This window comes from Triturus cristatus, chromosome 5_2 (assembly GCF_964204655.1).
Source record: "Triturus cristatus chromosome 5_2, aTriCri1.1, whole genome shotgun sequence".
Classification (NCBI taxonomy): domain Eukaryota; kingdom Metazoa; phylum Chordata; class Amphibia; order Caudata; family Salamandridae; genus Triturus; species Triturus cristatus.
In genome coordinates, this window is record NC_140588.1 from 501643469 (window position 1) to 501915387 (window position 271919).

The 271919-nt window shown below is 46.2% G+C and overlaps 1 protein-coding gene and 1 long non-coding RNA gene across 4 annotated transcripts; one reads left to right on the forward strand and one right to left on the reverse strand.

The window, feature by feature from the left end:
• Positions 1 to 27776: 27776 nt before the first annotated feature.
• On the forward strand, positions 27777 to 242694 carry KBTBD2 (kelch repeat and BTB domain containing 2). 3 transcript variants are annotated; one of them, XM_085607505.1, is made up of 6 exons: positions 27982 to 28114; positions 78487 to 78652; positions 79379 to 79472; positions 119515 to 120062; positions 205335 to 205500; positions 239962 to 242694. In XM_085607505.1, the coding sequence occupies exons 4-6, from the start codon at positions 119893 to 119895 to the stop codon at positions 241495 to 241497; spliced, it is 1872 nt and encodes a 623-aa protein (XP_085463631.1). In that variant the 5' UTR covers positions 27982 to 28114; positions 78487 to 78652; positions 79379 to 79472; positions 119515 to 119892; the 3' UTR covers positions 241498 to 242694. The 3 variants fall into 3 exon arrangements, with proteins under 3 accessions (XP_085463630.1, XP_085463632.1, XP_085463631.1); XM_085607506.1 differs by lacking the exon at positions 79379 to 79472 and having other exon boundaries at positions 27981 to 28114; XM_085607504.1 differs by lacking the exons at positions 78487 to 78652; positions 79379 to 79472 and having other exon boundaries at positions 27777 to 28114.
• On the reverse strand, positions 121931 to 123530 carry LOC146823214 (uncharacterized). The gene is made up of 4 exons (XR_014961891.1): positions 123481 to 123530; positions 123286 to 123387; positions 122412 to 122495; positions 121931 to 122097 (listed from the first exon to the last, which is right to left on the reverse strand). It is a non-coding gene; the product is annotated as an uncharacterized LOC146823214 (long non-coding RNA).
• Positions 242695 to 271919: the final 29225 nt, after the last annotated feature.

Genomic DNA, 271919 nt, shown 5'->3' on the forward strand with positions numbered 1-271919 from the left:
AAACGCACCTCTATATTAGTGAAAGTCTGAGGCAGTTACATGTTCAGTCCGTAGGCGGCATCTAGCCGTTAGCAGTAAAGCTACTACTTATTCCAGGGAAGACAGACGCCATCTTGGAGGCGGAGAAAAACCGAGAGACAGATACTCTCCTAGCAGAATAGCCAGAGAGGAGAGAGTAGCCGATAAGGAAGAGGTCCCAGTGACTCGGTGAAGGGAACAGCGCATAGTGGTGCAGACGTGTATCTGTGACTGCGGAGGTGTGACTTCCAGGCGAGCCGAGGCACAGACGAGAAGGGAACCTAGATGACCACTGAGTGCAGGCTACACACTACTAAGGTGATGTCGACCCTTTCTTATTAGAGTGCACAACTTAATCTTTCACTTTTCTTTGCAGGTTATGTGTTATATTGTAATGTTATGTGATTGCGTATGTAATGAGTAATAAAGTACCCAGTTTGTAGTGAACCAACATGTGCTGCGTGTTCTTGTATGAGAGGGTAGCCTATTCTTCTAGTCAGCTGTGGCTACATGAACAGATGTTAACCCTGATCAGGTAAGTGGTAACTGAATAAGGGAAAGAGGAGCCCCTCGAACCGGAGAACAGGCTATGCTCGAACTGGCAGTCCTTGTGTGATCTGATGAATAGTGAGACTGATTCCCTTTTTGTATGTTATGGTGATCATAGGATGAACTGTCGTATGAGACTGCCGTCTGGGTAGAGAGGTCTGGATTCGTATGGGATCGCGAGGCCGCCACTTGTGCTGAGACTGCCGTCTGGGTAGAGAGGTCTGGATTCGTATGGGATCGCGAGGCCGCCACTTGTGATACTGTCGTATGGGCAGAGAGGTCTGGATTCGTATGGGATCGCGAGGCCGCCACTTGTGCTGAGACTGCCGTCTGGGTAGAGAGGTCTGGATTCGTATGGGATCGCGAGGCCGCCACTTGTGCTGAGACTGCCGTCTGGGTAGAGAGGTCTGGATTCGTATGGGATCGCGAGGCCGCCACTTGTGATACTGTCGTATGGGCAGAGAGGTCTGGATTCGTATGGGATCGCGAGGCCGCCACTTGTGATACTGTCGTATGGGCAGAGAGGTCTGGATCCGTATGGGATCGCGAGGCCGCCGATTATAAGAGGTCTTGGTATGTATAGTAGGAATTCCCTGTCCTTAGGTGGTAGATATATGTGCTTACCTATTGTAAATAGGCCCTAAGGAGGGGGAGGGGGTAACGTTCTGGCTGGGTTAGTGAGGCTCTGATGAGCGGGTTCTATCTGATCCGAAAACCCAAGCAGAACATTTGGCGTCACGAACCGTTTACGAAACCTGTGTGCGTTGTGGTTGTATCGTGTTTGCTTTCGGCGCGTGCGTGGTTTCGTTTGTATATTATTTGTATATATTGTGTGTGTAGTTTTTTTTTTCTTCTCTTTTTCTCTTTTTCTTTCTTTTCCGAGATGTTTTCTAGAAAGTCGAAATCTACTTTTAAGTTGCCCGTTGATATTCCCGGCTGGGATTCAACGCCTTATGAAGCCTTAGCCCGTGAGTGGGCTGATTCTACTGGTTTGAGTGAGAATTGGAATTCTTTTTTGGAGCTGGCGGAGCCGGCTAATGTGATTACTTGTTTACAGAAGGCGCCGGTATCTAAGGGTGATGAGCTTCCCGTTTTGGGGCGCAGAGGTTGGATTGTTCTGTCTGCGTACAGGATTCTGCATGAGAGGTTGTTGAAGTTACAGAAATTGCATAAGGATGTGGAAGCGAACTTTGTTGAGATTCAGAATGCTCATACTTTGTTGCGGTGTCAAAATAAGTTGCTTGCTGACAAACTTGAGACGTACCAAACTATTGCCGAGAGGGCGGCTGTGCGAATTGCTCGTTATAAATACAAGAATCGGCGTGGTCGGGTTTCGACGCGAAAGGTGCGTCTGGTCGTGGCGAAAGCCGGACTGGATTGGAATCCTGATGAATGGGATGGTAATATCTGGAACTCGAGTGATTCTCCTTCCTCGGGTGAGGAGTCTGCCAAGCGCGAGTCCTCTCGCTCCGGCCGTGATTGTAAGTCTGCTTCTTGCGCCTCTGATGGTGCACCCCGTGATTGCGCTCGTCCTTCGAGTGGGGTCGATGCTTCTTACACTGATTGTTCCTCTACGTGTACTAATCGAGCTCCTTGTGATGCTCGTCCCGCGGTCTCGGTGCATCCAGTTTTTCGGCGGAAGTTGCAGCAGGCTCCCGGTGCTCCGAATGGTATTGCTTTAGACTCTTTGGAGGATTTTACTCAACAAGAAATTAGTGATATTTTGCAGCGATTTCGGCAGCGAGCTGGTGAGACCTTACTCACATGGATGGTGCGCCTTTATGAACTGGGCGCTGCTGGCATTATGTTGGATGCTGGCGATTGTTTGAAGTTTTGTTCCTTGAGTTCGGATTCTACTGTACAGGATCATTTTCGTAACTTTAATGGTGGTGGTCAAATTACTTTGCTTCAATTGGCGACTGAGGGTTGTAATCAAAAATATCCTACTGAGTCTGACTGGCCTGTGAATGACAAACCGTGGTATACTTTGCGCGATGCTGTACAACGTCTCAAAGAGGAGGTGATGAAAACGGCAATTTTTCTGAATACTGCTGATAGGTTGCTTGATGGTTTGTTGACATCTTCTGTGCGGAATTGTATTATTCGTTCTTCCCCTGTTGCTTATAAGCAGGTCATGATGACTTTATTGATTAATCAGACTGGTAACATATTATCTATGGTGCTGGAATCGGTACGCCAACTCGGTGAGTTGGGTGACTGGTTTAAACCTGAATGGCAGTCCCGGCCTGACACTCGTACTCCTGGTGACAATAAACTTACTAGACGTGATATGTTTTTTGGTCTTATGGCCGATGGTGTGCGGAAGGAGGACATTGACGGTGAGACTACTTCTCGTTTGTGGGAAATGTTTCGCAAACGTGGCTTGGATCGAAAGGAGGGTGCCCGGCGTGTTCGGACGACTGAGTGTGATCGTGGTTTTTCTGACGGTAGCGGTGATGACGACCGCCGTGGGCGCTCTGATCGTCGTGATGATCGACGTTATGTACGTGATTTGTCCCCCCGTCGTGAGAGAGACAGAGAGAGAGAGGGGGAAAGAGAAAGGGGGAGAGATGATTATGTTAACAGCAGACGTAGAGATGATAGGGATCAATCCCCTGAGTTGAGAAGGAGAGAGGATCGACACAGATTGGCCGATCGAAACCCGCAGTACAATGCAGAGGACAGGAATCCATTTCGTAATAGAGATGGATATGAACAGGAGGTATCGATACCTGAGAAACGCGAGAGTCTTTATCCTGATTTATCCTGGTACACAGAACGCAGTAAAAATGACTAGGAAATAGGTCAAGCTCCAGTACACAGATGGGCTCACAGAGATAATAGACCCTATGTAGATATTGATGTTTATTGGAGACATCGTAATGTCCAAAGGGCCCGAGCATTGGTAGATACAGGAGCGGAGGCCACTCTTATTCATGGAAAATCAAAGAAGTTTAAAGGTCAGCCTTTTACAATTACCGGATTAGGTGGAAAGGAAACTCCGGCAGTTCAAACTTTACTTGAAATGAGAATAGGTAGAATTCCTAGAAAAGAATACTCTGTATTAGTGGTGCCACTCTTAGAATTCATAATTGGAATTGATATTTTGAAAGGAATGACTTTGCACTTAGATGATGGATGTTACCAATTTGGAACTAAACATTATATATCGTCCAGGCCTGTACGGGTTGGTCGTTTAAGAATGCCCCCCATAAAAGTTCCCCAGGCGACAAAAGTGGTTTGTCAGAAGCAGTATCGTATTCCAGGTGGTCATGAAGAGATTAGTACCACTATTCAGGAGTTGGTGGATGCAGGAGTTATAACCCCAGTTACTTCTGCTTGGAATAATCCTGTTTGGCCTGTACGTAAGAGTGATAATTCTTGGCGCATGACTGTTGATTATCGAGAATTGAATAGACACACACCCTCTTTGACTGTTGCAGTACCGGATGTTATTACCGTAATTGAAAGAATCCAAAAACATCCAGGTACATGGTATGCGTCCATTGATATTGCTAATGCTTTCTTTTCGATTCCGATTGCCCCTGAGTGTCAGGAACAATTCAGTTTTACGTGGAACGGGCGTCAGATGACGTTTAGAAGTCTTCCCCAGGGCTATGTGCATAGTCCTACGATATGTCACCGGCTGGTGGCAGAGCATTTGGCTGAGGTACCGGTTCATCCGCAAATTCAGATATGTCACTATATTGATGATATTTTGATCCAAGGCGAAACACAAGAGGAAGTTCAGACCCAATTGGACAGAGTCATTGAGTGCCTGCGTGAGAAAGGTTGGGAAATCAACCCGGATAAATTACAAGGTCCGTCCCAGGCTGTGAAATTTTTGGGTATTAATTGGCATGAGGGGCACCGAGAAGTGATCCCTCAGGTTAAACAGAAAATTCTTGATTTTGCAGTTCCGAGGAATAGGAAAGAAGCCCAAAGCTTCATTGGTTTGTTTGGTTTTTGGCGCCAGCATATTCCTCATTTGAGTCAAATATTGGCCCCTTTGTACCATGTCACTCGTAAAAAGAATGCATTTGAATGGGATAAACCACAGCAAGATGCGTTCAGTCTGGCAAAAGAAGCAATTCAGCATGCTCTGGATTTATGGCCTGTATGTGATGGTGATGTGGATTTGAATGTGTCTGTACAAGGCCTTTATGCGAATTGGAGTTTGTGGCAGAAACAAGGCAAGAGTAGAGTACCGTTAGGTTTCTGGACCAAAAAGTTACCTGATGCTGGTGAGCGTTATACACCTTTTGAGAAACAGTTACTTGCATGTTATTGGGCTCTGGTGGATACCGAGCAATTGACTTTGGGACATGATATAGTTTTGCGACCTGAAATTCCTATCATGCAGTGGGTTATGAGTTCGCCGAAAACTCACCGAATTGGACACGCTCAAGAGGCGAGTGTGATTAAATGGAAATGGTATATACAAGACAGGGCACGTGTGGGACAAAAAGGAGTTGCATCTTTGCATGAGCAGGTGGCGCGGGCGCCATCGACTGAGAGTGAATGTTCCGTACCTTTAGTACAGGAGTCTCCTGTTAAGTGGGGTAGACCTTTTGATGATTTGTCCGCAGAGGACAGAAACCATGTCTGGTTTACGGATGGTTCAGCAAGGTTCATAGGGACGAAACGGCATTGGAAGGCGGTGTCTTATAATCCGATCACACAAACATTGCTGAGTACAACTGGTGAGGGTAAGAGCAGTCAATTTGCTGAACTCTATGCTGTTTATCAAGTTCTGAAACAAGAGTTACCTGGCACATGTCATATTTTCACCGATTCTTGGTCTACTGCCAATGGACTGGCAGTTTGGTTACCGACTTGGCATTCCCATAGTTGGAAAATCCATTCAAAAGAACTGTGGGGAAAAGAATTATGGCAGGAGATTTGGGAAATGCTCCCACAGAGTACTGTTACAATCTTCCATGTGGATGCTCATACCCCGATAGACTCTCTTGACAAATTCTTTCATAACATTGCAGATGAGAAATCTAAAATTGCTGAGGCAGTGGTGGACAGGCAAGATTCTGATATTGCGGGATTGGCGAAATGGGCCCACCAGAAAGCAGGACACTTTGGAGAGAAAGCCACTAGCAGGTGGGCTGCTGATCGAGGAATTTATATTCCCCTAGATTTAATCAAAAATGTTATTCTACATTGTCCCATTTGTCAGCATATCAGGCAGCGCAAGGTGCCCCAAATTGTTAAAGGTCATTTACATCGCGGTAAATTGCCCGCTCAAATTTGGCAGATTGATTACATCGGTCCACTTCCTATGAGTAGGAATTGTCAATATGTTTGCACTATTGTTGATACATACAGTGGCCTGTTGGTGGCCCTTCCCTGTAAGCAAGCTACCCAATTGAATACTATTAAAACATTGGAATTGATTATGATATATTATGGTGTGCCATTCCAAATTCAATCTGATAATGCATCCCATTTTCGTGGAAGATTGGTACAGGAATTCTGTGTGGAAAACAATATTGAATGGGTGTTTCATATACCATATTATCCACAGGCCTCGGGTCTTGTGGAGAGGTTGAATGGCCTGCTGAAAGATCAGTTACGTAAATTAACAGATGACAAGTATAAGAATTGGCGAGACTTTTTGCCTCAAGCGCTATTGATTTTGAATAACCGTCCTTTTCTAAATGCTGAATCCCCACTTATGCGTTTGTTTCCTCCGAATGTTGATGCTAAGCCCAATGAAATCAGAGAGACTGTGATGTACTGGGAAATTACTCCCGGAGCTTTGGCTCCATGTAGAGCGACCCCAGGGTCGGCAGGTTTAGACTTGCATGCCATGGATGACACCGTTATAAAAAGTAAGAATCAAGTCATCATTGAAACTGGTGTTGGTGTTCATATACCAACTGGGAATTTCGGATTAATCGCCCCTAGATCGGGGCTGGCTGTAAAAGGCGTTCAGGTGCTTGGAGGAATCATTGACAGTGATTATCAGGGAGAGATTAAGGTGCTCCTGCTGAATAGCAGTGAGGTTGACTTACTGATACATCAAACTGACCGAGTGGCTCAATTGCTAATAATGCCTGTTTTCAGTGGTGAGATCACAAAAGGCACTGCCCCAACGTTGCTAACTGTACGAGGCCAGAAAGGTTTTGGCTCCACAGATAATCCTGGGGCCAGAGTTTGGGTGCAGTCGCCTAAGAATCCCCCTGAACAAGCAGAAGTCATTGCAACTGGTCAAGACAACACCATTTTAGTTATGAGACCAGGGAAAGATAGCTGGGAAGCAGTCCCGGCTGACAAATGTTACTTACGAGAATGAATAATGCCTGTATTTGATTCTCTTTCAGATCATTCTTTGGACTGTTGCTGCAGGATGTGTCGGCGTTGGACTCCTTTTGGGCTGGTACGACGAGAGAAGAGGGATCCCATCAACCCGGGCTGAGTTGAGAACCCGAGTGTCGCGTTCCTTCGCTGCGTGGGATTCGTCGTCGAACTTTTGGACTACGTTAGCCAAACGAGTGACTAAAGCCCCTCATTTCTGCTTGACACCGATGAGATCGGTGACTGACATTCTAGCGACTTGTTTAGTTGCTGTCCCTGCTTCATTGGATACTTTGACTCATATTTTCAATATATCGAATGCTCGCCCCAATGTTCTTCTGGGCGATTTTGCTACCCATGAGTATTGCCCCTTGTGTACTGTACTGTCAGACCCGATACCCCCCATCCAGTCCCAAATAGTTACCTATAATATCACACAGGGTGATTTGTGTTTTTTCCTTATTTGTGATCCTAGTGCGATTTCTGAATGTATGCGTTTAAGATTGAAAGGTGCCACTTCATTCACCGCTCATGAACGAACTTTGTGCCTTCAAAGGACACCGAAAACATGTACTTCTATTCAGAATAACATGACTTGCAAGAGTTTGGTAGTTACCCCCAGTCATTATCGCACGATGTTACTACCTGCCGGATGGCTTTTCTCATGTGGTAATACTTCCTGGCCATATATCCCCGCAAATATTTCTGGAGGCCCTTGTGCCATTACTAGACTGAGCTTGTTAATGTTTTCATCACATCCGAATGCCAACTCTCGTGTGATTCGAGATACAGTGAGGTTACAGGAGGATTGTGACTCATCTTTGCATTTATATTCCAAGTCTGAATACCTTAGCCTGGCTATTTCAATTGTTGGTGTTCCTGCTTTGGCAGTTTATAATGCCAAATCTATTGGGAAAATGGCCTGCTGGATGGTAAAATCCATTAATCATACTTCTACAGTCCTGTCTGACATGCTATTAGACGCCCAGGGTGAACGTAGAGCTATCTTGCAAAATCGAGCGGCCATTGATTATCTTTTGCTTAAACATGGACACGATTGTTCTGATTTTGAGGGTCTTTGTTGTTTTAACTTGTCTGATCATACAAAATCCATTCAAGCTCACATTGATAAACTACATGACTTGACAGAAGAAGTTAGAAAACACATTGACCAGGGCTGGTTTGACTGGCTCTTTAATTGGTTACCTGATTTGCATATGTTACGTCAGATATTAGGAGGTATTCTGGTTACTATCGGCATTTTGATTTCTATCTGTTGCTTTATTCAGTGTATTCCTTCACTACTTCAATTCTGCACACTTGGTACTAGACATAGATCAGTTAGTTTTGTTTCATATTATTCTTCCACAGATATTAGTTCTGTTTAATGGATGTATAATAGACTGAAGTCAAGGGTGAAATGTTCTGCTCGATTTTCCCGGCCTTCTTGTGAGGAAAGGTGATTGAATGTGACTTCAGTCTCTTACCATCCAAGTCTAAGGGTTAGAGTAGTGAATGGAGCCTATTTACTAGGCACTTCGACATGATCCTGTGCTCTTCCCCATAGATCAGGGCTTGCACACATAGCCTAGGGGATAGATTTGTTAGTATTAGGGATAACCTGTCCTGTAGTGAGGGTATTTCATGGAGCTGTGCTGAATTCAGGCCTGGTAGGCCTCAAACGGGAGAGACTCCATCTTTCTTTCTGCTCCGGCAGCTTGGGATGCTTCTAGGTCAAATGTAATGTTTTAGTTATGAGGTGTTATTCGCTTGGAGAGAACCGGTTCAGGCCGGCCCTTATCGAAGGATTGTATTTTTCTTCATGCCGAAGACACTACATCAGGCCGGCCGGCTGGGAACGTGGCCTTGGTACGGGGAGGTACAAGAATTTGGTGGGCGGCAGGTTACGGGCCGGAATTTTCCATGAGGAAACGCACCTCTATATTAGTGAAAGTCTGAGGCAGTTACATGTTCAGTCCGTAGGCGGCATCTAGCCGTTAGCAGTAAAGCTACTACTTATTCCAGGGAAGACAGATGCCATCTTGGAGGCGGAGAAAAACCGAGAGACAGATACTCTCCTAGCAGAATAGCCAGAGAGGAGAGAGTAGCCGATAAGGAAGAGGTCCCAGTGACTCGGAGAAGGGTGAAGGGAACAGCGCATAGTGGTGCAGACGTGTATCTGTGACTGCGGAGGTGTGACTTCCAGGCGAGCCGAGGCACAGACGAGAAGGGAACCTAGATGACCACTGAGTGCAGGCTACACACTACTAAGGTGATGTCGACCCTTTCTTATTAGAGTGCACAACTTAATCTTTCACTTTTCTTTGCAGGTTATGTGTTATATTGTAATGTTATGTGATTGCGTATGTAATGAGTAATAAAGTACCCAGTTTGTAGTGAACCAACATGTGCTGCGTGTTCTTGTATGAGAGGGTAGCCTATTCTTCTAGTCAGCTGCGGCTACATGAACAGATGTTAACCCTGATCAGGTAAGTGGTAACTGAATAAGGGAAAGAGGAGCCCCTCGAACCGGAGAACAGGCTATGCTCGAACTGGCAGTCCTTGTGTGATCTGATGAATAGTGAGACTGATTCCCTTTTTGTATGTTATGGTGATCATAGGATGAACTGTCGTATGAGACTGCCGTCTGGGTAGAGAGGTCTGGATTCGTATGGGATCGCGAGGCCGCCACTTGTGCTGAGACTGCCGTCTGGGTAGAGAGGTCTGGATTCGTATGGGATCGCGAGGCCGCCACTTGTGATACTGTCGTATGGGCAGAGAGGTCTGGATTCGTATGGGATCGCGAGGCCGCCACTTGTGCTGAGACTGCCGTCTGGGTAGAGAGGTCTGGATTCGTATGGGATCGCGAGGCCGCCACTTGTGCTGAGACTGCCGTCTGGGTAGAGAGGTCTGGATTCGTATGGGATCGCGAGGCCGCCACTTGTGATACTGTCGTATGGGCAGAGAGGTCTGGATTCGTATGGGATCGCGAGGCCGCCACTTGTGATACTGTCGTATGGGCAGAGAGGTCTGGATCCGTATGGGATCGCGAGGCCGCCGATTATAAGAGGTCTTGGTATGTATAGTAGGAATTCCCTGTCCTTAGGTGGTAGATATATGTGGTTACCTATTGTATATAGGCCCTAAGGAGGGGGAGGGGGTAACGTTCTGGCTGGGTTAGTGAGGCTCTGATGAGCGGGTTCTATCTGATCCGAAAACCCAAGCAGAACAGTGCCTGTGTTCTCCTGTGCATGCTTATGAGTCCGTATACGTGCTTGTGTGTGTTCTTGTACGTTCTGTGTTTGCACAACTGTGTTTATTGTATATATAAATATATTGTGAATAATCGTTCCCAAATGCACGACAAACAAGTGGCCAGAGCAGCGGCTGCTAGAAATGATGTTGGCGTTAACTGAAGCACACTGCACACATTTGTGTGTTTGCAGACCCAACACCTACAAATGTGTGGGATAGAGTTAATGCCTAATCTAGATTTATCTCTGAAGAGCGAGTCTGTCTCCAGGCCTACTAGTCTTTAACAAGCATTGGCATAGCCAATAGGTTTCGCCTTTGGGACCTTATAAGTGTTTAGTTATCCAGCACAAAATCCTTGGTGCAGCAACATTAACCGTTGCATGGCTAAACACTTATAAGGTCCCAAAGGCGAGACCTATTGGCTATGCCAATGCTTGTTTGATTTTGGAATCACAGTGGCCTTGATATCCCCTTGATAAACTCAGTAACCTCTCCTGGTGTGGATTTTATTTCTGTGGATCCTGCGGAATCATAAGCCACATTGCAGAGCTTAGTTTGAACACATTTTAATGCAATTCTAATTGAGGGTATTATAGCGGAGAAAATGACTACTTTTGTTTCATTTTGTATTCAGTTTGTGTTATTTCTTTCTTTTGCAAACATATGCAGTAGGCATTGAAAGCAATAAAAAGTAAAACTGCAGCTGTCGAAACATACTGTGCAAATGTTTGTAAAAAACATAAATTACCCATCACAAAAAATACATTTAAATAACATGAAATGAAAGCAGAGAATTAGCCCACCAACTCTGCCACTACAGTTTTAGGCAGAAGTGCTAAAAAACAATACTGTCACTCGCATTGAAGAGAGCCAGCGACTGAAGTAGGCTGACCCACTGTGCAATGGTGTATGCTCTCTGATGGGTGGAAACAAAATGTGAATAGCACTTGAACAGACCCATGAATGAAGTAGGCTGACCGAGGATGCTGTCTCCCTCACACTCTCACTGTCTCTCACACACACGTTCTCTCACATTTTTTGGAATACACGAGGCTGGTGAGCCACCTAATGGAAACTCTAGGCCAGACCTAAAAAAAACAGTCCTAATTTAGATCTCTCACTTTGCAGGCTGATGCTGCTGATCACTCTGAGTGTATTGATCTGACAGGGATCGGGATATGTCGATGGAGAAAACCTGTGACAGTCCTTAACAAATGTGGAGTTTCCACATTGGCACAAAAGATCTGCCCACGTTCAATTCTCTGCAAAAATGTCAAACAAAGTGTAAGACCGAATTACAGTCCAAAAAAGGGTGAGACAGTGCTGTAAATGAACACCTATTGTTTTGAATAACCCTGATTAAACACCACAAGCGCCGATATTATTTCCCATATCCTTGGTGCTCACTGACTCCTGTGTTATTGTACTCCAAAATGTACCTATTCCTAGCTGTACAGAGAATGCAGTCCATTTCTTTTCAAGAGTTCTCAAACTGCAGGTCATCTGTTAAAAAAAATTGAAAACCCTGGTATGAGTTTTTACCATCGCAAGCCTGTGGTGTTTAAATGCATTTGCCTTTTTCAGTTGCTCTACCCTGCTTATCCCTTTGTTAGATGTACTATTTTTCTTCTTGTTTTCGTAGATTTGGAACAAGGTGGTTAGTTATGAAAACATAATATCACTTGAAGAGTTCATTGTTTAATACGATTCCTAGAAAAAGCAAACAATGAGAAACAGATTTGCACATCTTCTGGAGAGGAATGATATTTGCGAGTCTTAATGGTTTTTTTTTAAGACAAGTGACATTAAAGGGTTCAATTGCAGAAGTCTTTTTTTAATTTAATGTCACTTGATGTGTAGGCTTTTCATCTTGGATTATTTATTGCAAACTAACAGTAATGCCTCATTTAGAGTTTGTTCCTGGTGTAAATCGATCTCTTGCCCTTTGCTCTTAGGGGTTAAGGTTTGTTCTGAGATTAAAGGCCACAATCCAACAAGCGTAAGTGATCACAATCGCGGTCAAAACATTAAAGCGGCCGCGAAAGTGAATGTACTCTCGTCAAGCGCGGCGCGCGTGGCCGCGCACATGCACTGTAGGTCTAGGCTGGCCTGGTAGCACTTTTTGGAGCCCTCTCAAAAAGTCTTGCCAGACCAGCGCATGCGCTGGGTCAGGCGAGACCTAAAAAACACTACCACAAAGCCAATGGACATAAACAAAAAAATACCTATGAGCACCAGCCAAATGTAAGTCCAAGGGGGAATTAAAAAATATCTTTTGAACCAGGCCACAAAAATCGAAACTTTGGACGGGGCAATGGAAGTCATTGAATTAGAGTCAAAAGAGTACCGTGACCGGGTAACTGTGGTGGATTGTAAAACAGGCAATGTAACATCCGCAGGATAAGCATACTCAACATCTTCAGGCAGACCACCAGGTGTTGGTGGCAATAAAGGACCAGTAACTGTATGCATCTCGACGGCAACATCAGGCACGGTGTTGGAAGCTTGGGCCACAACAGAATTTCTCAGCATCGAAGGGCAAGAAACTGCCGGTGTCATACTAAGAAGAATCGGCCACTCGCTGTAGCTTGACATTGTCAATAGAGATGTACCTGTTATCCTTTCGACCAGGAAGTGGAGGTAAAATGACTGTACGTGTACCCTGTACTCCAAGCACCGGAACTTGTGCACGATAAGAGGGGCCGAACTCCTTCTTGTTCTCCACCTTCTCACGGACCAGATCACCAACTCGAGGTAGCCAGCCGACTACCAGAACCTGAAGCGCAGCATCAGATGAGGAGGGTACGTGTTCCTTCGCTAGACTGTCTCTGGCTTCTTGAAGATTCTGCAATACAGCACAGTGATCATCTCTGGCAAAGGGTACGGCCGACGCCGCCATGTCTAGACCATCAAGGTCCGGGACAAACATTCGTATGCCAAAGAGCATCATGTCTCGGGTCCGCCCACCCAGAGACCTTCTAGGGAGATTATTAAGTGCACGTTGCACGTCATATAAGTGGGCTTGCCAGTTCCGGCCAGTACCTAAAACCCTGGCTGTCAAAGATTGCTTTAAGTCATGGTTCATTCGCTCCACTACACTATTACCCTCAGGTCGGTATGACAGATAAAAATTTGACTTGGACCCCCAAATTTCTCATGGCATCTTTGTACGCCTTAGAGGCGAACGCAGGGCCCTGATCAGAAGGAAAAGTACCACATGCAAAACTTCCAACAAAGACACGCAAATCCTTTATGACAGTACGGGCATCAGCACTCCTTTGTGGCCACACCCACAGAAAACGTGTGCATGAATCCACTGCAACCAAGATGTATTTGTACGCAGTATCAGAGGTAAATTGACCGCAATGATCTAAATAAACACAACCTAGTGGTTTATTAGATATGTACAACTGAGTTTGTGATGGGCGCGCCGCAGTTGAAGGTTTTATCTGCTGGCAAATGTCACAATTAAGAACATAAGCTCGGGCTTGTTTATATAAACCGCACCACCAGTAACGTTGTTGCAACAGAGATACAGTAGCTGCAACGCCGGCATGCGCGGACGCCATGCCCTCATGAGCTGCTAATATCAAAGATGGTCTGCAGTCCGCATTGGGAATCAATCTGTCACCAACGTCATTAATCCTCACTAATGGGACGTTATCAGGACTTAAGCGATAATGGTAACGAGAAGGGAAACCTCTTGGAAATTTCGTTCCCTTCTCTGTAGCAGCAATAGCTGCCAAGATGTCATCATCGATCTTACTTTTTGATCTTGTAACTGCTGCTACTAAGTATGTTGCCACTGCTGTTTTTGCTGCCTCGTCAGCCAGGCTGTTGCCGACAGCATGGACACCAACTCGTTGGTGACCAAGAGTGTGAATAACATTCACGAGAGGCAGATGTTCTTTAAGTTCTGCCACTCGAACCCAAAGCGTTTTATGCTTAATCGTGCTACCTTTGGAATCATGGTAATCATTCTGAGACCAAAAATGTAGATTGTCGTTGTATGATTGGACACAATAAAATGAGTCACTCACTATAAGGGTAGTGACTCAGGGATCAGCAAACTCCAGCGCTAGCACCAGAGCACGAAGCTCCGCCAACTGTGCGGTACAATCACCCAATGACTGCGTATGCACGACATCGGATTGGAAATCACCATTTACGAAAGTACCGACCACAATTGCGCTGGCCGCTGAATAGGCATGCTTTGATCCAGTTGCCGGTTGCACAGAACCGTCAGTGTAAATGACACAATGGTAATCCTCGAGCGGGCGCAAAGGCAGAGGAGCTGGATGAATGAATTCATACTGCAAAAACTCCTGAGTCTGAAGTGCCGCGTCAAAGATATATGTGACATCAGGCGATGTCAAGGAAGTGGCCCATTGTATCCACCTTGGATGCAAAGCCTTAGAATTTGGTACACTTGCTTTTGTCACCGCCTCAAGGGCAGGATATGGTGTTACCACCAGCATGCGTTTTCCTTGCGATAGCGCTCGCTCTTTCAGAATCGCCATCTGTACTGCCGTCAGAACTTTCTCGACAGCGGAAAATCGCAGTTCAGCCGATGTGTACAAGTGAGATTTGTAGGCAATGGGGACGGTGTCGCCCTCATTGAACGTCAAGTATGTGAAACCCACTGCGCCTGGCACAATTCTTATGACCAGGTTAGTGTGGTTATCACGCGTCAGTAAGTATTTTGAAGCAAGAAGATCAGCTTGCAATGATTGCAATATAGCTGAATGCTCTGGCAGCCAACATGATTTGGAAAAAGTAGGTTGTATCAAGGCATAAAGCGGCTTGATATGCTGGGCATAATCTGGAATGTAAGTTCGACCGAAATTCAGAAAACCCAGCAGAGATTTTAATTTCTTGAGTGTCGTGGGAGCACGTAGGCATGCGCATTTCTCCAGGAAGTGCGGAGCCAATCCTCGACCTTCATTGTGGAGTTCGTACCCCAAGAACAACACTGTATATTCCGCAATGTGAGACTTCGCAAAGTTGAATTTGTAACCGAAGTCTGCAAACAAAACAATAATGCGATCAACGCGACTGAGATGCGGTCCCAACTCGTCATCTGTGAGATAAATATCATCCACATACGAGTACGCATCAGGGTCTATGCTCTCTAACAGAGAGACCACGCGAGCGGCGAAGACACCAGGGCTGTTTTTATAGCCCATCGGTAATCTTTTGAAATGTTTTTGTTTGCCACCCGAGGTAAATGCCGTCCACTCACTACTAAGAGAGGACAGATTATGGCTGTAAAAGCCATTGGAGATGTCAAGTGTGGTTTTAAACCGTTTTCTCACGAGACTATCGACGAGAGCCGAACTGTGGGTATTTTGTACTGCGCATGTCCGGCAATGAGAGTTTAAATGCCAGTAATCCAAAACTATGCGGTACGACCCGTCAGGTTTCGTCACAGTGAATAAAGGATTATTCATTGGTGACACACAAGTTTCAAATACCCCTTGATATTCCAATTGTATAAGGATAGCCGCGACGTGAGGTCTTGCTTCGCGACGCATGGGATATTAAGGTTGTGGCTGGGGCGTGGACCGCAACGGAATTTCATGGCTGGGGAACAATTTATCCCAGCCTACCTGATTACGATACAGAGCAGGTGCAAGCACCAGAGCCCACTCCTCGGCGAACTTTTTAGCTTGGTCCCTTGGCACCGTGTGCGCAAAGGACGGGAGGATTACCTCCTCCCCTCTAGGAGCATCTAAAACGAAAGCCGGGGGCCAATCTGCCTCTGCTAATAGAATATCATATGAAGTGGTCAGATGATCCCAAAAAATCCCTTTAATCGTACGTTGTATGTCACCCGCAATTAAAAGGACTATGTTATATAGTCTGTCAGGGGGAGCCACTCTAGTGTCAGCAGTTTCTACAGTTATGAACGTATCAGTTGCTGTCGCCACCAGATATGGACGCAGTGCTTGTCGCACTACTGTAACTTCCGCCGCGCTGTCGAGCAGCGTTAGTGCCCATGTCAGGTTCTGAAGCTGCGTCCGCACCATCTGTGGCATACCTCGCTGTTAGCGCAGCAACTTTCTTCTTCTGAAACGGGGGTTGACGCGCAGACTGGTCCTGCTTGCCTTTGCCGTCAGTCTGGCGGGGTTGCTCACGACCTTGGGCACCCCTTCCTTTCCCACGATCTCCGCCACCGGATTGTGAAGCCGATGTTTCCTGTGAAGAACGAGGAGAGCGTTGTTCAGAAACCTGAAATCTATCAGGTGACTTAATACGAGTTCGATCGCGCAGATCATATGTGCGTTCACTGGACGACTGCACGGGCGAGGCAGGACGAGACCCCTGTTTCTGTTGCTGCTTCCCCTGTTTCTTTGCTCGCCAACTTTGTTTAGGAAAAATTGGGCGGTCGTCTTTAGTCGACGAGCTCACCTTAGCTTGCTGTACTATATCAGGAATAACGGGTGGTTTAATACCCAACGCACTACGGCCCACTTGCCTGTAGGCTTGCGCAATTATTTTTGCGAACTCCTTGGGCTTGTCGAGTTCATCCACGCTGTCCAACTTATTTAGTACTTGGAATTGCATGGCATCGCCTTTGAGGTTGCCCATTACCATGGAAGCCACCACATCGAACACTCCGACAAGCCTCATTCCCAATTCAACAGCAGCCTCCGCACCGTGATTCTCTTGAACACGTTTGATGACGGAGGGTAGTTCAGACATAGACGGAGTGCCGAAGCACTTTGAGTAGGTCGCGGCAAAGACCTTGCCCCAGTTTGTGCAATCAGCCATATCTGGGACTAAGTCTTTCGGCAAACTAATGGTGAGTATCCTGTGTTTCTCCACAGGAGTGGTATGCGGAAAAACCGCCTCCAGTTGGTCAAATTTCTCAGCAAGCCAATAAGGAAAATCATCCCTATTCTGTGGGCGCTTGCCCATAACCGAATTAACCATAACAGGACTAATAACTACCGCGTGGTGGTCCGTTGGTTGTCCCGCAACAGCAGGTGTTCCCACCTGCATGTTGCGCGACACGTACTGCACTAAAGCCCTATGGACTGTAATCAGGGCTGTGTGTAGTACTCGCAACTCAGCCACCGCCACCGTGAGATAGCGGGGATGAGGCGTAAAGCCGGCCAGCACCGGCCATGTGGCCCCTGCAATGGACAACGGGCCCATTCTTGCCGGTGCAACCGCATGGGGAAGAGGGCCATTAAACCAAATGGTATGCTGCCAGGCAGAGATTGGAATTCCTTGTGTCCTATACGGGGTATAGACCACAGTCAGCTGTGTGGGAGTAAAGGTATGAAACATATCATCGTCATCCACTGCCGGAAAAGTCACCCATGAGTAAAACAACTCATACGGGTATGACGCATCAGCGCTCACCACAAAAATAACAGCCATCCCATCATCTGGCACCCCATATGTCGTCAAATGACGGCGTAGAGGTGCACGACAATGTGCGGGTATGTCTACCGCCATTAGGACACACTAAAGAGTATCAACGATATCAACAGTAGCACTGGGGTTCAGTAAAAATAACCTTTTTAATGATCAAGCTTGAAGGAACCTATTAGTCGAAACACAGGTAGGTTAAACCGTCACTCCCGTCATCCTGAAACCAGAGTGAGGGAGTTGTGGACTAATATAAGCACTACTAAAGCGTTTCAAATCAATAGACCAAACGTAAGGTGCGCCATGTTGCAGGGATTCTGCTTATGCACAGAACTATGCACAGCAAACCAGGACCTCAGTGAATTGCGGTGTACCAAAAACTCACCTCAGAACCCAGAACCCCTTATCCGACCAGCATCAGTGTCCCATTTGTTATCCGAGGTTTATCTCGGCAGTCCCAATGTTTAGACAACCCAGAACAAGCGACTTAGGGTATTCTCAGGAATGGTGGGAATCAGAAATACCTGTTCGTAATTATTCTCATATCAGTCCACAACAGAATAAACAGAGACACGGTAAAGTTTAAAGAGTTTATTTTATAAACCTCGTGTCCTAAGATGCAGCACTTTGGCTAACATAAGCAGACAAATGATTAAAATCAAAACCATCAGCATAGTTACAATACCATAGAAAATGAATGGAGTAATCATACTAAACGGTCTCTAGGCTTGAATGGGGAACCCCATACCGTAAAGATCAGCTCAGTGAGAAAACATCACAGGATCAGCTAGGTAGGCTCTGCTCCTGGGAAAGCTCTTCTTCCGAATATAATGAAAAACATGTAACACTGGAATATTAAAAGCACCCGACTTTCAGGTATTTGCAGCTGTGTGCGTGTTATGGCTAAATAGTGGGCCGATCAACCTGAACCGAACAACATGCACCGTCTAGCGACCCAGACTGTTTCTTTACACGATGTGCAGACCAAGGTCGCTGCTCACTGTTTGGGATGTGAACAACAGACAGTTCTCATGTGAAGCAAAGTCGAGCAAGCATTTCTCAATTAATAACATGTGACTACAGTGTCATGTGCAAAAGCAGCAAAAGCGGCAAGATGGCTTTCTAACATCTAACGCGGTTGTGCTAACTTAGCATTGTACGTATATAGATAACGATCTTCACTACAATACAGCAGTGAAGGAAGCTAGTTTATATGCAATGAAAACATGCAGTATGCACACTTTAGATGCAGGTGATGAAGTTGAGATAAAACACTATGAGAATATTTCTACAGGGGCATTATTAGACATTCAAAATGCAGCACCACAACATGATAAAGATCTCTGGAAATCAAGGGGGGGGGGAGGGTGACTGGATTTCCAGATCTCCTTTATAGATCAGCAACTTCAGGTTAAGTTATATTTCCCCAGTCACTACTTATAACAGCCCTTCGAGAACTTTATTTACCAACACACAATTCTAAAAGAGTAATGATGGATAAATTAAATAAAAGCTGGTTTATCTCTAATCTAGGACCATTAATTGATGTATTCCTAGCTTCATGTCACATGTGTTATCAGTACTCTAATACGAGGTCACCAAATGCCTTCACCCTTCATTCCAAGACCAATAGGTCCTTTCATAGAGTTACACATAGACTTTGTAGATATGATACAAAAATGTAACGGATATAGGTACTTGTTAGTAGTGGTGTGTCCATTTTCATGATGGATTGAAGCGGGACCCTGCTCCAGGTGTGATGCTGACCAGGCAGCTAAATTCCTGGTGAAAGAGGTCATACCTAGGTGGGGGGTTCCAGCGGCAATACGTAGCATTAATGGCAAACACTTTGCTAACACAGTATTTCAGCCAATTACTAAACTATTATGAGTGGAACACCAGTTTACCACAGTTTACCACCCAGAGACTAATGGAATTGTTGAGAGGATGACAGACTTATTGAAAAGCAAAGTGTCAAAAAAGTGTGAGACACTGAAAAAGAATTGGCTTTACTGCCATCCTCTTGCTCTGTATGCATTGAGAAATGCCCCTTCAAAGGATCATCATTTGACCCCTCACCAAGTTGTAACAGGTAGGCATTCTAATTTTTCCTTTAAACAAAATCAAATGATTTTTTCTGATACTAAGTCTGCATCAGAAAGTGTTTGGCAAGCAATGAATACATACATGTCTGATTTAACAAAAGCTGTACAGGTTAATTCTAAACAGGTTCAGCTGCAACAGGCCGACAGTACTGCAACACCCCTGCCTTTGTCTACAGCCATAGCATCGGTTCCTGGGGCTGCGTGCGCAACTTCGTGAGAACATGGAAAGACCCCAAGTTTCTAGGCCCCTACCAAGTAACACAGAGCATGCCAACAGCAGCAAACGTGGAGGGGTTGCGGAACTGGGTGCACGTAACAGACCTTATTCCATTTTTGGCCTCACTCCCACAGAGAGGCAATGGTCCAAGAATAAATGATACAATGAAGAGACAGTTAAATAATATTTTTCATAGTATAATAATGAGTTCAGTGGTTATGATTATTACTCTGATAATTTGCTATTGTGTTATGTAGATGCAAAACACCCCACCCATAGGGAAGAAATATTAAGTTTTCATAGAGCTATTTTCAATGAAACAGACATACCTCCTTTGCATGATTCTTTACTTGATAATTTGTGGTACAAAAGCATGCATGATATAGGTACCAATATACAAAATGATAGTTGTTATGTATGTTCTCTTATTCCCCATGCCATAGAAACACCACCTTTATTGTATCCTAAAGAAGTGCCTGTTAATATAACAAAGTGTTTATTGCACCTTTTCTTGTGTAGGATAAAAGCACAGTTACAGCCAACTTATGTTAGTCATATGACTGCCCGAGTTAATACAACTAGATTTGATACAACCTGTTGGACTTGGCCCTTGTTCCTTTAATTTTTTTGCTTTTCCCCCTAGCCTTTCTACTGACAGGGGGTGGCTGAATGGAAAATGTTAAATACTGCGCAATGGTGTGCAGAGGGTTAGTTGCGCTGTTTAAAAATGTCACGTTTAAAATGTCACCCTGTTTGGGGTGCTTTCTGCCTTACATAGGCTTATATTAGGACCCCCCCCTTTAGATCACATCTCCCCCATGGTAGAAAATATATATGCCATGTGTGGTGTGAGAGGAAAATAATAAATGCTGTGCAATGGCGTTCGCACCTTTATTTTCACCATTTCAGAGATGTCACTTTTAAATGGACGCCATTGCTGTGTGCTTTGTGCCGCCTTTCCTCAATACCCCCTGACTGGAACGGAATCTGCTTTCTGGTGACTTTGCATACCCCATCTATGGTAATACCAGCAAAAGAAATAAAAGATTTACATTTGTATTTCATGAGTGAAGCATCAACTTTGCTGCACCATCACAGACGAAAAAGGATGGCAGAGTACTTTGGAACTTCAGTGTGGCAGGATGTGCTCAAAGAGTATAGGTTGTTCAATGACGCCCATACATTTTTGGCGTCTGTCACCAGAGCTCTCCCGGTCCTGAAGTTTGTGGGTGCCATTCCTAAACGGCAGGCACAGAAATCTAAATGGAAGGTTAAGAGAGGGAAGTGTCCCTCAGTGGAAAAACCCAAGGGACTGTGTACAACCAGTGGGGTTGGGTCCCACAGGAGTGACCAGGGTACACCCACATATAACCTGGAGGACAGGATAACTGGGAACAGTGTCCTGACTGATGGGTCTTCAAGGGATACCGCTCTAGATGGGGGTTGGCAGGGAGCCAGCACCCCTAGAGAGGTCCCAACTGTCTGGAAGTACCCATGGAGTGGCATAGTTGGCCCAGAGAGTAGTGACCAAGAGGATCCCCTGGGGTCAGAAAGGCATAGAACCGTAGACTGTCCCTGTGGTAGTGGGCCTGCGTCTGTGTTCTATCGCCCGAAGCAGGGAAGTCCATCAAGGTAATTGATTGGTCTATCCTGGCTTTTGGCAGGGAGGGGGTTGTGTAGGACTTGGCCCTTTTTGGCTAAAGTCCCTAAACTTTGACTTCCCCCCTAGACCTTTTTCTGACATAGTGTTGCCAACTTAGATGCTTTGGATACTTTGCCACAGCTAACCAGTGTCAAAGTGTAAGTGTTCCCTGTATAAAGTAATGGTAATTGGTTGTCCATGATTGGTATGTTAGCCTTGCTAGTAAGGTGCCTAGTAAAGTGCACTATGTGTGCCAGGGCTGGTAATGCAAATGCTCCTAGTGGGACTGCAACACTATTTGTGCCACCCACACAAGTAGCCTTAAAAAGGGAACTCAGGCCTGCCATTGTAGGACCTGCACGCAGTTTGTGAAACTGCCATGTTGTTCTGTCAAGGGCACTCACTTGCCAGACTTTACCCTTCCCTTTCTGTGCACCTAAGACACCCTTATGGTAGGTCTAGGTTCCCCTGGACAGGGTGTAGTGCATGTGAAAGGTAAGACATGTACTAAGGTGTGTGTCATGTCCTGACAGTGAAATAATCACCATTTCATTTTTCACTGTTGAAAGGCCATCTTGCCCATAGGACAGAATGGGAGGGCTGTGTAATATGTTTTCCAGCCTGTCCTCCCAAAGGCTTAAGATGGAAAGGTGAAGTTAATTATGCCTGAACTCACAATGTAATAACACATCTTTTTATGTAGGTGGTTTTTGCATTGTGTGTTCAGAAGCCACTCTTTTGAAAGTGGCTGTGTTTTTGTGCTCTGACATTTCTGTGTGTCTCTGCCTGGCTGTGGATTGACTGTCTGGATTTGAAAGTGATAGGATCTGGGGAATGTCTTGACCCAGGGGAGGAGGTGAGACAGCAACAGGCTGACCTGCATCTGGAGTGTAGTGGGGAGGAGAAGCCCCTAGAGGTGAAGAGGCCTGGGCTGCTCCTATAAATCAATTGTCCCATCTCCTGCTGAGTGAATGAGAATCTATACCCCCACTAATCAAAAGAAGAAGGTGTCACTGGCAGGGAGGCACCCAGAACTGGTTTGAACTGGGGTCAGTGCATCCTGAAGCACAAAGACTTTGAAGCCTTTGAGGGGTATAACTAAGAGAACTGAAGCCCCTGAACTTTGGAGAATGGCTCGATCAAGTGTGAACAACACTGGAGCTACTTCGTGGTCAAGAGGACCTTTGCCAAGAAAGAAACAACTGAAGAGACTGATAGATAAGACGGCTCTTGCTGTGTGATCTGCGGCTGGCCTGCAGTTTGCTGTTTCAACCAAGGAAAGGCTAAAGGGATTTTGCTGTGTGCTGTGTGACCCTGCTTGAAGGACTTTGCGGTGTGCTGTGTCCTGAAGTAACTATCCCCAAGGGCCTGAGATGAGCTGGCTCCCTGTTCGGAAACAGAGGAACACAAACGTTTCCAAAAAAGACACTCAGAGACACTGTGTGGGTGTGCTGTCTAGCCTGAGATATTCGTAAGGCGTGACCTGTGATCGTGGCATCTGGAGTCCTAGTGTGTCTCAGAGACGCTGTGTGCCTGTGCTCTGTCTAGCCTGAGATCCTCGGAGTCACCTTGTTATCGTGTGCACCGGAATCCAAGTGAGTCTCAACGCCATTGTGTGCAAGTGCGTTGTGCACTGTGAGACTGTTGTGTGGATTTGCCGTGTTATCGTGTGCACCGGATTAAAATGAGTCTCAGCTACGCTGTGCGTGTGATCTTCGTGCAGCCGGAGACTAGTGTGTGGAGTGCCCAGTGAGCGTGCACTCGGAGTGAAGGAAGATTCAGCGACGCTGTGTGTGTGTGCTTTGTGGCAGCCTGAGATTCTTCGTAAGTGAAGCGGCCCAGACCGGCAGTCCCGGAGGAGCTGAGTTGCCTGCCCGAGCCACCATTGACATTCCACAAAGCTGCTTGGAGACCCAGCCGCTGGACGAGAAGAGTGAGTTTGCGCCCCCAGGTAACATGTGTCCACTCCTGAGGCGGGGCGCGGGCTCGGAGGGAGCCGCCCTCGGCCTCTCGCTCATGTTGGCAGCGTGAGCCTCTGCTTCGGCTCGTATTGCGGCCCGTATTGCCAAAGGGAGTGGCGATACTGGGGCCGGAGTGCGAAGCTGCACTTTGGAATTACATTGTACTTTGTTGGGGGCAACTGTGAGAGACTGCCTAATGCCCGGTGATCGAGGCCTGAGTGTACTACGTAGTATTCCATTTCTGTGAGCGGAGTACTCGATTGACGTATTACACTTTGCAACATTTCTGTATAACGAACTACTTGATTGTCGTATGACGCATTGCCTTGTTCCTGCATAAAGAACTACCTGATTAGCGTATTACGCATTGCATTATTCCTGCATAAAGAATTACCTGATTAAGTGTATACGCATTGCCTCATTATTGGAGAACGACATATTTGGTGGTTGGGTTACGCATTGCATTGTTTTACCTTGCAAAGTGCCTGATTGTTGCGTTACGCATTACATTCTTTTCATTGCAGAGTGTCTGATTGCTATGTTACGCATTACAGTATTTTTACATTGCAAAAGTACCTGATTCTAGCATTGCGAACTGTATGACATGTGATTAGGAGTACAGGAGAATGTTTAGAAGTGCTCATTGACATTGCCAGAATTTACAAGGGCTGGCTGGCCTAACAACCGGTCAGGAGAAATATTATACAACCTCATATGTTGGTTTCATATTGTGTGGTCTTATCGTAAATCTTTTTACATAAAGGTTATACTCGTTTTATAAAACTCGTGTGGTCTATTTGTGGTGTCATCATTGGATTATTGTGAGCGTAGTTGCGAATACTTTACACATTTGCCTTGAAGATAAGCCTGGCTGCTCGTGCCAAGCTACCGAGGGGGTGAGCAGGGCTATCAGATAGATAGATAGATAGATAGATACTGAGCTTTATTCGATATGTAAAAACAATATCAAAAAAGTACACATGTATAAAAATCCTTAAAACAGCTAAAATTACATGCAATTAATAACATAATGAAAATCACAGAGATTAAAAAGATAAGTACAGTCAGGCAACAAAGTATAAGACTGGTTAGGGTTGCATTGATGACCTCAGCCTCATCGTCATTTTCAAGTAAGATGACATAGCTGCCAGGGCTAAAGGGGTTTCCAGGGTTATTAATTTGGAGTATGCCAGTTTGCATGTGCGTATTCCCCAGGATTTCAGCAATGGTTTTAAAAAAGTAGTCCTTGGCAGATGATAAAATCTGCAGAAAAGGATGCAATGAATATTGGATTGGGGCGAGAGGCCATCACAGGGGCATTTTTGTAGGTCAGTGTCCCAGCAGTTTGGGTTAGGAAAAGTGAGGAGTCTAAAGAACGTGTTGGTGCGAAGACGGGTCAGGAGCATGCGGGTGAATGGAGATGGTTCTAGTAATAAGTATTGCTGTGTACCAGTCACAGTGATCAAGTTTTGATAATCAACAATGGTGGACTTCTGTGTTTCTAAGAGCCAGCGTTTGCGGTGCAGATGATTTAAAACGAGTCGCTTTAGCTCGGCTTTGGATATGTGAGTTAAGGTTGATGGGACAGCAAAGAATTCCGGGTGCCCGATGTCAGTGGATAACCCTTTTACATAGTTCAACCATTTAATGTTCCTGACCTCTGTCAATTTTAGACAATCTACAATGATTTCCCTATTAAATGGGGTTTCTTCATTAATCCAAATTTTATGCCATAGAATAAGGGGAGAGGAGTTGATTGTGACTGCGATGTATGTAAGGCCCAATTCTGTGTGCACCATATGGGTAGAGGTGCCAGGGGGAACAGCCAGGACATAACGTAAGAAAGCATTCTCAAGGCGCTGGATTTGTTCGGCAGGTTCAATCCCCCAGATCCCTGACCCGTAGGTGCCGGTTGAGGTGCACTTCGCCCGATAGATCTGGAGTAAGGGGCGTATTGGGCGACCCCCTAGTTTTTTTGAAAAGTTTGTCAGTGCACCTATTGCTTTAGACATTGCTGAACCTCTGGCTTGGGCCGCGGCTCTCCAAGTACCCCTCTTATTAAAAGTAATGCCCAGGGCTATCTAAAAAGGTGACCTTCCTTTCCCTGACGTTGGAACGTGGTCCCTACTTGGCCTAAGGTACCTACCTCAGCCAACCAGGGATCCCGGGTCTAACAGTATGTTTGCTGGGAAACTTCCTGACTTGAATATGTAACAGGAAATTCGGAGCAGCAGAGAATGTTCCAATTGTAGTCTGTAGGTGTGACGTGACTTCTAGAAGTTACGAACATAGGAAAAACCTGTGCTTGAAGGAAATGCGTGCAATTTGGGTGGATCCTAACGGAAAAGCAGGAAGCTTTTTATATTGTTAACATTGTATTGAAGTTATGGATGTTTGCCAAAATTATTATTATTAGACTAGACTCGCAGCATGTGTAATTTGAGACTGATTTATGCTTTTCTTATAGCACGGTTGCTCTCCCAGCTGTATTAGTTTGAGCATATGCAATAAACCTGTTTGTGCTCCCTCTGTTGCAGATGTGGTGATTAAATGATTTACACTGCTAAAAGGTTTCCCCCCCCCCCCCCCCCCCCCCCCCCCCCCAAAATTGCTACTCATTACAAATATCCTACGTATGTTACTAGCACAATGTCGATCTCTTGATACGTTCAGGCACTGCTGACTATAAATGTTTTCATCTTTTAAATGCCCTAAAGTTATACCGATGCAAACCACAAAAGTACGTAGATCACACTAGCTATGCCGTGGTACTTATTTTCTCGTCTAACTTCCATTTCCAAACTATGCAAGGTAATATTTTATGACACCTGTTGTAAGACAATATCTGTGGCTCTTCGTAGTCTGGCAGCGCTGAAAACTCTGAAATACAATTTTTAAAAGTGCTAAGTTGAAGCAGGCTAGTTTAAGTTTATCGATTATGGGAACGAAGTCGAACGTTGGGCATCCAATTGACTCTATGTGAGTGATAATCTAGGCACAGGTGTTGGAGTGAGGAGCTCGCCTAGAATGGAAAATAACTGAAAGACTGCCAATCGAATCTAACTTCCGAGGCTCCAAATAAGGAAGTTATAATTTAAGCTATAGAACAATGCAAGCTAAGGACGTGTTCGAATACTTGGCTCACAATTACATTTTTTTCACTTTCTCTAGAATTAAAAATTGCCCGAACTAGGCACAATTTGAGAGCAAGCCGCATCACCCAAGCACGGTCAGTCTCGGTGTGCTCCGGTCACAGTGAGGCAGCGACAACCTGAGCCGATTAATCCTTCGCAACTGACCGTGGTTTCATATATACGTGGTTGACCGACCAACCAACGTGAAAACGGATGAGCGCGGCGTGATTGGCAGATGTGCTCTTACTGGTGATTCCGATGTTCCTAATACCGCTTTAAGACACTCGCCTACGCGCCATTCATAAAAACGTTTACACTTCCTTCACGGAAGATCTTGGAAAGTAGCCAATTTGATGTAAATCGAACTCGAAAGTACACTGGCTATTGAAATAAAAAACGGACCTTGTAACGGAAGTCGCTTTTAAGGCTAGTTTTGGATGCATTTACAATAAAGGTCGCTTTAGGTCAATATGAACATAATCAGAACCAGATATGTGTTTTAAAAGAAATAAAGGTCACACCTCTTCAGATTGTTTTCACGAGCGCTTGTTTGTACAGTAAATGCTAATCTTTGCACACATTGTTTAAACCAGGCTTCGCTGTTACACAAACATGCCAATCGTAGAAATGTATATTCTTCATGCCGGAACTTGCGGGTTACTGTTAGTGGACACACCACAGAACATAACAGTTACAACCACATTTTCAAGATGGTCACTTATTTTTGCCCAGTGCACGGGACTTCCCTGGGTTCCCTTTCGATCACAGGCAGCGTCTTTCATTTTGGCAGCGGTGAGCGGATTTCTTCAAGCAGACCAGATTGATGTCTTCACCAGCTATGGTCACCTTAGGGCCAGTCAGTTTTATGTGACCTGTAAGCAGCGATCAACCGATATGCGCGTCCAGAGACATTTTGCCTGACTTTATGATGGCCACCACCAAACAGAAACCACATAAGCCCAGCAGGCAAGGTTACTACTAAAACACGTATGTATAAGCACATAACGAAGAGTATCCCACCCCTTTCCTCCTATTTACAAACGTCATCCCTGACAAGTATAATTTTTTTGAATAACGAAAATAAACATTACCGTCTAGCCTCTGTGAATAATTTATGGGACGAGAACGCAAGCATATTAAGCGCCGACAAATATGACAACACGTAAAAAGGTACGGGAGGTGGGGCGTGTCTCAGTTGTGTACTACGCCCTTCGCGGAGAGACCAACGCGAGGGGCAGGCACCCGTGACAAAGGTGCTGAGAAAGGTGGCGGGTTTAAGGTTCCCACGCTGCGCTCGTGCGTTTACACACAGTGCGGGGAGGGGCCGGAAGAAGGAGGGAACGCGGCGGCTGTCACAGAAGGGAAGCGAAGGCCTCTGCGCCAGAGGAAGAAGGGGGAACTTGCGCGCGCACAGAGCGTGAGTCACTTCCCTCCGTCGCCTAACCATTGATTCCTCCTCCCCCAGCCCCTTCAACCTCCGGGCTCAGCAACGATACACGGAGTAACGACGCCTCGGACCGGCAGCATCAGCGCCCTAGCGCGCGGTGAGTTGTTTCGCTAAGCGCGTCTTTGCGCCTCTTTAGGGAGACCGACTTCCAGGCACATACTCTCCCATCAGTTCCTTGAGGGGGTTGTGGCGGGGGGATATGTTTGTTGACCACGCTGGAGTGCAGTCTTCTTTATACAGTTAATCTTGTATTATTTATATTTCTGCCCGTTTGAAGGCCCGTATTCCTGGTATATACTGCTTATTCAATGACTCCAGGGGGCTCCACCCGCAACCCCTTTAGGAGGAGCTTAGAGCGTGGGCGTTCAGTGTGACTTCTGTTTGTTTGAAATGCGAGAGAGTGGTCAGTCTTTTGAGGAAAGCAATGGGGTGGAGGGTTGCGTACACGGTACGTAGTCGGGAAGTCAACAGTGTTTTAGTGGAAAACGGAGCCTTTATTTCTTCTCCCTTCAGGGAAGTGGGAGGATGGGCCGTACTGCCCCGGCCTCAGCAGTTTAGTGTGGGCCGTTTTCCACATCCTTAAAGTTGCTCACAGATGTAGCGCCGAAAGGCGGACCAGTTTTCCACATTACTCTACTAGTGAGGAAGCGCCAAACTCGACTCATCAGATTATATAGTCTTTAGGTCTTGTTATTTGGTACACTGTGCCTTCAGATAATATTAATTAGGCACCATTCTCCGTTGTAGTTAATCTGACAACCGATCTGCATAGCTTTATTTTATTTGTATTATCGATAAAACTAGAACAAATATATTGTGTAGATAAGTTAACCATTTTCTGTCTCAGTCTTCTAAAGTGAGATATTTTTGATTACTAGTAGAACATGCGATAGAATGGTGAGACTTCAGTGGCCAATAATCTGGCTCAGAAATAGGCCAATAACTGGAATTCATGCCATGCTTTCTAAATATATGAATCGTGATGGATAGTGGTCTCCTGGCGATCCATAGTCTGATCATCGCTGTTTTTCTGTTGCTCTTTATCCGTTATGATGGCATTCATTTTTACTGCTACCCAGTTAATGTTCTTTAACTGTGGGGTGGTGGCGACAGAGCTGTTTCAGTAATGTACAAATTATGTTGCTGACCTTGGAGCCAGTCTTTAACCGCATCTGTTGCCCCCTAACCTTCATATACGTTGAGTGGTGGCCAACTAACGTTTTTCACTATTTGGTCATTGTACTGCATCATTGACAAATTGAGATTACTGATTAAGTGTGAGGGTAATTTTGCATCAGCTACACGGGGCTATGGCGCAGCACTCAGGCCTTTGTAAATGACTAGCAAGAACATGAGCATCATTTATCAGGATGGGCAGAGCCTCTTCATAATCTGATGATAAACCGTTTAATCTGTCAGTTTGGGTACATCTTTTGAATGATAGTGAATTATTATGTTTAAGTGCTTTGCTGTTGCTAGTTAGATTATGTTTACTTTGTTAATGTAGTTACTATAGATTGTGCCATACTTCCTGAATGCTGGAGCCTGCATCAAAAGTTGGTTCCTGCATTTGTCTGTGTGCCGTTTATGAATTGTTGTGTGTGGCATTTCAGAGACCTGTGCATCAGTTGTTGGGCTGTAAATGTGCTGTTTTTTTTCCAAGGACGACCTCTTGGCATTCGTTTAAGAAAGGCTCTGAATGTGTTTAAATATTTTTTTACATTTAAGTAATTTGCATGGTTACTGAAACTTGTTTGGGCATGAGGTAAGGGAGAGGAATTATGCCCGGGAAAGTTAATAGAGGAGGTTAAAAGGTTGATGTGAGATCCTTTATGGGTCTATCAGAATTTTATTTGAAGTTCATAAACATTTTTGCCAGTAAAGCTCATGGCTGAGACAGTTAAGGAACAGACATACAATTGAGTAGAATTTTAAACTTCAGGAACGTTTTTGTTTGCCATCGTCCACAGGAACACTCTTCAGTCTCGACCAACACCACCCTCCGCACCGCCGAACATCTGCACTTCCAGTTCTACACCGACCCCAACACCGCCCTCAACACCACCCTCAGAGGAACCCTCATCTACAGACCCCCCGGACCCCGACCACAGGTCAGTGACTCCATCGCCGACTTCGTCAGCACACACGCCCTCGCCTCCACGGACTACATCCTCCTCGGGGACCCTAACTTCCACCTCGAACACCACCACCACCAACTCCACCACTCTGATCAACAACCTAGCCAACCTCGGACTCAGACAACTCGTCACAACACCCACCCACTCCGCTGGCCACACGCTTGAACCCATCTTCTCTGCAAACCCCCACGTCTCCTTCAACCACACCACCGAACTCCACTGGACCGACCATCGCTGCATCCACTTCACCTTCCGGAAACCCACTATGCACCACCGCACCCAACAGATGCCTCGCCGCTGCTGGAGAAAAGTCACCGAAGACTAGCTAACCACCATCCTTGCCCAGAGCCCACCCACCGACCCTGACACCGCCGTCCGCAACCTCAGACAGTGGATCGACGACTGCGCCAACACCCTTGCCCCATTCAAGAAACCCTCCAACAGTCACACCAGCAAGAAAGCCAGCTGGTTCACTGAAGGCCTCCAAGCAAACCTGCCGAAACCTGGAGAAGAACTGGCTCTGTGAGCGAACACCGGACAGCTACGCAGCCCACAAGAACGCCACCCGCAGACACCATCACCTCTTCAGATCTCCCAAAAGGGCCTCCTTCAAAGACCGCCTAGACAAAAACGCACACAACAGCAAAGAGCTCTTCAAAATCGTGAAGGAACTCTCCAACACCAACGACATTCCACCCTCGCAAGACCTGTGTGACTCACTGGCCACCTTCTTTTATCGCAAGATCGCAGACATCCACAATAGCTTCAACGGCATGACCTCCCTGACAACCACGGAGACCTCCGCCCCCATGACCGCCATCTGCACCAACCGCCTGCTCTCCTGGACCAACATCAACGACGACACCATCAAGATCATGAACACCATCCACTCCGGATCTCCGTCAGACCCATGCCCACACCACATCTTCAACAAAGCCAGCACCACCATCGCACCCCATCTCCGAAAAACCATCAACATTTCCTTCGAGACAGCAACCTTCCCAGAGAGCTGGAAGCACGCCGAGATCAACGCCTTACTCAAGAAACCCAAGGCGGACCCAAGGACCTCAAGAACCTCCAGCCCATCTCCCTGCTCCCGTTCCCTGTGAAGGTCATCGAGAAGACCGTCAACAAACAACTGACCCGCTACCTCGAGGAGAACAGCATCCTGGACCTGTCTCAGTCCGGGTTCCGCAGCAACCACAGCACCGAAACTACCCTCATCGCCACCACCGATGGCATCCGGACCCTGCTAGACAACGGAGAAACCGCATCCTCCTGGACCTGTCAGCCGCCTTCAACACGGTCTGCCACCACACACTACGAACACGCCTCCACGACGCCGGGATCCAAGAGAAGGCTCTGGACTGGAGCACCTCCTTCCTCTCTGGCAGAACACAGAGCGTCCCCCCCCCCCCCCCCTCCCCTTCCGCTCCGAAGCCACCGAGATCTGCAGCGTACCCCTGGGCTCATCCCAACGCTGTTTATCATCTACATGGCTCCGCTCGCCCACGTTGCCTGACTGCATGACCTCAACATCATCTCCTACGCTGATGACATCCAGCCGATCCTCTCCCTCACCAAGGACCCCCACACTGCCAAAACCAACCTCCACGAAGGAATGAAGGCCGTCACCGAATGGATGAGGAACAGCTGACAGAAGGTGAACTTGGACAAGACGGAGGTCCTCCTCCTCGGATCCACCCCTTTGGCCTGGGATGACTCCTGGTGGCTGACCACACTGGGAACTGCTCCAACACCCACCGACCACGCACGCACCCTAGGGGTCATCCTCGACTCCACCCTCTCCATGACTAAGCAGGTCAACGCCGTCTCTTCCTCCTGCTTCAACACCCTGCGCATGCTCCGGAAGATCTACAAATGGATCCCCACCGAAACGAGAAGAACGGTCACCCAGGCCCTCGTCAGCAGAAGGCTGGACGACGGAAACGCCCTCTACGCAGGAGCCTCAGCCAAACTCCTGAAACCGCTTCAACGCATCCAGAATGCCTCTGCACACCTGATCCTCGACCTCCCTCGCCGCAGCCACATCACACCCCACCTGAGACCTGCACTGGCTCCCCGTCAACAAGTGGATAACCTTCAAGCTCCTCACCCATGCACACAAGGCACTCCACAAAACCGGACCAGCGTACCTCAACTGATGACTCCGCTTCTACACCCCCACCCGCCAGCTCCGCTCTGCCGACCTCACCTCAGTCCCCCGCATCCGAAGAGCGACCTCCGGCGGCAGATCGTTCTCCCACCTCGCCGCCAAGACCTGTAACACCCTCACCATCCACCTACGGCAGACCCAAGACCTGCTGACCTTCAGAAGACTCCTCAAGACCTGGCTTTTCGAGCAGTAGCAGCACTCCGCACCTCCCAGCGCCTTGAGACCCTCACGGGTAAGTAGTGCACTTTACAAATTATATGATTAATTGATTTTGTTGCAGTTGTAGAGGACCTTCACTAAGCCACCCCACTTATGGATGTGGCCTTCATACCATGAGTGTAATAACCACTGAAACCAAGAGGGTGGGTTAGGGTGCTGCGTTGTCACACGTTGAACAAGATGAAAAGAAGCCACAGTTGTCTTTGACTCCGATGCTTTTTCACCCACTGAAGAACGCTACTCTGAAAGTAAAATGTTGGTATGTATATGGGGAATGGAAAATTACAAGCATATGCTTGGGGTTCAGAATCGATCATAAACCACTTACCAAGATCTTAACTACTAGTGGCATGTTGAAGGCTTCCCCTCACATGGCCAGAATGTAGATGATACTGATTTTAACTACACACTGTAATGTATTTCAGTAATTAAGAAGAGGGTCACTGATTTCTTAAGCAGAGCATCTATATCTTTGAGTAAATGTGCCCCAAATGATATGGGGAGGAATGCACCATAGCCAGTGTGGAAATGCACGAGACTGACAGAATTTCAAAAGAAGAGTGTATTGAAATTTACTGTGAGGGTGATACCTGAATGGAAGTAAGGAAGAGTATGGAAATATATTAAGGGTGTGGTAAGTCATCTCAGTGAAGAGGTCATGGGCTATTACGATGTCAGAAGTTAATTAAGTGTTGGGTCTGAATTTTCGTTGAGAGGTGGTAGAGAAGTACCCCTGTCAAGTTTAAGAGATAAGGTTTTACAACATCATGGAGGATAAAGGATTAAAGACGACCAATCTTGGTGGCCTGGTATGAATTATTGCTTTGAAAGGTCAGTTTGTGACCATTTTGAGGGTTGTGATGCTGATAAATCCCAAGTTACTCCAACCTCTATTAAACGTCACAGCATGTTATATTTGCCTTGGCGAGCTTTGGGGGTTGGCGTTTTAGGACCTACTCTTGATATTTGTATGAGTATCCAAGTATGTAATTATGCTATTTGATTTTTGTTTCGAAAGTGGCATTTGCATTGTGGCTGATTTGGTGTAAAAGTACCTCAAACAGTACAACCAACAGGCGCTGCCCTGTAACATCACGCGAGACAAGGTGCATGTTATGTTTTATGTCTACTTGGTTAGTTTTTTTTTTTTTTTTGTTTTTGTTTTTGTTTTTGGCTTTTGTATATGACAAAAATCTCAATCAAATCTTATTGAAATTTAAAAAAAGTTCCTATGTGAACTTTCCCAAAGTGAAGGGTTACTCAAGACATTCTGGGGATGTAATTGGGTAGCAAGATGCCAATCAAGTTGAAGAGGTGCATCAGAGTTGACTGAAAGATGAAGTGTCTGGTTGGGGTTCCGATATTAGCAAACCTGTCCCAAATTATGGGTTCTTTGACAGTCGAGGCGCGCATGACTCGTGGGTGGAGGGGTCGTACGGGGGTTCGTGCAGGGAGAAGATTTAAAAAAACAAAAACCAAACTTACCTTACCGGGTTCAGCGTTTTCCCGCTCTCCTGCCTCCAACATGAACAGGAATCAGGCAGCCTCCCTCCCCTAAACCAATCAAAACGCTGCAATGGCAGCATTGTGAATGGTGGAAACAGTGTGGAGCCGGGCGCCTACGGGGAGGCCATTTTCTCTATGTAGGCTGCATGAAGCCTACATAGAGAAAATGCAGAGTGCTCATGACTGGTTTGGTTGGCCCCAGAGGGCCGACCCAACAGTCAGGGCCCACAGCATTGGACAAGCCACTCCTCAACGACCCGCTGGCCCCAGTCAGGCATACCCGTCTGCTTTCTTGCAGCGCTAGAAGCAGAAACATAAAATGGTATTAAAATACCATTTTGTGTTTCTGCTTCACACACTGCGAGAAGGCAGTGGGGCGACACTCCTCTGCCCTAATGGAGGAGCTGCCCCTGTTTTTTGGAAGTTAGGTACTGAGGACAGATGGGATCGAGCAATCACTGACAGCCCAGTCTGAGCACATGGAGGCAAGTATTACTAAGAATGTACTATTAAATACGGATGTGTGAAATTAATTCCTAAAAAATTGGAAGAGTGCATTGTAGGGTAATGCATAATCCTTATGTAGGACTCGTGCTTTTCCCGCCCTTCTCTCACTCACAGCGGTGTTTGCTTTTATTTAATGTTCACCACGGTTCATGTATCTCCCCTTAGTTCTTTATATGTAGTATTTAAGTTTGTATGTTTTTTTCCTTATAGTATTGTGGAATGTGTAGTGTCTGCTGTTGGCTACTTCTGTAGGGTGTTATACTATTGTGTTGAAGTAAGGTTCTGTCTTGGGTAGCAGTTGCTTTCAAGCCCTGGCATACAGCTGCTTCTGGGGATTGATCGAATTAACTATATATTATACTTCTCCATCTAACTCAGTTTGTCAGGTACAGTTATGTGCCAGCGTTTATATACTTTCTATACAGGGTAGTGCCCATAAATGACATGGACTAACAGTTATATTTCTCCTTGTGCCGCCCCACCTCCCCCAAAAAATATTGTGCATTATGATTTGCCAAATTTGCAGCCTCAAAAGGTATATTTGTGGTATAAAAAAGCAGAATTTGCGATATTTTAGCAACACTCTAAATGTGCCTGTCACAGAAATACAATGGCCCTATTTAGAGTCCGCAAATCAGCACTATAGTGCTGAGAAGAGGGGTGTATTATACCAAAGAGTTCAGATTTCATTTTCAAAGCTGCACACTCTCTGGCACTGTCCTGCCATCTTGCTTCCCAGTCTTAAAGAGCTGAAGGCAAATGCTCACAGTAAGGTTAGCCAATGCCTGAAGTGGACTGTCCCATGCTGTATGTAGTGAGTGGAAGAAAATGTGTATGATGCAACAACAGTTCAGTGGATTCAGAGAACTGGTTGGGATCCCCTTTAAATATCTTTTACTTAAATTTTTAGTAATTAAAAAAGGTCTTGGCTATCTTGGGCCTTAAATGATAGTTTTTAGGTCTGATGTTAGTCAAGACCTTTTGATCTTACTAAAAGTATATGCGTGACATATTTATGGAAGTTTTAATGCCCGCGCTCTTCAATTGGTCTGTTGTCATGCACATTCCCACCCCCTCACACATTACAGCTTATTTAATGTGGCAGTGAGTTAGACCATTTCAGCCATTGGCTAAGTTCAGTGTGTGCTTTTTCACAAAGAGCGCATCCGCCCTCAAAGTAGTTCCTTTCAGTGCCAGGGCTATCAGAATGGGTTTTGGTTAATATCTCTGTATCAGGTTAGAGACATCGAGCTGCAGATTCCTTAACTTTTGATTCCTCCCCAGCCTTCAGACTGAATCCGGAAATTTTTCATCAGTCCCTCTGTCCACCGGGAGACGACTCCTTTTGACTCTGTGATGTCGACTCCGGTTGTGACGTCAGTGGAGTCATATAAGTTCTCTCCGGCGCACGGACGTCAGTTTCTTCTTTTCCGCACTGTACTGCACTGCACTGCACTGCAGATCCAGAAAAGCGGTTCCTCGGTATGTATTTTCTGGCCAATTTCGACAGTTTTTTTCAGTGTTAACAGTGTGCCTTTCTGCAATGTCATTGTCATAAAGCCCTGTGGGTCCTGTTCTCGACAAATGTTGGTTACGGATCCACATACCGGTTTGTGGTGTTTGGGAGAACACCACAACTCCAAGGATTTGCCAGAGGCTAAAACCGAAGGCGTTCAAGGAACACCATATGAAGTTGATGGCGGCACGTCTGTTGCGGTCCTCAGAGACTTTGCGGTCTCTGTCGTCTTGTCATGTGCAGGTCAGTTCGCAAGGCCGTTCTAGGAGCTGAAGTCATCCTCCAGGACGTTGTACTTCAGAAACGTTCAAGGGTAAGTGCAGACGTTTGAAGTCGCAGCACCCCCTGACTTCACTGCATGGAAATTCAGTCTCCCACAGCTCCTCCCACTCAGCGGTGAGGAGGCCGTTTGCAACTCCACCTTGCCTCTCCCCGTCTTTCCGGGATCAGAGGCGGAGATGGCCCGGATGAAAGAGTATTATAACTCTCTACGTCTCACCTTTGGGGACCCACCTTCCACTAAGGCATCCATGGGCCTCAAGGAGGTGGGGGGAGCCACGCCAGTGGGTTCGTCCTCAGTGTTGGTTGAGCCATTGAAGCCTTTGGGTCAGCATCGGCCTACTCAGCTGCTGCAATGCCGTATCACAGCCCTTCGGGGGACTTTACCTTCGGCGTCCATGATCGATCAGCTGACATAGACATTGACTTCGGCTGTGCCTGTCAGTCTGTTTTCCACCAGTCGATGTTGAATCGCTACCTCCTCTGTGTTGGGTGCGGAGTTGGTAGAGCAAAGTTTTGGAAATTTGCCATTTTTCCTCAAGGTGAGACTTCTGGGAGTCGCCTTGTGGCAGGTGATGCAAAGGAGTCACTGCTGAGTCAAGCGCCTTGTTCACCGATGTGTTTAGGAGAGTAGCTGCAGTTTTCGACTTGTTGTTGTCTATATTGGAGAATTCCACCTACCCTTTGATTGATGTCCTTTATCAAGGACAGTCTGGGGAAGAGCCTGTTCTTCCATACAGTGAGACCCTGTTTGACATATCGTTGGATACTTGGGCCAAGCCTGACACAGGGTCTCAGTGAACAATGCTATATCTAGCAGGCATCTGCCTGCTCCAGGAGATCCAGTTTGTCTCCTCAGACCACTCGTAGCCTGGTAGTGCAGCCAGCTACAGCCTCTCAAAATATGGATTACTCACCTAAGACTCCATTAAAGAGGGACTCCAGGAGTCAAAATGCATGTGTTAAAAACACCTTTACTTCTGCTAGTTCTGCTTTAAGGTCTACCAACACATCTTGTGTTTTAGGACATTTTCCCCACTCTGTGAGATACTTTGCAGACTATGTTGCCATCACTTCCGGATAACATCCGTCCTGATTTTGAAAACTTGATTAGAGATGGGCAACAGGCAGCTAAGCTAATAATCTGGTGTGGCACGGATACTACTGATTCGGTAGGCCGGGCTATGGTACCTTTTGGCGTTTTGGCCTTGTGCATGGTTAAGAAATTAAGGTTTTTCAGAGGCTGTGCAGGCAACTTTAGTCGCTATGCCCTTTGACTTCGACCATCTTCTTAGAGCTCATGCCGATTCAGCATTGAGACCTTACCATAACAGAAGTTATACAGAGTCTTAGGTACTTTTTCTGTTATGTTCTTTAATTTTGAGTCAGTACTTCAGTGCTCAAAGAGCTTAACTTTTTAGGACATTGACGGGTCCTTCTTTTGATTACACCTGATTCGTGTTTCTGCGTGCAGATGTTATTGTTTCACTGCGGTCTGTAACAGTTTAAGTGGTATAAGGATATATGGGGTATATTCTTCCTCATTTTCCTTTTTTCTCTCATAGTTAGCTTCATGCTCAGTTGGCCATTTCCAGGTGATGAGCCTTCCAGTTAGGAAGTTTACCTTTTCACTTACTTTCAAAGCAGTTTGGTATGCAGGTATGCATTACTGTTGATTTGCAGTATTTCTTATAGAGACACATTTCTTATGCCAAATGTGAGACCTTGTATACAGAGTGTATACTTGTTTTTTTGAGAATACTTCATTTCCTCTTCAGGGCAATTTTGGTCTCTGGTTACTTCAACGCAGTCCTTTTTGCTACTTTAGCGGTGTCGGGAATCAGATTAATATCTCCAGCAAACAGAACCCGTTCCCCAGGAGCGAAGAAAATATCTCTCCCCTCTCAAAAGATACCGTCTCCTCAGAGCCACTTTTAAAAAACACACTAGAGGAAGACGCCGATCTTAAAAAAGTGAAGAGACCCATAAGCATACAGGGCAGCGGATCCAACCCCTCAACCGGGCTGATTCGGGACAGGAAAACAGGAGGGCATCTAGACATAAAAAGAAGAACAAAACAGAAGATTACTCGTGTATATGATGTTTACCACCTCTACATTACTATTCTCCAGATAACCACTAGCAGTAGGTTGTGTACTATCCCACTCCTTACCTTACACGGACAGGAAGGAAGGTTCTTTGTATGCTCTTTGAGGGAGGTCAAATACCTTCCCCATATGGACAAAAGACAACGAGAACTGCTTTCACACAGTATGGACCAACGGGCAAAGTCTTGTAGAGCGCGAAAGCCTGTGTTAGCAGGTAGTGTCCAAGTTTTCAAAATAAGTCTCTTCACAGAATCGGGGAAGGTCAAACTTGCACAGACAACGTCTCTGTACACGATATGGATGGAAGGGAAGGGCGTCCGATTTAACAGGGATATGTAGGATAGTTGCAATGCCAATCATAAACAGCCAGGTGAGTCCAGCAATGTAACAGCACTGCTTGTGTTGTTACCGCGCTTACGCGCTAAGGCAAAAACGTATGAGACTGAATGGGGAATCAACCCTAACCGGAAAATAGGGGTGGTCTTCTCAACGCGTTGTCGCTGTGAGTCTGGCGGGTTGGAGTTGGCCAGGAGCAACTTACCTCGTACTGAATACTTGAAGACGGAAGCGTTGATCGGAGCAGCGTGACCTAGCGCAGGTGCGAGAAGACGGGAACGGAGTTCGTATTCGGCGCGTCCTCGCGCTACCGCTTTTGGCCATGTTCGGAGGAGTGCTCAGGACCGTTCGTTGTCACAGCGGAATCAAGGGGGGAATCCACGTCTTCGAATCCTCGGAAACAAGAATGGAATACAACTCTGGAGTTCAGGGATGTAGTACCTCAACGGCACCGGGCAGGTTCCACAATTTAAGCCAAGCATCGCTCTGGCCGCCCGGAAGGCTTAAGACCCTTCCGATCACTTGACCAGTCCCGAGGCAGGATGGGACAGCACACAACCACCCTGCACTCTAGGCATGCTGGGACACGTAGTTTTGGCCAATATACAGACTGCCTGAGCCCTAACAAGCAGGGTGCACTTTGCATTGTAAGTGGTGCATGGATGGCCTTTGTGTTGGATAATTTTTAGACTATGCTTCCTGGTGAGAGGGTTATGTCCGCACTTACAAATTTGTTCCTTGGAAGTATGCCCCTTTTTGTTGGTCATTACATTTGCAATTCAAGGTGTCTGATTTGTCAGGGGTGTGGAATTTCATAAAATATCTACTTGTCCATGGGGCAGGTTGCTTCATAAATCTACTTGTCCTGTAACAAAATCCACTTGTCCCTTTGGTGCCATGTAGTGCGGCGACAAATTTTGCTAGCAATCTAATTAGATAAGAGCTCTGATATAGCCTCTCTGATTATGCCAGGGCTTATACCATAGTAGAGTTTGAATACTTGCAATCCCCTTATGTTGCTATGTTTCTGCAGATCTACATACTGGTGCTGAAGGTAGTGGTAAGCAATAGTTCCAGGGTTAGAATGCCCTTTTGAGTCCGTGCAAACCCACTAACTTGCATGTTTTAAGACTTTTCAACAACTCTTCTCCAATCTTTTCCCATACTGAGAAATGTTGGTAATTTCCTGCTGACAATGGCCGCCTGTAAACCTTCTTCCAGTGTTGGGGAAAAAAGTGGTTGGAAGGAAAGTGAACTTGCAAACACTCAGATTTTCTCATGAGCAAATCTACACATGCATATTTGCTTGTGCTAAAATGCAGTTCGCAAATATTGTCTAGGAGAATTATTTCTTGTCCTACTTCTGTAAATTCTTGGGAATTTACGAAAGCCGTATAGCTGCACTTAATGCAAGGACATATACCATGGGTGCACTTTTTAAACTTTCTTTAATAATTGGGCCCCTAATTTGGTCTGGCATTGACCTTTTTTGTTTATTAAGATTCTTTCTCTCTATCTGTATCGGCTGGCTTCACTGTGAGTGACAGTATTCTGCTCTTTCACAAGGAGCATATCGGCACACAAAGTAGTTTTGTTCAGTGCCAGTAACTACTGTGGCAGTGCGTGCTTTTTGAGACCAAAAACTATATATTGCTTTTGCTAATGTTTGTTATAATGGGGAGGGCCTGGCAGCTCCCACACCAATAAGGTTCTACAAAAACCATGCCAAAACAAGTCACACATTGACAAAACGAAAAAGCTGGCCTTCAATTTCAGACCTACTGGCATTGCCAATGCTTCTTTATTTTTGTTTCCCATAATGTTATTGAAACTGGTTACTCTGATTTTCCATTATGAATATTTTTAGGAAATACTAGCATGCATCAACACATGTTACTAAAAGATGCTGCAAAGAAGTGGTACCTGAAAGTTTACAGTAGTTTAGCAAAATGTTTTTTTTCCTGCTTTAATTTTTTTATGAACATTTTATTTTGAAAGGTAAGAATCATCAATTTTGCTTTCAAGCTTCTGCAAATATTTGCATTAAATCAGAGAGCATTCTGGGAGCATTATACATAGTCGCATATTGCTAAACTTTGAAATCGTGTATACAAATGTTTATACTGGAACCACTGTCAGTAGTGCAGTCGGAGCTTACAACATTTACTTAGAGCGCTCACCCTAATAATAAAGGCTTTCAATTAATGAAGCATAAATACAAGTTTGAGCAGCATTAACACATGGACACAATTATTACCTTAACTGCAGACAGTGCCCTTCCCTGATCCATAATGTGGTACTGAAAACTGGCAGCCAAAGGGTTTGTGCTGCAGGGGGTTGGGCCTACTTGTCCCAAGGACAATATACACATGAAAACTTGTTGCCCTTGACCCCAAACAATATGTCCTGGGCGTCGGGCTATAGGACTTCCACATCCCTGGATTTGCGATATTCTGGATCTCAAAGTCTTGGTCTCCTCTGTTTTTTGAAGGTGATATTTACTCTTGTGTTCTATTTTGGAACATGGTTGTCCCATGTGCTCTGCTTCGAAGGTTTTCTGTGATGCAGTGTCTGAATATTTACCTTAGCGCTGTTGTGACCACGTCTTCCATGGTTGAAAGATTTATGTTTTTATCAGAAGAGCAGGTTTGCTTCTTGATCTTTATTCACTTTAGGAGCATCCTGGATATTTCCATTCCCCTTTGGCTGTTGATAGTCATACATTTCTTGCCAGGAGGTTCTCTGTCTCCTTGGGGACATTACTCTATTAAGCATTTATTTTCTGTACCTGACAGTCCTTTAAGGGATCATAGTGTGAACATATGATCTGGCGCTTCGTTTTTTTTTTTTTTTTCTTTTCTTATAGAACCAAACATACATATTTTAGCACTTGTCTGCTTTCTTGATATTATATTGTATGGTTCTTTGGGACTGGTTTTTCAGTTCCATTTATCTATGTGTGTATGCATAGTTTACAGGAGTGTGTTGCATGTGTTTACACATGGTAAGATATAGCTCTGCTACATGTAATGAAGTTATAATAATCTTGAAAAGAGAAACATTTATGAGACGCGATTGCCAGTCTCTTCGCTGTACGTTTTTTTTTTTTCTTTTTTTTGTCCGGATCTATATGTATGCGCAGAATGTGGATATATAGATCTGGGTACAGTGGATCAATTTTTATAGCAGATTCATACCTGTTTAATTGCCATCTTTTCGTCTTTACGGGCACTATGCATTGTGTGAACCGTTGTAAAAAGTTTGTGTAACAAAAAAAAAAGAGGCGTTCTTTGTTTTGGAGTTTGACTTGACATTTATCTGTTTTAATGCTTTGGTTGATCTTCCTGACCTTGCAATGAATAGGTTTATTCATCTTGGTTTTATTGGGAATGAGTTTTGGAAGCCCTTCGTTTTTGGAATTATCAGGACAGATTTCCTGCAGGTATTTCTTTACTGATGTTGAGAATGCAGGTTTCATGGCCTTCATTTTGCTTTTAGTCCAAGGACTCAAGTACCCTTTGGGGATTAGGTACGAATGGCTGACTATTGTCAGATGTCTTCTGACAGGGTACTATCCGGTTTCACTTGAGACTTTGATTTACTTGTGCCTGCGGGGGGGGGGGGGCTTATTTGCATTGTCTGTGGTCATTGCCATAGTTTTTATGGAGAGCCATGCTCTTGTTTAATTCCTATGTAAGTCTGGTCTGTCTCAATTTCGACCAGCTGGTTCACTTTGAGAGCTTTCTTAGGATTAGCTTGCCGACCCATCTCAGTGTGGGTGTAGCAATGGGATTTATTTCAACAGTTGGGAGACCTCTAGCCACAGATTCCTTATCAGATGAACAAGTTACTTAACTTCTGTAACATATTATCTGGTAGAGACATAGTCTATCTGCAGATTCCTTAACGCCCTGCCCATCCTTCCCGCTCTGCAAGCGAATATGCACTGTGAGGGTTATACCCCTTTTCAATACTGGTTTTATACACTAGTGATCCCTGTTTCACATACTTGTGTAATTCAACAGACCAATTGGTACTACTTCTTAAATCTTGACTTGGTATTGCCATACCTTTCATTTCAAATTGCTTCGTCACGATATTGGATCTGGGCCTGGTCTGGGTATTATTATACCATTTATTTCCACTTTCTAATTCTGTTTTAAAGATACACTGATCTTTTTGTCACACTGCTTCCACAGCCAGTTTCTATAGTGGTTCTGCATTTTGGGGCGGAAGGTTTAACAGAAGAAACTGACGTAGGCACACAGGAAGGGATTTATATGACTTTACTGACGTCACCACTGGAATCAACGTCCTCACGGAGTCGTAAGGTGCCGTCCTCTGGCACCTGGGGAGAGTTCAGAAGTTAAGTAATCTGCGGCTAGACTGTGTCCCTACCAGATAATAAGTTACCGAAGGCAACTTGTTTTTTTAGTGCATTATTGTATATTTTCGTACAGATGAAATAATTTTGCACCTTGCAGTGAAAAGGCCTATGATAATTGCAGTTATGAACTCTGAGTAGGTAGCATTTTGTAATTTGGCTGGTGGATTAGGACTGATTTATGCACAATAAATGTTGCAGGCATTGGCAACAGCAAATGAGTATGGATATATTGTGCTAACATCTGCAAATAGAATTTTAATGTGCATGTATTTGCATGGGGTATTACTATAGCCACTTGTGTTGGCTTTGCCAGTGTTTGTACAGTGTGTGTATGTACATGTATAGGTGTGTGTGTATTTATGTATGTATGTGTGTGTGTGTGTGTGTGTGTGTATATGTGTGTGTGTATATATATATATATCTCTCTGCTGGCGGTCACCAGTAGATAGTTATAGTTAGGACCGTGTTTCCATAGGAAATCTAAAAATTCTATTTTGAATAACTCTATCACAAGGATGATGTCATCAGTGATGCCACTGACCATGTCATGAGTGATGTAATATGTGACGTCATGAGCAGTGGATTGCGGGTGCGCGAGTTATAGTTATTTAGTTATCTGAACTAACTATAACGGGGGAATTTCATTGGTTTTTTACGAGTGAAATGTCCAGCTAACTATAACATGTGTGAAACCTATGGTTTTTTTAAGTGAATATATATATTATCTGCTGGCGGTCGCCAGTAGATAGTTATAGTTAGGACCTTGTTTCCATAGGAAATCTGAAAATTCTATTTTGAATAACTTTGGCGCCGGTTGACGAATCCTCGCGAAATTTTCAAAACTAATGGGGCGCTCCGCTCAGCTCCTACCCCGAAAGTCTCGGGGTGATTCGTCAAGTGGGTGCTGAGAAAAAAGGGGGGTCCCAAAACGCGTTTTCCCCATGCATTTTCCCATAGGACCTTTAGTCGAAGGTACAGCCCGAACGGCTGAACAGAATTACTTGAAATTTGGCAAAGAGGTAGTCGTCAGGGATGTGCCTTTTGCATATATGGAGTCAATCTGTTCAGTAGTTCCTGAGAAAATTGCAGTTAAAAGTACATAAATATCTATAGGCGCGCACGGTGCGCGCACCGTAACGTGCGCGAGCGTAATTCTGATTGGTGGTTACATGTCAGTCAACGTTCGAATCGGTCGAAATCAGGAAGTGTCGGCCGCCATTTTGTGTGTTTTGTGTGTGACAGTGAAAAAGAAAGGTGGAGAACGTGAAAAGGGGGCAGGGTAGAGAGTTCCTGACCCCCTAGCCTTTGTCAGGGGGTCCCTGAAGGACCCCGAAGGGTGAAAAAAACATTTTATTTTGTTTTCAAAAAATCGCGGGGTGAGCGCACGGTGAAAAACCATAAAAAATAAATATATAAAAAATATAATAAAACATACATAACTTAGCATTTAAAAACCTTACAAATTCACTTAAAAACCATAGGTTTCACACATGTTATAGTTAGCTGGACATCTCACTCGTAAAAAACCATTGAAATTCCCCCGTTATAGTTAGTTCAGATAACTATGACTCACACGACCGCCACTCTATCACAATGATGATGTCATCAGTGATGTCATGAGTGATGTCGCTGACCATGTCATGAGTGATGTAATGTCATGAGCAGTGGATTGCGGGCACGCGAGATATAGTTATCTGAACTAACTATAATGGGGGAATTTCAATGGTTTTTTACGAGTGAAATGTCCACCTAACTATAACGTGTGTGAAACCTATGGTTTTTTAGGGGCGTTATAGTTAGCTGGACATTTCCCTCGTACAAAACCCTAGAAATTCCCCCGTTATAGTTAGTTCAGCTAACTATAACTCGCGCCCCCGCAATGCACTGCTGATGTCACATATTACATCACTCATGACATGGTCCGTGACATCACTGATGACATCACTCATGACATCATCCATGTGATAAATTAGTGCATCTTCTCACACCCTAATATAACCTATGATACACCGACTCAAAATTTCAGACGGCCATTTTGAAAACCATAGATACTCCAATACCAATAACTACATACCCACTCATTAACTCTTAGGTCTACATACACCTCCACTCACTCACCTGTACAGTCACTCATACTTACAGTCACTCCGTACAAGACTATCATATGCATTTATACACCTATATAGACACACACACACACACACCGCCATTCATCCATTGAGGTACTGACACACCTAGTCAGTCGTGCAAGTAATTAAACACAGTCCAATTTGCTCACCTATACAGTTAAACACACTCAAGTTCACTTACTCATAAAAATAGTACCACATTCTTACGCTCTTATACAATCATTGATACAAGCGCACACTCATCCATACATCCACTCTCACAATCACACACTCACATATACCCACTTATATACTCTTACACACATATATACTGCCTTTCACTTATGTAGTTAGTCACACATGTACCACTGAGATATACATTCAATCCCAAACACACCCATACATACTCACCCAACCATACAGTCCATCACAGATGCACTCTTAAAACCACGCACCTATAGAATCACCCACTCACACATCTATGCATAGTCACACACACCCTACCCACACAAACACTCAGGCACCCATACAGATACTCAGACAACCAATCAATAACCCATATAGACACTCATATAGCTATTCACAAAACCATGCAGCCACTTATACGCCTACACACAGACACATACAGACATTCACACAGTACATACATACAGACATTCACACAGTACATACATATATATATATCTCCTCCCCACCCCCCCACCCCCACCCCACCCCCCCACCCCCCCACCCCCGGAGAAGTCGACGGTCCACTGGCTGTTGCTTGACGGCACCAAATCAAAAGGAGGGGAGGGGGGAGATTTTCTTAGTACATTTGATCAATTTTATTTATAATATGCAGTACCAATAAGGATATATGTGTGTGTGTGTGTACATTTTCCTTTTGGTTAGTGGCAATCAGTAAGTTGCTGGAAAAAAGGCCTATGTGTCATTTCATATGAGTTTGATAGGTCATCACGCATCCATGTGCCTTCATAATGACGCAGCTGCATTTGGGGGGGGGGGGAGAGAATCAGTACTGCACCGCATTGGCAAAGCCAATTACGTTAGAGGTTTGGCCTACATACAGCTGTAGCTGTTGTCGAAATACCTCATGTGTATACCAGTGGTCCAGCCCTTTGCTCATCATTAGTTCGCTTTCATGTCCATCTCATTTGCTGGCCTGTTTATTAAATGGATTGCCTTCCACTTTGGTCTTTTCTCGGCCCATAGCTTCTTTATCATCTTTTTAAATAGATGTCTGGTAATCCTCCCTTGCTTGCTTTAAGAGAACTACTTTTTTATCAGTTGCTTTCAAAATTGTATGGGAGTAAATGTGTTAACACAACTTATCTATTCCTGTTGCTTCCTGCCTTCTCAGTGTTGCTTCAAGTTGCTCAGCGGTGTTGCTTCTACACACCGCCCCAGACCAGCCTTTTCCTTTTTTTTAAATGTTTTTAGAGGGCCTGGCTGCTGCAATATGCCTCTCTGCTGCTCCTTTCACTGAAGATGACACCCGCCGTCATGAAACGGTAAAGTAAAAGATAAAACATCGTGCTGCTGCAGCATCATGACACATACCTGTGCATGCATGATGATGCATGCATATAGATCACACTTGGACATACACTTTACAGTACAAAAAAAAGCTGGGATCCTGGGGCCTTTGCTTTCGTTTTAATAATTTTTTCTTTTTTTTAAACTTTGTTTATTGGGTTCAATCACAGCCATACATAACATGATTGGACGACATATTGAAGGTTGTTAACAAAATAAGGAAGCAGACATTACTTTTGGTAACACATTAAGCATTTCCTACAAGACTTGCTGGTCTATGCATCTCTAATTCAACAGTAGGCGACACGCAGGGCTCCCCTCGATGTTTGTTTATTCCAGTGTGACCACTTCCTGTCCCATTTCTTGGGACACCCCGAGCCTTAAAAACCTCAGTCTCCACCAACATACATCTATCCATTTCTTTGGCCCACAAGGTGACGAGTGGTGGGTTCGCTCCCCCCCCCCCCCCCCCAGCCTCTAGCCAGCTCCTGTTTCACCAGCGTGTATCCCAGTGTCGTGAATTGCAGTTCAACCTCCGTGAGATCAGTCGCCTCCCAAACATTCAACAGTCCCAGTTGTGGCGTTAATATTACTTCTTCATAATTTTAATGATGCTGTTGAACAGTGGGAATCTGCACTTGCAAAGCCAAAAGGTTGGCTAATGCCTTTCAAAGACCATCCTGCAGTCTTAATGTTCAAGCTTTTAATGGCTTCTGTGGGACAATAATGGACGACCTGTGCATTCATTGGTGCTATATTAGATTACTGCTGTGTTGATGCCTCGCTGTGTGGCGCCATTTGTTTTTAGGTCTCGCCTTACCCAGCGCATGTGCTGATCTAGCGAGACTTTTAGTAAGGGCTTCAAAAAATGCTACCATGGCCGGCCTACAGTTTGCGTGCATGTGCACGGGTGCGCGCTTACGAGCAGAAGCGCCATATGGCTTTCCTCGGCATGCTCATTAAGCGCATCGCTCGCTGCGCTTGATCGCGATCACTTTTGCGGCCGCCTCTTTGCCTCTTATCCTCCTGTCTTCGCCATTTTCTTTCTTCTTGGCCTCTCTCTTTGACTACTCCTTTTTTTCAATTCCCTTTAATTTGTGTTTTATACATCTTTGTTTCTGTTTCCATCCCTCTTTTCTGCCTTCTGTCGTTTACTCCTGTCACCAGCACTCTTTCTCCAACCTGTTTCTTGTATATTTTTTCTATTATTTTAATTTATTGTTTCCTTTCTCCATATTATATTTCGTCCTCTCCTCTTCCCCTTACAAATATTACCTTTCTCCCCTCACCTTTCATCTTTACTTTCTTCTTCTATCCTCGCTCCAGTTTTCAACACTCTCGCCTGTCTCTTCTACCTCGTCCTTTCTTCTCCCATATCCCCTCTTCGCGTTCTCTCGCCTTGCCGTTTTTCTGTTCTCTCTCCCCACAACCTCTACCTCTCCCTTCACTCGCTCTCCCTCCTCTCATTCCCCACTTCCTCCTCCTCCTCCACGCCCCTTTGGAGTGAGGGAAGCAGACGTTCCTTTGCCTGTATTCTGGCAGAGCTCTTGCCCCCCCTCCCGCATTATATTCCATATTCAGAGATAAGTATCACTCTGACTTGTTTACATTTTGTGTTTTGGGACTGCTTGCACCTGGTTAGTGGGAGACCAGGCAGTACGTCACTACTCCCGGGAGGGGATACCGCCGCCGTCAGTCTTCATTCGCATAAAACTTATGTCCGGGAGGTTTTGCACGTGTTTACCATTGAATCCCAGCACTAAAATAAAAGCAGCCCGGGGTTGTGGTTACTCGCCAGGCACTGTCCTCGTATAATCGCACAACATTTGCACTGATTTCGACATTCAGGAAGTGTATCTATTTTTGTACTATGTTTGAAAAAAAATTCTGGATTACTTTATTTTAAAACGCTGGTCTTCACATCCCCGAAATGTTAAGAAAAAAGTCAATATTTGGTGGTGGCTGTTGGGCGACCTTGCCGTAGTGGCTTTTCAGAGCTTGCAGATCCCTGGCATGGGTGCACCATGCTCCTTTAAACTCCAGTGACTGGGGTGTGTTTACATTCTCATGCTTCAGACATGCGCTCTCAGACGCCAGTGTTGTGGGGCTGGCGCAATGTTGTTGTACAGCATGTGTGGGGATGTCTGACAATCCCACAAGCTGCACCTCTCAAAGGAGCGAGAGAGACCTGAATATTGCCAGGCATTTAAAATAAATTCTTGTCCTTGAATTATTGATGGTGCACAATTTAGAGTGATGAATATATGTTGCAAAGTTTGGAGCCACACGTTGCATATTAACATGTAAAAGGTATTCAAAAGTGGAATGATCTGATTTTATTATGTACTAAAGGAAACTAAATGCAAATAAAAACACCAACATCTTTAGCGTTTCATATTGGCATTACTCAAATCCTGATTTACGCTCTTACTTCTGAGCATTTAAAGCTGTTTTATCATTTTGCAGTTCATTGGTATCTTCAAATCTCTCTTCCCAATGAAGAATTACTCATGGCTCTCAATTTTCCAAGGCCCATGGGTGTGTGGGTCATCCAGGACAGTGCTTTGCGTTCTGTGAATTGTAGTCCTGGTTTTATAATGGTCTAAATAGAACAATAGGCCCCAGAATACAATGCAAAAAACCTTCGCTGGATGAGCTACTTGCGCATGTATGCATTTATGCTTTGAGTATTTCCTGTGCTTTCAAGGCAATTTTTACTTGGCATGACAAGGGACTGAGTAGGAAATGTTTGGGGACATTTGAGGAAAATAAAACACCCAGTCTTCTTAAATTGAAAAAAGTTATTGAATAGCAGTATATGTTGTATTTGACATTGTCCACCCCTCCCAAAACACCAGAGACTAAGTGTAGCTAGTAATCCACTTGTGATTTTTCTGAGACTGGAATCAATCCACTACTCATTTTTTTTGACTATTGGTAATGTGGGAACACAGGGGCACTTTGGAATCCAGACATTGGGCCGGATTCCAGCAAGTGGCGTTTATTGATCCAGGTCTCTGCCTCTTTTGTTGCTGCAAGCGGATGACTGCCTCTGGCATCAAGATAAACTACAGGAAACTCTACCCTGGCTGGTGTGAATAATTTTCTGGCATTTTGTGGCCACCTTTACACATCAAATGGACCAGATCAAGTGTTTCACCACTTTATTGACCTCCGGATGTGGTCCTCTATATCCGTCTCTGATGCACCCCTTGCCAAGCAAATGCTTTCCGACATGAGATTGACTGCTGGCAGCTACTAATAAACTGAACGCTTAAACCCCCACTTCCCATGCCTTTGCTGATACAGGCAGCAAGATCCACATCAAATGCAGTGACAGACCTGACACACAAAGATACAGCGGAGGTGTTTTAACAGTGTGAGCCATACACCACACTGCTGCAGAAACTCCACAGTCTAAGATCTTTTTGTGATTAGGTTAGGTTGGGTATGTGTTTCTCAGTTCTAGATTGAACAGGGAATACTTTCTTCCATTCCAGCATCCATCTTAGAAAAGGAGAAAATACTGATGTGAATAAGAGGAAACGATGCACAGCTTGACTGCTCTGCTAAGTATTTTGTAGTGAGCCAAAGTGTACTCTTTTTGCAAAAACGGCAGGTTGTGTGTTTTTGGAAGGCCGCTGGACAAGAGTTAGAGGCAATACAGTTGCACAGAGAATAAGAGTACCCCGACTACTTGTGACAACAAGCATTGACATAGCCAATAGATCTCGCCGTTGGGACCTTATAAGTATTTAATTCTGCAGCACAATATCCCTGGTGCAACATCAACTGTTGCATGGCTAAACACTTATAATATGCCAAAAGCGAGACCTATTGGCTATGCCAATGCTTGTATCAATATTTAATTAATATCATTCCTAGTTTCCTCTTCAGGGTATTTTTTAAACTCTTTGGTTTCTACCATTTCTGCTTGAAGATTGTCATTCACATATTTTCCCTTGGTACTATTTTTTTTTTCTGTGTTTCTGGATTGCTGCCTTCCTCCAGGTCTTGTAATTTCTTGATCACTTTTGTATGGAGCTGTGGTTTCTGTTGTACACCGATTTAGCATGGGTTTTACTCCTGAACTGTTCCATGTTGGCCTGCTTCATTCTGGAGTTGTAACTCAGAAGTGGACACACATTTATCAGGTAATGCCTTACCTGAGATGTTCACTCCCTAACCGCACCTACGTATTCGGTTCAGTCATACGTTTTCTATACATTGTAATATACATTTTGTTTTTCTGTTGGCCCATTCACATTATTTAGAGCAGCGATCGCTAACATTTTCTACCTTTTTAAAAGCTACTTTAATTCAATACAAATCATCCAGAGCTGCTAACACAAATTACAGTAGTACAATAGTGACCTCTACAAACAAGATCCCATTAGTGGCCTTTGCATGCAGAATTACTGGTTGTGACCACCTCTGGGCATCGGGCAAGGTTGTCCACCGTGTCAAAATAGCTTTCAGTTTCTATTTTGAATTGCTCTACCTGTCATTTTAGTCTTGTATTTAATGCCCCTGGACCTAACAAAGCCCATCAGAAAAAAGACCCCAACCAACATGATTTGTCATTTTAATATTGGCCGTATGTGTGTGTATTATATTTTTTGTCGCAAACATTAGCTTATCAGTTCTGAAAATACTCGCATGTTACTTTTAAATACATATTTGTCAATTTTGGAAACCCCTAATTTAACCTAACAAAAGCTGTTCATTTACTAGGTTTGGATATACATAAGGTGAGCTAACAGTAGCTCCTGAGCTACTAGTTGAAGAACCCTGATTTAAGGACTTCTTAGATATCATAATCCTTTTACCTGCTTAGTTACCATAAAGCCAGAACTGCTATCCTCTTCTCTGTGCCTCTGGATTTATGTGCCATAGATGTCTATAAGCTACGTTAATCCGAAGCAGTTTGACTTTTTGCTACTTACTGTTTTGCTAGGATTGTCATACTGCTTTTGTCCGATTGTGATCTGTAGCGGAGGAGTGCAGTGTTGAATGTGCAGAGTAGTGCGAGACCCATATATCCAGTTCAGGCTTTCAAACTTGCTCTCAAGTAGCACAGCCTACTAAAAGCGAAGCGTCGCTAAAGCAAATCCTGCAGGAATATTGCTGCTTTCTTCTGTCTGTGATTGGGTTGGTAAATCTCTTACAAGCCCTGCAGTGCCTGCTGTGATGCTGGAGAGCACGGCTTTCGGGAGCTGGTGGTGTACTCCTTGAAGGCCATTACTGGACTTAGAAGTTACTCGATGTGTTGAAGCGCGGCATTGTAGTGGTTTGCTTTTGCTGTTCCTCTTTTGTTAATTATTTCTCTGTAAAGCAAACAGATTGAGAATGTGTATTAGAATTAAAAATTTGCGAACATTCGTGACAATTTTCAATTCTATTAAGGACAACGGAGGCGAGGATTATGCTTCTCATTTCTTTACTAGAAGCTCACAACAGCCAATAAAAACACTGATAAACCATGTGACAACCATAGAGTCCCAGGGTATACAAGGTCCCTGTAGGCACATAGTCCTCTTTCTTTGTAACAACAGTTAAGTCCATGCACGACCTGTTCTTGAAGGATCACCGACAGATAAAGACTTCTCTAACCAACGAACTGAAAGCCCAGCGGGGCCGAACGCTCTAACTGGATCCCGGTCCAGACAACTCACTCATGTGCAGATCACAGAACTATAAACCGCCAATCACAGCTGAACCATATTCAGATTTACTTGCTGTCATCTTCTGAAAGAAAGAACACCACCCCGTAAAAGCCATTCCAGACTGTTTGGTAAATGACAACATAACCATTATGAGAAATAAGGGGCGGGAATATTCAGAGCAATGCAAATATATAGCATGATCCAACATATAACATCACATAATACAACACGTATTTCTGGGTGGGATAATCCTCGCCTCCGTTGTCTTTAATAGAATTGAAAATTCTTGTCACGAATGTTCGCAAATTTTTAATTCTATGTCAGGACCGGAGGCTCCGATTATGCTTGTTCAAAGCTGAGCCACCACCACTGAAGCAACATCCACAATAGGTTTATAATAAAACGCTTTAAAAATATGCTCATTAGACCAGTCAGCTGCGCTCATCATGTCTGAAAGGCTGACACATGCCGAATATGCTTTCAAAGCCATGGCTCCGCGGGCTGAGTGAGCCCCAAACTTGGAAATATCAATTCCTGCTTCGCCCATGAGCCAACGCATCCCTCGAGACAAGGTAGCCGGAGTCACTGGGCGAAATGGCTTCTGCAGAGCAATTAGCAATTGACCTTGCATATTACTACAAAACTCCTCAGTACTTACCTCTTAATCCTTAAGACATTGCACGACGCACAGCTTAGGATAATTAGGAAAAGCCGGGTACGTGACAGAAGTAGTGTTACACTTCGTTCTCCTGGACAAGGTGAAGGTCACCCCCTTTGGGGAAAATCTACGCCCCGCTAAATCCAGCGCACGTACGTCAGATACCCGTTTTCAGGAAACTAGACATAAGAGCATAGTTAACTTGGCCGAAAGTTGTTTACGAGACTAAAACCTATTGGACGGCCAGGCCTCCAGAAATTTTAGGACAATAGAGACATCCCACAAGTGAGAATATTTAGGGCAAGGAGGTTTCACCATCCTGACTCCCCTAAGCAATTTACATACCAATGGATGTTCGCCTATGGGTTTACCTTCCAAAGGTAAATGCCCCGCCGATATAGCGGACTGAAAGTTGTTGACCGTCCTGTAGGCTAAACCGGAGGAAGCAATAGAGGCTAGAAAATTAACCACTAAAGACACATGTGCCTTAGAGGGATCCATGTCCTGTTGAGCGCACCAATCACACCATCTCCTCCAAGAGGAGGAATCTTTTGTGGGTGTTGGCCGACCAAGCCTCTTTGATAAAGTTGTTAGCCTCACTTGAAAGGCCCGGGACATCCCATCTGTCCCTGAAACCCGCCAAGCTACGAGCGGAAGATGGCCTGATGTCACCAAAGGATGAGGGTTCTGAAGAGGGTCCAGCAATAGGTTCTGTAACCGGGTAAGAAGGATAGGAATCGCACAACTCATTTCCAGTAGAACTGGGAACCATGCCTGAGCCCTCCACAATGGAGTGATCAAAATGAGTACTGCCTGATAAGCCCTTGCTCGCGCTAGAACCCTGGGGATCATGAGGAACGGGGGAAACGCATAGCATAGAGACATCGGCCATTCTTGCAGGAATGCATCCGTGGCCAGGGCTTCTGGATCCAGCCTCCAACTGAAGAATTGGGGAACTTGTCTGAGTCGGGATGCAAATAAAGTCTATCTGACAAGGACCCAAAAGATGGGTTAGGCTCTGAAACACTGTGGATAACAGTATCCAATCGCTGGAATCCTGCAGATGACGGGAGTTCCAATCTGCTACCTGGTTGCTGGAACCTGGAAGGTATTCCGCAACTACCGAAATTCTGTTTTGAAGACAGTAGTGCCAAAAGTCTTTGGCAATCTCTGCCATCATTCATGATTTGGTACCACCCAACTGGTTGACGCACCGTACCGCTGATATGTTGTCCATCCGGAGGAGGATACAACAATCCGTTTTCTGAGGCGAGAGGCATTTGATAGTGAAGGAACCAGCCAACAGTTCCAGGCAATTGATATGCAAATGTAGTTCTTCCGGCGACCATCGACCACCCGTGGACAATGTGCCGCATCGGGCTCCCCAACCCCACCGGGTGGCATCCAATTCGATTACCACATCCGGTGCTGATCCGAATAGCGCTCGGCCGTTCCAGGCCTCCATGTGGTTTAACCACCAGTCCATCTCCAGCCTCGCCTCCTCTGATAGAGGAATCTGTTCTGAGTAGCTGAGACCTTTCCAGAGATGGCGGATCTTGAGCCTCTGAAGGGCCCGGTAGTGAAGGGGGCCCGGGAAGATCGCCTGGAAGAAAGAAGCCAACAGACCCACTATACGGGCTAACGATCTCTGCTTGTGAAGGGTAGACCTCCATTCCCGTTTGATGGCCCTGATCTTTGGTATTGGCAGCAAGAGTTGACAAGTTAAAGAATTTATCAGAAAACCCAGAAACTCGATGGACTGAGAAGGGGTCAGTACCGACTTCTGCAGGTTGACAATGAACCCCAAACTCTGAAACAGACTTATCGCCCAATTGAGGTGCGTTTGGACTGCCTGAGGGGAGGACGACAAAATTATGATGTCGTCCAGATATATTATGAGGCGGACTCCCCGAGCTCTGAGAGACCCCACTATTGGTCTCAGAAGCTTTGTGAAGCACCACGGTGCCGACGACAGACCGAACGGAAGGACCTTATACTCGTAGCACAACTTGTTCCATACAAACTGAAGGAACCTCTGACGGGGGAGGAAAGATGAGAATGGACAAATACGCATCCTTCAGGTCCAGTCGGACCATCCAGTCCCCTTCCTGGAGGAGATCGCGTAGCAGATGGATACCTTCCATCTTGAAATGCCTGTAAACAATCCATGAGTTGAACTCTTTGAGGTTTAACACTAATCTGTAGCCACCCCCTTTCTTCTCCACTAGGAAGACATTGCTCAGGAAACCATGAGGGTGAATCACGAAGGGCGCAATCGCACCTTTCTGCAACAAGGACTCGATTTCTGTTGTGATAAAGCTCTGATCTTGTTGGGGGAAAAAGACAGAGGGAGTGGGCAAACATCCTGCGAAGGAGGACTGTACATCTCAAGCCTGTACCCCTGTACGGTCTGAAACACCCACGCATCTTGCAAGATTTCGTGCCAGTTGAGAAAATATCCCACTCTGCCCCCCAACATTACTTCGGAAGAAGGAATTCGGCTCACCTGAGCTGCCGGTATCCTGCTGGTTATTGAAGTTGCCACCAAATCTGCCACCTTTGCGGAACCTGTTTCGTGAACGTCGAGAGGGGTAAAAGTTGGAGGTATTGGAAGTGTTCTCTTGATAACCTCCCCTTTGTTGGCCGTGCTGGGCGCCTTGATTGTACCCCTGGCCGAACGAGCGCCCACGAAAGCATCCGGCCCTGCCAAAAACCGCGCTGAAAGCCCTTTTGAGCGAACCTTGGGCTTTATCTAGCCCGCTGAATGTGGCCACAAACTTCGTTAGTTCTTTCAGGAAGGGCTGTCCAAACAGGAGACCCTGGGCTAGAGGACCCGATCCCGATGTGGACAATTCGGCCAGCCTGGGGTCCAGCTTTAAGAGAATGGACCGGCGGTTTTCAGCCGAAAGTGCACAATTGGCGTTGCCAAGTTGGCATAAGGCCCGCTGGGTCCAGCTAATCAGTTCGTCAGGGTCAATTGTAAGGGATGACTCTTTGGCCCTAAAGCCAAGTTTGAGAATCTTCGTCAGTGGACCTGTTACGTCCAGCAGCTTATCTTGGCAGGACCGCCAAGACCTGTCCAGGCCTTTCTTGGGGTCCTCAGAATACTTCTTCAGATAAGTTAGCATTGAAGGATCAACCTCCGGGGTGACCGCCACTTTATCTGCCAGATCAGGTCTAGGGCATTCCGACCGCAGTCGAGCACGCACGTCTGTATCAAACGCTTGGCGCAGATGGGACTGGACATAATCTGCTACTTCTTGGGATGGAAGCCAAGCCGTGGAGTTAGGGTGGATAATGTCAGCAGGCTCGAAACTGAGAACTTTGGGTGACGGAGTCGGAACTGAATGTTTCTCTTTTCTTGCCTTCTTAGAAGGGCGTGGGGCTTCCTCTTCGTCAGTGGTAGGCTCATAGGTGGTGTCTTGGTCATCATCCTCCTGAGGTATTTCAGTAATTGTGGCTTCTCTACTGGGAGTAGAGCGTTCTTGGTCCGCCATTGACTTAGCCAGTTAGCGAAATCCGCAGCATGGGGATTCGCTCTTCCTTTACCTCCAGGTCTAGCTCGGGAACCTGACGAGGGAAGCCAACCTTGCTGTCTGGCATAAGTACAAAGGTGACATTTTAAGGGCGCAATTGCTCTCACCAACGCAGAGTTCACAGACTGTTGGACACCCGCGTCCAATGCCTCAACGAGGTCCTGCTCGATGGACCCAGAGGGTTCCTCCTCCATAATAGTCCTCCTCATAATACTCAAACATCTTTCACACCAGTGTGTAATCACCGACCCAGGAGGACCGCCTGTGACTGTTTCAAGTCAAACCAGGTAGTTAAGATATGCAATGGAGGTCAGGGGGAGTGGTAACCCCAGGCAAGCCCTAGAACAGTCACCACACAGGTGAAGCAAAATTAACAGCTTAGGATGTGGAGGGAGGGCTTGCGAACTCCACTCTATGCAAAGCCTATGCTCTATTATGCAGCCCCACTGCGTGATTATGACAGCAGGGCGTCTGAGGAGCGAAGAACGAGCCTTTTGCTGCCAAAACTGTCAGAAATCAGGGTCGGAAGCACCAAAAACGCTGCTCCGGCGTTCACTCAATGCCCCCAGTGTCGGTATTGGGCAAAAATGGCCGCCGCGCATGCATGCTGGCCGAGACTCTGTGAAACTAAAAGGGGACTGCGCGTCACTCAGACGCGCGTCCCAGCTCCTCAATTCCTCCCGCTCCACCAGTGCCCGAAGCCATCGACGCGAGGGAACCGTTCCGCACGGGAGCGGCAGAACAAAGGCTCTAAAGGAATGCTGAAACCCCCGGTAAGCACACGACCATCAAACCCCCAAATAACACAAGCACAAATAGCACTATACAGATAAGCTTATAGGCTTACAACTTGCCTCGCAGCAATCGCGCACCAGTGATAGCGCGTAAAGTTGGCAATTCTCACCAGAAACAACAACAAAGCGCAAAATAGCAGTTATACTATCCCAGTAGGAGGAAAATAAAGGGCACTTAACTGGCTGCGGAGCAGCAAAGAAAGAGGACTCTTATGTGCCTACAGGGACCTTATATACCCTGGGACTCTATGGTTGTCACATGGTTTTTTATCAGTGTTTTCATTGGCTTCTGTGAGCTTCTAGTAAAGAAATGAGAAGCATAATCGGAGCCTCCGGTCCTGACATAGAATGATTGGGCGTGACAAACTGATGTACTGCTGAAATTATTGCTGGCAATACAAGCTCACCTCCCTTTTGTCATGAAACATATTGGACTAAAAATGAAGCCTTTGATCGCACGATTTCATGCACTCACAAGTTAAACATATTTGATTTTCAGAAAACCTGGTTTACTGGACCAGTTTGTCTTTGCTTTCTTGATTTTAAACATTTTCAGTCGGATATAGAGAGGTCGATAGGAGCTGGATTATTAATTGGCATGTCAACCTCTCTGACCATGTCTAGTTTGCAAGTTATTTTTAACATCTCGGTGCTCCTGGCAGTTCAGATTTCTTTCACAGTTGATTAAGAGTACAGTAACATAATATCTGAACTTGTAGTGAATACTGGTTCTTTCTCTTCAGTTGCGAAAAACAAAACCGTACAGGTCCAGAATGCATAGTATTCATCGGGTAGAATTGACATTAAGACTTTTGCATCTTGAGTTATTTTGAGCAGCAGCTTCAATGCCAATGTGCAGGCTCCATTTATAATTATTCTACTGATTAAGCAGTATAAAGAGGAGTGCATTGCACCCTAGCCATTATTTTGAAATCCATAATTCGATTTTAGTGACCATGTAGCATTTTTTGTAACGTAGTATTCAATTTCTCGAATTGTGGCTAGCTGCACAGTTGGCAATGTGCTGGGGTGAGCGTTCTTTGCCATTAAGGTATATGTTCATTAAGTAAAATTGCCTTGAGTTAGTGTCTGATTTCTGTAAACCTGATTGACCGAAGAGGGACCAGTATGTCCAGTGCTCATTAGTGTTATATAAATTAATAAAAATGCTTGTGGCGGTAAGTAAAATGCTTGTGGCGGTAAGTAATATGTCTCAGAACATTTTGTTATTGCCACGAATAGGTAGGAGCCTGGAAACATCTGATAACATTACCTAGTCATGTGTTCTATTCAGCAAGCCCAAGGAATCTCCTTGGTGTGATATTGCAATATATAGCTAGAATTATATGTCCCCTTTAATGATTAGAACACTGAGAATGGAATGTTTTTCTTATGTGTGCAGGATTCTGAGGTTAGTTAGTGTCAGTTGAAGGGCAGTGATTTGGAAAAATAAAGAACATTCCTACTCAAAATCTGTGGTGTAATATGGTATCGGAATGTTAGTTTGTGGATGAGGGCCAGAGGAACAGAGCAGTTTGCCTGTTGTCCTATAAGTCATGAATCTTGGGCTGACCGAAAAAAACAGTAGATTATCTGCATTGCCACGCATAAAGAAAGGTGAGCGCTGTCAGTGAAGTGGCAGTGGCGCACACTGTTTTTCAAGGAGCGCTCAAAGGAGATAAAGGGTAATTTCTTCTATTTAAAATATATACTCTGCAAACAGGAGATCACGATAACTCTGAGGCAGTGGCCATCTTATGGTCCGGCATTTCTGCAATTCCCCCACACAATTCAATTGGAGTAGCTATTTTAAAACCAGGCAATTGGATATAGCTCATGTAATAAACCATTTTGAAGCCAGACTCTTGGATATTCTTTAACAATTCAAATATATAAAGAAAACATATAATTAAAATAATATACATAAATATATACTTGCACACAAGTTTGTAAGAAAGGAAAATAATTAAACCAAATGTTACAAGGAAGTGAAACTACATCGACAGAAATAACTGACATGGATCAAATACATTTAATGGAAGAGGATGAAAGTATTTGCAGCACAATAATGAGCAGACCAATGCCATTTGACATGACCGAACAACAAACTGTTGCACCAAAGTGGGAAAGATGGAAAAGTTGGTTTGACCATTCTTTAAAAGGTCCCGTGCCCATTACACCACTGGATTCAAGCTAGCCTCGCTGATGAAGGGTGATGCCATGAAACCTGTCCCAGGATGCTTGTTTTCGGTCCAGAGAGGACCTGGCTTGGCAGTTCGGGCTGGACGGTTTCCAGAAGGAACAGAGTCAAGACCGATTTGCATATGTCTGGGTCTAAACTGGGGTGGTGTGTGAGCAAAAGAATGATGGATTTAACCCAGATCCTTGTGACTGGGGTTGAATGCTTACATTGTCCAGCATTCCTTCCATCAATTGTTTCTTTCGTATATTTTGTAGCCAACATGGGAAAATTCAAAGATGGTCTTGCGTACGGAGAAGTTACTTGTGAAGAGGTAATTCATGTTCTATAAAGAGAAGTACCTGGAACCTTGTTTGCTAAGTAACATTGCAGCACAAGTGACGATTCTCTGAGGCGGCTGCTGCCATACCTGTGACACCCAGGAGCAGCGTGGGAAGGAAGCCTCCCTGCCGCAGGCCTGCACCAGTCTGCCCATGAGCGACTCGGGTGCTCTCCTCTTGGTGGGAAAGACTTGTCCTGCGGGGGCAACTTTTTGTGATGACCCACCCGCTTCCCATTTCACCTGTTGGAGTTGCACCCCATTGCTGAGAAGCCCACATCTTCTAAGTGCAGGTGGATGAGAGGCCTTGAACGTGTCCAAAATTCCAGGTGCCGGGACCTGCGAGTGCCGGAAGGCATTGGAGCGGTGATGTTACTGATGGCCGAATAACTGGAAGTGGGTGCGCAGTCAACACCTGGACACCCTTTTTGTCCCTGAAGTAAACCGCGCTGGCTGATGAACCCCTTGAGACTGCTGCAGTCAGATAGTGACGTGGGCGGCGCGAGAGACCTGGAGGCCGTGCTACCACTGGCTCTTTCTGCTGTAGCTCTATGCCAAGTAAGTGTGGAGTCTTCAGCAGACACAGCATACAACTGTAGCAGATTAGCACACAGTGTTCACCACGGCCGCTCCTACAGACAGCCTTCAGGGCTGTGGCAAGTGCCCCAGATATCAGCTAGCAGGGGTTGTGGGTTGCAGTGAGGCCTACCTGGCACCAGCGTTGAGTGAATCTGCTGAACAACTCAAGGCGTAGTGGTGTCTACACTAAACTGGGGGCAAATGTGAAGGGTGCCTTGAGGCAGCCCTGAGACAAATACATCTAACATCTGGGTTGTCCTTGCAGCAGAACTCCCCGCCCCCCACCCACCGCACAACATGAGAATTTTCACCCAGACCTAGGCGCAATCTGTGCCTGTGACTCCGCTTGTCCTCTTCAAAGAACCACCCCCCCCCCCCCCCCCCCCCACCCTCTCTGGAGTACTGACCAGAAGCTGTCATGGTGGTGCACTGGAGCAAAAAGGATCATACTATTAAGGACATGCTTTCTAAATCTGCCTTTAGGAGAGCTGACCAGGCCTGAGACCCCGCATCTCCTCAGAGACCCCCCCTCCACTGTAATCTTAGGAGAGCCACATAAATGACGATGCCCCAGTTACCCCCTGGTTCATGGAATCCATTTTCCTCACGCTGCTAGATGACATAGCGGCACTTAAGCAGTAAGTAGCGAGGGATATCAAAGAAGTCTGATGGGAGACATGGGGCACTGTATCGACGCCTTGGAACAGAGTGGTGATTCAAAAGAGGAAGAGCTCAAGGCTTATCAACGTGAGGTGACAGAGCTCGATGACCCCAATCCGGATCTCCAATTCCACATGGAGGACCTGGTGAACAGGTCACGTGGATCCAACATTCGAATCAAAAGCGTTCCGCTGCATGCAGATTCTGGAAAACTTGAAGAGTATGTCATTTATATCTTTTGCTACATAGTACCAGAACTCACTGACTAGAAAATTGCCCTTGAACACACCCACAGAGCAGGCCGCCCTTCATAAGCCCCTGGTACTGCCCAGGACATATTGACCTATCTACACTACTGTCCCCAGAAAGAAATGATAATGTCCATAATTTTAGAGACCAGGGATTGGTCATCTTTGAAGGGACAAAAGTTTGGATCTACCAAGACTTATCCTACCCTATTGTGCAACGGCGCAGAGCACTGAAGCCAGCCACCTCATTCCTCCGGGAGAAAGGAGTCCAATATAAATGTGGTCCTCCATTCCTCTGTATATTTGTCTAGAATGACGAGACGTGGTGTGCAATCTTGATGAACGCCATCAGATTTTTGGGGTTGGAACGCGTGCAAGAACGTCCTCTAGGCGGTCTGTTAACCGATGCGGAGGAAGAACAGCAAATCTTAAGCTGCTGATAGTCGTAGGGAAAGGGTCTACCTTGTTATAGCAGTTACATAATCGGGAACCCTCGTCAAATCGCACCTCAAACTAATATGGTCAACTAGTATTGCGACCGCACCACCTCCATGTGGGATGAAGACTATCTACTTTGCCTGGCGCAACTACTCCCTTCTCACTTTTTCACCTGCAGCCAATGGAACCCCCTACGCTGCCGCCTACTCACAATAGTATCACACCTTGGCGTGGGTCTCCGTTATCCTATTTCTCCCCTACTTGTGTTCTCACACCAGCGACATGGACCCTGACAACATAACTTGCTGGTCTCAGACAGCTGGAGGAATTGGTTTCCCCAGTTTGGTTGTTATCCCACTTACACTATGCTCGACGCGCATCCCATTCCACTCTCAGCCACAAGTAAATTGCCTTTCTGCCAGGTCAGGTGAGCCTCCCCGTACAGTGCGATCTGTGTCCCACTGACACACCAATCACGGACGCCATGGTCCAGGTTCATTGCTTAAAAGTCCACAGACTCCGCGCTCCTGCAAAATGGCTTGCACTTCTCACTATGTTGAAAGACTCCAATTGTGATGTGACACACCCAGCGCAAGCCATTCACCATACCTGTGGCGTCTCAACCCCAAATTATTGCCCTACGAGCCCAACATTACAGAAATCAGTAACACCATACAGGCTTACCTTACTTCCAATGATACTCCAGATACCTCAGTAGCGCTACTTTGGGAAACTTCAGGCAGTGGAGAGGGGTGCTTTAATAGCTATAGCCGCAAAACACAATAAAGATAGACAAGTAAAGCGTACTGCATTGGTGGAGCAAGTGCGGGCCCTAGAGGATACTCGCAGACAGTCAGGTTCATATAAGATAAGGCACCAACTAACATTAGCCAGGAAGCAATATTAAGCCCTAGCTATAGATAGAGCAGTATATGCCCTCCTCTGCACTAAGCAGAAGTATTTTGCTGAGGGCAATAAGGCTGGGTGGCTACTCGCTCATCGCCTGATGGCCCAAAACGTGCTCCATAGGGTTAGATATTCAGGGTAAGCTTGGCTCTAGTGTACGCTGCGACTTAAAAATGGCAGCAAAATTTGAACGCTTCTATGCTGATTTATACTCGGAACAGCTAAGTCCCACAGAGACTACTGACTACATAGTACATTCTCCCCTAACAAGTTTGCCCGCTAGTTATGCTCTCAGTCTAGAACAGGACATAACGGTAGACAAAGTCCTCAGAGCCATAGAGAAATTCTAGCTAGACAAGGTGCCTGGACAGGACGGCCTCACTTCTGATTTCTATAAAATGTTTACTGTGCAATTAGTGCCCATCTTGACCCGCCTGTAGAACTCATTTAGTGAACAGTGTATCCTAACTGACACAGTGAAAGCAGCCAACATCGCGGTCTTCCTCAAACCTGGGAAAGACTCACTGCTCCACATACGGACCCATCTCACTTCTGAATATAGATGCTAAAATCTTTACCAGCATAGTATGCACTAGCTTGGGCTGATAGAACTGGATCAGGCCATGTTTATTCTTGGGAGAAGCTGCAGTGTTAATACTAAGCAGCTCCCGTGTCCCGTTTGACTCTGAAAAAGCTCTTTGCCGAGTGCACTGGCCTTTTCTCCACTCTTCTGCAAATTGATTTTGTCCAGCTATGTGGGCCCTACTGCCTCAGTGCGGGTTAATGGGCTGCTGTCCAAGCCCTTCCCCATATCAAGGAAGACACCTCCGGGATGCCCCCTGCCCCCACTTTTATTTGTCCTCTACAAGGAGCCCCTCGTGGTGCGGATCAGTGTACTCCCTCAAATTGAGGAAATGATCTTTTTTTTTTTTAAAAAATTTTTATTGAACAGGCTGACAGGAAAAAAAAAACACATATGAATACTTACATCAGTTAACGTCTATAATCGAGAAAATTATAATACAGAAAATTATAATATATTCTCAGCGCTAAATAGCAAAACTAAACTATAAACACGGGAAGGGACAAAAAGAATAAGAGGGAAAGAAGAAAAAAAAAAAAAAAAGGGGGAAAATTAGAAAGATAATAGAGACCATCTCATCCTATAAAGGTTCCCCAGTTTTTTTCGTGTTTGCTTAAGGAACGGCGCCCTCTTAGCCGAGCTAAAGCTGACTCCATGGTGTAGATCTCGGTAACCAACGCCCACCAGTCCCAAACCGTGGGTGGATCGGTGCATATCCAGGCTCTTGCCACAGTTAGTTTAGCACATGACATAAGTATTGAGGTCAACGCGGCTTGTGGAATTGGATTAGTATATATATCAAGCAGAACTGAGGCAGCGGTGAATATGGGTGTTTGGATATGTTTGATTTTTAGAACCTTCTGAATGTCCCCCCAATAATCCTTTAGGGTAGGACACGAAAACAACATGTGTATCAAGTCGGCGGCCTCAGTTGAACATTTTGGGCATTTAGTTCGATCACTGAAAGAATTATTAGAAGACCATTTAGATATTATTTCGGGGGTATAGTATAACATACAGCTCGTTCTAAACTGTTGAAGCCTTAAGCTTGAAGAGCGAACAAGTTTATTAATGTTTGACATGGAGCTCCCTATTTCTCTAGCTGTAATTTTTATACCTAATAACCTGCCCCATTTATCTGCTAACTTAAAACAGTCGTTTGATTTATAACAAGATAGAACGTGATAAGTATCTCTTATAGTTGATTTAGTTTTCCCAGAGTATAGACCGGACCAAATTTCGTTGTCTGTAACCGCTAAGATTTGTTTTTTATTAATCAGATAGTCGTGCAGTTGCAAGTGTTTGTATCTCATAGTTTCAGGGAGATCAAATAATAGTTTAAGAGTATTAAATTCTATAAACCCATGAGTACCATATAGATCCCCTAATGCATTGATACCCTTCCTAGACCAACTATAAGTAGAGTTGTCGTTAAAGATACCCGGTAAACCCGGGTTACCCCATAACGGCATCATTTGATGGAAATAAGTTATTTTACAGTAGTTTGAGATGTTACCCCATATCTTTATTATGTCTTTGGCGGTCTTGAATTTGACTCTTTTGAAATAGTTTGGATCGTTGGCGCGGAGCAGAAACATGTTTGAATCTTGTTTTAGCATAAGAGTATGAAAGGGGAGTGTTCCTTCTTTAATGAGCAGTGATCGAATACGTAAAACAAAAGCAGACCAAAAATACAACTTAAAATCAGGGAAATTCAGCCCTCCCAAATTCGTGTTATTTGTAAGAAATGTTATCGACCTTCTCGCCTTTTTATAGCTCCAAATAAATCTGCTGAATATACCGTCCAGCTCTTTAAAGAATTTATTATTTAAATTAAGTGGTATAGATCGAAAAAGATATAAAAATTTAGGCAATATCGTCATCTTAATAAGATTAATTCTTCCAATTAAATTCAGGGGTAGTCTGTGCCATTTTTTTAAGAGTAAGGTAGTGGATTTGATTAATGCTTTGTAGTTTATATTATTAATTTCCTGGATTTTAGCCGTTAGTTTTACTCCTAAATATGTAGCGCTTTTACAAATTTCAGGAACGGTCGAATTTGGGGTATAATTAGCAATAACCTGAGTCTTTTGTACATTAAGTTTATACCCTGAGATATTCCCAAATTTCCCAGCCTCAGATACAATACTTTGGAGTGCCATCACAATATCTTGTGTATAGATAGCGATATCGTCGGCATATGCTGTTATTTTTAGTGTTTTTGAGCCAGAACTAAAAGGTACAATTTGGGCTTGGGACTGTAAAGCGGATAAAAAAAGGTTCGAGTGAGAGAGCAAACAAAAGGGGTGAGAGAGGGCAGCCCTGACGGGTGCCACGGCGTATTGGGAAGTCAGGGGAAATCAAGCCCGCGTAACAAACATAGGCAGTAGGGTTATCGTAAAGGGCCTGTATACCCCGCAAGAATTGTCCCCCAAACCCCATTTTAGATAAGACGCACCAGAGGTAGTCCCATCCCACTCGGTCAAATGCCTTCTCGGCGTCTAATAGTATCATGCCGAGTGGGGTGGTCTCTATCTCCACTACGTCGAATGCCGTTATAGCAGTGTTTACGTGCATAGTGGTGTCTCTACCGGATATAAACCCATGTTGCTGTGGATTGATAATCTTAAGTAGTATAGGGGATAATCTTATAGCCAATATTTTTGCAAATATTTTTGCGTCAACATTTATAAGAGAGATGGGTCGATATGACCTTCTCTCCTCCTTAGGTTTATCTTTCTTCAAGAAGAAAATTATTTTCGCCCTATTCCATGATTTAGGGGTTTTGCCATTAAGGCCAGCAGATTGCAGTACCTTCAAGAATAGGGGTTCAAGCTCAGCTAAACATACTTTATATAGCTCTAATGGTATTGAGTCTTCCCCTGCCGCTTTCCCAACAGGTAGAAGAGCTATGGCTTGATGTAATTCTGCCAATGTAATATTATTGGACGATAGATCTGTTCCAGATATGGTCTGTGAGTTTGTTATATATTTGTCCACATAGCACCGAATTGCGTCTGGATTAGGAATGCTTTCTGGGGTGTATAAACTCTTGTAGTAATCAGCAAATTGTCCTACTATATCTTGAGACTGGTTATAGCTTTTATTGTCGCTCCCCCGTATACTTGTAATTATAGTACTAGCTCTATCTTCAGCGACTTTATAGGCCAAGATTTTGCCAATTTTATCGCCACCCTCATATTGTGTAATTTTAAATTTATGGATCTTAGTGCTGCACTTCTGTATGAATTTTGTTTTAATTTCATTTTTTAGGAGTCCAAGTTTCAGGCCTATTTCAGTTGTTGTTGATAGTTTTAGTCGGAGTGCAGAGGCTAGTAATTCCTCTTGGTTGGTTATGTTGGTTATAAGCAAAGAGTTAGCCTTTCTACGTTCCATGTTTTGTCTGATCGTGTAGGCTTGGGTGAATCCCCTGATACTTGCTTTGCAAGCATCCCAGACGATGCCACAAGCTGTAGAGTCAATGTTGATATCCATAAAATCTATAAGGTGAGATTTAAGTTGCATCACATACTGTGGGTCTGTGGTCAAGTATCTAGGGAAAGAGAACGGTCTGGGCGGGGTCCTGGTGTGTGTGAAGTAGTTATTGTAAGAATTATTGGATTATGATCCGAAGAGATTCGAGGGCATAAAACCAGGTTAGAGCTCTTTAATAGATTATCCCCTATTAGTACCATGTCTAATCTTGAACATAGTTTGTGGGGTGCTGAATAATAAGTATAGCCCGGTTGATTTGGGTATAAATATCGCCAGGCGTCTTTAATGTTATGGGTGCGGCAAAGATCTAAAATGGATAATCTGGTCTTGCGCATCCGTTGAAAGCTACCGGGTCTCGTTGTGTCAATTTTATAATCCATGATACAATTAAAATCCCCCATAATAATGAGCTCTCCCTCCCAGCCCAAGAGTTTGGTATTCAGCTGGTCGAAAATCTTCGGTTCATCTGTGTTTAAGCCATAGATTACACAAAAGACATATTTATAGCTCTCAAAATTAATCTGAGCAATCGCCCATCTACCCTCTTTATCACATAGGGTCTGTAGTGTTTCAATCTTGAAACGTTTATCCTTAAGAATAGCCACGCCTCTTGTAGGTTGTGTAAAATTCGATCCTATCAAAGTGTCATAGCCCAGTTGATTCAGTAATTTGCTATCTTTGCCCAGTATGTGTGTTTCAGTGAGGAGAGCGATATGAGGGTTATGTAGTTTTAATTCTTCCGTAATCAAAAGTCTTTTATTCTTACTATTCAAACCCGAAACATTCCAGGTTAGACATTTTATATCATACATTATAATAAGTAAAGGGCATAACCCCGGCTCCGACTACCCTGATACAGTTCATGTTATTTGCCCTTAAAATGGTAATAATAAGAAATGTGAAAAATAAAATAAAAGAAAAAGAGAGTTGAGCTGATATGGTCTCTGGTAGCTCGTTAAACTCATCCCTGTCTGCCTGTAAGTTTTTTTTATAATGATTTTACCCCACCCCCAAGCCCCCCCACCCCTCCCCTCCCTGGTTCCAACCCCAGCAGTGGTAGAACCGCCCTTAGAAAACAGCTGCCGTTGGAAGGGCAGCATCTGTAGCATGTCACCCAAGGGCCCCAATCCACCCAACCGTCCCTCCCTCACCCAATAAACATAAAGAGTAAAATAAAATAGAGGATAGAGAATGAGGAGTCCTCTAAATAAGTACAATTTTCGTAAGTTCATAAATTCATAAGTTCATAAGTTCTTAAGTTCAGTTGTGCATGGAGCGCGCTAAATTAACCAGCATTACAATAATTAGCTCAGACCCTGGTGTACAATTATTTTTCTGTCTGATTCCTGCCTTCATTCAGACTAGAAATAAATGCCTCAACTGCTTTGACTTCGTTAAAGAAGTATATGCGTCCATTTTTGATAACTTTAGATGGGCGGGTTCCTGTAAGAAAGCCTGGCCCCCACTAGATTTGATTGGATCGATAAATCTACGGAGCATCCAGCGTCGGTCCATAGATTCTTTGCTTAGGTCGGAGCGGGCAAAGATTGAAAAATCCCCTATGGCTATAGGAGTATTAGGGCGTGCTCTCTGCCATACTGCTTGACGGAGTAGAAAGTTACCAAAGAACAGCAGAAAGGGACGTGGAAATTGACTTGCCCTATTTTTCATAACCAGTGGTAAGCGGTGAGCGCGTTGTACTTGTGAGTCCCAGTCCCAGTCTGCCAAGTCCGGGAAGGCCTTTTGAAGTAACCCCACTACGTAAGCCCTGGGGTCAGAGCCCTCGGAACCTTCTGGAATCCCAAACAGTCTTAAATTGGAGCGTCTCTGTCGGTTTTCCAAATCTTCGATCTTCAGTTGAAGAGTGGATAGCAGATCATCATGTTTTTCTACTTTAGCAGTCGTTTGAGTGTTAGACTCTTCAATCTCAACCACTCGTTGTTGTAGCTCAGTAATATCTTGGCAAATCCCTCCAATTTTAGAAGTGAGTTCTTGTAGTGAGTTTTGTACTTTACTGTTATCTTCCCTCAGTTGAGTGTGATGTTCCTGGGCTACCTTGCGTTGATCGTTCAGAATATGCAATATTAGATCTATTGAAGAGTGATCCATTGTTTCATGCCCTGTTCCCTCTTTAGTGATAAGTAGATGCGGTTGTTGGCTTTGAGGGGGTAGGGGGGGGTGTCGTTTGTAAAGCGGTGCCCTCTTTAGGTTGTGGGGAGATATGGCTTGATGGTACAGGAGCTGTGTTTGCATTAGATAGTAGATTTGCATCTGCTCGGCTTAGAGAATAATCCAAATGGTCCAGGTGGTCTTGAGTCGGAGTCGGAGACGATTCTTGTTCGTTTGCCCCATCTGTTGCCGAGTTGATTTGGGCGGTGATGGCGTTGGTTTCCTGATTGGTGGAGCTGCGCGTCCGAAGTGGGAGAAGGTTCTACTTGTTATGAGGAATCGTTCAGGCTGGCACCTGACAGTCTCAGCGTCATATTTTTGACCAGCCCCCTTGTTTCAATCCATTTTCTTAATGGGCTTTTATCTGCTTGCATTTTCTTTATATTTTTAACCGGCTGAGATAAAGTGGCAGTAGTCTTGCCTCCTCTTCTGGATTTTGACTTGCCTCTAAGTTTGCGACCTCTATTTACTCGCGGCTTAGCCTTGCCATCTGTGCCACCTGTGCCATGATCCTTCCCGTGCGGCTCCCCGAGCTCATCCTCTCCCTCAGTATGTGCAGACAGCTCTTCAGACATTTCTTGCTCACTGACTTCGGCATAGTCGTTATTCTCCGAGATCCCTGTGACTTCAATAGTTTCAGTAACCTCAGTGATTGTCTTAGGGTCCACTAAAGATCCTACACTACCGGGATCCTGTATATCAGCAGCACAGGCCCTGAGGTTCGTCATACCGGTAGAGAGACCGGGTACCGAGTCCTCCCCTGCCCCCAATGTTTCGTCGCTGGAGGGCTCCAATGCCCGTATCTGTTCTGTTGTAGAGGGAGTAGAGACCAGGTTGATAGCAATCCCAGTATCAGTAACAGTATCAGAGTTAGTAGGATGCAAAGATGTAGTCCCCCCTAGAGCTTGAGAGGGTATAGGGCCAGTAACATTATTCGTTTCATCCCCCATTGCCTCGTTCTCTCTAGTCAGAGTCATATCCATCCCTTTACCTGTTTTATTAAGAGGGCTCTTAGGGTGTGAGACTACAATCAAGGTGGGTGGCTTCAGTACCTGTTTGCGGCTCTGACGAGTAATACATTTTATTTAATTGCAGCTCCTTTTCGCATTTCCGTCTGTCCCTGTTATTCTTAACTTAAGCCCGATCACTTTCACGGCACTGCTACAAACATAGTTTCTTGCTTTTAAAACATGGCCCATATGCACAACTGCATTGATGCCACAGTTGCCTCTCTTAACGCTGATACTGTTATTTACAAGGATTAAACCACAAACATTTTGTCACCCATATGATTGCAGTGCCATGACGTGCTCGCTCAGCATAGGCAGCCTAGTCTACAACTTGTACACTTTTTCGTGCTTAAACATTTCCTGATTTTTATTTAGAAGGAAATAGAGTGCGTGCATTTTGGAATCGTGTGCTATTTGCCCAAAGACAGCCTCGTCCACAAGTAATACCATTTTTTTAATTGCAGCTCCTTTTCGCATTTCCCTCTGTCCCTGATATTCTTAAATGAAGCATTTACTTAAGGTCCAGATAACTCTGCTTATGTGTTTTTTTTTTTTTTTTTTTTTTTGTTTTTTTTTTACAAATTACTCTTTTTGACTTTGTTATTGCACAGCTTTATTTCGTTCTTTGCGTTTCACTGCTACAAACATCCTTTGTTGCTTTTAAAACTTCACCCATATGTGCAGCTGCATGGGCGCCACATTTGCCTCTCCGAACGCTGATACTAATCTTTACGAGGCGGAAACCATTGTTTTTATTCAGCTACGGCAGTCTCCCATTTAACCACAGGTAGTTCCGACGTTTCACACCAGTGCAGACTGGATGGCGGCTACACTTGGGGGAGTCTTTTTGAAACAATAGGTGTCAATGCATGTCAAACCATTCCACTTTACAGTTTAAAAAAAATGCTACATTCTCGTTAGCTTCTCTGCTTGCCATTTTTGTAAACATTTTTTACATTAACTTTTAGTTCTGCTTCAAATATACTATAGAGTTAAAGGAAAGCATTATACACGTGTATATAATGTACTTTCGGAGAAGAGTTGTACTTGCACGCGGTGACTTTTTTACCACGCAGTAAAGTTATACACTGTTCGTGCCTCCTGACTTCGTAAACTAACCATTAGTCCAAAAACAGTTAGGACACGGGCCAAATTTATATGGGACACTAACAATGGAATTTGGGAAATGTCACAACATACTCCGAAGGTAAAACACTGACACTGGTTGTTTGATACTGGTGTTTGGTGCGCTTTTAATCAGTCGCTTATGATACACACACCTCTGTTATTTAAAAGCTAGACTGTAGACTGAGTGCAAATTATTATTTGTTCCTCCGGCAGAACATTGCGCTGTAATGCACCTCTAAACTCTCACTCTCCGCATTTATGCCGACACTACAGATACCTTTCACTCTGAACATTACCTCGCTCCGTAAAAATGCATATAGCTCTTCCGATGCACTGCACACATTTTGGTCATATTCCCCCCCCCCCCTGTACCACTGCACCTCTGGTCTGTCCCTTATAATGCACACAGCTTTCCTAATACACTTTTAAGTCTATCCCTCACACTTCTACTGAACTTCAGGTCTATCCACACTGCACATACATCGCACATTAAATCTTCAGTGGGTATGCACTGCACCCACCTCTTACACTGTACCTCATATTACTCAGAAAAAATGATACACATCACCCCTTCCTCAAAACAAAAACAATAAACAAAGTGATTTTGAAATAACTTAATTGACCTTGCATTGATTGACACACTACTCGCAATACATCAAAGACATTTATAGGCACTGCATACACTACATCTGACTTGTGTCTACAGTACACAAACCTCTCCCACTGTATCTTGATTTGGTAATTCATGCTGCACACAGCTCTTAAAATACAATTCACATATGTCCCTTATGCTACACATATATGCCACACTGCACCTCGCCACTATCCCTTACTCGGCACACACCTCTACCACTGCACTTCTGATCTGCACCTTAAATTGCACACAGATGTCCTAATACACTTCAACTGTATCCTTTATGCTTTGTACGGCACTTTTGGTCTGTCCACACTGCACACACCTTTCACACTGGACAAGACCTCACTCCATCAAAATGCACATAGCTCTTTAAATGCACATTACACATTGTACTCATAGTGCACACACCTTTCACAAGGCACCTGTGATCTGTCCATTATAATATACACAGCTTTCATAATACACTTCAAGTGTATCCCTCCCACTTCCCACTGAACTTCAGGTAGGTACACACTGCACATAACTCGCACATTATAACTTAAGTCTGTCTGCTTTGCACACACCTCTCACACTGCACCTCCGAGTCGTCAATCCCGGTGCTTACAGCCCTGAAATACACTTCACATCAGTCTCTGTTACATACAGCTTTCACACTACACCTTACATTTGTCACTCATGCTAAACACTCCTCTCACACTCCACCTCAAGTCTGTTCATCGCAAATCACACACCTCTACCAGTACAATCTACATTTGTCACTCATACTGCACATACCTCTTACAATACACTTCAAATCTGTCCCCAACGCTGCACACACCTCTCCTACTACACCGTATATATGTATCACCCTCCACAAAGCTCGCTAATGCACCTTTAATCTGATCCTCATGGTTGCATTTAGCTATATATACCTAAGTAACTTAAGTCTCGCACACAGGAACAATTATCCAGTGCCTTTGGCACAGTGTACAAACTGTTACAGACTCTCACTAACAGACTCTCTCAAACACTTCAATGACTCACTCTCACACACAGACTCTCACTAACAAACCCTCACTCTCTCACTGACAGACTCTCTCACTGACAGACTCTCTCACTGACAGACTCTCTCACTGACAGACTCTCTCACTGACAGACTCTCTCACTGACAGACTCTCTCACTGACAGACTCTCTCACTGACAGACTCTCTCACTGACAGACTCTCTCACTGACAGACTCTCTCACTGACAGACTCTCTCACTGACAGACTCTCTCACTGACAGACTCTCTCACTGACAGACTCTCTCACTGACAGACTCTCTCACTGACAGACTCTCTCACTGACAGACTCTCTCACTGACAGACTCTCTCACTGACAGACTCTCTCACTGACAGACTCTCTCACTGACAGACTCTCTCACTGACAGACTCTCTCACTGACAGACTCTCTCACTGACAGACTCTCTCACTGACAGACTCTCTCACTGACAGACTCTCTCACTGACAGACTCTCTCTCACTGACAGACTCTCTCTCACTGACAGACTCTCTCTCACTGACAGACTCTCTCTCACTGACAGACTCTCTCTCACTGACAGACTCTCTCTCACTGACAGACTCTCTCTCACTGACAGACTCTCTCTCACTGACAGACTCTCTCTCACTGACAGACTCTCTCTCACTGACAGACTCTCTCTCACTGACAGACTCTCTCTCACTGACAGACTCTCTCTCACTGACAGACTCTCTCTCACTGACAGACTCTCTCTCACTGACAGACTCTCTCTCACTGACAGACTCTCTCTCACTGACAGACTCTCTCTCACTGACAGACTCTCTCTCACTGACAGACTCTCTCTCACTGACAGACTCTCTCTCACTGACAGACTCTCTCTCACTGACAGACTCTCTCTCACTGACAGACTCTCTCTCACTGACAGACTCTCTCTCACTGACAGACTCTCTCTCACTGACAGACTCTCTCTCACTGACAGACTCTCTCTCACTGACAGACTCTCTCTCACTGACAGACTCTCTCTCACTGACAGACTCTCTCTCACTGACAGACTCTCTCTCACTGACAGACTCTCTCTCACTGACAGACTCTCTCTCACTGACAGACTCTCTCTCACTGGCAGACTCTCTCTCACTGGCAGACTCTCTCTCACTGGCAGACTCTCTCTCACTGGCAGACTCTCTCTCACTGGCAGACTCTCTCTCACTGGCAGACTCTCTCTCACTGGCAGACTCTCTCTCACTGGCTGACTCTCTCTCACTGGCTGACTCTCTCTCACTGGCTGACTCTCTCTCACTGGCTGACTCTCTCTCACTGGCTGACTCTCTCTCACTGGCTGACTCTCTCTCACTGGCTGACTCTCTCTCACTGGCTGACTCTCTCTCACTGGCTGACTCTCTCTCACTGGCTGACTCTCTCTCACTGGCTGACTCTCTCTCACTGGCTGACTCTCTCTCACTGGCTGACTCTCTCTCACTGGCTGACTCTCTCTCACTGGCTGACTCTCTCTCACTGGCTGACTCTCTCTCACTGGCTGACTCTCTCTCACTGGCTGACTCTCTCTCACTGGCTGACTCTCTCTCACTGGCTGACTCTCTCTCACTGGCTGACTCTCTCTCACTGGCTGACTCTCTCTCACTGGCTGACTCTCTCTCACTGGCTGACTCTCTCTCACTGGCTGACTCTCTCTCACTGGCTGACTCTCTCTCACTGGCTGACTCTCTCTCACTGGCTGACTCTCTCTCACTGGCTGACTCTCTCTCACTGGCTGACTCTCTCTCGCTGGCTGACTCTCTCTCGCTGGCTGACTCTCTCTCGCTGGCTGACTCTCTCTCGCTGGCTGACTCTCTCTCGCTGGCTGACTCTCTCTCGCTGGCTGACTCTCTCTCGCTGGCTGACTCTCTCTCGCTGGCTGACTCTCTCTCGCTGGCTGACTCTCTCTCGCTGGCTGACTCTCTCTCGCTGGCTGACTCTCTCTCGCTGGCTGACTCTCTCTCGCTGGCTGACTCTCTCTCGCTGGCTGACTCTCTCGCTGGCTGACTCTCTCGCTGGCTGACTCTCTCGCTGGCTGACTCTCTCGCTGGCTGACTCTCTCGCTGGCTGACTCTCTCGCTGGCTGACTCTCTCGCTGGCTGACTCTCTCGCTGGCTGACTCTCTCGCTGACTCTCTCTCTCGCTGGCTGACTCTCTCGCTGACTCTCTCTCTCGCTGGCTGACTCTCTCTCTCGCTGACTCTCTCTCTCGCTGACTCTCTCTCTCGCTGACTCTCTCTCTCGCTGACTCTCTCTCTCGCTGACTCTCTCTCTCGCTGACTCTCTCTCTCGCTGACTCTCTCTCTCGCTGACTCTCTCTCTCGCTGACTCTCTCTCTCGCTGACTCTCTCTCTCGCTGGCTGACTCTCTCTCGCTGGCTGACTCTCTCTCGCTGGCTGACTCTCTCTCGCTGGCTGACTCTCTCGCTGGCTGACTCTCTCGCTGGCTGACTCTCTCGCTGGCTGACTCTCTCGCTGGCTGACTCTCTCGCTGGCTGACTCTCTCGCTGGCTGACTCTCTCGCTGGCTGACTCTCTCGCTGGCTGACTCTCTCGCTGGCTGACTCTCTCGCTGACTCTCTCTCTCGCTGACTCTCTCTCTCGCTGGCTGACTCTCTCGCTGACTCTCTCTCTCGCTGGCTGACTCTCTCTCTCGCTGACTCTCTCTCTCGCTGACTCTCTCTCTCGCTGACTCTCTCTCTCGCTGACTCTCTCTCTCGCTGACTCTCTCTCTCGCTGACTCTCTCTCTCGCTGACTCTCTCTCTCGCTGACTCTCTCTCTCGCTGACTCTCTCTCTCGCTGACTCTCTCTCTCGCTGACTCTCTCTCTCGCTGACTCTCTCTCTCGCTGACTCTCTCTCTCGCTGACTCTCTCTCTCGCTGACTCTCTCTCTCGCTGACTCTCTCTCTCGCTGACTCTCTCTCTCGCTGACTCTCTCTCTCGCTGACTCTCTCTCTCGCTGACTCTCTCTCTCGCTGACTCTCTCTCTCGCTGACTCTCTCTCTCGCTGACTCTCTCTCTCGCTGACTCTCTCTCTCGCTGACTCTCTCTCTCGCTGACTCTCTCTCTCGCTGACTCTCTCTCTCGCTGACTCTCTCTCTCGCTGACTCTCTCTCTCTCGCTGACTCTCTCTCTCTCTCTCGCTGACTCTCTCTCTCTCTCTCTCGCTGACTCTCTCTCTCTCTCTCTCGCTGACTCTCTCTCTCTCTCTCGCTGACTCTCTCTCTCTCTCTCTCGCTGACTCTCTCTCTCTCTCTCTCGCTGACTCTCTCTCTCTCTCTCTCGCTGACTCTCTCTCTCTCTCTCTCGCTGACTCTCTCTCTCTCTCTCTCGCTGACTCTCTCTCTCTCTCTCTCGCTGACTCTCTCTCTCTCTCTCTCGCTGACTCTCTCTCTCTCTCTCTCGCTGACTCTCTCTCTCTCTCTCTCGCTGACTCTCTCTCTCTCTCTCTCTCTCTCGCTGACTCTCTCTCTCTCTCTCGCTGACTCTCTCTCTCTCTCTCGCTGACTCTCTCTCTCTCTCTCGCTGACTCTCTCACTCTCTCTCGCTGACTCTCTCACTCTCTCTCTCTCTGGCTGACTGACTCTCTCACTCTCTCACTCTCTCGCTGACTGACTCTCTCACTCTCTCACTCTCTGGCTGACTGACTCTCTCACTCTCTCACTCTCTGGCTGACTGACTCTCTCACTCTCTCACTCTCTGGCTGACTGACTCTCTCACTCTCTCACTCTCTGGCTGACTGACTCTCTCACTCTCTCACTCTCTGGCTGACTGACTCTCTCACTCTCTCACTCTCTGGCTGACTGACTCTCTCACTCTCTCACTCTCTGGCTGACTGACTCTCTCACTCTCTCACTCTCTGGCTGACTGACTCTCTCACTCTCTCACTCTCTGGCTGACTGACTCTCTCACTCTCTCACTCTCTGGCTGACTGACTCTCTCACTCTCTCACTCTCTGGCTGACTGACTCTCTCACTCTCTCACTCTCTGGCTGACTGACTCTCTCACTCTCTCACTCTCTGGCTGACTGACTCTCTCACTCTCTCACTCTCTGGCTGACTGACTCTCTCACTCTCTCACTCTCTGGCTGACTGACTCTCTCACTCTCTCACTCTCTGGCTGACTGACTCTCTCACTCTCTCACTCTCTGGCTGACTGACTCTCTCACTCTCCCACTCTCTGGCTGACTGACTCTCTCACTCTCCCACTCTCTGGCTGACTGACTCTCTCACTCTCTCACTCTCTGGCTGACTGACTCTCTCACTCTCTGGCTGACTGACTCTCTGGCTGACTGACTCTCTCTCTCACTCTCTGGCTGACTGACTCTCTGGCTGACTGACTCTCTCTCTCACTCTCTCACTCTCTGGCTGACTGACTCTCTGGCTGACTGACTCTCTCTCTCACTCTCTCACTCTCTCACTCTCTGGCTGACTGACTCTCTCACTCTCTCACTCTCTGGCTGACTGACTCTCTCACTCTCTCACTCTCTGGCTGACTGACTCTCTCACTCTCTGGCTGACTGACTCTCTGGCTGACTGACTCTCTCTCTCACTCTCTCACTCTCTCACTCTCTGGCTGACTGACTCTCTGGCTGACTGACTCTCTCACTCTCTCACTCTCTCACTCTCTGGCTGACTGACTCTCTCACTCTCTCACTCTCTGGCTGACTGACTCTCTCACTCTCTGGCTGACTGACTCTCTCACTCTCTCACTCTCTGGCTGACTGACTCTCTGGCTGACTGACTCTCTCTCTCACTCTCTCACTCTCTCACTCTCTGGCTGACTGACTCTCTGGCTGACTGACTCTCTCACTCTCTCACTCTCTGGCTGACTGACTCTCTCACTCTCTCACTCTCTGGCTGACTGACTCTCTGGCTGACTGACTCTCTGGCTGACTGACTCTCTGGCTGACTGACTCGAAAATAACTCTCACTAACTAAATGACTGAATAATCTTCACCCTCCTGTTATTTATGCCACCCCATAACAAAAAAAAGCATTGGCATAGCCAATAGGTCTCGCCTTAGGGAGCTTAAAAATGTTTAGCCATGCAACAGTTGATGCTATTGTACCAATTATATTATGCTGCATAACAAAATACTTATAAGGTCCCAAAAGCGAGACCTATTGGCTATGCCAATGCTTGTTTTTGTTTTATTTCTAATTTGTTTATTGGCATTTTATGAATATAGACAGTAGAAACAATACAGCATTCTTAAATACAACAAAGAATGAAAAGGAAAAAGAAGAAAGGTAAGAAGGGGCGGGGGAATGAGCAGAGTGGTCTAGCACAAATGTAATTGGTCACCATCACGTAGCTATTCAGCCAAAAAAAATAAAATTGTAAAATACATCTAAAACAATACAATTCTGCACATCCCGCATTGCGTTTAGAAGTGTCAATGGTAAAATCATAAGCTGTGATGTGAGACTCTAATAACGGGGCATTTAGGCCGTGCCGGTGGTCAAACTAGTGTATTGTGATCGCAACAGGCAATGAATAGGGGATATCAATTATCACAACTATGATGTTGGCACTAGTGGGGGTGAATCGGGGCCCTGCTGTCGAAGCTAGGTAGTAAATGGTCTTCAAATGTCTTTAGGTCTGGATCTGAGGGGCAAGAGTTCCGAAAAATGTCATCGTTGTTCCTGGCAGAAAGCGAGGTCGCTTAGCCATGCTGAAATTGTGGGGGCAGGACATCGGCCCCACTGCATGGCCACTGTGTTTAGCCAATAGGAGTAACATGGCGATGTGGCGACGATTTGCAGGTAATATGTCCTTGACTTATCTCAGGAGGCCTACTAAGGGAGAGTATGGTTACCCCTGACCCGTGATTGCCTGAATATGATTATACAACTCCCCCCAGAAAAATGCAACTTCTGGGCATTGCCAGGCTAGGTGGAGAAAGGTAGCTTGCTGGGCTATACAGCGTAAGCAGTATGAGTCTGAGAGCAGCCTCGTTTTGAACATTCGCAAAGGGGTGCTATAAGTACGATGTAAATATTTTAAAATGAATTAATCGCATTTGATAGTTTGGGGACAGGCATTCTAGTTGTTTATAACCGAAAAGAAACTGTGCATCTGTGATAGTGGGGTCTGTATCCGTTCCATTGCTCGTGGAGAGGAGTCTGTGAGCATATGTTGCAGTGCCGGGAGGGCTGGGGGTGTGGAGCAGGGAACGTGTTGTGTAGTGTACGACATGTAGATCGCAGCTGATAGCTTAATAAAGTATCAAGAAATGTGATGGGTGGGGCCTCTGTAATAAAAGGAACTGTCCATCTGGATATAAATCTGAAAGTGTGTTAATTCTAAGTTTGCTTGCTAGCATAATGGTACCTCTAACCTCTATCTTAAAATTTGAGGTATTTGGGGGTTGCTGACCAATGGGATAGAAGGGGCATATAAAGTTCGGAGTCTAGCTCTATTTCTCAAGTCTTCCCATGCTTATCTAAAGAGTTTCTACCATGTTAATCTCCCTCCTGGGTTTCTTCTAGATTTGGTCAAGTGCCGTATTCAAAGGGGAAGCCTCAGCAGGGTCTTTCTCAGCAGCCAGGTGTAGCTGATATGGCATTGGGTACAGCCAGAAATGTAAGTATTGGGCTTGGGTGCAGTGAGCGTATAGTGTTTGATCCGGTGCAGCCATTTTGCCTCGAGACAGTGGGAGAGCAGGGAGTTTCCATGATTTTCTTGGTTGCTTACCCACCCAAATTATGTAGACCCATCAGGATTTTGAGCATTACAAAAATTGTGATGTGATCTGTAAGTAATATTGGCTAATAAATAAATAAATTTAGGCAGAACAATCCTTTTCATGGTCGCGATCTGATCAGCTAAGGATTGGGGTAGTCTAGAACAGTAGTTATCCATTCTTCCAGCTAGGTCACTGCACAGCCATATTTTGCATTCCACAGTTCTTGCGTATCACGGCTGAGTCATATACCTAAGTATTTGACCGGGCTATCTGCCCATGTAAATGGATAGTCAGTTGAGGACTGTCGCGTATGCTTAGTGAGTGGGAATAAAATGGATTTAGCCCAGTTGATGTATACGCCTGAGAGGCCACCAAATCGGATCACTTCACACGTCAGTGGAGCAAAGTTCTCAGGCTTGCAGGTGTAACGCGTGATGTCATCTTCATACAAGGAAATTACCAGCTCTCTGGTATTATAGCCAATACCCCATTTACATGGTGCTGTCATAATTGCGCCGCAAGTGGTTCTGTTGCAATAACAAACGGGAGCTGCGACAATGGGCATCTCTGGTGTGTGCCACGGTGGAAGGGTATGGGGGTCAGAAATGAGATTGTTTAGAAACACTCCTGGGATGGGGCATGTATAGAGAAGGCATATCTGGTTAATAAAGGTAGGGCCAAAGACAAGCCGTGCTAGTAGAGAAGAGATACATCCACTCCAGCTCGTCAAATGCCATTGTAAAGTCTAAGCAAGCGGTTATCGCCAAGATTTGGAAGTCGAAATGATGCATTACTGCTAATAAAATGCGTAAATTGTGGGATGTTGACTGCCACGAAATAAATCCAGATTGGTCAGGCCTAAGAATTAAGGGTAGAAGCGGCTGCTATCGGTTAGCAAGGAGTTAATCAGACATTTTATTATCAATGCTGATTAATCTCAGAGGACGATATGAGTCACATAGATTAGCAGGTTTTCCTGGTTTTAATAATGTACTGATTACAGCCTCACATATCGAAGGCTGCAGAATCCCATTTTCCAAAGAGTCTTGAAATCCAGTGAGGAGTTGTTGGGCTAGTAGAGAGGTATATTCTTTATAAAACGTAGTAGTTAGTCCAGCCTAACTGGGTGCTTTACCGCCAGGTAAACTCTGTCTGACCTGCAATGTCTTTTCAGTAGTGTAAGATTCACCAGGGTAGGATCGGTGTGTATGAACAATCTAAAGTGCCCGTAAAGTGTCAAAGTAGTCGGCTGTACGCCGTTATGTTGAGGTGGAAGAGTGTAATTGCCGATTTAAAATTATGACATGATGTCCAGTAGTGCCATCGGGAGTATGGACTGGATTGGAATCTGTGTCGTGCAATTCAATGATATATGTGGAAGTTCTAGGAGTGTACAGAAGACTGGTAAGTGTTTTGCTCATACAGTCACCCTCCCCATATCGTTTGCCTGGACATGGTGGTGTAAAAAGCGAGTCTCCCGAAGGGCTTCGTCCTGAAACTCTGATGCTAGCCAGAAGTATGGGGTCATTAGATTTGAAATATTGTCTCTCCATACTTTGAGTATCCCTCTCCAGTCCAGTCAGGGTTCTCCTGATAGCCTTTAGCCCGCCTGATAAGGGCTATCATACATGCACCTGTAATTCCCACTTTAAAAGCCTTGCACAGCGTAGCTGGCGATTTTACAGTACCGATATTCTGCGCAAAGTACTCAATTTCTTTACAAATTTTCTCTCTAAATATTGCATCTAACAATGCATCAGGTGGTAAACGCAAAGTAAAGGAACGAGGACTGTCTGAGGAATCTATAATGTGATGAAAACTGGGGTGTGATCAGAAAGGGTATGCGGTAGGTGGGAGACCGATATAATCCAGGTCATGCATTTTGGAAAGTTGACACACAAGTGTCCTTTTGAGTATGTGGATGTGACTGTCGCCAGGCTTCCACCAGGTAATTGTCACGTGTGATTGCCCTGAGCACCTTCATGGCACGTAGGTGTAGACTTCTGGAGGAACCGAATTAGTCTAATTGGTTATTCATGATGGCATTAAAGCCACCCCCCATATGATGGTGTTGGTGCCAAGGTTTGCGATTTTCGACCATAGGTAGGTAAAGGAGTCAGGGTCATCGTTGTTTGGCTCATATACCTGCCTTCTGGTCAGTCAGGGAGTGGGACATCCACCACGGAAGTCCCCTACGTATTAACACCGCTACACCCCAAGCATAGTTTGAGTAGGCAGATTAATAAAAGTCCTCCACCATCAAGCATGCAGTAGAGTTGCCAGTGTGTCACTAAGGTGTGTCTCTTGTAGGAGACAGATCTCCACCTTATGTCTAAGAAGTTAAGTGTGTACTAGGCACACCTTTCTCTAATTATGGAACCTGCTAATGTTCCAAGTAATGCATGAAACTGTAGCCATGTTATGTGCTAGATGGGGATTTTTTTGTCAGAATATGTTGGATACTGTATAACCAAGTGCATGTGCATATTTATGGTGGCATGACAATTGCACGTTGTAAGCAAGAAGACCAGGTATGATGTGGATCTACGAGGGGGGAAAAAAGCAATCGAACTTCTCAGTTTGACTCCTCCCGCCCCACCCGTCACAATTCCCAAAATAACTTTTAACTGTCTAAGATACTGAGCAGGATTTATCCTTAGGTGGTTAGGAGTCACCGGGGAACGACCCTGCCAACAACGGCTGGGTGGTTGTGGCATCTAATCAGGGGCAACCCATTGAAACTTAAAACCATTTTGCTAGTCACAGTCTACTATGACACAAGGAGTAATGTTATCAAACAGTAACCAGTAAGAGATACAACAGCGAAGGTTTGGCTTCATGTCAAGGATCGTACTTAGGCCCCCAAGGCAGGGTGTGCTGCTGTGCATCCTCATCACAGAAAACAGTCAGTTATTTTCACTCAGCCGGCCATCCGCAGGCAAACGCGGCAAAATCGCAGAGGATCGCCGCGATCCACCAAAGTGTTAAGCAAATGTAACTGGCATTGGTGGCAAAAAAAGCGTTTTTCCCTCAAAGGAGAGTCGCAACTTAGCTGGCTACATGAGGGCGCAGGACACGGCAGCCTGGTGAAGAATTATTTTTGCAGGCAAAAAGTTTTGATGGGCCGACTGTACTTACAGGGTACAATCAGGATAAAATTAGATGTTATTACCTTGGTATTGTAGCGCCCCACGCTCCCGGGCCGATCTCTGGACCACATCACAATTTCCATAATTCAACAGGCTGGCCACAATAGGGTGGGGTGGTGCTCCCACTGGAGGCTTGGGCCCAAGAGAGCAGTGAGCCGTCTCCACAATGAAGACGGCTGATAAATTAGACCCAACTAAATTGTGCAGTATTGTTTCAACAAAATCCTCCATCTTTAAGATGGCAGTGGTTTCAGAAATGCCCGCTATGTGGAGATTGTTAGTAGGAGGCCTCCAGGTCTTCTTTCTGTGCCTTAATAATGTTCAGTATTTTGTCCATAGGTACTATATGTTCTTTTGATTTTGCTTGTAGGTCATATACATCTGAGATCCTGTTTTCAAGCTGATCCTGCCTTGTTTATCAACGTGTTGTTTAACGTGATTTAGACTAGTTGTGAGGAGATACAATTTTGAATCCATAGATTTCATACTTGACTCTACATCTAGAAGGATCATGCAAAGATCGACCTCGAGCACCGCTGTCTCCTCCCATTGTAATAAGTTAGGCTCAGATTCTGGGCCTTTGTCCAACCAGCATGTGAGGTCTATTTTCAAAGGCAAGCTTAGTTTGTTTGGTATATTTTCCCCATCTTTGGTTAACCAGATCACACTCCATACATAGTCAATATAGTGTAAGATTGACGGGCTCCGGGGACGTGAGAGAGGCTCCCCAATCCAGAGCCCTGCCCCCGTGGGAGCAAAAGAAGGCTTAGGTCGGTAGGCGCTCAGTGGCCACAGTACTTGGTGATCAACGGGCAATGATGTATACATGGGGAATTATAACTAGGGTGCCTTCTGTGGAGGAACCTTTCAGATGCATCGTGATGACATATCTCCAACACAGCAGTTGCATCCGTCGAACCACTGTTCATACGGAGCAGAGCCAGTGTGGGGGCGGGGGAAGCAAGATGACAGCAGGTGTGGGCAGCAAACTGATAGAGCCAGGGGGTATGATGTACAGATGCAATGTGTCCTTCAAGAAGGGCCAGCCATTTATGAGCTTGATACTGAGCACCTGTGGCGTCCCACAGTGCCTGGAATGGGTCTAATCAGTAGGCTACTATTCTACACAATCTTGTTCTTATTGGAAGTATTTATCGAACCGAGCACTCACCCCCGGCAGGCCGTGGCCTCTGCATCCACACTGGAAACCCACACCGACGGTCGAGGCCTACACAGATCTACTAGGGTGTCACTCTGTGGTATTTATGGCCTCTTGATGCTGATCACTCATGCAGCAGGCAGCCATTGCTGACGTGTGGGGGGGGGGCATTTCAGGTCCTGCGGCAGCTGCCGCTAACCAAGCTGCTCATCGTGGTCCAGTGGCTGAAAGTCGCCAGCACACCAGCATGGCCCAGACAGGCCTCGGACTACCTACACTGCTCAGCCATGGAGCTGCAGCAATTGCCATCGCTGCCCGGAGTATGGCCACCGACCCAGCTCGACCGAACCCAGAGCAGCATGGACCACTCTGCCGACCAGCCGCAACAGGCTGCAGGTAGGCCATGATGTCTTTTTCTGCCCTGTAAGACTCCAGGTGGGGCCGCCAGCCACAAAAAGAGTGTCGATGTGTTCCGATGGGTGATATGGGGCCGTTCATAAGTTTGATGCCTTTGGGTGCCCTATATATGAATAGATTTTTCGCTCTGTCTGCAGAGCCCTCTCAGAAGCCGGCCATCTTACTGCTCAACAAATCCATGCCCCCAAGGTTTCCCATAGTTAAACAGGTAATGTCCGCTTCTGCCTCTGCCATACTCCCGATTTTGGATGATGTTTCTTGGGCCTGGTGAAACCCAGACATTTTAAAAACTGATAATGGTACACCATTTATTGGAGAATTTAGGAAATGAATGAGTTACATGGGGATAACTCCTAAGAAGGTAACTCCATATAGGCCTCATGAAAATGGATTGTAGAATGATTTATAAGTACGCTAAAGATAATAGTTCAGAGAGCTAAACTAACACAATCAACATTGAATCAAGCATGGTGTCAAGTGTTGAGAAATGTTTTAAATACTCCTGGTTCAACTGGGAAATGTCAATCAGATAAGTTGGCAAGATGAATTTTTATGCTGACAGGCTAGTTCACATGTGTATGAACTAGATGATTTCGTTTTGGTCAGACAGCAACAAAGTATAAACCTCATTTTGACCAGAACCTTTGGCTATAACCGATATAAACTTTTTATGGTAACAGCACAAAATGAAGAAATGTCTGTGACCAGAAATGTATTACTTTTTAAAGGTTTCAAGCAGTTGAAGTACAACAAAAAAGTAATGTTAATGCTGAAACATCTAAAAGCGACAGAAGGAGCAGGGAGAATGTTGAAGATTGTTCCTCTGAGGTGTTGTATGTTAGTAGAGAGTCTAACCCTAACATGACTGGATATTACCTCTGAAGGACAACACAAGTAATGAAGACCCCTTAAAGGCTGATTAAAAGTTACTAATTGAGAAAATGAATGTTATTAGATGTATTTAGTTTTAAATACATTTTTGGGGTATGTTTTCTTTTTTGTTCCTTTAAAAAGTGGGGTAATGCGGTATTGCATTACATGGGGTTGCTTGGTTGTCTGTTTCTGGCTGCTTCTCTGGAGCCTGTTTTCATCCGGAGACACCTTGCCATCGCATGGCAAAGGAGAACTCTTCTCTAGGGAGTCTGTTACCTGCCAGGGGGTGAGCCGCCGCCTTTGCCTCCGCTGGGGACTCGATGTCCCACAACACTCTGCTTCCTTCAACTGTGGCTCGTTAGCACTACATGAGCACACAGCAGTCCTACTGCGTTGGCAAGGCCCAGGCAAACGGCGAGCCTGTCTTTGCTTCGAGGAGGCTGGGCTGGGCTCCCCCTGTTCATCTTGTAGCCTGTAGGGTCCTCCTTTTTGTGTAAGTCCTCCCTAACCTCTTACCATTAGCCCTTATCCTTGCATCATACTTATCAGATATTTCATGATCGAATAAATCTGACTGTTGACTCACTGAGCTTGTGACGCTGTAACTCTTATAATGGGAAAGTTACTTGAATCTAAAGATGCTGCTATCTGATTTACCAACAGCACTACTTTGGACTCCTTTCTGGCTCGAGCAGTAGAAATCATATCTACTGAGATTGATTTGGCTGAACGTAGACTATCCTTAGACGTAAGTGAGGGCCCCAGTACTCTGCCAGGGCCTTTGCCAGCACAAGGTTCACAGAATGCATCCCAAGTCCAGCCCCGTGTGGAGGATAGTTATAGCTCCCCCAATGTTTCCCTGGTGACCCAGGAATGCCTGCATAAGAGTGTTTTATTGGAAACTCCAAATAGCATTTGTCCACTTTTATCCTAGAGAAAACGGCACCTGAAGCTCACTGGTCCAGCTAAAGGCCCAACTCGCCTACTAATGAACCAAGACAGTTCTGCTAACTCAGAGACTCTGGTTGTTACTAATAACTCAGAGACTCTGGTTGTTACTAATACGGATTGGGTTCATGTTTTCAGCCAATTTAGAGAGACCAGTGCACAATGTATTGCCCCTATGATGGAAAGATTGCTTTCGCTGGATTCTGCTGTGTCAGAACTTTCAAAAGCTGTTGGGAGTGTTAAATTGTCTATTAATTCCCTCTACTTTATAGATCTTGAACCCCTTTGTATGGATGTTTTAACTGGTAGCGAGGCTCCTCCCCAGTGTCCAGCTCCCGAGTGTCCGGTTCCTAGCTCTACCAAGCCTCCTCAGCAGCCTGCCAACCTTTGGTACTTAATGCTCCAAGGAATACACCGGGAGATGGGATGTTTTATAGCAGTCAAGTTTATCCTACAGAGTTGGGATTAGCGGAGGCAGGGGGGCACATCTGAGAGAAGGATTGCCTTGCCTAAATTTACCTCCAGATTGCTGTCCTTATGTAGCAATTCTGACAGGGGTACCGCACATTAGTTTAAACACTATGGCATCTATTATATCCTCCAACTTAAAAACATAGTCTGTCACTGGTTGGGCAAAACCTCAAATGTTTTTATCCCACTGACTACAATGATAGAAGGGTTTGGTGGGTTGGGCGAGTTGGGCGAGTTGGGCGAGTTGGGCTAATGACTGAAATTCTAGAAGGGGACTGTTGTAATCCGTTGTAGGGTTCCTGTCCAGGTGTCTAATTCGGAGCACTGCTTCGCTGCCTATAAAGGATACGGATATTAATATCCTCCTATTTTTTTTTTATTTTAATTTTTTATTTTTATTGATGCTTATAGCTTAAATATCCATCACTGGATAACATGAGATCTTTTCCTTCAAAACAACCTGCGGTTCCTACTTTTATCAGATTCCTACCCTTAGTTGGCCTGGATCAAAATGACTGACTCCGGGTACCCTCCCCTATTTATATAACCCTAAGGCTTTCAGTTTCGCTCTGTGTTCTTTCACTAAATTACCCACTGAGATTATACCTACTTGCGCGATAGGGACCATCCCATAGAGTTCTTAGTTGGAACGTTGCTGGTATAAGGGACAAGTTGTTGGACCCAGAGTGGCTCAATTTGCGATCCAGTTTGACGTACATTTGCTGCTCGAAACCTGGGCCTGAGCGGGTCGTTTGGGGTGGTCATGAAAGCTTTAACATGGCAGCGACATCTTCCCCTGGTCATAGATTACTTGGTGGTTTAACCACCTTGGCTTGTTTTTCCAAACTACTAAAGGGTTCTGCTAGTCCCCCTCAGGCACAATGGGATGCAGATCTTATAGGTGCATCCTCTGAGTTCCTCTTTTTTCTGGTAAATTGCTATAACTCTATTAGCAATTCTGGATTTCATATTGAGGCCCTTTTTGAAGCAATATCCATTCTTGAGGCAAGATCGTATGCATATTTTCCGTTTATTAATATCATAAGAGGCGGGACTTTAACGCCAAGTTGGGAGTAAATCAAACCAATAGCAACCCCTTTTTGGTCGAATATCCTTTGTTCTGTGAATCTACTTCTGACCAAAGGGGACGCAAGGTACTTGATGCATTTGGGTAGGCAGGCGTATGTAATGTCCAGGGTGACGTGGCTTGTTAACCTGCTAAATTTCCAACCTTTGTTGGCTGGGGGAAAAGGACCCCTATTGACATATGGGTCACTTGGTGATTGTTAGCCCAGGGGTGATGCCAGATACCTGCTTTAGTGATCATAACCCTATAGAAATTAGGGTAGCAGTGAAAGCCGGTACAGGCACAAGCCCCGTCCTGGGCCTGACTGGTCTAACTGTGAAAGTTAGGGGATTTAGGATGAAGTGGCATAATCTTCTAATTCCAACCCTGATGAAGACCGTAGTTAGATCCAATATAGAATTTATTACGGAACCTCTATTAGCTTTTGACACCCTGCTTCAATTCTGGAAGCCTTCGCCCAACTGAATAGTCCCATAAACGCTATTATGAGGGATATGTCAGGCTAACGCAAAGCGATGCATGCTGGCTGGTCTGACACAGCCTGGAGGCCAGCCAACCAGCATTTACGAAAGGGTCTTAATTCCACACCTAGCAACCAGCATGCCATCAAGGAAGCAAGAATGGCTTATAAACTAGCTATAGGGAAGCAGAAGCCTGAGCTTTAAAAAGCTTCTTGGGAACGGCTGGTGTCTTCTTGTATTGCCAATGATTCATGGGGCTTTTGGGCAGTGGTTAATGGAAGGCAGCCTAATGTGATTGCTCCTGATGACATAGGCTGACCTAGGCTCCACTATTACTCCGGCACACTGGATCGCTCAATTTAAAAGGGTGTATGCTCTCAATACGAACTTGCCCTCAATTATACAATGGAATTGTTGCTTGAACCCACTAGAGTTTAGGTTTGATCTCGAGGAGATGTGTTGCAATTACCAGTAGTCCATCTAACAAAGCACCTGATTCCCATGTGATACCTGTGGACCTCTATAAGGCTGAAGCTCATCTCTGGGCACCTATCTTAACTAATGATGTTAACACCGCTGTGCAGGTTGGCTTCCCTCAGTCTTTGAAATCAGCCACTATAATCCCGGTCTACAAAAAGGGAATAGGCAGGATCCCACCTGCTACAGACCTATTTATCTCTTAAATTCTGCTGTGAAGGTGGCGGGTCGTATTATCCTGCAATGCGTGGAAATGTAGATCCAAGCTAATAATGCTCTTTGCCCTATCCCGTATGGGTTTAGGGAAGGGAATGGCACGATTGAGCAATGTCTGAACCTAAACCATATGATTGGAAAATATGTAGTGGCTAAACAAGGAACCATCTTTTCTTACATTTATGGACCTCTGCAGTGCTTTCGACCGAATAAATAGATCAATGCTTTGGGATAATTAGGCAGCACTAGGGCTACCTCCTGCATTGGTCAATTTCATTAGAGCCGAACATATGGATGTGAAAGCTTGTCAGATATGGTATGGGTCAGGGAATGCACTTAATCCTCTGGCCTTCCATGTGGAGCGAAGGCAGGGCTCTGTGTTGGTGCCTATCCTATTTTTGCTGCATATGAAGATCCTGAACACATGTTTGGTTGCCAACGGTAAAGACCTCCCCAATGTAAAGTTAGCTTTTGTGCTCCCTGTCTATGCTGATGATGCACCGTTGGTGGCCCGAACGGCTAACAGCCTTACGCTTTTAGTTAGCTTTGTGGATGACCCGGAATTGGATACAAATATCACCAGGACACATGTATGTGAAAGGAAATGTTCCTAAACAAGACCCATAGCGATTAAGGGGCATACTATAATTAGGGTGCCTGTTTCTCCCTATCTGGGAGTCTCATTTGATCAGTAGAATAGCTGGTTTACCTGTATATCCAATCATTGTTCCCAGTTTAGTCAAGCCTGAAGTGCTTTGTTTAGATTTTCATCATTCGTGGGTAGCAAACCTATTTTGTCCTTACAACAAATCTATCAAATGAAATGCCTCCCTGTACTGAGGCATTGTGCTGCAATTTGGGGATACCATAGTTTCAAGTTCATCCAGCGGGAAAATCGATTCTTCAGCAGACCTTTGGGCCTGGGCATAAACAGCCCATCATTTTTCATCCTCAAAGAACTGGCATTGAAATATGTGGAGGATTGTGTCAAACTGGCCCCATTGCTATTCTGTATTTTAACAGGGACGTATGTATGTATGGATGTATGTATTTAATGCTTATTAAGCGCGACTGTCACCCGAAAGGGTATCCTGGCGCAGAGACTGCATCTAACCATCAGGTGAGGTGTATTACATTGCTCTTGGGAACAGGTAGGTCTTAAGATCCCTTTTGAAAGAGGGCAGATCTTGGCTACTCCTCAATGCCAGAGGTAAAGTATTCCATAATGTGGCGGCCGTGAAACTGAAAGCGCGGCCGCCCATCCTCACTCTATTAATCCTGGGAATCCTCACCAGGAACGCCGAGGAGGATCTCAGAGGTCTGGCAGCTTGATACCAAGAAAAAAGATTTTGGAGTGGTATTGGTCCTAGTCCATGCAGAGCTCTGAATACAAGGCATGAAGCCTTGAAGGCAATCCTCTGCTGGACCGGTAGCCAGTGCAGATCGGCTAGTGCTGCAGATGAAGAAGCAGAACGTGGCCGAGATAGAGCCAATTTAGCAGCCATGTTTTGGATCCTCTGCAACTTTAAGATCAGGATCTTAGGAGCTCCCAGGAGTAGTGCGTTGCAGTAGTCTAACCTACTGAGGATAGAACTTCGCACTACCTCTGCTCTGGCTCCCCGGGGGAGTATTGGTAGGATCTTACGTAGGGCACGAAGCAGGCCCATACAGGTCGCTGCAGTCCTATTTACAGAGGCATCCAGCTGTAAATTGGGTTCAAACAAAACTCCTAAATTACGAGCCGATTCTGCGGCTTCCACCGAGCCCGGAATAGAGGTTGGCCAAAAGTCATCCGGTAGCACGCGAGGGAGTCGGTCTAGGGAGCAATGGAGTACTTCCGTTTTCGACCCATTAAATTGGAGTGAGTTAGCTCGCAGCCATTCTGCTGTAGCCGACATACAGCGGTGAAAGGTGTCCCTCGAAACTATCTCAGTGCCCTCAAATGAAAAAATCAATTGAGTGTCATCGGCATAATTGATGACTGATATGCCAAATGACTTGATCAGGTCTACCAGGGGTCGGAGATATAAGTTAAAAAGGATCGGGCTGACCCTTGGGGGACACCATGGTTCACCGGTCGTGTGGCTGAACGAAATGGTGGTAACGCCACAGCTTGCTGTCTGTTGCAGAGATAAGATGTTAGCCAACTTAGAGCCAGACCGTTTACTCCCATGCTTTGAAGACGGCCCAGAAGAACCTCATGGTCCACCGTGTCGAACGCGGCCGACATGTCAAGCAGCACTAAGAATGCTGACTTACCCCTGTCGACACGTGTTCGTAGATCGTCCAACACGGTAACCAGTGCGGTCTCAGTGCCGTGGGCCGGTCTGAAGCCAAATTGGGCTGCATCCAGACAGGAATTTGTTTCCAGGAAGTTTGACAAGGCTCTCGTGACCCACCTCTCGAGAATTTTTATCGCAAATGGTAAAAGCGAGATGGGTCTATAGTTGGCCGAGCATAGAGGGTCTAGAGAAGCCTTTTTTAGCAATGGAGTTACTATTGCCAACTTCCAACTGTCTGGGACTAGCGCTGTAGTCAATGACTGGCAGCAGATGGAATAAAGTGAGGAAACAACTCCTCTTGGAATGCCTTCCAGATCTTATGAGGCATTGGATCAAGTGGTGAACCTGAGGATACGCCATTGGCCAAGACACAGAATTCCTCTAGCGAGGGAATAGGAAAACAAGACATCTGAGAGGAGTCTACCTTGTTGTTATCCCATGCGGGTACCGAATGGCAGGGGGATTCCAAGGGGAGGGATAAAGACGGCACAGACTGTCCGGGTACTGAAAGTCTAATCAGAATGGTCCTAATTTTCTCCTCGAACGCGAGGGCCAAAGAATCACAAAGTTCCTGGGAGGCCGGAATGGCTGGTACTGTACAAGACGGGTTAGATAGGTTAACCAGCTTGAATAGAGTCTGCGATTTATTAGAGGCCTTCGCCAAGGTATCCTCTAAGAACTTTGTTTTAGCGCTTCTTAGCTGGGTCTTGTATACCTGCAGGGCCGCTTTATATGCTGCCCTATCCAGCTCCTTATACCCTCTCCTCCAGGTACGCTCCGCCTGTTTGCAACGGAGCTTGTGCTGTCCAAGATCATCAGTGAACCAAGCATTGGCTCCTCTAGGTCTGTCCCTCACCCTTCGCAAAGGGGCCAACTCGTCCAGAGATGTCAAAATTTGCTGGCAAAGGACAGCATAGCTCTTGTCCACACTATCCTCCACTAGAAAAGTCCTAGGCAATAGAGTGGGTCGAATCGGCTCCCTAAAAAGGCGAGACCATTGTCGATTAAACTTAGTGCCGCCCGGGTTACTTGATTTTAGCGGAGCAGGCAAAACAATAGACATATTAATCAGTGAATGATTGGTCCAACACTGATCCACGACCTCTTTCACTACAACCAATTCCTTCTCGGCAAATACCAGGTCTAAAGTGTGCCCCTTGACATGAGTGGGTGACAAGACCAGCTGTGCAAGTTGAATATTGCTACACGCTTGGCAAAGTTCCCTATGCGCCAGAGGGCCAGAGATTAAAATCACCGAGTACTAAGAATTTAGCATGGGAGTTTAAGAGGTCATAAATCAAATCGACCAATGACTGAAGGGCTGTTGTGGTCGAAGAGGGAGGTCTGTAGCATAAAAGGCCTGCTATCAAGGTACCGCCCTGGGCCGTAATAGAGCAGCCCATGAGCTCGAACCCTAACACCTCTTTTACCACCAGTTCCAAAAGGGAGATTGAGTCTCTGAAAATGTAACCTACTCCACCCCCCCTACCAGAAGCTCGGGGAGTGTGTCTTATGAGGTAGCCCGGTGGGCAAGCCCAACCGAGTTCCATCCCACAGTCTGCCGAAGCCCAAGTTTCGGTCACGAATAATATGTCCAGATGTAAAGATTCTATTAGAAGAGCAATCTCGGCATAATGCTTAACGAGAGAGCGAACATTCAGCAGGCCACAGGAAAGAGTCCTATGAGAAGATGGGATAGACAAACCTTGAATACCAGCCGCAGTAAGGCACGATGAATCGTAAGAATCCTCACGAGTATCTGCAAAAGGAGAGATAGCAAGCACGCCAGGAGCACCCGGGACGCGAACGGGCGCAAACGGGCTTACCTCTGGCGCACCTACGGCGCGTCCGCTGCGCGCCTGCTCGCCCATATCTATTTATAGTATATCGCCGCGCGGGCTTCCGGCTGCTAGAGCCTCTAGACCCGACCAATATGGCGCCTGAGAGTGGCCCAAGCGTCAACACCCACCCAAGATGGCGGACGGAGCACCACGACCCTACTACCTAAGTCCCGCAAAATGCGAGTGAGGACACAATTATTATGCAGGTAAGCCTAACTATGCCCCTAGTTGCTGTACTGACAAGCGCCTGATGATTAGGCAAGGAAAACAACAGCGCGATTACAAGCAGCGCAATTTAAAAGTAATATGCCCAGGAATATACAAATGGGATTAAAATCTGTCCAGCAATGCGCGCGATGAAAGAAAGGGACGTGATTAATGACTGCCTTGGGTGGATGTACGGCCACAAAATATTGTGGTTGAATAATATTAAAACTGTTGCTTGTCCCTAGGCTGCATGGACCATTTAAAAATTATAGGCCGCATCTTCTTACAAAGGGGATCCATTGCTTTTCAGGGAATGATTTTTAAACCAACTAAAGGAGGAAGGTTCTTGAGAAACACACTGCTAGATTATTTTTGCTATTGAAAACTGCTGCAGGTACTGAACCCTATCTTTCAGACGTCAGACATCCTTGGGACAGATCATTGTAAATGAAATTTCACCTGGGCTCCATCCGCCCACTTATTTGCTTTTCTCTGAGCCAGTTTGATCCCCATTCAATCCTGGTGTGCCCCTGCAATGGTTGCTCCCCTCCTGCCTTGGTACACTTGAATTTATTTTGTAGATTTTATGCGCAAAAGGTATCTAACAGCACTTTTAACAAGCATTTACAATGCAATGGTCTCGGCATTGTTAAAGTTAGAGCTATTGGCATTGCTCATGACATTATTTTTGTTTGTAAATAACAATGCTCATTCTTTAAATGTTTTAAAAACAAAGTCAATAGCTTAATCTCCCTCAAATGCGAGACCTATTGCATTTGCACCCACACACAGAGCCACACACAAAGCCACCCACCCACCCAGAGCCACCTACACAGAGCCACCTACACACAGTTACACCCACACACAGACAGAGCCACCCACGCATAGAGCCACCTACAAAAAAGACACACACACACACACACACACACACACACACACACACACACACACACACACACACACACACACACACACACACACACACACACACACACACTCCCCCCCCCCCCCACACCCACCCCACCCACACAGACACACACCCACCCCACCCACACTTACCCACACTTACCCAGAGCCACACACACAAAGCTTGTATATTATTGAAAAAGATTCCACTTGAAGCCCTGGTGAGACTACAACAGTGTTGCTGCTCCTGAGTTTCAAAAAGTGAAGGGAAATCCATCCAGAGTGAAAATTAATCTCACCTGGCATAACGTCATGCCGTAACTTCTCCACCAGTGAGGTGTGAGCACATGCACATCGATGTGCCTGCTGTCATTGCAGTCCGGAAAAAAATGGGCTGTCTGTGCCAGGGCAGAAAACAAAGACCGATAGAGACTTTTTTTAGAGGTCTCCTTTAAAAAACTGCCTGTACTCAGACCCGGTGAGACCCGGCCCACTTAAAGCCCTGACCAGTGGGCACTTTTATTTAAAAAGAAAGACAGAGTTAAAACGAAACATTTACTGGTTGCTGAATTAGCTTGCTATCCAGAAGTGGTGAAAATGTGCCTCATAAAACGTCAATGTTTGAGCAAAAGAAAACGGGGAAGTAACACTTTAATTTTCTTTGAACAAAAGGATTCTGGTAATCTTTCAAGTTCAGTAAGAGTGCGTTTGTGACTTTTATAATTATGTTCGAATAAAGAATCTTAGAGGTCAATACATAGAAGTATGTGTGTCCTTTAAAGATTGGAGCACTGGGAATAGAATGCTTTGCTTGTGTGCACATGAGTCTGAGGTTAGTTTGTTGGTCGTTTGAAGGGCAGTGATATGGATGAATAAAGAACCTACCTGTTCAATATCTGTGGTTTGATGTATTATCAGGCTGCTACACTTCTCCCAGGTAAATTAACGCTTGATCAGATTGAGCAGTGCATTAGAGTGGTAGGGAGGGAAAGGTCAGTGGATTGACTGTGTCATTTGGGGTGAGGGAGGAGTCTGAGGGGGTAGGATGTCTGCTGGGTATAGGGCTCAGATGAGTTATTTCCCATGTGGCACTGAGGCAAGACTTTAGGAGCATTAATGGAGGTGATGGTGTTGAGTCAGATGAGTGAGAATGCATTGCTGATCATGAGTAATCTTGAGTGTTTGGTGTGGTATGAGTGGCAGAGAACGATGGGTGGAGGATGAAGTGTAAATGGTTTTGGAGTAGTGACTGATGGGAACAATTCCTGTCCTTTGTATTCGCCCTGGAAATTCTTTACGTTTTCTCTTCTGCTCAACTCCACCAACATTTTTGAACTGCACCAACATTTTTGGCTTCACTCCCTGTCCCACCAACGTGAGTGACCTGTGCTTTTCTTCCAGCACTTGCCTAATGACCTTACAGACTCCCTTGGTGTCTGTATTCAGCTTGCTGGTGGGTTGTGCTTCCTTTCCTGACTCTAAAGGTTGGTCTCCAGGCAGGTATTTGGAATAAGATTGATCATTAAAGGGCATCCATGCCCCTCACTCTGTTTAGCCTCACAGTCTTGCACTGAAGAGAGAGGGCGAAGGCAGTATTAAGAGTCCCCAAACTTTGTGTAGAGATTAGAGGTGTGAAATGTATATAGCCTAACACCCAGGACATATTGTTTGGGGTGAAGAACAACTAGTTGGTATGTATATTTTGCCCTTGGGATAAGTAGGCCTAACCCCCTGCAGGACAAACCCTTTGGCTGCTACTTTACAGTACCACATTATGGATCATGGAAGGGCATTGTCTGCTAAAGTAATGTTTCAGGCATGTGTGCTGTAGATACACATGCTTTGCATGCTTCTGCCATCTAGTGCTTGGTCCGGATGTTTGCAATTTGTTTTTTTCGAAGAAGTCTTTTCCAGTCATGAGTTAAGATGACTCCTCCTTTCGGTGATAGTGCGTATGGGCATCTACTCCATTGTCAGATTGGTTTTTGTTTTTTTCCGCCATCGGGTTCGGACATGTATTGCGGCGCTACAATTCACAACCGTTAATCTGGATCCCTTCAGTGTGCGGTTCACTCTACCCTAGTCTGTATTTTTTGATCACGTCTCCACCTTTTCGTGTCAAAATATAACAGAACCTATATTGTATATCTATATTATAAAAAAAAACTCTAACTGCGGCCTTCTGGGATACCTCTTACCTGGGCTTCTACTTCAAGAACCAGCGTCCAGCCTTTCACTGATGGAACGGTCGCCATTCCAATTCTCTCTTAGATGCCACTCCAAATTTCTACGTACCGACCAGCATAAGGTCTGTAATCTCTCTCTCTCTCTCTCTCTCCAGAGCATAAAGAGGAAGACTGTGATGACTGTAGGTCATTCCATTCCAAAAAGACACTGCAGGATAGTCTGGCTCGACGGAGAAACATGCAGCGACAAAGTATCCAGGACACCCCTGATAGCTTCGGTGAGGACATCGAGCAGGAAGAAATGGCAGCAGAGGAAGAAGAGGCCTTCTCCCTCCAGGACTCAGATTCTGAATTGGAAACCAAACTCTAGTCTCAAGACGTTCCGGCTGGATAGGGTCCTGTGAGTACCAGAGCCCCAGCCCCTTTGCCCACCAAATCCACTCCCAACAGAACAAAAGGCTATTGGCCACTACCTCCAACAGGCCATGGTCGGCACTGAGACTCTGATTCAAACACCCTGCCTTCCGGCTCTGCACCAAAACAGCAAGTCAAACCTTCTGGCTCTGGGCTGAGATGATACCCCTCCAGTTCCGAAATTTCTTGGATCGAAAGATAAAATGCAAAAATCTAACTGCACCGAAAATGTAGGCGCCAAAACAAAAAGAAGCTCCCTTAGTCACCAGAGCCGATTTTGGAGAAAATAAAGGAAAAGCTTGATCCTAAGCAAAAGATTCACATAAATCCTGATACTGGACACATAACCGCTAAACCAGTAATACCTTTAAAAAGAAAGGCAGACCCTGAATACAGAATTCCTCTAAAAAAGAAAATGGACACAGCTACTAGCCCTATTCTTATTCCCCAGACCCTGCCACCTTCTTCAGCAAGACCCATTATACCAGATACTGATCCTTTACACAATACACGATCCGGTTCTCCTAACACAAATCCCGATAAAGAGGAGGATGATGACAATTATAATCAACGACCATCAGATCCATGGGATGACCATAATATAGATTCACCGCAAGATGCAGGCCCTGATCTATATCCAGCAAAACCTTCCCCTCCTGATGATAATGCTGCATATCATGAATTAATTGCTAGGGCAGCTAATTACCAATGAGTTTCTTTACATAAGGAGGCACTGGAAGATTTCCTATTTGAAACTTTAGGAAGCGCACACAAAACCACACACATGTTGCCTGTACTTAAAGGTATATTAAGGCACACCAATGAGATTGTTAAAGACCCAGTGCTAACACCTAGGGTGGACAAGAAATACCCAGTTTTTATTAGGGGTGAGTTGCATTTGGATTCCTTAATGGTGTCTAATTCCTGTAAAAGGTCAAATTCACAAACATCGGGGGGGGGGGGGGCTCCACTGCTAGGGGAAGAATCCAAACTCATAGATGCATCAGGGAAAAGAGTAGCTGCTCAATCATCCAAGCTTTGGCGTATAGTTATTGCACAAGGTCTCTTTTCCGGATATGATCAAAATCACTGGGATGAAATGGAAGCATTATCAAAATCTCCCAGAAGAACACAAAAAGAGGGGGCATGAAATGGTACAGGAAAGGAAACCTATTTCTTATTCCTCAACCAGCTGCACATAAGACGCTGTATAATACTGCAGCTAGAGGAATCAACACTAGCATTATGTTTAGGAGACCTGCATGGCTCAATTTTTGGTTTCTAGCCTGAGGTGCAACAAACCATTCTTAATGCACCCTTTAATAAGGAACGCCTGTTTGGGCCTAAAATAAATCAGTCCCTAGAAAAAATTAAAAAAAGGATACAGAAGTGGCAAAGTCCATGGGAGCACTTCAATCTCCTTCTAACAGGGGTTCCTTTTGTCGCTCCTTTTACAGAGTAGGCTCCAAAACTAACACCCCAGATGCAGTTGCATCGTCATACAAGACACAAACACTTTCATCCCCCCCCCCCCCCCCTTTGAGGATTCTACAAGGGTGGATATAGAGGAAACTATTTTAAAAGCAGAGGTAGAGGTACACCAACTTGTACCTCCCAGTCCTCTAACTGTGACTTGCTACCACTTCCCTCCCCCCGACCATTTGTCACCTGTCTGGGAAAGATTACAACAGTTTATTCCCATCTGGCAATCAATAACAGACAGATGGGTTTTAGATATTTCCAGCATGGTTATTGTCTGGAGCTCCCTACCAGCAATCCTCCCATAGTCCACCTCGCATTCACAAACTCTTGCTACTACACCAACAGCTGCTCGCACCAGAAGTACATGCTCTTCTAACAACATCAAGGTTCGCGAGTTTACTCACTTTTCTTCCTACTCCCCAAAAAGGACGGGTCTCTACGGCCAATCCTACATCTCAGACCATTGAACCTATAGATACTGTCAGAGCACTTCCATATGGTCACCCTTCAACAAGTCATTCCACTTCTACAACAAGGCGACTTTATGTACACACTCGACTTATTGGACACATACTTACATATTCCTGTCCACCCAGCACATCGCAAATAACTCAGATTTGTGATCGTGGGAAAGCACTATCAATTCAAAGAACTGCCATTTGGAATAACTACTGCACCCTGAGTATTCACATAATGTCTAGCAGTAGTAGCAGCTCATCTCAGAAGACAACAAATTCATGTCTTCCCATATTTGGACGATTGGCTCATCAAATGCCAACACACAGAAAAGGTGTCTACAACACACTCAAGATACCATAAACCTTCTCCGTCAATTGGGATTTACAGTCTATGCACAAAAATCTCATCTTCAACCCTCACAAAAGCAAACATATCTGGGAGCAATGCTGAACACTCGCAAGGCACTAACTAGCCTTGCCCAATCCAGCCAGAATTAACAATTTTCAAACTTTATTACTACAGTTTAAAAACAACCAAGCAGCGCTCACATTTGCGAGTCAGATTCAATAACGATGAGGTACTTTTAGGTACTACCCGCCCTTTCTGGCAATTAGGAAGACAAACTGACACTTGAGCTCTGCCTCTGAAAGCCGAGCAAATGTGACAAGATAGCAAGATTTAAAGGCATCTTTATTGCTCACAAAATTAATGAGCAATACACATGCTTTTAAATCTTGTTAACTTGTCACATTTGCTCAACTTTCAGAGTCAGGTCAGGTGCTTTTTAGTTAGGTCAACTAGATGTTTCATGTTACTAGACCTGCAGGTCTAGAGCAATTTTTATGATTTTTCTAGCCCTGACAATACATAACAGTGAGGACTTTCATGCAACTGTTAGGAATGATGGCATCATGCACTGCAATAGTGCCTCAAGCAAAATTACACATGCGTCCTCTACAGGAATGCTTCACTCGTCTCTGGAATCAATCACAGGGTCAATTAACATGTCTCTGCAGTGGTGGAACACACAACCTATCAAAAGGGCAGCCTTTCATAGACCCATTCCACAAGTCATACTAACCGCAGATGCCGCTCACAGGTTGGGGTGCCCATTTCTATCATCTAACAATCCAAGGTTTATGGGACACAAAACGAAGTCTCCACATAAATTACTTGGAGCTTCTAGCAGTTCAACTTGCTCTAAAATAGTAGGGAAAGTTGTCCTAGTCCAAATGGACAATATGACAGCCAAGTACTATGTACAAAAACTGTGGGGGGGGGGGGATACACACTCTACAGTTGTTACGCTGCTGTCAGAACATTTGCTGTTGGGCAATACATCCCAAAATTAATCTTCTAGCAGAACTTCCAGGCATGAACAACCAATTTGCCAACCTTAGCAGGATGTGTCAATAAGTACATGAATGGGAACTTCATCCCCAAGTTCTCCTGCCACATTTTCAAAAATTGGGATTCCCACAAATAGACCTCTTTGCCACAGCAGATAACTCAAAATGCCCAAACGTCGCCTCCAGATTCCCACACCATCTATCCAGAGGGAATGCCCTATGGATGGACTGGTCAGGGATATTTACTTACTCTTTTCTGCATCTCCCTCTCCATCCCTTTCTAGTTTGGAAACTCGGACAGCCATCACTCACACTAATTCTAGCGGCTTCCACATGGGTTCGTCAACCATGCTTCACCACACTACTAGAACTGTCGGTAGTTCATCACCAACAATTGTACCTTACTTCCAACTTTCTCACACAGAACCATGGAGAAATCGGACATCCAAACCCCAAGGAGCTCAACCTAGTGATCCTACAGTCAGAGAGTTTGGTACCTAAATCTACCATCAGATTGTATGACCATTCTTAAGGAAGTAAGAAAACCTACCACTAGAGCATGCTATGCAGCAAAGTGGAAAAGATTTGTTATATATTGTCATAATACATTGATCCACTAAATGCATCTATACAAAATGTTATTTGTTACCTTTTGCATCTCCAGCGAGTTGGGTTAGCCTACACGTTCATTAGGCAGTAGCTGCATATCTACAAAACAGACAACATTTATCCTTAAAGTTCTAGTCCTAAAGACTTTTACGGAAGGCCTTAAAAGAATAATATCACAGAGTGTACCACCTGCATGTCTGGACCCTGAACATGGTTCTCAGAAGGCTTTTGGGCCTACCTTTTGAGCCATTACACAATTTTACACTACAATTTCTTTCATGAAAGGTTGTATTTCTAATTGCCATCACTTCATTAAAACGTGTTCGTGAGCTACAGGCATTAACCTTAGAAGAACCCTTCTTTCAAATTTGTCAGGTGTGGTACATTCTATGGAAGTATCTGAACCGAATTGGGTGGTGTCGGACAGGGTTGTCCAATTGTCCAGCAGCCATTCTGTTCTCCACCCAATCTTGCTCCTTCAGTTCCCCCAAGTCTGTTCCTATCTTTTCCTTTTTTGTGTACAATGCTTTAGTGATAGTCAACAATGCAATTATTATATCCGGATATGAGAGCTTTTTGTTAATGTATCGTCATCTTTTAACAATATCCCAACTGATATAGTCCTTAGCATGTCACAAAAAGCATCATAGTGAGAACTCTCCCACTCCCCGATCCACTTTCCAGTCCGTGTCGGGGTATATGGTTATATAGAGAGATTGAGCATTGTACAGAGGGCCTAGGGTTACATATTCAGTCTAGGGACTGTTCCAATCTTCTTACCCCCTGGAGGGACCCCGCTCTCCTGGAGCCCCGTGGGTCTCAGGGACCCTTTCATCCCTGAGTTCCTCGAACATAGAAGCCCATGCCATGAGATCATCTTCCACCTTATCCTTTCGCACAAATTTCATTCACACAAATTCCACAGTCGCCCATGCACATACATCTCTGATCCGTTCCTCAGGCCATGGGGGATGGGGATGCATGCATGTAATCAACACCCGCCTCTTGGCCAAGATGAGCCCCAAAAGAGCAAACCTTCTACTCAACTTTCTATGTTTCGGCGCAGGTAACCGTCCCAACAAGACTTGTCTAATCGTCCGAGGGATACTCCATCCCGTAGCTCCTTGTAATCGTGCGAGTATTTCCTCCTAGTTGGAGAGCAGGAGTGGGCAGGACCAGATCATGTGGAGGAAGGCCGCTGTACTTTCTTACATCTTGGACATTTATCTGTGCGGGATGGTTATATTGCGTGCAGCGTTTGTGGAGTGTGGTATACCTGATGTACTACGTTATATTGGAGTAGCTTAAACCGTGTGTTAGCGCTAACTTTCTGCACCCCCTCATGGACCTTCCTCCATTCACCCTCCGTTAGGGGTTCATCTACTAGTGCATCCCATTTTGTTTGGGTCCTAAGCACCTCACTCGGCAGGTTGTTCCTCGGAGCACTATAAAGGTGGGAGACCAACTGTCTACCTTGCACATGCTGGTACCTATAGTTTTTCTTCAAGCAGGATGTATTCCGCCATGGGTTCAGTATACTATGCAATTTACCTTGTCAAACATTGCTGGCCCTAATAGCGGCGCATCAGAGAAGGAAATGAATTAACCGGCAACTCATTCTGGGAGGCACACTGGGGTTGAGATTTAAAAAAAAGTAAATTGCTTTGTACACTGAGTGCACTGCAGAATACATCCTGCTTGAAGAAAAACTACTGGTACCAGCATGCTTTGAATGCGACTCACCTGAACTCACTGGGGAAGTAGTAAATATTCAGCATGCAGTTAATGGTACTAGCGAGTATTCAGTGTCTGCATTGTCTCGCTATGATTAAGGAGCTGTGAGGCCCCGAAACGCGTCGGTACTTGATTTTATTCTGAGTGGAAACGCCCGTTTCCGTTAAAAGATTTTCGAATCTCTCTGTGTTGGCACGTCCTTGCCTCAGGGTGATATTGTTGGATGTGTGTATATGTATGTGTATATATGTGTGTGTGTGTATGTATGTATGTATATATATGAAGTAAAGCCGTCCAGCAGATACAATCTCGCTCTGACCAATAGACGAAGCGAACCCGTTAAATGGTGCAAAGTGATTTATTTTGTGTGTGTGTGTGTGTATATATATATATATATATATATATATATAATTATTGAACTACGTAAAACCAGTACAACGCATGTTTGTACCATGAATACGCCTTTACCACGCATGCAGTTACAACGAAAATTTAAGTTTTTTAGTATTTTGCAAGTAGTACAAGTAGTAAAATATATAATCCACCTACTTGCAAAATACTTATATTTTCGTTGTAAATGCATGTGGTTCAGGCCGCGTTGTAAAGGCTGTTTCCCCGCCTAACTATATGGTGGAGGATGACATAGATCAGTGGTTTGTAGCAGATGAGATGGCTTTACATATGCTTGGAGTTCTAGAGCGGAATTGAGGGCCTAATCAGTGGAAGTACATTTCCACTGCGTGGAAGGTTTTCTTATTGGTTCTAGATGTAGCTGACCAGATGAAATATGCCCTCTTGAGGAAATCTCTTATTTCTAAGATTTTGGTTACCCCAGAAAAGCTTTGCTCCCAGATCTGCAATAACCAGAAGCAGACACACCAGCCACTGGTTGATTTTTGTGGAATCTTCCAGTATGGTGCTGAAGAGCAGCAAAGTAAAATATGATGGGCTTACAATTGTCATGTTGAAAGAGTACATATGGATTCCTTATTTTACAGAGTTATGCCAGCACCTGATATACAGCAAGCTCACTGTGTCCAGAGAGCTTGGGAGAGAATCTGAATTCTAGATACGCACTAGAGTGGCCAGGAAGGTATTTGGGGGTGGCCACAGGAAGGGTGGTTCAGTCTCCTATCTACAGAGGGAGGCCAGGATAATGCACAGAAATTCCCCAAAGGGCCTCAAAAGCTTTTGGAGGGAAAGAAGTCCCATTCTCCTTTAGAGCGTAGGTGGTGGGTAGGTTTTAGTGGGTGGAAGACCAGACTGCCCTTTTACCTGGCCCTTTCTTAGGACACGAGAAGCCACTGGTGGGTACTCCACAGGGGTGGCCAGTGTAATCTTGGGTGAGCTTGTCCCCAGGTGGAGAGGGTAGATAGTATCCCTTAGTTAGAAGGTGGACCCAGAAGGTTAGCTTGTTATCCTGGAGGATTGTAGCCTTCACTTGCAGGAGGTCTGAGTGAATGGGGTCCCTGTCACTGCTCTCCAGGATACCTGCGCCAGCCAGACCATGATGGTAGCGGGCTTCTTTCCCCAAAACATTGTCTGTCAGAATAGCTTTGTAGGGTGGGCCAGGCTCCTAGGCAGGATGTTTTGCACCCTGAGGTCATGTTATTCTTGGCCTGAGGAGGGTCATTGCCAGTCCCCAGATGCACATAGACTGCTTCTTTGGCAATGACCTCCCACTCACATGAAAAAAGCAGGTAGTGGATGTCGCTCAGGTCACCCCAGAAATACAGATTTCTAGGAGTTTTGTCACTAAATGTGGTGTACGGTGACCCAGATGAGAATTGAGGGGGTAAGGGGTGGATTTTTTCCACAGTGGGAGAACTGTTTCTGAGGGGAGAGCACCCCAATACTGACCCAGAGACAGAAGACAGGAGAGTAGTGCCAGGAAAATCATCTGCCACATCACCATCTCTTTCCAGCATCCCAATACCACAATATTGGTTTTGACACATACTGTTCGTTTGTAGAGCAGCTTTATTCTCCCATTGTATTTCGTCCAAAGTTTAGGCACTGCTGTACCCTGAACAAGTGGCCTCAACAGACTGTATTAATGGTCTTCTTTTGTTTAGAGAAATCTACTCTGGATATTTTCCCCTCTGAGTTTCCCCCAATGACCTGTGCCAAGTGCTTCAAATTAAGGGCAGTACTTTGTGGTATAAACCTACAGTGCTTGCTGTGCATGAAGTCCAACACGATGGTCAATAGTCTGTCCACTAGAACGTCCCTTAATAGATTTGTGACAGTGTTTAGTATATTGTGTGTTCACTACCCTGTAATGCTGCATTGAGCATCACATTGAATGAACCCTGCATAGCAAGGTTTCTTCAGGATGCTGGTGTCATGAGGAGCCACCAAAGTAGTCCTTTCAAAGTCTGTCAGCATTTAGAAGAGCTAACACGCACCCGTACAGCAATCACAGTTCATAGAGAGGTAGCAACGCTCCTCTCCCATTTTGAATGTCTCATATAAGCAGTTCACTAAAGTGGAGGTGTCTCATGAGAGACACCAAGACAGTCCTATGCATGTCCTAACTCGTCTGTCTCATCCACCCAAACTGGCAACTCTTGTCTGGTCGTGCTGTCGATTAGCTCCACAGATCACAGGAAATCCATTGATGGTTCCCCCCCAGTGGCTTTCCTACTCCACCACAAGGTAGCCACTTGCATCAAACCACAGTGAAGAGGATTGTCTGTGACTTAACGAAAATAAGGAGGAGGTATATATTGCAGTTCTCCCACCTGCGTTTGCCTGTGACAGGAACGCTTTTCTTCACTGATATAATTTCAGGCTGTTGGGCCATGAGCCTTGCATCATGTACACCATTGCTGTTTAATCATCTATCCAGAGTGCAGTCTGTGACACCCTTGGTCCATCCTGGATGGCCTGAGGTGTTCTCTTATGGAACCCTGCTTTTGTGACCTGTAGCAGTTTTGCATGAGCTGAGCCTCAGGTGAGTGTAAATTCCGCCCCCCCGCCCCCCCTGCTTTTGAGACCTTGGAAGCTTTTAGTTTCTAGGTCGTCAATGCAACTTTTTTTGGGGGGATAAATTGTATTTGTTTTACAGAAATAGTACACCAGCCAATCCGCACCGTATTGCAATGATTGAGAATCATAGTCCGTTTCCCAATGTCCAACGTACAAACATCAATAGGCAAAAGTGGAATGTAATTAGACAAACCCGCGACCCCCCCCCCCCCCCCCCTTTCCCGGTCAGACCCCCTCTCCCTACCATTTTCCCCAAATTCTGCGGTATTTCTTGGGGCATCCCCGTGCTGCATACATAACCTTCTCCTGTGTGGTGCCCCAGTCCACCCCATTCCGCCAACGCCCCACACCCAGGGGTTCAGGGCATTTCAAAGAGGCCGCAGTGTCTCTCTTAGCTACCACCATAGCTGTGTTAAAGAACAGTTTTTCGTTGCGTGACCCATCCAGCCCGTCAGTGATGCCCAGGAGCGTGTGTTTAGGGTCGTGAGGAACCTCCCACTCCAGAACCTCAGAGAGTTAGTCTTCGATGCCCTGCCAAAATCCCGCCAAGAGGGGACAGGTCCAGACCATGTGGAAGAAGTCAGTAGGGTCACATCCACACCTGGTACCGGCTGGGGACGGACTAAGCCCTGCGCGATGAAGGCGTGCAGGAGTGAGATATGCGGCGTGCAAGTAGTACAGCTGCACTAAGCGCAGCCTGGCGGAGGCGGTGACCGTTCTAGGGGCCATTAGGCCGTCCTGCCAGTCCTCTGCCTCCAAGGGGCCTACCTAGTTCACCCATTGCGCCCGCAGTCAGTCCAAGGAAGTTGGGGTATTGTTAATCAGTGTACGTTAAATGCGGGAGATGCCACCTTTCCCCAGGTCCCCAAACATGATCTGGGCTTCAGGCGGGCTGTGAGCTGGCAACCGCGTGCCTGTTGTGAGGTGTGAGCGTAGGGCATGTCGCAGCTGGAGGTAGCGAAAGAATTGTGAGTGGTGCAATGAGTACCTGGTTTGGAGATCCTCGAAGGAGCGTGCATATGACCCCCCCCCCCCCCCCCTTCCCATTCCAAACGTCCCCAAGCTGCGTAATGCCTATAAGGTCCCAAGCTTCGAAGCCCAGTCACCTCCCTAAGCCAGGTCCGGTGCCACAGGGGCATACAGTGGGTCAGTGTGCATGTCCAGTTGGTGTGTCGCAGTGCTGCTCGCCAGGCCAGTAACACCGAGCGTGTCACCTTCGGAAGACTGGAGGGAATCTGGGTCCCATATAGGAAGGATTGGATTCTGGCGAGGCCCGGCTCCCCCAGTTCGAGCCTATAGGCCGGATCGGACCACCCCCCGTTGAACCAGTCATGTATGGTAAGAAGTTGTGTGGCAAGATAGTATAGGTAAAGGTGAGTCATCCCCAAACCCCTGTCGAACGAGGGGATCCTGCAAGTACTGAGCGCTAGCTTGGACCTACCCCTTCCCCATAGGAACTTGGTGACTAAGCCATTAAGTTCACGGAACCAGGCCCTGGGAAAGCACATGGGGGTGTTTTAAAGTATGTAAAGAAAGCGGGGAAGCACCAGCATCTTAAAAAGGGCCACCCTCCCAATGGGGTTGAGGGGCAGCGACTGCCACCGCTGGAGGTCCACCTTGGCCCACTTCACTAGTGGAGTGACGTTGTGGGCCCTGCTGAGCTTGGGTAGCAGGGTCACCCAGATGCCCAGATACTTGAATGATTGATGACGTAAAGTCATTTCAGACTGCCAGTCGAAGCATTCCCGTGAGAGGTGAAGGGGAACCAAGAACGATTTGTTGGGATTCAACCGTAGGCCTGATGACTGTTCGAAGGACTGCAGGATACGTAAACAGTGGGGGCCGGACCGGGCAGAATCCGCCAAATAGATGAGGACGTCCTCCTCGTGGAGGGCGATTTTTATCCGGTTCAGCGCCAGGCCATTCCCATCCCCGCACCCGTTCGCAAGACCGCATCAAGGCCGCCAAGGGCTCCATCACTAAAGCAAAAAGCAGGGGAGGGGGCAACACTGCCTCGTCCCCCTGCAGACCGAGAAGGGTTCCGACAGGACTCCATTTACTAGAACACGAGACCTCGGGAGGGCATTCTGAACTTTGACCATGGTTCGAAAGCGGGGACCAAGTCCCATCATGCCAAGAAAGTCATGAAGGAAGCCCCAGTCTACCGAGTCGAAGGCCTTCTCAAAGTCTTCCAGGAGAAGCGCTAGGTATGGGGTGAGGAGGTGGCGATGTGCCAAGGCAGAGTGCAATCTGCGAAGACCATGTCGGGTGCCGCGCGAGGGCATCAACCCGCACTGGACCAACGTGGGTAGATGGGGTTTGAGGTGCTGGGCAAGGAGGGTGACTAACAGTTTGACCTCAGTGTTGATGAGGGAGATGGGGTGGTAATCGGTGCACTGCGGTGAGGGAGGCTGGGATTTCGGAAGGACTACAATGGTGACTATGTCAGTTTCCTGAGGGAAGGAGCCCTTCTCCACCGCCTCGCGAAATAGCATTCCTGTGGAAGACCATCTGGGCCCGGTGTCTTGCCGGCTGACATGAGCGATTGCGTCACCAATTTCCTCGCGGGAAATGGGGCGGTCCAGATCGACTTGAGCGGCGGCATCCACACATGGAAGGCGCCCACATTCCACGTCTATCAGATCCACAAGGGACCGGATAGGGGCTCGGGTCTCATACAGTTTACGGTAGTACACGGTGAAGGCTTGTGCCATTTCCAATGGGGCACGACACGTTGACCCGTCTGGTGCCGCTATTTCTGGGATTATACGGGTCGCTCTCGGGTATGTGGCCAGGCGGTGAAGGAGCGAGCCGTTCTTGTCACCCCATCCATATACCCTGGCCGCTGAAGAGTGCCAAAGGAGTTTGGCCGCGTCCAGCGACAGTTGCTTGATCTCCGACCGGAGCCGGCTCAAAAGTCTTGTCGGAAGCATCTGGGGATCGGGCCGAGGCATGTTCGAGGCGCAGAGCCTGCGCCTCCCGCGAGGTAATCTATTTCTGTTGGGCTTGTCGCTGGAGCTTGAGTTGACCCTTGGCGACCCCTCCCTAATCGTGGCCTTGCCCGCCTCCCATAGGGTACCTGGGGAGGACACAGAGCCCTCGTTAGTGAGGAAGTACTGTTAGCTCCTGCCTCACCACCTTCCTGAAAACCTTGTCCTGAATAAACCAGGCATTAAACCTCCAAGTTTGCCGGACAGAGGCGGGGGGAGGACCCGCGCAGGTCTTCGCTGGCGAGTGGTCTGAGATATCTCTTGGGCTCGATGTAACTTAACAAGCAAAAACTAACTGATGAAGCGGGATCAAAAAGTGAGTCTTGTCACTGGTGCCAGAAGCGATGCTGAAAATTGAATCAGTTTTACACCAATGTAAGTATAGGAAGATACGAAGCTGATGCGTACATCTCGGAGTATCTCCATGCATTAGAGTAAGTAATGGGAACAAATGGTGGTATACTGCGGGACTTAGAAAATATTTGCCTCAAGCATTTGAGCAGCTGTTGTAGACTGACTCCAGCTCCATTTTTAGACCTAACCTTAGCCAAGACCTCTTGATTTGACTAAACGTTTATGTATAATACACACAAAGGGGCTTCCAGCTACCTCTCTTCATTCATTGGTCTAGTGTGTCAATCACATGCTGCTTTTGCCCACTGTAGTACACAGCATGTAGCAGTGGGTCAGCCTACGTCAGTCACTGGTTAACTTCTCTTTGAGTGACTGCACTCTACTCTCTCACAATGAGCACACAAGGTAGTTCCCTTCAGTACCTGTGTGTTTGTTTTTACTTTATAATTACTTTAGTTTTGCATCTTGCTTGCCCATTCGGCTCTAAACACAAAGTTTTCATACCAGATGTGAGCAGTCCATTTGAAACTGTTCTGTATTAAGTTATCATTTGTTTAGTATGCATGCAGTTCTCAAACCATAAGCTTTAATATCAAACATGTGAATTCATAAGAGGACAGTTCTTCTGAACACTTTTATTCTTTCTAGACTCGATTTCACCAATGGTTCTTTAATAAACAAGCCTTTATCTTAGCACTTTTATCTGATAGACTTCCAGCTGCAGATTCCTTACCTTATAATATTTCCCAGTGGTCAGACTGGTTCTGGAAATTTTTAAGCAGTACCAGTGTACCCCTGTAGGTCTCTTCCTTCAGGTCGACGTTGACTGCACCAAAAGTAATGTGCGTGGTGCCTATATAGGCACCACCCCACCGCACTGATGTCTGTTCTTTTCTTTCCACACCAGGCAGCGCGGATCTAGAGAAAGCTACCTACCCCTAGTCAATTTTTGATTGACACGTCCCTCAAATGTATTTCACAAGGTTTTTTTGAGATTTAGAACTCCTGGTGAACTAGGAATGTCCCCTAAAAACAGGCTTTAAACCATGTGTAACAGATATCTGCCTATGATATGCACCAGACCCTCATTGGTATGTTGCTTGGAATGGGACGACGATCCCAAGACCTGAAAGTACTGCCATGCTATGAAACAAAAGGCGCTGAAGGTGTGATCCATCAAGGTCCTTGCTGCCGGAAGACTGCGTGGTGGTCTTGATCCTGGTCACACAGTAGGTGCCAAGACTGCTCGTGGAGCCACTCCCAGTGATCATAGTCTCAATCAAATTCATCTGGTAGGTCCCACAATAAAAAAAATTAAAAGAAGTGGAAGCATTTATTTGACTTCTCAGCACCAATTCAGCGGTAGAGTCGGCAGTTAAGGCCTCGATCAGCGCTGGAGCCTGTGTAATGGTTGGCTCCATGCCTATCACAGTTTCCCAGAGCCGGATTGGTCCAATCCCAACTCAGTTTTTAAGGTTCTGCCTTTCAGATTTTAGTGGACCGGCCCCTTAGATGCACCTTCGGACCCCATGGGTACGGTAGGGATCCTCACTGGCTCTTCACCAGCGAGTTTGCCCTCTGTCGGCTTGGTGCTAAATCCAGAGCAGCGTGCCATGCAAGATCACAACCTTCCTCTACATCTGTTCTAGTGGCGCTGCTCCTGGCACTGCCATTGCCTGGCCCCATCTTTATACCCGACTTCGACATGGAGCCAGATGGGCGTTGCCTTGCGCCAACTCCGGCACCTACTGATACCCTTCCTTCCTAGTCTGAACCAGTGCCATTTCCTTTTGAAGGGCCTGGAGAGGGTGACAATTGGGAGGAGACTGAAGACCCTTATTGTTACCATCATCCCCTTGATGACATGGAGGGCAACTGAAATGAGGAACTGGCGGATGCCAGTGGTTTGGACACCTCACCAGACACTGGCCTCGTGGTTTTGGAGGAGGGTGCCTCATTTGCAATCGTGGTGCGGAGGGCAGCTGAGGTCTTGGACTTTTCAGTTGTCCCCACCGGCTTTTTTGGTGGTGTCAAAGCTTCACTAATGGACATGCCATGCCCTTTCATGGCTCTCTCCTTTTAGGTGAGAAGGCAGACTCCGTGCTGAAGCGCTTTTAGGGTATATCCATAGCCTCTCGCCAACACCAGTCTGCCTTAAGCCCCTTCTGTGGCTATTGTAGTGGCTACCAACTGCATCCTTTCCCCGTCCAGCCACCAAGGTCAACAGGGTTCCCAGCCCTGTTGTGGCCACAAATCACGTGGGACCACCCCAGCCAGAGGTTGGGTAAGGCCAGCTTCCCCCCCCCCCCCGCTTCCCCCAGCAGTTGCAGCCTCCAAACTCCTTTAGTTTGCTCTCCTACCACAAGGGGCACCTAGTGGGGGGTGGGATCTGCCATTTCCTGCCTCACTAGAAGTCTATAACGTTCGACAAGTGGGTCCAGAAGAGCTACTTAATCATTTTTGTGGAGCCACCTCCTTCAATGCCACCTTCTTACTTCCGGTTCCTTGATCCATCAGAAAGTGTTGGCTCTTTTGCCATTTAGAGGTTGCTGGCATCAAAAGTAGGTTGTGGTTGCTATTCCTGCTACTTTCTGTGGGCCATAAAGGACATAGGCCTTATACCTAACCTTAGCTTGCCCCTTCTCAACTTCTTCCTGCTCGGATCCTTAGTGCTCTGCAGACTGGATGGTGGAGTTGGACTTGCAGGACACATATTTCTACATCTTCGTCCTACTGACCCACACGCGCTTTCTGTGGTTCATAGTGGGCAGAGAGTATTTTCAGTTTGTCATGCTCCCATTTGGCCTCATCAGGGTGATCACGAAAGAGATGGTGGTGTTTGCAGTAGTCTGGGGTTCCAATCTTCCCCTACCTCGATCATTGGCTGTTAAAGGCAGACAAGTTCAAGGCAGTAGTCGTCCACCTCCAGACTAACAGCAGACCTCCTGCATTCGCTGGGTTTACCATCAGCATGCCGAAGGCATACCTGACTGCCTCTCAGACGCTCCCTTTCATCAGGGCTGTTCTGGGCACACTGTAGTTTTGGGCATGTCCTCTCAAAATGGTGAGTCCATGATATTCAGGCTATAATTGAGATGTTTAAACCTCTATTCTGGATTTAAGGCTGTTGGGCCTCAGGCCTCCGGCATCCTTCTTGTGATGCATGCCCTCGGCACATGAGTGCTCTGCAGTAGGACCTGAAGTTCCAGTGGGCACAGCATCAGGGGAATCTTTCCGACCTGGTTCAGTTTCCTGAGGACCTGCAAAAGACCTGCAGTGGTGGTTTAATGAACATTGATTGGGTCAGCCGCATACCCCTCTTTCTTCTTCAACCGGAGTGAACTGTAGCATCGGACGGTCATCTGGTAGAGGTGGAGATCATAGGGCTCTGGTCTCCGGCTCAGTCTGGACTTCACATCAACCTGCTGGAACTCTGGGCTATTCAGTGATCTGATTGACATTGAAAGCCTTTCTTCCTTCTAACAAGGGAAGGCTTGATCAGGTGTTCAAGGACAAAACCACCGCTATGTGGCATTGCAGCAAGCCGGGTGAGGTCGGGTCGTTGACCCTTTGTCAGGAAGCCCTGCCTCTCTGGACCTAGCTGGAACGTGGGGGCATTTCCCTGGTGGTTCGGCACCTGGCGGGCTACATGAATGCCAAGATAGACTAATTCAGCCATTGATGCGCAACAGATCACAAATCGGCTCTCTACCCGGAGGTGGTGCGCAATCTCTACTTTCATGTGTGGAGATTAAGCGGCAACAGTTTACAGCTTTTGACCCGAAACACCCTCCCCTTATTTTTTCTCTAGCCCAGCAGGGCTCAGCTTTGGGCACTGTTAAAGATTATCTGTCTGACAGAGAAGGCAGTGCAGAAACTGACCATCTCACGATTGATAGTGCACTACATAAAGACCTGCTGCACACTGGCCAAAAAGCAACCCCTTGAGGGCTTGCATGCTTATTCTACTGGAGCCAAGGCTGCAACCACTGCGTTAGCGTGCACCATTCTTGTCCTAGACATCTGTCAGGCAGCAGCGTGGGTGTCATTACAGACGTTTACAAAGCATTACTGTCTTGATGGTCTGGTCCGTCGTTTGGTCCTGCAGGTCTTTTGAATTTCATTTGTTTTGCAGATCCGCCTCCGGGAAGGAATTGCTTGGGTATCTATTCTGAGGTAAAGAATCTGTGGCTGTAAATATCTATCTGATGAACAAGTTAATTACCTTCATTAACACCTTACCTGGTAGAGACTAGTTGCAGATTCCTTAACAACCATTCCATCCTCCCGTGCCTTATCAATCCACTCAAGTATGTCCGCATTTCCTGGCGTGGGAAGTGGTGAAAATAAACTGACCTGCGCGCGCATTGTGGTGGCTGATGTGGAGCCAAACAATGTCACATACCGGCGGACAGGGGTACTGCTCGAATATTGTCGGATCCAGTCTGACGCCTGGGGTACTGATGTCAATCATTCTAATCTGTGCAATGTACCAAGGAGGAGTGGACGGAGGTCTATTTTTCCTTCACACTTAAAAGACTTTGCTAGCTAAGTTATTCTGTAACTACTTTGTGTTTAAGATAGTTTTGTATTTTTTTTTAGCATGTATTTAATTTGTCATTTTCTTGATAATAGAAGGGAGATGTGTGATGTCTTCTTCCTTCTCATGACATGATGTACATTCTAAAGAATGTAGAACGCTGTTTGTGGATGGGAGTTCTTGATGGGTCAGTTGGCTTCTTGGACTGATGGCTGAGGTGTTATCAATTAAACCTCTTTACCAAGCTTATCACGTGTGCTTTGTTTATACGAACTTTACAACTATCTAGCCACCGATTCTCTTCCAGTAGAATATGTTACTATCATATAATATTCCTTGAGATGACTTGAGAAGTACAACACGATTTAAATTCCAAATTCTTCCATCTCGTAACTTCACAGCATTTTTGAAACATTTAACAACTTGTAAAGGATTAGTACATTTAGACCAAGACATTGTTCCCACTGGTGCCTTAACTCTAACAACGTCTCCTACCTTAACATGGAACATCTTAACATTCTTCCTTTTCTCCTAATACATTTTGTTTTTCCCTTGTAATCTTTCCTCTCTCTCTCTCTCGCCAAATGCCAATTCTGTTATCTTTGATACCTTTACCCCAAGTCATCCAACCTGGGCTTAATTTCGTGTTTGGAGTCCTCCCTTTAAACAGTTCAAAAGGTGATTTACCAGTAGAAGTGTGAGGAGAGAATCTATGAGCTAAAATACACTTCTGCAACTCCTCCTTCCAACACAATGAGTTTACTCTTGACGACTGAATATTTTCCTTTATCACTCTGTTGAACCTCTCAACTGTGCCATTCGTTTCTGGATGATAAACTGAGCATCTCTTATGCCTAATGCCACAAGACTCCAAAAACATCTCCATCTGCTTTGAACAAAATTGAGGACCATTGTCCGTCAAACTTGTTGTAAAACCTTCCCTTCTGAAAATTTCTTTCAAAAATGAAATTATACTGCTTGAAGTCACATCAGACAAACTTAATACTTCTACCCACCTAGAGTACAAATCAATCAGAACTAACAAATAAGGCGTGGTGTGCTCTCCAGTGAGTGGACCCACAATGTCCATTGCAACCTCCTCCCAAGGAGCATTAGGTAAAGTTCGACAAACCATGGGCAAAGTTCTTGGAGACAGAACTTTATCACTAACTTTACATAAAAGACATTCTCTCACCTCACGTTCAACTTCCAAATCCATGCCCGGCCACCAAAAACTATATCTTAACCTCTCCTTGGTTTTTACTATTCCAAGGTGACCTATATGAGCCTCCTCTATCAACCTCTTTCTCAAAGACTTAGGCGAAATTAACTTATCACCTCTCAAAAGAACACCATTATCCACGGACAATTTATTAGCAACCATACGCCAGACTTTAGCTAATGACTTGTCACCAGCGTTCCCTAACTGACACATGTCAATAACTTCCATCAACTCAGTCATTCTTTAATTCTTCTTTCCACTCCTCTTCACTCATAGTACCACTAGTTATCTCACACACTCTTATATTACCATCAAACTCTCCTTCACAAGTTAGATCTTCATCAGTTAAACTAACCAAACGAGATAAACAATCCACTGTTACGTTCTCCACCCCTGGAAGATGTTCAAACACAAAATCAAAATCCTGCACGCCAATTACCCAGCTTCTTATCCTAGAAGAGATAAAATCCAGACCTTTCTTTTCAAACACCTCCTTTAACGGTTTATGATCTGTACAGACCTTGAAACTAGTCCCCCAAATAAAATTCCTACATTTATTCAGAGCCCAGTAGATAGCTAACGCCTCTCTCTCAATAACTGAATAGTTAATTTCCGCACCTCTCAAACTCCTAGATGCACATGCAATTAACTGTTCTTTTCCATCTCTAATTTGTTTAAGAATTGCTCCCAATCCTTTCGAACTAGCATCAGTTACCACCATTGTCCCTTCACCTGGCAGAAAATCTTGTAGTTTTGGTCCATCTTTCAAATTCATTTTTAATACCTCAAATTCTTTTTGGCATTCATCTGACCAAATAAATTCCTTATTCTTTATCGGCAACTCCCTCATCGAAAATGACTTACTTGAGAGGTTATTAATGAATTTTCCATAATACTCCACCATCCCTAAAAAAGAAACCAATTCTTCTTTATTTATCGGAGCACCCAAATTTACAATGGTATCCACCAACTCTTTTTTAGGAACCACACCCATTGAAGTAATACAATGACCTAAATAGTTTACCTCATTTACCGAAAACTTACATTTCTCATATTTTAACGTAAGGCCTGCACTCTCTAATCTCTTCAAAACACGTTCCAGTCTTATATCATGTTCTTTTTGATTTGCACCAAAAATTAATAAATCATCTTGGTAACATTTTACCCCTTTTATGCCTTTTAGGATAGAAGACTTATTCTCTGGAAAACAGAGGCTGCACTTACCAAACCAAAAGGCATTCTCTTATATTTGAACGCACCCATGGGAGTGATAAAAGATGTTAAAATCTGTGAATTTTCAGTTAGCTCAATTTGGTGATACGCTTGTGCAAGATCTAATGTCGTGAACACTTGAGCACCATCCAAAGTAGACATAATTTCATCTATATTGGGTAAAGGAAACTTATCCACAACCACTTCTTTATTCAGTGAGCGAAGGTCAATGCAAATCCTAATCTCACCATTAGGCTTGTTGGCAACGACTACCGGAGCCAACCACTTAGACGCTTCTACTTGAGTGATTATTCCTTGGTTTAACAACTTATCCAATTCCTGTTCCACTTTTCCTTGTAATGCTAAGGGAATTCTTCTTACTTTAGCTATAGAAGGTTGTGCTCCACCCTTAAGTTTAATGTCATGTTTATAGCCTCTCAAACACCCCAACTTGTCCTGAAATAAATTTGGAAATTTCTTTACCACATCAAACTTTTCACCTGCTTCTAATTCCTGAATCTGAATCTGTGGTTCTGCATTTGAGTTCAACGTAACACCTAACAAACGTTGATGTGGCCAGCTTAATAAATCCTCTCCTTTGTTTGCTACATACACTTTACCTAAAATCAAATTATTTTCCATCTCAATGGTAGCATTAAAATAACCAAGCATTTTTATGGGCTGGCCCCCATAACCACCCGGACTCACATCCATTCTGTGTAGAGAATTGTTCCCTTGAAACCACTTATAGAAAATTTCTTTTCCAATAATGGTCAAATGCGAACATGAATCAAATTTCATCTCCAAATCAACTCCATCAATTTTTACTTTACCCACAGGATGTTGAGCTGAAACATTTTTGTTAATTTGACAAATTACTTCCTTTACCACTTTATTTTGAATTTTCTTTTGTTTCGTTTTGCAAAACTTCATAAAATTACCTTTTTTCCCACAAGTATGACAACTTACATTCATCGCTGGACACTTTTTAAAATTTGCTTTATGACCAGTCATGCCACACCGAATACACACAAACAAGGTATCCACACCCTCTTCTTTCTTTTCCTCACTTAAAGAAACCGAAGATTTACCTTCCTTCACCACACACACGTCTTTTTGTACATCCTCCGTAGAATTATCTACTTTAGTTTTCTCACTTTTCAACTCCATTACACATTTTAACATATGCTCTATTCTTTTAGCAATAGAAATTACTTCTTCTAAAGCTGGCTCATCCTTAAGCCACAACTCTTCCCTTATTTTCTCTTCTCTGAATTTTAAAACAAGTTGATCTCTTATTCGTTCCTCATTTAGCCCCCCAAATTTACAGGTTGAAGCAAGCTTCCTTAATGCGGTTACAAAATCTTCCACAGATTCATCCTTGCCTTGAGCTCTTAAACCAAAATGATATCTTTCCATAATGGTGCTAGTTCTGGGTAAATAGTGTTTATCCAATTGTAAAATGCAAATCTCGTATTCATTTAAACCCCTCTGTTCTTCATTCGTTAAATCTGGTAAGTTCTCTAATACTTCCTGTCCTTCTCCACCTAAACAATGCAAGAGTAAGGAGTGTTTCCTTTCCGCACTTAAATTAGTCCCACAAACCCTTGCATAGTGCGCAAATATTTTCTTCAACTTACTCCACTTCACCAATGGTTCACCTGGACTTGGTAGAAAAAACGCCGGTGGTGTTACGTTTTGCATATTGACTGTATTAATTAAAACTATTAAACCCCACTGTGTTCTGAATTTTTCATAAATTAAACAATCATACAGAGACCTCAATGTAACACTATCACATGTACTGTTACACCTTTTTTTTTTAATTTCTGGTTATCTTTGCTCCCTACATGAATTTGTCCTCTTATAAATATATCTATACAACATTTATATAAATATAATTATATATTAGACATCAAAACGCTGTTTACCAACAATACAAATTCACATTTCCTTTTAGATGGCCTTACGGATAAAACAGAGATTACAATTATACAGTATTTAAACTCTTTGTAATATACTCCTTTCCTTTCACAGTCAACACTTGAACTGTAATTACCGACTTAGAGCTTCAAACTAGTCTGTTCACCCAATAACGTGACCAACCAACGTTAAACACTGACGAAGGACTTTCTTTTCGTTCGTCTCCTTTTTTTAAAAGAGAAAGTCATTCTCCTTTATTGATTCTGACGCGCTGACACGTGGTGAAATGACGCGCATAGATCGCCGAATCCAAACGCAGGATTCTACTGCGTCACCATTTGCTTCTTGCCTCCCAACAGCATGGAGCGCCTGACCCACGAACGACAGGATACCCGACCTCCCTCGATTCAGCCTCTTCTTGTCAAACTCGCAGCTGATTCTTTTTAACACGACAGATCCAGCCCCATATCACACTTCAAAGGTAAGGTCCAGCCCCTCGTCACACTTCAAAGGTATATTAAATGCCTGCCGCCGGGAAAACTCTAAACGCGCTTCCCTTTTTTAAATTCAGCCGCTGGAGGGGATCATTTATCTTTTATCGAAAAGCTTTGGCATCCATATGCGCATATACCATTTTGTGGCCAACTAATATTACTCCGGAAAGCCAAACTCAAATAAGTTATTTTAAAATAACTACGCTAAGCTTCCCTCAATCAGGTTTGAATCAAGCGCCAAAATGCTCCTTTCGTGAAACAGTACCTTAAAAATCTGATGTGCCAAACCGTTCCGCAAAGATCTGAAGCTCAATGGACAGAACAGCTCCACCTCCACTTTTAATCCTCCGCTGACTCAGTAAATCGCTACAGTTGATGTTGAGGTGTATTCTTCACTCCTCCTTTGTATCCCATAAATCGTCGCCAATGTAAAGTTTGTATAAACAAAGCACACGTGATAAGCTTGGTAAAGAGGTTTAATTGATAACACCTCAACCATCAGTCCAAGAAGCCAACTGACCCATCAAGAACTCCCATCCACAAACCGCGTTCTACATTCTTTAGAATGTACATCATGTCATGAGAAGGAAGAAGACATCACAATAGTCTCTACCAGATATGGGGTTACCGAAAGTAACTGGTTCGTTCTTTCCTTTCTATTTTCTTTCATCCTTTCTTGCTTTGCCTTCATTTCTTTTCATCTTTCTTTCTTCCATCCTTTTTTTTCTGCTTTTGTCCTCCCCTGTCATCTTTCTATTCTTTTTGCTTTCTTTCCTTTCTTTTCTTCCGACTTCCTTTCTTGACTTTCTTTACTTTCTTTTTTTTCTTGCTTTCCTTCCTTCTAGCTTCCTCTCTCCCTAGGTTTGTTAGCAAAGGCAATTTGGGTTTACTATTGGCTTGTTTTATTTTAATTTAGGCTGGCATCTCCGTAACATGCTGGAGTTGGGAGTGTGCTACTTTGTTCCATGCCTTAATGCTGGAACTGTTAGCGAGGAAATCTTAATATTTTTGCATGTTTTATATATCCCTTTTGGGTTTCAGAGCGCCATGCAACACATAGATTGCAACAAAAATGTACAATGCTGTTTTAAATGGGTGTAAGCTTTTTGCAAACACAATTTACAGTCTGTTGGCACGGTCTTAAACAGGCCATTTAAATACGGGCACCTACCGATGTGCTACGTGTTCAGGATGATTGAGGTCATCCCAGCTGAAGTTATCAATTTATGCTCCATGGTTACTGGAAAGAGTGAACGTCTTCAATTAACAAACATTTATTGGTCTGTTTAAAATGTGTGTGTTTATATGTATTTGCATGGTTTAGTACCGGGGCAACGAGATTATTAAAAGCTTGGAAAGTTGTCCTTTTTTTAATTTACATTTTGGTGATGATTGGCACTATTTATTTTGAAATGCCTGATTTATTGTAGCTGCAGTGTCTTGAATGAAAAGTAAATCCTTTTTTTTTTTTTTCCTTTCCTTTTAGCTTCTGACAAGCTGCCTTTCGGACGCTTTTGTGCATCTACCTCGCGCCTCACCTTTTTTTTTTGTTTTGGGCTAAATGTGCTGTGCCATAGCATTTGGAGAGAGCATCTCCTGCAGCCTCCTTATCAAAGCCTCTGGGGAGTGAATTGTGACAACTAATCAATGCAGAATGACCTAGGATCTCCTGCTCTGAAGTCTGCAATGCTCTGATTCAGCAGCCTGCGAGATCCTCGCAAAATGTGTCACTCGGAGCTCTAATCACATTGCAGGTGGAAACTACTGCGCAATTTTCTTCCGCTCCTGAAAACACAGGCTGAACTGTTCAGATACGGTCCTGGCTTTTCTAATTTGGATCTGGGAATATTAATGGAAAACAGTCATGTCCAGCCAGGACGAAAGGCAGATCAATACGGAGTATGCGGTGTCCTTGCTGGAGCAGTTGAAATTGTTCTATGAACAACAGTTGTTAACTGATATAGTATTAATTGTGGAGGGCACTGAATTTTCATGTCATAAAATGGTCCTTGCAACATGCAGCTCTTATTTCAGGTAGGTGCAAGATCTTGCGTTAGCAGTTGTTAAACTAAAATTATTAATTGCCATCGATTTCAAGCCTGAAAAATGCACAGAAATGATGCTTGAGTAACCGCATCTGAAGGTCATGCTGTGGGGGGGACAGGGGTTTCTGAGAAGTAACCTATTGCAGAAAAAGCCAATTAATTCATTTGGATGAGGAAACCTCTACGTCCAAATTCCTTTTTGAAAATGTTACTTTTCTTCATTTAAGCTTTTTCTTTCCCACCCGCTTCTGTTGTCTGGTGCTTGTTTTGGTCTTGTATACCCTCCACCCATATTATTCTGTGGGTTATAAATAGGCCTGGGCAGAGTTTGTGGCGTTCCACTACTCGGAACTCTGCTAAGTGCAAAAAAAAAAAAACTCTGCCCCTGTGCTGTGCGAGCAGTGGAGTGTGTTAAATGCCGTTTGCGGTGATTTTCAGTGCCAGGTGCTTGTTTGCACTGTGCAATCGCGAACAGCACCATGCACAGTGCAAGCAGGTGCTGCTTCCTTTCTGCCACTCGAGTAGATTTTTACTCCAACTGTAGCTTTCTCACGCGAACAGATGGTTTCCCAATGCGTGCATATGTGACCACTCGCAATGAGAAATCTGACCGCCCGCGTTGAGCAATCTCGCCAGGAGGTTGATGATCCACGTGTGCACTCGCCAACTTGATGTTGACGATAGCAAACGAGGAAAAATCTTGCCGGGAGGTGGATTTTCCTCTCTTGTGCTTGTCAACTTGACGTTACGAACGGGAGCAAGGAGCAAAACTCGGCTCCGCGAAGCGAAGTTTTTCGGAACTCTGCACAACGCGGATGGTGGAAAACTCATCGAGCGGAGCAGAGTTCACCACCCAGACTTAGTAATAAAGGGCAGTTTCTGTCTCTAAAGGAAGAGACCTCTCTTGTTTGTGTTATGTGGTGATTTTTATGCAGCAGACATATCTGTTCTATACCCTTCATAAGCCTTAATGTGGACAAAAAGAACTGACTTTATGTAACAAGACTGTATGAAGGGGCATTATATAGTGTGGCAGAGCTAGGGAGGGCAGGGGAAGGTATGACCTGCAAACACATGCTCTGTTATAGAGTGCTGCAGCTAAAAGAAAAACATAGACCCGGAAACCACAAGCAGTGGTAGTTGACTGGGCAGAAAAGCAGTACTTGGCCATGCTCCAGGGGAGGGACTAATTTAGAGGAAGTGAAGCCAGCACATGCAGGCCAAAGAGAAGCAAGGAAATGAGCGATGACAAAGTCAACCAATTGTAAGTAATGGACAGCTGTAAGACTCCTGTAAGTAAACAAAATCTTCCAAGCGGCAGCACATGTGCGGTCTCAGGCAAGATTTAAAAAGCAGAATGCGGTGTTTGACACCTGCATCCTGTCTTTGTTCTGCACTTGTGCTGGTGCAGACTGTCCATGGTAGAGGATGGGGGGTTCTGATGATAGTGTGATGAGGAATGTGTATTTACATACAATACAGACCAATGTAAAGATATCAAATACTTCTTAAGTGAAAAATAAACAGACATTCACACATTGCAGATTGGTAGCACCTAGCCAGTTTCTCCTCTTACACTCACCCTTTCTAATAGCATCCTGCAATGATAATCTTTCAAAGCCCTATTTCTCATGAATCTCACAAAGATGATCAAGTCCCTAAAGCCAAATGAGAAAAAACAAGGATCCCCTGAACAATGGACAGTTCAATTCCTAGGACCGGGACTTGAATAGTAATGAAAAAAAACCCTAGGCAATAACAAAGTAAACAAATTACACAATATATATGACAATAAGAAGACAAAGGAAGACGGAAAAAATATGTTCAAAGTTGTTACTATTTTAATAATTTCTTCTCATATTATTTAAACAAATGACATTTATACAAAACATTTCAAAATGAAACAATATTTAGCACATTACATTTAATCAATGTGTATAAACAAAAGGTTAAAAAGTGGCAAAATCTTTATTAAGTCGACGCGCGTTTCGGCGTATACAGCGCCTTCAGGAAAGCCACACAATCTAAAAAAGAAAAAAACATACTCAGATTTCATCAGTGGTTGTCCATATCTTATGTATTCTCATGAAAAACATCTAATTAAACAATACATATCGTCTTTATAAAATATATCATAAATAGCACAATATGTATCAATAGCAACAATCTATATACATAATCTTACGGTCTTCCTATGTATATTTTATATTTATTTACGGTGCTATATCGGAGTGCTCAAAAATGAAGTTTAATGAAAGAGGTCTATTAAATAGTAAAGGCCTGTAACAATATATATTCCAGAAACAATAAGATAGAAAGTAAGTAGCCAATCACTCACAGATCCTGTTTCAATGTGATGAGTTCCTAGTGATTAAAACCTGCAACTCCATAGTTGGTGGATGTCTTTAATTCTTATAAATGGCTGAAATAAATGTATCACCATTATTATAGACCTGTATGATAGGGTCTAATCATCATTAATGTACATGGTAGTTGCTGTTTGTATAAGCCATCTATATGATTTCATTTTGGGGAAAAAAATATCTTGAGATTTATGCTCGTAAAATATGTAATTAAAACTAATAAATCAATATTAATAATTCAATAAGATCACAAAGAAATCAGGACTGTACTCTATTCGGTAACAGTGCGAGCAAATATCCTGCGCCAAAATTCGGACTGATATTAGCAGACCGGAAAACTGAGATTGGTTATGAAAACCTAAGTATCTAGCATTAATCTATCACAATTGGCGTTAATTCACTAATATTATGCATGTTCATTAAGAACAGATAAACCACAATGACGAAAGGGATTACCTGATTAAAATGCAATGCACTGGATGTGCAACAGTGTCTTTTTAAAACAACAGTTTCACGAAAAGGAGTGATGTCCACGAAGAAGAATGAAAAACGACTATTTTTAATAGTAATTAGATTACAAAGAGATCGATATCCTTAACATTAAATAACTGTAGGTTTCTATTATCTTTTGATCTAAAGAGAATTTTAAAGGTCAATACCTGGTTGTCAAACGAGCTTCGTATAGGTATATTGGAAAAGCGGCCTGGTCCTACTAAATGTTAAAATCAGTAAAATGATATTCTGGAAAGCCTTTGTAAAAACAATACACAATCTATTGTCAAAACCGAGACCTTCTAAAGGAAAAAAGGATACATTATAAATCTGAGTAGCAATGAACCCCGTATTTACCTTGCAATAGAAGAAATTCGACGAAGAAACTGGAACAAGCACTGAATATGTGATAGTGTTCCAAATATGTAGCTCAATAAGCATACCCAGTAAAAGACTTATCTAAGAAGGAATGTAACAATATATATCTATGAGTGTGTAAAACTACAGCTTCAGAGTAAATCAAAGTCACTATAGCTACAAACTAGTAAGTACCTGATAAAAGGAGGCTTCAAGTAGGACGCCTTCGGAAAAGAGTATCAAATGTGTTGGTGCCATTCTACACATTATATACTCTATGGTTAGTCACAAGATAATCATGTGATTCTAAAAAATGTCATGTGACCAAGTTGGTGATGGTCAGAGAAGACAGACTGGAGTGAAGATGGTCAGAGAAAACAGACTATATTGAAAACCATGGAAACTTTATTGTCCTGTCTGACAAAGTTTCAAAGACATATCAAACTGTTTGGTATTATAGATATCAATTACTATAATAACCTTGTATTATTTCAAAAACCTACTGGCCTGATATATATTATGTAACAATGAGTGATATATGAAAAGTGGAGAATTATGAAGATAGTAACCAAAACTTTGTCTGAGTTGTAAAATCAACACAACTAAACGAAAATTAAATTCAAAAATATCGAAAGTCGGACGATGTTTTGAAGGTATCAACCTATCCGATTTGACTGGTATTTCCATAAATGTTTATATTGATTAAAAACGCATGGCCGAAACAACTTGATTTAGATTCAGTATATCCAACATCCTATTATAAGATGCGATCCCCACTCAGGTTATGGCATTCTCCCAGGGTATTTCACTATTCGGGCCATTCCTAAAAGTGTTCAGAGTAAAAATCCAAAAAAACTTCTAGTTTTTTACGTATTTTGAGACCCCCTTTATTGTCTGGAGTCCTGATTCTTTCCAAAATTCTCCAATGGATATCTTATGGTTTATGGTTCATGTCAATCAAATGTTTAACTAAGGGCGCTGTAATTTTGGCTGTTCTGACTGCAGAGCGGTGTTCAGTAATGCGAGTTTGAATTGCTCTTGAAGTTTCACCTACATAGCCCAGGTTACAGGGACAGCGAATTAAATATACAGTATTGTTTGTTTTACAGTTCCACATCTCGGTGGCTTCAATAGAAACCCCATTGTGGACCAGAATTTCACCTTCAATAATGGACTCGCAAGATTTACAAGAGGAACATTTCATAGCACCTTTAATGGGTAAATTACCATTAATGGATATTTGAATGAACATAGGTCTATTGGTCTTATTGGTGAACCATGAGCGAACAATGAAATCTTTGATATTTCTGTTTCGCCGATGTGCGAATAAAGGTTTGGTCAATTTACAACTATCTGGATTGCTGTTAAGAATGTGCCAATTACTATTAATAATTTGTTTGACTTTAGTATCCATCGTGGAGTGTCTGGTGACCCATACCAGCGGAATATTACTGTTGTTAACTCTAGAGGTTAATAAATGGTCCCGGTCATAAAACCTAGCACGTTTATAGGAATCCCTCACCAACCGGTGAGGGTATCCTCTATCTAAAAACTTCTTTCGCATTGTAATGGCTTGTTTATCAAAATCTCTCAAGTTCGTGCAGTTTCTACGCACTCTTAGAAATTGGGTAAACTGAATACTTTGTTTTTGGTTGCGGGTGTGATAACTATTGAAATGCAACAGCGTATTCCTTGCAGTGGGCTTCACAAAAAGATCTACTTCCAAGTGGCCCAAAGAATGTCTAATTATGATATCAAGAAACTCTACTTTCTCAGTATCTATGTATGCAGTAAATTTCACATTTCAGTCTGTAACATTGGGCCATTCAAAACATTCTGTGAGCGAATCTCTCCCACCAGTCCAGACAAAAAAGATATCATCTATGTATCTGGACCAATGGGAGATAGATTCGAAAAAAGGGTCAATCTCGTATATGAATTTAGTTTCAAAGGCAGCCATATAAATATTCGCACTGGAGGGAGCCACAGATGCACCCATGCTTACGCCTTTGGTTTGGCGATACAGGGTCTCATTGAATTCAAAGATGTTTTCGGTTAATACTATATTAAGGCATGCCAAAATAAATGGTTTGGAAGAAGATATATTATATGTGTCAATGAACCAATCAGTGGCTGACCTAGCTCCCTTCAAGGGTATGTTACTATATAAGGACTCTATGTCTAAGGTCACCAAAAGGCTCTGATCCGGGTTAAACTTCATATTCTCTACTTTTATTATCATCTCCATAGTATCTTTAATGTAGGAGGGGATTTTGGGAATATGGGGACGTAAGCAGTTATCAACAAATTTGGATACTGGTTCAGTGATGGTACCAATTGTGGACACTATAGGTCTATAAGGTGGATCATGAATATTCTTGTAAATGTTGGCCATGCCATAAATGCAGGCTGTTTTGCCTGAATTGTGGTTTAAAAAGTCATATTCTTTGATAGTGATGTCACCTGCAGCTGATGCCTGGTAGGACAAAGTCTGGATTTTTTTGGATATTTTAATGGCGGGGTTAGATTGTATTTTAGAATAAAACGTGGTATCATTGAGCATGGTGGTCATTTTATGTTCGTAGTCGTCAGTATTGATGACCGCTTTTCCTCCTCCTTTATCACATCCTTTTATTATTAGTCCTTCCTTGGACCAATTAGGACCCAAAGTGGCTGCTTTTGAACTGGTAGTTCTTCAAAGATCAGATAAAGCCTTTCAATTTATACCTAAACCCTTGTACATTTTGGATAAAGGTGAATACACAGCCCTCCATTCTTTAGCTGACATCAAAAATCGAATAAAAGGATGTGATAAAACAGCCTGCATGTATGTCATGCCAAAAATTTACAAGAATATTCATGATCCACCTTCTAGACCTATAGTGTCCACAATTGGTACTATCACTGAACCAGTATCCAAATTTATTGATAACTGCTTATGTCTCCATATTCCCCAAATCAGCTCCTACATTAAAGATCCTATGGAGATGATTACAAAAAAATAGAGTATGAATTTTAACCCTGATCAGAGAATTTTGGTGACCTTAGACATAGTCCTTATATAGTAACATACCCTTGGAGGGAGCTATGTCAGCCACTGATTGGTTTATTGACACATATAATATATCTTGTTCCAAACCATTTATTTTGGCATGCCTTAATACAGTATTAACCGAAAACATCTTTGAACTCAATGAGACCCTGTATCGTCAAACCAAAGGCGTAAGCATGGGTGCATCTGTGGCGCCCTCCATTGCGAATATTTATATGGCTGCCTTTTAAACTAAATTCATATACAACGAGATTGCCCCTTTTTTTGGAATCTATCTCCCACTGGTCCAGATACATAGATATCTTATTTGCCTGGACTGGTGGGAGAGATTCGCTCACAGAACTTTTGGAATGGCTCAATGTTAGACTCGAATCTGAAATTTACTGCACACATAGATACTGAGAAAGTAGAGTTTCTTGATATCATAATTAGACATTCTTTGGGCCACTTGGAAGTAGATCTTTTTGTGAAGCCCACAGCAAGGAATACGCTGTTGCATTTCAATAGTTATCACCCCCGCAACCAAAAACTAAGTATTCCGTTTTCCCAATTTCTAAGAGTGCGTAGAAACTGCACGAACTTAAGAGATTTTAATAAACAAGCCATTACAATGAGAAAGAAGTTTATAGGTAGAGGATACCCTCACCGGTTGGTGAGGGAATCCTATAAACGTGCTAGGTTTTATGACCGGGGCCATTTATTGACCTCTAAAGTTAACAACCGTAATATTCCGCTGGTATGTGTCACCAGACACTCCACGATGGATACTAAAGTCAAACAAATTATTAATAGTAATTGGCACATTCTTAACAGCAATCCAGATAGTTGTAAATTGACCAAACCTTTATTCTCACATCGGCGAAACAGAAATATCAAAGATTTCATTGTTCGCTCACGGTTCACCAATAAGACCAATAGACCTATGTTCATTCAAAAATCCATTAATGGCATTATACCCCTTAAAGATACTATGAAATGTTCCTCTTGTAAATCTTTTGAGTCCATTATTGAAGGTGAAATTCTGGTCCACAATGGGGTTTCTATTGAAGCCACCGAGATGTGGAACTGTAAAACAAACAATACTGTATATTTCATTCGCTGTCCCTGTAACCTGGGCTATGTAGGTGAGACTTCTAGAGCAATTCAAACTCGCATTACTGAACACCGCTCTGCAGTCAGAACAGCCAAAATTACAGCGCCCTTAGTTAAACATTTCATTGACATGAACCATAAACCAGAAGATATCCATTGGAGAAATTTGGAAAGAATCAGGACTCCAGACAATAAAGGGGGTCTCAAAATACGTAAAAAACTAGAAGTTTTTTTGGATTTTTACTCTTAACACTTTTAGGAATGGCCCGAATAGTGAAATACCCTGAGAGAATGCCATAACCTGAGTGGGGATCGCATCTTATAATAGGATGTTGGATATACTGAATCTAAATCAAGTTGTTTCGGCCATGCGTTTTTAATCAATATAAACATTTATGGAAATACCAGTCAAATCTGATAGGTTGATACCTTCAAAACATCGTCCGATATTTGATATTATTTTTGAATTTAATATTAGTTTAGTTGTTTTGATTTTACAACTCGGACAAAGTTTTGGTTACTATCTTCATAATTCTCAACTTATCATATATCACTCATTGTTACATGATATATATCAGGCCAGTAGGTTTTTGAAATAATACAAGGTTATTATAATAATTGATATCTGTAATACCAAACAGTTTGATATGTCTTTGAAACTTTGTCAGACAGGACAATAAAGTGTCCATGGTTTTCAATATAGTCTGTTTTCTCTGACCATCTTCACTCCAGTCTGTCTTCTCTGACCACCACCAACTTGGTCACATGACACTTTTTAGAATCGCTTGAATATCATGTGACTAACCATAGAGTATATAATGTGTAGAATGGCACCAACACATTTGATACTCTTTTCCGAAGGCGTGACCGGCAGCCATCCTTAGCCTGGTCCTACTTGAAGCCTCCTTTTATCAGGTACTTACTAGTTTGTAGCTATAGGGACTTTGATTTACTCTGAAGCTGTAGTTTTACACGCTCAGATCTATATTGTTACATTGCTTCTTAGATAAGTCCTTTACTGTGTATGCTTATTGAGCTACATATTTGGAACACTATCACATATCCAGTGCTTGTTCCAGTTTCTTCGTTGAATTTCTTCTATTGCAAGGTAATTACGGGGTTCAGTGCTACTCCGATTATAATGTATCATTTTTTCCTTTTATAAGGTCTCGGTTTTGACAATAGATTGTGTATTGTTTTTTCAGAGGCTTTCCAGAATATAATTTTACTGATTTTAACATGGTAGGACCAGGCAGTTTTTCCACTATACCTATACGAAGCTTGTTTGACAACCAGGTATTGACCTTTAAAATTCTCTTTAGATCAAAAGATAATAGAAACCAACAGTTATTTAATGTTAAGGGTATCTCTGTCTCTTTGTAATCTAATTACTATTAAAAATAGTCATTTTTTATACTTTTTCGTAGACATCAGACCTTTTTGTGAAACTGTTGATTTTAAAATTAATAAGACCTCGTTGCACATCCGATGCATTGCATTTTAATCGGGTAATCCCTTTCATCATTGTGGTTTATTTGTTCTTAATGAACATGCATATTAGTGAATTAACGCCATTTGTGAATAATGCAAGATACTTTTATTTTCATAACCAATCTCAGTTTTCCGGTCTGCTAATATCAGTCCGAATTTTTCAGCATGATTGCTCACACTGTTACAGAATAGAGTACAGTCCTTATTTCTTTGTGATCTTATTGAATTAATATTAATTTATTAGTTTTAATTACATATCTTACCAGCATAAATCTCATCAAAATATTTTTTTCCCAAAATTAAATCATATAGATAGCTTATACAAACAGCAACTACCATGTACATTATTGATGATTAGACCCGATCATACAGGTCTATAATAATGGTGATACATACATTTTTTCAGGCATTTATTAGAATTAAAGACATCCACCAACTATGGAGTTGCAGGTTGTAATCACTAGGAACTCATCACATTGAAACAGGATCTGTGAGTGATTGGCTACTTACTTTCTATCTTATTGTTTCTGGAATATATAATGTTACAGGCCTTTACTAATTAATAGACCTTTTATTAAACTTCATTTTTGAGCACGCCGATATAGCACCGTAAATAAATATAAAATCTTAATGTGTGATACATAGGAAGATCGTCAGATTATATATATATAGATTGTTGCTACTTGATACATATTGTGCTATATATGATATATTTTATAAAAACGATATGTATTGTTTAATTAGATGTTTTTCATGAGAATACATAACAAGATATGGACAACCACTGATGAAATCTGAGTTTTTTTCTTTTTTAGATAATTGTGTGGCTTTCCTGAAGAAGCCGTTGTATACGCCGAAACGTGCGTCGAGTTAATAAAGATTTTGCCACTTATTAACCTTTTTATTTATACACATTGATTAAATGGAATGTGTTAAATATTGTGTTCCATTTTTTAAATGTTTTGTATAAATATCATTTGTTTAAATAATATGAGAAGTAACAACTTTGAACATATTTTTTCCGTCTTCCTTGGTCTTCTTATTGTCATATATATTGTGTAATTTGTTTACTTTATTGATATTGCCTAGGAGTTTTTGTCATTACTATTAAAGTTCCTAAAGCCACCTCATATGAAAATATTTTAACCATGTCCTTTTTAAATGTTTCTGGAGAAGCTCTCGCCCCTACTCACTATTGTCAGTGCCTCACTTACTCAGGTCATCTTCCAGGTAGCTCTCCTAACAGGCCAGGTCTGCCCACTCCTAGAGAAAACTACTTTAGGGCCAGATGACCTTGCCAATTATACATCACTTCTCTACCTTTTATCGGAAAGATAATGAATACTACATTTATATCCAAGATCACTTCAGTGTCCATCTCCTGCATGCCTGTTCAGCTTGCTTCAGCACACTGCAGCATGGACACAGCTACCTTAACCCATTGTAAGTGGTGCCAACCTGACCACAAATTATGTCTCCTGCCTCCTGATATTTCTAAACCTGTCGGCTGCCTTTGGAACAGTCTACCAGCCCACCTTCATCCATACCCTTAACTCTGGGATTCACTGACAGTATGCTACAATGGTTCTCCTCCTACTTTTTCTACTAACGACACTTCATTTACATGGGCATTTTGAAGTCCCAGAAGAGCCCCATTACCTTCGATTCCCCCCCAGAGTTCCATACATGGTACTTTCTGGGACTCTACTCGCCAATAATCACTTTATACTCCACTAATGTGCCCGAGATACCCAATTCTACATCACATTTTCCTCTGCCTTAGACATCCAGCACCTCCAACACTGCCTGCACCTCATCCAGACCTGGAAATCAAGCACCGACCTGAATCACCCCCCCAAGACAGACTTCCTGTTATTTGCCCAGAAATAGTGTAAACCTGACTCAATGACATGAACCTTGATGTCCTCAAACCCCAACTTTCACCCAATGGCAAGTTACCTGCACCTGGATTCCAACCTCAATTTTGAAAGCACATTATCAAGAAAACAAAGATGGCCCGATTCCATTGGCTCTACTGAACAAAATGAAACTGTTCTTTTCAGAGAGCAACTTCAGTACTGCTACTCCAGACCTACTGTCACATTAGGGTGGCGAGATCTTCCCTGCTCCGTGGCCTCCTGGCTATCACACTGGCGCACCACCCCTTAAGCACATCATAAAGGTCGCAGCATGTCTCATGCTTGAAGACATCTGATCACATCAATTCAATCTTGAGGAAGCTTTACTGACTCCCCATGCCAGCCAGCTTCATCGCAAAACCAGTTGCATAATTTACAAAGCCATCACAACCTGTATCCCTGCCTGCTAGACTGACAAGCTCACCATGTCTGGTAGATATGAGCACACCCAAAGCTAGAACACAACCAGACTGGATACGAAGTGTGAAAATGAAAAAAATAGGTATTTTTCATTTATACAACCAGAATTTGGAACAAGACCTGTTTCCACCAGGACAGCCCTAATCTGCTCCAATTCAGGAAAGAATTGGATAGATTTCTCTTTACTGAATACTACATCATGATGCAGTAATAGTCCACAAACCTACTACCGCTCAAATTCCTTGTTGACGTTATCCTCGTCTTTGACCATGTACAGCCCTCCTCTGCCTAGGTTTCTGCTATACAAATCCCACATAACTTCATGCCTATATAGAAGAGCCTGAACTGTAAACGGGGTTCGTGAGGTGGTTGGTGTTACCAGTTGGACTAAATCATGCAACGCATCATAGAGCAGGCCAGTCTTGCAGTAGTGAAGACAAATCTGAGACTCCACATTTGAGCCAGTTGGGCACTCTGTAGTGGCTGGTACATCTGGTTAGGTCAGTCCTTGCAATTCAATTTAAAGGCAAAGAGGGATCAAGAAACCTCCATACAGAGTTGCCAGGAACCATATTTCTCATGTTTCCTAAGTATCATGCACTGGAATTGGCCATAAGTGCACATTCAGTGCAAGAGTTGCTTGCTACTGTATCTCAATCATTTCTTGATGCAGCCTTCTGCATGGCCTCTTGAAATGAAAGAAAAGGGTCATCTCTTGGGTCACAACTCTGGCTGGCTCAATAGTGTAACTCCAACAGCACTTGCTCATACCCCAGCTGTGCAAGTTGGTGATCGAAGGCAAATGCCCTATGCTTTTACTCTGAGAGGGATTATTTGTCTCACTGAAACAAGTATGACCAATTGAGATGCTTCCGGTGGTATGTTTCATATTTTTTATACAGCTTATGTAGATCAGTTAGGCTCCTTAGAACTATTGGGCGCATGCATATGTGTGACTATGTTTTTTTATGGGGTCAATGTACATACCTTATCCCATTTAATGGGTAGGTGTCGGCAAATAATTCCCTATTGGAACCCATTTCCAAATATGTTGATTACTTCCTAGCGCCGCTTGTTAAAGATCTTAGCTCTTATCTCAGAGATAACACAGATCTCTTAGTAAAACTAGAGGGAATCACATGGCAGTCAACCTTTAAACTTATCACGATGGATGTAATTTCGTTTATATACGAATATCGAACACTCCATTGGAATAGAGGCATGTAAATATTTCTTAAGGAAAAGGAAAAGTAAGTACTATCAGCATAACATCATGATAAATTAAATGATATCCCTATGCCTCAACAACATCTTTTTATTCAATAAAAAAACTATACAAACAAATAAAAGGATGTGCCATGGGTTTTTCATTCTGCCCCAATTATGCAAATCTGACCATGGGATGGTTTGAACAAAAATTGGCATGGGCACTAGTAAATTGATGAGTTTCTAGAAAAGGTCGTTCTATGGTTGCGCTTTATAGATTGTATTTTTTTTTTGTTTAAAATATTTTATTGAGGTTTTCCAACCGTCGAACCAATGTTGCATACAATAGCATCCGATATAAGACCCAGTCATCAATGCACATATCAGGAGAAACCAGATCATGGTTGCGCTTTATAGATGACCTAATCATCTGGGATGGCACGGAACAAGAATTTGAAAATTATTTTGACAAACTAAACAACAATGTGTCAAAACTAAAATTCACGTACGAAATCAGTGAGACACAAGTGACATTCCTGGATACAAACATCTATGCGGAAAATAATTCCCTGCACACAACGTTACATCGCAAAAATACAGCCACAAATGCGATACTACATGGAGAAAGCTTCCATAATCAATCATTAAAATGGAGCATCCCATATGGGGGAATTTTAAAGACTGAGGAGGAATTGCTCAACCGAAAAAGAATTTGTCAAACACAGTATAGAGACAAGTAACAGATTCCAAAAATGTAAATACCCCAAAAAAGTTATAGAAAAAAGTCTACAAAGAGCCTCAGAACAACAACGAGGGGAGCTACTTAAGAAAAAACAAAAATTAAATGAACCAGACAAATCGACAGTAATAAGATTGATCACTACTTATAGTGCAGAAAACAAGAACTTAATAAGAATAATAAAGAAACATTGGGGTATTTTGCAATTGGATACGACCTTAACATCAATATTGGCAACCATCCAAACATAACATATCGCCGAGCAAGAACTATAGGAGATACAATTGTCCATAGCCATTTCCAACAAGCACCAGTAACAACCTGGCTACAGAGAGAAGGCTTCTGGCCTTGCAAACATTGCAAGATATGTAAAATCGCAAAGCACAAACGAGAGATTGATATCGGAGATGGCACCAAATGGAAAATTAAACAACACCTTACATGTAAAAGTGATTTTGTAATTTACATGGTAGAGTGCCCATGCAAAATGCGGTATATAGGAAGCATGATCTTTGAAGTAAAGAAGAGGATTCTTGAACACATCAGAGCCACAAATCACAAGGATCGCACAAATGCCATAGCAAGACACATGGAAATGCACCATGATGGCAAATGGGAATCCTTACAATACTGGGCTTTAGAACAGATCCCATTTACGGAAAGAGGTGGAGATCGCAAGAGAATGCTGAGACAAAGAGAATCTAAACACATACTCTCGTTCAGAACCTTAGATCCGAGGGGTCTCAATCAAAATGAAGAACTTTATGTACACCTCTAAAATACCATCGAGGAAAAGAAGCATCAGTTATCTCCTAATTAAACATTCACCAGAGAGGGACATTTGTTTTAAAAAAACACCTAAAAAACCATTGGAAGATATGATGATGAAAGTAGTGCAATAATACGATCCATTACTAATAATGGCTAAAAAATATTGAATAAGAGAAAATAAAAACTCACCAAAGAGTAAAAACTAATTGGTCAACAAAGGACAATAAGCATGATGCCGCAAAAAGAATTAAATGAAAAATGTTTTTAGATCACAAAGTTATGAGCACATCATTTTCCCTAAGAAACTTTGAGTTTACAAGTTCTTGATAAATAATTAACTACACTTACCACAATGCACCGCAACACAAACAGGAAGCAACTGTGTGTTTATTGAAATAAAAGATGCCCTTTTACTTTGTGTCAACATCCCGTGAACAAGCCTTATGTGAAGGCGAAACGCGTAGGGTATGACGAGACCTTGACAATAAATCTGCTATAATTTCTGCTGACAAGTGAGCGTGCCTCATAATTTCTGCCGCGAGGCAGAGAATAGTTTTGATTTTCACTGGCATAGCCCTGCCAGCTTGAAGCGCACCGCCCCATAAAAGAGCGCCGGCGTCAACACATTTTGGGCTACACTGTTGCGATATATAAGACAGAAGTGGCTCAGCACACAACTTAAATACAGATATAGCGGACAAAATTATTCGTCACAATCAATAAACAAATAGATGTGTAATGTATCCCCAAAGATTCACGATAAACTTTGAAGTCTTGAAGATGAGTTTCTCTTTATTTGGTAGTTCAGATTTTTCATTTAAAATTACAGCATACAATTCATAGCCAGTTCATAGCCGACGCGTTTCGTCCCAACGGGACTTCTTCAAGGCTCGCGAACAGTAATTTTAATAAAATCCACACAAGTTAAAGTTTTCCATTTTCTCTTTTTCTGTAATTATGTGGTCAGATGTCTAAAATCTCAATATTGGCCTAGACCCAGTGTGAGTATGATGTAAAAGTGTAGGAAGGAAAGGTACGATGGCCTTGATCGTGCGATATGGTCAAAATCACCGGGTCCGTGCTCCGTATATGCCAAAAGTCGACCTTTTGGCATATACGGAGCACGGACCCGGTGAGTTTGACCATATCGCACGATCAAGGCCATCGTACCTTTCCTTCCTACACTTTTACATCATACTCACACTGGGTCTAGGCCAATATTGAGATTTTAGACATCTGACCACATAATTACAGAAAAAGAGAAAATGGAAAACTTTAACTTGTGTGGATTTTATTAAAATTACTGTTCGCGAGCCTTGAAGAAGTCCCGTTGGGACGAAACGCGTCGGCTATGAACTGGCTATGAATTGTATGCTGTAATTTTAAATGAAAAATCTGAACTACCAAATAAAGAGAAACTCATCTTCAAGACTTCAAAGTTTATCGTGAATCTTTGGGGATACATTACACATCTATTTGTTTATTGATTGTGACGAATAATTTTGTCCGCTATATCTGTATTTAAGTTGTGTGCTGAGCCACTTCTGTCTTGCGCATTTTTTGGGTGATACCAAATATTAGGGGCGCATGAAGGTCACGTCCCTGGCTTCTTGCACCACATCTTTGTTTATTTATAATACTGTATCACATTTTCTTGATTGGTGCAGTCCTTTCGAGTGCCCTGATCTTCTTATCTCTTCCATATCACTGTTGCGATATATATAGGGCTGAAGCGTAATGGCGGCATTGGTGTTGGGCACTAAATAAACGCTGGCACAAAATTACATTGGGTACGCTTCGTCTTTTGCCAAGGATTTGGTTACCTGAAGGCGTTCTCTCTTCAAGTTATCTTCGAGACTGCTTCCTCGAATTGGCGTTTACCCCTCCTTCGGTTTTGGGCCGTGCGGCATGAAGCTCTGATTCCAAGGCTTTGGAATCCCCTGTTCTCCCGAGAAGGAGTCGCCGCGGTTGCCCCGGAACAGCGAAAGGACTACGAACAGTGTGGAGTGTGGAGAGAGTGTTTCCGGTGATCGTTGGTCGGCTGATCGGTGAAACCGGGTTCCTAACCTCCTAGATCGACACATGGTAGGAGTCCCGCTGAGAGTTCCGTGAAGGAGTGTGCCAGGTTTGCAGCGTGATATTATCGACGCACCAAACCTGTTTTTTCCAAACATTTATCAAGCCCACAAAGTGACACCATGTCCGCAGACACGTTGAGGAGTAGGGAGGAGGCGGCAACTGATGTTTATTGATCTCCCGATAGGAGAAAGAGTAACCGATTTGGTGTCCAACAGTCAGCCGGAGTCACCGCGAAAAATAAAGGAGCTGTTCAAAAACCTAGAGAAAGCAAGCAAGGCTGAACAGGCTAAATGGTGGGAGCACCGCTCGCTCACCCGATACTTGGAGGTGGGAAGGATACCCCGAGGTTTGCGGATCATGCTGGCTCCCTCATATGATAACCCAGACCCCCGGATGCTGTTGGAGTGGGCAGAGAGTAACCTGGAGTCCTCCCGCCGTCTGGTAATAATACTAGTTAAGTACGCGGAGAGTGATAGGGTTACCCTGCAGAAACAAATCGACGAGTTGAATATCGAAATTGAGAAATTACCTGATGCATCTCTGGTAACAAAGTATCTAGAGGAAATGGCAATACGACTGCGCCGAGAGGAGGATGTGATAAAGAAGAGGAAGACGTATACATTTCTGCGCGACCGCCTAGATTATGAGCATGGTCAAATCTTCACATTCGCCAAAAAATACGACGGCGTGAAAGCGAATAAGAAGTTTATCTCCAATACAACTGATGCAACAAAACAACCTGCTAACACTGCCATACCCGATACCTCTGCCTCTGAGTTAAGTTCCAATGTGGATAGTGAATCTGACAATGATCAACAAAGGGCGCAGAGATTGGGGTTTCGCAAATTTACATTGACCCAGGAACTGGAGTGCGTGCGCCAAGATCGCAAACAAACACTGCGCTCGAGTGTCCGAAGTGCAGATACAAACAAAATGCCAACAGAAAACGGAGCGCAAGGAGGAGATGCAACGAAGTTGCGCAAACGGGAACGCAAAGAAACCCTACAAGAAAACCCGCAAGCAGTGGCAACGCAGGTAAATTCATTATGTAATCCGAATGATCCTCTGACTGTCATAAATCTCACCGATACTGTACTAAGTGAACAAGAAAATAACATTTTGGCATTAGGACTAACGTATAGTGCCAACAGTAATTTTGACTATGCAAATACTAAAATCGATGTATTCAGATTTGTTCGTAAATTGAAACTGCGAAAATTCTTTTCAACACACAAGTCCACCAGAACAATGATACCTACACAGCCTGTTCTAAGTCCCACCTTATTAACAGCAGGGGATGCTGGGCTTTTACAGGACCTTATTCAAATGCAGGATGAGACCATCACACATCCAGCCAACTTTGGTCTGGGGCAGGGAGGAGCTATAGCACCTACCCCATTCAAACCTAAATCTACTTTCTGTCCCCTCATGTTAAAAGATAACATTGATATGTTCCAAGACAAAGTATCACAAGAACTGAAGAGTTTGCATCTTAAACAATCCAATATTAATAAGAAACATCGATATCGTGACTTTGCTTATCACCAACTTGTAAAGAAGTTACAGAACAATGTCAATATTGTGGTCCGCCAGTCGGACAAGGGCGGCAACGTGGTACTATGGCCAAGAGACATGTACATGGAGGAAGCATTGGGCCAATTAAATGACAGACAATGTTATAAAAGATCCACAATGACGGAGGTGAAATAGGCATGGAACTTATTCCATATGAAGTTAATGGGTTGGAGAAGCATGGGTCTACTAAGAATGGACGAGTTAAAATTTCTCAAGAATGACCATCCAGTGATGCCGATAATTTACTTCATTCCTAAAATTCACAAGAAAAGTGTGAAACCACCAGGCCGTCCCATCATTTCCGCCTGTAACAACATTATGGAACACACTAGCAAATATGTTGATTTCTTTTTGCAGGATTTTGTAAAAGAACTTCCATCGTACATTCTTGATACTGGTGATTTATTGAAGAAAATGGAGGGTTTAATATGGCAACCAGGGTACCTTCTTATATCTTTAGATGTATCCTCCTTATATACTAGCATCCATCATAGGGACGGTTTAAAAGCCATAGAATATTACTTAAATTTGAGACCCATTCATTTTCATCAGCATAACAGAATGTTACTTTCAATGATCAACATGTGCCTCGAGAACAATTTTTTCTTGTTTTCCAACCAAGTATTCCAGCAGGTGAGGGGCGTGGCTATGGGGGCATGTTTTTCCCCAAGCTATGCTTGCCTTCATTTGGGATACTGGGAGGAACATGTCCTCATACCCACGTACTCTAAAATTATGTCTGAAAACATTGTCAAGTGGTACAGGTATATTGATGACCTTTTAATAATTTGGAATGGATCAGAAAGTGAAGCTAAGCTATTCATAGACAATCTTAACAACAATGAATTAAATCTTGGCTTCTCTGGGCATATTAGTGACACCTCTATTTGTTTTTTGGATGTTGAAATTCGGGTTTGTTCTAATGTATTGAAGACCAGTTTGTTCAGAAAACCAACGGCGGGTAACGCTATACTTCATGCTACCAGTCATCACCCGGCACATGTAATTAGGAGTATCCCATACGGGGAAATGCTTCGTATTAGAAGAATATGTAGCAATGACACTGACTGTAGTATTGCACAAAGAGACTGTAAAACTAGGTTTTTGAGTAGAGGTTACCCAATGGAACTCATTGATAAAGCCATCTGCAAAGCCAATGAACCAGGTAGGGCACTAGCACTACTAGGCAGAAAGAAACCGGTTTCTGGTGAATACACGGAGTCAAGATTGATTCTGACTTATAACAACCAACATCAGACCATACGTAAGATCATAAAGAAAAACTGGGCACTGATTGTGAATGATCCTGTATTGGGGAGTCAATTACCACGATCTCCCAGTATCACATACAGGAGGGCCAGGTCCCTTAATAATTGCCTAGTGTCTAGTAGCCCTGAAATCAAAACTAACAATTCTTGGCTCAATAGCATCACAGGTTTTTTCAAATGTGCAGTATGTAAGGCCTGTAAAAATGGGGTCAACAAAACAGAATACACTACTCCCATTAGTGCGATTCCTGTCCCCATTCAGCACAAACTTACCTGTAAGACGGAGTACGTGGTGTATGTGCTGGAGTGTCCGTGTGGCCTGCGCTATGTGGGTAGTACCAAGTTGCAGGTCCACAAGCGGATACTCCAGCACCTACGAGCTATCACCAATGGGGACGCCACGTACCCAGTGGCCAGGCATTTCAATGAGTCTCACAATAGAAACCCAGTAGGCCTGAAATACTTTGCCATAGATACAGTCTTGCCCCTAAGAAGAGGTGGTAATCGAGAGGCATTGTTGCGCAAATTAGAAACCAGGCACATCATTCTTATGGATTGCAAAACACCAAATGGACTCAATGCTAGTGAAGACTATTTTACCTGTCTCTAAATATTTTTAAAATAATTATGTTTTAAAAATAACAGTTTCAGCATTGTAACATATAAGACTGCCTTCTCCCGAGACCAATTTGGTCTCTTTTTTAGATTTTTTTTTAAAGCATATTTTTTTACACACACACTTGGTTTGCACATATTTATGATGATTTTATCTCTGCATCTTTTGTACGTACAGCAATATGACATTCAATGATGGGTATGACTAGCATTTGTCTCACATTATTGACGAAGTGTCTAATAGGATCTAAGGTACCAAATACAGAACATGAACACGTGCATCATTTTTGAACTGATTAAATGTTCATTAGCTATTCTTTGTAAACAAGATACCCTAATTTTTATATATGATATTTATTTATTTATCTATTTATCTATATTTATGTGGGCATGTATCACAATTTGTATCTATTTTACAACTCATACATGGTTTTAATATGTATAAAAACTACAAGGTTTTTTAAGAATATGCGGTTAATTATGCAATGCATTTGTGTTTTATTCTTTTATGGATATATTTATATATTTATATACTGTGTATGATCTGGGTAGATTCTTGTCCTTTACCCCATTTCCCGTATTATAAGGTGATTCCTAAATCATGTATTTTACATTAATGTCGTGCTCCGATCTAACATGCATTTACCGATATGTTGAGGTGCGATCGGAGGATGTTTTTTATGTCTATTGCTCAAGTCACACACCTGATGCATTTCATAATGAGGTTGTTCACTTTAAATACTTCTGTCACGCCCTCAAACGTTGTCATGTGAACAAGGCCCCACGAGGGCTGAAACGTGTAATGGCGGCATTGGTGTTGGGCACTAAATAAACGCTGGCACAAAATTACATTGGGTACGCTTCGTCTTTTGCCAAGGATTTGGTTACCTGAAGGCGTTCTCTATTCATATATATATACATTTCTAAACACTCTACTAACCTCTTTATGAAGTTAGAGAGCAAGGCACACAATAATACAGTTCTAAAACAGTAAATAGCGCAATATACAATGGGCCCTAGGGGTGGACCAAACCATATATTAAGAAAGTGGTATAAGAACCACGACTTGACTAGACACAAGGCCTAGAGCCTATAGAATTGCTGGGACCCCGAGGAACCACCCAAGGTAGTGACACCGGGAACCCACGGGGGACGTGTGCAGTTTGAGAACACAGCCGCGAGCTCCGTTAGCATCTAGGGGGAAAGTCGCGGTTGGAATTTGAAAGTATAAGGACACTTGGGAGATGACTTTGAGCAAACCCCTTTAGACTTGGGGGGGTTCTAGGGCCAACACCCACGGGAGCACCGGAGTACTAGAGTTACCTCACCCAGGAAAGCCGGGTGCATAGGTGTCAAATGGTTTCGGGTCGCATCGTCGTTGTCAATGGCGACCTGCCTCAAAGTGCTGCTGCCAGAAAGAAGAAAAGTGTCCGGTGTGATCGAAGCCTGGATCGAAGATCAGAAGAACCTGAAAGCAGAGGGGACAGAGTCCAGGGGCACGATAGACGAATGCCCACCAATGTCGGGTGTTTCAGGTGCGAAGAGGTGAAGCTTGACTGCAGCCACGAGGACCAGGAGGTGTTGTTGACGACCAGAAGCTGGATTCAAGCTGTCCCACGAAGGATGTTTAGTGCTGCGGTGTCGGTGCCCGGATTCGCCCCAACAAGCCTTGGCAACAGCAACCCACGCAGGAAGAGAAAAGATGCTTCGGTGCGGACCAGCAAGGTCCTGGGGACTCCCCCAAGCAATGGAGAGTCAGGGCACATCTGGAGCAACCAGGTAAACCCAATTAAAGTTAGTTACCTTCACAGGGACTCACCAATCGACGGACCAGGGATCGCGAAGGGACCCCGAGAGAAAACACAAAGAGCCAGCTCACGGAACACTCGTGGAGAGTAACATGTCTTGACTCGTGATTTAAATTAGAAAAGATATATAAAAGTGTTAACCTTTTCAAGCCTGCTCTAACCTTCTTAAACCCATACATGTCAAAACAAATACTGAGTGGATTTACACCAAACCAACAAAAGCATGCTTCCGAGTTTTATTTTTATTCCAACTTGATTGTAAATCTGTTTAGCCGCTTGGGTGTAGGTGTGAGTAAAATTTTGTATGGGGCAAAAATAGGAAAACACCTCTGTTCGAGGCATATGAGCTGCAGATTGTACACTTAGCATAGATCGCCATCTGGTGTTGGGCCCGGATGTTTGCAGTTAGTTTTTGTTCTTTGGACAGTCTTTGGAAGTCACGAGTTCGGTGACTCCTCCTTCGGTCCGTACTGCGCATGGGCTTCGGCTCCATCCTCAGATTGTTTTTTTCCGCCATCGGGCTCGGATGTGATACTTCGTGCTCCGGCTTCGAACTTCTACGGTTCCAGCCTTGACGGAAAATCCTCGTTCTTCGAGTTTCTTCATCATATCTTCATCTCTCGAAGCGGCACTTTTCTCCATTCCGTACATCGGCACCGGCCTTCGGGCCCTCCTCGACTCCGGTCCCGGCCGATGGAAAGGACTCCGTTCAAAAAGTGCCCAAAATGTGGGTCTAAATTTCCCCACACCGACCTCCATCAGGTGTGTAACCTTTGCCTCTCTCCAGAACACGAGGCCAGAGACTGCCCCGCCTGTAAGTCTTTTCGATCAAAAAAGACCATCCGGGATCGAAGAGCTCGACGCACCATGGCGCACTCATCGACCGCAGCTCCACCGGACATCTTCGGAGACGACGCCGAAGCTTCGGGGCAACTACACACTGAGCAGGAGGACGACGTCGTCCGCGCTTCCGAGGCCGACGACTCCGACGTGGAGGACATCACACCGGCGCAGCGGGTCGTGAGTACTGTACCCCCTCCCACCCCCGCGCCCAAAACCAAAGAGACTCAGGTTACACCCTCGCCTGCAGGCCTGGGTAAAACCAAGCACACAGCTTCTATCACCCCACCTTCGGGCCCGGTGTCGAAGCCTCAAAAGTCTCACGGCAGCTCGGGCTCGAGCCAGCCGACGCCTGGTGCCGAAAAACACCATCCGGCACCGAAGAAAGTGATACCCAGCTCGACTCCGAAGCCACCGGTGCCGAAGCCTGGACTCTCGGTGCCGACCAAACACAAACACAAATCTGTCGGCACCGACGCTCCGGCGCCGAAAACTCCTTCGACGCCGAAAAAACCGGAGGCTCCAAAAAAGCATGGCGCACAGAAACCATCGAAGCCCTCGGCGCCAGCGGACGATTCGGCGCCACTGGATCTGTTTACACCAGACCCTTTGCAAAAGACTCTATTTAAAGATCCAAAGACTGGGCTATTGACTTTAATTATCAAAAAAAGACGCCTTGACACTCCGGCTCCTCCTCCACCACCCAAGCGGAAGGACTCTGCTACTTCTCCTATCAGAGTGCCTTCCCCACTACCTCCTCTTCCGCCTCCTCAACCTCCTCCACCCCCTCCCCCTCCCAGGTCTCCGCCACCTTTACCTCATCACCCCCCGACGCCGTCCCCAGATCCGGATTACGGGGATCCAGATTATGACCCGGCGGACGCCCCAATGGACCCCACTCCACCGGGGACCCCAGACCCATGGGAAGACTACCAAAACCCTGACATACCGGATGTGCCTCAGGACGACCTATACCCATCCAGGCCGTCTCCTCCAGAGGACTCCTTAGGGTTTCACCACTTAGTGCAGAGAGCAGCACACTACCATGGGGTGGAAATGCATAGTGAACCAGTGGAAGACGACTTTCTACTGGATACATTTGACATTCAGGACAAGTCCACATCTATCTTGCCCATGCTTAAAGGTGTCACCAAGCATGCTGCAGAGGTGTTCAAAGATCCTGTCAGGGCCAGGGTATTGAACCCTAGAATAGAAAAATAGTACAAGGCGGCACCCACAGACCCTGCATACATTAAGGGCCCTGCTCCCTTAGATTCCCTAGTTGTGTCCACAGCTAGAAAGCGGGCTAACTCCCAGTCCTCAGGAGAAGCCCCACCGCCAGATAAAGAATCCAAACTTCTAGACGCGTCTGGCAAACGCACCGCCTCCCAAGCTGCAAACATGTGGCGCATTGCAAATACACAAGCGCTACTTGCGCGCTATGACACAGCACACTACGACGAGCTTGAGGCTCTTATGCAGCACCTCCCCGAAAAACACAAACGCAAAGCTCATGAACTAATACAGGAGGGCAAACTAATTACTAACACCTCCATTAAGTGTGCCCTCGATGCAGCTGACACTGCTTCTAGAGCCATAAATACTAGTGTCCTGCTTCGTCGTCATGCCTGGCTCAGGATCTCAGGGTTCAAGCCTGAAGTCCAGGCGTCCATACTAAGTCACCCCTTTGACCAACAAACTCTCTTTGGGCCAAAGGTGGGCGAAGCGTTAGAAAAGATGAAAAAGGACACAGACACAGCAAAGCCTATGGGGGCACTACAATCACAGGCCCCTAAACGCTCCTTTCGACGCTCATCCTTTCGTAGCACAGGCAGAGGCTACTCCACCGATAGCGCCTCTACCTCCTACAAGTCCCCTCCTCAAAATACCTTTTCAAAGGGCTACCAAAGGGGTGGTTACAGAGGCAACAACAATAAGGGCAGGGGCAAAACTAACACCACCCGTTCTGCCACCCCGCCCGCACAATGACTCCCCTTCCCTCCCCCCATACCATCCCACTCCGGTCGGGGGCAGACTGCAAAACTTTATCCACGCATGGGAGTCCATAACATCGGACAAATGGGTGACCCAAATTATTCGGTCAGGGTACTGTCTCGAGCTAACATCTACCCCACCCAATATCCCACCAAGGCACCGTCCAATGTCTCAAGAACATTCCACACTACTCAAACAGGAGGTGCTCTCCCTCCTCCAAAAACACGCTATAGAGCAGGTCCCCGTCAATCAGCAAAATCTAGGGGTCTACTCTCTGTATTTCTTAATACCAAAGAAAGACGGGACCCTGAGGCCCATTCTGGACCTCCGGCCTCTAAATGCCTACATACATTCAGACCATTTCCACATGGTCACCCTACAACAAGTCCTCCCGCTCCTCTGTCAGGGAGACTTTCTCACTACCTTGGATCTGAAAGACGCATACTTTCACATTCCAATACACCCTTCTCACAGGAAGTACCTCAGGTTCGTGGTGGACGGTCAGCATTACCAATTCACGGTTCTCCCCTTCGGGGTCACCACCGCACCACGGGTGTTTACCAAATGCCTAGCGGTAGTAGCAGCACACCTCAGACGTCAACATATTCACGTCTTCCCTTTCTTAGACGACTGGCTGATAAAAGCCGCGTCCTACGACCAATGTGTGCAACATATAAACAGCACCATCCAACTGCTCCACCAGCTAGGCTTCACGGTGAACTACCAAAAGTCCCACCTCATACCATCTCACACAAAGCAATATCTCGGGGCCACTATAGACACCTCCAAAGGTATTGCCTATCCAAACTCAGCCAGAATCGCAAGCATACAAGCCTTGCGCAAAACATTCCTTCCTCAACACTCTCTTCCAGCAAGAGTGTTTATGAAGCTCATAGGAATGATGGCGTCTTGCATTTTCATAGTTCCCCATGCAAGACTCCACATGCGTCCACTTCAAGAGTGCCTAGCACAACAGTGGAACCAGGCCCAGGGTCAGCTGACGGATCTGGTGTTGGTGGACGGCCGCACCCATCACTCTCTGCAGTGGTGGAACACCACAAACTTTTCCAAAGGGCGGCCGTTCCTGGACCCGGTTCCTCAGGTGATTCTAACAGCGGACGCATCGCTCTCCGGCTGGGGAGCGCACCTCTTACACCTCACCATGCAAGGTCTATGGACGCCACAGCAAAAATCGCTCCACATCAACCATCTGGAGCTCTTGGCGATCTTTCTAGCCCTAAAATCTTTTCAAAAACAGATTTCGGGCAAAGCAGTCCTCATTCGCACAGACAACATGACTGCAATGTATTATATCCAAAAACAGGGGGGGACACACTCTCCCCAGCTCTCCCGCTTAGCCCAGAGCATATGGAGATGGGCAATTCCCCAAAACATCTTTCTCTTGGCACAGCACGTTCCAGGCGTACAAAACACCATGGCAGATCTGCTCAGCAGACAAACGCAACAACTACACGAATGGGAACTGCATCCACAAGTTCTTCACCCTTTCTTCCAAAAGTGGGGGCATCCTCAGATAGACCTCTTCGCCACCCACGAAAACAAAAAATGCCCAAGCTTCGCCGCCAGATACCCACACCCATTGTCCAAAGGCAATGCGATATGGATGAACTGGTCAGGCAGATTTGCATACGCCTTTCCACCTCTCCCACTAATTCCATTAGTGGTAAGGAAGCTACAACAGCACTCCCTCACACTCATTCTGGTAGCCCCAACATGGGCCAGGCAGCCGTGGTACACCACACTACTACAGCTATCGGTGGTGCCACATCAAAAACTGCACCTGTCCCCATGCCTCCTAACCCAGAACCATGGAGAAATCAGGCACCCGGACCCAGCTCAGCTCAACCTTGCGATCTGGCTCCTGAAACCTTAGAATTTGGATACCTTAACCTTCCCCCTGATTGCATGAACATTATCATGGAAGCCAGACGTCCTACCACTAGAGCATGCTATGCCGCAAAGTGGAAAAGATTTGTAATTTACTGCCGTAACAATACAATCAACCCTTTAGATGCATCCATACAGCACATCATATGCTATCTGCTCCATCTTCACAGGTGTAACCTGGCATATTCATCCATACGCCTACACCTAGCAGCGATTGCTGCTTATCTACAAAACAGACAGCATTTATCACTGTTCAGAGTGCCCGCTATTAAAGCCTTTATGTAAGGCCTTAAACGAGTAATTCCTCCCAGGGCACCACCTTCCCCTGTGTGGAATCTAAATTTAGTTCTTACACGGCTAATGGGTCCACCCTTCGAACCAATGCATAAATGTGAGCTACAGTTCCTCACCTGGAAAACAGCTTTCCTCGTAGCTATCACTTCCCTTAGAAGGGTTGGTGAAATACAAGCGTTCACTATACAGGAACCCTTCCTACAAATACATCACAGCAAGGTCATACTTCGTACAAATCCGAAGTTCTGCCCAAGGTCATTTCCCCCTTCCATCTCAATCAATCGGTGGAATTACCTGTCTTTTTCTCGCAACCGCAATCTGTTGCAGAAAGGGCCTTACACACACTTGATGTTAAGAGGGCTTTGCTGTACTACATACAAAGAACGCAACCTTTCAGGAAGACTAAACAATTGTTTGTCTCCTTCTCTCCACCACATAAAGGCAACCCCATCTCTAAATCGGGGATAGCTAGGTGGATGTTAAAGTGCATACAAATTTGCTATCAAAAGGCAAAAAGAACATTATCTGTTCCACCTAAAGCCCACTCTACTAGAAAGTTAGGGGCTTCTATGACTTTTCTAGGGAACATACCCTTAGATGACATCTGCAAAGCAGCCACATGGTCAACACCGCACACCTTCACAAAACATTACTGTGTAGATGTGCATTCCAAGCAGCAAGCTAGTGTGGGCCAGGCTGTACTAAAGACACTTTTTCAAACCACTGCAACGGATACCGGTGGTCGCCGCTAAGGTTGGGTACTGCTATATAATCTATGCTAAGTGTACAATCTGCAGCTCATATGCCTCGAACGGAATATGCTACTTACCAGTATGCATCTGTTCTTGGCATGTAGAGCTGCAGAGTTGTACATGCCCACCCGCCTCCCCGGCTACCTGTATCCGTTCCAGTCCATCTTATTTAGATACAACACACATGGGTTTCTCACTGTTATTACTACGCTCCATCATTTCTCTGTTGGCGAAAAAACAATCTGAGGATGGAGCCGAAGCCCATGCACAGTACGGACCGAAGGAGGAGTCACCGAACTCGTGACTTCCAAAGACTGTCCAAAGAACAAAAACAAACTGCAAACATCCGGGCCCAACACCAGATGGCGATCTATGCTAAGTGTACAACTCTGCAGCTCTACATGCCAAGAACAGATGCATACTGGTTAGTAGCATATTCCTTTCCACCCTCCCACCTTACCACTTTTTACCTTCACAAATCTACATCAACTTGTCCTACTAAACCTTAGCTGCTTGTTGACAGATTTGGCGAAGATTGTCCATGGGGTCAGAAATTATAGGTAAAAAGAGAAAATGCATTGTCAATGTAAAGTATGGATGTACAATAAAACCGTAGTGACTACTTCTGTGTGAGATTATTTATATATATATATATATATATATATATATATATATATATATATATATATATATATATATATATATATATATATATATATAAATAATCTACTGGCAGTCGCCAGTAGATAGTTATAGTTACAACCTAGTTTCCATAGGAAATCTCAAAATTCTATTTTGAATAACTTTGGCGCCGGTTGACGAATCCTCACGAAATTTTCAAAACTAATGTGGCGCTCCGTTCAGCTCCTACCCTGAAAGTCTCGGGGTGATTCGTCAAGCGGGGGCCGACCCCCATCCTCTGCTGATGACGTCAGATATGACATCACTGATGACATATGTGTCTTTCTGAAAAATAAATATTTGTAATATATGTATAGCTAAAGATTAATGGAAGAAGACATGGGTAAATAAGTGTCTAAATACAGTGATGTAATATCGGACGTCATCAGCAGAGGATTGCGGTCGCGTGAGTTATAGTTGCCTGCAGTAACTATAACGGGGGAATTTCATTGTTTTTTTACGAGTGAAATGTCCAGCTAACTATAACATGTGTGAAACCTATGGTTTTTTAAGTGAATTTGCAAGGTTTTTTAAATGCTAATTCGTAACTATAATGTGTGTGAAACCTATGGTTTTTTCAGTGAATATATATTTATCTGTATTTGTGTAGATATAGGTGTGTGTATTCAGGGGTGTGGAATTTAATAAAATATCTACTTGTCCATTGGGCAGGTTGCTTCCTAAATCTACTTGCCCTGTAACAAAATCCACTTGCCCCTTTGGTGCCATGTATTGCAGTGACAAATTATGGCAGCAATCTCATTATATAAGAGCACCGATATAGCCTCTCTGATTAGGCCAGAGCTCATAGCATATAAGTGTTTGGATACTTGCAATCCCCTTATGTTGCCACGTTTCCGCAGATATACATACTGGGGCTGAATGTTGTGGTAAGCAATAGTTCCAGGGTTAGAATGCCTTTTTGAATCTGTGCAAACCTACTAACTTGCATGTTTTAAGGGTTTTCAACAACTCTTCCCTAATCTTTTCCCATACTGAGTAATGTTGAAAATTTACTGCTGACAACAGCAGATGTAAAGCTTCTTCCAGAGTTGGGGAAAAAAGTTGTTGTTGGGAAAGTGAACTTGCAAATACTCAGATTTCCGCATGATCTACACATGCCTACTTTCTAATGCTAGAATGCAGTTCACAAATATTTTCTAGGAGTACTATTTCTTGTCCTACTTCTGTAAATTCTTGGAAATTCACAAAAGCTGCACTTAATGCAAAGACATCTGATCTGGGTGCACTTTTGAGACATTCTTTAATAACTGGGCCCCAAATTTGGTCTGGTGTTTACCGTGGCCTTTTGTGTTTATTAAAATTCTGTCTCTGTCTCTCTCTCTGTATTGGCTGGCTTCCCTCTGAGCGACCGCTTTCTGCTCTTTCACACGGAGCATATCTGCACACAATGTAGTTTTGTTCAGGGCCAATAACTACTGTGGCAGTGTGTCCTTTATGAGACCAAAAAACAATGTTTGCTTTCGCCAATGTTTGTTATAATTGTGAGGGCCCGGCATCTCCCACACCAATAAGGTTTTACAAAAACCATGACAAAACAAGTCACACATTGACAACTAAAAAGCTGACCATCAATCTAAGACCTACTGCCAATGCTTGTTTATTTTTGTTTCCTATAATCTTATTGAAACTGGTTACACTGATTTTCCTTTATGAATATTTTTGGGAAATACTAGCATGCATCAACACATGTTACTAAAGGATGCTGCAAAGAAATGGCACCTGTAATTTTACAGTAATTTAGAAGAAAAAAATCCCTGCTTTCATTTTTTTATGAACATTTTATTTTGAAAGCAAAGAATCCTCAATCTTGCTTTCAAGCTTCTGCAAATATTTGCATCAAATCAGTGAACATTCTGGGAGCATTATACATAGCCTCATATTGCTTAACTTTGAAAACGTGTGTACACATTTTTATACAGGAACCACCAACAGTAGTGCAGACGGAACTTACAACATTTACTTAATGTGCTCACACTAATAATAAAGGCTTTCAATTAATGAATCATAAATACAAGTTTGAACAGCATTACAATACGGGCACACATATTACCTCAACTGCAGACAGTGCCCTTCCCTGATCCATAATGTGGTACTGCAAAACTGGCACCCAAAGGGTTTGTGCTGCAGGGGGTTGGGCCAACTTGTCCCAAGGACAAAATACACATGAAAACGTGTTGCCCTTGACCCCAACCAATATGTCCTGATCGTTGGGTAATAGGAATTCCACATCCCTGATATGTCTATGTATGTGTATGTGTATATGTATGTGTGTACATCCTACTGGCATTTGCCAGTAGGTATAGTTAGGACCTAGTTACCATAGGAAAAGTGTTTTGCCAATAACTTTGGCTCCGTTTGACAAATCTTTGCGAAATATTAAAAATTGATACGACGCCCGTTTCAGAAGCAATCTTGAAAGTTTCAGGGTTATTCTTCAAGTGGCGGGGGCGATAAAGGGGGGGGGAGGTTCCAAAAACTCGTTTTCCCACGTGCAATTTCCCAATGGGATTTTAGACACAACCAAAGCGGAACCGATTTAACGGAATTATCTCCAATTTGGCAGGCAGGTAGCAGTTGGCCCAGAAAGTGACCTTTTTGTTAACTGGTGTAAATCTGTTCAGTAGTTGCGGGGTTATTAAAGTTATAATTAGGAAATAGAATTAAAAAAAACTTAGAGGTTACAGGGACGTCATGGTTATGTTCTGAATTTATATGCACAAAACCATCATAATTCAGCTGTTATAGTAGTTAATTATTTCAAGTAACTAGAACTATAACTCGTGCCCACGCCAAGCACAGTTTTCTCATCAATAATTTTTATTGAAAATGTTGCAGTGATAACAATGATGCCATAGAAGATGTCATCAATGATGTAATATGTGGGGCAATTAGCTGTGCATGGCGAGAGCGCAAGTTTGTTACCTTAGAGCACTAGCTACCTGAAATAACTCCAACAGCTGCATTTCTATGGTTTTGTTCGTGTAAATTCAGTTTGTTATAACATCCCTGCAACCTTTGATTTTTTTTCTCTCCAGTGTGTTTGTGTGTGTGTATATGCGTATGTGTGTGTTTTATTTATATATATATATATATATAGTGTGTGTGTGTGTATATATATATATATATATATATATATATGTATATATATGTATATATATACACACACACACATACAATAGGGACGTTATAGCATTGACATTGAATTTACACACACAAAACCATAGACGTTTTGCAGGTTCCTGTCCATCAAGAAGGGGGTCTGTTGAAGAGCCAGGTTTTGAGGTTTCTTGCGACGATGGGGAGCGATGTTATCTGTCTGAGGTGGAGTGGAAGGTCGTGCCAGGCTCTGGCCGCGCAGTGGAGTGGAAGGTCGTGCCAGGCTCTGGCCGCGCGGAAGGAGAAGGAGCGGCCTTCCCATCTGGTCTTTCCGGTGCGGGGGACCACGGCGTAGGAGAGCTGGGCTGATCGTAGGGTCCTTTGGGGTGCATGGAATTTGAGTCGGCTATTCAGGTATGCTGGTCCAGTGTCGTGGACGCTTTGTGAGCGTGGGTTAGCATCTTGAAGGTGAAGCTTTAATGGGGAGCCAGTGGAGTGTGCGCAGGTGCTGGGAGATGTGGCAGTGTCTTGGCAGGTTGAGGACCAGTCTTGCGGCGTTTTGGATGTTCTGTTGCTTGCAGGTGAGGTTTTTGTTTGTTCCGGCATAGTGCGTTGCCGTAGTCGAGCCTGTTGGTGACCAGGGCGGTTATGACGGTCTTGACGGTCTTTCTGTGTTCATGGGGGATCCATTTGAAGGTCTTGCGTAGTAGGCGGAGGGTGTGGAAGCAGGAGGAAGAGACTGAGTTGATCTGGTGGTCAATTTTGAGCTCGGAGTCCATGATGATTCCCAGGTTTTGTGCGTGGTCCGTGGGGGTGGGCGGACGGGCGGGCGGGCTTCAGGGGGCCACCAGGTGTCGTTCCAGGCGTCTGGGTTTGGGCCCAAGATGAGTACTTCCGTTTCGTTGGTATTTATTTGTAGGCAGCGGTTTTCATCCATTTGGCGACGGCTTCCATGCCATCTCTAAAGTTGTCTGGCGGTGTTGGGTTCGTTGGATAGGGAGAGGATGAGTTGGGTCTCATCTGCGTATGACACAATGTTGAGTCCATAGGTTCTGACGATGGGGCGAGCAGAGCCATGTAGACGTTGAAGAGCGTTGGGCTGAGGGAGGACCCCTGGGGGACTCGGCAAGTGTAGGGTCCGAGTTGAAAGGGGGGGGGAGTCTGACCCGCTGCGTTCTGCCGGAGAGGAAGGAGCGGATCCAGTTGAGGGCCTTGTCTTGGATCCCTGCGTTGTGGAGTCTGCGTATTAGAGTGCGGTGAGAGACTGTGTCGAACGTCGCTGAGAGGTCGAGGATGATGAGGGCTGCTGCTTCTCCTTTGTCCAGTAAGGTATGGATGTCATCTGTTGCGGCAAGGAGGGCGGTTTCCGTGCTTTGGTTTTTTCTGAAGCCGGATTGGGAGGAGTCTAGGAAGTTGTGCTCTTCGATGAATGTGGCGAGTTGGCTATTGATGGCTTTCTCGATGACTTTTGCTGCGAACGGGAACAAGGAGATGGGTCTGTAGTTTTTGGGTCTGTGGGGTCCGCCAAGGGTTTCTTCAGGAGGAGGTTGATCTCAGCATGTTTCCAGTCAAGGAACGAGGCAGTTGCCAGGGAGCGGTTGATGGTGTCAGAGCATGGGTGCAATGGTGTCGGCGGCTCTGTTGAAAATGTGGTGGGGGCAGGGGTCCGTTGGGGCCCCGGAGTGGATTGACTTCATTATCTTCAGTGTGTCTTCGGTGGTGAGGGCTGTCCATTTGTCGATCGCTGGCTTCAGGGTGTCGGGGTGGTTGGTGAGGGTTTAGTGTGTTGGTTGTCTTCGTCAAAGTTGTCGTAGATGCTCTTGATTTTGTGGTGGAAAAAGGTGCTGAGTTTGTCGCAGAGGTCTTGTGAGGGAGGGATGTCGGTGGAATCGCTGGTGGGTTGGGCGAACTCCTTGATGTTGAAGAGTTCTTTGCTGTTATGTGCATGAGTGGAAATTCTGTCTTCAATCGCTTTTTTCCTTGTTTTTCTGATGTTGGTGGTGGTCGTTGGTGGCGGCTCTGAAGTTGTTGTGGGCTTCTGTGGATTTGGTGTTCCTCCAGGCCTTTTCGAGGCGGCCGCAGGTGCGTCTTGACTCTGGAAGTTCGGTGGTGAACCATCTAGATTTCTTGGCGTGGGTGTTGTTTTTCTTGAGGGGGGCTATGGTGTTGGCGCTGTCGAAGATCCATCTGTGCATGGTTCAGGTTGCGGTGTTGGCGTAGTTTTCCGCGATGGTTTTTTTTTTTTTTTTTTTAAGTTTCAAAAACCTTTATTGCAACTTTCAGCAACCATACATCAACTCTCCTACAACCTTTCCGGCCGGCTCTGGGAGACACTGTATTGAAAGTTCAAACATCGTGTACACAGCCAATCAGCCGACAACCCGGGGGTCCGGCGGCACTGGTAGAAATTCCCCTCCGAGCCCAAAGGGTGCGGAAGACAGATCAGCATCAAGGGACAGCCCGGGGGAGCGTCCAGGAAGCCCACCCGGATCCTATACCGTCCACACATCCCAACCAGAGGGCACAGCATATCCACGCGGCACGTCTAGGGTCATCCAAACACCAATCACTCTGCGCAAGCATGCAAGTATCCTCGCCACTTATGTCCCCCTTCACCTCTTCTCCAACCATCTACATCACGATAAGCCCCCCAGGTCCGATACCCCAACCGTCCGCCCGACACTCCCCAGCACCTAACCGTCCCCCTCAGCGGAGCTAGTCTGGGCTGCGAGGTAGGCCTTAAACGGATCCCATATATCCCTGGCCCTACTCTTCAAAGGCTGCGTTTCGGCATATATCGCATTCTGATCCTGACAGTATAGAACATCCTCCAGCCACTCCTTGAACTTAGGTGCACGACCCCTGCCCCACCTACACGCAACACGCCGTTTCGCAAGTAACAACACGATATTGACAAATTTACGGTGCTCCTTCGGCACCGATGCTGTATAACCCAGCAACATCACGAGCGGGTCAAGTTGAACCACAGTACCCACCATGGCTATAAGTGCAGCATGAACCTGTAACCAATAGTCAGCTACCCCCGCACACATCCAAGCCAGATGAAGAAAATCAGCTCCCTCCGAACGGCAAGGCTCACAGCGATCAGAGTCCGACAACCGAAAGCGAAACTTCCTAACAGGAGTATAGTACCATCGCTGTAAAAACTTATAATGGATAATACGCAATCTGCAGCTGGAGGAGATCTGGGAGGTGAGCTCACAACAATACGCCCACTGCGCCTCCGTAATGTCCCTGCCCAACTCAACAGTCCAGCCTTGAAGCGCTTTATCGCCGACTTTTCCACCACCCCCTCGAATACTGCAATATAACTGAGAGACCAAGTGCCGACCGTCCGTAGACGTGAGCAAAACCTGCAACGGCGTCACCACAGCGGGCTCCTCCGGATAATGCGGTATAACCAGTCGCATCCCCTGCCGCAACCGGAGATAATAAAAGACCTCCAGTGGAGTAGGTTGATATCCCGCAAAGAATTGTTCCTTCGTCTTGAACTGACCATTCTCAAAGAGATCTCCCCTACAGCAGACCTTTATCTTAGCACATAGCACACGAAACCCGCCTTCCTGCAACAGAGAGAGACCCGGATGATAAGCCAACGGCAGCCACGGGGCATATAGCAGCCTTGCCGACATTCTGCGCATTAAGCGCTGCCAAGCATCAATCGTGCACGTCACATTGGTGAGCGGTGTTTCAATCGAAGTGACGGGGCCGTGGATAAGGCCCTGCAGCGGCAAAGGTCTCGCCAGCCAGTCCTCAACCGCCAGTTGCGGCATGTAGGGCGTAGGGGCAAGCCAATGATAAGCGAAGTGCGCTTGCGCACTCACATAGTACGCCTGAAAGTCGGGAACGTCGAATCCCCCTTTGCTATATGGCAGGGTACGAGTCGACCAGGCCAGCCTAGGCTGCTTACCAGCCCAGAACAGGCGCAGCAGTTCCGAGCGCAGCGTTCGGAAGAAGAAGGCACCCGGGTAATACGGAATGTTCTGGAAGAAATCGAGAAAGCGAGGCAGCACTACCATTTTCATCAATGAGGCCCTACCGGCCATGGTCAACGGCAACGAGATCCAGCGCGACACATCATCCGTCAGCTTGCTTATGGCCGTACCATAATTCAGGCGTAAAGTCTCTTCCCGGTTCGTCGAGACGCGAACCCCCAGGTATCGGAGATCAGAGTCACACCACTCCAACGGATAATCTAGTGCGTATCGCCCAACCGCAGCCGTCGGGGGAAAAATTGCGATTTCCTCCAGTTGATATGGATCCCAGACAGTCCCCCAAACACCACAAATTCGCGGAGCAGCGAATTCAGGTTATTCTGCGGATCCACCACATAGAGCGTTATGTCATCCGCATAGAAGGACAATAAGGACACATCAATCTGCCGTTGACAACACTGGAAGGCACTTTGCTTGTGGAGTTGTCGAATACGACATGCCAAAGGTTCAATTGCTATGGCGAACAGCAGCGGGGATAGCGGGCACCCCTGTCTGGTACCCCTAGTTAACGAAATCGGTTTTGACAGCTCCCCATTGATCAATACTCTAGCCGTAGGACCAGTATAAAGCAATTTTATCCAAGCGACAAAGATTTTGGGAAAACCCATCCGGTACAGGATAGTGAACAAGTAATTCCACTCAACTGAGTCGAACGCCTTAGTGGTGTCCAGGAATATCGCCGCGACAGGCAGGTCCGGCGCGATCGTTTGAATCAATGAGAAAAGCGTACGCAAATTACTAGCGGTAGATCTACCCGGGACAAACCCCGCCTGGTCCGGGAGAGCAATTTTTGTCATCAGTAGTGAGAGCCGCGTAGCCAACACCTTCGCCAAAATTTTGGCTTCAGTTTATCAGGGAGAGTGGTCTATAGGAATCACAGTCCTCCGCAGCCTTATTCGGCTTCAACAGGGAAGTAACCACCACCTCTCTCATCGATCCCGGCAAAACGCCCGTCTCTAGAGAGTCCTCATACACTTCCCGTAATACCGGAGCCATTATGTCAATGTAGCTTTTATAAAATTCCGCTGGCAATCCGTCCAGCCCAGGCGCCTTACCGTTACTCAAAGACATAATCGCTTCCCGTATCTCATCTAACTCAAACGGGGCCCCAAGGAATTCCCTGTGTGCGTCGCTCAGCCAGCATAAAGCCACGTCGTCTAAGAAGTTCCCAAACTGGACACCTCCCACGTCGCGGGCTGTGTATAGTCCCTCGTAATGCTCCGTAAACTGTCGTAGGATCCCCTGTGTGTCACGATGTAGAGTTCCGCCCTGCGTGCGGATCTCTAATATGTGCGAAGCGCCCCGTGACTGCCTGGTGATGCCCGCTAATGCCCGCCCAGGTCTCTCCCCTTCACAATAACGTCGGGCCTGCCAATGTTTCCCCCTGAAGTGGGCCTCTCTCTCCGCCTCTCGCTCATATTGCGACAGCTTCTCTCTGAATTCCTTGTGGAGGGGACCCATCGGCTCTCGGGCCATGGAAGTCTCCAGCGCCTTAAGTTCAGCCTCTAGCTTGGTGAGCGCGCCTCGTATGGCACGTAATACTCCAAAGCTCTTAGAAATGCAGAAACCGCGGACCGTAACCTTAAACGCCTCCCAGATGGTCTCAACACTGGCCACCGACCCTTTGTTACGCGGAAAAAAGTCCGCGATCTCCTCCCCCAATTCTGCCTGGAATAATGGATCCAACAGTGCCGTGGGTTGCAAGCGCCATCGTGGCGCTGCACCCCCGTAGCCCGGGATGGCTACCTGCACCAGCACCGGACAATGGTCCGAGTAGGACCGTGGCAAATGGGTCACCCTGCCCAGATCAACCGCCAGTCCCCGGGACAGTAGGCAGTAGTCAAGTCTAGCCCAAGTGTTGGCATGAACCGTGAAATGCGTCCCCTCACGAACCCCTGCATGCGCAAACCTCCAACTGTCTATTAGCTCGCCTTCCCTCATTATACCCTCCACCGCTTCTCCCCGCTTTTCTGTTATATTGGGGGCTACCGTCCGATCTATCTAAACCAGGCTTCAACGTGACATTGAAATCTCCACCCCATATGAGATGCATGGAACCAATATTCAGTATCTTGCCCCACAGTTTGGTGTAAAACTCAGGTGTATCCACATTAGGCCCATAGCAGTTGACAATAGTCACAGTATCAGTACCCAGTCTGCCCCACACCAATGTAGATCTACCCTCCTCATCCATGCTTTCGCCCAACCGTACAAACGGCACCGTTTTTTAAATCAGAATCGCCGTGCCTCTGGCATAGCCTGAGTATGAGGAGAAACAGCGCACAGCCGCCCATCTACTCGCAAAGGTATAGTTGGCCCGAGGACTAAGATGTGTTTCCTGCAGCAGGGCGATCTGCACCTGATGCTGCTCCAAATAGGCCACCACCCTCCGACATTTCCTCGCATCATTCAGCCCACGGACATTCCAGGACAAAACAGTTAGTCTAGAGATTCGACCTCGCTCAGTCATACTGACTCAGCCACCCATGAATCAACCCGCAGCCCCCTCCCAACCACATCGACCACCCATAGGAGCGGCAACACCAGCCAGCCCCCCGGCTGCATCTATCCACCGCGGCAACAGAGACCCCCGCAGCATCAGCTCCGTACCATGCAAACTCTCGGCTACTCCACAGCCAACCGACTCCGTACTTGTTAGTTGCATTACTCTCAATCTGCAAACCCCAATCATACATATGGCCACAACTACCTTTGTACCCACCCCCCTCCCACTGAAGCAAACCCCAACCTGCCAGCAGCATTCCCCCCCCGTCCCTCCCATACACACCCCAAAAACTAGGACTAAAACAGCCCGCAACCCCACAAACATATGCTAGGGTAATTCCCATCGGGTAACCTCTCTAGGCGGCACCACTATAACCCCCTCCATGCAAGCCCGTCCGAACCACAACATGTGTAGCCCAGCCCGGCAACCAGGAGGGGGGTGTCCGGCGCTATAATCAGCGGCAACCTGAGGAGTATCGTCCGCCTCCGATGATGTCCATAAACCTATTGCATCAATACAGTCCTGCCGCGCAGGCCGGGAGGGACCCCATGCCAAAGGGATCGCAGCATCAATCATCCATCCAGATACCCCCCACCCCACATTTCTACCTCGCCCACCCGGAGGTCAGGGCAACGTCCATCCCAAGTAAAGGTCCAATTGCATCCCTTAAGCCCCCCCTACGAACTCACCCAGGAGTCTATATGCAGATCCAGTACTGATCCCTCACGGTTCCACAGCTTCTAGCCGCTCTTGACTAGGGGCCAGACCATCGTCCACTCCCGCCCCCAGCCTCCGATTCCGTTTATGCTGCTTGAGAAAGTCCTCCACCTGCTGTGGTTTGGTGAAGAAGCTCTGCCTCCCCTGGTACGTGACCCGCAAACGAGCAGGGTAGAGCAGTGCGTAGTCGATTTGCAGGTTACGCAGTTTAGTCTTAACTGCGAGGAATTTCCGACGCTCCTCCTGGACAAGCGGGGTGAAGTCCGGATACAGTGTGAAGGAGTTGCCCTCATACGACAGCGATCTCGTACTGCGAGCCGCCCGTAGGGCCGCATCGCGATCCCGGTAATTCAGCAGCCGGGCTATGATCGGCCGAGGCGTCGCCCCCGGCTTCGGTCTGGGATCCAATGCCCGATGCGCCCGCTCCACTATAAAGTGTGTAGAAAAAACCTCCGAGCCGATCGCCGCCACCAACATCTTCTCGACATACTCCTCCATTTTGCCCACATTTGTAGTTTCCGGAATACCTACGATGCGTACGTTGTTCCGCCTACTCCTCGCTTCCAAATCCTCGTTCTTTGCGGCGATGACACGTAGGAGATTGTCCATTCTAGATAACTGCGACGAGTGTTGGGTCACCACATCCTCTGAGTCCGATATGCGCTGCTCCGCCTCTTTCAAGCGACCCTCGTGCACGTCTAACTTGTGCACTACCGCATCCATGCGCGACGAAAGGCGGTCCACCTTGTCCGCGGTTGTAGCGAACCCTTGGCGCACCTCACAGAGTACTGCCTGTATACTCTTTGCCGCATCCGTAGCACCCCCTGACGCTTCAGCCGCCTCATCCGGAGGGCTCGACTTCTCCCCAGGCGGTATCACTTTCTTATTTGCCGCAAATGAGAGCTTGGGCTGTCTAGTGTCCGTCTTGCCCATCTCTATCCCTGGGCAGAGCTCTCCAACACCACCAGGGCGGGCACCACAACTGTCCCCTCCGATCCTATGCGGCTATTCCATACGCCACTCCGACCGTCCAGGGGGGAATCCCGTGCACGTCACTCAACGCTGGCAGTCGCTATCGCACCCAGGCCAAATGTTTGGCGCCTTCGCTTCTGCCCCAGTATCACTGCTGCCGCTCAGGCCATACGCGGCCAAACTGCACCACCATGCGGGCAAAGGGGCTCAAGTTGCGATCCTCAGGTCCGGGGGGGGCCAGCACATCAGCCCCAGTGAGATCCCTCTCGGCACGGTCCGCGCAAACATCCAGCCGCACCCCACCAGGCCCTCCGTGACGCCTGCACTGCCTCCGTTGCGTTCGGCCCTCCGGGGGGGAAGCGGAGGGGAGAGATCCACGCCCCCGCCGCCGCTGTGTCCAACAATGGTCTCGACAATATGACCCCGTCCCAGCACCAGCCGGGTGCGCAGGCCCCACAATCCTTTCCAGGGGACGGGGACGTGGGGGGGGGAGAGGAGCAGCCCCCACACACTCCCACCTGTGACTATGTCCGTCCGATCCGCTCGTCTCGGCCAGCCAGGTCCCACAAGTCCGGAGGAGCCTCCCAGATCGTCCCCGCCGTCCGCGGCCTTGCACCGCGTTGCCAGCCCCGGCCTCGCGTTCTGGCTCGACCCAGGACTACTGCACGTTGGTCTCCAGCGTCGCTTCCGCCGCAACTTGCAGGTGGTATCGCGACGGTCTCCCAGCAGCTAGGGCCCTCTACGCCGGTCCGCTCACTCTCTACATCAAGCTGGACCTGTGACTGCGAGGACGGCTCCCAGGAGTGCTCGCAAAAGGATAATTTATAGGATTAATATCGCCGGACTGCGGGAGCCCTACGAGAAGGCGTCCATTCGCTAGTGCGCCACCTAGCGTTCCCCTAGTTTTCCGCGATGGTTAGCTGGTCGTCTGTGATTCTGGTCCAGTTTCTTCGTGGGGGCAGGTACTGGTGTCTGTGGATGGTGGGTGTTCTGAAGGTGAAGTGGACGCATCGATGGTCGGTCCGTGGGAGTTCGGTGGTGTGGCTGAAGGTGATGGAGTATCCTGTTGTGAAGAGGGGGTCGAGGGTGTTTCCTGAGTGCGTGGGTTCGGTCACAGTCTGGCGGATTCCAATGTTGTGGAGGTTGTCCAGGAGGGATGTGGTGCTGGGGTCCAGTTGGTTGTCGAGGTGGAAGTTGAGGTCTCCCAGTTGGGTGTAGTTGGTGGACGCGATGGCATGCGGAGAGATGATGTCCGTGATGGAGTTGGCGAAAAGTCCGCGGGGTCCAGGGGGTCGGTAGATGAGGGTTCCTCGGAGGGTGGAGGTAGGGCTGGCCAGTAACTTGAAGGGAAGGTGTTCCATCAGGTCTGTGGGCTCGTCTGGGAGTGTGCTCAGGCGGAGGGTGTATTTGTGGACGATGGCGATTCCTCCTCCCGGGCGGGTGGGGCGGTCCTTCCTGGAGATCTTGTATCCTTGGGGAATGGCAATGGCGATGTCCGGTCCCGAAGTGATGTTGGTCCAGGTTTCGGTAAAGAATGCTATGTCCGGGGTAGTGCTGTCGAGGAGGTCCCAGATTTCAGTGGCGTGTTTGTGGAGGGATCGGACGTTGAGGAAGATGCATTGCAGGGTCATCGGTTCTGTAGTGTTCTTGCGGGCGGATTGCGCTGGGTCAGTGGTCTTGGCGGTGCTGCAGGTGTGCCGGCAGCGGTGACAGCTGAAGGGTCCATGGGTGTCTGCTGGTGATGCTAGCTTGCAGTTGTTGTTGCGGCCTGGGTTGAGAGCGCGGAGTGCCGCTGGATCATAGCGTTGACGGTGTTGCGATCCAGGGTTCCTGGCGCTGGTCGCAGTCTGGTAGCGGACGGATGCTGAAGATCTTGCCTTTGGCGCCCTTGCGGCGCAGCCGCCATTAAGTAGAGGGCTGGACAGCTGGGAGCTGTGAAGGGGAGCTGGATTGGGCCGGTCGCACTGGTCGTCCTGGGAGGGAGGGGCCACGGGGGCAGCAGCGGCAGGGAAAAACGGGCTGAAAAGGGCAAAAATAGAGAGAAAAGTGCAAATAAGGCAGCAAAAGTGCAAGAAAGAGGGGAGGATAGACCCAGAGGACACAGGAGAGTGAAAGGGGTCGATTGAGATGAGGGTAAAAAACGAGTGAAAAACGGAGGAAAGACACAGGAGAGTGAAGGGGGAGCTTGAAATGAGGGGAAAACGACAGAAAATGGAGGAAAGACCCAGAAGGAGAGTGAAGGGGGGGAGATAGAAGTGAGGGAAAAACAAGTGAAAAAGGAAAGAAAAAGTAGAGCAAGAGAATGGAGACAGAGGTCCACTGGACCACCAGGGATTGAGGCGCAGGTGAAACCTGTGGGTGGAGGAGGGCCTCGAACACCAACACTCGAGAGTGCAGAGGCTTGGGGGAAGGTCTCACTTAATTGTGGAGCTGCGAGGGGGAGAGAGTTCACTGACTGAGTCAGTGGTTGTGTCAGTGGATTGACAGATCTGCCCTGTCAATCCTCAGAGGGCTTCAAACCCTGGTTCGCCAACCTCCATAAACCCAAAACTTAAAATAAACAAGCATTGGCATAGCCAATAGGTCTCGCCTTTGGGACCTTATAAGTGTTTAGCCATGCAACAGTTGCATAACTAAATACTTATAAGGTCCCAAAAGCGAGACCTATTGGCTATGAAAAGCAGCCATACGGCCGCGAAAGTGAAAGTGATCGCGATCAAACATCAAAGCGGCCGTGGGGCAGCGAAAGTGAAAGTAATCGCGGTAGAGCGCGGCGCACGCGCGCACATGCACTGTAGCTCTAGGCTGGCCTGGTAGCACTTTTTGGAGCCCTCTCAATAAGTCTCGCCAGACCAGCGCATGCGCTGGGTCAGGCGAGACCTAAAAAACAATTAAAATTAAACCTGATTGAGGAGGAGCCTAGCGCTTGACCAAGATGGCCGCGTGAGCTTAGAGCTCCCGAGACCCTCGCGCCCTCCGTCGACTATCCTGTCTCTAATCCTGTTGGTATGCATGGCACCGTGTTGCTGAGTTGTCAGGGAGGCGATTGATGCTACCCGCGGTCGGATCGCCCATCGGGAACCGGACTTATGACTGGCGAAAGATTGCGGCCTAACTCCCGGAGATGCCAGGGGCTAGAGTTGGCAGAATGCCCGACTCCTAGTTGATCAACAACGGCCTGGTGAGGTGTGAACTGTCGGACGGAGGCCTTCGCTCTTTCACTTTCGATTTCGTTCCCTTTGTCTGCCCGGACACTGTAGAGCTCTGGGTGGCTTTATAACCCCAAGGACGCTCGGCGGGCTACTCTGGCAGCACAAGGCGGACCCGCTCACTCCTTATTCCTCTCTCTGAGAGGGAACGGTCTTCACTGCATTGGACTGCCTGGAGTCCATTATGTCGGGCAAAGCAGAAGGGGATCGGCTGAAGACTAAGTCCACCAGGCGGGGAACGTATTCCCAAGTCAACAGTATGGACCGCTACGCCCTCCTGAAGACATCGCCGAGTGGATCGAGCCAGGCGCCGGATGCCCAGAAGGAGGACTCTCCTGGGACACCGGAGCTCTCCCTGCAGGATGTCATGGGCGCGCTTGATGGGATGCAGACCTCGATGGGGAGGCAATTCGAGGCCCTGGCGCATAAGGTGGATGCCATCCTGGTGGATGTCAACTTGATCCGCTCGGACCTGGGCAAGACAAACGAACGCGTTAAAGACCTGGACCACAAGACCACGGGCCTCACTGATGATGTTGCGGATTTGCAGAACGAGGTCCGGAAGCTGAGGGCCGAGAGTGACCTCGCCGCCCGCCGGCTGGAGGACTTCGAGAGCCGGTCCAGGCGCAACAACGTGCGCGTCATCGGGGTCCCGGAGTCCTCAGATGAGGCTTCGACGGACCTGCTTGTGGAAGATTTGGTCCTCAATCATCTGAAGCCTAAGGGCCTTGGAAAGTTTTTTGCGGTGGAAAGGGCCCATAGGGTGCCGGGCGGACGGCCCAAGGCGGGTGCCCCGCCGCGGCCGATTGTCGCCCGGCTCTTTCATTTTCGAGATCGGGACGCTATCCTGCAAGCTTCGAGGGTGACGGGCCCAGTCCCCTTCCAGAATGCGTCGGTGAATTTTTATCCGGACTTCACCCAGCAGGTGCAGAGACAGAGACAGAGCTTCCTGGGGGTGAAGCGGAGACTTCGGGAACTGGACCTGAAGTATGCCATGCTTTTCCCCGCCAGACTACGGGTGGTGCATGAAGATCGGACATTCTTTTTTGACTCTCCTGTTATGGCCGACGAATGGCTGGACGCTTTGCCCCGGCGACGGACCGGGGACGACACAGCCGAGCATGGAGACAGTGGCCGGGATGGACAGGGCTGAAATCTCAAAGCCGGCCTGACTTGATTTGACCATACTTGAAGATTTGAACAGAGTGCAGTAACTGTGGAGGGTTGCGGGAGGACGAGGGGTGCTCTTTTCCTCCCTTAGGGTACTTTTTGTAGATTTTTGTTTTTGTAGGGCGACAGGCACACTGCAAGTTGTGGGGGCTTTTTAAGCTGCAGCAGGGGTGCAGGGTGGGGGGAGGTATGGGGATTTTGAGTTTGTTGTTGGGGGGTTTATTTCTGCAAGGCATGATGATTATCCTCAGGACTGTTCCATGGTGGCGCCTCGGGTGTGGGGTGGGCCTCTTTCCGTTTGAGGATGGGGGGTAGAGGCTTAAGTGTTATAAGCTGGAATGTTAATGGTTTGGGGGATCGCATCATGAGGGGGATTGTTTTGCAATTTCTGAAACGTTCAATGCCAGACGTTGTCCTGCTGCAGGAGACGCATCTCATAGGCAATACGTGCTATGCCCTGAATAGGAAGGGGTATAAATTCATTGCACACTTGGGATTCTCTTCTGGGTCCAGGGGTGTGGGCATCCTCGTTAGAGCATCGTTGCCTTTTGAGGTGGACTCCACCATTGTTGACGATAGGGGGAGGTTTGTGGCGGTGGCGGGGAGGTGGGAAGGAAGGACTTTGGTTTTGGTTTCGGTTTATGTCCCGCCGGCCCTGCAGGCCTCCACATTTGCTGAACTGGGCAGGGCTTTGCTGACTCTCCCGGGGGGAATGCTGGTAGTGGGAGGGGATTTCAACGCTGTGGGTTCCGGACTGTTGGATAGATACCCGCCCATGGACACAGGGGGGGCTCAGAAATGGCTTCCAGACTTCCTGGATACGTTTGGTCTGATAGACTGCTGGAGGCTCCGGCACCCCACACAGAGTCAATACACGTTTCACTCCGGGGCGCATGGTAGCCTCTCCAGGATTGACTACCTGCTCACTCTGGCCGCACATGCCTCGTTGATATCCGAGGCGAGGCACATGGCACGTGGTATCTCTGATCACTCGCCAGTGTGGATCCGGCTGGATCTAGGTCGGGAGGGAGGAGGGAGGGTGGCCCCCATCAACCCATGGTATTTCCGAGACCCCAAGATGCGCAGCGCCCTGGTAAAGAAGGTAGATAATTACTTTAAGGACAATCTGGGAACCGTGGACTCGGCGGTGTCGCTGTGGGAAGCTTTTAAGACCGTGCTTCGGGGAGAGGCCCTCTCCCTGGTGGTGGCTGCCAAAAACCGGAGGGATTGCGAGGTGCGGCAAGTGGAGGAGGAGATAGCGGCCCTTGAGGGGAATATGGAGGAGGATGTTACAGAGTCCTCATTGCATGAGCTTTGCCTGAAGCAGGCGGAGTATAGGGACCTGGTGACGAACGCCGCCAAGACCCTCAGCAGGGAACAACAGGGCCGCCTCTATGACGTTGGGGATAAGGCAGGGAAACTCCTGGCGTGGTTGGACAGGAAAGAACGGGTCAATAGAGTGGTGCCAGAGTTGATTGGAGAGGGGGGAGAGGCGATCATGGAACCTGAGGGGATTGTGGAGTGTTTCGCGGAGTATTTTCATAGGGTTTATTCCTCTGTGTCGGACAGGCCGCCCGAGGACTCGTCTGATCTCCTCCGTGATATCGAGTTGCCCTGCCTCTCTGACATAGATAGGGACGATTTGGATGGTGACATCACGATTGACGAGGTGGCGGGGGCGATTTGCGCGTTGAACTCTGGTAAGGCCTCTGGACCGAACAGACTGCTGATCGACCTGTACAAATTGTTCCCGGATAGGGTCGCCCCTCACCTGCGCGCCATGTTTTTGGAGGCGCGGGGGGATGGGATCCTTCCGTTGGATCAGCGGCTGGCGTCGATCGTGGTCATACATAAAGAGGGTAAACCCCGAGATAGATGCGCCTCCTATCGGCCCATTTCACTCCTCAACGCTGAGCCGAAAATTCTGGCCAAACTCCTGGCTACCCGTTTGATTAGGGTACTTGGCGATTTGGTCCATCCGGATCAATCTGGCTTTATCCCGCACCGAAACACAGCATTGAACCTTAGGCGGCTACATGGCGTCATCGCCAGGGCGGGCACGCTGCGTGAACCGGCTGTTGTGGCATCTCTTGATGCCACGATGGCCTTTGACACGGTGGAGTGGGCATATTTATGGGCCGTGCTGGCCAAGTTTGTTTTCGGTCGCGGGTTTGTGAGTTGGGTTCGGTTGCTGTACGAGGGGCCACTAGCGAATGTTGTGGTGAATGGTCGGGCATCTACTCCGTTTCAGCTTGGTAGGGGTACTCGGCAGGGCTGCCCCCTGTCGCCTCTGTTGTTCGCCCTCGCCCTCGAACCGTTGGCTGCGTGGATACGTTGGCACCCGGATATACGGGGCCTTCGGTGGTCGCCTGATCACGAAGACCGTATTTCGCTTTATGCCGATGATATCCTGCTGTATCTTGCCTCACCTAAGAAGTCACTTATAGTGGTCTGTGACGTACTCGCATCGTTCGGCAGGAACTCGGGGCTTGTGATTAATTGGGGCAAATCGTACTTGTACGTTCTTAGTGGCGAGGTCCCACCGATCCCTAGAACATGTTCGATACAGGTTGCCCAGCAGGGCTTCGTGTATTTGGGGATTTTTATATCCATGGATCCTGCTGTGCGCTATGAGAGGAATCTGCTCCCCCCCCCTTGGCACGCTTGAGGCGAGATGTTGAAGGTTGGCGGAGGCTGCCGCTCTCCCTTGTTGGGCGTGCGGCCCTGTTCAAAATGATGTCTCTTCCCCGCTTCCTCTACGCCCTCCAGAACACCTTGGACTGGGTACCGGCCAAATACTTTCGGGAGGTCGAAGGCCTCCAACGGACGTTGCTGTGGGATGGGCGGCCGCGAATAGCTATTTCAAAGTTGACGCTCCCATGGTACGATGGGGGCATTGCGCTCCCGGACATCCGACGGTACTATTGGGCCACGCAGCTGAGCGCGATCAACCATGGGTTTTATGGCCCTGCCCTCAGCCCTGGGTATGCCATGGATAGGTGGCTGCTGCGCGGCGGCAACTACTACAGGGCGTTGTATTCGCGGTCCTTAGACTCGTCCCTCACGGGGCCCACAGGTGTGGCGGTGCGCGTATGGAAGATGGCGACCGACTCGCTGGGCTGGAAGGATAGGCTAACCCTCGCTACCCCATTGTTTGAATCGGAAAGATTGGGAAGACTCTGGCATACGAAGGGCTTTGATAAGTGGGATCTGATAGGTATATCCAAGGTGGGAGATGTGCTGCATAAGGGGAGGGTGAAGTCCTTCGAGGAGTTGCAGACTGAGTTTGAGCTAGGGCCCTCAGAGTATTTTAGGTATATCCAGCTGCGTCACGCCCTCCGATCAGTCCTCGTGGAGGGTGAGAAGGTGCCGGAGTCCTCTCCCCTTGAGGACCGAGTCCTTGATGGTCATATGCCCGAGAGCACGATTTCGCTCATATATAAGAAGTTGATAAACGTCCGGGCAGACTTGCTATTGGGGCTGAGAGAACAGTGGACCAGGGATGGCCTTGAGTTGGATAATGAGGACTGGCAGTCAGCGGTTTCTTCGCCTAAGGAGGTTGCGATCCCGTCGCGTCTGAGGCTGGTGCAGCTTAAAATACTGCACCGGGTGTATGTGACGGGGCCAAGGCTGGTCCACATGGGATTCTCGGAGGACGGCCTGTGCAGAAGGGGATGTGGTATGGTGGGTACTTTCCTGCACATCATTTGGGAATGTGGTGTCATTGTGGAGTTCTGGAGGAGAGTCCATGCAGTTATGGGGGAGGTGATGGGCATTGTGGTACAGCCGGAGGCGCGGTGCTGCCTCCTGAACGTCTGGGGGCCCACTGACCTCGATGAGGCGCAGACCCAATGGGTGACTCTGGGTAACATGGTAGCTAAAAGGGATATCGCGCGATTATGGGGCTCCTCGGGACCCCCTACACTGACCGCGTGGAAGGAGAACATGGATTGGAGCATGTTTAGGGAGAAGACGGTCTACTGCTCTAGAGGTCGCCCCCGGAAGTGGCATGCCATCTGGGGGCGGTGGAACCAATACAGGGGGGGAATATGTCTTGCCCCGGAACTGGAACCTCCCGAGGAACAGCTTTCCCCCTGACCTACTTTCCAGCACAGTTTGGTTTTAGTAACCGTTCTGGGCCTCTGCTGTTCCCCTTCTTCCTCCGCACACAGTCTTATACTTAGTAGATGAGTGGGGTCCGGCCTCCCCTGGGGGCTTTCGCCATGGGCTTTCAATGTTCTGCCTTGCTGGGGTTTGTTGTGTGTTTTTTCTGTGTTTATTAAAATTGGACCTTTGCATTACTCTTTGAACTGTATTGGGGACACATCACTGTATCTAACTTGCAATGCTGCCGAACCTTCGGGCTGTCGGCTGAATAGCTGTGTCCTGAATTTCAAAATAAAGGTTTTCCAAAAAAAAAAAAAAAAATTAAACCTGATTGAACAAGGGCGCTTTTTCCGGAACCTGAGCGTTCTAACCAGGTTGGCTGTAACATGGAGAAAAATAACACAGCTGCAGTGCAAGAGCTGGCTTTTCATTTCCTGCGTCTTGAAATAAAACTAAGTCATAAGGGGCAGTGCGAGCATCCCCTGACTCCAAGGCTTAAGTGAAGTCTCAGACCTTGATCAAATTTTTTTTAAATGATTTTTTGCCGTGGTGTTTAAGGACCTTAAGGATAAGATTGTAGCCCTCTGTGTGTCATCAACTCACCCTTTCAGTTTGAGAACCTTTCACAAGCGACCTGGCATACCACAGCAAGGGTCTTGATCCCTTCCTTGTTTGATCTTTCGTGGGTTACCAGCTTCTAGGACTGAATTCACCTGCCCTCTGGTAGAAGGGTCGCTGAGGTACACAAACCCGATGGGAATGATTCTAGGTCCTTGGTAGGGCATCCGCAGCATTCACAGAGATGCTAAGATTTCAAGAGTTCGCAAAATGTTTAATAAAAAATTGTTCCTGTCCAAACACCAGGTCCCTGCCCCAACCACTCTTGTGCATGACAGGTTGGGCACAAAACATAACCTCTGAACACCCCTACTGTGCATGTCAGAGGAGTTTGGCACAGGAAACTGTTGGGTGTGATATTTGATTAAAATGGAGGCAATGAAAAATAAGCACACTGAGGCGGTTACATAGAAAGTTGTTATTTTACTTGATCCTGATCGCTAGAAGAGAAATCTGTATGAAATGGAAGGACCCTCTGCCTCCGCTAGTGGACGATTGGTTTAAGGCAGCTGTCAGGGTCTGCCGGTCGAATCGGGGTATGATGAAGAGCCCCACTTTGGTAATAACACCTTACAGTATGTTTAAAAAACTGAAATTCACTGGAAGAACTTCAGTTAAAAGTAAGTTATGCTGACAAAACCTAAAGTCACCGAAGGCCAGCTAAACACCACCCTCGCCCGAAGCCCACCCGTCGACCCCCACCGCACGCAACCTCAGACAGTGGATCGACAACTAGGCCAACACTCTCGCCCCGATCAAGAAACCCTCCAACAGAAGCACCAACAAGAAAGCCAGTTGGTTCACTGTGGTCCTCCAGGCCTCCAAGCAAACCGGCCGAAAACTAGAGAAGAAATGGCACCGCGAACAGACACCGGACAGCTATGCAGCCCACAAGAACGCCATCCGCAGACATCGCCTCATCAGATCCGCCAAAAGGGCCTCCTTCAAGGACCGCCTAGACAACAACGCGCACAACAGCAAAGAGCTCTTCAACATCGTGAAGGAACTCTCCAACCCCAACACCGACATCCAACCTTCACAAGACCTGTGTGACTCCCTTGCCACCTTCTTCCATCGCAAGATCGTAGACATCCACGACCGCTTCAACAACCTGACCGCCCCGGCAGCCACTGAGGCCTCAGACCCTAAGGCCACCACCCACATCAACCCCCTGCTCACCTGGACCAACAAACGATGAAGACACCATCAAAATCATGAACACCATCCACTCCGGCTCTCCGTCAGACCCATGCCCACACCACATCCTCAACAAAACCAGTACCACCATTGCACCCCATCTCTGCAAGGCCATCAACATCTCCTTCGAGAGCGTGACCTTCCCGGAGAGCTGGAAGCACGCCGAGATCAATGGCTTACTCAAAAAACCCAAGGCCCATCTCCTTGCTCCCGTTCCCGGCGAAGGTCATCGCGAAGATCGTCATCAGACAACTGACCCGCTACCTCGAGGAGAACAGCATCCTGTACCCGTCCCAGTCCGGGTTCCGCAGCAACCACAGTATCAAAACCGCCCTCCTCGCCACCACCAATGACAACGGAGCCCTGCTCGACAATGGCGAAACCGCGGCCCTCCTCCTCCTCCTCCTGGACCTATCAGCCGCCTTCGACACTGTCTGCCACCGCACCCTAGGCACGCGCCTCCACAACGCAGGGATCCGAGACCAGGCTCTGGACTGGACCACCTCCTTCCTCTCCGGGAGAACCCAGAGCGTCCGCCTCCCCCCTTTTCGTTCCAAAACCACCGAGATCTGCGGCGTACCCTATGGATCATCCCTCAGCCCGACATTGTTCAGCGTCTACATGGCACCGCTCGCCCACATCGCCCGACTGCACAACCTCAACATCATCTCTTACGCCGACACCCAGCTGATCCTCTCCCTCACCAAGGACCCCCTCGCCGCCAAAACCAACCTCCACGAAGTAATGAAAGCGGTCGCCGAGTGGATGAAGAACAGTAGCCTGAAGCTGAACTCTGACAAGACAGAGGTCCTCATCCTCGGCTCCACCCCCTCGGCCTGGATCGACTCCTGGAGGCCGACCACACTGGGAGCAGCACCAACACCCACCGGCCACGCACGCAACCTGGGGTTAATCCTAGACTCAACACTCTCCATGACCAAGCAAGTCAACGCCATCACATCCTCCTGCTTCAACACGCTCCGCAAGATCTACAGGTGGATCCCCACAGAAACAAGAACGGTCACTCAGGCCCTCGTCAGCAGCGGCCAAACTCCTGAAACGACTACAACGCATACAGAATGCCTCTGCACGCTTGATCCTCAACATCCCTTGCCACAGCCACATCACACCCCACCTGAGAGACCTGCACTGGCTTCCCGTCAACAAGAGGATCACCTTCAAGCTCCTCACCCATGCACACAAGGCACTCCGCAAAACCTGACCGGCATACCTCAATAGACGACTCACTTTCTACAGCCCGAACCGCCAGCTCCACTCCGCCGACCTCGCCACAGTCCCCAGCATCCGAAGAGCGGCCACCGGAGGCAGATCGTTCTCCCACCTCGCTGCCAAATCATGGAACACCATCCCCATCCTTCTATGGCAGACCCAGGACCTACTAACCTCCAGGAGGCTACTAAAGACCTGGCTATTCGAGCAATAGCAGCCCCCCCACATCCCCCCCAGCGCCTTGAGACCCTCACGGGTGAGTAGTGCGCTTTACAAATGTCCTGATTGATTGATACCACTAAAATTCACTAGATTAAGTAAACTTATTCATATCTTACATCCCCATTGTGCGCTGCTTATGAGCTCACAGTTGACATCACTAATCCACTGTTAAATTACATGATAGATGACATCCCTGATACTGTTGTAGACTATTGATTTGATTTTTGTAATGTGAATGTTACATTTGATAGAGACCTTTTTTGTTTAGTTTTTTTAGACTCTCATACCAGACAGCACAAGCTGTCTGATTGCGCAAGATCTATTGTGAACTTGGACTGGACTTATAGCCTGCAGTTGCTTACCATTGGTTGACTTTGGCACTGTTATTTACTTGCTTCTTATTCGATAGTTTGCCTTCCTCTTCTTGTGTTTGTCCATCCACTGGAGCATAGCCTCTTTACGATAGTTTTGATGGGCTATCTTGTGCCTTTTCACTGGTAAACCTTATTCTTAATCATTCAGCTCTCCAGGAGAGTGAATGTGTTTTCTAGCTCTTTCCTGCAAGTGGTGCTTCCCTCCCTTGTACTCTCCTTGTACTGTGTTGCTCTTCACGCCATTCGGCTTATCTGTTAAAATGAACACACACAATAGGGATGATACTTGCTGAGGAATGGCTGAAGAGCATGCATACTTTAGAGGATGTCTTTGTTTTATCTCCTGCATCCACATAGTACATGAAAGCACAAACTTTGGCACACAAAGGCTTTTTTGACACTGGCCATCTGCTGCATTCACTCAGCTGATGTCTAAGGCGGAAGGTGTGCTTAGGATGACATTTCTTCTAGAGGCCCATAAATCTGCCCCCTGGGCTGCTCGGAAGACCAAATGGCTGCATTCAGTGAAAAGTATGTCAGACCTTTATTCCATTATTTTGAAATGTTCTTTTCTTTTACATTTTTGAACAGTACTTCACAGACAAACATTGGCAAAGCTGGCAGCTCGGCACGCACATAAAGTCAACCCTTACTGGGTTTGTATATTTATAATTTGCACTGTTTTTGAATATGTATGGAGGTGGGGTTATGGGTTTGTCATGCTTGTGTGCTATTTTATATGTTGACGTATGTTACATGATACTGGGTATATCTGTTACTGATTTTCGTAGTTGGAGTGGCCGTAACATTTGTTTTTATTTATCAATTCTGTGTTCGTGTGATTCTGGCGTCATCTTTATATTGGTGGGTGTTACTACGTTACAGAAACTGTTGAAGTGTGAGGTTTTTTTTTACAGCAGCTATGGTAATCTACTTAAAATACATTTTCTTCACTGGTGAAGGGGGTCCTATTTAATCCGTGCCCCATCTGTAGCACCACCAACCCGTTATTGCCACTTTCTGCCTTCGTGATTCAACCCCTGGCTCGACTGATATGCTGTGATCCCGGAGTAACAGGCTGGGAATAGTAGGGGGGCTTTGAGGACAAAATTGCATTATATCCTGCTCTAGCTTTCCTATCTCCAGACCTCTGGACCCCACTGCATGCAAATTTTGGCCTTTGTATGAGCAGGCCTCAGAACTGTGAGTCAACTTGCAGAAATTCATCATCGTTTCATTTGGGAGGGGGAGACAAACCTATGTGGCAAGCTCCAATGCTCGTATGCACCACAGCTGTAAAATATTTAGGGATCCATGTCTCTGGAAATGGTGGGGAGATGTGGGAACTTAATCTAAACTGCTTAAACCAACAAACTAAGGCAGATCATCTTTGCTAGGGAGCCGTGCCACTACGAATCTCTAGGAGAGTGGCCGTGGTCAAAATGATGACCCTTCCGAAATAATTGTACTTCCTCCAGAACATCCCTCTCCATATCCCTGAACACACAAACACACCAACACCCACACCCCCTCTCTCTCTCACGACAAGCTGCAGTTTACTACAGAGCTGCGCAACTGCAAGTTCTCAGTGAATGGCTAACAAGTGACTGGGACGACCTGGCATTCTGTCTCGAACTCTCACGTCTCAGGTTGGATCGTTTGATAGGCATTCTTTGACGCAGTGTTATTGCACACATGACGGGAGGTGTCCCGGAATATGGGGTGCAGGAACATCCTGACCATCCAAACCCCGCTGTGGCAGGGTCATTGCCTTGGGCAAATGGGCCAACTATCGGGATTTGGCAAGTGGAACAGGATTGGCATCACAACCCTCAAAGATGTGGGCGGTGGGGGGTGGGGGTCGCGTGAGCATGTTCCAGGCCCACCAGACACACTTCTCCCTTTCCAACAGCCAGTTCGTCACAAATACTCTTGCAACTGAGGCATTCCATACAACCTTATAAACCTAAAATCCTCCCCGCTCCCAGAAAATAGCCCCCTAAATCCCAAGGTACTGATCGGTGGGTTGGAGAAAGGTGGCATCTCCCAGCTGTACTGTGCACTCTTGCCGAATGCTCCCAACGGTTTCCCGTAGACAGAAATGGGAGGTGTGGTTCTGTCAGCTGGACGATACTGAGTGGTCCTTGGAGCCAATGTCCTCCCCGTGAAATAATCAATATCCTCGAGGCTTCGCTTGATACAACTTAATTATCTCCATGTCGCCTATCTCACACTGCTTTGGCAGGCCATAGAGGTAACACTCATGGGATGTCCATGTACCAATGTAGACACTTCTTCTAAGTGGCGCGGCAGTGCCCCTTCATAAATGCCTACTGGCAGCATGTTATGGCTGCCCTAACTCAAATACTCCAAACTCGCATCACCCTTACATCCACTCAGGCACTACTGGGCTTTGTGGATGGGGTCTGGAATTCTCGCCAGGATCGCTATCTGGTTCGGATGGCAATGGTGGTGGCGAAGCGTGACGTTGCCTGAAAATGCAGGCCAGAGGCAACACCCACCCTTGGGGAATGGCAAAGAAGTTTAGACTGGTGGTGGCCACTGGAAAAACCCATCTACGTGGCCAGTGGCTGCCAGCATAAACACTCCCGGATATGGGGAAATAGTTGACTTTTATGCTTTAGACACTTGATCTCTCCAAGACCTAGTGTTGTATGACTGACCTGTCACGTGAGGTATCGGCGCACCGGTTTTCTTTGTTTTTGTGGTTACTTATAAAAATCTGTTAAATTGTTTATTTAAAAAAATCATTTTAATTAAAGGGAAATGAGCAGATTATTGGTAACAAAGGATGATTTAATCGGTGGGATCACCTGTGATGACGTTCTAAGAAGTGCATGATATGGTCCCTGAGTTATGGTTAGTTTACATAGCCTTAAATGGATAATTTCAATGGCTTTTGAATCTGTAACTTATGTCGTAAATAGAAAACTTTCATATGTACTAGTGATAGAGGGGCTAAGGCTTTGCCCTCGTGTTTGCCCCCTTTCAGTACAGCACTTGGTTGGGCATAAGTTGTGTGATTTCACTGAAAGTGTTTGCTGCATGCACTTCTAGCCTTATGGAATAGAATATGTGCAATACTGAGTTGGTTATAGTGGCAAGCTAGTCGTCAAACCTACAAACCTGATTTCTTTATTATTATAATAAAGACAGTATGCGTCACATTTTTATTCTGGAAAGCATGCATATAACATTAGGCATTAAAGGGTGGATTGTTATTGCTCTGTATTGAAGCCTGTAGAGAGGAATGTTGTTAGATTGCATCTCACAGAATACTGTAGTAGGCGAGGAGTTTGGTGTATGTTAACCCCTCTGACAAACTGTGGATAAAAGATTAGCACTGTTCTTGTTAAGCCATCCTAGGAATGGTAGTATTTTGCCAACTATATTTTTATATATGTTTTTTTAATTCTATGACCATTTGTCTGACGGTTGCCTTTAGGGAAAAATTGTGCTTACTGCCTGTTTGTTATAAAAGGTTATAACAAAGATTGTAGGGGTGACATTTTTATCCAGAATAGCATTTAAGGCCAATAGGTCTTTAAGAGTGGATTGACAAAATATTGCCTGCAACCTGTACCAATGTGATGTTACTTCATATCCCACAGATTACTGTAGCAGGCACATGTTCTAGTTTTGGTCCTCCCTCTTACCCCTCAATCCAACCCAGGATAGAAGCTTTTCACATGATCTGTTAGCGCTTTTTCAGAAGGGTGTTGTGTATTGTGTTGCAGACTGTAGTTTAGTACATCTTTGTAATTTTGTAACTGTAAGCATGATGGTTTCAGCTTATGCACACTTCAGTGGGCCAGTGTTGGTTATAGTATGAAGTCATTGTTAAAGGCTTTAGGCTTTATTGGCATCAAAGAAACCACCTCTCTTTAACAATATTGTCCTTACAAATAACTCTGTTATTTAATAATATCAACTTACTTTGTTTAACCCCTTGCATGCCCGCCCCTTTCCCCGCCCAGTGCCGCGCCTTGCATTAGCGGGCGGAGTTCATGACGAGCTGGACTCGTCATGGGCACAGCGCCACCGCAGCCCATGACGAGTCCAGCTCGTCATGGGCACTGAAGGGGTTAATTTGGAGTCAACGGCTACTATCAAAATCCCTTCTATTAGGATATATTTCTTCTGTGCAAAGTATACTTCTACAGATAATAATTATTTAGAAAACATTTTACAATAACACAGGTTCAATCTAGCATTCTCTCTTCCTGTGCGTTCATCCCCTCATAAAATACATACCACCCACCCACCCACTCGTCACACATACCATACATTGCATCTGAAAACCTATTTACATGCAGGTTACCACCAGCAATGGGATCATTACACACACATAGAAAATGTAGTTTAAAGAGTGTAATACCAATGTAATGCTTTTATAGTTACATAGATGCATGTAAGATTTTCCCTTCATTCATTTTACTACAGGCCACAGAAAATTAGCCAGTTATATTAACACTCTATATCTTTATGATGTGGGTCCAGTTTTGTGTGGACACGTGTTTCAGTGAAACCTGGCAGACACAGTACACCTTCCTCAGGGCAGCAAATCGCCCACCACAAAACTGGTATGACATGAGAATCTTACAAATGACCAATAATGATAATACATCTAAAGTCATTGTACTCGAAAGACTCCAATATCACTGTAGCAGCAAAACAAGCATAAAAATACTCTTTTCACCAAGATTGCAGATTTTGCCAAACCACCATGACACCATTAGTGTGCTAATATAAACATGTATCAAAGTGTTTGCCCTTGTGTAAACCATTGTCACCGTTTTTTCTACTTCTATAACCATTATAGCCAATCCCATTCAGTCATGCACCTCACCTACACCTAAAGGTCATTTTACTTCATATAAAACTTTTCTCGATTCCCATCTGTTCTGGGCATCAGGATTGGTGTATTTAAGTATCCATCTCTTCATCAGGGTAACTAGAATAAATATAGTCATAGTCCATTATACCCGATATCCACCAATACATACACTGATAACGCAATTATAGAGAAACCAATTCAAACTATAGTATTTAGATTATCTGCATAACGTATGTCTCCAGTATGCGTGTCTCAAAGTACCAGCATCTAACACCCCCACCTATTCAAAGGTAGTTCATGTACTTCCAATTTGTTACACACATGATATAATCTCATAAGTTGAACAAACAGCCTCATAAGGTAAACACATGCGCTATTCCTACAACAAATCCAAACATAAAGTAAGCTATTATTCACTTCCTGTCCCAGGGAAAGCTCACACAGTTGCGATCTTACTTACCTTCACAGCATTGTATCCTGGTGTGGTATAATCATTTTTTACCTATAAAGTAAAGGTTTTGTCCAACTTCACCAAAGGTGCTAAATACCTGTCAAGGTTGTGATGTAGTGCAGGCAGGACTCAAGATTATCGTAGAACCAGCATTACTTGGATGGCCATCTTTAATTGGTCCGGTTGTTTCAACAGGGCAAGTCCTTCTCTCAGGTCACAGATCCAGCAGATTTAGTCTGCCTGGTATCCTTTTGTAAGGCCTGCAACGTTCTGAAGAGTTGCCATGGGGTGATACATTTATGTCTGGCATTATCCAGTGTATGGGGTTGACACCTGGGCTCTCCCTAACCAATGGGGCAAAACTTCCAGGGGCAACCTTACCCACCTTTTAGGTGAGTCCTGTTTAGCTTACTGCGAACGGAACTGAATTCCAAGGCATTTTTAAGATGGCCCTGATTTTGGGGGTGTGTGTGTTGGAGTATCGTGGGGGAACCACCAGTGTCCTCCCACATCTAACGCTAAATTCTAATTTGAAGTAGGCACTGTACCCACAACAAATCCAGAGACCGAAGTCTGCTAGGACGAAAGCATGGTCCTTCAGCAACCAGACAGGGAATACACCAGAATTGTCTTGGCACCCTGTTCTCTTCCTTTGAAGTGTGCCCCAAGTGAATGAATGAATAGTTCTTTATTTGTGTGATTAATAAAAACCAATACAAAAGGACGACCAATATAAAAATAAATAATTAAAATAGAATAATATATATACACATCTTATTCCTAAATCCTCCTTTGGTGTTTTTGTTTTATACAATGAAATTAATAATGGTCCTTTAGATGCACCAGAGCAAACTTTCAATGGGGGCCAGACTGGGTAGGCCCTTCATCCAGATAATTCTCACGCGCTGCCAAAGTTGACCTGTCCATGCGGCGTGGTCTGCTGCGCAGCGGAATGCCCGCTTTCTGAGCGCGCGCCGCCGGCCGGGACGAAATCCTTTGACAATCCTGCACACTGGATGACTTCTGGGCGGCCCTGTTCTTGGTAACGGGTTGCGCAACACCTACAGATCCTGATGGAGCGGTCTGGTGATCGGATTATCCCCTGGGGCTGAATTATTTGAGTGGAGGCGGAGCGCCTGAGACCCTGTGACGCCGTGACTGTGAGGCCTGCGGGACGACGCGAAAGTCTAGCTCGCGGCTGCAGACTGGGAGCAGGCCGCGACTCTACTTGAGGACAACTGAACACCCCTCACCGGCGGAGCCCAGGTACGACACGCACTGGTGTGGCGGCGAGCTGCGAGTGCCTGCTGAAGGCCTTATAAATCACGCCTATATGTGTGGAACTGCAAGGGAAGAGGGAGAGTGCGGCACCTCGCGCATTGCTCCGGACCCGCCATTTTGCAGTGACCGCTGGCGACACTGGTGAAGCTGCCGCCCCTGCCGTGGACCTGCTACCAACGCTGCTGGTGGGACGACGCTGGATGGGCACCTCGGCCCTCTTCTGGGTACCGGGTGTGATGCGGTGTGGCTGATGTGCAATCACTCCCCAGTGGACGATCGTTCTGGTACCCATATTAAAGGTGTGGCTATATGCAATCCTGCTCGCTCCGGGGTTTGGAGGAAATCAACTGCGGGGACGATGTTGCCTGAAGACCTTAAGGCGCGGCCCTAGAGGAGTGAAGGAGTTGCCTTGCGTAGACCCCTGCGGTGTGTCTGACCAGTACATAGCGTCTGGGTCAGCCTCTATTTTCACGTGTGTGCTGTGCTGTTCTGAGACTACTCTGTCGCATCAGCTGGGCCGGCGCGCCCCGTGGTCGCATCTGAGACCCTGGTGAGAGAGCGGGACTTGATCTGAAATCGACGTTTGTGGGCCACCGCGTTCACTGTCATTGCCTAGTTGTATGCAAGGTTTTCAGGCCACGTGCTGTGCGCTGCTGTGAATCCTTAGACACTGCATGGTACCTGGAGCGAAGCTGTGTACATTGGTGATGCGGTCCTGACCGGGCTTGATTCAGTTCTGCACAGCCTGCACGGTGCATCTGGGGTTTGCGGACCCCGTGGAGGTGCATTGTGGTGCGGCTGTACCCCGGTTATAAAAGGAGGAGTGGAATTTGTCGCTTGGGTTGCCCGGCTGGTGTGACCCTGTTTGGGGGTCCTTCATTGCGCATTTCGCACCTTTGTAGCCTTTGATAAGCCAGATGCCAAGCAGCCGAAGGGAACCTTTGAGAACAAGCGCACCACGCGGCATACGGAGTCAGAACATGAGGCACAGACGGATAGCCAGCACGACACACAGACGGCAGATCAAGGAGAGGACCTGTGGACCCTCATGCTGGAGATGCGGTCCAGCCTTCGTTACATCGACACGAAACTTGACACTTTGACGGCACAGCTGGACTCCGTTAATTCACAAGTATCAACACACAAGACTCGCCTTGATGTACTGGAGAACCGTCAGACTGAGTTCCACGAATTCCAAGTGGAGACAAAAGAGCAGTTGCTTCACATGGACCAGCTACTTGGGATCATCAGGGCCAAAAATGATGATTTGGAGGCGTAAAAACCTTCGAATAACTGGAATTCCCAAAACGACCGCCATTTCCAAAATGGAGGCCTACATCACAGACTTACTCCATGAACTATTTGATCCTAAACTATCCTCTGTCTTTGTGGTGGAGAGGGCCCATCGCTCACTGAGACAAAAGCCCCCGGTTGGTGCGCCACCAAGACCCATTATAGCAAAACTTTTAAATTGCCAAGATAGAGACCTCATCCTCAGGCTGCCTAGAGAAAAGGGGAAGATACAACACAAAGGCAACGACGTCTCGTTCTATCCTGACCACCCCAGCGGTGCAGGCGGCACAACTGGAATTCCTCCCGGCCAAACGTATACTTTTACAGGCACAGATCCCATACTCCCTGTTATATCCAGCCAAATTGAAAGTGTCTTTCGATGGAACTGCCCACTCTTTCACTGACTCGAAATCTGCATTAAAATTTGCCAAACCCGTAGGGAGTAAGAAAAACAAGGGCACCCATGAGGCCGCTCAGTCTCCAGGAGATTGCCTCAGTAACAATGACTGATATGGGTATTGTATGTTCGGCCAAGTTCTTACTCTAGAGAACGATGTTACGAGCCCTGAGACATGATGTTTAAGCTGTTACTGTGTGTTCTGGTGTTCCCAGTTATGGTGCTACTACTTTCAATGTGTTGCCGAGCGCTAGGGCATGTAGCATCATCCGCAGTATTCGCGGCCACCTTGTGTGAGCGAGGTAGTTTGCCGGTGTCACTGCGCCCCCATGGGAAATTTCCCTGTTTTGAAATGCACACTTTGTGGTTTTGTTTTTCTAGGGTGGGTATTCTGCAACCTGATTGGGGGGTTGGAGGGGGAGGGAGGGTGGGGGTTGTTCTGTTGGTTATTGCCAGTCTGAATGTCACTCATTGGATAATCCGCGGAATATATGGTTGGGTGCATACTCGTCATTGCTACTCATTTGAGGTTTATGGGTGCGTATCACATGCGACCTCACTAATGTACTAAATTGCATTACTTGGAACATTCGCGGACTCAATGACGGTAGGAAATCAAGATTCGTCCATGCCTACCTTTCTAGACCTAATATAGATATGTTTGTTGCAGGAGACGCACCTAAATGTTACACCTTCAAATAGACTTCGCCATGGTCGATGGGGTAATGTTTACTCCTCTGCATACTCTAATTATGCGCATGGTGTGGCTGTGTTGATTAAGCGGGGGCTGGACTGGAGGGAGGGATTGGTGCAAGTTGACCCAGAGGGACGATGTACCCTTCTACTCGGTAGTCGGTGGGGTCTCCATAGTCATTGTGGCCGTCTACGGTCCTAATGTGGATTCCCCTGAGTTTTTTAATGATGTCTGAATGAGGCGGAGGGCTACGGGCTGCAGCACGATATTGTGGGGAGGTGATTTCAATGCTATTTTAAATGATGACTTGAACAGGCGGGGGGCCTCCCGAGCCTTACATCCCACAGCTGGTGCTGCCCTGAAGGCTATACTCTCTGATGGAGACCTGATAGATATATGGCGCGGCAGACATCCACTACTCAGGGAGGGCACCTGCATCTCTGATCATCACAGCGCATGGTTCCGCTTAGACTTCTGGCTGGTGTCTCGTGATGTAGCTTCTTGGACGTTAGATGTAATGCACATGCCGCGCACATTGTCTGATCACGCCCCATGCTTGCTGAAACTATCGATTCCTGGCTCACCCCGCGCGCTTTCACCTGGCGCCTCCCACCACATGCTCTGCTTGATACAGCATTTAAAGAGGAGATCAGGTTAGACATCAATGAGCACTTTGATTTGAACACTGGATCTGTAGACACCATGGCCTAGCTCTGGGAGGCATTCAAAGTTAACAGAGGTAAATGCATTGCCAGACAGGCGGGAGTGTTAAAGGCTATTAGGGGAACGATTACCTCCCTAGAGGCCCAAATTAGAGACCTTGAGGAGAGATTATTTTCCTCGGAGGACCCGGACACTGTTGGTCTTCTGAAGGCCAAGCTACTCGACTTTTCTGATGAAGCACAACGGGAGGTTAATTTCCTTGGGAAATACGCAGAGGCAAGGAGATATGGAGAGGGAGATAGACCGGGACGCACGCTGGCTGGTATGATTAGGCCGCCTAGATCCACCACTTTTATCCACAAAATACACATTGCACCAGATACCGCGGTCAGAGGCCAGGCAGACATTCTAAATGTTTTCTCTGATTTTTATTCCCGTCTTTATACTGCCACCCAAGACACATGTCCTGAGGGGATGCAGTCCTTTTATGGATTTGATTGCCCTAGTCTGGTTTAATAATGCCCACAGACAATATATGAACCTCCCGTTCACTACAGAAGATGTTGCCCAGGTGATAAAAAGTTTGCCGCTTGATAAAGCCCCCGGCCCCGATGGCCTAACTACATCTTTCTAGAAGACCTATGTTGAAGAAATCGCACCTAAGCTACTGGCGGTATATGAGGCTCTGGAGGAAGGGGTACTGCCTAAGTCTGAGGGAAGCCATAATCATTACTTTATTAAAGGCCGGAAAACCAGACACGGAAGTACATTCATTTCGACCTCTATCGTTGATAAACGTAGATGTAAACATACTAGCTAAGCCGATTGCCAATCGATTACAACCACTGCTTCCTATGGTAGCACTTCCGGATCAATCAGGGTTTATCCCTGGTAGGTCTACATCTCATAATGTACGTACTATATTTTCAATCTTGCACTACCTGCACCCTGAAATTCATGCTGCAGTGTTTTTTTTAGACTCCACCAAAGCATTCGACAAACTCGAGTGGGCATATCTATTTGCCATACTAGGCCGAATGGGATTCAGTCCACTCCTTCTTAATTGGATACAGTTATTATATACCTCGCCCAGGGCCTGGATTCTGGTGAATGGACTATTATCTGATCCCTTCCCTATATCGCGCGGCACAAGGCAGGGATGCCCCCTCTCCTCGCTACTTTTCGCGATAGCGATGGAGCCCCTGGCCGCCCGTATCCGGCAACACCACACTACGCGGGGCATAGTGCTTAACTCCAGGAGCCTACTAATATCACTTTATGCTATTGACGTGACTCTATATCTACTTAACCCGGAGGTAAACCTAGACCCAGTTTTGAGGGAGTTTATCCGCTTCGGTGGCCTCTCTGGTATTTCTATAAATTGGACAAAATCGGTGATATTTCCATTAACGGATGGCACGCCACAGGTGAACTCTGAATACCCCCTTAAATGGGTAGCTGAAGAGGTCAAATACCTGGGCATTTGGATCAGTCGTGACGCAGGCAGTATGGAACCTAAATTAGGGCGGACAGTTGAGTGGCTAGAAGAAAAGGTCAAGATCTGGTCTAGACTGCCATTATCTTTATCTGGGAGGATACCATTGGCCAAAATGGTCATTCCGCCCAAATTTTTGTATCTATTTGTAAATATTCCGATCCCACTCACAATGTGTTTCCTGACCACTCTTAAGTCGCACCTAATTTCCCTGGCGTGGGCGGGTGGGCAAGCTAGGACGTCTTGGTGACATGCTGACACTCCCGCTGCGTCAGGGCGGGCTAGACGCGCCGGACATGCACCTTTACGCACTATGCTCCCAGGCCCAGTTTCTGCACTTTTCGGTACACCCCACGCCATTCCAACCCCATGTTGCAGTGGAGCTTGACGCTGTTGCGCCTGTCCCGTTACAAGTAGCTATTTATAAGCCGACACGGCGCTTACATGAAGACATAGACACTGCCGGCACGCTGCGCTGGGCCTGGGATGAGTTGTTAAAAAGGGTGGGAATACCATTGCTTTATGCCCCCTCGATCCCGCTAGCACAAAATCCAATGCTGCCCTGTCTCGAGGACGGGATTAGCAAATCACTAGCACAGAAACTACAACTTCGCACCTTTGATTTATTTCCCGGATATGAATTTAGGCCACCTCCGTCAGCAGAAGGCCAGGTGGTACCTTTCACCGAACTATTCCTATTATTATGAAATCTGTTTATTGGCATTTTGTTAATATAAACATAGCACATTTGAATTACCTGACGGGCAATGAGTCAGCAAGTCTAATGATAAATCCCCGATCATGAGCATGGTAAATAACAGGATCAAGTGCCGCACCCGTTTGCTATGAAAGACGAACATTATGGGTCTCTGAACCAGCACCATTATCTCAACATCCCATTTAGCTTTCACGTCACCGGGGGTTGTTCCCAGGGGAGCCACTCATAATACACCCGCTTTTCCCTAGTGCAGTCCTCTAAACAATTCCGTTAAACAATAAGAAGAAAGAGGCAGAACAACAAATGCCCCAGCATAACAACAGCAGCAGGTTCGGTCTTTACCTTAAAATCCCCATGTTCCCTCCCCCGACTTGACCCCCCCAAACCACCAACTCCCCGTCCCCTGGTACAGACAGTTCCATTGATAGCAAGTTGCTATTCCCCTGCACATCACCTGATTCAGCTAAGGCCCCCGCGACATTTCCCATGCTTGACCCCCAAACCTAACCTCTGCCCCCCCCCCCCCCCCCCCATCCCCCCACCCCGCAGTGAGTGCCTCCCCAACGTGTGTCCGACAGAGTCTCAGGGTATCCCCATCTAGCTGCATCAGGATCTGCAAATGTGTGTCCCACTGGTTTGCTATAGGTGTGTGCCTGAGGCCCAGCGTTTCCTCCCGTTCTCCGAACTACTCCTATACCATAAGATACGTGCTACATGTCGCGCCCTGTCCAGGGACTTCCCGGCGGCCCCCCCCATCACTTAATGCACTAGAGAACCTAATAAAAACCCCTCTCCCCGCAAGCTAGTCACACGATTATATACACACATGCAAAACACAGCCCCAGTGGTGAAGCCCAAATCCTTCCAGTATTGGAATGAAGATCTTCCCATTCCACTGACCGAAGCACAGTGGGACTTTTGTTGTAGACAACTGAAATAGCTATTTCCCAACTTCAGGCTCAGATTGATCCACTTTAAATATTTGCACAGATTTTATGGAACACCCATCAGCCTACGTCGTATGGGATTAAGAGAGGATGATAGCTGCTGGCGCTGCAAATACTCCCCTGCTACGTTCTTACACGTGGCTTGGGATTGCCCAGTGATAGAGTATTGGTCCAAAATCTTCACCTCAATAAGCCAAATTGTTGGAGTGCCGGATGTTCCATCGCCCACTCTAGGCTTACTGGGTTATGTCAAGGACACCCTGCCCAAACTGCGCAAATTACACGCCCTGCTTCTACTGTATGCGAAGCGGCAAATTGCGGTACATTGGGGGAGGAGGAGGGCGCCATTGATTAAGGGGTGGCTTGCTGACGTCACCTATGGCAACACACAGCGGAGTACATTCTGGGAACTCGTGCCCCCCACCTCACGACCTCGGGACATTTGGGAACCATTTTTGACGTGGGTCAGGGGACAGAGCGAACTGGCTGAAGCGAAACATATTGAAGGTGCGCAGACTGCACAATAGATAGGGAGAACTTGCGGGTAGCAATGTCTTGGGTGCAGGCCTTGGATCTTACCACCCTGTGGAACGGGTCGAAAATGGTATAAGTTTTGATTTGTCCTGCACAACATTTGCGGTGCCATATATTGTTCTGTGTAGGCTGAACTTAAGTGTTTGCAAACTACTGTCAAAGAGGGTATTGATTTCTATGCTTAGTACTTCTATGTATTAGTGATGTATGCACGACGAGACCAATTAATGCTTTGTATTCTAACATATATAATGTGTGACTGAGCCATAATCCATATTGCTGTAACAACGAACTGGCCTGTTATGTTGTACGGTTTTTGTATTTTAACAAAATGCTAATAAAAAAAAATGAAGGAAAGTTGACCTGTCCGTAAGAGCTGTGCGGACGTGATAGATGAACTTGGCAAAGATGGCCATGTGCTTCACTGTGTCCAACAAGTATAACTGTTGAACAGCCTCATTTGCCGTCCGCTTGCCCAGTTGAAGGAGAATGGGTTCTTAGATGGATTCGGCGGGCTGGCAACTAGGCAGGACAGCATAGCAAGATGTGAGCCGGTGATTTGCGCTTATAATAGCAGAGGCGGCACTCCGTAATGGCCGGTCTTACTTTCACTGAAGGGTACAGACATTTTAGGGGAAGCGGATGTAGTCTGGCTGCAAGAATCCTATGAAGGGCTTGCCTCCCCACCGGCTGTGTAAGATGTGGTTTAAGGCCATGTGATGTGTGATGGGAACTTTGGGTCTCATGAGAGCATCTAGCTGTCAGAGCTTTGATGTCCAATATACAAGAGCATGATCTTACTTGCTTTTTTATTGGTGGTGTACTTAATTATGTTGGGGTGCCAATTCTCTGTGGCTAGTTTCAAAAGTTATTTGGCTGAAGCAAGACCAGTTGACCATGGATTGCCAGGTTGTTGGAAAATGTTGTTTATAACTGTCTTCATCTAATTCTATGGTGCCACAGTTGTTAGATAAAAGTATTTTGCCAGAGTCGCCAGTTCTTCCCAAGATTGTCGGTTGAGATTGAATTCCTAGTGCAGGCTGGTAGACAAAATAACTTTTTGTTAGCTGCACAGTGTATCTTTTCAAGAACCTGCGCATATTTGACTGGAAACGCCTGTATCACATAATTGAGGGAAGGTAATAGTTTTGCCCTCAGGACTCGTTGGAAGGACATTGTGGGACTTTCTAAGGTGGCATGGAGTTTGCAGATGGCGTAGGTAACCATTTTTCCTTTCTGCTGGAGCTTATATCGGTGGACCTGGGAGCGGCCAGTTTCACTGATCCAGACCCCAATAGTACACAATGTTAAGGGGCCCAGACTCCATTTAATCAATTTTTCTTTTTTTGGATGGCGTGCAAAGATCAGTATCTTGGATTTCGTCGGGTTGGCAACCAGCTTGTTTTTAGCGTTTTACTCAGAGTGCTGTTAAAGCTTTTTGGAGACCGACTTTGGTGTGGTCCAAAAGGACCAAGTCCTCAGCATATTGCATCAGCTGGATCTTGATTTTCCCAATCCTAGGAGTCGCTAAAGTGGCTCCATGCAGAGCGCTACCCAAATCCGCTGTATAAAAACTAAAGAGCAGCCGAGGCAAGGACACAGCCCTGCTTTAGCCTGTGATCCGTGGTGATTTTTTTTAGGTGGCGGATTCACATGAGTTTAACTCTTACAGCGATCTAATGGCTTATAACAGTTTCGGGCAGATGTTCCAACGTGACACTTTCTTCCATAGGATGTTGCTGTCTACCCCATCGAATGCTGCTGTATAGTTAAACAAGCAAAAAGCGGCTGAGTGCCGTGAGCCATCGTTTGGTGTACTAGATATGATAGGGCAATGATGTTATCTAAGGTGGAACCTCCTGATCGGAACCCGGTCTGGTAGAAGGGAGATCTTCTTTGCTGACCCTATCGGCTAGTTCCATCAGAAGAGTGCTTGCATAAGCCTTGCCCTCAATGTCCAATAAGGCAATCATACGGTAGTTCCTAGGGTCCATACTTGGCCCTTTTTTAGGTCTCGCCTGACCCAGTGCTTGCGCTGGTCTAGCGAAACCTTAAGTAAGGGCTTCAAAAAATGCTACCGCCGGCTACAGCATGGAGTGTATGTGCGCGGGCGTGCGCTTGAGCAGAGGTGCCATATGGCGTGATTACTGCTGGGCGCGCACCACTCCCGCACATGCACTGCAAGCTGTGGCCGGCGGTAGCATTTTTCCCTTTGCATGTTTTTTTTTTTTTTGTCAGTACCCCCGGGGCACAAGCAGGCATCCACTTCTGTCTTTTTTGCTGCGATCAGCTGTCCTGACAGAAGTGGATGCCTGCTTGTGCCCCAGGGGAACTGACAACAAAAACAGTATTTGGTCAACTTTTTGATGAGGAATAGGGAATGCTTCCTCACTGAGCTGGGTGTTTCGTACAAGGGGCCTTTCATTGCTGTTATGATGTATGTTACTTGCTTTATATTCTCTGAGAAGATTCAACATTTATTTCAGGGAATGCAGAGATTTTTTTCGAGGAGACGTGAGCAATAACACCGCTCCATTGGCCTGTCAGTCTGTAACTGGGCGTTCATTATGAGAGAATTTAGATTATCCAGTCCCGATTCTATCTTCTTCACGTTGTTTGCCAGGGACTGTAATATTACAATCCGAGAGTCCACTTAATCCGCATGCACCATTGCCACCTAGCCCATGGTTGTTAGTGTGGTGTCAATGACCGACCACCAGTTCTGTATCTGTAAGTTCATGACTGGTGTGTCAAAGGTGGACTTTTCGTTGTTAACCACTGAGCCAGGGTTATCCACCCTATCTTTCTGTACCAAAGGGACTTTGTTGCACCTGAGAGATTCTGGGTCCTAGCGGGATCTAGGCTCCTTCTGAGACCCTCTAGTGGGTGAGTGATGAGATTGTTAATTTTTCCCTTTGTTTTTTTTTAATTTATAATGTTCATGACCACTATTACTTGACTAGAGGCCTAGTGGGTCCGTACCGATAACAATTCTTCATCTCGTTTGTACGATTCCTCATGTCTAATGAAAATAAAGTCTGTGCCATCGTGTTATGATTGCGCGCACACACACACAACCACACACACACACCACCACAAACACACCACCACAACCCCCACCCCCCACACACACCCACCCCCCCACCCCACAACAACACACAAGCACACACACAAACAACCCCACACACAATAACACAGACAACCACCCACCCACCCACCCACCCACCCACCCACCCACCCACCCACCCACCCACCCACCCACCGACCGACCGACCGACCCACCGACCGACCGACCGACCGACCCACCGACCGACCGACCCAGCGACCGACCCACCCACCCACCCACCCACCGACCCACCCACCGACCCACCCACCCACCGACCGACCCACCCACCGACCCACCCACCGACCCACCCACCCACCGACCCTCACACACTCACACACACTCACACACACTCACACACTCACACACACTCACACACACTCACACACACTCACACACACTCACACACACTCACACACACTCACACACACTCACACACACTCACACACACTCACACACACTCACACACACTCACACACACTCACACACACTCACACACACTCACACACACTCACACACACTCACACACACTCACACACACTCACACACACTCACACACACACTCACACACACACTCACACACACACACACACACTCACACACACTCACTCACACACACTCACACACACTCACACACACTCACTCACACACACTCACACACACACTCACACACACACTCACACACACACTCACACACACTCACACACACACTCACACACACACGGAGCCACTCGCACACACGGAGTACACGGAGCCACTCGCACACACGGAGTACACGGAGCCACTCGCACACACGGAGCCACTCGGACACACAACCAGTTTTTCTGGCTGTCAGCATAAATACGCTGTCACCAAACACTATGAACTCCTCGGGAAAGTTTGGGAAGTCACCCCTTACTTTGAAACCACTTGCTGTTGCAGAGTGTGTGCTGTACACATGGCAATACCTTGACACAGCGGACTGTTGCAAGGAATGCTTTGAGCCTCGGAGGCTGACAGACCTCAGTCTGTGCATTAGTTCACCTCGTCTTGGTGCTGCATAAAAACAGGGTACCCACTGTCCAGCATGAAGTGAGACGTGATCGGGGCTGGAGATGCTGTTTAGCAATCTGCTTAGAACATTGGGTTTCATTTAGGGCAGTAAACATAAAGGAGCACTGGCAATGCTGATAAAATGGATTTCATTTTGAGTAGTGACTAAAACTTTAAAAAGCCTGCAGTAAATGAAACAAGCATTTGCAGTGCAATAGGTCTCGCTTTTGCAAAAGTTTCAGTTATTGTCATTGTTCATGACAATGCCTTTTTTATCTATTTTATAAAACAAACAAATGGCATTATCATTTACAATGCCAATAGCTAGTGTTGCATTATTATTAGCAATGCCAACTGCTCACACTTTTATAATGTGAGACCTATTGCAATGCAAATTCTTGTTGTGTATTGGGTGTAGCAGTGACCCCCTCCAGGAGTCTGGGACATCCTCCAAGAGCCTACACTCGGCATACAGCTGTGCCAAATTCTCAGCCCAGAAGACGATGTCCTCCCTGAAGAGGGAGCCAGGCAGGCCATTAGGTCCAGGAGCTCCATTATGGTGTATTTTTTTCAAGATGATTCAAATTGCCTATTTTTCTGGGGGGGTGTAAACGACCAGAGGTTCCATAAGTTCTATTATCACTTTGCCCCCCAAGAGGAGGAGTTCTTTCTATTAATTTTGCCTTCGAATCATCGGTGTAGAGGGTTTTTACATGGGCTGTCCAAGTGCTTGCATCAAGTGGGTTCTCTGTTAGAGGTCCCATGGATTACCTTCTTTAAATATTGCCAAAATTCTTGAGATTTGCTAGGTGCAAGCAACTCTAATATATCCAGCCATTTTGCCTCTGTAAGTTCGTGTTTTACCTGCCAAACCAGTAATGAGTGGCTCTTGGCCGCTAGTTTTTTAATTAAAAATAAATAAATAATAATTTTAAAATAATTTTATGGATAATAAACAACAACATATCAGGCAATACAGCATTAGCAGTGGCAAGGCAGAGGATACAATAGGATACAGTATTAGTTATGCAAGTTAAAAGTACAATGGACATTTTGTCCATTCCGGTGTCTATAGCTGTCATTATAGTGATTCTCTTTTACAGAGAGCAGAAACAATGGAGAGCAGGTGCGTATGATAATACTCTTCAGCATAATAGGAGTAGTCACACAATGATTACGACCGAGCCACCCCGTCCCGTAGTTTCATCAATGTCCGCATTTCCCTTCTCAATTCCAATGTGGGAGAAATACATATGTCCCCCCGATATTTATTCCACTTTCCCCACTTACTATCCCACTTTTTGAGGCATCCACGCCCCTTGAACACTGTTTTTTCGGCTACCATGGCATAGTCCATATCGGATGCCCAGTCTCTCATACGTGGCAGCACGTCGGATCCCCTTTTGTGAGCGATGTTACGTTTAGCTATGGTCCACCCCATAGTAGCCCATGATTGTTCCTTCTGGGTGAGGTCTGTGGCGTCACAAATATTCAGAAGGCAGACTGAGGGAGGGATGTATGGGTTTACCGCAGGCCCTAGTGAGTTGCCTAGTGACATCTGTCCAATAAAGTTGGATGTGAGGGCAGTCCCAGAGTATGTGTGTAAAGGTACCAGTCTGGTTGCAGTGTCGTAAACCAAGTGCGTCCGGTCTCCTACCCAGTCGGAATAATAGCTTTGCGTCGAAGTAGACCCTGTGGAGCACCTTGAGCTGAATCAGTCGGAGTCTCAGCGGAATCGCCACCTCCCGATGGGAAGCGAGTGCCTCCCGCCAGTCATCGTCGTCAATCTCCCCCAGGTCACTCTCCCAACTTCCCTTCAATTTCAGCATAGGGTCCATCCGGTTATTTACTAGCTTTTTGTATGTGAGGGATATAGCTTTGCGATCCATGGGTTCTAACAACAAGCGATCCTCCAAAGGGGAGCAATCTGGAAGGGGGTATCCCCTGGGAGGGCAGAGTCAATGGCATGGCTAATTTGTAAATATCTAAAGGTCTCCGTGGGGGCAAGTTGATATTTCGCTTATAGGTCAGCAAACGTGGCCTTTTTACCCTTGACCCACAGATCCCCGACCCTGGAGATCCCAATCAAGTCCCACTTATCAAACCCCGTACATGCACTAAGATGGCTGGTTCCCATAGCAGGGTAGCCTTGGTAAGGCGGTTATGCCACCCGAGCTTACGTTGGACTTTGACATACCTCCGCCGAGCGAGCCGTAGGACTGGTCAACTGTAGTTTACGATAGTTTGTGTAGAGCGCCCTATTGTAGCCCTCCTCCCTCAGAAGCCAGCGATCTGCCCTGAAATTAGGGTCGTCATGGGGGGCCGAATGCGCATCTATTGATGGCAGCCAATTGAGACGCCTGGTAATAAAGGCGTAGATCCGGCAGACCGATACCCTTGTCATACCACCCCATAGTTAGTTTAGTAACAGCAATCCTTGTGGGGTGACCGTCCTAAAACAGCTCTCACACAACCTCTTCAATTTGTGAAAAGTAAGAGTCCGGAATCGGGTGAGGCGTATTCTCCAGGGCATAAAGGAAGCGAGGGAGGGAGAGCATTTTGAATAAGGATGTGCGTCCCAACAAGGTGAGGGGCAGCGACTTCCAATGTGTGACATCAGATTTCAGCCGTTGCAGGGGCTTCAGGAGATTTTGTTTGTAGAAAAGATGCATATTTGGAGTGGGAAGAATACCCAAATAATTAAAGCCCTGGTCAACAACTGGAATGTCATACCCTCTAGGGCTTGAAGGGGGTTCACCCCACAGGGTGTACATTTGGGACTTGGACCAGTTGATCTGATAACCAAAGTGTGCCCCAAATATGTGGAAAATGAAGAGCTCGACGCAAAGATTATGCAGAAAAGGCCAGATACAATAAGATATCGTCCGCATAGAGCGATATACCGTCCTCGTGGTTGTGAGTCCATCTGAGACTCCTAATTTCGGGGTCGCTCCTCACCCAGACAGCCAAGGGTTCCAACACCATGGCGAAGAAGAGCGGCGATAATGGGCAACCTTGTCTCGTGCCACGTCGGAGGGGAAAAGAGGCAGAGCAGTGGTTATTAACCAGGACCTGTGCCGTGGGTTGCTCGTATAGTAGCCTGATCCACCCGATCAGCTTGGGACCCAGCCCCATGCGGGCCAATACAGTTAAGAGATAGTCCCAGTCTACTGTATCGAACGCCATAGTGGCGTCCAGTGATAGCAAGATTGCATCTTCCTCGATCGTGTCGATTCTGCCTAACACCCCATGGGCGCGACGGAGATTTCTGGCCGTATTCCTACCAGGCATGAAGCCCGATTGGTCCGGATGGATAAGATCGGGGAGGTATGAGAGCAGATGATTGGCCACAAGCTTGGCTAGGATTTTCGCTTCCTCCGGCAACAGCGAGATAGGACGGTATGATTTACACTCTTCCGCCGGTTTGCCAGATTTGTGGATCACCACAATGGCTGCATTGCGGATGTCGGGCGGCAGCAAACCCGATTCGTAACATTCATTATATAAAGTCAATAAATGGGGCACTAATTTCGGCGCCATGGGTTTGAGAAGTTCAATAGGCATGCCGTTGGGGCCCATAGCTTTACCTGATCGGACGTCTGAAATTGCTTTTTGGACTTCGTCCACTGAGAGGTCTGCTTCTAGTTTATCCCTATAATGTGGCGAGATATACGACATGTCTATAGTAGCTAGGCGGTCCGTCGCCCACGAGGATTGCGAATTCTGTGGGACCTGATAGACATCTTCGAAATGCACAGCAAATGAATCGGCAATCCCCTGAGGATCCGTAATCGACTCCCCATTGTGGCCCGGGTAATGCCCTAACCCATCTTGCCGCCTGCTCCTTACATTCCAGCCATGCCAGGAGTTTACCCGTGTGTTCACCGTGTTCATAAATACGGTGTTGCGTGGCCAGGGAACGCAGCGTAGCGTCCTCCACGAGAAGTTGTTTGTAATCCTGTCTCTTTATGCCTAAACGGTGTTGTGTATCCGGGTTCGGGTCTTGGACAAGGGCCCTCTCCAAATGTAAAATGTCTGTTTCCAGTTCAATCACTCTCCTGTTAAGTTCTGCCTTGTGGCCTACCATCAGTGACAATGCCCTCCCTTTGATGACCGCGCCATATGCCCCCCATAGTGTGACCGCCGACCCGCCCGACCCCACATTTTCTCCAAAGTAAAAGTCTGTGTCACGCCTGAGGCCTTCGTGGATGTGGGGTATCTTCAGTGCCCACGGGTGTATTCAGGACGTCGGAATTACCGCACTCCAAAAACCACCATCACAGGAGAATGATCGGATATACCAAGTGCCAGCATTTGTGGTTCCGTGAAATCTGATCTATTTTGGGCATGTGTAAACATAGTCAAGCCGGGACTGGCTACCATGTACACCGGACTGGTGCGTATAGTGTGTATGTTGAGGGTGTGACCACCTCCATACATCTACGACCCCTAGCGCGTCCTGAAGACCATCTAGAGTGAGGTTGAAATCTCCCCCCAATATCAGAGAACCCTCTGGCAGGGCCAGTACCAGCGTCCCTATCTCTTGCAAGGTTGGGCGTTGCAGGCCTGGGGGAGCATATACAAACATGACATTGACGACTCTCCCTTCCCAGAGTCCCGTTACTGCTGCAAACCTGCCCTGCACATCCGTCCAGGTGTTTTGCACCACATATGGGCAACCCTTATGCAAGAGTATCCACGCTCCCCTGGAACCAGTTGTGAAGCCTGAGTGTACAATCATACGATATCCCTTCCTATTGAGTGCCATGCATGTATTTCCAATCAAGTGGGTCTCTTGCAACATCACTATATCTAGGGCCTGGCGGTGGCTATATTGCAGGACTATACCATGTTTAATTTTGTCACCCAGGCCATTCACATTCCAGGTAGATGCTCTAAGTCCCTGTCCAGGAGCTATCAGGACACAAAAAGCGAACCATCAACAAAATGAGCCGGAAGACTGCCCCCACTGCACACCTGCAACCAGCGATTGCTGACCCGAGGCCATTCTTTACAATGCTCCCACCTTGTGATTGAGTACCCCTATCCATCACACCATTGCCACTTAGGATTTCAGCCATGCCGGAAATTACACTGTCAAACCAACACCACCAACAACAAAAACCCCTCCAACATTCCCTATCCCACAAAAACACCCCCCCCCCCCCCCCTCCCTGCTGAGCGGGACTAGAACCGGCCACCACACCCAACACGCAGAGTGCCTGTCGCCCACCCATGTACAACTTCAGGGAACGTGCGCTAACCCCCTCCCCATCCAGCCACAATCAATTAGGAATTACGTCATCCCCCCCGGCCCGAGCCCTGCCCCCCAAAACATGTTTGATACAGTGATTCAATGTGGCCCCAGAAACAGCTATACTGCCGTGTCAATGTTCCGGAGCATTGCGATAGCGTATCTCCAATAGAAAAATATAAACCTCGGATTATTAGAACCAATTAGGCAAGCCTTACGTTCTGAATCACAGGTAGGCTGAACAATCACCCATGGGAGTCACTTGGACTCGTGTCCGTTACATCACTTGTGGATCAGGATACCCCCCTCGCCCTCCACCCAAACAAACTCTCAGATCTCTACATCTGGAGGCCATATCTCAGAGATCACTTTTGGCAGAGTCACAAGAACCCCCAGGGGCCAGGGCCCGCCCCTCACAATCTTACCAGACTGCAGCATTAGCATCCACCTGTGTGTCCCTGGGAATCAGTGTCAGAATGTGGAGGAGAGGGCCTCTATTGGCACCAGTCCGCTGCGTCGTCTGCAGCCGAGGTCCCCTTTTTTGTCTTCCTCTAAACTGTGCGCCAGCCCTCCAGCCAGTCCCAGTCTTCCTCTGGACGCGTGAAGAACCACGATTTCCCATTGGCCTTCACTCGCAGCTTGGCAGGAAACATCATGGCATATTGGATTTCTTGATCCCGGAGAGCCCGCTTCACGTCCAGGAAGCCACAACTCTGTTTCTGTACTCGCAGAGTGAAGTCTGGGAAGAACATGATCTTGCTATTCTCAATTGTGGCTACTCTCTCCACCACCTTCTTCATTTCTTCCCGGATCAGCGCCACATCAGTTTCGACCATGTCAATTCTGACCTCGAGGGAGGTGCGTATCGCAGTGATAGCCTCAAGGAGATCCTTATTCGAGGGTTCCGCTGTGACTCCTGGGGTCTCCAGTCGGTCTTCGGCCTGTTGCTTCTGCCAAGCAAATTCCTCAAGGTTGGATTGGGCCGGCGTCCGATTTGAGCGCCCGGTGGCCATGTTTCCTTTCGCCACAGCCCCACTCGGAGTTCGGGCGCAACAGCTACTCCCCACCGCATGTAGTGCAGAATTGCACTCGACCTGTCGGATTTCACCGCTGGCACCTCCCCCCAAGGGGTATATGACGGGTCCCGCTAGCCCCTGAGCTCCGCAATATAGACCACGCTCAAGTCTTCTGGAGGTGGCCAACCAACACAGGAGCAGGCTTTAATAGTCCAGACCACCGCTTCACTCGTCCATCTCACGCGTCCAGCTCAGCCAGGGAGATCGCACAACACCCCCAGGGCAGCCGGTCCTCCAAACAGAGGAACGAAGGCAGCAACTAATTCAGCGCCAGTCAACTAGACTGACCAGCGAGAAGGGCATAATGCTGGGCCATCAGACTGTCCAAGATAGCACGACAGGGCAGGATGTCCAGGTAAGAAGCAGCTTTCAGGTTGTGTCGCTTCAAGGTCAATGTATTCAATTCCTGAGTCTGGCGCTACTCCCCAGGGGCAGTAGACCAAAACTGGGTCCCAAGGTCACCACCCCGACTCAGTGAGCTGCAACAGGTAATAGACCAGAGGCGCAATCTATCCCCAGGGTCGATCCCAGTCCGCCCCGGGGCAGTTCCCTGCTCGATCGTACTCACACCAAGGAGGCCGCTCCCGCCCCAGATGACGCACCCCAGGCCTAGACGTACCAGCGGGAGCTGCTGCACAGCAACACACACTCCAGTCCACGCCCTGAACTCCAGTATGGCACGAAACGCCAGATCCCAGGGTCACCGCCGTTCTCACTGACAATTGGGGGTCCGTCACAGTCAAGCCCCCGGTGAGCACACACAGGCCCCAGTAAGTTTACCTGCCCGAGCTAGCAGGTCTCCTCCAGCGCGTCTTCAGGGTCCTCCCCGGAGTCCCGCGCCGCGATCGATCTGCCCCAGTCACTCCAGGGGGCGCAGGAAAGGTCGCCCCTGCAGACCTTCTACTCCGATCCGAGCACCGCATAATTTGGGTCAGTGGCAGTGAGATCACGGAGCTTCGGCGGGACAGGCCAAAGCCGCGGTCTCGCTTATTTCGAGCCCGCCGCGCTCAAAGCACCTTCAGCAGCGGGGCATCCGGCATCCACGGAGCCCGTCCATTGGAGGTTCACCGAATCGCCCCGGACTCGGACGGTACAACACTGGGCACCACAGCAGTCTCCTGAGGTGCACCCGGGCGAAAATCAGCCCGAGGGAATCTGGATATCAGGATGGGTTGGGAGTGGCGCTCCGGAGCATAGCTACCGAGCAGCCATTCCCGTCGGCGGCTAGCCACGCCCCTCTAGCCGCTAGGTTTAGTTCCTTTGTGGCAGACTGATCTAGTTACCCGATTGGCCCTGCGTTTGGAATTCAGTTGTTTGGAGCATTCCTTGATTGCTGGTTGGTGTCCCAGTTTATTTGCGGGTTAGCGTTGGTTCTGTGTGTTAATGCTCCCACAAAGCAGAGATGCTAAATCGAAGGCAAGTGAACCACTTAGTAGGATATAATCTATTGTGGTCCGATTGTTGCAAGTGGGTGCTATCAAAGCTGTTGAGTTGACTTTTGTGGTTAAAGAATGTGTCGTTACCAGGTCATATGCCTGCATTAGGGCATTGAATCTTCCGGTGCCCCCGTTGGAGCGGCTTTCAAGTGCGTTCAGCCCTATGTCGTGCATGTTAGTCACCAAGAATGATGGAGTCCATGCCTGCATACTGTAATAGCAGAGTTTCGATCTTGTTTAATAACCATTTGTCCTTCGAGCCCGGCCCATGACGATTAAAATAGACATTGATTAAAAGCATTGATATTGGGCCTTTCAGAGTGCCAGCCAAAAACATGTCTGAGGGGTTCTTTATTACTGAGAAGTGTACTTTCAGTGCATGCCTGACCTATATTGAAATGCCCCCTGATGGTCTCCCGAAAATGTTGGCTTTTATTGAGGGTTTGAAATATTCAGCATAGTCCCCTATTGGTGTAGAACAAATAGCCCATGTTTCTTGGGCGCAGATTGTCTGCTCCTGCAAGGAATGTGATTACAGCTGGACTTTGCAAAACTTTATGTATCCCTGCAACTTTCCAGGTCATGATATTGATCGTTTGATTGATATCAGAGGGACTTCTATACTGGACGTGGCTGTTGTTTAAGGCGTAGCTGATCTTTGGTGGTGTCCACTGATTGCCTAGTAAGGGCCTGATATTAGGAGCTAGAGTTTAAGGCCCGTGAGAGCCAGGACCAATCTTTGGCACTGTTCCCCTAAGTTGAACAGGAGCGATTGCCTCCTACATGTTTGGTAATTTGAATTGAACTGTTGCTCCACTGAATCGTTTGTGTGCCACCTATAGAGCCATGTAAAATGGATTCGGTAGCTAGTAAAGTTGAGTGTTTACTCTTTATCCATTTCGGACTATTCAGATCTTGTTCTCCCTGTCGAGTGTATGGCACATTATTTTTCAGAATCTCTGGATATTTATTAACAAGTGGGGGCTTGATTTTTATGCCCCAATTGTCCTGTTGCGTTTTGTATCTTCTCAAAGCGCCCGCAATGATCAGGTTGAAGAAAGTTATCTCAGTTGTTTCGTTAAATTCACTTGGCCCTGGGCCAGAAAAAGCCACCGTCTCAATATCAGTTGTTTATTATATTTTCCAAACCCGAAATATTTTCGCAAAGCTTCAGAAGGTTTCCTCTGTTGAGGATGTCCCAATTCCCCTGTGAGGTATATTCGGGATATAACAATACTTGCAGATTATCTCGGTTTGTGGCATGGACCTTGAGGGGGTGGATTTTGTTAAAAAAACACCTTAGTAGCATCTAAGGACTCTGTGGAATTCTGAGTTGAATTTTCGCGGGAAGCAGGTCCCTCCCCAGTCCAGTTTATACTTGAGGCACAAGTTTGCGAATCACTCCTGAGGGTAGAGATGCGATCCGAGGGGGAAGGAGAGTCATTAGTGCTTACTTGGGCAGTTTTCATCTCCCGTTGGTCATTAGGTATATTTACAAATTGGGGCTCCTTATGAGCTATTGACTGTGTGGGGCAAGTTTATTTGTGATATCTTGGCGTGGCTCTTCAATCTGTGGGCCCTGTGTGTTGATCAGGTGGTCGCTGGGACTTTTGTGCTCAGAATTTTAATCGGATTCCCACTTGAGTTACCTGGGAGATTCTGAGCAGGTATGTCACTAGTAGTTGTGCCATAAGTGTGTGTGCCTCTATTTTGATCAGTAGTAATTGTTTTTTTGTGGGGGGCCACGGTCATTCTGGTTCACCTTGCTATGTTCTCTGTTTTTCTGGCACAAGCCAATGCTTGATAGTCCCTTTAGAATAGCTTTTGCCATTTTTTGTTTTGTTTAGATTTTTCAATTTTTTCTTGTTTTTCCTGGACAAGTATTGAAATTCTAAAGTTGATGATATTGGATCATCTGATTTTCCAGGGCAGTTATCAGGCGTAAAGCAGGATTGTGATTTGGACTGCGAAATGAATTTCACGGCCAAGACATTGATGCTAGATGGACTTTTATGGTTGTTACTGTCATACCTGGAGATTTCCTGTGTTTTTTCTGAACTATCCTGATTGTCCTGTAGTCTTAGCTGTGTGGCCAATGTAGGCTGCTGATCTCCTGTTCTTTTTTTTTTTGTTTGGTCTCCCATTGGCCCTCATGACTCGTATATGGCTTTTATCATATTTGTTTGTGTAGTCTTCATGCTTGGACTCTGAGTTGGATTGTAGTGGGGGAGGCGTGATGTGTTGCTCGTCCACTTATTGACCTCACACTTAAGGTCCATAACTAAGGTGCTCATTATTTCTGGGAGCTTTTCCAAGTTCTGCAGTATTGGGGAGCACCCGCAGTCATCTTGTTTTACCTTTCCTTCCATGTTTGCCTGGGGTCTGCGTATGAGGGAGTTTAAATGTTCCAGTTTCAAGTCCAATCATGAGATCAGGCTAGCGACTGATTGCAGTATGTGTATTTGAGTGTCTAATTTGTCTGCGTGCATTTTGGCTGCATTTGCCATTGAAATCAAAGCTACGTTGATCAATGCAAGATGATTTTCTATTTTTTGTGGCACCGAGCCAGTTTCCATTTCTGTTTTTAGCAAGCCAGGCGGCCATGGTTCATTTGCACTTAGTAGGCTTTGGTTTGAGTCAGAACACCCTTTTAGTAAAAAGTTCTTGTCCCCGGGCTCAGTGGGCGTGAAAGAGGAAGCCAAGGGGTCCAGCTGGCGTTTCAGAAGTATGCAACTATCCGTAATGTCCGTAGTGTGTCGTGTTAAGGAAGGAAACTCCTTGCTGGCCTAACTTTCCTCTGAGGAGGTGACGGGGAGAGCTTCCATGGGTCCACTGTCTAAATTTGTGGGCACTGATGTGCAGATTCCTGAGTTGGGGCGAAGCGGGCTGTGATCGATTACATTTTTTTTTTGCTAGTGCGCTATTGCCCTCGACTATAAAAATTTCCGGAGAAAGCGGTGCAGTCAATGGGGAGTTTTGATTCAAGGTTTCATGTATTCTAGCACATACTGATGTGTTAGCAATGGTTTCGGTGCCAGTTACGTAGCAGGGTGTATCAGCTGTTTTTTCAAGGTTGCCAGAGTAGCCCGGTTTGGTTAATTATTGAAAATAGTTTCTAATGTCATTATTACCTTTAGGACTGTTACTGTTGGTGTTGCCAATTGCGGTGTATTCACTCCGATTTAGGGTTGAGTTTGTATTTGTATTCCTGGTCTTTGTGCTTAAAGATGGAGGAGAGTTTGATTACTGCTCTCCCAATTGTTGCCCATCCTGGGGGAGTCAGACCGGATCTTGCACTACCTTTGCCAGGGGGGTACAACATCTTAGCTTTTTGGCGTCTCGTAGATTTGTGATGGTGGTAGTTGACCTGGGTCAGGGCCAAACTCTCATTCCTTGTCCGCATGATTGTTCTGCGCACTGTTCTCTAAGCTCTAAGGCCTGGGATCCCAGAAAATCAAGTGGGTCCAGATATCCCTCCCTTATTCGGCAATGCAAATGATCCTGGTGGTTCTGGTGATCAGGGGTAGCCTGAGGCTCGAAGCTGATATTGTGGCTGGTGCTGTAGCTGGTGTTAGCCCTAGTGGCTTGGTCAGCTGAGTTTATCTGAGTTTGTCTAATTCTGTTTGGCTAATGCCCGGTCCTTGGGCAAGAAGACTGGAGGTTGGAGATTGGAGGATTTTTGGGGTTTGCGTATTCTGGTTTTACTGTGTGTCACTTTTGCCGCTTTACAATGGCAGAGTTCCTCCCTGGTGGGTTTGAGGGGGTGAAGAGGCAGGGGGCAGGAAGCGGCAGGAGCGGAGCAGCCTGGTGTCCTGACTCCAGCTCCTCTCACTGCACCATTCAACACCTTCTGGTCACCACTTACCCCCACTCATCTCCATTCCACTCCTTACTGGAGTATTTGCCTTGGGGTTAGCTTGCCTTGGGGTTGCCTCTGTGGGGGTGCGGAGAAGCGTAAATGGTGCAGCCGGGGTTGCGGAGGAGCTGCCGCCACTCAGCAGAGTTCAAATTGCCTCGACTCCCGCACTCAGTCACAAGCTCTGCTCTGCTTGTCGTCCAATGGCAGGCGGACGGCAAAGGTGAGAGCCGGGAACCCAGAGGGCGGGGGGGTGGGAGAGCAGGGAGGGCGAGGGAGCTGTGAGCGACACGCGGTACGCAGCGGCAAACGGCAAGCAAGGGGCAGGAAGTAAACAACCACCCCGCTCTGCCACGCCACCACACGGTTACAACTCATCCCCCTAGCTTCAGGCTCCACCTGGCTCAAACCAGTCTCCGGCAACTCCGGCTCAAAATTTGCGGCTCCGGTCGGATACATGTTCTCTGCAGAGCCACAGGCAAACCCGGACAAACTCAGGCAGGGCGGGCTCCTCCTCCTCGTTCTCTGCACGTCACTCAGCTAATGATGTGCCCCAAGTGTTGCATGCAGCTCAGCAGACCTGTCGAGCAGGATATCGTGGGGTGATATCAGTAGGATGCTTTAGTCCCCACTGTGAATATTCTGTGGAGTTAAGAGAAGTCGTCGTCTCCCCATCCAGGTCAGCCTATTTGCTTTTGGGAGGCGTTTGACACCTATTCCTGGGCTTGAATGCTGACTGGGAAATGACTGAAACTTATACTAATTAGGCGTTTGGCACTTCAGGCATATAAAGGGTAACTGTCTGAAAAATACTTTTGCTTAATATTTATCTAAAAATATGAATTCGCTATTGAATTGCATTGTTAATAGCAATTAAAATTATTGATTTTTCTAGCTGGTCCTATTACAGATGATATATTATTAGTATTTTAATCTGCACTCTGATTTTCTGTGCAAGACAGGCCTGCCACGGTGAAAATAGCTTTTAAGGCGGCAGGCACATGGTAACATTTAGTTCCTACATGCCCCATTTTTAAATACCAGGCACCCTAACTTGTGGGCTTCAAGACTTATCTAGGACTGACTGAGTAATATTTAAAATGGATGTTTTAACCTGTTAAAAAGGCTTATTTTAACATGTCTTACTACAGGTTTTAAATTGTAACTGTCAGCACTTTCGTGTGTTTTGCCTTGAACTGTGCCGCTCAGTACAGCAGTGGGGGGGTACCTGCCACTGGGCGGTCAAATTTTGTATTCTAAGTCCAACCCTATAATATATGGGGAAGAGAAACGACGTTCCCCAAATATATTTAGGAAGGGTTACAAAGTCGCATTTGCGAATTGCAGAAAGTGCTGCCCTGAATGTGCAGCTCAAGGCAAAACAACTAGGAATACCAAACAGTCCGGCTGCAATGGTAGGCCTGAAGGCATGTTTTCCTTTTGTCATGCTAGATGTTACATTAAGTGCTGCTGTCCACAGGTGACCATGTTTCATACCATGAGTCTATTAATCCTCACTATGTGCTATGATAAAGAGAAGTTAAAGAAGCTAATCTGGGATTAGCCAATTTCTACATTTTTAAGGAATCGGAGCACATATACTGGGCAGCCGTGTGCCAGTGTGCAGAGTCTAAAAACCAGTAATACAATTCAGAGAATAAGGGGCAATTTCTCAGTCTCGCTTCATGTTTTTGGGGTAAGTAGTCTTCTGCAATTGGTCTGTAAGAGAGTCATTTATACTCCGTGCCCGTCCATGACATCATGGGGGTCGTGGATCAGTCCACTTCAGCCATTGCCTCTCTTGCTCTCTAAATGACATCACTTGAATGAGAACATGCATATCTGCCTGAAAATGTGTGTGCCTCAGTGCCAGAGATGGTGGACCAGTCCCTTTAGTTTTACGGTTTTCTCTTTTTTTTAGACTACCTTTCAATTATTTTTATTGTCATTTTTAGAAGATGCTGCAGTTAATCTGATTGTCGTAACAGGCCGGGCACAATCATGAAATGGTTTATCATTTATGTACCATCCGAAGAAGTTTGTTCTAAACCTGGCAGCCATGATGGAACTGTAAAATGGTACACCGTGCAATGTCATTGCAAACTGGCCCCCGCTACCATATTTCATTTTATTTGTTATTGCAAGCATGAAACTTCAATTTATCTTGCACATGTTGAGTTTTTATTGTGGTTGTGTAAGTGAGTAAATGTAAGAATGATTAAGTGGGTGGCTGAATGGATGCATGAGTGGAAGGAGCAGTGATAGATGACATACAACGTGAATTTTTGGTTCCTAAATCCATCTGCGATTGAAGAGGGGGTTTCATTTATACGCCAGTTCGATTGGTTTTGCCAGTGCTTGTTAAGCTTACTTTGTTTTGTAACCATAACTTCACTGTTTTTTTTTCTTCCAGTAAACCTTTAGGTTGTTATAACCAAAGCCTACTATAACTTCTCTTTAGCGAAACCTTGTTTTTTCCTCGGATTATATATCGTCATCACACAATAAGCACTCCAAGCCTTTTGTGCAGCAGTAATTGCACATTCCATAGCCCTGGTCTTCCACCTGACACTGTGGGCAACCAGATTTGTATACCTCCTTTCTTAAAGAAAAGGGTTGTTAGAAAGAGCCTTGCTCCATCTCACTACAGATTAATGACCACTTCAGTCTTTCGACAATGGGCTGAAAGTTTTTCTCGTGGCTTCAGATGATGAGACAAAATGCTAATGATTACATCAGAAGCCAGTCTTTACAGAAGAATACTCTAAACAAAGCATGTGACTAGTGAGCATCATGTGCCATTAACAAATATTAATGTATGTGGCAAAAGGCATAGTGTAACCCTTCTTGCCTTTTTATCTTCTTCACCCTCTTGCTGGCCGTACTACATGCCTCCCTGCTAGCAGATCACGTCTGTGTAAAGCATCAGATCTGCTTTGGGTTTCCAACACCATGGAGCAAGGAAAGCGTTACAAACATACACTTTTCTCTCTTACCCAACTAAGGGGTCCATTAGGATGGAGTGTGTATGTCCTCCGCCTGGTGGGCGGTAGCAACCGCCGGACCGGCGGCAGACATCCGCCCACCATCGAAGCCCTGAACACCGCCGGTCTGATTAGCATTGCGGTCGTGACCGCAGCGGTGTGATTTCCCGCCCGCCACTTTTCCGCTGGTTGCAGTCCGCCCGCTTGCCTGGAGTGCGGAGCTGGACTGCTACAATTGTGGCGGATCAGGGCCAAGCACCGCCGGCACTATTATGATGCCGGCGGTAGCCAGCTTTCCGCGGCAGTGGAACCGCCATGGAAAGGCATGCGGAGAATGTCTCCGAGGGTCCATTGCGGGCCCCCAATGTGTTCGGGGGAGGTGGGGGGTCACTGGGGTGTAGCCATGGTACCACCCTACATGTCCCTGTAGCAGGTGGCAGGCCTGCAACACAGTGCAGGGACATGCAGGACATGCGAGTTTGGACATCGCGGCGGTGCTGCTGGCAACACCGCCCGCCTCAATGTTAACCGCCACAATCCGACCGCCGCGGTCGGATTTCCACTGCGGAGCATAATAATTGGACCGGTGGGTTTCTTGCGGTCCTAGCAGGCGGTGTTTTCCCGCTACCATGGCAGTCGGGGTGCTTTTCCGCCCGCGTCCTAATGGACCTCTAACTGTTGATGGTAGAGTCAGTGTCCCGATGTGATGGATTTCCCAGGACCAGATTGTAAATCATCTTCACTTTAGCCACAGTTAGAACTACATTAGAGAGCCACAGCAGCTTTCACATTCATCAAGCCCTGATGGCATGTTGATGTCTTGTACAACAGTAGGATTGATGGCAAATCTGTATCCTGCTAGCTTTAACTAAGCATTTAGCATTAGAAAATCTATAATATCATGTAGTTATCATATACCAGTTCACACAGTCAGACTGGAATTGTGCTTGGGTTCTGCTAAGGCCTGTCAGTGCAGGTTTTTGTCCTTAAAAGGAAGAGTGGTGATCAGCAACTTGTTAGGACTAAATGTGAAACAAAAACCTCTGAATCGAATTCCTTGGTACAATACTTACGTTTTTTGGGAGAGAAAGATGGACTAGGTGATTACTTTAACATATCTTCTCAAAGGTGTTTTTGAGATCTGTTTTGCAGTGACAATCACAAAACCATTGTCTTATTCATTGCATCTTTTCCACCTCCATGAGCTTCTCTTGCCAAGCAACTGCACTTCCGCAATGGACCCAGAGCTATAAAGATTACTCTTGATAATTCACCTTGACCAGTCAGTCTCACTCGATCTATTGGGATTATGGAGCACTTTACCCAACAGTGTTGCTAGAGTCTCGTTAACACATTTTCTAAAGCTATTTGATTAACAACAAAAGGACTTGTCGATCAACCTTTATCAATAGGTTTCACAGTTGCAGAAAAGTGGGCGTTTTAGATGCTTTTTGTTCTGCATGTTGTTAAAAAGCTGGCTTATAATGTGAATGAAGTTTTACACTTTATTTATTTTTAAGATTGCATAATTTTTGTATTGCACCAGATTGATGATAAAGCAGATAAAATGTTATGTAAAATTCGAAGAAAAATGTGAAACTACCGAGTGTCTACCCTCTTCTCAACTGTTTGTGGTATGATTTCTTTTTTTACTTGCCACAGCATTATTGTTCTAAATTTGCTAATCGTTATAGTTGGAAACTAGTCATTGGCAGTAAGTACTAAATTAGCCTGTATGTTTAGCATTTGAGAGCATTTGTGATATTTAATTTCTAGTGTAAACAGACAAAACGTTATAGTGTAACCTCTCACTCTCCACCATCTCTCCATTTATGGTATAACTCGAAGCTTTCATAACATTTTTTTATTTTTTTGGGGACAAACTAAGCTATTTAACTTTTAACGATAACATTTAATGTGATGGACATGGTGCGTAATGATGGAGTTGTGACTTAAACATAGTGTTTGCTGCTCTGTTTTGTTTACTAACCTGTTAAACTACTTCTGTTTCCAGGGCTATGTTCATGAGTGGATTAAGTGAAAGCAAGCAGACACATGTACATCTGAGAAATGTGGATTCATCTTCGTTACAGATCATAATAACTTATGCATACACGGGTAACCTGGCAATAAAAGAGAGCACTGTAGAGCAGCTATATGAGACTGCGTGTTTCTTGCAGGTAAGGCCTTCAAACCGTAAAGAACATGCCTAAATAGTACAGCAGCACTGGACGCAGTTTTTGACACTCCCAATACTTTCAAAATAAAGTGGTATGAGGAACAGTCTTAAGGTAGCTCTTTAACCAACCCTAGCCATTTCAGGTGCATGAGAAAGAATTCTTCTGGGAGATAAAGGCGAAGTTGTACAACTTGCAGAACCCATGAACCATTACCTGTAAAAAATCAAATTAAAATGATTTTATAAGACTTCTCATTTAGTTAACATATATTTTAATATTAGCATTACATATTCCCAGTTCATGCTAGTCCTGAATGTTTTTTCCAACCAGTCGTGTGATGATGGTTTCTTAGATCATAATGGAAGCATGCAATTTTTCGAGTGGTGACCCCCATCACGTTTCTGATGTTAGCTACATCCTGTTTCTGACCAACTCCTCCTTTACTCCACACGTGAAGTCAATTATTCTCTTCCCAGCTTTGGGCAATCCTGTTCAAAATGCTTCAGTGTGTTTGAGTAATGTTGCAAGACCTCAAAACTGCCAGGCATAAATGACAAAATTTACGTTTTTGCGGACTGATTTATGATGCTTATCTTTCTGTAAAGGTTATACTTTAATAACAAAATTGTCAATACCCTAAACAAATTACTTGTAAAAAAATGTATTTGGGTTGTTCTTACTTTAGGAACAATATTGGATCAAATAATGTGTCCTTGCATTTAGAAACTGCTGTATACCGCCACCCTATTAATAGTTTAGTGATTAAGTGAGAAATTATACAAGAATCTTATTAGAGACACATACCTATTAACTCCCTAACTCCAATGATTACCGCAACCGTACCATTACCCCTTTTGTCTTTCCACTGTGCACCGTTACTACTGCAAGGGAAAATGGGTTTACTGTTAATTTATTATATTTTAATTGAGGTAATGCCATTAAATATATCTGAAAATAATGGAATACACTTTAATTACAATTACCCTGATTTACCATTGGTGTGGATTAGTTTTATGGCTAACATTAAGATAGTCATTGTTTTAAAATAATTTTCTGAGAAGCTGAGAATTTTTTGAGAAACTATTTGACATTCTGTTCCACTGCACTATTATGCTGATGACCCTTTAGATTAATGCCCCTGAACATTCCATGCAGATGTATGGCATTTCATTTTTTTTTTTTTTTTTTTTTTTTTTTCTAACTGCGTTGACTTCATTTTTAAAATTCACTGGTAAAAGGGACAGGCCTTAAACCAGAGTCTAAGCAGTGTAAATCAGTGCTGTTACTTCACCAACATTTGCATGCATGTGAATCCGCTGGAACACTAGATATGATTACATCTGGAGACCTTGCCTCACAAGTACCTTTTAGGATACATGACCCTCAAAGTATTTGATCAGTATACTGCCCTAAGCATAATTGCTCTGCTTTTCTGGCCAGACTGCATGTTCTTTTCAGACTTGGGCACAGTGTGAGTAGATGTATGTTCTTAATCTTTAGCTGGCATGGGCGATCCCTACCTTGCCAGTTTCCTGTAATCTCCTGAGTTGTATATAGAAAGTGCTTACCCTAGAAATGGGTGTCCTAGCTCTGGGAAACCTGATCACACAGAACCAACCTAGAGTGAAAACAAGCAAGCTTTTAATAGTTTAAAAAATTTGAAAAGATTTTCCGAGATCTGATGAAAGAAAAGAGTGCTACTAGATTGAGAGAAAAGTAGCTGCTGCCATTGCTGCACTTTTTACAAAAGAGTGATCACATAGCAGATTAGAATTTTAAAAACATGGAAGTCGAGAGAGAGGAGCAAGCTCATATAGTTGTCGGACAACAAGCTATACAAGGATGTGTGTGAAAAACATAAGGCCTTAAAAAGACAGTGTTAGTGTTTCGGTACAGATAATCAGTGAATGATTTAAAGATTGGCCAGAGGACGGGATTTGTTGCTCAATCTTAGGATGAGGCTGGCTTTTGCTTTCTGGATTAGTTTCTGAATTTCCTAAGAATGTGACCGAGCAAACGTAGAATAAGGGAATTGTAGTAATCCAGCCTGGAGGTAAGAGCTTCAACTAAAGTTTTTCTGGAGGAGCTGGAGAGTAAGAAAGTCGTTTTTCTATTGGCTTTAAGTCTTAAGGTGAGCTTAATAATGTGTGTCCAAAAGGTAAGCTTTTCATTGAATATTATGCCAAGATTTTGAGTGTAGGTAAAAGTATGAGGAGCTCCAACAGTGTCAGGCCAACAGCAGTAGGACCAGATTGAGGGCTTTTCAAAAAGGATAACTTTGGTCTTATTCAAGTAAGTTTGAGAGAGTTGGAATTCATCCAGCCGGCTATCGAGCAGAGGCACACTTTGAACTGACTCTGTAGGAAATTCAGATATCAAACTTGTTGTAAAATCTACGTATCATACACAAAAGCATGGCATCTAAGTTTATAAAATGAAATTAGGGAGTCGGATGGAGCCACATAGATGTTAGAGCATTTGATGCAGCATATAGATTGCTGCAATTGATGGGCTTAAATGTGGAATGATAGTGAGCCATGGTCACAACTTGGGACAGCTCATGAAAGAAAGAAATATAGGAGAGTCAGTTTTAGACACTGCAGGTGACACTAATGGCATCCAATCTACAAAGCAAGATACCATTCGAGACCATCAAAGGCTCCATAAAGGTCCAGAAGTGGAGGGCAGCCTCCCATATCTAGAATTCTCCTGATGTCATTGAAAGATGCCACTAATGCGGGCTCCTTGCTAAGGTGGGGTAGAAACCCAGATTGGAAGGTATTTAGTAAGAAGTGTTCAGTGTGTTTTCAGATTCTTTCCACAATCTTATCCATTGAAGGTAGCGAAGAAGCCAGCCAGTAGTTTGAAATAATTCTGGTCTAGAGTAGGGTTTTTAATTTTTTATTTATTTAACTAAAGGAATTACTAAAGAAGCCTTTGAAGCTGTCTGGACAGTACCTAAATTAAGATAAGCATTGCAAAGGGAAGTTATGTAGCGAGTGAAGGAGGAGGCCACAGATTTAACCGTTTTATCCCAGCAAGACCCAAGAAAAGCTGAGGAACTGGTGTTTATCTTGGTGAGAATATAATCTGAGCATGTACAAGTCAATGTTGATGAGATGGGGATCAGTTTCCCAAAAGAATTATAATTCAAATGCACTGATTCTGATGATGTCAGTGTCATAAGATAGAGAACTTGGTAACTTGAGGATTTAATACATTAATGTGGTTTAAACAAAATGTAATTAGAAACCCCCCCCTTATCTGGGGGCACATCCTTGAAGCCAATTACTACTCAACCATAAATGGAATAAAGTGCTCTTTTAGTTTTTCACAGATCTTTAATCTATCCAATTTGATTGGACCCCCTACGTGCAAAATGTTTTTCACCGCCCTGGGACATTGTTGCTAAATTGTAGTTTAATTATTGTGTGACCATTCCAAATATCCTTATTTTTACAGTTTTAGTAGAATAAATTTGATTTCGGTAAGCGGTGTCAAATATAATTTAAACTCTAATCAAATATAAATAAAATCAGTGTAGTAAATACAGTAGTTGTGTGTTGGGGTTGGTAGCAGAGTTTTAAGGTTTTCTTGTGTGAAAAAAATCAATTTATAATAATTTAATTCAATAAGCAAATTACATTATAAATCTTTTTGCTTATTGTTGGGCTTAGAGCTTATTATTGTATGTGATATAAATGTATTAATATAAAAAGCTTTTTTTTTTTTGTTTGTTTAGAGACTAGAAAATTACCTTAACTTCCATTTAATTCATTTCAGTATATATCATGTAGGTATTTATCTAAGCTTATGGTGTAAAGTAGGGTGAACAGTAAAATTAATTTCAGGGCACATTATGTGTTGTGAATTAAAATATCCACCTTAATCATAATTTGAGAAGAGATAGTGTTACTGCATTTCTGGATATGCCATATGCATTATATATACGGGCAGGTTAGATCAATTGAAAATTGAGTGCCTGGATCCCAAATTTGCTAACCTTGTGATCCAAATATAAATAGTAATTTTAACTCCATGTTTCAGGTCTTACATTTGTTTAGTCAGTTTGATTTTTCTGAATCCTAGTGGTTTTTGTCCATTCTTTTTATTCACTTTACCTTGGTGTTCACAGAAATAACTTTTCCCTTGTAAACTATTCATTTTTTCCATGCTAATGATCTTCAGTATGTTTCAACACTTGAATTATTTTCTTTATCTGAACGACACGTTGGTGATAGATTCCTTACCTTAGAATATCCCAGGCGTCCGACTGGATCCGGAAAGTTTTGCTAGTAGTACCCCTGCGCGTCAGTAGGTGGTGTTGTGCAGCTCCGCGTCCGTCACTGGCGTCGTAAGCGCCGAGATGATGTCACTGAGACTACTTAGGTGCCAACCATGCGCGCGGATGTCAGTTCTGTACACGACTTTCCGCGCCAGGAACGCAGAGCCATGCAAGAAACTGACCACTGGTGCCAAGAAACTAGGCCCCTGAATGGGATGACCTTAACACTAGAAATCAGTTTGCAGAATGAGGAGGATGGGTGGAGCCGTAAGTAATCTATCACTATCTAATGTCTCTTGCAGATATATCATTACACAAGTAGTAACTTGTGCATCTGAAAGAGACACGTTAGTGATAGATTTCTTATCAATCCAATTCAGACTAAACAAAAGGCTTTGGTTCCACCTCCGGGCCACGGTTGGCATAGAGAGGTTTCCAATTCCCCGACTCGGCACCCAAACACATCGTTAAGCCTTCCAGCTCTGGATCGAGCCTGCCAAAGTCAGGCACCGAGCCGAAACCTTCAGGCTCGAAGCAGACGACTGCTTCAGAACCCAAACCTTCCGCGCTGAAAAGTCATTCCACCCCAGCACTGAAGTCCTCGGTTCTGAAAAACGAAAAATGCTCCTTCGCAGCTGATTTTTTACATTACACCTCCCAAATCAGACCCGAAACAAAAGGAACTTTACATTAATCATGATAACAGGACATCTTCTTACTAAACTGCCTCAGAAGCACACGCCTGAGTCAGAGGACATGCATTATATAATTCCTTTAAAGAGTAAGAATGTCAGAACTAGCCCTTCTCCTCCACCATTTTCCCCTACATATTCACCACCTTCTCCAGCCTTTTAAACATTTACTTATCACACCAACTAACTCTCCACCACCATGGCCTGATGATGATGAAGATACTCATTTACCTGGTAGATCACTGGAAAGGCTACAATACTGATTCACCTACAGACAATGACCAAGACCTTTACCCTGCAAAGCCTTCCCATTCTGACGACAATGTAGGGTATTTAGAATTACTTGCTAGAGCTGCAGGGTCTCATGGCATACATTTACACTAAGAATCCCTAGAGAAAGATTTCTTGTTTGAAACCTTGAGTAGTACACACAGATCTAGTCCGACTTTTCCGATGCTCAAAGGCATGATGAGACGTGCCGATGATGTATTCAAAGACCCTTTTCATGCTCGTATTCTCACTCCCAGAATAGACAAAATATAAGCCTGCTCCATCTGATCCAGTCTTTACTAAGGGGCAGTTACCACTATTCTCTTTGGTTGTGTCTAATGCCCGTAAATGGGCCAATTCACAAACCCGAGAATGTCCCCCCTCCGGACAAGGAGTCAAAATTATTAGACACTTCTGGTAAATGATTAGCCGCCCCGGAAGCGGATCCTTGGCGCATTGCCAACACCCAGGCTTTATTAGCCGGGTTTGATCGAGCGCATTGGGACGAAGTGGAGAAATTGCTCCAATATCTCCCAGATGAGCACAAAGCTCAGGATTTAGTACAGGAAGGAAAGCTCCTCTCCAATTCCTCTATTAGATGTGCTTTAGATGCTGCTGAAACCACAGCTCGATAGATTAACACTAGTATGCTACTCAGGAGGCACGCATGGTTAAGGATTTCCGGCTTTAAACCTGAAGTCCAACAATCTATCTTAAATACTCCATTTTATAAAAAGCATCTCTTCGGGCCCGAAATAGATCAGGCTTTGAACAAAATGAAGAAAGACACTGAGGTAGCTAAATCAACGGGAGCTCTTCAGTCTTCTTCAAATCGTGTCTCTTTTCGTCGCCCCTTCTACTGTGGGGGGTGGAAGACCACATCCTCGGACAATAATGCTGCCTCGTACAAAGGCAACAGTCAATCTTCCTCCACAAGAGGCTTCTTTAGAGGAGACTATAGAGGCAAATGTAGGGGCAAGGGTTCCACACCACTTAATTCCCATTTTCATAACAAGCACTGACACTCCTTCCCGCTGACCATTTAACACCTGTCGTCTTCTATAATGTGTTGGGAATTATCCAACATGGTTATTGCCTGGAGCTTACCACCAATCCTATAAACATTCCACCTCATTCTCACAAAATGTCACCAGAACATTTACACCTGCTCAAACAAAGTCCAGTCCCTTTTGGTAAAAGGAGCCATAGAGCCTGTAAAATTACAATATCAAGGGTCAGTTGTAGACTCCCTGTATTTTCTACTCCCCCAAAAAGGACTGCTCCTTGAGACCTATTCTGGAACTCGGAAAACTAAACCACTACATACTGTCAGAACACTTCCACACTTCCACAAGTGCTCCCACTTCTACAGCAGGGTGACTTTGTCTACTCTAGACTTAAAGGACGCATATTCCACATTCCAATTCACCCCGCTCATCGCAAATGTCTCCGATTTGGCTAGCTGGTCAACATTACCAATTCAAAGTACTACTGTTTGGAGTCACCACTGCTCCCAGAATATTTACCAAATGCCTGGCAGTAGTTGCAGTTCATCTGAAAAAACAGCACATCTGTCTTTCCATACCTGGATGACTGGCTCATCAAAGCTAGCACCAAAAGTCTGACACTCAAACCACAATTCACTTAGTACACCAACTAGGGTTTACAGTGAATGTGTTAAAGTCCCATCTGCAGCCTTCTAATACACAGACTTATCTAGGAGCTACCATAGACACTCAAAGAGCTCTTGCCTCTCCCAATGCAGCCTGAATTCTCAGTATTCAGTCTCTTCTCAAACTGTTTCAGCCAAACCAATCATTACCAGCAAGTTTCTTCATGCAACTGCTAGGAATGATGGTTTCTTGTATCCTGACAGTTCCCCATGCAACACTTCACATGCATCCCCTTCAAAGATGCTTAGCAAGTCAGTGGAACCAGTCGCAGGGTTAATTGACCTATCTAGTGTTGGTAGATGGCTTCCCCCATCGCTCTCTGCAGTGGTGAAACCCACAAAATGTATCCAAAGGGCGGCCCTTCATCGACCCTGTTCCACACAGTGCTCACAGCAGACCCATCTCTTACTGGTTTGGGTGCTCACTTATACAACCCACAATCCAATCCAAGGATTTTGGAGTCCAAAGCACAACAGTCTCCCTATAAAACACCTAGAACTAGTAGGAGTGTTTCTAAACTCGAATTCTTTCAAATTCACCTCATAGGCAAAGCTGTCCTAGTCTGCATGGACAACATGACAGATATGTACTGTATACAAAAACGGGGGGGGGGGCGCACACTCTCTCCAACTGTCGTGCCTAGTACAAGCCATTTGGAAATAGGCTATACACCACAAAATGTATCTCCTGTCAGAGCATCTTCCAGGAGTAAACAACAGACAGAAGCAGCAAATCCACGGGTGGGAACTTCATCCGCAGGTTCTCCTCCCCTACTTTCAGGAATGGGAACTTCCTCACATAGACCTGGTAGCCACAGCCCAAAACGCAAAATTCCCATGCTTCGTCTCCAGGTTCCCACACCTGCTCTCCAAAGGCAATGCCCTGTGGATGAACTGGTCAGGGATATTTGCTTACGCCTTTCCGCCTCTCCCACTCATTCCATTGGTAGTTCGGAAGCTCAGGCAACCATTCCTCACACTGATTCTCATAGCTCCCACATGGTTCACCACCCTGCTGGAGCTGTCAGTAGTTCCACACAAAAAGCTGCATCTCCCCTCCAGTCTCCTCACTCAGAGCCATGAAGAAATCGGGCATCTAAATTCCAAAGACCTCAACCTGGCGATCTGGCTGCTGAAGTAATAGGTTATTTACAAATACCACCAGTCTGTGTGAATATCCTAAAGGAGGCTAGAAAGCCTGCTACTAGGGCATGTTATGCAGAAAAGTGGAAATAATTTGTTATCTATTGTAGCAATATCAATCCTCTTGATGCTTCTGTGCAGAACATAATCTGTTATCGGTTACATTTACAGCAATCTGGACTAGCCTACACATCCATTCCCTTACATCTAGCAGCAGTCACATACTTACAAAACAGACAACACTTCTCTCTATTCAGAGTACCAGTGATTAAAGCCTTTATGGAAGTATTAAAAAGAGTGATACTACCAAAAGTCCCACCTGCACAGTGTGGAACTTAAACATAGTCCTTAGAAGGCTCATGGGTCCACTATTTGAACCAATGCGCAGGTGTCAATTACAATTCCTCTCATGGGAAGGTACCTTTCCTCATAGCAATAACTTCACTAAGGAGAGTTGGTGAGCTCCAGGCATTAACTATACCCTTCTTTCAGCTTCACAAAGACAGAGTAGTTCTTCAAACCAATCCTAAATTTCTCCCTAAAGTAGTTTCAGCCTTTCATATCAATCAGTTGAGTTACCTGTGTTTTTTTCTCAACCTGACTCTGTAGTACAAAGAGCTCGACACACACACTTAAAGTTAAAAGAGCTCTACTATAGCACATGCAAACAACATAAGAATTTAACAAAACAAAGCAGCTCTTTTTGCTTTCTCTCCACCACACAAAGGCAATCCCATATTTAATTCAGGCATTGCAAGGTGGATCGTGAAATGTATCCAGACTTGTGTGAAAGCAAAAAGAACTTTGCTAATACCCCGTGGAGCGCATTCAACTCGCAAAATAGGGGCTACTATGGGCTTCTTAGGTAATATTCCCCTAACTGACTTCTGTAAGGCAGCAACATGGTCTACACAGCACACATTCACCAAACACTATTGGGTAGATGTGTTAGCAAGGCAACACGCTAATGTAGGCCAGGCAGTACTTAAATCACTGTCTCAAACAACTACAACAAATGCAGACTAGCCACCACTTTGGGAGTATACTGCTGGATAGTCTATGCAAAGCATGTGATCTACAGCTGCATGCCTCGAATGGATAATGTTACTTACCCAGTAAGCATCTGTTCTTGGTATGTAGAGCTGTAGATTCACATGCTCCCACCCGCCTCCCCTGTCACCTGTAGTTGCAGTTCTCAGTTTACATATATACGCATGGACATTTCTATTCTACACTTACTAGCTCCATTCTTACCCTCTGCGGGGAAACAATCTAACAATGGAGTCGATGCCCATGCGCACCATCACCGACAGGAGGAGTCACCTTACCTCATGACTGGAAAGACTTCAAAGAAAAACAACTTGCAAAGATCTGGACCCAACACTAGATGGCAGGAGTATGCAAAACATGTGAATCTACAGCTCTACATGCGAAGAACAGATGCTTACTGGGTAAGTAACATTATCCCTTTCCCACATTGACACACAAACCCTTGCGAGGTGTGGCAAATACGTTAAGAAGCTTGAAGACCGACTACTTCCCTGCCTTGCTCCTCCTCAACTCTCCAATGCTGTTCAAAAACTGAAAGCTAACTATATCTGATTGAGATTTCTAGCTGCAGATTTCTTACCTTTGAATTTCCCAGCCGTCAGGCTAGATCTGTAAACTTTTGCTGAGCAATACCCCTTGCGCATGCTGTCGGGTGACTTCATTTGGTTCCGGGTGACGTCGGCATAGGTAGCGCCGGTTATGACATTGCGGTGCCTATATAGGTGCCACCCAGGTGCGCGGACATCAGTTCTTTACTTTCTGCGCCAGTTAAGCGCTGATCTGGGAAGAGCTACCCCTCTGTCACTTTTTGGCAGGTTTTTTTCTCGACCTTTGTTGAATTTGAAAAAAAAATTCACTTCGTGTGCGAGCAATGTCTTCAAGTTAGACAGGTTTCAAGCTGTGCGGTGCCTGCCACTGCATGATGTCGGTAACTGATCCCCACCTTGTTTGCCTGTGGTGTCTCGAGCGCGACCATGATGCTCCTTGAGGCCCGGCAGTCGACACCATCTAGCGAGACTCCGCGGAGGTCCCGGTCCCGTCCCGATCGAAGAAGAGTAGCTCGCAGGACCGCTCCCGCAGTCCTCAGTCCTTTTCCTCCCACTCGAGGAATTCGGAAAATTCGGAGAGCAGGCATAAGAAGTCCAAGAGGACTTAATCTTCACTTAGGCTGTTGTCCATAGACGAGAGAGGTAAGGAGCACCAACGCTATATGCACGGTTCCACAGAGCAGGGTCGACTTCGCGCCTCTCCCTTTCTGGGAGCCAGAGCGACACCTGCTCAAATAAAAGAATTTTACGAGTCCATGCGCCGTGTATTTGAGCTGGCCGACCCCGCTGGTGAGCCCTCTGGTCCTGCAGAGTCTGAAGGGACCCCATAGAGTTCTATGCAGTCTGCCCAGCCCACGGCGCTGGTGGAGCCTCATGGATCCGGTCCGGGTCGATGCCGATCGTGCCAACGTGACCTCCAGCGTTGGACCCGGAGTCTGTACCTGCGGCACTGCTGGTGCCCACCGGCGACGCCAGCGCCATCTTCATTCCCGATGACACGGAGCTGGAATGACATTGCTTGATGCTGATTGAACCCAGGGATTCTATGTTGTTGCCTGAGCCCTTTGAAGATATGCTAGGCTCAGGAGAGGAATGGGAGGGGTCTATGGCATCGCCCAGCACCTGGCGACCCGAAGTTCCTCAGCCAACATTCCACCCCTGAAATTTTGGTGGTGCAGGCCTCTACTTGCCAAGACGTTTCCTTCTGCCCCTCCGGATAGGGAATCCAAGAGGTTGGACTCATTTGGGAAGAAGTTGTTTTATTCCTCCAGCCTGGCATTGTAGTCAATGAATACCACATGCTTATTGGGCCATTTCTCTCACTCCCTTTCGGAGACGGTTGCGCAAGTGCTGCCACAAGTCCCGGAGGAGGCCCGGGCTGTGCTCTCCCAAGCAGTCAAGGATGGGAGCGATGCAGCAAAATTCCCCATACGGTGTGGCCTAGATGCAATAGATCCGCTGAGCAGATTGAATTCAACAACTGGCTTCTCGGCTGATGTCCAGTCCAATCTGATGGACATGCCCTTTGATGGAACCCGCCTTTTTGGGGAAAGGGCAGATTTAGCCCTGGTCAGGTTCAAGGACTCTCAAGCTAATGCCAGATCCTTGGGCCTCTCCTCCACCGCTCATGGACAGTTTTCCTTACGCGCCTTTCATGGCAACGAAATGGGTTTCCAGCCACGTCAGCCCTATCCTAGCCACCGTCCTGCATAGACTGCCCAAGTCGTGCGAGGACGTGGACACTGAATTCCGATCCAGGAATGGAGTTCAGAAGTAGTCGGCCACACTGTCCCCAGCAGCCTCCAAGCACTCCCAGGCTGACTGCAGGACCACACTACTCCAGTTGGTGGGAGTATTCGTCATCGTCTCCCCCAATGGAGATCCATAACATCGGACAAGTTGGTCTTGCTGATCATCCAGGAAGGCTATTCTCGTTCTTTTCTTTCTTTTCCACCTCCCACACTGCCAAATCAGTAACTGCTGACGGAGGATCATCTGAGATTGCTCCAAGAGGAAGTTACAGCTTTCTTGGCCAAGGGAGCGGAGCTGTAGAAAGGGTCCTGGTTTCGTAAGTAAACAGTGGTTGGTATTCATGCATTTTAGATCTTCAGACCATCAAACTCTTCTTCAAGGAGAAGTTCAAGATGCTCACTCTGCCCTAGACCAAGCAGACTGGATGGTATCATTGGACCTGTAGGATGTGTATTTTTATATCACCATCTTGCCGGGCCACAGGTGTTACTTGCGGTTCAAGGTAGGTTGTGAGTACTTTCAGTTTACCGTGCTCACCTTCGCCCTTACTAGTGCCCCTCGGGTGTTAACCAAGGTGATGTGGTCGCAGCTCATCTGCGCAGGTTAGGTGTGTCAGTCTTCACCTACCTCGACGACTGCCTGTTGAAGGCGTCCTCGTCCCAGGCAGTAGTCTCCCATCTCCAGACTATGGCAAACTTCCTTCATTCGCTGGGGTTCACTAGCAGCGTGCCGAAGTCATGCCTGACTCCTTCTCAAACGCTCCCTTTCATCAGAGCAGTTCTGGACATAGTACAGTTTCTCACCTATCCTCCTGAGCAGCGAGTCCAGGATATTCAGGTTATGATTCCGATGTTTAGACCTCTATCCTGGATTTCAGTGGGATGGACTGTGAGGCTGTTGGGCCTCATGGCCTCCTGCATCTTGTTGGTAAAGCATGCCAGGTGGCATGTGTGGGCTCTGCAGTGGGACATGGAGGAAATCTCACCGACATGGTCCAGATGTTGGTAGGAACTGCAAGAGATCTGCAGTGGTGGTTGACTAACTGTGATTGGGTCAACGGCAGACCCCGCTCCCTTTCTCAGCCAGAACTCATAGTAGTAACAGATGCATCACTCCTGGGATGGACCAGCCATCTGGGCAAGGTGGAGATCAGGGGATACTGATCTCCGGCGGAGTCAGGAGTCTACATAAATCTGTTGGAGCTCCGTGCGAATCGATGGGCATTGAAAGCATTTCAACACCACTGCCATGTGGTACTCCAACAAGCGGGGCGGGGTGGGGTTGTGGACCGTTTGTCGAGAGGCCCTGCGTCTCTGGTTATGGCTGGAACAACAGGGCATAACCCTGATGATTCAACACCTGGCAGAGTGGCCGAACTCCGCCGTCTATGCCTAGCAGATCATGAATAGCGTCTCCAGTCTGAGGTGGCGCAAGGTATCTTTCAGCAGTGGGGAGAACTATGGTTAGATTAGTTTTTCGCTGTAGACAACTCGCAGTGTCAACAGTACTGCGTGCTGGAGTTTCCAAGGTGACCATTGCTCTCTGACTCTTTTCATTGCGAGTGGCGCTCAGGCCTGCTGTATGCCTTTCCGCCATACCACTCCTGCACAGAGTTCTGAAGAAGATCCGGAACGACAGGGCCCAGGTCATCCTTGTGGCTCTGGAAAGGGGCAAGGAGAGGGTCCTTAACCAGAAACCGGTCAACTGTGCGCCTCCATGCATGGAGATTGAGCAGCAGCGGTTAATAGCTTTTGACCTTCTCCCCGAAGTCTTTAACGTTATTTTGGCAGCCAGGCAGCCCTCTACTAAGATGGTGTACGATATTGCCATTACCACTAATCGCAAAGCCACCAGTTCCCTTAACAGTATATGTAAGTCTCACCTACGAAGGCCTGTAGAGACCGAAGGTAGGGAGCTGTATATTATGAAGTAGGACATGTATGTTTATATGTGTCATAGCAGCAAAACCCCTCAAGTTGTCATTTTGATGTGGGTGGGAAAATTAGTAGCCCCCATTGGCTAATACGGGGTTACAGGCTGGCACCTCAGCCTAGCTAACCTTTGAATAGGACTACCTAACTGGGTACTACTGTAAGGTATCAAATTAATTGTGGCAATAAACCTGACTTGATGCCCAGGTCGAATTTAATATCTCTATCAAAGTAATGCAACTTTAGCAAGTTGCCACTCTTGTGTGACCCAGCTGGTCCAGTAGACTCTCACTGGCACTGGCCAACAGACTTCTTTCTGCCCTACTGGAGAGTAGTGTGAATGACTCCCAGACTTAGACAAAATAGCAGCCCGCTACAGAGAGAGGTGTCACCTCCCCTTTGCAGGAAGCCACTCGAAGTGTTAACCCAAAAGGCGAGCATCAAAGGCAAAGATGACTTTGGGGCAAATGGCAATAACTCTCCTAAAGAGCTGCCCTTTGTTCAGGTAGATGCGCCAGAGACTGGGACAAAGAGAGAAGACCAGTGCCCAAACCAGTTATCCCGTGAGTGTGTAGCCCTCAGGTAGGCACACCTCTAGGGAATGCTACCAAACTCATAACAGGAAAGGTGCAGACATCTTGGCAGTGGGCATAATAGCGCACTCCGAGATTGTTAGGTGCCACACATTGCTGAAAAGTAGTTACCAGGAGGGGGCCTAGTAGCCCATTGGCTAGTGACCACGTTGTTCCCGCAGGGAACTTTCCTGGGATAAATATGGCACCCCTGTAGCCCTGAACGTCAATCACATTGGAACTTGAAGGAGGACTGCCCTGCTGACCCCCCGGATGGCACAAAGATAGGCTGCACCATCTGCTGGACTGCACCTGCTGCATCTTGGGCTACCAACGTTATCAGTGTGGCTCCTGGCTCGGGATAAAGTCGTCCCTCGACTGAAGCAGTTACTCCAAGGGCCCCGAGAGCAGCACCACTGACAAAGCTCAAACTGGTACGTTGATAGCCACTAAAGAGGAATTACCGTGCTCCAAGAGACCGATCCTCAATGGCCAAAAGTTGCACCACAATCCACCGGAAATGGGAGAGTCGTCGAAGTCCAAATTGGTCGCTCAAGAGGGGCACTAACCCCTACCAAAGGACATGGTCTGGTTGGAGGAGGGGGCAGCGCGAGTTTCTAGCCTCCCCGATAGATGACGAAGAAATTAAACAGGCAATTAAAGACCTGGCCAGTAGCCGTGCTCCGGGTTCTGATGGGCTATCGGGAGAGTTCTATAAAGCCTATCAACACGAGCTAGGCCCACGACTACTGGAGGTATATGAGGAAACCCTGCAGAACAGGTCTCTCTCCCCAACTATGCACAAAGCCATAGTCCTGCTTCTGCTCAAGCCAAGTAAATTGCCACGCCACTGTACATCTTACAGACCATTATCATTACTCAATCATGACTATAAAATCCTTGCCAAAGTACTAGCTACCCATCTATCATTACTTGTAGACACCTTATAATGCCCCTTTTAAGCGGGTTTTGTCCCTGGCAGATCTACTGCACTTAATTTGAGCACTATTTTCTCAGTGATAAATGAAATAGAGCCTACATTGCCAGCTGCGGTCGTTCTCCTTGATGCCGAAAAGGCTTTTGACTCTCTGGAGTGGCCTTTCCTGTACACGGTGCTGCAAAAACTGGGTAGTCCAGTTGGATTTCTAAATTTGGTACGCCTGTTATATTCTGGCCCCGTTGCCCTCCTGAAGCTAAACTGTAAAATAACAGCTCAATTTCCTTTGACACGTGGCACCAGACTGGGGTGCCCCCTCTCGTTCCTATTATTTATAGTTGCCATGGATCCCCTTGCGTGACACATACAGGACGACACTTCCACCATGGCTTACAGTTTCACACGGTTCCCCTTGCTGCCTTGTTCTATGCCGATGATGTCATGCTATTTGTTTGGAAACTGGCAACTAATCTGTCCCCACTATTGCGTGAAGTGGTCCGATCTGGGGTGATGGTTATTAACTGGACCAAGTTGTAAATGTTCCCGTTCACACCGGCTACTACCCAAGAAGATTCAGAGTTCCCCCTTTAATGGTGTTCGAACACCCCCCCCCCCCCCCACTCCGGTCCCTACTCATTCGACTTGTTTGGGCTGCTAAACATAAGCTGGAATACTTGAATTATGGCTTATGAACTAGGGTGATTTGGAGTCCCTGATCTTCACTTGTATTACCTCGTTGCTCAGGTCCATTTTACATACTACTGGTATCACCCTGACACCCGACTCCAGTACCTTAAGCCCGAATGCTCCCAAGTGCATCCTAATCGGCTATCCGCTCTATTACCACAAGGCCTGCCACGCTGCCTCACTGAGATTCAGACACTTCCCACAAAGTGCTGGGCATGGACCAAACTACGGCGGTATCTACAAAATGTGTTTCTATACTCAGCACATATACCATTGGCAGATAACGCTTGGCTACCCCCCACCACAAACTCTTACCAAGCGTGCATTAACCAAACAAAGACTCCAGAAGGTTGAAGATCTGTTTAAAGATTCGCGATCGTGCACCACGACAGAACTACTTTCTCATGGGGATGATCCTTACATGGACAGATTCCTCCTTCACAGGGCCCGTGGGTCCCTGATTGGAGCTGTGCCGGACGCTTCGACGGAACCGGAGGGGACCCCCCCACGCTAGTTGTAGCCTCCCCGGACGGTACCCACTTGGTTTCACGCCTGTATACTCCCTCATTATCCCTCCGTCCAGCGGTTGGCACCCGGCACAGGTGGCGTGGGAACGGGACCTGGGTACACCAATAACGGACAACATATGGCATTATCGTTGCATACAAACGCGCTATATTTCGAATAACCATCGCCATAAACTATTACATTTGAAATATATACACCAAGCGTATGTAACCCCGATATTATTGGCTAAAATGGACCCTAACATCTCACACGCATGTACTAGATGCGCTGCTTCTGATGCCAACTTCTCGCACCTTGCGTGGAACTGCGTGCCGGTGCAGGCATATTGTGGGGAGGTTTTTCGACGGATATCTCTCGTGGTGGAGCAGACTATACAACCTGCACCATTGACAGGGTTGCTGGGGTTTGTTCAACCTTTAAAGTAAAGGTTCACGGCAATCGCTTTACTCCTCGCAAAGCGACAAATTTCTTTAAATTGGGACAGAACAAAAACACAGACTGAGGGCCTGGCTCCCTGACATGATTTATTGCGACTGAGTGATGTATACGCCACTCTGTTACCACCCACTTCACGCCCACAAGACATTTGGCAACCACTGAAGAATAACTAATTGGCATACCCACTTGACGGGGATTGAAATGCAAATGTAGACATAGTTAAATAGAATAGAGCACTGGGAGAGTGTAATATGATCTTGACTGGTTGCTTTATTAATAGTCTCTATAAAAGTAGGATAAAACCTTGATCCATTGCAGGAATTGTGAAAACAGTTGCATTTGATGTAATCCACTGAGCATTATTGTCAGTCTTTCAGGAGGTTGCTCCCGGTACCCTGTTTACTGTTGGGTTATGCATTTGTTGTCATTGATTTAACTCAATCGATTTGAGATACTATGTATTATCATGCAATATTAGTGTGATTGTTCATTGCAAATCTCAATAAAGGAAATACAAAATATAAAAAACCCTACCAAAGGATTTTGCTGGGACCTCAGTACACGGAGACCGGTAGCCTAGGTGCAGATGGCCTTCTAAAGTCTCAAAGATCTTCGGGGGACCCTGACTTGTATGTCTAAAGTCGTCCCACCTGACCCATGAACTGACTACTGCACAGCATCTGGAGCATCCTTGAACATCTGTATCCTTCGAATAAAGACCGCTCCATTAACGTTTATGGCGGTCGATCTGTAAAGTTTGGAACTAAACTGGAAACTGCTAACTGTCAAAATCTACCCCATTGGCCCCCCCCCCAGACCTTCTCCCTGTCTGATTTGGCCACCCAAGCCGGGCAAGTCAAACTAACTTTACAAACTTTTCATAAGTTTGTAAACTTTAAATTGACATTGCTGGTTTGCGGTTTAATTAAAGAGTGATATAAAAGCTTGAAATATTTGTATCTCAGGAACACTCTAATGGACTTTGCTCATTGAGGACTGTAATCTTTTGTATGAATTGGTGACTTCTGTTTTTTCGTGTTGCGTGGCTTTCTTATTTCGTTCTTTGGTACATTTCAATGCTTTACGCTAAGTTCCTTTGGTCAAGCCCTGTTACCCATAGTTAAGCTTTAGGTTGTACAAACGAACCTGACTGTACCCAAGATAATTTTTTTGAGAGTGTATTCCATGGTAAAGCAGCAGAGCCTACCATATAATACCCCAAATCTTCACACTACGCCTTTGCACCAATCCTAGCATTACCACTGTCATAAGCTAAATAAAACGAGAACCATGCTATTTCATTCTAATAGCACCACTATTGCCTAGACAGTACTGGTGCACAGAGCTGCTTCTCCTTTCAGAAACCAACCACATTACATTAGCCAATCACTTAACTTTGCACAGGAGCCAAGTTCTCCATACAAACCCGTAATCGCTTAATTTATTGGCTTTGCTCCAGAACACAATGAATATTATCCCCTATACATCCAGGAATATTGCAGGGAGATACTGTACAACCCCAGAGTGGATTCAACAACCAAAACACATGTAGCCAAGTGGAAACCTTTTTTATTTATGGCGTTCTAATCAGTCTACATCCTATTTCTTTGCTACTGCACAAGATTTGAAAATGTATAATCCCTCAAAGCATTACATGGAGAACAGAACATGTTCCAGTTACCAAAAGCCAATGGGCCACCACTTGAGCTGACCGTCAAAGGAATGTAAATAATGGAAACAAAACCAACATTGTCTGTGTTGATGGTGTTTTAATCCGGCTACATCCTGTTTCTTCGCAGGCATACATAAACATCCTATTTCTTAACTACCAACACAGGTCCATTTGGCAGCAATTTGTCAATGTAGGCCAGCCAACCAGTTGTCATTGTGGTCGCAGAGAATTATCACGGAGTTCAGCGATGTCTTTTTAGAGTTTTTTCACTGTCTAAAATCGCCAATTCCATGGAAGCTTAATACAATGTTATCACAATTGATGAGGCATCCATTCAAGCCTTTTCGTAAGGCAGAAATGAATTACTTATCCTGGAAAGTAGATTGGTCATTGGCTTTGATCTCGGTAAGACACGAGATTCACACCTTTGCAGTGAAAAAACAATGTATACAATTTCAAGATGAGTCATCCGAAGGCACAAGCCACAGTTTACTCCCAGGTGCCTTAACAAACCAGTTGTTCTCAGTACTTTTTTCAACAATCCTAAGGATAAGCAGAGAACTTTGGATTTCTTAGATTCCGCATTAAGAGAACACCGAACTTCACGAAATCTGAGCAACTATTACTATCTAATGGTCCTCCGAGATAAGAACATGCTATATTCAAACAACGTGGGACACGCTGGGTTTCAGCAGCTATAGCCTTCTGTCACCAGAAGGCAGGACGACCTTCACATGGGAGCATAGGGTACATTTGGCAAGGACTGTAGCTACTTCCACAGCTCTTTTTGCAGGTGTTTCCCTTTTGCAGATGTGTATGGAAGAAAGCCCATAAGTTTCCTCAACACCATTGTCTTGATTCAACGATGAACAAGGATACCGCAGTAGGCCAAGCGTTTCTTAGTCATCTTCTTTTATTATTGTGCGCTAATAGACAAATAGATGCAACTTTTGCCCGCAACTTTCCATCCCTTATCGGTATTGTTCTTATAAAAGGACCGATCAGGCACTCTGCTGTGTAATTGTAACACTTGCTGGTTTTTCAAATCAATAATAAAGATTCAATCCATAAAAGGTCCTTTCTGTTAAATAGATAGATCTCCTAGTGGCAGTAGCAACGAGGTAGTTATCGATAAGTCTATTTTTTCATAGACAGAGCTTTTTAGGTCGAGCCTAGTGCAGCACGCAAGCGCTGCTCTGGAAGAACGACTTCTTGTAATCGCTCTGGGCTTTCCACATGCTCGTGAGTGTTTTGTTTTTTCATTGGTCTTTGCGTGTGTCTTTCTAATAAAAGACATCCCGCAATTGTTCAAAGGCGTCTGCATGTATCTGCTCATGGCCTATTCTTGCGGTTACGAGCAGGGGGCGCTGTGTGCCATCGGTTCGGTATCGGATTTCAAAAGCTTCACGTCGTGTTCACTTTGTGGCCGCGGCCGGGCACTGTTTTCTGTAAACAGCACTTGTTGACTCTGGAGACCAACTTCATTTTGAGACGATTCCCCAGGCTGCAAATGAAACAGACCAGAGTGATAAGCTTCACAAAGCCTGAAAATGCGCAACGTAAACACATTTTCCAGGTCCGGTTTATGAAGTGGTTCCTTGCCACAAGCTAGCGCGCTTTATAAAATTCTTAAAATAAATACATAAGTGAATACATCGCTCTTGTCTTGTGGAGTACAGCTTTTTTTTTTTTTTACATATTCCCCATAAAAACCCAGTATTTTAGCTGTCCATGTTTAAAATGCCTATTCCTAAACAGCTTAATAAATTAATATTCACAGCGATAATACAGCATTAGGTACAGTGTCACGCAGGAATTCGGAAGCGGGCCGTGCTGGCGCAGTTCACGTCACGTACCTCTCCCTGGTGCCTCCGCGCTACACATCTCCACGGCGCAAAGCAGGAGCCAAAGCGCCTTTACGGTCATTTTTCGGGAGCTTATTCAGGCTTCCCCTGCGGGGAGTCTGAGGTGGGTGTGCACTCTCCCAGAGTTCATGCTGAGGGGCAGCCTTTAGGGGAAAACATGAATCACTGCTCTGGACAAACCATTAGAGCAAGACAAAACTGCTCCAATTCTTGTCAACCTCCCTCTATGCCAAATCCGCGGAGGAATGGGCAGCCGGGCCAACACTGTGCAATTATGCGCCACCCAAAAACTGCCACTTCCCCCATCGCCCCAATCATGGTCTCTCTGTATTGTCAAGGAAGGGATGTCTTGGAATTCGTGAAAAAACAGCTTTTAAAAATGGGAACAGAAAAGCTTTTGTGTGCCGACAATATGACTGACAACGTGATGTTCAAAAAGAAATAATACGCTTGAAGAAAATTGCTTACATTAAAATATGCAGGGTTCAACGGTTTTATGGCCCTGGCATTCCCCACTCTCTCTCTGGTCTCTCTCTCTGTCTCACTCTTTGTAGTCTCTCTCTAATCCTCCCTCTCGCTTTATGCCTCCTTCTCTCCGTTTCTTCCTCCCACTCTTAATCTCTTTTCTCTTATTTTTTCCTATACCTCTTTAAACTTTTCTCTTATCTCGCTCCCGTCTTCCTCTGCACATTCTTCTTTCTTCCTTCCTTCGGCCTCTTCTCATTTTTCAATCAATTGTTGCTATGTCTCACTCTCTTTTATTCTCACCATCCTCTCTTTTTTCTCATTCTCCGTCTGTCTTCTCTCTTCCTCGCTCAACCATTCTTTGTCCTCTCCCCTTTTCTTCCCTCCCTTGATCCATGCCTGCCTCGCTCTCTTCTCTTTTCTCTCTTTAATTTCTTTTGCTCTCTTTCTTGTCCCATTCATTTTAAGTCACATACAGGTACCTAATTAGAAAGCTGGCGTTGCAAGGCATGTGAAATGTGTATGTCAAACTATTCTGTGTTTTCAGTCCGTTTTCTGGTGATGTTTACTACTTTCGCTCCGTTTTTTATATAGCCTGAACTCAACCAGAAGGATTTGGAGCGTTTTACAAGATCAACACTTATATTATAGAAGGGCAAGTTAACTTTGCTTTAGGTGCAGGGAGATTAAGTGACTTGCCCAGGATCACAGGGTGTTAAAACAACGTCGGGATTCCAACCCGGTTCCAAAAGCAGCAGCTGTAGGCCTTAAGCCATATCTCATCCCCACCCTTTTCCCGTTATGCTCTCAATTTGCACTCTATTCTCCCCCTTTCACCTGCACGCTTCACCCATCCCAAAGCACTTAATCGTCACTAACTAAACACTTATAAGGTCCCAAAGGCGAGACCTAGTGGCTATGCCAATGCTTGTTTAGTTTTGCTTATAACTTTGGCCTTGTTTGATGGATCTTCACAAAACTTTTTTTTTTTTTTAAAGTTCATCCACCTCCACTCCTTCCTGAAAAGTTTCATGATGATCCTTCAAGCTGGGGCCAAGAAAAAAGTGAGGTCCCAAAACAAAAAATCTGCATTTTTTTTCCATAGACTTCTGTAGGCAGGGCTACAACAAAAACTGCTGAACGTAATTACACCAAACTTGGCAGGAAGCTAGATCTTGGTCTGCAGAATGTGCTTTTTGTGTTTTGCTGTGTATTCGTACAGCAGTTTTTGAGAAATTAAGGGTGAAAATTAAGTGTATTTTGACAGATGGGCTCGTGAGAGTCCAACGGGCGTACCGCAAGACCCCAAAATGAAAAATAAAGGCCTTTGATTGGTCCAGAGGCCTGTTTTTCCTGTGAACCTCCAAGCTTTCGAGTTCTCCGATTAGTTGGCTGTTGGAATGTTGGAAATGAAATGGCCGCTTTTACTGTTTACTTGTGTTGTGGAAGTGAAGTTAAAACGTTATATAAGGGGCCGGCAGAAAGACGTGCTGTCCCCCTATGTTTTAAGAGGAGCTGTCTAAAGGATAAAGTGAAGATAATAAATGTATATTTCTTATAACTAATATTTAGGGTCTTGCTGGACTTTCGCAGTATCATGAATAGTTAAGAGTAGATAAGTTCTCAATACGCTATTAGTAGGAATGCATATTGTGGTCCTTGTTCTTGAGAAGAAGTGTGTAAGAGATTACTGCTGCGATGAATAGAAGATTCATTCTTTTTTTTAAAAGTTTGTTAAGATCTAGCAAGACTCGCGAGTGTGAAAAGTATGAAGGGGTGGGTGATAGAATACACTCTGCTATGCACACGTATCACTGTAGGAGGGAGCCTTCATGGGGATGGTGTTTATCAGACTACTATTTATGGTCATTAGTTTGAGACGAGTTATGAGTAGAGTTGAGGCTCATCCATGAACCCTACTACTTACACCTATCTTCTGAGAAAGTGGTGTGAAAGGAGAGACTGGTTTCTCCCCACACCCTACTAGGCACACCAGTCATCTGAGAGAGAGGTCTGTAAAGAGACAGTCCCTCCCCATACCCTACTATGCACACACACCCATCATTATAGAGAGGTATCAGCAGAGAGGCCAGTCCCTCTACACAACCTATACGCACATCTGTAATCTCGTAGAGGTCTGAAAGGAAAGGCCAGTTCATCTCCAAACCCTATAATGTACATCGATCATTACAGAGAACGGCCTCAGCAGAGAGGCCAGTCCCTCTGTACACCCTACTATGCACACCTGTCATCTGAGAGAGAGGCCTGAAAGGAAAGCCCAGTCCCTCCCCACACCATACTACGGGCACTTATTCAAAGAGGTCTCAGCAGAAAGGCCAGTCCAGTCGCACAACGTACTACGCACACTTGGTATCTAAGAGAAAGGTCTGGAAGGAGAGGACAGGACAGACCCCTGCCGCACACTACTATGCACATCCGTCATGTGAGAGAATGGTCTGAAAGGAGAGGCCAGTCCTTGTCTAGGCTGTACTACGCACACCCTCTATCTGAGCGAAGTGTCAGACCCTTTTAATACGTCCCACTCCTTGTGAGCTGCGCACTGTTTTCTGTTGTCTCCAACCATAAGCAAGATGACCAGTTACGACTTTGACTGATCCCTTGCAAAAATTAACTCGACTGTGTACCTCTCTGGACGTCCTCATAGACTTGTCACTTGGAATGCCTAGATTTTTTTTTTTTGGGTGGGAATCTATTTTTGGGATGTGGTGGTTGGGGTCAAGGAATAGCCATAATCCGCCCTGCATACTGGAAATTGATTGTTTTTCTTTCAAGGTTACCAACTAGATTTGGGTACTAGTATCCTTATCCATGGTAATCGCTTCTAAAAAATAAATTTAAAACACACCTATATGCATCCATAGAGTTGCACCTGGGCGCAGCCCCTTAGGTTAACATTACTCATGGTACTGATGTTAAAGAAAACTTTACGTTGAGCTTGGAAGAGCTATTAAAATGGGGATTGTATCTCTGCTCTTGAAAACACTGTTGCTCTCTAGTTAACTATTCTGTTTACTAACCTGCTTATTTAAATACTTTTATTTTTCTTAAACAGTGAGTCACTTCGCTTTCCCAATGAGACTTGCTTTCTTTTCAGGAGTTGGATCAGTCCAGGTACAGGCGATGGAGTGAATGAAGGAGCTGGTCCTCTTTGAAGTCAAGGCTAGAGAGGATGATGGCATTAGAGAATTGTAGCTTCAAATATCAAAAAGGCTTGCTTGAAGCAAGAATAGCAATCTCTTAGGAGGATGTGGGGAGGGCTGGAAAGGACAAAAACAGGGCACTGACGAGAAGAATTTAAAAATAGCCAGTCTTGTAGGTAAAATGAAGGTGAAAGCAGCTAAGGGAACCTCAGCAGCTCTAGGTGAAGTGGATGGTCTGCTCCCTCCCTGCTTTGTGTCCTCTAGGAGATTTGTATCCTCAACACCATGGGTGTAGATTTGATAGCATGGCTGTAATATTTTGTTGACTTGTGCAACTCCGAAGTTATGCTCTGCTGAAAGTGCGGTGGATCTACTGAGTTGTCTTCACTTAAGTCGAAATAATGACTTGCTGGATTTGATTGACTGTGTGAAAAATCCAATAATGAAGAATGCAGTGATCCAATGGTTTAGAAAACACTTGATGGAGGTAAGGCACATTGGGCCCACTTTTGATACCTGTGGCAAAAATAAACTGGAATTGGCTTGGTGGGGGGATGAAATCAAACAATTTTGAATCCTTGACCTTCTCCTCTGTGAGGAGTGCTCAGTAAGTCTCAATACTTGGAGGCACTGAAGAAGAAAGGTCCCATGCAACAGTTTCTTAGTGAACTGCAGATAGGACTGGACAGAAGGGGCGAGTGCATCATTCTTCGAGCTCAAGAAATGAGAAGGGTTCCCAGCAGCATGAAACAGCAATGGTAATTGCCAAGGTACCCAGAAAGGAAAGAAGCCCACTAGGACAGAGCCACAAGGGAAAGGGAGGTCTCCATCTTTCCAGAGAAACCTCATTTGGACTTGGTTTAAACTTTGAACATATATGACAAAACATGACATCTGATGGAAAGCAGCAATTGGACTGTGTGGTGGTAACAGTGGTGGGGAAAGATGCATGCCCCAAGGGGATAGCGATATTTCCCTGGGATTCCCTTAGTGACGATGTGGTAGAATCACCAGTGGAGCTTGAGGGCAAACATGGAAGGAGTAGTGTGCCTTGAGATGGAGACTGTTGCTGGTGGCCTAGGGCACTGAGATACCTGTGTGGGACGTATGGAATGAGGACCAAAGCATGAGACCAAGATGTCATCAGGTGAATAGTGTGCTATTAAGTTGCGCTGGATGGATCATTTGTGGTTGGGATTTAATGGCGCGTAGTTTGAGCCATGGTACTGAGATGGCAGAATATCCCAAATTACTGTAAGACCTATGGGTTATGATTTGCTATTGTCCCAAGTTTAAAGTGAGCCTTGTGCAACAGTTGGAATCATTCAGATCAATTAGGGCGCTGCCACTAGGGGTGCTTTCAGGCTTCACATGAGGTATTATAAGTATGTATATCAGACAAGGACAGCTGGTCAAGGCTGGAGAAGTGTTGGTTTTGAAATGACGTTTTGATGAGCAATGATATTGAGTTTCTGTATTTTAGTGAAAATGTGATTTATTTATTTATTTTTCCCTCCGTAAGTTATTCTTAATTTAAAGATGGTCACTTGAAGGGTGAAACTGGATGTTTCAGATTTAACTAAGCATCTTGCCCAAGGACTTTGCTTAGGGATTTTGGTAATGGACTAGGTGAAATGAGAGAGAGGAAAAGTCGGATCCCACAGAGCAGACTTTGACTTGGGCCTCAAAGGCCAAGGTTAGACCTTAGCAAAGTTTGATGACTATTGCTGATAACTATACATGCATCAACATATACTAGTATTTCAATATTGTGTGTTAGCTAAATGGCAATAAGATATTGCCGCACACTGAGGTACCTTTTCAAATCCTTTACATTTGGGTGATCATTAAGATCTTTGAACACCAGTCTGTAGGTCCAAGGTGGAATCATATTGCTTTACCTTGTTATATATTGTCACCGCTTATATCCAGATCTCTGATAGTATGTATTTATTTTAAGTGTCCCTGGAGATGATGCCGTTCGAGCTGTTTTACTATGGCTGCAGTGCAGTAGCTTGTAGTAAGAAATAAGGACTCTGGTATGAATGCCTGTGTTTGCAGCTCAGCCTATTTGAGATTATCATGCATAATTCCACTGTTTCGTGGTTGGTTTAGAAAAATAATTGAGGGGATTTCAATCCGGAGTGTAGTGTATATAGCTCACTATGAAATAGACTCTATAGATTATATATATTCTACCTTCTGATTCGCCACTTGTTGAAAACACTGGAAGCTACTTCACGTTTGGTGATGAAACCAGTTTTATATTTACTTTCAGGGTAGAGAGGCCAAAGTCCTACCACACATTGTATGGTTTTTGTTCACGTAGTACTGTGGTTCGGTAAACAGCAAGTTGGTGGGAAGGGATGATGGAGAGGGCTTTGCAGGAGCTGGGAGTTTTATTCATAGCATCAAGAATTCCACGTTTTAAACAACTGAGGAATGTGTTTTTTTCTTCAGAGGAAAGTTGTAAACGGATGGTAGAGCAGAGTTCTCACTTTCTGAATTGGTTGCTGGAATGATGGAGTACATTGCCTACTTTTTAGGTCTATATGATTGCTGCACATCTTACGTAGGATGTGTCCCCCTGGACACAACGTTGTGTCCTGATGGTGGGCTCCTCAAGTTGTAAATCATCAAGTAATCCAGAGGGAGGTTAAATCCATCTTTTAATTTTACTATTTATTGATATTGAGATCCTTATGAAAATTCTCTTGTACAATTCATTTAGCTGAACTTAAATCGTGATAACTGGATTAAGGTATCCAATGCATTTCGGGTATTTTACCCTTCGTCGGGGACCAGTTCTAAAACAAACGTATAATACTATGAGGAACTAAGGCTGTATTCATTCGAATTGCACAATGTTGTGGTGGTGCGTAAAGGTGCACGCAGTCACCCAAGTACCTACCACATGCTGGTGCATCTATTGGAGCATTGATGTGCATACTGTGTTCAAAACAAAGGGCTTCTCAAACAAATTTCTAGGGGTGGGGTTATAGGATCGCTGTAACCTTGTTATGAAACAGGTTTCCGTCTTAACAAATAAGACATAGTCTAACAGTCTGTGTGACCATGCTGCCGATATATTAGGAAGTGGTGTTAGCGTGCCATTGGAGATCTTTAAAGATTACGAGCGGATGTGACTAGTTTGTTTCAGGTGAAGTATTACCAATGTGCATATTTTATGCAGAGAGCGCGTGTGTGTTAGTGCCGAGGAGTCCGTGACATGCTCGCATATATCTGGTTTAAAGAAACGTGCTCTAACGTACTTGCTAAGCCAAATTTAAGGCTTTGTGCTGTTCGGTGCTGAGATAAAACAATTATAGTGCTCGTGAAAAACCAAACATATCGTTTTGTGCTACTGTATAGCAATAACTTAGGATCCAGTCTTTGGCTGTTCTCATCAGCTAAATCCGGTTCATGTGGTGAATTCCTTAGTGTCTGCGTGTCGGTGTTTAAACCCAGTGTTTTAGTTACCGAGGAAGGACTGTGAGCTACTATAGTTTATGGCAGACATCTTGGAATGGTGTGTGTTGATATAACTAATAGTGTGAATCCTAGTTCCTATGTTGTGAAAGGGTATATCAATATTGTAACTAAGTAGATGTCACAAGTGTATTTTAACTAAACCAATCTGAATAATAAAGTCTATTAAGTCCGTAAAGATTATTATAAAACTAAAAGTATTAAAGTGCATATGTTGGCTTACTTCTATTTCTTCGACAACAATGTTGGTGTTCCAAATACTATACATGATTATGAAAGTCAAAATCATAGATAACCTGAATATTCTATACGATCAGTCATCCCGTGGGGTTTCATACAGTCCAATGTTTTTATCCAGTAGTTCTCTCGAGGGGGAAGGTGTTTTCTGTTGTCTCGACCTTCATTTTTAGCAACCACTTCAAGGATTATGACTGATATTGTGGTGGTGATCGTGAAAATGATTGGCCACAACCGATTTCATGTTCTTTGTGCGGATGTTGGATTTGTGTTCATTTATATTGGTTTTGCGTTCCGTTTGCTATACAGTAGCACAAAACTTTGTTTAGTTTTTCAGGAGCACGAAAATTGTTTTATCTCAGCACGAAGCCTTAAATCCGTTTTAGCGAGTACGTTAGAGCACGTTTCCTTAAACCCGATATACGCGAGCATGTCAGACTCCTCGGCACTAGCAAACACACGCGCGCTCTCTGCATAAAATATGTACATTGGTAATACTTCGCCTGAAACACACTAGGCACATCTGCTCGTAATCTTTAAACATCTCCAATGGCACGCAAACACCTCTTAATGTATCGGCAGCATGGTCACACAGACTGTTAAACAGACTGTCGTATTTGTTAAAACGGAAACCTGTTTCATAACAAGGTTACAGCGATTCCATAACCCCCACCACTAGACATTTGTTTGAGAAGCCCTTTGTTTTGAACACAGTATGCACATAAATGCTCCAATAGATGCACCAGCATTTGGTAGGTACTTGGGTGACTGCATGCACCTTGGCGCACCACCACAACATTGTGCAAGTCGAATTAATACAGCCTCAGTTCCTCATAGTATTATAAGTTTGTTTTAGGACTGGTCCCTGACGAAGGGTAAAATACCCGAAATGCATTGGATACCTTAATCCTGGAATCACGATTTAAGTTCAGCCAAATGAATTGTACAGGAGAATTTTCATAAGGATCTTAATATCAATAAATAATAAAATTTAAAGACGGATTTATCCTCCTTCTGGATTACTTGATGATTTACAACTGGAGGAGCCCACCATCAGGACAGAATGTTGTGCCCAGGGGGGGACACCCTACGTAGGATGTGCAGCAATCCTATATTCAGAAGACGTCACAAATGGAAGAAGTTATCCCAGGAGCACACATCACACGGATTATCTAAATACTACTCTTTTGAACTTGGTTGTAGCGCGTATCTACCCTCAGTACTTTTTAGGTCTGACATTAGTCAAGAAGTTTTGGTTTTACTAAAATTATATATTATATGCTTACTTTTAGGGGATTTCAGGCAGCTCTATTTATCCATTGGCCTGTAGTATTAATCACATTTCCTTCCGCCCACTACAGTATGCTGTATGGGGCAGTGGTTTGCCCACTTCAGTCAATGGCTAGCTTCACAAGGAATACATTCACGCACAAAATAGTTGCCTCTAGTGCCAGTGACCACATTGACAGTGTGCTTTTGATACCAAAAATTAGATTTGCTTTTAGCAAATGTTTTTTAAATTTTTTATGTTAGTGAGGGCCCAGCAGCTCCCCAACAAAGATTTGCAAAACACAGCAAGCATTGACAAAGCCAAAAGACTAGTAGCCAACACCAGACTTTTGAATTTGTCAATACTGTGTCTTTCTTACTGACCTAAATCGTTTAAAATGTAATCTATGTCTCTGGGCTCTATACTTAAAATAATAATAAAATAATTGATTCAGGAGTTGGATATCAAAATGTATTAGAGGATATACATAGGCTGCTTTGCTTTGTATATAGATTCCAGCTATCACTGTATAAGGATGGGGGTAGAAGAAGAGAGCAGTAGAGGGGAAAAATACGTGGAACAAAAAGTAGTCCTGTCTCAATCAATCTGGGAGTTTTAAGCGCGCCACTCAACCGTGAGGGTCTCAAGGCGCTGGGGGGGATGGGGGGGGCAGCTCCAGTCAGTCGAAGAGGCAGGTCTTGAGGGTCCTCCTGAAGATGTGCAGGGTGGGGCCTTGTCTAATGTCAAACTCATTCCAGGTTTTGGCCACAATGTTGGAGCAGGCTCTTCCTCCCGTTCTTGCTCTGCGGATGCGCGGGGTTTGGGCAAGTTCAGCGGATCGGAGGTTCCTCTTGGTACGTGGAAGGAGATTCCATCGTTGAGATATTGAGGTCCGGTGTTGTGGAGGCATTTGTAGGTGTGGGTGAGTATCTTGAATGTTGCTCTCTTTTCAACAGGGAGCCAGTGGAGGTTATGCAGGTGTTGGGTGATGTGTGCGTGACAAGGGATGCCGAGGACAAGTCTGGGTGCGATGTTCTGTATGGTCTGGAGTTTGCGGACCAGAGACTTGTTGATCCTGGCGTAGAGGGCGTTTCTGTAGTCCAGTCTACTGGTTGAGTGTGTGGGTGACTGTCTTCCTTGATTTGGGGGGGGAGCCATTTGAAGGTCTTTTAGAAGATGTGGAGTGATTTGAAGCAGGTGGAGGAGACTGCCTTGACCTGTCTGGTCATGGAGAGGGAGGAGTTGAGTATGATGCCGAGGTTTTGGGCGTGGTCCGTCGGGGAGCTGCTAAGGGCGGTGGGCCACCAGGTGTTGTCCCATGCTGAGGACGAGGGTCCGAGGAACAGAACCTCTATCTTCTCTGAGTTGAGCTTCAGGCAGCTGCTGCTCATCCAGGATGTGACGTCCTTCAATCCTTCCTGAAAGTTGATTCTGGTGGTGATGGAGTCCATGGTGAGGGAGAGGATAAGCTGGGTGTCTGCCTAGTATACTATGCTGAGTCCGTGCTGTCTGACAATGGCGGCGGGGTGGGGGAGAGCCTTGTAGATGTTGAAGAGCATGGGGTACTCCGCAGTTGATTTCCATGAGTTCGTAGAGGGAGGGTGAAAGTCTGATTCTTTGGGTTCTGCCGGTGAAGGAGCAGAGCAAGTCGAGGGCGGTACCCTGTATGCCGGTGTCGTGGAGTCTGGCTTTGAGTGTGTGGTGGGAGACGGTGTTGAATGCTGCAGAGAGTTCGAGTCGGATCAGGGCTGCGGTGTGTCCTTGGTGGAAGGAGGGTGCGGATGTAGTCTGTGGCGGGCAGTAGGGCGGTCTCAGTGCTGTGGTTGCTGCGGAATTCAGATTGGGAGGGGTTGACGATGTGTTCTTCGATGAATTGCGTTATTTGGATGTTGACAGTCTTCTCTGTGACTTTAGTCGTGAAGAGGGAAATAGGTTGGTGGTAGTTCCTGTCCATGGATCTGCTGAAGGCTTCTAGAAAAGAGCTCTGACTTCTGCGCGTTTCCAGTCGTCTGGAAAGATGCCGGCTTCGACTGTGGCGTTTATGGTGCTTCATAGTTCCGGAGCGGTTGCGACGGTGGCTCTGTGGACGATATGCGGAAGGCAGGGGTCTGTGGGTGCCTTTCATGGTCGATGTGGTGTCTTTGGTGGTGACTGGGGTCCAGGAGGAGATGCTGGGCCGGCTGGCGTTGCTAGATGAGGGAGTTTTTTCGGATTCCGGTGTCTGGTTGTTGAAGTTGTCGTAGAGGCCCTTGATTTTCAGATGAAAGTAGGAGCCTGGCTTGTTGAAGAGGTCCTGGAGGGGGTGAGATCCGTGGTATCGCTGGGGGGGTTTGGTGAATTCCTGGATGACTAAGTGTTCCTTGGAGTTGGCGAGGATTTTGTTCTGGATGAAGGTCCTTTTGGTGGATCTGATGTGTTGGTGGTATTCTGTCATGGCGTTCTTCCGAGGATTTGCTGTTTCTCCAGTTCTTCTCGAGACGTCTGCAGGTGTGTCTGGATTCTTAGAGGTCGGCGGTGAACCAGGTGGCTTTTCTGAGGCGCTGTCTGTTGGGGTTACGTAGGGGTGCGAGTTAGTCTGCGCAGTTGGTTATCCATCTGTGGAGTTCTTTGGCTGCGAGGTTGGCAAAGGTGGGGGCTTCGCGGTTAAGGGTGTGGTTGAGCTTCTCCTCGGTGACCTTGCTCCAGTTTCTTCGTGGAGGGTGGGGTGCAGGTTTGGGCGGCGTGGGTTTGTTGATGTGGTAGTGTACGAAGTGGTGGTCTGTCCACGGGGGTTGTGTGGTGTGGCTGAAGTGGATGTTACTTCCTGCAAAGATGGGGTCATGGGTGTGTCCTTCCTTGTGAGAGGGGGTGGTGACAAGTTGTTTCAGTCCGAGGTTGTTCAGGAGGGTGGCGGAGTTGGGGTCGCTGAGGTTGTCGAGGGGGAAGTTGAGGTCTCCGATGAACATGAAGTCCATGGAGACAATTGCGTGGGGCGCGATGAGGTCTGCGATGGTGGTAGTGAACGCAGTTCGAGGTCCGGGAGGTCTGTAGGCGAGGGTGCCTCTTGGGGTCGTTCTGGGGCTTGTCTGGATCTGGAAATGGAGGTGTTTGGTGGCGGGCGGGCTGTCGCTCGAGCTGGTCGTGAGTCAGAGGTAGCTTTTTTTTTTTTTTTTTAAATTTCATTGATCATTACGCAACAGACAAACATCACAATGAAGTACATTACACAGTGCAAGGGCAGGTATCAATGCATTCCACAATAGTGCAGAGTCCATTGAGAGCAGGTCAAGAGCCTACATGCAATCCTAAATGAGCAGGGCAGTCAGAGAACAGGGGAGAGAGGCATGGATAAGGGGGTAAAGCGCATCACAATAATATAGGAACATGTCCATCGCATTGTCCTAAGAACAAGAGACTAGATAGTGGGCACAGACAATAAGTAGGTCGTGAGAGGTGACCAGATATCCCGGGGCCGGGATGGGACCGGCAGCTCCTCAGCATAGCAGACCAATTGATCTCGACAGTAGGTAAAGTCCTGCAACCACAGTTGTGTGGCGGGGGTTAGCCTACTCTCCCATCACATGGAGACCCTCCGTTTGGCCACCAGCAATGCAATGGCCACAAATCTTCGATAGGAGGCATTAACATCAGTAAGTCAGAGGGAGCTTTTGTGTGCGATGGCAAGTCCTCCTCCTGGGTGGTTGGGTCTGTCCTTCCTCTGGATCTTGTATCCGTCTGGGATGTCAGTGGCAATGTTGGGGGCTTAGGTGGCGTTGGTCCAAGTTTCTGTGAAGTAGGCGACACCTGGCGTGAGAGTGTCAAGAGGTCCCAGATTTCTACAGGGTGCCTGTGCAGGCAGCGCACATTGAGGATGCACCTCAGGGCTTCGGTGGTGTTGGCGTCCGGCCCTGGTGGTGCAGAGGTTGGCGGAAGTTTGGTGGCAGGAGAACTGACCGTGGGTGGCATTAGGCATGGAAGGCAGCTGAGTCGTAGCGGTGGGTGGTCGGAGAACCAGTGTCCCTGGCGCTGGTCGCGGTCAGGCGCAGACAGGCTTGCCTTTGGTGAACCTTTGACGCACACGCACAGCGGCCGCCATCAAATAGGGATGGGAGGAGGGAAGCGCAGCTGGGAGGCGGGGCGTGAACCAGCAGGGGGGAGGGGCCGCAGCAGCGGCAAAAAAGGAAGACGGGCAGAAAAACGAAACGGGCAGAGAATGACAAGGTAACAATTAACAGATTACAAACAAGTGTACAGAGGCACAATAAGAGCAGGACAGAAAAACCAGCACAGTGACAACAGACAGAACAAGCATGGGCATAGCCAATAGGTCTCGCCTTTGGCACCTTATAAGTGTTTAGCCATGCAAGGGTTGCATAACTAAATACTTATAAGGTCCCAAAAGCGAGACCTATTGGCTTTGCCAATGCTTGTTTCTGTTTATTACTGCTCTGTAGTAATGGCGGCACCCGTGCTTTAGCTTAAACATCTTAAGCTAAAGTCTGGTGCTGAGATTGCTTCAAAAGTAAAGAATTGTGTCTTTCTTTACTTTTGAAGCAATCTCAGCACCCGCCTTTACCCTAAGATGTTCAAGCTAAAGCAAGGGTGCCGCCATTACTACATGGGCGGAAAATGCAACCGCCGGCCACAGCTTGCAGTGCATGTGAGCGAGTGGTGTGCGCGCAGCAGTAATCGCGCCATATGGGGCCTCTGCTCAAGCGCACGCTCGCACACACGCACTGCCAGCTGTGGTCGGCGGTAGCATTTTTTTTAAACCCTTACTTTAAGTCTCGCCAGACCAGCGCAAGCTCTGGGTCAGGTGAGACCTAAAAACGGGCACAACACAATACAGATAGCGGCAGAAAAGCAAGGCTCTCCCACTGGACCACCAGGCATGAGGGGCAGGCAGGAGCCTACAGGTGGAGGAGGTCTACGAACACCGACCTGCACAGGGCACTGCACAGGCAGTGGCACAACAGCAGAGCTGCAAGGGGAGAGAGCACTTCTGACCAGGAGGTCAGAGGTCTTGCTCGCACACCCTCGCAGCAGCCGCCACCATTAAATAGGGAAGAGGGGTGGGAAGCACAGCTAGGAGGCGGGAACTGGCAGGGGGGAGGGGCCGCGGGGGCAGCAGCGGCGGAAGAGGGAAACGGGCAGAAAAACAAAACAGGCAGAGAATGGCAAGGCAACAATTAACAGATTACAAATAAAAGTACAGAGGCACAATAAGAGTAAGACAGAAAAACGGGCACAACACAATACAGATAGTGGTGGAACCAGCAAAAGAGCAAGACCCTCCCACTGGACCACCAGGAATGTGGCGCAGGCAGGAGAAACCTGCGGGTGGAGGAGGACCTTGAACACCTACCTGCACAGGGCACTGCACAGGCAGCTGGGCAACAGCAGAGCTGCAGGGGGAGAGAGCAGGTCTCTGACCAGGAGGCCTGCTGGTGTTCACCTTCCAGAGTGTTACATGATATTGTGGTGTTGCTTGAAGAGATGAAGAGCCAGTTGCAAAGAAAGGTTTAGATCCAGGGGGGGAGGTAGTTTCAGAACATAGGAGCAGAGCAAAAGGTTTGCTGTCTTGCATTTTTTTTAAATCTGTAGCTTGATGAGGTTCCATTCAATTTGAGGCATAATTCTTTAACAATTTGTGTGAAATTAGCCTTGATCATTATCTATTTAGTTTCTGATTTCACCTTAAAAATATTTTAAGCACTGAAATGCCTTCTACACTAAACTCCAAACTTGTGTATACATATAAACATATTGCATTTAAAAAATATTGCCATAACTAATTATGCTCTATTTTGAATTACAGGTGGATGATGTATTGCATCGCTGTAGAGAATATTTAATCAAAAAAATAAATGCCGAAAACTGTGTGCGATTGTTGAGCTTCGCTGACCTGTTTAGCTGTGAAGAGTTGAAACAGAGTGCAAAAAGGATGGTGGAACACAAATTTACTGCAGTTTGCCACCAGGAAGCTTTCATGCAGCTGTCCAGTGAACTTCTGATAGACCTTGTAAGTAGTGACAATTTAAATGTGGAGAAAGAAGAGACTGTTCGTGAGGCAGCAATGTCCTGGCTGGAGTACAACACTGTTTCACGTTCACAGTATTTGTCCACTGTTCTTAGCCACATCAGGATCGATGCTCTCTCAGAAGTGATTCAGCGTGCGTGGTTCCAGGGTCTGCCACCCAACGATAAATCTGTGGTAGTTCAAGGCTTGTACAAGTCTATGCCCAGGTTCTTCAAGCCAAGACTTGGTATGACAAAAGAAGAAATGATAATATTCATCGAAGCTGCTGCTGAAAACTCTGGTGGTTATTACTCATCGGTCTGTTATAGTCCCCAAGCAGAAAAGGTTTACAAGCTTTGCAATCCTCCCGCTGATTTGCACAAAGTTGGTACTCTTGTAACTCCTGACAATGACATCTACATAGCAGGTGGCCAAGTTCCTCTGAAAAACGCAAAAAGCAATCATAGCAAAGCAAGCAAACTGCAAGCTGCATTTAGAACGGTGAATTGTTTTTACTGGTTTGATGCACAGCAAAATGCTTGGATTCCAAAGACCCCAATGAAGTTTGTTCGCCTAAAGCCTTCCTTAGTCTGCTGCGAAGGGTATATCTATGCAATTGGAGGAGATAGTGTAGGTGGCGAACTCAATAGAAGAACTGTTGAAAGGTATGACTCTGAGAAGGATGAGTGGACTATGGTAAGCCCATTGCCGTGTGCATGGCAGTGGAATGCTGCTGTAGTTGTACATGACTGTATTTACGTTATGGCACACAATTTAACATACTGTTATTTTCCAAGGTCAAGTACATGGGTGGAAATGGCTACACGGCAAACTAGTAGATGCTTTGCTTCAGCTGCTGATTTTGGTGATAACATTTTTTATGTTGGAGGTTTGCATATTGGCAACAATTCTGGTATAAGGGTTCCAACCAGCACTGTTGATGGGTCATCTGTAACTGTGGAAGTGTACGACGTGAATAAAAATGAGTGGAGGATGGCCGCCAATATCCCTGCAAAGCGATACTCTGACCCTTGTGTCCGTGCTGTGGTTATCTCCAATTCCTTATGTGTCTTCACCCGAGAAACGCACATGAACGAAAGAGCCAAATATGCCATCTACCAGTATGATATGGAAGTTGATCAGTGGTTTTTGCGGCAACAAATATCTGAGCGTGTGTTTTGGGATTTAGGCAAAGACTTTCGCTGCACCGTAGGGAAGCTCTACCCATCTTGCCTTGAAGTATCTCCATGGAAACCTCCAACGTATCTCTTCTCACCGGACGGGAGCGATGAATTTGAGCTGGACGGAGAGATGGTAACTCTGCCACCTGTATAGCTTCTGGGGATTAAAAGACTTGACACGAGATTTTCTTGAATAAAGCGTTCATGAACTAAGACTCATTTTGTTTATGAAAGAATTGGGCTGGAAACCATCAGACTTCTTGTTAATACGTTTTTATTTTTATGCCCTATTAACATGTTTGTAGCCGTTAATGTTCTGTACAAATTAGTGAATTTTTATGGGGACATAGGCTTCCATAATCAAAAATATTTTATCAAATAGACAAACCTTTGTGTATATAATGCCAGCTTACGCATTTGAATTGTGTGTAATGCATTGATCCTTGCCCTTTGAAGGGTTTCCGTTAAGGAAGAGTTCACTTCAAGGCAGTTACTATTTCTAGAGTGGTATGTAAAACAATATGCTCTGCAGATTCTTCCATTTATTTTTTAACTTCTTAAGTGCTGGACTGGTTAGCGAATTGTCTCAAGGTTGAATTCCGGTGCACTTATCACTGATGTGTTGATAAATAAATTCCATGAAAGAAAAACCTGAATAATAACCAAATCCCATTTGATCTGCCAGTTATAGCAAGGGTGGATCTCTGTTTTATGGTAACATGCAGAGCAAATCATGGCTGCAGGTTCAGTCGCTGTTATTAGGTGCATGTTCTCTGTTTTCACTAACCTATCTGTACCTGTCCTTTTAGAACACAGGTCTTCCAAGCAGCTGGTAATTTACCAGATGTGGACTTAAGTTGCTGGGCTTGCAATAGAATTGCTAGTCCCTTGTAGTGCGGGTCTATGTGGAGCACGTTAATCAAACGCCTCCACACTCTGTATTACAGTTACATGGGCTCATGCATATTACTTCCTGCTGCTGATGTATTTTCCATCGTAAAACAAAGTTTTAGTTTGGAATAACCAGGTCGTTTTGTTAATTTAATAACATGCATTACTGTAGTGTGATTGTGTTTAGATATTCTGTAGCTATCATTTTTTTATTTGACCTTTTTGGGGGGGGATGGGAGGAGAGTGAACTGTTCAGGAATATTCTGTACTCTGTGCAGGCGAGCAGATGCCTAGTGCTGCTCTGGCATTAATCCCAGGAACCACTAGCAGTAGTGAGGCGCCACCTCCAATCTTACATGAGCACAGGTGCTTCATGACAAACCCTACTAGCATGTTCAGCTGCATCCTGTTCTGGCACTGTATTTTGAATGACATTAATTTATTAAAAAAAGAAACCGAACATTGTTGTGGTGTTTACTTGTGGTGCAGTTGTGCATGTTCAACGAGCCATGTATCATTTCCATAGGAGCCTGTCTGGCCTTTTACTGTGAATGAAGTACTTGCAAACTGCTACCGCCGATTTTCCATATTTAAGAACAGCTTGTTGTCAAGACTATAAGTTAATCCGTCTAGTTGGTAGTTGGAGCATATGTAAAATATGCATGTTTCTTCATTCAAGGTTTTTCTGTTTTGTATATTTAGCCCGCAAGACTGGGAGAATAGTGTGCTGCTGTTCCTTTTCCCATTTGGGAAAGTAGTGTTTTTCCTCTGTTGCTACAAGGTTTTTCTGAACAGCTTTTTCAGTCTGATACAGTCGGAATGCATAGGAATATGGCACATCGCAATCACAGCAGCTGCTTTTGTGAAAATGTGGCATTACTGCCTAATTAGGGCCATAGATCTTTTTCACCAAATTTAATTGGAGTTTAAAATGTGTCCTGCCCTGAACTAGTGCTGGTTAGCTGTACGGTGTGTTACAGCAAAATCATTTCCTCAGGAATGCTAGGCATGGCAAAGAGAATCTGCATATTTCCCTTTGTTTCACATATAGGCAAATGATCGCAAAAAAGATTGTCTTGTCATTAATAATCTAATAGACATCTAGCCTCAGAGTCCTTACCTTAGAACTTTCAGGCTGAATCCGCAAGATTTTAATAGCAGTACTCCTGTGAACCGACAGGTGGCGTCCGTTGACTCGGGGTGATGTCGTAGTTGTCTATATAGGCGCCACCTTGGTGCACTGACACCAGTTCGTCTTATTTGAAGTCGTAGAGGTCTGGTAAGAGGCACCTTAAAAAACATAAGTCGAATAATGCTTCGACTTCGTCACGTTCGTCTCCTGGCGCATATAATTAACTCATCACACACAAAAAAAATGTAGGAGTGGAAAGGATCGCTTAAAGAGCTACATATGGCAAAGTCAACATGTTTGAAAAACTGCCCTCACCATTACAAATGTGGCATGCTTCATCATTGAGCTGCTAAGCACACCCCTGCGCAGACCAACGCATGAGGTGGAGCAATAGAGTGGGGGAGACATTACAGACACAAAAGAGTAGGGATCAAGTGAAGAGTAAGTGCAGAAAATGATGTTAAAACTAGCTCGGGGATATCCAGTTTCCTAGTTTATTCCCTGACTCCCTGGCCAGGATTTAAAAGGTTTAACAACCTAGAGGATGATGGTGAACAAGGTAAATTATGAACCGTTCACCCCTCCTCTCTGCAGATAAGTCAAAATGTTTTCCGGCTTTCTTCAGAACTGATAAATCCATCTAATCCGCACCTCCTTTCTACATAAGAGGGTCTAGGAATAACCCTATACTCGCGTATGGGTCTTGTAATCACACTTGAAATATAAGAGTTTCACAGCAGTATGTGCTCGAAAGGACCTCAGGGCGTGGGAGGCCCCCTGTAGTCACCACAATAGTCAAGGTGAGCCTGCCTCAGTCTGTCTCTCGCCGTGCAGGTTCCATATTTGGGCAACCTGATCCTGCTGGCACACCTTCAGGCCCCGCAGGTTCATCAGAAGGAGATTGCTTGGGTTCGCGCAACCAGCCTGCCCCAGCGCCCAGGACTTTTCTTGGATCCAATCTGGACCGACGACCGTCGTACCTCATAAGCAACCTTCTCCAGCTCTGCGTCCAATGTGAAGACCCTCGGTGACGCCTCCCCTATCCTTATTTCGGATGACACAGAACCGACTGGGCGTCCACCGACGCGGAGACCGCCACATGTCGTATCCTGTGCTTTATTCTGAAGGGCTAGGATTGGGAGGGGCAGCAGTATCTCTTGGGAATCCCACTTTACAATAAAGAACCGGACTGGTACAAGGACCTGGGTGATGCCAGTGGCTTGGACACTTCCCCAGAACCTGGCATGCTGTCTTCCCCCTAATCTTGCTACGGAGAAAGGGGCTTCATTTGCAATGGTGGTACGTAGGTCTGCGGAGGTCTTGGACCTGCAGCTTCCTACTGTGGCAGTCAAGACCAATGTCTTGATGGAGGTCCTGCAGCTTAGTGTTTCCACCTTGGAATCCTTGCTGCCATTTAACGAGGCCTTGTTAGATGTTCTACTGGGCACCTGGGGGCTCCTGTGAACAGAACTATTGCCTTCTGCCATAGCCGTGCACCGGGTGACCCAGATTTACTCTCCAGTCACCCAACCCCAAGAGATTGGTGGTCCAAACCTCTACTACACTTGGCGCGTTCCATTCACCACACCCGGATAGGGAATCCAAAAGGCTGGACAGCTTTGGTAAGAAGATCGTCTCTTCCACCAGCCGTGCATTGCGGTCCGTAAACACCGCATGCCACTTGGGCCGTTATTCCTGTTCGCTATGAAAACAGTTGCGCAGGTGCTGCCATAATTCCCGGAGGCGGCCCAGGCTGTCCTCTCCTAAACTGTTGCAGACAGGAGAGATGCAGCTAGGTTCGCCATACATTGTGACCTAGACACGACAGACCTGCTTGGCGGAGCGATTTCCTGAAAGATGCCCATTAGGCACCACTCCTGGCTGAGAACGTCTGGCTTTTCGGGGGATGTCCAAGCCAGCCTCCAAGATATGCCCTTTGATGTCTGAGACAGGACAGACTAGGTAAATGAGCGCTTTGAGTCGCGGGTTACGGCCAAGTCCTTAGGCCTCTCATTGTCACCCCGGCCTGTGTCTGCCTTTTGTGGCTACGGATGGGGCTTCCAACTGCATCAGCCCTACCCAAGCCAGAGGACCGTGCAAGTTCAGCAGCCTCTGCTTGGCCATGCGTTCTGGCCCCCCACAGGGTTGGGGTGAACCGAAGTCTAGTCCGGCCACAAACCTGCCCCCCCTCCACCTCCAGGCCTTCCTAGTCCTATCCGTCCAGTTGCTGGTAGGATATACTATCACTTCCATCACTGGTGGGATATCACCTTAGACAGATGGGTTTTGCAAATAGTCCGAAGGGGCTACTCTCCCCACTTGGATACTCCCCTCCCTCCACGCCGTCAACATACGAGCTATTGAGAGGGTTCATGGGCCAGAAATAGGCTGTGGCTGCTATTTCTTGGTTCCGAAGGAGGCCTTAGTCTTATCCTCTATTTTTGAGCCCCCAACTACTTCCTCAGAAAAGAAAAGTTCAAGAAGCTCACTCTTGCCCAGGTCCTGTCTGCCCTGGACCTGGGAGACTGGATGGTAGTGTTGGACCTGCGGGTCACCTATTTCCATATTCCTCTCCTGCCTGCCCATCGTCGCTACCTGCGGTTTATGGTGGATCACAAGTACTTTCAGCTTACTGTGCTCTCCTTTGGCCTCACCAGTGCCCCTCGGGGGTGCACCAAGGTGATGGCAGTGGTCGTAGCTTATCTGCAAAGATCAGGGGTTCCAGTCTGCCTCTAACTCGATGATTGGTTGTTGAAGGCGGGCTCGCCCCAGGCAGTCATCTCCAGACTACGGCAAACCTCCTGCATTCACTGGGGTTCACTACCAGCGTGCCAAAGTCACACCTGACTCCCTCTCAGACGTTCCCCTTCATCGGAGCAGTTCTGGACACGGTGCAGTTTTGGGCCTATACTCCTGAGCGGCCAGTCCATGATATTCCGGCTATACCGATGGTTCACCCTCTATCCTGGATCTCAGTGAGACTGAGACTGTTGGCCCCCATGGCCTCCTGCTAGCTGGTGGATCATGCCAGATGGTACATGTGGGCTCTGCAGTGGGACCTGAAGTTCCAGTGGGCGCAGCATCGTGGGAATCTCGTCGACCTATTCCAGATCTTGGAGGGCACTGCAAAAGATCTGTAGTGGTGACTGACAAACCACGATTGGGTCAGAGGCAGACCCCTCTCCCTTCCCAAACCAGATGTTACAGTGGTGACAGAGGCATCACTTTTGGGATCGGGCGTCCACCAGGAAGAGGTGGAGATCAGAGGACTCTGGTCTCCGGCAGAAGCCAGGCTCCACATCCACTTACTGAAGCTTTGAGCGATTTGTTTGGCACTGAAACCCTTCTTAACATCTCTTAAGGGAAGGCTAGTTCAGGTGTTCAAGGACAACACTGCCCTGTGGTACTACAAAAAAACAAGGTGGGGTGTGGTCGTGGACCTTTTGTCAGGAGGCCCAGTGCTTCTGGACTAGGCTGGAGCAGCAGGGAATTTCCCTCGTGGTTCAACACCTTGCCGGTTTCCTGAATACCAGGGCAGACTAACTCCGCCGTCAGTGCCTCACGGATCATGAATGGCATCTCCATTCAGAGGAGGTGCAAGGTCTTTTTCAGAAGTGGCGAAAACCTTGGTTAGATTGGTATGCCCCCGAAGAGAACCCGCAATGTCATCAGATTTGTGCGTTGGTGTTTCCAATGTGGCTCTTGCTCAGCAACGCATTTCATCTCAAGTGGAGCACAGGCCTCCTGTATTCCTTTCTGCCCATATCACTCCTGTCCAGAGTGCTCCAGTAGATCAGGAGTGACGGGCCCAAGTCATCCTGTGACTCCGACTGGGCATGGAGAGTTTGGTATCCCAAGCTTCTACAGATGAGCATTGATATTCTGATTAGGCTGCCCTCTGTCGCAGCAGCTGGGTAAGGTCCTCCACCCGAACCTGTTCATCCTCCGCCTCCTTGCATGGAGATTGAGCAGCGACAGTTGACGGCTTTTTACCTTTTTCCTGAAGTCTGTGAAGTTATTTTGGCAGCCAGATGTCCCTCCACAAAGTCGGTATATGCCTGCCAAAGGCAAAAGTTTGTAAATATTGTACAGAACGGTCTGTTTACCCCCTGTGTACCTCCCTTTCCGACGTTCTTATTTTCATTCTTTTTGGCCCAGCAGGGTTCTGCTCTGGGCACTCTGAAGGGTCACCGTTCGGTCCTTTCAGCTTTTTTACGGTTGCCAGATCAACCGTCCCTTTTTAAATCTCCCATTGTACATAGATTCTTGAAGGGGCTCACACATGTTCCCCCTCACCATTTATGATGCCCCAGTGGGACCTTAACCTGGTTCTTACCGATTTGATGTGTGCCCACTTCAAGCCACTGCATAATTGCCCCCCCCCCCCATCCCCCCCACCTGCTTACTATCGAAACCGCATTCTTGGTGGCAATAACTATTGCCAGGAGGGTGAGCGAATTGCAGGCTCTATCCCATCCGCCTCCTTATCTGGCCCTCTTTCCGGACAAAGTAGTGCCCTGCACAAGACCTTCCTTTTTGTCAAGGTGGTGACACCTTTCCATCAAGGGCAATCTGTCGCCTTGCCCACCTTCTATGCTCTTCCGCATCCTTCTAAGGAAGAAGAGTCTCCACTGTCTGAACACAAAAAGAGTGTTATCATTCTACATTGATCATACAAAAGAGTTCCAGGTGGATGGCAAACTACTTGTAGGGTACGGTGGAGCAAAGAAGGGTCATGCTGTGCAGAAGAGGACCATCGCTCGTGGAGTTATCCTCCGCATAAAAATCTGTTACGCTTTGTCAATGAAACAGCCATCTGAAGGTCTTCGAGCTCATTCAATCAGAGATAAGGCAGTCACCAAAGCTCTTCAGCGTGGTGTTCCAGTCCTCAACATCTGCCAGCCAGCTACGTGGGCATCCCTACACACGTTTGCCAAACATTGCCTGGATAATCTGGTCCGTAGGAAAGGCCTCTTTAGCCGTTCAGTCCTACAGGACTTTCTGGTCTAATACTTTTCTGCAGTCCCTCCTCCGTAGATGGTGTTGCTTGGGGTATCTGTTTTAAGGTAAGGAATCTGCGGCTAGATGTCTCTATCAGATGGACAAGTTACTTACCTTCGGTAACGCCCTATCTGGGAGAGACATGATCTAGCCACAGATTCCTTACCGACCCAGCCATCATCCCTGCACTGCAGATCAGTTATTAGTGTCAGAGCTGTTTCCCTTCAGGGCCTTAGTTGTTTTTTTAACACACCATGGTCAGTCCCTGCATGGCTCCGTGTTTCAGGCGTGGAAAGTCGTGGAAAGTACTGACGTCAGTGCACTGAGGTGACACCTATATAGGCGATGCGGACGTCACGACGAACCCGATGCCTACACTGTCACACGGAGTCGACAGACGCCACCTATGGTTGCGCAGGGATACTGCTATCAAAATCATCCGGATTCAGCCTGATGCCTGAAAGTTCTAGGGTAAGGAATCTGCCGCTAGATTATGTCTCTACCAGATAAAGCATACCAAAGGTAAGTACTATGGGATGTTTTTGATAGGGCAGTAGGGTTGGGCTCTGGCATTTTCATATTGGGCATGAGAGCTTGTGGAAATGTGTACCCCACACGTGCCTAGGAGTTTATGTAGCCCAAGCCTAGTTTTTCTTCAATCGATCTACTGAAAATCAGCTAGTGCCAGTGCTGTGATATTAAAGGTATAAATACCACTTCCCTTTAAATGCACACCTTACTATTCCTGCCACTGTCTCCCTCCCAGTTCTCTTGCTCTCGTCTCTTCCTCCTGTATCTCCCTCTTTCCGTTTCTCTCATTTTAACTACCTCCTTTATCTCCATCCTTGTTTTCGGGCTTAAGAACTGTAAACTGTAGCTGCTTACCCAAGTCCTACATGTTAAAGTGTCCGTCCATACACTGTTTTCAATTCTTTATTTAAAAACTTTTTTCCTAGGAGAGGCAAGTCTATTTTACAGCTCAAGGGCTATCCTTTTTTGGATTTCCTGCATGCCACCTCCATCAGATCCTCTGGGAATTTCAATGTATATATGCACGTATCAGTTGTTTTCACCAGCAGTGGAAAAAAAAGTCTGAAACCTAGACCGCTTCTACTGCTATTAAGCGATTAGGAAGCACACCAGTACGAAGGAAAGATCACTCTTGAATGAGATTAATGGTGCCTGTGAGAAATTTGTTTATTGATTGAGGAGGTTTTGAGCCTTGCTCAAGCAACATCCACAACCCTTGTGAGGGTGAACCACAGTCACTAAATTAACCTGCGCGTTAGCCTCTGGGAAGCTTGGCCCAAAAGCAGTCCGGCTTAATGTAAAGGCATTTGTGTAAAGTATTTATGCTGCGCAAAAAACGCAATAAAGTGAAAAAAACAACAGAACAAAAATCCAACTTGGAAAAAAGTGTAAAATTTAATCAGTAGAACCAGGGATATGCAATTTCAAAGATTTAAGGTAAGTATAGCTCCTAAAAGCACAAAACGCCACTCACGGTTATCTGGTCATGGGAGAAAGTCACAAGTTAGGCTGACCGCAATGGGGAGCAGGCCGGATGCAGGGACCAGGTTAGACCTGCTGAAAATGTTACCTTCTAAAATCCAGCGCAAAGATTTCAGTTAGCGGTGGAGGAGGCCAAGTGAAGCATGGATAGCATTTCAGATGGTAGTCAAAGTAGTATGAAGAGCAGGCCGGGCGTCATGGATGGTCATTGCTGTAGCATTATGGTCCTGTCGGGCGTCGTGAATGGTCTTTGCTGGAGATAAATATTGGCTGTTACAGTGGGCTGTTGATTCTGTAGCGTAAAGTGTAGATCTCATGTTGTTGGTGGTTGCTGTTGCCCGGTCCAGGCCTCAGCAGTTCGATTTGCAGGTTAAGGCAGTAGATCAGCTGGGTAGATGCAGAAAGGACTCTGAAGCTTTTGTTCCTGTAGCTAAGAACAGGAGGTCAATCAGCTAACCCTTGGAGTCATTCAGCCTCGGATGAAAGGAGCAGGTCGTCTTCCTACTCGGCAAGCTGGACATGCCTAAAGCAGCACAGCGTTCTTCTATAGTATCCACAGGTGTACTGTAGAGTGGGGTCTTAGGGCCTCTTTTTACACTTGGTGCCCACTTTGGAGAAGCTTCCATAGTGTCCCCTTACAGATGCCTGCAATTTCCCGCCTTCCTGCCCTGGTTCCAGTCTGTCTGGAAGCACAATAGGCTAGTATGAAGTCCTGTGTTTGTGTGTTCTGAGGCATCCCCATTGAAATGCAAGTGTGGTAGGGGACAGCTCCGCCCCAAAGTTCTGCCAGAGATTGCCCATGCTGCCAACACCTTCTTTGTGATACAGTCTGGGTGGAATACACAAAGTCCAATAGCCAGCTACACCTAGTCTTGTGAGCAGGACAGACTGCAGGCACCAAATGGGTAGGACAAGAAAATGGGAACTTTCTAAAAGTGTCCTTTTCAGAATTGTGACTTAAAATTTGACTTTGGGGGGGCGTGGCTAGCTGCCAGGCAAGATGGCCGCAGCCTGAAGGAGCTCCGAGGGTGAGGCCGACTCCCCTCTAATCCGTCCACTTATCCGCAGCATTAACTGTGCACATGGACCGTAGGCTGAGTGTCTAGAGGAAGCGACTCCGCCCGATCCAACTTTGAGGTCTCCCCGCAGCCCGGAACACGGTCGACACCGCCCGGTCAGTTGCGGCCTGCGCCGGCGGATGAGACCGGGGCCTCGATTTAGCAGAGTGGCCCAGACGAGGTGCCGGAAGCTCGGGCCTGCCCGCGTGGTGCACCGGAGGATCTGAAACTCGGCGAGGGGCCCAGCGGACGCACGAGGCATCTACGCCCTGGTCGCGTCATCACTGCAAGGGCACAGTAAATACAGGGCGGGAGAGACACGACGCTGAGGTGAAACACCGGGGAATGCCCCGCGAAAGCTGCACGAGTCCGACGGTGGACCCCTCTACCTTGTAACACGAGCTACAGGAGGCGACCCTGGTAGGGGACCGGCAAAGACACGCGCTTCGGGGGAGAGCTGACTGCCCACATTACCTCGGGGTCTCATGAGGAGGAGGGAGTGGACGAGACACAACTAGTGGCGTCGCCAGACAATGGTATTGTATGCATCCTGCACTGACTCACATAGGCGAGTCATATAAGGTGTGCTACGGGCGCAGAGGGACTTGAGCGTGCACGGGCAGCAGCGAGTTGGACTCTGGGGCCTGTAATTACTCGGAGGTGAGCCTGCAGACCTGCTTCTTGCCAGGGAACGGAGCTACCGGTTGAGGGCCGAGACGGCGATAAATCCTGCGCTGAGTGGCGAGCGAAGGCGTCTAACCAGGGCTCCCTGCTCCACCAACTGGCCCATAGCACACAGAGGTCACACTGAATGACATCTACCTGCTCAGAAATGAGTGGGAAAGGAAGCCGCGCTCACCAGCAGGGTAAACTGGATAAATTTGCATACAGTAAAGACTCTTCCCCAATGCCGGAGCGAAAGGGGCGCACGGAAAAGGTTGCGGCGGAAGCTGGGGCACCTAAAGTGACGCTGGAGGACATTATGGCTGCCCTTACTAAAGTGCAAACTACAGTGGGGTCTATTTCCACAGATGCGTCCCTCCTTAGAGCGGACTTTCAGAAAATGTCGGCCAGGGTCACAGAAGTGGAGCAAGCGACATCTACCCTGACGAAAGACACAAATTATCTGCTCCAAAAAGTGTCGCAACTGGAGGCGGAGAACAAGCGCATGGCGACAAAGCTGGACGATCAGGAGGGGCGCTCCCGTCGCAACAATGTGCGAATTACGGGAATTCCTGAAAGTGAGGGGAACCCTGCCATGGACCTATACGTGGAAGAGCTGATAAAAACCAGACTGCAACCTAGGGGACTCTCAACCACCTTCTCGGTGGAACGCGCACACAGAGTACCTGGAGGCAGGCCTAAAGTTGGGGCGCCCCCCAGGCCGGTCCTGGCTCGCATATTCAATTTCCACGACAGGGATGCCATTCTTCAAACAGCCCGGGTGGCGCCGCCCCTGCGTATCCAGAATTCAACGGTGTCCTTCTTCCCGGACTATACGGCGGTGGTGTCAGCGCGACGGAGGAGCTTCCTGGAGATCAAGAAGAAACTGAGAGCATGAGAACTACCCTATTCCATGCTTTTCCCGGCGCGAGTGGTAGCGGATGGGAAGACGTGGTTCTTCGAGACGCCAGAGGACGCTCACGATTGGCTCGAGGGATGGCAACAGGTGTAAAGTTCTGAACGCTCGGACAGGCGAAGGCGGCAGCCTGTGGGGACGGAGGACCTCGTTGATCAAGACCGAAGGGCGAAGGAGGCAGAACGGTCGCAGGGAGAGGCTGGATAGGGCGACGATCTGCGCCTCTCCTGGACTAGAGGTGTGTAGAGGACTTGGAGGACTATCGGGGCTGGAGTTGCCTAGTCAGCTTTGTTATAATGTATAGACAATTGGACCTTGGGACAGGGGATGTTCTTGGTCTTCCTCGGACCTCCCGCTCCTTTGCACGCAAGTAATGTTGTGGGATTTGGGTTCTGAGCACTCTGCTGAGTTGGGGTGGTGGGCAGTTCAAAGTCTGTATGGCAGGGAGGGGGTTGGGGGGAACAGGGTTGTTTAAATGGTTTTTTCAAAAGTTCACGTTAATGGTGACAGTGATACTTAGACACGCAGTGCAAGCACCAAATATAGCACACACGACCTACATTGATATATCCGCAACGCCAGTTACCTACTACCCCAGCCATTGTAATGACTGATATAATGCATGAGGCGTCAGCTGAGAGCCCTCTCACTCCAGTACAGCCTCTGCTCACGTGGAACATGCGTGGCTGGGAGACAAAATTAAACCAGGTCTGGTCCTGCAGGGTATTAAGAGGTGCACCGCGGCGGTGGTCTTGCTGCAAGAGACCCACCTTACCGGCACTACTAGTAAAGCGATGGATAGATGGGGGTTCAAGATGGTAGTACACTCCGAATTCTCCTCAGAGTCTCTCGGGCATAATGGTGCGAAGGCAATCCCCCTTAATAATACACAAAGTTAAAACTGATGGATCGGTGCGGGTTGCAGCGATCGTCACCCAATGGGAGGGGCGGCCCCTAAATATAGTCTCTGTTTACATTCCCCCGCACTACATGCCACGGCGTTCCCAGCGCTCAGCGGATTTCTGCTTGACTTACCGGAAGGGGAGCTACTACTGGGCGGAGACTTTAACGCTGTTATAGACGACCTCGCTGATCGATACCCGGCACGGGCGGGTGGCACAGGAGTATCCCGCCTCGGGAGCTTTATTGAAGCACTCGGGCTAACAGATTTATGGCAGCTATATCACACAACAATGCAACAGTTCACATACCGCTCTGGGGTACATAATAGCCTAACCAGGATAGACTACTTTCTAGGTTCGGCTGGTAGTCTCAAGAACATAGCATAGAAATCAGACCCAGGGGCATATCTGATCACTCCCCGATACTCCTACAATACACGCACTACCACCTAACGTGACGCCGTATCTACCCAATACACCCAGGCTATCTCCAGCTCCCTGCTGTCCATAAAACAATCACGAAGGCGACGAGCCTTTACTTTCAGGAGAATGCCTCCTTGGTTGACTCCCCAACTGTCCTTTGGGAGGCATATAAAACAGTCCTTCGAGGGCAGGCTATGGCCTCCATTGCGACGTACAAGCGTGAAAAACACTTAGAACTGCACTTGTTAGAACTGGAGCTACACGCGGCAGAGGTTCAACAGGCCCAAGACCCAACTCCTGAGGCTTCTCGCAGCCTGCGAGTAGCGCAGGCAAGGTATAAGGAGCACCTCACGGAGCGTACCAGACAGCAGTTGGAAGCCACGAGGCACAAAATTTACGAAGTCTGTGATAAAACTGGGAAGCTGCTGGCATGGTTAGATAGAGGAGATGAAGGCACTAGGTGGATTGCGCAGATTAGCGCTGAGGGGGGGGGGGGGGGGGGGGACAGATAACTGAACCGCGCGAAATAGTGCACATCCTGACAAGACACTTTCAGGCGGTCTAGTCTTCTGCCTCATCCATGACAGTGGAGGAGGCGCTGACATATGTGAAAGATCTTGACATCCCCAAACTCACCCTTGAGGCAATGAACGCCCTGGAAGCCGATCTCACAGTAGAAGAGATACAGGCGGCCATTGGGCTTTGGGCCACAATTCTGTGCCTGGATCTGGCTCCTTTATACCAAACCACTGGCTCACGTTGCTGCAATAGGACATATGTCTGAAGATTTCCCCCTGACACGTGGCACACATCAAGGTTGTCCCTTATCGCCACAGCTCTTCGCCCTGGCGCTGGAGCCGCTAGCGGCATGGATACGCTGGGAACCCATGATGCGGGGACTCAAATGGTCGTACGGCTGGGAAGACCGAGTATCCCTATACGCGGATGATGTGTACCTGTCCTCCCCACACCGCTCCATACTGACGCTACTCAACATTGGTGAGGTCTTTGGCAGAGCGTCAGGATACACGATAAATTGGTCCAAATCTGTTATGTATGTGCTGCACGGCCCTCCACCGCGGCTACCCGCGGACTGCCCGCTTAGGATGGCAGAAGGGTCATTTAAATATTTGGGCATGTACATCACTGCGGATCAGGCGGACTTTTTCCAACGGAAACTCCGGCCCCCTATGGACCGCCTCAAACGAGATGTGCGTCATTGGGGAGCGCTGCCGCTGACCCTGTTGGGGAGGGCGGCGCTCTTTAAAATGATGGCCCTGCTCCGGTTTTTATACGTACTGGAAAATACGCCGTACCAGATACCACCTGCTTACTTTCGCACAATTGCGGCGCAAGTAACTAGCCTCCTATGGAGTAACGGGCCGGCACGAATCGCGGCTGGTATGACGGAGGGATAGCACTCCCCAATATCCAACTTTACTACTGGGCGGCACAGCTGAAGGTAATCAATCAATGGCTACACGCGCCGCAGTCCGACCCAGCATTTAAGGCAGACAGAGACATACTGGGCACGAGGGGTATGCTGTCGCCCCTATACAACGGAAGACTGGCCCCAGAGTTAATTGGCCCTCTGAGACAGACCGTTGTTATCTGGCATGCGGCCCAGGCCAGACTGGGATGGCGTGGGGTTCTGACCCAGCTCACGCCTCTGTGGGATACAAAGCGGTTGGGGTGGCTCAGGAACAGCAAGGGCTTTGACAGCTGGGACAGCATTTGGATCTCCGCGGTGGGCGACATGTGGTATAAGGGTGCAGTGGTCCCATTCGCACGCCTGCAGCAACAATACGAACTGGCGCCCTCGGAATGGTTCCGATACATGCAGATTAAGTACGCCTTGGTGTCAAAACTGGCGCCCGGCGCGGATGTTCCGGAGGCATCTCCCATGGAGGACAGGTTGCTGACCGATTATATGCCAAAGAAGGCCACTTCACTCTCATACCATAAACTAGTAAACAATCTGCCGGACCCAACGGGACCCCTGCGAGAGAAATGGGCCCGTGATGTAGGCGAGTTTGATGACCCGGAATGGCGGGAGGCGCTAGCTGTGCCGCGGGAGGCTGGTATACCCTCGAGGCTAAGGCTGGTACAGCTCCGGATTCTGCACCGCTCATATTACACCAGACATACACTACATGGAATGGGTAGAGCACCACATCCATTCTGTCTACGCGGTTGCGGGGAGGAGGGTACCTTTTTTCATACCATATGGGAGTGCCCTATAATCCAAGAATATTGGAAGCGGGTGATGCGAACGCTGTCACAGTCGGGGGGGATTGTCATTGGTGCCGGAACCTAGGCGCTGTCTGTTGAATGTGTGGGAACCTAATGACCTCAACCGTCGAGCTCAGAGCTGGGCTACGTTTGGTATTGTGATAGCTAAACGGAACATAGCCCAAAAATGGGGGGCGGGGGAAGCACCATGGGGAAGGGACATGGATGCAGCCATGCTGGCGGAGCGATCAGCATTCATCAGGCGTGGATGCCCCCGTAAATGGGGTAAAGTATGGGGGGCATGGAATAAATTTAGAGGAGGCATATGTGATCCGCCGCCACTACAGGAAGAGGACACCTCTGACACAGACTGACAGGAAAGGCTTTGCGACAAGAGTATGGGGCGTTGATCTTAGAAATGTAAACACTGTAGAAGTGTCTTCAAAGGGCTGGATGTAGTCATGTGCTGTACTGCTATGTGGTATGGAACAACTTTAATCAAATAACAATGTTTTGTTCAAAGGAAAATAATAAACTATTTAAAAAAATAAATAAATTTGACTTTGGCATTAAGATAAAGGTTTTAAATTGCAATTCCTTAGACACCAAACATGACCTTCCTACCAGCACCCAAACAAAAGCGATCACTTATTAAATGTAATAAGGTAACTCAATGTTATCTTATTGGAGCATAGGCCTTGTAGTGAGAAAAGCAAATTTAGGGGGTTTTCACTACCAAGACATGTAAAACTTATAAGTACATGTCCAGCTTTTTAAATACAATTCATCCTGCTCCAAGGACTGTTTAGGGCCTACCATAGGAGTGACTTGTATGCATCAAAAAAGGTTTAGGCCTGGCAAAAGGTTTATTGCTGCCAGGTCGAAATGGCAGTTTAAAACTGCACACTCGGGCTGCAGTGGCAGTCCTGAGACATGTTTAAAATAGCTTCTTAAGTGTGTTGCACAATTAGTGCTACAGGCCCTCTAGTAGCATTTAATTTACTGGCTTTAGGTAGATATAGTACTACTCTACTAAGGAGTTACACGTAAAAAAATTAAATGTCAATTGGGTGTTAGCCAATTACACCATGTTTAGACAACAAGCACTATAGCACTGGTGAGCAGTGATAAAGTGCACAGAGTCCTAAAAGCCAACAAAAAACCGGTTCAGAAACGGGTGGAGTGAAGGGAAAACATTTGGGGTGACCCTGCAGAGAGGTCCAGGTCCAACAGTAACCATGTAGTTATGTATTGTCCTTCTTAATTTTTAATTACCAAAGCCTTAGCTGAGGAGAATGCAAGTTGAACGAAACTTGTCTCTTTTTCTGGTTTAGGCTCACATGAATTCCCTGCGGTTTGTGGTGCAAGGAGGTAATTATGGATACATGCATTTTATATCAAGCTTCTACATTGTATTGCAAGTTTAGGTTGAAGTTCTCGTATCAAATTTAACATTCACCATCAAAATATTTTATTAGTTCTAATTGCTGCTGATTAATATTGTCATGGTGACAGGGGAGTCTGAAAATATAAAAGTTATGTTTTCAATTAACTGCAGTGGCTTTTAATGGCTTTGGTGGGTGGACAGGTCCAGTTGACTTTGATGGAAAAAGTCCAGTTTAGTCTACAGATTGCTAGCGAGCACAAAAAGGCATCTCCGTGTGTTTTTAGGGATCAAGAAGATGAATTTGTCTGAGAATTGCAGTGAGTGACGAGAAATTGCCTTTGTTCATATAAGGTATGGTGAACAGTGGGTGTAGCCTTGAATTGCCCTTTAATAGAGGCGAAAAGTAATTGTTAGGATCTTAATGCAGAAGTGTAGATTAGCTGGGCAGAAATAACAGTAGACATGGTGAAGTAATTCATGGCTATTAAGAGTTCTATTTCTTCAAGGTGATTGATCCCTTCTTTTTTTGTTGTAATACAGGATTTTTGAACTGCTATACCCGAGATGTGCCTCTTACTTTTGCAGCATGAATTTCCTTTCGGGATTCACATGCTGTGCATTATTTTCGCCATCTAGTCATTGGGACCAGAAACTTTAGTGTTTCCTTTTTATTCTGTTTTCTTGAAGTCGTCTGCAACCAGCATATGGTGGTAAGTCCATTCCTTGTGTGAGGTCAGACAGCGCCCTGTAAGTTCCTGTGCTTGGTCGTCATCTTAAGATAATTTTTTCCACAATTGTATCTGGAAGCATGACAGAGGCGCTCCTGTGATTTTTGTTGTTTTTTTTGACTCCTAGTCTTCTTTTCTCAAATTCTTTTCCAAGACCACAAAAAAATCTAAAACGGTGAAGAGAAGCCTTATCGACCCCTACAGGGGACTCCGCTGGTAAGAAGAACGTGGTTGGAGAATGAAGAGGGTACAGGGAGAAAGGGTAATTGAAAATACTCCTTTTTAGGTCTCGCCTGAGCCAGCGCTTTAGCGCTGCTCTGGCGAGAGTTTTAGTAAGCGGATTTTAGAAGTGCAAACTAGTGGCCTTTCAGGCCTCCAGCTACAGTGCATGTGCGCCGGGCGCGCACCATTTGTCAGCCTGCGTGATCACTTTCGCGGCCGCTTTGATGTTCTCAGTGGCCGTGAGACTGAAAGTGCTCACCATTTGCCAGCCTGCGTGCCTCTCTCCGCCTAAGTGCGCGCGACGTGCCCTACCCCCCTCCCTTATCCCACTTTCTGCTTGTTATTGTCTTCCTAAAATACGGCACTCATGCGTTCTGCACTATACTATAGCTCTTTAGAACAACCTCGGTCACCTCGTCTCTGGCCACCTGTCTGCTTTGCCTACCCTTTCTGCAGCCATTGGGAGAGTTTCTGCTCCCAAACGGTTGTTACCTTTGCGCCAATGCTGGGTGGACCACTACGTGAATCCAACGACTACAATGGCTTTCTTGAGGGGGTGTTGTAAACTAAGATGATGCCGCGTATTTTCCTTTACCAAATACCAACAAGGTATTGTCACTTTACTTTGTACTGTAAAAAACAAGTGGTTTCTTAAGAATGTAATGAGTTTATTTGTTGTTTGTACCTTTTGAAAATATTGAGCTCTCATCAATATGGAAGGGTGCACAAGATATGCTGCAGCACATACTAGTGTGTGTGGGGTACCAAGTGTGAGAGCCTCATGCAAGAAAGGCAAACATGCTATTTTGTGTTTCTGCCATCAGTGCGCAATTGAAATTGTGTAACTTAACTGGGGCTCATGTAAAGCGCCCCAATACCTTCGGGTTGAATTTGTGCTACATAAATCTGCAATACAATTACAAAACATACAAAACAACACGCAAGGTTGAAGTGATATTTGCTTTTAAAAGAGAGTCCTTCACTCTATACTTCAAAGACGACACAGTAGCCCCTTTCTTACAAGCTGTAATGCGCAGGCTAACATTAGTTGAGGTCTATATGTTTCTTGTGAAATGTTGCTGCTAAGCTGCGGTCTAATGCCAGTCTGTGAAGTGTTTATTTACTGTGGAGGCGTAGTCGCAGTCCAGGCAGTCACCCAGACGCTCTCTGGACTTCTGGGCCACTTAAGATGGGGAATGTGTGTCTGTCTATGGGATGGAACAGGGCAAAGATGTTTCCCTCTGATGACGGAGGTGCGTACCTCCAGTTTGGCCCTCTTTGGCTAACGAGAAAAGCGCATCTTGCTTGGATGCACAGCCACAAGAGGACTACCCAGGGATGGATGGGGGGGGGGGGGGGGGGGAAGACGTAGGGAGTGGCATGGAGAGGGCACCCTGAAACTTTGAAAGTGGAGAACGGGGTTTAAGTCGTTAGCTATAGATATTATGCTACATGGTTTGCTTCTGTTATAATATGCGGCTAATTTCAAACCATTAACATATAAAACAAATTCCGGATTTAATCCTAAACCTACTAATCCTTCAAAGAACATTCAGGATTTTTATTTTGGCTATTGCATGTTTCTGTAACTTTTTGCACGTCACGTTAACAAAAGTTTAGTGAGACGTTGACGCGCAAATTCTTGTATACTCCCTCCCCATTGTATTAAAATGTACATTGTGAATTAGTTTGTGCTACATAACTAAACACTTATAAGGTCCCAAAGGCGAGATCTATTGGCTATGCCAGTGCTTGTTAGTTTTGACCCAACTGCAATCACCAGTTCGCAAAAAGACTCTCATGAAGACCGCAACCTTTGCCTGCCAAAGCACCACAAGGATGAAGCCTGCGAGGCCTGTGCAGAGTTTGTTCCAAAAACCCTCAAGTTACATCGACTAAGGCTAGAACATTACGCCATGTCAAGGTCTCACAAGACGCAGGGATTGCTCAAAAGATCTCTGCTTATCCAGCGTCGAAGAGACCATCGAGGAGGCTGAGACAGCACGAGGAGAGGAGCCGAAGTCAATGCAGCCGAAACCTAAAAAAGGGAAGTGTCGAGGAAGGTGGCGAAGGACTGAAGGTAACAAAACCGCTGAAAGTCAGAGGGTTTACCCTCGGACTCAAAGTTCTCGAAGGCGGCCTCTGTGTCAAAACACCCTACGACCAAAGGTCAACGCAAACCAAAAGAGCCACGTGGGTCTGACCAAAGAACACACATCGGGGCAAACAGTCTATAACACCTGCTTCAGAGGGAGCGAGAGAGCAGGGCAGGGACTCTACACCAATAGAGTCCTCGGCACTGAAAAAGAGGACACCGCCAGCCTTAGTCACCAAACAATGAGTTCTCAAAGTCAAGCGAAAGAAACTAAGGCTCGAGAGCGAGATGGCGGCCCTGCTCCAGATAAAGGAGCTCTACTCCTTGAGGGAGTTTTGGATCCCGAGCATACCTAAGACAGCCACCGATGTCGATGATCAAGCAGGCAGGGAGGCCCCAGCAACCCCTGAGCTGCATGAGGAACAGGAGGAGTTCTACGAGCTCAAGGAAGTAGAAGAAATGGCAGTGTTTGACAAACCAAGCTGGTACGAGGACACCTAAGATCTCGGCGCAGTTGCCTGTGGAGGGTGTAGAAAGTTTTTCATCGAGGCCTTCACCACCTGATGACTTGTCTCTGTCCAACAGCCTCATGAAGAGGGCTGCAGACACTTATGTGGTGCAGTTGGAAGAGGAAACGGAATAATTATACTTCTTACTGTAGACATTATTGTCCTCGCAGTAGGCAAATCTATATCTGCCAGGGAGCAGAGGTGATGACTCGCCTTTACTAGAGTGGTCGGTCTCTGACGGTGAGGACTGTCATTGCACTCATGGGCATGATGGGATCATGCATCCCACTATTACTGCATGTGAGATTACACATGCCCCCATTCATGAATAGATCTGCAGTGGGCCTGTCAGAAGCCACAGGGAGCTGGGTGGCTCTATTGGTTATCACAGCAAAGATACAAAAGGAAATACAATGGTGGAACCCAAAAAATCAGCATAGGGAGGCCATTCAAAACACCAGCTTCAACTGGGACTAAAATTGGCGGATGCATCCGACAAGGGTTGGGGAGCGCACATAGGCAACCTGAAGGTTCGAGGGTATGGAACAACACGGATGCCCTAAAACACAAACTATCTAGATAGAAATGAAGACAGTCTTTCTTGCCTTAAAAGCCTTCCGAAAACACATAGGTCAGACTACTGATCCAAATGGACAACACAACAACCAAGTTCTATCACGACAAGCAGGGGAGAAAAAAGTAATTTACCCTTTCCAAATTAGCTCAGGAAATATGGACATGGGACATCCAAAGACAGATCGCACTTCAAACAGTTCACCTACCAGAGATACAAAACATGGAGACAGAGTGACCAACCAAAAAAGTACCTCCCATGAAAAGAAGATTAAACAGGAGGTACTAAACAACATTTTCAAAGCTTGGGGCACACCAAGCATAGATCTCTTTGCATGCCCACAAAATGCCAGGGCTTTGCCTCCAGGTTTCTACAACATCCGCCCAAAGGGAATGCCCTGTCATTAGACTGGTCAGGGAAATTGGCATATGCCTTTCCACAGATTCCCCCAAATCCCAAGGATACCTGATAAGGCCATACAGCCGGGAACAATGCATATCCTCATAGCTCCACAGTGGGCCAGACAGACTTGGTATTCAGACCTGCTGGAGATGGCCATGGGGTGAAGGATCCCAATCAGGCCAGAACAAGATCTGCTAACATTGCAAAACACAAGTGTATCATCCGGAACCAGCCACACTCAGCCTAGCAGCATGGCTCTTGAATACTTGGAATTCGGCCACCTCCAACTACCCCCAGGACAATGGAAGTTCTTAGGGAGGCTAGAAAGCAAAGAGCAAGAAAATGCTACTTACTTGAATAAATAACCGATGCATCCACTGGTGCACAAGCAACCTAAGGATGGAAACGAGGACAAACTTACCTCATGCACCTGTTAGACAGTGGACTGGCATACGCATCACTAAATGTACATCAAGCAGCATTAGTAGCTTATGCCAGAGGTACATCAAAGACCAGTCTCTTCACACTTCCAGTAGTGAAAAGATTCTTCAAGTGTTCAAAAAGGGTTGCACTACCAAGAACAGTACCAGCCCCAATGTGAAATCTAAACACAATGCTAACACAACTGATGACTGAGCCTTTTGAACCTATGCACAAGACTGATTTAAAGTACCTACCCCTTAAAACAAAATTTCTAATATCGATCATATACCTACGCGGAATCTGCAAGCTACTAGCTCTAACATTACAGGAACCTTACCTGCAGATCAACCAGGACAAGGTGGTCCTTGGAAGAAATCCCCAGTTCCTACCAAAGATGGTGACACAATTCTATGATAACCAAAGTATCCAAGTACCAGTTTTCTTCCAAGAGCCAAAGACTAGTATAAAGGGTGCTTTGCACACTGGACGTGCAGGGGGCAGTAATTTTTTACCTACATGAAACAAGGTTTTCGTAAGGGATGCCAATTAATCTCCTTTGCTAAAAGAACAATTGATGGACAGAATGCGGAATAATGTCATACATGCACCCCAGTACAGAGATCTGTCTCCTTTCCCAGAGCAAGCAAGCAATCTCCAGTAACCAAGGAAACTATTGCACGATGGATAGTGAAAACTATGCAAACGTACTACAACAAAGTGGGGAAAACATTACCTTTGTGCCCAAAAGCGCATTCAATCAAAAAGAAGGGCACACCATTTGCATTCCTAGCAAATGTACACATTGATGAAATCTGCACAGCAGCAATCTGGTCATCTCCACTCACCTTCACTAACACTATGTGGATGGCCAAATTAATAAGGAGGAAAAGGTGAGACAGAAGGTACTACAACAACTGTTTGCCAACACAACCACATTTTAACCCAAAAAACCAAGGGACAAGATACCGCTACATAATCTAATGCACAGTATGTGAATCCAGAAAAGGATTCATGCTGCAGAACGAAATGGTTACTTCCCAGTAGCAGTAGTTCAGCACCATGAAGAATTTTCTGGATTCACATGTGACCCACCTGTCTCCCTACAAATGGGAGATAAACTAACAGGTGGGAAGGAGGAAAGGAAAAAGAATTTAAAAAAAGGGAATAAAACAATCTGAAGATGGCTACCACGCACAGGAACTTCCAGGGTGCCATCTGACATCACACTAGGGATGGACATGCCACTACATGGTGGCTGCCGACGCCTACAACAAAATACAGAGAAATACACATGTTTTTGGACCCAGCCACTAGATGACAGAATAATGCACATCATGTGAATCCGGAAAATTCTTCAAGCTGCCAAACTATTGCTACTGTGTAGAGGGACTCATTAGTAGGACTATACTGACTTAATGTCACACTACCAGACTGACACTGTGGGTGTGTAAACCATAGATAATGTATTAAGTTAACTGTCATTTCTGGATTACCACGTGCATATTACACGTTCTGATGTGGAGTAAGGTCATTTTCTCCAGGCATCTAATTGTTCTTTGTGAACTGCTCATTCCCACTCACACAGCTGAGAGGCTGGCCTGTCAGAATAGTATTTTAGATAAATAGAAGCCAACTGCTATTGTTTACTAAGATATTCCTTAAATGATGCCTTTCCAGGGACCATACGAGACATAGAAAATGGTTGAGAAATATCGTACCATCCGCTCAAGAGGGCGTTGCAGGTCTGCAAAAAGTGTCGCCACTTCAGTTGGTTCCTTTTTAGTGTTGCGAATCACTTTTGCTGTCCATGTCAAACACTAAATGGGCTTAGATCCCCTCATTTGCTTACTATTTGTTGTCTTTTCTTCACTCATTAGCTTTCTGCTTACTCAATGTCTTACCTATTTTGGGGTTGTCCCTCACCTGGAGCATAGCCTCCTTACTATCTTTTTGACTGGCTGACTTTTATGTTTATACTGCTCACATTTAGAGAAATACTTTTTTTCTAACATGTTTAGCTTTAGCTGTATATGCTTTGTTCTGGATACTCCTGCTATGCATCGTCGGACCAGGGTGTTTGCAACATGTTTTTCTTTGCATATGTTTTGAATCACAAGGCCTGCTGTGACTCCTCTCTTGCTCTGGGACTTGTGTATTCTCCTTCAGGGGATCTCTGTGGCTCTTTCTAAGCACTGAGTAGTTCTGCCCACTTGCATGATTCTGGGGCACTTCTTTGAATAAATAGTCCTTATGGTTCCATTTTCACTTTACTTCAGGAAGTTCAAGTCTTGTCACATGACATGAAATAATTTTGCAGCCAATATAATAGGCTGTGTTGGCCAATTCCACTAGAAAACTAGGTAATTTTGAGAAAAACGAATTCACAAACTTTATTTTTTAGGTCTCGCCTAGGCAGCTCTTGCGCTGTCTCTCTGAGACATGCAGGTGTTCAGATTATGGGCTTGAAGCCCCTTCCATTTTCCCTATTGGTTCCTCTTCCTGTCCTTGGTAAATACAGGCTTTTTATTGGTGAAATGGCTCACTAGTCCCTTCTTTTCAGATTTTTTAACCTCCCATACAGACTCCCCTTGTTACATGGCCTGTTAAGCTGTATGTTATTTATTAGACTTGTGAACACAAATTTAAGCTGTCCTCTAGCACTGCTCGAGGACAGCTGATGGCTGCTTTTCCTTTCCTGAGTGCGCTTTAAAGCGGGTCTCTCTTATGCTTTATTGCTTTCCCCCTCGTGGTTCACTTTAGAAGCCCTCCCCTCAGAGCAGAAACACTTTTCCCTCCCCCTACCCTTTCCTTATGCATCCAGCAAGTATTTTGCCCACCCACGCTTTCTAAGCGCTCCTAACGGCTGCTTTTCCTTTTGTTTGGCCCAGCCTCTTTATTTTTTTCATCAGGCAACCACAGATGCCCACCTCGGAGCTTCAAAGTCAGCTGCTTCCACCCTTCCGATTTGCGTTGAGCCCTCCCCCCACCCTCAGAGCACGAATGCAGCATTTTACTCAACCCACGCTTTCCCTGTGCATGGAGTGATAACGACATGGATGGTGCCTCACTCCATGCACACAACCAAAAGGATTTTGTAAACGGGAGAAAGCTACAATAAAACATTTAGCAACTTCTGGGTTACAAAACTCCAATCTTCCACCTAAATTGGGAGTGTTGGCATTTATGCCCTGTATCTCCCTCCTCTCCCCCACTTTCTCTCGAGGTTCAGATGAGTGATTTCTTCTCACTTGTATCGGCATCCCCTTACTACCTCTCACTAACGTTTACGCATGTCTCAGCTCCTCACTCCGATGTTTCTTCATCCCTCACACCCCCAATCTTACTCGCAGACATGTACACCATCCTTCCACTCCTTCGCACCATCCTCCTTTAACCCGTCAATTTTCACTTGTCTCCTTTATGAGCAGTAGGCAATTAGCATGTCCATCTAGAGGCATGACGGCCTTAGAATTCATGGCAAGGGCTGTATGACAGCCGATCTAGGGGACCGACTAGGCTCACCAGCAGAGCCAGAAAAAAATCGTCATTCGAATACTCTCAGTTCACTCTTATTCTACCTGCCTCCTGTTTGTCTCCTTTCTATTGCTCGCTTTCACTTCTTTTCCCTTTCTCTCTGTCTTCATTTTTACTCTTTGCTCCTCCCCCTTTATCTTTCTTTCTCTTCCGCTTCTTTTGCTGTAGTTCGCGTTCACCCCCTGTACCCCATTGCCTCTCCTATCCTGTGTCTGTCTATACACCCTGTCCTGAGCTACCTGGTACAGTGATAATGCCTCCAGCCAGCGTCTTCTGCCTGCACAGATCCCAACGTCCTGTGAACTCATATAGCATTTCTCAGGTCTCCTAGGGTGCCACAGAGTAGGGACTGGCCAGTGCCACTGGCCTTTTGCATATTGATTGTAGAAATGTAAATAACAAGCAGCGCTGCCCATGCTCTCCGTTGCTGCACTCAGAAGTTTTTAGAATGCTCTAATAGTGCATAAGAGGGATGTAGGGGAAGCAGAAGTTAAAGCTTCTAGGCTCGGCCTACTTTTGGTTTGACAGTCACAGAAGAACTTAGGCTGCTGCAGAGCAGACCATCTGGCTTGAGCCTTCAGTGGCTTGCCCACCGTTCTAAACAGCTGGATGAAGTCCTTCACAAAATCTGGCTAAACAGCACAAATGACTACAGAGCATTTTTATATAGTGCAAAAGGCAAATGCTGCTTCATAAGGACAGGTCTGCAAGTCACCATAGCGATACATATGCATGAATACATTACCCTGCCCCACTAATCCACATTCTCATACACCTACCACCCTTAATCCACACAGCCGACAAATTGCATCAACATTCAAACATCACAACTCCTCAGACCCTTGCTTGTTCTGACAAGCTGTTATTCTATTGCTCCACATCACTATTCTGTTACCACTGGCCATCTTACCTCCAGGTAATGCTGGCCGATACCTGTTCTCCCCATCCAACCCAAGTTGGATATGCCCTCACGGTGGTGTATCAGCCCTCTCCAAATAGTGCATCATCATTGCCTTCTATTGCAACCAGAGAAACACTTAACAAGTGTTTTCCTATCCCCACTTAAACTTTGTGCACAATGCTGCAGTAGCTGCCTCTCCCGCAGCCTCCAACCAATGTACACCCTAAGATTGCAACTCTATCCCCAAAGATTTCCGCATTTACATAATCTTCAACAGGTAATACTCTTTTCCCATTAACACGAGAGAAACGCCATTCATCCAAAACATTGAAATCATCATGTGGAATCCTTGCGTGTTGGATGACCTCTGCATCGCTCAGTTTACTTTCCTGTGTGCTTTCTTAAAGGCATTGTTTCTCACCATAACCATCCCTGTACAAACTCAGCCCATACAACGAAGGTATCTGACCATAAAGGCTGTATGTGCAACAAGTCCACTTTCATAACTTTTAACAATAACATGCCTGATAACTAGACAAGATGCATTTCACCCAAGCTAATCAGCAGCAGATCTTAACAAGCATTTGCAATGCACTAGGTCTCGCATTTATGCTAGTTTGGGCTATTAGCATTGTAAATGACCATGCTTTTTATGTTTTGGTTTTTAAAACAAATGAACTACATTGTCATTTAGACTGCCAATAGCTTAAACGTGCATAAATGCGAGACCTATTGCATTGCAAATGCTTGGTTGGGAAGTCTAGTCAGGTGAACGGAGCAACCAGGGAATATTCAGCGACTACCTTTTCTGCACTCCAGGATAAATCACACTGTCAGAGTTAAGCTGGCAACAGACTTGTTTTTATCACTTGGTAGTAGCTTGCGAAAAGGTTAAGCCTCCTCCACCCTACTTCTGCTTGGGCCTCAGTGGGACGGGACGGGACGGGTTGGCTTGGCTTCCTGTTGCCATGTCACATAAACGTTCGCCTGCGGGCTGTCCAGAGGAAATGACAATATATTGACAAACGTTGTTGTTGGGGCATGTGACCTGCTGTACAAACTGTTCACAGTGTATTGATTAGCAGGCAGAAAACAAATGGAGCCCTTCGGCTGGTGGGACAAACCAGCGCTGCTTTGCACTTTCAAACCATCCTGAAGTAAAGACTTTACAAGATATCTTACTTTTACTTTGACTGACGTGTGTTAATGTAATAAAGTTTAATAAAATGTGTGTTCAAGGCATATGAGCTGCAGGTTACACACTTGTGCATAGATCGCCATCTGGTGTTGGGCCCGGATGTTTGGGGTTGTTTTTCCTCTTGAAAAGTCTTTGGAAGTCACGAGGTCGGTGACGCCTCCTTTGGATCGTATTGCGCATGGGCTTCGGCTCCATCCTCAGATTGTTTTTTTCCGCCATCGGGCTGGGATGTGATCTTCGCGCTCCGGTTCCGAACAGCTTCCTGTTCGTCGATCGACGCGCAATCCTCACCCCAACTCGCGTTATTGTTTTCGATCGCTATCTCCCCACTCGACGCGTCTCTCATCGGCAAAAACCTTCAATTCCAGTCGTCGACGATGGCCTTCGGGCCTACCCAAGCTCCGGTCCTGGCTAATGGAAAGGACTCCCTTCAAAAAGTGCCCTCGATGTGGGTCCAAGTTCCCCCACACCGAACTCCATGAAGTATGCAATCTCTGCCTCTCCCCTGAACACGAGGCTCGAGATTGTCCGGCGTGTAAGTCCTTCCGGTCCAAGAAAACCATTCGAGACCGAAGGGCCAGAAGAACCATGGCACACTCGTCGACGGCGATTCCGGACGACATCTTCGGGGAAGGCGTCGATGCTCCAGAAGAACACCACACGGACGAGGGACTCGTCAGCACCTCCAAAGCCGACGATTCAGATGTGGAGGACATCACTCCGGCACAGAGGGTCGTGAGTACTAATCTACACCCCCACACACACACACACACACACACACCCACACCCACCCTCGCCGGCACCGAAAAAGGCTTCGGTCACGCCTTCGCCTCCGGGCCTAAGCAAGACCAAAGACACTGCTTCCCACACTGCACCTTCGGGCACGGTAAAGAAGCCGATTAAGCCTTCCGGTGGCTCGGGCTCGAGCCAGCCCACCGTCGGTGCCGATAAACACTCTTCGACAGCGAAAAAGAAAATGGCCTCTGCTTCGACACCGAGCCCCGCACCGAAACACTCTGTGTCGAGAACCAGCTCCAGCTCCTCGGCGCCGACACCATCTTCGGCACCGACAAAAGCACACAAGGCCACCGACACTTCGAAGCCGGAATCCATCTCGGCGCTGACCAAACAATCGACTTTTCCAAGCATAGTTCCAAACAACGAACCAGCGCGGATAAAGCCAAAAAACCAACGGCCCCGACGTCTTTGGCGCCGACTAACCAACCAACATCACCAGAACTCTTTACACCGTATACATTACAAAAAACACTAACCAAGGATCCTAAAACCGGACATTTGATGCTCTCCATCAAAAAGAGACAGCTGGAAAAACCTGCTCCGCCTCCACCTCCAAAGAGGAAGGACTCTGCTACCTCTCCTTTCAGAATACCTTCCCCACCTCCACCGTCTCCGCCCCCACCTCATCATTCCCCAACACCCTCTCCGGATGACGATGATCAGGGGGACCCATATGATGACATAGGCGACGTGCCTCAAGATTTACCTACAGGGGACCCCACTCCCACAGGCTCCCCAGAGCCATGGGACGATTATAATATCCCTGACATCCCTAACGTCCCACAGGATGGTCTCTACCCTTCCAGACCTTCCCCACCAGAAGACTCACTGGGGTTCAATCATCTATTACAAAGGGCAGCACACTATCACGGGGTAGATCTCCATACCGACCCCGTGGAGGAGGATTTCCTCCTAGATACGTTTGACACCACACATAGGACTACCTCAATATTGCCTATGCTCAAGGGAGTTATAAAACATGCGCCAGAGGTCTGTAAAGATCCAGTCAGAGCCAGGGTCATTAACCCGCGCATTGAAAAAATATATAAATCTGCCCCTACAGATCCCTCCTACATCAGAGGGCCAGCACCACTAGATTCTCTGGTAGTATCCACAGCATGTAAAAGGGCCAACTCCCAAGCGTCAGGCGAAGCACCACCACCTGACAAAGAGTCTAAACTCTTGGACGCATCAGGCAAGCGTACTGCATCCCAAGCTGGCAACATATGGCGTATCGTATGACAGGGCCCATTATGACGAATTAGAAGCCATAATGCAACATATTCCTGATAAATACAAACCTAGGGCCAACGAGCTAATTCAGGAGGACAAAACCATTACTAATACCTCCATACGTTGTGCCCTAGATGCAGCAGACACAGCCTTCAGGGCCATCAATACTAGTATCCTCCTCCGTCGCCATGCCTGGCTAAGGATCTCAGGTTTTAAACCGGAGGTACAGGCCTCCATCCTCAACCATCCCTTTGACCAGGAACATCTGTTTGGCCCAAAAGTGGATGAGGCCCTAGAAAAGATGAAAAAGGACACAGACACGGCAAAATCCATGGGAGCTTTACAATCACACCCTCCCAGGCGCTCCTTTCGCCGCTCTTCCTTTCGGAGCACATCCAGAGGCTACTCCTCCGACACCGCTTCCACTTCATATAAGGCCCTTACCCAGTCCACCTTTACAAGGGGCTACCAAAGAGGCAGCTACAGGGGCAACAATAACAAAGGCAGAGGCAAAACAAACACCGCTCGCTCTGCCACCGCACCTACCCAATGACTTCCCTCCACTCCATTACCCTCCTCCCCTCCCCCCCCCGACCATACCACTCCGGTCGGGGGCAGACTCCAAAATTTCCTCCCTGTCTGGGCCACCATCACTTCAGTCAAATGTGTAACACAAATAATTTGGTCAGGCTACTGCCTAGAACTAATATCTACACCCCCCCCCCCCCCCCAAACATTCCACCCAGACAACGCCCAATGTCACAAGAACATCCAACACTACTAAAGCAGGAGGTAATCTCCCTCCTACAGAAAAGGGCGATAGAACACGTTCCTACCAACCAACGAAATATGGGGGTCTACTCCCTATATTTTCTCATACCAAATAGGGACAAGACTCTGCGGCCCAACCCAGATCTCAGGCCTCTAACAAATACATACACTCAGACCATTTTCACATGGTAATGCTTCAGCAGGTACTTCCACTGCTTTCCCAAAACGACTTCCTGACCACTTTAGACCTAAAAGACGCTTATTTCCACATTCCAGTGCACAACGCTCACAGGAAGTTCCTCAGATTCGTAGTGGACGGCCAACACTACCAATTCAAAGTACTCCCGTTCGGAATCACAACAGCACCACGTGTATTCACCAAGTGCCTAGCAGTAGTGGCAGCACACCTCAGGAGACAACACATCTATGTCTTCCCATACCTAGACGACTGGCTAATAAAAGCCAGTTCATACAGCCAGTGTGTACAACACACGCATGCCACTATCCAGCTACTTCACCAACTGGGCTTCACAGTAAACTACGCAAAGTCCCATCTACAACCATCCCACATAAAACAATACCTCAAGGCCACCATAGACACCTCAAAAGCGCTAGCCTACCCCAATCCTGCCAGGATTACAAGCATTCAGGCTCTACGCGCCAAATTCATGGCACAACACTCCCTTCCAGCTCGAGTGTTTATGCAACTAATAGGGATGATGGCCTCTTGCATCTTCATAGTACCTCACGCAAGACTCCAGATGCGTCCTCTCCAAGAGTGCTTAGCATGCCAATGGAACCAGGCCCAAGGTCAATTAACAGATCTGGTGTTGGTAGACGGTCGCACCCATCGCTCTCTGCAGTGGTGGACCACCACAAACCTTTCCAAAGGTCAACCGTTCCTGGACCCGGTTCCCCAGATAGTACTAACAGACGCATCGCTCTCCGGCTGCGGAGCTCATCTATTACATCTCACCGTGCAGGGCACATGGACACCTCAACAAAAGATACTCCATATCAACCATCTGGAGTTACTAGCGATCTTCTTAGCCCTAAAATCTTTCCAAACAC

What these genes read in the sequence shown, in the direction of transcription:
- KBTBD2 (XM_085607504.1), top strand. Translation starts at nt 119,893, where the DNA reads ATGTCCAGCCAGGACGAAAGGCAGATCAATACGGAGTATGCGGTGTCC. An exon ending in ACATGCAGCTCTTATTTCAG is followed by an intron (nt 120,063 to 205,334) that starts GTAGGTGCAAGA and finishes TTCTGTTTCCAG; the next exon opens with GGCTATGTTCATGAGTGGAT. An exon ending in AGACTGCGTGTTTCTTGCAG is followed by an intron (nt 205,501 to 239,961) that starts GTAAGGCCTTCA and finishes TTTGAATTACAG; the next exon opens with GTGGATGATGTATTGCATCG.